The following is a 269,436-nucleotide window of genomic DNA, read 5'->3' on the forward strand; positions in this document are numbered from 1 at the left end:
CTATGATATGACCCACATTAATACTTCCCATGAAATTTTCGATGTGTTAGAAGTTTTTAGGATAGGAAATAAAATGTTTTCCAGTAGCCGCTCTTTGGTTTTACCTTCTAACTTGAGCAAGGCAATACAACCATTTTGAATATGTCTGCACCTACTGGATAACTTTAGAATATTTACTCATTGATGACCACCCTGTCAAGTGACTTTAAAACTATACTTTTGTGTAGTACTTTATAGTCACTCTATTCTGAGGTATTATCCCCATTTTACAGATGAGGAAACTGGTGCAGATAGGTTAAAGAAACTCATTGAAACTCATACAGTCTTGTAACTTGCCAAAGCAAAATTCAAATCCAGATTGCCTACTCTGCTATATTGTCAATAACTGTAGTAACTGAGAAATTCAAACATTGTGAACCCCCAAACCCATGGTCTTTTTCTTTTTTGGCTTTTTGTGATTTAAAAAGTTTTCCATTTAATTTAAAAATAAGTAGGTAATATAATCATATAGTTCAAAATTCAAAGAGTACAAAAAGATATCAAGAGTTTTTTCCACCCTTGTCCCTCACCATCCAGTTCCCCTACTTCAAGACATTCACTACTTGTCTGTATGTTTTCCCAGAGGTAATTTATGCAGATATAAGCAAACACATACATAACCCCACCTTTTTACTCAAATGTAAGCATACTATATACATTGTTCTGCCTGTTGCTATTGCAGTTAAATATATTTTAGGATTGTTTGGTAGCAGTCCATAGAGAACTTGGTCATCTTTGGTACTGCTGCAGTTTTTCCATTGCATAGATATATCACATTCATAGATACGTAAGTTTTTTTTTCAGTATTTTATTATAAGCAATGTTGCATTGAATATATATATATACACACACATACTTACTTGAGGCTACCATTCATACACATTCAATTGCTTTGCTCAAGCAATTGTGCATTTATGATCCCAACGGCTTTTGACAGAGGTGGTACCAATTTATGTTCCTACTAGCAATGTATTGAGAATGCCCATTTCCCCACAATCTCAGCAAAACAAATGTGTTCTCAAACTTGTGGATTTTTACCAATCTGATAGGTCAAAAATGTCGCTTTAGTGTGACTTTTAAAAATAAACCTTTTTAGAACAGTTTCAGGTTTACAGAAAAGTTGCACAGTACAGAGAATTCCATGTCTCCACTCAGTTTCCCTTAGTGTTAACATCCGAGCACAACTGTCATAGCTCATGAATCTTATCATTAACTAAAGTGCAAGTTTATTTATATTTCCTTAGTTTTTACTAGGGCCCTTTTTCTGTTCCAGGATCCTATCCAGGATACAACATTATATTCAGCCATCACCACATCTTGTTTTGTTCCTTTGGCAGTGACAGTCTCTCAGACTTTCCATGTTTTTGATGAACTTGACAGTTTTGAGGATTATAGGTAAGCTGTTTTATAGTCAGTGTACTTTGAAATTTCCATGTCACTTGTGAGATTAAGCATCTTTCTTTTCATATACTTAAGAACATTTGTATTTCCATTTCTAGAAACTAAGAGCTCATGTTCTTGAGCACTATGCTATATCCCTTTCTTGATTTACTATAATAAAAACGTTCACCGGCCTGAATACACATGTAATTCTGATTCCCAGGAAGTAAATGTCTTGCAAACCTCTATTACAAGAGGAAAACCATTATTGCAAGTGATGTCGTCAAACTTGTTTCTGATAATTCTGCCTACACTGGAGGCTTGACCAGAGAGGCTCCACTGCAAACAGCAGGTAGGTCAGACAATAAGTCCTTGGAAGCAGAAGCATGGCTAATAGGAACAAATCTGAGAGAAACTGGAGGCGTCAGGATTTGATGATACTGAATGGGAGCATCAACAAGTCAAAGGTGGCCCTGGCTGGTGTGGCTCAGTGGATTGAGTGCCAGCCTGTGAACCAAAGAGTCACCAGTTCGATTCCTAACCAGGGCACATGCCCGGGTTGCGGGCCAAGTCTCTGGTTGGCGCAAGAGGCAACCACAATAATGACGTTTCTCTCCCTCTTCTTCTCCCTCCCTTTTCCTCTCTTTAAAAATAAAAAAATAAAATCTTAGAAAGTCAAACGTGACTCCTCGGTTTATGAGCTGGATATTTTGGGTGTTGCCTTTAACCTCTAAAAGAAATTCAAGAGAAATATTTGAACAATTTAGAACATACCGGTTACTCAATACGTGCTTTCTCTTTCCCTTTCTTTAGCTCTGCGCTACTACAATTCCCAAAGCTCAGCACTTCACCACAATCTCCTTCGAATGGGGCCGCGCAGAATTCTGGGACTTGAAGTCTGCGGCCTATTTACCAAGTTAGGGATAAGGGCCTGTGGAAACATGAAGAGGTAAGTCTTGTCTGAGAGCAGGCGGCAAAGGGAGCTCTGTTTTCCTTTTAACTTAAAATGGCTTTTATTATTTTGTGCTTGGGGTGTGTCACGTTCTCTGGGTGCGGTTTCGTGGGAGAGAGAAGACAAAGGAAGGAGGATGGTGGGGAGATGGGCTAGGCGGGCCTGCAGGGCGAAGTTGTGGAAGGGCCGCTGCTGCTGCCGGTTCCCATAGGAGCGCCCTGCTAGCCCAGGGACTGAGCCATGGCGCGGGCGCCGGGAGCCGGACGAACGATGCGGCTTTTTCCTATAGTACATGGACCCTTCAGGAAAAATGGCCTTGGCCACTGATGTCTAGCGCCTGAGAAACCCAGGCCAGCTCCAACCCCCATACCTCCACCGTATTCAGAAAGGGGACTAGGGTGGGCCCTTTATTTGCAGTGTTTGTGTATTAAAGAAGACTTGCTCAGGCCCCACGGGCATGTAGCGTTTTCAAACCTTAAAGTAAGTTATGCTTTGTTTCTACAAATTTAGAAGACAAATACAAAACCGGTTCAGTGTCAGGAAAAGGAAGGCATTGCTACGAGCAGTTCCCCCTACTGGTTTTGCAGGAAATGGCAGCTTTAACTTGGCGGGTCATTGTTGAAAGCCCGAGCTTTCCAATTAGTGCACAAGCCTTTTTAAAAGATCCTCATTAAATTAGTTGTGTTCACTCTGCAAGTAGAATAATCTCTCTGACATAGGGCCGTGTATTAAAAATTCTTACTGATACTATACTCTCCTGCACTGTCGCTTTCTGCATCTTTTAAAGAACTGGTTCTGATTTTCCCTGGCTCAAAGTGACTTTTTAAAATATTTCTTATGATATATCTCATACATGCAAATAATGTATATATAAACTTTAAGACTAATAATAGACTCATACCCACTACAAGCTTTAGACCTGGAACATTACCAGCACCTTAGAAGTCCCCAGTGTACGCCCTTCCATTGCTTCTCCTCTCCCTTCTGAGGGGACCATTATCCAGAATTTTATGCTGCCATTCCCTTGCTTTAAAAAAATAGTTTTATACTGAGGAATTTATCCCTAAACAAAATGTTGCTCGTTTTATCCACTTTTGACTTTATATATATGTATCAACACATATTGTATACGTTTTTCTGTGATTTGCTTTTTTTTACTCAACATTTCTTTTTGAGATGCATGTGTACTGATATATTTAGCTATGGTTTATTCATTTCAAAGCCACTTTAAACTTACTAAGAGCTTTCTGAATTCTAAATAATAAATAAAAATTAAGATACTTAAAAGGGATTTTTTAAAACCTGGGCCTAAGAATATTTTAACATGTCCCAAAATAGGTATACGTTTTTCTAGAGCATAAAAATCTTGCTTATAATTTTGAGGGATACTTTTCCTAGGCCCCAGTAATAAAGGGCTATTCTATAAGGAAGGTATTTTAATATTTATTTTCCTCATGGAGTTCTTTTTTTTTTTTTTTTTGTCTTTTGTAATTTGTTGTTGCCTACTTAAATGGTTCTTCTGTTTCTTTACACTCTAATAAGTATTTTCAATTATTGATGGTGAGTTGGCTCATACTAGCCTTACCTAGATTTCTACACAGTAGTACCTAGGCTATAAAATGTTATGACCCTTTTCACGTTTGTTTTGATGCTTCTTCCTTTGCAGAATTCCTTTCACAGCTCTAGATCCTGATTCTACAGATGACTTGATATTTCCATGTTGCCTGAGACTTACCTGTGCAACAATTCTTTCATATCTCACTTTCCTTTTAGCCATTACCACTTATACTGTCACCTCAGACTCAGTATGTCTTTGAATATTTCCTGGAACTTCATGCTGGTGTTTCAATTGTAGTAGGTAGTTGACTCAACATGGCTAAAACAATGCTTATGTTTCCTTGCTAAACCATTTATTTCATGTGGACTTTCTTCTTTCCTTCATTGGTACCATAGTTCTCTCAGTTTCACAGCTTGAAATCTTGGGCTAATCTTTTACTTCTCGTTGACTGCTACCTTCAAAAGGCCTCTCTCATCTAACTCTTCATTTATGTCCACTGTTACCACTTCAGTTTGGACTTTTGTCACCTTATCCTTGATAAATTGAATAATTTTCCAGCTAGTTCTTCTGATTTCTTCCGTACTAATCCATAAGGCATATTGTAACTGCATTCTTTTTCCTAAATCATCACTTGTACCATGTCTCTTAACTACCTAATGAATTACTTTCTAATACCTATATATTAAGGCCCAGGCCCCTTAGTTGGTATATTTAAGACCATTCACAATCTGAGCCTATCTACCCCTACAATGCCAGTTAAATCAAAGTTCACATTATCCCCCAGAACATTTCTTCATACATGTTCTCCCTCTTCTTTCCTTCATTTACCCTCCTAGCTCCCAATTATATCTTTCTTCTGTGAACTCCTACTAATTTGGCATATGCTTCTTTGTATCGTCATTCTCCTCCTCTCCTCTCCCTTCCCCTCTCCTTTCCTCTCCTCTTCTTTCTCCCACTCCCCTCTCTGCCAGGCCCATACACACACCACATACACACATATATATTCCCTCTCCCTAAATAAGTTGCGAACTCCTTGAGGATAGGGACTATGTCTTGAATATCTTTGACTCCATCAATACCTTACAATGTGCTGTGTGTAAATAGGTATTTAATAAATGTTTGTGGAATAAATAGTGGGCAATGAATTATTAGAGAAGGACTTTTGAACAAATGAGATCACTAAAGGTAGATAATATAGGTAAAAATATATTTTGAGATTTCACTATCTCTTCTACTTTCTGTATCTATCCCTATATCTACTCCAGGGTAAACAGCTGTGTGAAGAGTGATGAGCATGTCCTAGAAGAGTTGGAAACAGAAGGGGAGAGGCAGCTGAAAAGCCTCCTTCGGGATCAACTTGACACCTCTGTCTCCTTTGAGGAGTAAGTATTGATTTTGAAAACAAGTAGAGTATCATAGACCCTCTCACCTCTGGGTGATACCTCTTAAAGCCTGGATAGAACCCTCCTCTCCCACCCCCCACTTTCCTTGGTGAATGTCTATATTTCAGGCAAGATTTTGCTTCTGTGTCTCTTCCTCTACAAATCCTCCCATATTCCACTAAGTACCTGTCCTATGTCTTCCCCAACATACATAGCACTTACATTGCCTGTTTCCTTGCCTCTCCTTCCACTGTTTTTCCACAGAAGCAGAAAACATTTTTATCTTTTTTTGCTGTTAAATTCTCAGTACCCAGCACAGTGTCTGATGCATAGTAGGTACTCAATAAATAAATATTTGATTCAGTTATTTATTAGTCCTGGATGAGGGGACTATTGTTGCAGTGGTGCTTCAGCCTAGGAATGGGACATTGGGACATGAGAGACAACTTGCCTTTGAGTTTCATTGTGCCTCATTAAATGGTAAACCCCATCTCTGAATTGTGGTAACCTGAAGATGTTCTTAAGTCTTTTCCTTCTTGGTTTGCAGATGTGTATCTAAGAAAGAGAGCTTTGCTCCTGGTACTATGTATAGACCCTTTGGGAAGGAAGCAGCTGGGACTATGACTTTGTCCCAGTTCCAAATACTACATGAGAAGGACAAGGAAACTGCTTCTCTCAGGGAACTAGGGCTCAATGAAACAGAAATCTTGATCTGGAAAAGCCATGTTTCGGGTGAAAAGGTGAGTGGAACAATTTTTTTCTGGACAATGGAGAACAATATCTCTATTTGGCACTGAGAACCTTTTTATTTTTAGTTTTCACAAAGCTGAACTTTGTGTCTGAATCTTCTTTGTGGTGTCTAGGACAGGGACCTTGGGAAAAGAGAAGTTATTCCTTGACTTATTAGCTACCACATGGATAAATGCTCATTTCTGGGCTCTGATCATTTTCTTTCTTACTTGAAGCATCAGACCATCCCTTTCAGGGTGTGTCTTCTATGATAAATGGCCTCTCATTTCTCTGATTTCAGAGGAGGAGACTGAGGGCAACACCTGAAGCAATACGTAACTGTCTCCAAGATATAGAAGAAAGGATCTCGGAGCGTCAGCGCATCCTCTGCCTGCCACAGAGATTTGCAAAGAGCAAACAACTGACCCGGCGAGAAATGGAAATAGAAAAATCCTTATTTCAGGGAGCTGATCGCCACTCCTTCCTTAAGGCTCTTTATTACCAAGGTATGTGATTGCCACCGACTTTGATGTGTTCTTTCACTGAGAGAGATTTACCATCAGGGCATTGTATATAAAGAGTTAGCGAAGGGGGTAGGAGAAAGGCTAACTATTACTACTCTTGAAGAGTGTGTAGTCCTGTATTTAATTGCTATTTGTAGGCAGTTGAATAAAATACTGAGGGAGCACAGAACATAGAATATCTAAGTGTTGTTGGGGGAATCAGGAATTGACATTTGTACTAAGTCTTGATGAACTAACAGGCATTTGTCAGGTTAACAAGGGGAAGAGGGCATTAGAGATAATAGGTGGATAGGAACAAGATTGTAAAAGGACCTGGTATGTCTGGGGAGCAATGAAAAGTTCAGTGTAGCAGGCAATAGAGAACTTGGCAGGGAATTACAGGAGATAGCACTGGAAAGGTAAGTGAGACTAGGTTGTAAAAGATCTTTAGACTGAACTATAAATTCACATAAAATATATGGAGAGATGGTCTTTGTCTTAACCAGAAAGAATGAGTTTAACAGATAAGTTCTGCTAGGTACTGTGGAAGGTGCACAGAAGTTTAATAAATGGTTCCTGACTTTGTGCCAATTACAGTATGGTTTGAGAGAAGCGTGGCATTGTAGTAACAATGCTAGATACAGTTGTTTAGCGCTGTACGAGTTCAGAGGAGGGAAAGGCTACTATGCATTGGCATGACTGAAGAAGGCCTCTCGGAGGAGGTAAGATTTAAATGTTCTTTTAATACTACCTATTATTTAGGAAGGAGAGGGAAAGGTATTTCAGTTGTAGCAGATGTTGTGAGCACTATGGTGTATTCAGGGGTGTTGTGATAGACAAGGTAGATAAAATTTTTGACCTTTCTTTGGTGGGCAGTATAGACGTGCACAGAGTTAGTTATTCAGTTAGTTTGGATATGTTTAAAGGTTTTTGAGCCAGGAGTAGCATGAGAAAAGCAGTATTTGAAAATGATTACTCTGGTGACCAAGAAATACAGGGTGGTCCAAAAGTAGGTTTACCGTTGTTTTTATGGAAAATAATACAATAATTAAATGAATAAACTCTCTGTTTCACATACTCCCAACTGTAAACTTACTTTTGTCCCACCCTGTATGATGAGAGAAAGGAAGAAATGGAAACAGGGGAAATGATTTAGGAGGTGATACAGTCATTTAGGCATGACAAATGTGGACTAGAATGATGGCAATGGAATTGGAAGCAGGTTAGGCATGGTTTAAGAGACATTACACAGGAAGAATTGGTAACACTTTTTTTCTGTGAGACTGAAGGAGGGTCAATGGAGAGGAATATGTTAAAGGTAATCCAAATGTTTCAAGGCTGTGTGACTTAACAGTTGTCAACATTAAGAAAGTTTTAGGGGGAATTTGAGGAAAATGAATTTGATTTTGAATATGTTGTATTTGTGAGAATGGCAGGATCATTAAATGCAGATATTGAGGAGGCAGTTTGAAATGCAACAGTTGAAGCTCAGGAGAGAGATCAGAACTAGATCTATAGAATTGGAAATCACCTATGTTTAGATGAGAGGTAAAGCCATGAGAATGAATGAGCAATTTGTTAGAGACCATAAACCTGGAAGAACAGTGGTGAAGGAAGGAGAACAATAAATGAATAGGCTTTTGTAGAGAGACATTATAGCATACTGATGAAGAATATGGGTTCTGGAGGCAGACTCCTGGGAAGATTCTGATTCCCCACTTACTAGCTATGAGATTTTGGGCAAGTTACCACTCTATGCTTCAGTTTCTTCATTTGTAAAATGAGAATATATTAATAGTAGCTATATAGTAGGATTGTTAGGAGGATTGATGTAATACATGTAAATCATGTAGAGCAGTGACTGGTATTTGGGGGTGGGCGGGTGGTGTATGAATCTGTTCTGTTTCCTATCTTTGAAACTCCTTGCTTTAAACCTTCACAGCATACCACAAAAAGACAAGTGCAGACAAGTACATGACCTCAATGAAGAGGAAGATAAAATTAGGCACAAAAGGCAAGTCGAGAGTTTTCTTACAGTGTTAGATGTAGGAATGTAACCTAGGGTCCCAGACTTCTAAGTTGAGTACTTATTTAATTCCATATCCAGTATATGACAATGTTTAATAGGAAATGATCCAGAGGGAGCATATTATTCTGATATAGACTATTAAAGAAAGGAGCTAGTAGAAGTTGTAAAACTTTTACATTTAGTGTTGTTGATTTTTTTCTCTATAACTAAGTTTATTGTACCAGACATAAAACAACCTTAATGTTTTTGAGATCCTATTTCACAAGTAATTTTGAATATTTTTATTAATCAGTAAGGTATAACTATTGATGATGATGATATAAAGGCTGATATTTTCTTTTATTTTTGAAATGAACTTACAATATAATTGCCTAATTTTTTTATGGTGTACAATTCTGTGAATTGTAAATCATGTAGATTCATGTAATAATCACCACCACAGTTAGGATAGAGAACAGCTCCATCACCCTAAAACTTCCTTGTACTGTCCATTGATAGTCGCCCCCAACTCTACCCATAATCTCTGGGAACCACTGATCTGTTTTCCATCACTGTAGTTTTATCTTTTAGAGAATGTCATACAAATGGAATCAGATGATATGTAATATTTTGAGAGTGGCTTCTTTCATTCAGCATAATGCCTTTTGAGCTGTGTGTATCAATAGTTCATTCATTTTGCTAAGTAATGTTTCATTGTATGGATGTTCCAAAGTTTGTTTATCCATTTACCCTTTGATGTGTATTTGAGCTATTTTCAGGTTATGGTGATTATGAATAATACTGATATGAACATTCTTGTACAGGTTTTTGTGTGAACATAAAATTTTTATTTCTCTAAGGTAAATATCTAGGAGTGGGATTACTGGGTCATATGGTAAGTGTTTGTTTAACTTTATAAGAAACTGCCAAACCATTTTCCAGAGTGGCTGAATCATTTTGCATTCCCACCAGCAATGTATGAGAGTACCACCAGTTGCTCTACATGTTTGTCAGCATTTGGTATTGTTGGTATTTTAGTTATTCAGCTAGCTGTGAAGTGGTATTTCATTGTAGTTTTAATTTGCATTTTCTTAGTGGCTAATGATGTTGAACATCTTTTCATGTGCTGTTTGCCATCCTTATATCCTCTTTGCTGAAGTGTCCATATCTTTTGCTGTTTTTTAATTGGGTTTATTTTTTTCCTGATGACTTTTGAGAGTTCTTTGTTCTAACCACAATTCTTTGCTGGATATCTGATTTGCAAATGTTTTATCCCAGTGTGTAGCTTGTCCTTTCATTCTTTTAACTCTGTTTTTTGCAGAACAGTTTTTTTATTGTGGTAAAATATATCTAACTAAAATCGACCATTTTAACCATTTTAAGCATTCAGTTTTATGGCATTAAGTATATTCACATGATTGTGCAATCATCACCACCATCCATCTACACAACTTTTTCATCTTCCCAAACTGAAACTCTGTACCCATTAAACAATAAATCCCCATTCCTCTCTCCCCTCCATCCCTGGCAACCACCATTATACTTTCTATGAATTTGACACTAGGTACCTCATCTAAGTGGGACCATATAGTATTTGTCCTTTTGTGTCTGGCTTATTTCACTTAGCAGAATGTCCTCAAGGTTATCCATGTTACAGCATGTGTCAGAATTTACTTCCTTTTAAAAAAATATTTATTTTTTCAGTCTACAAAGTCTTTATTAATATGCAGGTGTCATTCACCACAAGATATACAACTTTTCCTAATCTTTCAGTTCTTTTTCAATATTTAACTTAAAGTTACTTGTGGATCTAACAAAAAGTAACCTAATAAAATTGGTCAAAGTTACACTTGATTCTAACTGTCATCTTAACCTTTAAGATCATTATGCCAATTTATTTATTTTTAGAGAGGGAGGAAGGGAGGGAGAAATAAGGAAAGAAACATTGATGTGAGAGAGAAACATCAGTTGCTTCTCGTACATGCTGCTGAACCCACAATTCAGGCATGTGTCCTGACTGGGAATCAAACTGGCAACTTCTTGCTTTGCAGGATGACACCCAACAAACTGAGCCACACCAATCCAGCAAATTTCCTTTCTTTTTAAGCCTGAATAATATTCCATTGTACAGATACATCACATTTTAAAAATCCATTCACCTATCAATAAACACTTTGTTGCTTCTACCTTTTAACTATTATGAATAATGCTACTATGAACCTGGACACACAATTATCTATTTGAGTTCCTGCTTTCAGTTATTTTGGGTATATACTCAGAAGTATAATTGATGTCTCATATGATAATTCTATGTTTAACCTTTTGAGTAAATACCATACTGGTTTCCTTAGAGGCTATGTTATTTTACATACCCACAAGGATTCCAATTTCTCCATACCCTTGCTTACACTTACTTTCTTCTATTATTTTTTAAAAATAGACATCCTAATGGACATGAAGTAGTATTTCCTTGTAATTTTGATTTGCATTTCCCTAATGACTAGTGATGTTGAGCATCTTTTCATGTGCTTTTTGACCATTTGTATGTCTTTGGAGAAATGTCTATTTAAGTTCTTTGCTCTTTTTTTTGAGTGGTTTCTTTGTTTATTTGCTGTTGGGTTGTAGTTCTTTATATATTCTGGATATTGATCCCTTATCAGATATGTGATTTGCCAACATTTTTCACATTCTTTGGGTTGCCTTCTCACTCTGTTGACAGTGTCCTTTAATGCATACATAAAAGCTTTTATTTTTTATAAAGTCCAGTTTCTCAATTTTTTCTTTTGTGGCTTGTGTTTTTGCTGTCACATCCAATAAATCACTACCAAATCTAATGTCATAAAGCTTTTCTCCTATATTATCTTCTGAGAGTTTTATAGTTTTAGTTCTTACAGTTAGGTCTTTAGTCCATTTTGAGTTACTTTTTGTGTATGATATAAGGCTCCAACTTCATTTTTTAAATGTTGGTGTTCAATTTTTCCAGTACTACTTGTTGAAAGGACTGTTTTTCCCCGTTGAACAGACTTGGCATCCTCTCTGAGAATCATTTGGCCATTAATGCGAGAGGTTCTCCATTCTATTCCATTGGTATAGCCACATAAGTCTGCCTTTATGCCAATACCACACTGTTTTAATTACTGTGGATTTGCAGTAAGTTTTGAAATCAGTAAGTGTAAGATCTCCAACTTTGTTCTTCTTTTTCAAGATTGTTTTCTCTATTTGTAGTCCCTTAAAATACCATGTTAATTTTTGGATGGCTTCTCCTGTTTCTGTAAAAATTGTCATTGGGAATTTGATAGAGATTGTATTGCACCTGTAGATCAGTTTGGGTAGTATTAACATTTAACAATATTAAGCCATCAATCCATGAACATATGATGTCTTTGCATTTATTTGTATCTTTCTTTCAGCATCATTTTGTAGTTTTCAGTGTACAAGTTTTTTGCCTCAGAGCAAATGTTTTAAATTTTATGCAGTCCAGTTTGTCATTTTTTTTCTTTCATGGATCATGGTTTGTTTTTTTCATGTGTAAGCTCTTTGTCTAACACCAGATTATGAAAACCAGATTGTTTTCTTCTAACAGTTTTATAGTTGTATATTTTACATTTAGATCTGTGATCTATTTTGACTTTATGTTTATATAAAGGTGTGAAGTTTAGGTCGAGATTCACTTTTCACTTCTTTTCCAATGAATGTCCATTGTTCCAGCACTAATTGTTGAAAAGAGCATTCTTTCTCCATTTATTTGCTTTTGCATTTTTGTCAGAAATCAATTTGCCATATATTTGTATTAATAATGAGCATCATAATTAATGTTGAAAGGGTGAAATTTTCCCTCGGTATCAGGAATAAGACAAGGATGTCCATTCTCACCACTTTCGTTCACAGTAGAATGAAATTAGAAATCAATAAAGAAGGACATTAAGAAATTTACAGATATGCAGAAATTAAATAACACACTACCGAATAACAAGTGGATCAAAGAAATTCACAAGGGACATTAGAAAATACTTTGAGATGAATAAAAACAAAACAACATATCATAACTTAAGAAATGTAGAAAAAGCAGTATTTAGGGGATATTTAAAAGGGTAAATGTCCTTATTAGTACAGAAAGTTCTGAAATTAGTAACCAAAATGTCTGCCTTAAGAAACTATAAAAATTTGTTCAAATCCATAAAATGTACAATACCAAAAGTGAACTGTAATGTAACTTATAGACTAAGTAATTATAATGTGTCAATGTAGGTTCATTATTTGTAACAAATGTACTGCTCTGATAGGAGATATTGATGGTGGAGGAGGCTATGCATGTGTGGGAACAGGACTCTGTGGGAAATTTCTGTACTTTTCCTTCAATTTTTCTGTGAACCTATAACTGCTCTAAGAAAATAAAGTCTTAATAAAATAAAAAAGAAACTACAAGAAGAAGAGCAAACTAAACCCACATAAAGCTGAAGGAAGGAGATAATAAAGATTAGAGCCAAAATAAATGAAATAGAGAATTGAAAATATAGAGAAAAATCAACAAACCAAAAGTTGGTTCTTTGGAAAGAGCAACAAAATTCAGAATGCCTTTAGCTAGACTTAACCAAGGAAAAAAGGAAGAAGACTCAAAATTCTTATACCCTGCTCTGCTTTGCTTGAAAATATTTTTTCCATCCTTTTACTTTCAATGTTTTTAAAGTATCTGAATTGTAGACAGCAAATAATTAGATCATGTTTTCTTTTTAATCCATTCTCTAGTTCAGGAGAGTGCTTAGTTCATTTATATTTAATGTATTTAATTGAAGTCAATTGATAAAGTAGTCTTTACAAAGTCTGCCATTTTGCTATTTTTGTGTATATATGTGTCATATCTTTCTTGTTCCTCTCTTACTCCACTTGTCCCTTAATGTTAAGTGGGTTTTTCCAGTATATCATTTTAATTAACTTCTTGCTTCTTTTACTATTTATTCTTTCAGTAGTTGTTCTGGGGATTATAATTAACATCTTAGCTTAAACAAGTTAGTTTTTATTAATACCAACTTAATTTCAATAATATTGAAACTTTGTTTCTATTTAGGTCTGTTCTCTTCTTCCTCCTTTGTATTGGGTTGACCAAAGAGTCCGTATGATTTTTTCTGTAAAATAAGACACGGTTTTCATTTTCACCAGTAACTTTATTAATTGGATATTTTGAGTATGTTGGCTACTTCCCTTGTGGTATAACATTGATTGTTCTCAATTAATGTCTCGATTTGATTGCTATCAACTTCAACTGGTCTACCCGACTATGGAGCATTGTCCAGCAAGAAATCTCCAGCACGAAACTTCACAAACCACTTTTGACATGTTGGATCCGTTATGGCACCTTTTCCATATGCTGCACAAATCTTTTTTTGTGTTTCAGTTGTGTTTTTACCTTTCTTGAAATAATGAAGCATAATATGCCAAAAGGTTGTTTATTTTCTTCCATCTTCAATAATTAAAATGGCTACACAAAAATTCACCAATTTTGATGTTTTTTTAATGCATGCTGATATGAGAGCTGTCACAATACAATCTAACAAAATTGTTTCAAATGAAGTTAGACAATTAAGCACTACTAGAGCCCTCTTACAGAAAAGACCAAAGGAAATTTCTGGCCAACCCAATACTATTATTGTCATACAAATTACCTCTTTATAGATTTTAAGCTCATTAATAGTTTTATAATTATTGCTTTATGCCTTTATCGTATAAGTCACATAGGACAAGAAAAATTTGCAAAGACAAAAACATTTATACTGTCTTTATGATTATCTATGCAGTCAACTTTAGTAATGCCCTTTCTTTGTGTGGATTTGAGTTACTGTATGGTGTCCTCCCTATAGTTTTTTCTCATAGGTCTGGTCTTCTAGTAATGGCATCTCTCAGTTTGTGGGGTGTGTGTGTGTGTGTGTGTGTGTATTTTATTTTTTGCTGGACATTGAATTTTTGGTTGATGATCTGTTTCTTTCAGCACATCATATATGTTATCTTATAGTCTTTTGGCCCCTGTAGTTTTTATTGAGAAGTTAATCATAGGACCCCTTGTCCATCACGAGTCTCTTCTCTCTTGCTGCTTTTAAGATTTGTTCTACATCTTTCTCTTTTGATAATTTGGCTACATGTCTAAGTGTCTCTCTGGACAAACTCCAAGTAGATCTCTTGGAGTTTATCTTACTTGGACTCTATAAAGGTTCTATGATGTGTAGATTAATGTTTTTCATCAATTTGGGGAAGCATTTAGCCATTAATTTTTCAAATAGTCTTTTTTTCTCTTCCTCTCCTTCTGAGATTCCCATTTTGCACATACTGGTATACTTGATGGTCACCCACGGGTGTGAGTCTCTGTTTGTTTCTTTTACATTATTTTTTCTTTCTGCTACTCAGATTAAGCAGTCTTCCTCAGATGAAGTAGTCAACATATCTCGAAGTCTGCTGATTCTTCTGTCAGCTCAGATCTTCTATTGAGTCCCTCTAGTATATTTTTTTATTTCAGTTATTGTACTTATCAACTCCAGAATTTCTGTTTGGTTCTTTATTGTTATTTCTTTCTCTTTATTTTTATTCCCTATTTGGTAAGGCATTTTGAAACACTCTTTTAGTTTATACATAATTTCTTGTAATTGTTTGAAGAATTTATAAAAGCTGATTTAAAATTTTGTCTGAGAATTCAAATATCTTTCCTCAGGATAGTTTTGATCAATTTCCTGTGTATGGGCCATGCTTTCCTATTTTTTTCTTTTTTCTTTTTTTGCAGTGTCTTTGTCTTAGCTCAGGCTACTGTAACAATATAGCATAGACTGAGTGACTTATAAACAACTGAGGTTTTTTTCTCATAGTTCTAGAAGCTAGAAGTCTGAAATTAGGGTTCTAGCATGATATGATCATGTTTTGGTGAGAGCCCTCTTTTGGGCTGTAGACTGCTGACTTTTCATTGGGACCTCACATGGCAGTAGCAGAGAGAAGCACACCTTCTGATGACTCTTATAAGGGCACCAATACCATTCATGAAGGTTCTTTTCTCATGACCTCATTCAACCCTATTTCTCAACCACACCCCCTATTACCATCACATTGATGGTAGGGTTTCAACATATGAATTGGGGCGGGGGGGTGGGGTGGATGGATACAAATATTTAGTTTGTAACAGTCCTGTAATTTTTGTTATAACTTTGGCATTTAAAATGATGTGACAACTCTGAAAATCAGTCAGTCCCCCAGCACCCAGGGTTTGTTGTTGGTGATATTTATTTGTTTAATGACTTTACTGGACCAATTCTGTAAATTTTCAATTCTTTCTCATGTGCAGCCATTGGAATCTCTGTTCAGTTAGCATAGTGGTCTGTTAATGACTAGGGAGAGTTTTCCTTAAATGCCTTGAACCAAAAAACCTACCAGCCTTTGCCAAAAGTGTGTGGTCATTCTTTTAAGGCTCAGGCAGGTAGTTTCCAGCTGTTCCTTAGACTTCACTTTCTGCTTATGAAGAGCCTCAGATCAGCCAGAAATGAGAAAGTGACTTTTCATACCCTAACTTTTCTGGGCATACACTTAGCCCTGCACATGTTTGTTACCTTCTAGAGTCTCAGGAATATGTCTGAACATTTCAAAGCCTGCTATGGACTTCCCTATTATTACTTCTTTTTTACATTGTGGTAAGAACTTATCATGAGATTTACCTATTCACAAATTTTAAGTGTACAATACAGTATTGCTAACGATAGGTACAGTGTTGTACAGCAAATCTCTGGAACTCCGTCACCTTGCATAACTGAAAATTTATAACCATTGAATAGTAACTCCCCATTTTCCCCTTTCCCCAGCCTCTGGCAGCCACCATTATACTCTCTGCCTCTATATGTTTGATTATTTTATCTACCTTATGTAAGTTGTATCATGCAGTATCCGTCTCTTTTTTGAGTAGGTTATTTCACTTAGCATAATATCCTAAAGATTGTCACACAGCAGGATTTGCTATTTTAAGGGTGAGTAATATCCAGTACATATGTATACCATATTTTATTTCTTCATCCATCTGTGGACATTAGGTTATTTCCACATCTTGACTATAGTGACTAGTGCTGCAATGAATATGTGAATGAGATTTATCTTGGAGACCCTATTTCAAGTCTTTTGGATAAATGCTTAGGAGTGAAATTGCTTTACAACATGGTATTTCTATTTTTAATCTTTTGTGGAACTTCCACACTGTTTTCAGTAGCAGTCATGCCATTTTGCATTTCCACCAAAAGTGTGTAAGTATTCCAATTTTTCCAGATCCCCACCAACACTTCTTTTGTTTATACTCATAATAAAATCTTATGGTGGTTTTGATTTGCATTTCCCTGATGGTTAGTGATGTTGAACATCTTTTCATGTACCTATTGACTATTTGTATATCTTTTATGGAGAAACGTCTGTTCAAATACTTTGCCCGTTTTTTTTTTTTTTTTTTTTTTTTAACAAATTTATTTATTTATTAGAGAGAGGGGAAAGGAGAAAGAGAGGGAGAGAAACATCACTGTGTGGCTGCCTCTCACTCGCGCCCCCAACTGGGGACCTGACGTGCAACCTAGTCATGTGCCCTGACTGGGAATCGAACCAGCGACACTTGGCTCGCAGGCCGACGCTCAATCCACTGAGCCACAGCAGCCGGGGCCTTTGCCCGTTTTTTAAATCAGGTTTTGTTTTTATATCATTGAGTTGTAGGAGTACCCTGTATGTTTTGGATGTTAACTCCATATCACATAAATGGTTTAAAATATTTTATCCCATTCTGTAGGTTGCCATTTGTCTCTTTTGCTCTGCAAAAGCTTCTTAGTTTAGTGTAGTCCTGCTTTCCTCTTTTCACCTAGATTTGGCGCCCTGTGACTTCTGGCTTGTTCCAAAACTAAAATCACCTTTGAAAGGGATGAGATGAGATTCAGGAAAATACGGGGGGGGGGGGACGGGACAGCTGATGATGACTGAGAGAACTGTGTGAGGTCCCAAGGTGCCTACTCTGAAGGGGACTGAAGTGTCATTGTTCTATGTACAATGTTTCTTGTATCTTCTTCAATAGATATCTATTTTTCATAATACATGGCTGTATACCTTCTGGAAAGACCTCGTATATGTCATTCACCTGCTGAAGTCCTAGTATATGTATGGTTTATTGACACTGTTCTGTTTCACTGATCTATATGTCTGTATTTAAGGCAGTAGCATTTTTTAAAATGAGAATGTGTGATGCTCATTCCCTATGTGTCTTTTAAAAATGTTTTTTTTTTGTTTAGACTATTAAATTCTCATTATTCCTCCTTCATCCCCCCTCCACCCAGCCCACCCCCTAATACCATAGTCTATCCCAACACCGTTGTCCATGTCCATGGGTCCTTCATGTAATTTGTTTGACTAATCCCTTCACCTTCTTTCATTCAGTGCCTACCTCTCCCATCCCCTCTTATAGCTGTCATTCTGTTCCATTATTCCATGCATCTGGTTCCATCTTGCTTGTTAGTTTATTTTGTTCATTAGATTCCTCTTGTCAGTGAGATCATATGATATTTGTCTATTACTGACTGACTTGTTTCACTTGACATAATAATCTCCAGTCCCATCCATGCTGTTGTAAAAGGCAGGAATTCCTTTTTTCTGCTGCGTAGTATTCCATTGTGTACATGTATCAGTTTTTTAATCCACTTATCTACTGATGGTCACTTAGACCGTTTCCAAATCTTGGTTATTGTAAATAGCACTGCTATGAATGTAGGGATTCATAAGTTCTTTTGAATTGGTGTTTTCATATTCTTATGGTATATTCCCAGCACTGGAATCACTGGGTCAAGAGGCAGTTCCATCTTTAATTTTTTGAAGAAATTCCATACTGTTTTTCCACAATGGCTGTACCAGTCTGCATTCCCACAACAGTGCACTAGGGTTCCCTTATCTCCACATCCTTGCCAGCACTTGTTGTTTGTTGATTGATTAATGATAGCAATTCTGACCACAGGTGTGAAGTGGTATCTCATTGTGGTTTTAATTTGCATCTCTCTGATGGCTAGTGATATTAACTGAGCATTCTTTCATATGCCTGTGGGCCATGTGTATATCATATTCTCCTTGGAGAAGTGACTATTGAGGTCCTTTGCCCGCTTTTAAATTGGATTGTTTGTCTTCCTGATGTTGACTTGTATGTATTCTTTATGTATTTTGGAGGTTAAATAAACCCTTGTCCAATGTATTGTTGGCAAATATATTCTCCATTATGGTCAGTTCCCTTTTCATTTTGATGTTCATTTATTTAGTCATGCAGAAGCTTTTTAATTTGATGTAGTCCCATTTGTTTGTTTTTCCCTTTATCTCCCTTGCCCTTGGATATGTAAGTTGGTGGTCTTGCTTTATTTTATTTTTTACATATTCCAGTTCAGTTCTCCCAACTCCACTTATTGAAGAGACTATTTTTGCTCTACTCTATGCTCATGCCCCCTTTGTCAAATATAATTATTGATAAAGATATCATTTATTTCTGGATCTTCCATTCTATTCCATTGATCTATATGTCTGCTCTTATGCCAGTACCAGACTATTTTCATCACAGTGGCCTTGTAATATAATTTGATATCAGGTATTGTGGTCCCTCTTACTTTGTTCTTCTTTCTCAAGATTGCTGATGCTATTCAGGGTCATTCTGGTCCATATAAATTTTTGGAATATTTGTTCTAGATCTGTAAAATATGCCATTGGTATTTTAATAGGAATTGTGTTGAATCTATAGATTGCTTTGGGTAGTATGGACATTTTAATGATGTTAATTCTTCCAATACATGAACATGGAATGTGCTTCCATTTATTTTTGTCTTCCTTAGTTTCTTTCCTCAGTGTTCTATAGTTTTATGAGTACAGGTCTTTTACCTTCTTTGTTAAATTTTATTTTATTTTATTTTTTGTTGAAATAATGGAATTTTTTTCTCAGTTTCTCTTTGTGATAGTTCATTGCTGGTGTACAAAAATACCATCAATTTCTGAATATTTGTATTCCACTACTTTGCCAAATCCACTTATGAGGTCAAGTAATTTTTTGGTGGATCCTATAGGCTTTCTATGTACATTATGATGTCATCTGCGAATAATGACATGTTTAATTCCTCCTTTCTAATTTGGATGCCTTTTATTTATACTTCTTGTCTGATCTGTGGCTAGGGCTTCCAGTACTATGATGAATAAGAGGACACGCTTGTCTTGTTCCTGATCTTAAGGGAGATACTTTTAGTTTTTGCCCATTGAGTATGATGTTGGCAGTAGGTCTTTTCATATATGGCCTTTATTATGTTGAAGTATGCTCCTTGTATTCCCAGTCTCCTAAGTGTTTTTATCATAAATTGGTGCTAGATTTTATCAAATGCTTTTTCTGCATCTGTTGATATGATCATGTGATTTGTATTCATTTTGTTTATGTGATATATTACATTTATTGATTTGCAAATATTATACCATTCTTGAATCCCTGGAATAATTCCCACTTGATCATGGTGTATGATCTCTTTAATGTATTGCTGGATCTGGTTTGCCAGTATTTTGTTGAAGTTTTTAGCAGCTATGTTCATCAGAGATACTGGCCTGTAGTTTTCTTTCTTTGTTGTATCTTTACCTGGTTTTGGGATTAGTATAATACTGGTCTCATAAAAAGAGTTTGGAGTCTTCACTCTTCTTGAATTTTTTGAAATAGGTTGAAAAGGATACGTGTTAGTTCTTATTTGAATGGTAAAATTCACCTGTGAAGCCATCTGGTGCAGGGCTTCTGTGTGCTGGGCATGGTTTGATTACTACTTCAATTTCTCTAGTTGCTGTTGGCCTATTCAGGTTTTCTGCTTTTTCCTGATTCAGTTTTGGAAGATTGTATGTTTCTAGAAATTTATCCATTTCTCCCACATTGTCTAATTTCTTGGCATATAGATAGTTGTTCATAGTAATTTCTTACAGTTTTTTTTATTTCTGTGGTATTGGTTATTTCTTCTTTTTTATTTCAGATTTTACTTATTTGGGTTCTCTATTTTCTTGATGAGTCTGGTTTAAGGTTTATTGATTTTGTTCATCTTTTAAAGAACCAGTTCCTGGATTCATTGATCCTTTGAATTATTATTATTATTTTTTTTAGTCTCTATGTCATTTAATTCTGCTCTGATCTTGATTCTTTCCTTCCTTCTACTCACTCTGGTCTTTGTTGTTGTTCAACTAGTTCTTTAGGGTATAGGGTTAGATTGTTTATTGAGATTTTTCTGTGTTCTTTACGTAGGCTGTAGTGCTTTGAACTTCCATCTGAGGACTGCTTTTAATGTGTCCCATAAGTTTTGGAATGTTGTGTGCTCATTTTCATTTGTTTCCAGGTACTTTTTGATTTCTTCCTTGATCTTATTGTTAACCCATTCATTATTTAATAACATGTTTTCAGCCTCCATGTAGTTGAATATTTTTTAGTTTTCTTCTTGAATTTGATTCTAGTTTCAAGCCATTGTGACCCGAGAAGATGCTTGTTATAATATCATTTTCTTGAACTTGTTAAGGCGTGTTTTGTGTCCTACCATGTTGCCTGTCTTTGAAAATGATACATGTGTATTTGAGAACAATGTATATTTTGCTTCTTTGTAGTGAAATGTTCTGTAAATATCAATTAAGTCCATTTGATCCATAGTGTTATTCAATGCTGCAATATCCTTATTGATTTTTTGTCTGGAAGATCTGTCCATTGTTGATAGTGGGGTTTTAAAATTCCCAACAATGACTGCATTGCTATTTATCTCTTTCTTAAAGTCCTCCAAGATTTTCTTTATATATTTATGTGATCCTCTATTGGATGCATATATGTTTACAAAGATTATGTCCTCTTGTTGGCCTTCTCCCTTAAGGATTATGTAGTGACCATCTTTGTCTCTTGTCATGTCCTTAGTTTTGAAGTCTGTTTTGTCTGATATAAATATTGCTACCTCCGTGTTTTTTTTTTTTTCATGTCCATTTTCATGGAATTTTTCTTTCTCCATCTCTTCACTTTTAGCCTGTGTAAATGTTTTGTTCTGAGTTGGTCTTTTGTAGGTAGCATACTTGTGGGTTATGTTTTCTTATTCATTCAGCTACATAATGTCTTTTAATTGTAGCATTTAATCCATTTACATTTAAGGTTATTATTGATAGGTACTTATTCATTGCCCTTTTTCCCTGTGTTCCTCTATCTCTCTATATTTCTTCGTAAAGCAGTCTCTTTAGCATGTCTTGCAATGCTGGTTTTTTGGAAATGTATTCCTTTAGCCTTTTTTTTTTTTTTTAATTGGGGAAATACTTTTTTTAAAATTTATTTCTTGTTTTTCAATTACAGTTGTCCCACTTTCCTCCCCATTGCTCCTCCCCACCCAGCCCACCCCTTTTCCTACAGTCAATCCCCACCCTGTTGTCCATGTCCATGGGTTATTTATATTAGTTCCTTTACTAAACCCTTCTCCTCCTTTCCCCGCTTCTCTCCCTTTCCTCCTCCCGCCTGGTAACTCTTAGTCTGTTCCTTGTTTACATTCCTCTGGTTCAATTTTGCTCATTTGTTAGTGTTGTTCAATAGATTCCTGTATTAGGTGATATCATATGGTAGTTTTCCTTCATTGCCTGGCTTATTTCACTAAGCATAATTCTCTCTAGTTCCATCCATGTTATCGCAAATGATGACTTCCTTTTTTCTTTCTGCTACATAGTATTCCATTGTGTAAATGTACCACAGTTTTTTGATCCACTCATCTACAGATTGGCACTTAGGCTATTTCCAACACTTGGCTATTGTATAGTGCTGCTATGAACATAGGGGTGCATAGGTTCTTTTGAATTTTTGTTTCAGTATTCTTAGTGTATAATCCTAGCAGTGGAATTGCTATTCAAAAGGCAGTTAGATTTTTAGTTTTTTTGAGGATATTCCATACTGTTTTCCATAGTGGCTGCACCAGTCTGATCTTCCACCAACAGTGCACTAGGGTTCCCTTTTCTCCACATCCTCGCCAGCACTTGTTGCTTGTTGATTTGTTGATGATGGCCATTCTGACTGGTGTAAAGTGGTATCTCATAGTGGTTTCAATTTGCATCTCTCTGATGGCTAGTGATGTTGAGTATTCCTTCATATGCCTTGGAACCCTCTGTATATCCACCTTGGAGAGGTCTTTGTTCATGTTTTTTTCCCATTTGTAATTGGGTTGTCTGCCTGCTTGGTGTTAAGCCATATAAGTTCTTTATATATTTTAGAGATCAATCCCTTGTCTGAGGTATCATTGGCAAATACATTTTTCCATATGGTTGGTTCCCTTTTTAGGAGGAATGCTTTCAGTTTTTGTCCATTGAGTATGATGTTGGCTTTAGGTTTCTCGTATATGACCTTTATTATGTTGAGGTATGCTCCCTTTATTCCCATTTTGTTGAGTGTTTTCATCATAAATAGGTGTTGTACTTTATCAAAATTTTTTAAACATCTATTGATATGATCATGTGGTTTTTGTCTTTCATTTTGTTTATGTGGTGTATTACGTTTATTGATTTGTGAATATTAAACCATCCTTGCTTCCCTGGGATGAATCCCACTTGATCGTGGTGTATAATCTTTTTAATGTGTTGCTGGATCTGGTTTGCCAATATTTGTTGAGGATTTTAGCATCTATGTTCATCAGTGATATTGGCCAGTAGTTTTCTTTCTTTGTTGTGTCTTGATCTGGTTTTTGAACTGGGGTAACACTGGCTTCATAGAAAGAGTTTGGGAGTCTTCCCTCTTCTTGGATTTTTTGTAATAGTTTGAGAATAGTATGCATTAGTTCTTCCCTAAATGTTTTGTAAAATTCACCTGTGAAGCCATCCAGTCCAGAGCTTTTGTGTGCCGGGAGATTTTTTATTAGTTTCAATTTCACGCTTTGTTATCGGTCTGTTCAGGCTTCCTATTTCTTCTTGATTCAATTTTGGAAGATTATATATTTTTAGAAATTTGTCCATTTCATCTAGGTTGTCAAGTTTCTTGCCATACAATGGCTTGTAGTAATTTCTTACAATTGTTTGTATTTTTGTGATAATGGTTGTGATTTCTCCTTTTTCATTTCTGATTTTGTTTATTTGGGCCCTCTTTCTTTTTTTCTTGATTTTGTTTATCCTTTCAAAGAATCAGCTCCTAGTTTTGTTGATCTTTTGAATTGTTTGTTTAGTCTCTATGTCATTTAATTCCACTCTGATCTTGATGATTTCCTTTCTTCTACTCGCTCTGGGCTTTAGTTGTTGTTGTTCTTGTTCTTTTAGCTGTAGGATTAGACTTTTTATTTGAGATTCTTCTATTCTTTTTAGTTAGGCCTATTTTGCTATGAACTTTCAGGACTGCTTTTACGGTGTCCCATAGGTTTTGGGCTGTTGTGTGTTCATTATCATTTGTTTCCAGAAACTTCTTGATTTCTTCCTTGATGTCATGGTTAACCCATTCATTATTTAATATCATGTTATTCATTCTCCATGAGTTTGAATGTCTTTGAGTTTTTTTCTTAAGGGTGATTTCTAGTTTCAAGGCATTGTGATCTGGGAAGATGCTTGATATAATTTCAATTTTCTTGAATTTGTTGAGGCTTGTTTTGTGTCCTACCCTGTGGTCTATCTTTAAAAATGTCCCATGTGCAGTTGAAAAGAATGTATATTTTGCTTTTTGGGGGTGAAAAGTTCTATATATGTCAACTAGGTCCATTTGATCTAGAGGGTTGTTCAATGCCTCTATATTCTTTTTGTTTCTTTGCTTCGAAGATCTGTCCATTGTTGATGATGGGGTGTTAAAGTCCCCTACTCTGAGTGAGTTGTTATTAATATCCTTCTTGTAGTCTTCCAAGATGTTCCTTATATATTTGGATGCTCCTATGTTGGGTGTATATATGTTTACCAGGGCTATATCCTTGATGGACTGTTCTCTTAAGTATTTTAAAATGCCCTTATTTGTCTCTTTTTATAGCCTTTGCTGTGAAATCTGTTTTGTCTGATATAAGTGTTGCTAACCCAGCTTTATTTCCATGTCCATTTGCTTGGCATACTTTTTTCCATCCCTTCACTTTGAGTCTGTGTAGATCATTTGTTCTGAAGTGGGTCTCTTGTAGACAGCATATATGTGGGTCACTTTTTCTTATGCATTCTGCCACCCTGTGTCTTTTGATTGCAGCATTTAATCCATTTACATTTAAGGTTATTAATGACAGGTGTTTATTCATTTCCGTTTTTACCTGTGTTTCTCTCCTCTCTTTTTCTTCTTTTTCTTAAAGCATTCCCTTTAGCATCTCTTGCAATGCTGGTTTGGTGGAGATGTATTCTTTTAGTCTTCCTTTGTCTGGGAAACTCATTATTTCACCTTCCATTTTGAAAGAGAGCCTTGCTGGGTAGAGTATTCTTGGTTGTAGGCCTTTGTTTTCATTGATTGAAATATTTTTTGCCATTCCCTTCTGGCATGTAGTGTTTCTGTTGAGAAATCAGTTGATAGTCTTATCAGAGCTCCCTTGTATGTAATTTGCTGTTTTTCTCTTGCTGCCTTTAGGATTCTCTCTTTGTTTCTGAATGTTAACATTTTAAGTATGATGAGGCTTGGAGTAGGCTTCTTTGGGTTGATTTTCATTGGGACCCTCTGTGCCTCCTGTTCTTGCATGACTTTTTCTCATCAAGTTAAGGAAGTTTTCTGTCATTAACTTTTCAATCGGGTTTTCTATCCCTTGCTCCTCCTTTTCTCTTTCTGGTATCCATATTATATGGATATTGTTTTGTTTTATGTTGTCCTGTAGTTCTCTTAAACCTTCTTCATTCTTTTTTAGTTTTTTTTTTTCATTTTGTTGCATTGTCTGGGAATTTTCTTCTATATTGTCCTCTAACTCATTGATCTGATCCTCTGCTTCATTTAGCCTCCTTTTGATTGCTTCTCCTGTTTTCTTCAGTTTAAAAAATTGTATTCTTCATTTCTTCCTGGTTCTTATTGATAGTTTCTATGTCCTTTTTCATGCTGGTGTAGTTGTCAATAAACTCCTTGTAGCTTCCCTTGAGTTCTTTGTAGTTTCCTTGGAATTCTTTGTAGTTTCCCTGGAGTTTGTTATACTTTTCTTTGAGTTTGTTAACTTGATCGAACTTCCTCATTACTATTGTTTTGAATTCCATATCTGATAATTTGCTTGCCTCTCTTTCATTTATCCCTTCTGGGAATTTCTCTTTTCCTTTTGTTGGGGTGTTGTTCCTGTTTCGTGCGTGCTGCTCCGCCTTCCAATTTTGGGTAACTGTTCTTGTTTGTTTCTGTTGCTTAGAGTGATCTGCTTTTATTTTCATTTTCTGCCATTGTGGTGTGACATTCTGTGGTAGGAATCCATGTGATTCAGTGGTTCAGACTCCTTAATCTCCTTACCTTGATACTCTTGGGATGCCCTTTATGCCCTTTATTTGGACTCACTAGTAGTATTTTGATTTTGGTTGCTGTATTGCTCTTTGGTGGGTTCTTACCTTAAATTTGCTGATGAGAATCACTCTGCCCACTTCTGACAGTTGTCCAGCTGCCTCTGGCTGTTGCTTCTTGGAGTGGAGTAGTCTGCTTTTGAGATTTCTCCCATAGCACTAAGGTTGAGTTTCCCCTGTAATCTGGTCTGCTGCTCCCCAGCTTTTTCTCCAGAACTATTCTTCAAAGTTTTTCACAGCTCCTCTAGGTCATATCACCCTCTTTTGGTTTCAGCCCAGGTCCTGCGTGGCAATTGTGCTTTTTCCTGCCACCCAACATGTGGGCGAGGGCAGCAGACGGGCACGAGAGCTGGAGTGTGGTCCTCTGTGCTGGTGTGCAAGCCAGGGATGTTCCTCTTCTCAGGCTGGGGGCCTTCCTCTGAGCCAGCGGGCAGGCCGGGGGTGTTCCCCTATGCTGGAGGTTGGGTGGGTGCATTCCCCTGCACTGGCTGCCATGCAGGTGAGCCAGGAGCCAGTAGCATTCTCCTGCTCTGGCACGTGGGCAGGCTGGGGGCAGTCACCTGCCCTACTGGGCATTCTGCCGGGGTAGTGGTTATGGGGGCAGAGCATGCCCTTGCTAGTGGGCTCCTGTGCGTGAGCTCCTCAAGGATATTGCCCCACCCCTAGCCTTTCCTCCACATCTGCAAAAAACAATCAATAAATTAAAAACAAAACAAAACAAGACACACAAAAAAAGAACGATGCTCATAGCCTCCCAGAGCCAGATGCCACCCGGCCAACTCCTGGCTCTGCCGGCAGGCGCATCCTGGCTCTCCACCTCTGACTGCTCTCAGGGAAGATCCAGGGGCATCGAGAAAACTTTGTGCTCCTCTGGCCGCTGCCCCGGGAGCCAATACAGCCAGAACTCGTGCTTCTCCTGTGTGTTCTCTGAAAACCTCAGCAGAATGGTCTCTCAGAGGTCACCTTAACCATCAGTGGCACCAAGGTTCAACTCCCACCGTATCCAGATGTTAACAGATGCTCTGTCCATATTTAGCTGAAACTATAGACCAGTCTCGGGGGCAAGCAGCGGTAGCCTCTCCTCACTCATCCGCCATCTTCTGGGAAATACTTTTTTTTTTTTTTTTTTTTTGCCTTCCATTTTAAATGAGAGCCTTGCTGGATATAATAGTTATTTATTTTTAATTTTTAAATATTTTATGGATATAGCAGTCTTGGTTACAAGGTCCTTGCTTTTCACTTTTGGTATATTTCAGGCCAGTCCTTTCTGGCCTGTAGTGTGAGAAATCAGCTGATAGTTTTATCAGAGCTCCTTTGTAGGTAACTAGTTGTATCTCTTGCTGCCTTTAAGATTCTCTCTTTTTCTTTAAATTTTGTCATTTTAATTGTGATATGTCTTGGTGTGGGCCTCTTTCATTTCATCTTGATTGGGACTTTCTGTGCTTCCTGAACCTGTGTGATCAGGTTCCACAAAATGAGGGAAGTGTTATGTCATCTTCAAACAGTTTTTATGAAAATGTTGTTACATTCCATGTTGTCCCAAAGATCCCTTAAATATCCTTATTCTTCTTGAGTCTTTTTTCAATTTATTGCTCTGACTGGGTATTTTTTTGTACTTTGTCTTCCAACTCACCTAGTCGATACTCTGCTTTGTCTAGCCTGGTTTTAAGTCCTTCTAGTGTATTCCTTATTTCAGATACTGCATTCTTCATTTCCGACTGGTTCTTATTCAAGGTTTCTATGTCATTTATCATGTTGATGTAGTTCCCACTAAGTTCCTTGTAGTTCTTACTAAGTTCTTTGAGCATTCTTATAAACATTACTTTGAAACCTATGTCTTATAAATAGCTTGTCTTGATTTCAGTTAGCTCTTTTCTGGAGATTCCTCCTTTTCTTTCTCTTAGAGGTTGTTTCTTTGTCTTCCTATTTTATTTGTCTCTTTGTGTTTGTTTCTATGTATTAGCTTGATTTGCTTTGACTCTCTGTGTTGTGGAATGTCCTTATGTGTTAGGAGTCCTGTGGGACCCAGTGGTCCAGACTCCTTGATCAGCTGATCCTGATATTCTAGGAATGTCCTTTATGTGGGTTATGTGGACCCTCCTTTTGTACTTTGACTTCTGATTGTTATTGGCCCTTTTGTTAGTGGGAGCTCCGCTCCGGCTGGCTTATTAAGAGGCTCAACCCCCACTACATCATATACGTTTTAGTATAGCTGCTGGCTGAACAAAGCAAAATAGCAGAAAATCAACTCCAAAACTAGCAACCCCCAACTACAACAGCAATATCAATGCCAAGCAAAGAATAATAAAAGCAGAATAAGGAATGGAATAGTAGGGAAAGGGAAAAAGGAAAAACAAATGAGAAGACCAAAGGAAAGAAAAGTGATTATGAGAGGAGAAAGGGGAAGAGAACTATAACTAATAATGAATTGAAAGAGGAAAATGGGGAAAGGGAACGGTGATAAAGTAACAAAAATAATAGAAGGAGAGAAGAAGGGATCAGTGGAGTAATCAAGGAGAAGAGTAAAATAGGTGATAGGAAAGAAAACGTAGAGCACCAAAAATAAAAGAAAAAAAGACAAAAGTAATAAAAAGGCTATGAAAAAGAAAATAGTGAAAATAATGAAAAAAGAATCAAGTGGATTTGGTTCAGCAGAAGTTAGTGCTTGCCTCTGGTTTTTCTCTTTGGCTACCACTCCGATGTCTGAGTCTGGTGGAAGCCTATGTGAGGTGCTGTCCACGTCTGGCCCTCAGCAGCCTTTCTGTATCTATGTGATCCTCAGTTTGTGGCTTATCCCTCAGGACTTGGCTGCTCTCAGGGTGGGCCAAGCTGCTTTGCAAAGCTGGCTTTTATCATCACTGGGTCCAGGAGTGTGTCAGTAAACACCCCAAGTCGCTGCAAGTTCCGCCTCTGCCTGCCTCTGCCTGATGACCTGCTGTCAATCTTAGACTAGTCGCCCACCCAACTATTTCTGAGAGGGCTTCTAGAGGAAACAGGAGTCTGGGATTCCTGGATCTCCTGTGGCAGGTGTCTTTAAGACTTTAGGGAAGCTGGTAGGTGTGTTCCCCCTCAGCCAAGCCACTAGTCTGAGTCTGTCTGGGATTATTTCCCTGTACTCAGCAGGGCACATCCCCTAGTAGGCCTCCAGAGCCCAGATTTTGGGTCTACCAGATGCCAGGAGGATGTTTCTGTGACTCTCCCATGAGGAGGAAGTACCAGTCTGTTTCGCAGGATAGTGTATGGATTGGCTGCACCCAACAGCCAGTCTCTGATGATGTTGCTATCTCCTCAGCAAGTGTTATAGTGCATTATGGAATAAAAGAACGAAAAAACAAATAAGCCAAACACCAAGAAAGAGCAAAACTGAAAAAACAAAAAAACAAAAAAGTACAGGGTGGAGCAAATAGGATTTCAGAGAGTATAGAGTATAGAAATTCAGAGGTTGGGGGCAACAGCATCCCGCAGGGTAAGGTAGTTGACTTTCCCCTGGGAGGGGCTACCTCTTCTCAAGGAAGATGGCTGCCATGGAGCCCAGGTATATCCCAGCCCCGAAAATCCCACCACCACTCTCCCAAGAATCTCCCCAGTGCCTCACACTCCAGTGTCTGCTTGCTCGACTCCAGTCCATGTCACCCTCCCTTAGCTGGGGCCCAAGGTGGGTAGCCACAAACACAAAACCTGTGCTTTGCCTCTTTAAGGAAAAAAAAGATGATGGGTTTGTCTATAGCAGTTTTTGTCTCCCCTGAGCAGAGAACCCCGGCCTTTCACGTCTGGATGCTATGTGGTGGGCCAATGTCAGCACTGGCTCTCTGTGCTTGGGAGCCTGGTGTATGGTCCTGGCTTCACTCCTCTCCAGGGGAAGCTCCCACAGCCATGCTACCACCTTGGCCCACTGCCCTGCAACCTCATCTTGCCACCCTGTGTGTGGGGCCTGCCCCTTTAAGATGTCCCTGCCTTTCCTATCGGTCTAGGGGCTGTTTTTTGGCTGTGTTTGGTTAAAAGGCTCTTTTTCAGGTAGCCTATGGTTTAACTTGGGTGATTGTTCTCTAATTTTAGTCTGGTCTGGGAGGCGATGCAGGATATATTCTACTTGGCTTCGATCTTGCCAGATCCCTCCTCCCCCCCGCCATGTTTCTTTTTTGAAGTTTTTTATTTTATCAGACTTTTGTTAGCCCCCAACTGGTAATGCCATCTCAAGTAGCTGCAATATTAAACAATCCCCATTGATTGTTTTGACAAAAGCCCTAGGGACGGGATATCATAACTGAGTGAGATATGAACCAAGTCAAAAACAAGCCCTCAGAATATAGCTTTTCACTGAAGTGCTAGACAGGTCAAACAGTGACAGTTCTCTTAGGATGGGGCTTTGGGGCCCTCTAGAACTGCTCTGCTTCCTCTACCATTGGTTAGTCTGTTGCTTTTTACAACTACTATAGTTGTGAATTACTGCTTTACAAGGCTACTGCAAAACTGGAGAGAAAGGAATGGGATTATGGAAAGTTGAAATGCAACAAATATTCCTATTTTTACTGAGACTCAGCTGTTTTCCTTGAATAATTGTTCCTCATTTTGTTGCAAGCATTTCCTTAATTTCCAGATTTACCAAAAGTTTTATTTTGACAATTTTTGCAAGTGTTTTTTTTTGCTTTTATGGAGAAGCAGATTTGTAGGGGTCCCTACTTCAACATTCAGAATTACTTTCCATTTTACTTTTATCTTATTTATATTATATTTGCAAGTGAGTTTTTGTATTTTAAAAATGTAAGTTTCTTATAGAATGTAATTGAATCATTTTTTTCACTTTATTGATTTATCATGTATACACTATAAAGCTCACTCATTTGAAAGGTACAATTCAACAATTTGTAGTAAATTTACAGAGTTGGTCAACCATCACCACAGTCCAGTTTTAGAACATTTCCATCACCTCAAGGATTGTTCTCAGTCCCTGTTTCCTCTCACAACCCAGGCAACCACTAATCTGTTATCAGTCCTTTTGGATTTGCCTATTATGGACATTTTGTATAAATGTAATCATATAATATGTGTCCTTCTTTAATTTAACTCAATGTTTTAATAATGTCTACAACAGTTTTCCCATTTCTGAAGGATTTCCCAGTACTGAGGGATTTTGTGTGCAAACTGAGTATATCTTCAACAGGGAGCCAGGCAGTTTATAATTTCAGTTTAGCCTTCACTTCCTGTTTGCTCAGAGACTCAGAGGAGAGAACTCCTGGCTTTTTCAGGTCTTTTCAGAGCACTTACAAATCTTTGGCCATGTCAGCAGCCCTATTATGCACATGTGCGGCCTTCTAGTTTCCTAGAAGTAATGTTGGAGGTTTTCAGAGTTCCCTAAGGACATTTAATTCCCCAGGATTTCTTTCTCAGCTTTTTGGTTAACCTATTGTTTACCCCAACTTCATCACCTCAGAGAGCTGTAAAATTAAAGGACTGCCTCTGGTTGTTTTGACAAAAGCTGGGGAAAAGGTTGTTGACCCTGAATGTGTTTTGAGTCATGTCAAATAAAAACAGCATTGCCTGTGGGATCTTCCAGGTCAGGTAATGAAGACTCCCTGAGAATGGTGTATTGAAGGAGCTTCAGCCCTGTTTTTCCTTCTCCTGCGGCAGTCAGGTTGCTGTTTTTCACTCTGATTTGGGGCTTTTGGTTTTCAAGGTTACCACAGACCTGGGAGAAAAGGATGAGAAAGGCCATGTTAAAACACCACAAAACTTATTATTCTTACTGAGATTCATCTCAGTAATAAATGTTCTTGAATTTTTCTGGGTAAATGTTCCCCAGATTGCTGCAAGCCTTTGGTTAATGTCCAGAGTTCTGAAAAAGTTCATTCGGATAGTTTCTGCCAGTGTTACCATGGCTTTTATGAATGAGAGAATTTTATGGGGTCCTTACTCTTCCGTTTTCACAGATGTCACCTTTTTTTTTAAAGTATATTTTATTCATTATGTTGTTACAGTAGTCCCAATTTTTTCCCTTTGCTCCCCTCTGCCCAGTACCTCCCTTCCCTTCAGCAATCCCACCCCCCTTAGTTCATGTCCATGGGTCATGCATATAAGTTTTTTGGCTTCACCATTTCCTATATTATTCTTAACTTCCCCCTGTCTATTTTGTACCAACCAATTATGCTTCTTAATTCCTGCACCATTTCCCCATTCCTCTCCCTTCCCCCTCCCAGCTGATAACCCTCCAAACGATCCCCTATCTATGATTCTGTTCCTATTCTGGTTTACTTAGTTGAATTTTGTTTTTATTTTTTGGATTCAGTTGTTGGTAGTTGTGAGTTTGTTGTCATTTTAATGTTCGTAGTTTTGATTTTTATTTTCATAAGTAGGTCCCTTTAACATTTCCTATAATAATGGGTTGGTGATGATGAACTCCTTTAGCTTTACCTTGTCTTGGAAGCACTCTATCTACCCTTCCATTCTAAATGATAGCTTTGCTGGATAGAGTAATCTTGGTTGTGGGTTCTTGCTTTTCATCACGTTGAAAACTTCTTGCCAGTCCCTTCTTGTCTGCAAATTTTCTTTTGAAAAATGAGCTGATAAGTCTTATAGGTACCCCTTTGTAGGTAACTCTCTTCTTTTCTCTTGCTGCTTTTAAGATTCTCATTTATCTTGAATCTTTGGCATTTTAATTATGATGTGTCTTGGTGTGGTCCTCTTTTGGTCTAGTTTGTTTGGCACTCTCTGTGCTTCCTGGACTTGTATGTCTATTTCCTTCACCAAATTTGAGAAATTTTCCTTCATTATTTTTTCACATTAACTTTCAATTTCTTGCTCTTCCTCTTCTCCTTCTGGCACCCCTATGATTTGGATGTTGGCATGTTTAAAGTGGTCCTAGAGGTTCCTATGCCTCTTCTCATTTTTTTCAATTCTTGTTTCCTTATTCTGTACTGGCTGACTATTTTTTTCTTCCTTATATTCCAAATCATTGATTTGAACCCCGGTTTCCTTCCCTTCACCATTGGTTTTGTGTGGATTTTCCTTTGTTTCACTTAGCATAGCCATCACTTCTTCTCTTATGTGTTTGCTCTACTCAAGCATATCTGTCAGGCCTGTGAGCATCTTTATCACCAGTGTTTTGAATTCTACATCTGTTAGGTTGGCTATCTCCTCATCACTTAGTTCTCCCACTGGAACCTTGATCCATTCTCCCTTTTGGACATACTTCTCTGTCTCCTCATTTTGACAGGCTCCTGTGTTTGTTTGCCTCTGTTTCTTAGGTAGAGCTGTTGCTCCTGTTATGGTGTAAGGGGTTGAGCCTTAGGGATTCGTCAGTACAGGGTGACCTGTTTCACCACATACACCAGGGCGATGAGAGGGAACAATGCCGCTTGCTCAGCACTCACCCCTTTTTCAGGCACTTGTCCCACTTCTATATGGGACTGGCACTTCTCTCTCTGTGGCCCTGGCCGTTGTTCCCAGAGTGGGTTGATCTGTGGATGTTCTAGAATGGTGGGGGCCCTTTAAAGAAGTGGACTCTGCTGAGAGACTGGCAGTTTCTGCCTCCACCCCAGTCCCCACTGGTTTGCATAATCAGAAGCAATGAGGCTTGATTTTCCCTGGTGCTAGGGCAGTGAGCTGCGCAGTCTAGTGAGGAGCTGGGAACTCTCCCCAGGTGTCCCTCCTGACTTTTTAAAATATGTGACTGCACTTTTCACTCATCTGCCACTGCTGCCACCACCACACTGTGTTCTCTCCGCCCCAGCTCCGCTCCTCCTACCTGTCTGGATGAGTATTTCTTCTTTTTATCTTTGTTTGCTGGACTTCCATGTAGTTTAATTTTCTGGAACTTCTGGATGTTTCTAGTTTTGAGGTAGTTGTATTCCTTCTTAGTTGTGGAGGGAGACGCAGCTTGTCTGTCTATGCCTCCATCTTGACCGGAAGTTTCTCACCTTTCTTGACGGCATCTCTTGAAGCTTGGAAGTGTGTGATTTTGATGAAGTCTAACTTTCTAATTTATTTTATGATTTCTGCTTTCAGGAGTGTTACTAAGATTTCTTTCTATCCCAAGGTCAGAAAGATTTTCTCATATGTGTTTTTCTAGCAGACTTATACTTTTAGCTCATGCATTTAGGTCTATGAACCATTTTCAGTTAACTTTTGAGTTATATGTATGGTGTAAGGTTTGGGTTACATTAATGTCTTTGTGTATGAATATCCAGTTGTCCTGGTGCTTTTAGTTGAAAAGACTATCCTTTCTCACTTAAACTGTCTTTTTACTCTGTTTACTTTTCAGCAATTTGACTATGCCGTGTCTGGGCATGAGTTCTTTGTTATTCAAAATCTGAGATTCTTATCTATTCCACCTGCTACTATGTAAGTTTTAGTCTTTGAAGGATGCATGCATTCTCTCTAGGTTTTATAACTGTATTTGGTAAGAGAGGGTGAAATGTGTTTACTTCTTCTTACCCCAAAACAGAAGTCCTAATAGCTAATAATTTTTGAGGGCTTATTTCGTGCTGGTCCTTGTGCTAATCATTTTGCGCATTAATTTATTTTAAGCCTTACACTAGCCCTACGAGATAGTCGCAGTATTTTACCCATTTTACAGATAACAAAATTGAGCTTCTGAGGGGATAAGTGACTTTCTCAAGGTCAGTTATTAAGTGACCATGTTGGGACTTAAATATGGGTCTGCTCCCACCTGTAAGTCTGTGATACTGATCATGGCACTTGTATATGTGTTTTGTAAAGGTTTTTTTGGGTTTATTAAATGTGATTTTACTGTATCTTAAGATAATTTTTTCAAGGGGAGTAACATATTTCCTATTTTACAATCTTAAATCTGTGGGAAAACAATATATACTAGCTCTGGAAATATACTTCCTCTGAAATCTTTTTATTTTATTTTATTTTATTTTTTTTAGAGAGAGGGGAAAGGAGAAAGAGAGGGAGAGAAAGATCACTGTGTGGTTGCCTCTCACTCGTGCCCCTAACTGGGGACCTGACGTGCAACCTAGTAATGTGCCCTGACTGGGAATCGAACCAGCGACACTTGGCTCGCAGGCCAATGCTCAATCCACTGAGCCACGCAGCCAGGGCTTTCCTCTGAAATCTTAAACTCCACTATATTACTCTGTGACCACAACCTTTTTCTAATCTTGATCCTCACAACTATCTTACACCCATTATACCATCTCTTCAACCCTGTTAAAACCTCCAGTTCCTTGACCTTTTTGTTTTCTCCCAATATATCATTTCCTTCTTTCTTTCCACATTTCACTTAGACTCTACCACCCATTATTTACCCATATTCTTGCCAATGGATCATTTTCCTTGCTTTCTTGTCTATGAATCATACTCACCCAGCAAAACCTGAACTCTGAATCAATCCAACTTATTGCCTTCTTTATTTCTGCTTGATGGCTTTTGAGCTCCTCTAGAGAAAAATCATATAACTTTGTTGATTAGTGCTTCTACAAGTTTCTCCTCTCTGGCATTGTCTAGAGCCTTCTTCCTTGTTCAGAAATCTCTCTCCTAGTCCCTAGTAAGTTCTCTGTTTCATCCCTTTACAAATACTATTTTAGATCTTCATTATTCATTTTCATTCTATTAATTCATTAATTTTAGCAGATAACCTTTCTTGCTACTTCAAAGGAAACACTGCTATTGGCAAGAACTTTCATCTGCTTTCTGCCTGACTGCTAATTTCTGTATCCTAACTTGTTTTTGTTTTTCATCTCAGCTCAGTGCTGGGGACATCTTCCCTGCCTAAGGTTAATCTTTATACCTGTGTGCTGGATCCTATTCCTCTTCTCTCTCCCAGTTACCTCAGTCAGTTATCCCCAATATTGCTTCTTTCCCTTCAGGATTTAAACATGATTTGTACCGTTTGCCACTTTACAAACTTACACCATGAACTATCTTTAAAAAATGATTTTAAAAAATGCCCTTCAGTTGTTTGGCTACTTGAGCAAATAATACATTTAGATTCTGTTTCTTCATCATATACCATAATAAGTAACAATTGGTTTTAAAAATGGAATGCAAAACTTAAAGCCCTAAAAAAGATAGAATTAAGCACCTATATTAATATTTTTGATAACCAAATGGGAAAAGATTTTTTTGCAATCGTAATGAAAATTTTCAAAAGCACAAAGAAGCTGAAAGAATTTTATAACAAACATATATTATATCACCAACTAGATTCTACCATTAATATTTTAATTTATCAAATATCTTTCTGTCCTTCTATGAATCTGTCTTATTTTTTGATGTATTTAAAATAGTCAGTGTAAATATATGTTCCCCTAAATACTTCAGTATGAATATTGTCAGTTAGAATTAAATACCTACATTTTTCTTTGATGTAAAATTTGCATGAAATGAAATGTATGTCTTTTTAAAATATTTATTGTTTTTCTATTACAGCTGTTCCATTTTTCCCCCTTTGCTCTCCCCTACTCTTCCCATCTCCCCCTCTCCCACAGTCTATCCCCATTTAGTTGTCCACGTACATGGGTCATTCACACAAGTTCCTGGACTAGACCCTTCCCCTTCTTTCCCCCCTTGAAATTCATAAGTCCTAAGTGTTCATTTGCTGACTTTTGACCAATGTGTACATCTCTGTAGTGATGTGTTGGTAAATGTATAACATACAGCTCTTCAGAAAGAAAACGGCTCTGATGTGTATCATTTGCCAGTTTCCATGACTTACATACTCCACCATGGCTAATTTCAAGCTACCAATATGTTACATAGGGGAACAATTTTTTTTTTTTAATTTATTTATTTTTTTAATGTTTTTTATTGATTTCAGCTGTGTTAGACTTAAGCAGGCATGCTGATTTCAAAACAGCAGTTAGTTTTTTCCTATCACGTCAAGATTTTTCTGTACAGTTTATCTTAATGCAACCACTCTAGGCTGAATTGAGCTTGGATCGAGGGAAACACTAGTGCTCTCCTATTGGCTGAGAGCAAACCTCCCTCAAGTAGGGAGGGGTAGGAGACAACCTTGGAGACCAGAGACGGGTTCATACTTGTCTAGGCTATTCATTTACACATGAAACAGTGTGGTGAGAGGTTGTGTGCCGCTCTATATAGTGAATCCTATTCCAAAGTGTAATCCAAATTCTTGTCTGTATACAAGGAGTTAGCAGAATTTATTTTTTATCTACATATGTACTTATTTTCTTTCCTTCAGATCATGCCTGCCTCTGCTATTTCTTGTCGTAAGTGCCTAAACAATCCTGATTCGTTTTGTTATATCTGTGGCAGTTTCACCATTCTCAAAGGACAAACATCAATGCATTTGTCAGGCAAGCCTATTTTGCATATTTTAAAGTAAAACTTGGTGATCAAGATAAGTCTTGGGCCCCTCACAAGGTGTGCAAGCAGTGTGTTGAGAGTTTACGGATGTGGACAAAGGGAACACGTGATAAATTACCATTTGGTATACCTATGGTTTTGTGAAAGCCCAGAGATCATCCAAGTGATTGTTACTTTTGTATAGCGAAAACATCAGGATAACAAGAAAAATAAATGTAAAATAGAGTATCCTAATCTACATTCAGCTATATGCCCAGTGCCTCATTCAACTGAAATCCCAGTGGCAGTTTTCATTGAACTACCCTCTTTCGAAAAACAGGAGTACGTATGGTGAAGAACTAAGTGACAGCAACGATGAAGATTTTGAAATTGAAGATGACTCAGTTCATAAGGGATTTGATCAGCATGAGTTGAATGATTTGGCATGAGATTTGGGACTATCCGAAAAGGCTTCAAAAGTCCTAGCATCAAGACTGCACACAAAAAACCTGCTTGAAAAAGGAGCGAAGGCATCCTACTTTCGATCAAGAGAAAGTGCATTTCTGCAGTACTTTCAAAGTGACGGTGGCTTTGTGTGTTGCCATAATGTATATGGTTTAATGGAGGAATTGGGAATTCCAATCTATGACACAACTGAATGGTGACTGTTCATTGATAACTCAAAGCAGAGCTTGAAGTGTGTCCTCCACAATGGCAATTTATTTGGTGCAGTCCCAATTGGCCATTCAGTTTGTTTTTGTGAAGAATATGAAGACATAAAGAGAGTCATTGATCTGTTGCAATATCACAAGCACAATTGGATCATCTGCGTTGACCTTAAAGTAGTCTGCTTCCTTCTTGGTCAACAACACGGGTACACCAAGTGTTCCTGTTTTCTGTGTATGTGGGACAGCGGAGCTTGTGAGAAGCATTGGGTGGAGTTGAATTGGTCTCCAAGATCTGACCTCAAACCTGGTGATCAAACATTCTACATAAGCCACTTATTGACAGAAAGAACATTATATTCCCACCTCTGCACATAAAACTGGATCTCATGAAAAAATTTGTTAAAGCTTTGCCAACTGAAGGAGACTGTTTCAAGTATTTCATTTTGGCGTTTCCTAGCCTATCGTTTGAAAAGATAAAATACCTTAATATGTATGTTTGGTAGCAAAACTTTACTACTTGTACACAATTTGACTTAGAGTAACAACATAGAGCATTTATATGAATAAAATAACTCTAAATAAACAGTATATTCAGGTAATTTTTTTTCCTTTATTTTCCTTTGTATGTACGTTTTGTATGATTTTGGGAACAAAGGGAGGGTATCCTGTACTTAAAAAGTTGATGTGATAGAGAAAAACTGGGGTCATTTTTGGATTCAGATGCCAAAAGTTAGTCAAAAACAAGTGTCAGATCTAACTCAATGAAAATTTTCTTCCCCAGTGTTATCGTTGAACAAGGAGTTGGGAGGAGATGTGTAAATCATTGGCCCATATCCAGCACACCACTGCACCTGTGTAACCTAACTGCTATCAACACATAGAAGATTTCTGTCACCCTAGAAAGTTTCATTATACTTCTCAATAACTCTCTCCTCTCAGAAGCAACTAGTGTATTAATTTTTTGAGTATAGATTAGTTTTGCCTGTTTTAGAACTTAGATAACTGAAACCATACACTATGTATTTTTTGTGTAATGCTTCTTTAAGTCACCATAATCTTTTTGAGATTCATTCATATTGTGTGTATCAATAGTTTTTCCTTCTCTCTACAGCAAAATCTCATGGAAGAGTTTTCTATAATTACTGTATTATTTTTCTAGGACTGCCATAACAAATTACTATAAATCTAGTGGCTTAGAACAACAGAAATTTATCCTCTTACAGTGGCTGTAAGTCTGAAATCAAGGTGTTGGCAGAGACATGCACTTTCTGAAGGCTCTAGAAGAAGAGCATTCCTTGGTATTATAGATGCATCATTCCTGTCTCTCTGCCTTTGTGGGTCTGTGTCTCTGCCTTCTTATAAGGACACTAGACCTGGATTTAGGGCCCACCCTAATCCAGTATGACCTCATTTTAACCAATTACATCTGCAAAGACCCTATAAAGGCACATTATGAGGCTTTGAATGGATATGAATTTTGAAGGTATGCTATTCAACCCAGCACAATCCTCCCTCTGAACTCCAACAGTTCATCTCCATCTCACATGCAAAATGCATTCACCCTATCACAACATTTCCAAAAGTCTTACCTGTTCCAGCATCAAATCTAAGTCCCAAGTCTCATCTAAATATCAACTCAGAAAGTCCCAAGTCTCTTTTATCTGTCATCTAAATCAGGTGCCCATTAGGCTCTGAGTATGTTCCATCCAAAGCAAAATTCCTCTTTGTCCAGAGACCTCTGTAACTAGACAAGGTACCTATTTCCAAAATACAGTGGTGAGACAGGCATAGGATAAGTATCCCCATTCTGAAAGGGCAAAAAGGGAAGGAATAAAGGGGTTACTGGTCTAAAGCAAGTTAGCAGCCCAGCACAGCAAATTCCATTAGGTTTCAAGGCCTAAGAAAAATGCTCTGGCCTCAATGCTCTCTCCTCTGGCCCCAGGGGTAGCCTCACTATCTGGGCCCTCTAGGACAGCCTCACCTTCTCCACCTCCTATCCTCTCTAGTTTTTCCATCTGTGGCTTTGTCCTCAGAGTCATCCTTTATTTTGTCCTGTCTCTGTCACTTTCATAGCAGGCATGCATTCTTTCTGCTGGTATAAAATTCTTAAATGCTTTGTCAGTATCTCATGAATGTCAAGTGATTCAAACCATTAGATATGAGTGTTCTCCACAGACTTTTTTCTGGATAGCCCTTTCTCTCTCTATTCCTCGCTTTGGCTTAGATGATTAGTTGAATTCATGAGTCATACACCTAATCTCTTTATTGAAAGTTTTTCCAGCCACACTAACTGGCTCTGTTTCCAGAGCACATTATCTTAAATTGGCTGAGAATTCTTCAGATCATCAAGTTCTACTTCCTTATTTTTTTAAAAACAGATCCTTTCTCAATTTATCTCTTTCTTTTCTTGTTTTATTATAAACATGAAGGAGAAACTAGTCTGCATCTTCCATACTTTTTCTTGGAACTCTCCTCAGCTAAATATCCAAATTCATTACTTATAAATTATACTTTTCATCCAACAGCAGAACTCAATTCAGCCAAATTTCTACCACTTTGTAAAAAAGATTGCCCTTCTTCCAGTGTCCAATAACATGTTTATTATTTCCTTCTAAAGCCTCACCAGAAGCAATTTTAATGTTCATTTATTCAGCAACATTCTGTTCATGACGATATATGCATTCTGTAAGATGACAGACGCTTTGTCTACTGAGCACAATACCAGAACTACTATTAACATCTGTATTTCTACCAAGTCTCTTCAAAGCAACCAACCTTTTACTGTCAAGCGCCTCAAAAATTCTTTCAGCCTCTACCCATTACTTAATTCCAAAGCCACTTCCACATTTTTAGGTATTTGTTGCAGCAGCACCCCATTTCCCAGTACACAGTCTGTATTAGTGTTCTAGGGCTGCTTTAACAAAGTACCACAAACTGGGTGGCTTAAAACAACAGAAATTCTCTCCCCATTATGGAGGTTACAAGTTCAAATCAAGGTTTTGGCAAGGTTAGTTCCTTCTGCAGGCTCTGAGGGAGAATCTATTCCATCCCTCTCTCTTAGCATCTAGTTGTTGCTGGCAATCCTTGGCTTGTAAATGCATGACTCCAGTCTCTACTTCTGTCATCACATGACATTCTCCCTGTGTGTCTGTGTCTCTGTCTTTACATGGCCTTCTTAAAAGAATAGAAGTTATTGGATTTAAGGTCCACTCTAATCCAGTATGACCTTATCTTAACTCTTTGTATCTGTAAATACCCTATTTCCAAATAAAGTCATATTCCAAGTAGAAATGAATTTTGGGGTATGCTATTCAACCCAGTATACTCACTTATCTCTCCTTCCTCACTTCTTATTCCCTTTAAAAAAAAAACAACAACATTATTTTTTGTAATGAAATGAATCATGCGAAAGAGTAAAGTGTGTTCAGTTAGAACAAGAAGTAAAACATTGCCAATACTCCAAAAGTCTCTGTATGCCCTTCAGAAATCACAACCATCTGCCCACCAGAAATAACCACTGTCCTATCCTGTGAAAATAATTTCTTTGCTTTTCTTTACATCTTACCACCCATGTAGACAACACTAGACAGTGATTAGTTTAGCCTGTTAATAAGCATTATATCAGTGAATTGTACTATATGTAATCTATTGGGTCTACCTTTTCTATTTAACATTATATGTGAAATTCATCCATATTGCAGTGTATAACCATAGTTTATTCATTTTCTCTACAGTATAGTATTAAATATTTCTTTATATGAACATACTGACATTTACTTATCCATTCTACTGGTTAAGTATAGTTGGACAAGCTATAAGTATCAGTCCTGCAGTTCTGATCATTCTTGTACACGTATCATGGGACACATGTGCAGAAGTTTCTCAGGGTATATACCTAGGAGTAGAAGTGAGGGGTGAAAACTTCACACATCTTCATCTTTAATAGATGCCAGCTCCTTTGTGAAGGGATTGTCCCAAGTTAAAATCTCTCAACCATGTGTGAAGGTTCAGGTTGCTCCATGTCCTTGTCTACACAGGATATTGTCAGATTCCAGTCTAATGGGCATTTACTTGTATTTTACTGTATTCTTTTTTTTCCTTTCTTAATTATTAGCACTCATCTGTGCTACTTTTTTTTAGTCTTTGGTAAGGTGCTATTTTCCTCAATATTCTATGTTGAAAAATTTCAAATATGGAGAAAAATTGAAAGAATAGTACACCCACCTCCTTCATCTACATTTACCAACTGTTGAAATTTTGCTTTACCTCTCTCTTCCTCTACATAAGAATGTGTGTGTAGTTTGTTTATTTCTAACTATTTGAAAGTAAGTTTCAGACATTAAGAGTTTTTGCTCCTAAATACTTCATTATATATCTCTTAACATTCTATATAATAACTAATATTATCTAATATGCAGTTTGTAATTATATTTCTCAATTTTAAATCTAGGATGCAACCAGGGATTACACATTGCATTTAGTTTGCTTTAGAACAGTTTCCCTGTCCCTGTGTGTGTGCGTCTATCTTTCAGGACATTGATATTTTTCAGGAGGCGAGATCTATATTGTTTGTTTCATTGTGGTTTTAACTTCATTTTGTTGATATCTAACAAGATCAGAAACATTCTCACACATTCATTGATCATTTGGATAGCTTTTTTTATGAATGGCTATTCTTTTGTCCATTTAGCAGATGTGGAAATGTCTGCTTCCTGTCTGAATGTCTTTCCATCTGTTTGTATCTGTGTCCAGATGCAGTCTTAGTTCAAAGGTCACTTAGGCATATATCAAAGCAATAGCTCAGCTCCAAAGTTCTGGATATGCCAGATTTCAGTAATTGCTACTTAACTTCAATATAGCTACAGAGAAGAGGCAGCTAGGAAAGTGCTGTGGTTTTATGTCCTGAGTATTCTGTCTTCAAATATCTTCTCTAATCTTACATGCATTTCTTATCAATGTGTACAAGTTCTTTATTATTTGTACAAGTTCTCTTTGTTGGTTATATGTGTTGAAAATGTTCCCATTGTGTGACTAATAATTTCACTGCCTTTATGGTGTCTTTTGATGAATAAAATTTCTTTACTTTCATATAATAAAATTTATTATTGTTTTTCTTTCTACTTAGTGTTATTTGTACTTTGATTAATAAATTATTTCCTACATGAGCTCAGGAAGATACTATTTTTTTTCTAAAAGCTCTATGTTTTTTTTCTTTCACATTTAAATCTAATTCACCTGAAATTGACTTATGTGTGTGATATGAAGTGAGATTCCAGTTTATTTTTCATATAGATAATTCTCTATCTGAACACCATATATTGAAATTGTTGTCCCTGCACTGTTACTGTATTGCCAGCTCTGTTATATAGCAGATGTTCATATATGCATGGATGTTTTCCTGGGTTCTCTCTTTTGATTCTTTGGTCTTTTTTGGCTATTGCAAAATCAGTATCACCCAGTTTAACTTTTTAAATGTTTTGATATCCAGTAGAACAGAACAGTTCCTTCTACCTTGTTCTTCAAAATTGTTTTGTCTACTTTCAGCATTTTGCTTTGCCATGGAAATTTCAGAATTGGCTTGTCAAGTTTCTTTCTCTTTTGACTAAGATTCCATCAAGTATTTAAATCAGTTAAGGACAATATGCATATTTGCAATATAAATCTTCAAATCTTCAGATGTAAATATGGTATATATTTTTGTTCATTAATTATTCTTTAATGTTTTTCAGTGTATTTTCTCTATTTTCTATTCTAACATTTTGTGAGATTGAACAGTTCTTTTCTTTTTAAACAGCTTTATTGAGGTATATAACTTATGCATGATTCACCTGCTGTCAAATTTTCGATTAGGTAATTTTTAGTTAACTTATTGAATTGTGCGCCATCACTACAATTCAATTTTAGGTCATCTCCATTACACTGCAAAATTTCCTTGAGCCTATTCGCAGTAAATCACTCCCACATCTACTGCAAGCCTTCTGTCTCTATAACTGTGTTGTTTCTAGATATTTCATATAAATAGAATCTTTCATTCAGTGATCTTTGGAATCTGGATTTTTTCAGGTAGCATAATGTGTTTGAAGTTTCTTCATGTTTTAGCTTTCAGAAAGTCATGGCTTTTTATTACTAAATAGTTTTCCATTGTATAGATGTACCACATTTTGTTTATTCCTTGATGACATTTGGATTGTTTCCAATTTTGGGCTATTATGAACAGGGCTATGAACATTTATGGCTGAGATTTTTTCTGGATATGTTTCCATTCTCTTGAGTGAATGGAATTTCTGGGTCATATAGTAATTCTATATATAACCTTTTGGGGAACTGCCAAATGTTGTTATACCATTTTGCTCTAACATGAGCAATGGTGAGCATTCCTACTTTTTTGCATTTGGTCAACACTTGCTATTACCTACTTTTAAAAAAAGATTTTATTTATTTATTTTTAGAGAGAGGGGAAGGGAGGAATAGAGAAGGAGAGAAATATCAATGTGTGGTTGCCTTGCATGCCCCCAACTTGGGACCTGGCCCACAACCCAGGCTTGTGCCCTGACTGGGAATCTAACCAATGACCCTTTGTTTTGGAGGCTAGTGCTCAGTACACTGAGCCACATCAGCCAGGGCATTGTTGCCTACATTTTTATTGCAGCCGTTCTAGTGGTATGTGCTGATATGGTTTTTTTTTTCCTTTTTTAAAGTATATTTTATTGATTATGCTTTTACAGTTTTCCCAATTTTTCTCACTTTTCCCCACTCCACCCAGTACCCACTTTCCCTTTAGCAATCCCTACCTTAGTTCATGTCCATGGGTCATCCATATAAGTTCTTTGGCTCTCCATTTCCTATACTATTCTTAACATACCCTTATTTTGTACCTGCCAGTTATGCTTCCTAATCTCTGTACCTTTTCCCCCATTCTCCCCCGCCCCCCTCCCCACTGATAATCCTCCAAATGACCCCCATATCTACAACTCTGTTCCTCTTCCATTTGTTTGCTTAGTTTGTTTTTGTTTTTGATTCGGTTGTTGATAGTTGTGAGTTTCTTGTTAATGTTCATAGTTTTGATCTTTTTCTTAAACAAGTTCCTTTAGCATTTCATATAATAAGGGCTTTGTGATGATGAACTCTTTTAGCTTTACCTTGTCTGGGAAACACTTGATCTGCCCTTCCATTCTGAATGATAGCTTTGCTGGATAGAATAATCTTGGTTGTAGGTCCTTGGTTTTCATCACTTTGAATAATTCTTGCCAGCCCCTTCTTGCCTGCAGAGTTTCTTTTGAGGAATCAGCTGATAGTCTTATGGGACTATGTAGATAACTCTTCTTTTCTCTTGCTCCTTTTTAAGGTTCTTTAGCTTTAGCCTTTGACATTTTAATTATGATGCACCTTGGTGTAGTCCTCTTTGGGTCCAACATGCTTGGGACTCTGTGCTTTCTGGTCTTGTGTGTCTGTTTCCTTTGTCAAATTATGCAAGTTTTCTTTCATTATTTTTTGAAGTAAGTTTTCAATTTCTTGATCTGTCCTCTTCTCCTTCTGTCATCCCTATGATTCAGATGTTGGCCCTTTTGGAGATGTCCCAGAGTCTTCTTATACTCTCCTTGTTTTTTTGAACTCTTGTTTCTTCATTTTGCTCTGGTTAAAAGTTTATTTTATCCTTATGTTCCAAATCATTGACTTGAATCCCATCTTCCTTTCCTTTAATGTTGGTTCCCCATGGACTTTCCTTTTTTTCACTTAGTGTAGCCTTTATTTCTTGCCATATGCTTTTGCCATAATTGAGTTCTCTGAGTATCCTGATTACCAGTGTTATGAACTCTTCATCTGATGGGTTGGCTATATCCATTTGGTTTTGTTCCTTTTCTGGAGTTTCGATCTTTTATTTGGGCCATATTTCTTTGTCTCCTCATTTTGGCAGCCTCCCTGTGTTTGTTTCTATGTATTAGGTAGAGCAACTTTGATTCTGTGTCTTGGTAGTGTGGCTTCATGTAATATGTGTCCTGTAGGGTCCAATGGCACAGCCTCCCTTATCACTCAAGCTGGGTACTCGAGGTGCTCCCTTAGTGTGGGATGAGTACATCCCCCTCTTACAGTTGAACCTTGGTTGCTGTTGGTAGATCAATAGGAGGGATTTACCCAGGCCAGTCATCTACAGGGTGAATGGCTGTTACCACTGGCTACCTACCTCTGCCGATTTTGGATGATCAGCTGTGCAGGGGCAGGGTGGTGGTGCCCAGACATGGTCTGTAACTGTCCACTGTGTACACTGGCCCTGGGGTTTCCTGGGTGGTGCAGACCAAGGTCAGCCTCCATCTGCATTTTGCTTGGTGTACCCTGCCTGAGCTATGGAGCCATCTGAGATGTCTGGTACTTGTGCTGGGCTTGGACATTCCCAGGTGTAGCCGAGCAATGAATATAAGCTGCCTGCTGCTAGTGCCAGGGCTGGGGCTCACTGAGGCCAGCTGTTGCTTGTTTGATAGGATTTAGAAAGTTGTGAAGCATGATCCAAGACCAGCCATTCACATGGGAAAGCAGCCTGGGTGGGCCCATAAGTTGGGTGGGGCAGAGTCTCTGTGGATCTCCAAGGCAGGTCAAACAGTATTAGCCAGGTTGATGGAGTCTCAGATATGGCACCAGCTTGCTGGCTATGTTGAGGGAGGGTTTAGCACAGAGACAATGGCATCTTCTGGCCTTGAAGCCAAACATTTCAGTTTCTCCTATATACCAGTAGTACCTTTCAAGCTGGAGCTCAGAAGGGAGTGAGTCTGAGTAGGTAAGTCCATGTGTGGTTTCTTTAAAAGGAACTGCTTGGGGCTCCAGCAATTTCTTCCATCGATTCTTTCTCCTCTGGTTTTTGCAGCCAGAAGTTGTGAGGAGTTATCTTCTTGGCACTAGAACCCTGGGCTGGGCTGGGGTTCCTGGTGTGGGGCTGGGACTTCTTGCTCTTGAGATATCCCTCCCAAATTTTTATCCATCATACATAGTGTGGGACCATTGTGTTCCGCGTCTGTACCCCTCCTACCAGTCTGGATTGATGCAGTTTCTTTAATTCTGTAGTATCAGACTTCCATTCAACTTGATTTCATAGTTGTCAGACTTCCATTCCATTTTATTTCTGATGGTTCTGAGTGATGTTTGTTCTATATTTTTCATTGGAATTTTGATGTGGTTGTGCAAAGAGGCAAGCCATGTCTGCCTACACCACCATATTTGGGTGTCAGATCCTCATTGTGGTTTTAATTTGAATTTCTATAATAACAAATAATCTTGAATACTTTGCATGTTTTTCTTTTATTTTATTGATTATGCTATTACAGTTGTCCCAATAATTTTTTTCTTTTTTTTTTTTTTTCTGTGTGGTTGCCTCTCACTTGCGCCCCCAGCTGGGAACCTGACGTGCAACGTAGTAATGTGCCCTAGCTGGGAATTGAACCAGCAACACTTGGCTCGCAGGCCGACACTCAATCCACTGAGCCATAGCAGCCAGGGCTTGTCCCAATTTCTTTTCCCCCTGCTCCCCTCCATCCCGTGATCCCCAGACCAGTAGTCCCCGCCCCTTAGTCCATGCCCATTGGTTGTGCATATAGTTCTTCTCAACATCTTCCTGTCTACTCCACTCCCTCCTACTATGCTTCTTAATTCCTGCATCATCTCCATCCCTTTTCCCCCTTCTCCCTCCCTGCTGACCTCCCCCCAATATGTTCCCTGTACCTATAATTCTTTATCCCCTCTTGTTGCCTACTTAGTTTCCCATTGTTTCGATTCCATAGCTTCTGCTGTTGATTGTTGTGATACAGTTTTCATTTTTTAAGTATATTTTATTGATTATATTGTTACAATAGTTCTAATTTTTCCCCTTTGCTCCCCTCCACCCAGCACCCCCCTCCCCCAACAATCCCCCCCAAGTCCATGCCCATGGGTCATACATAAAGCTCTCCTGCCTCACCCTTTCATATATTCTTCTTCTTCTTCTTTTTAAAACAATTAATTAATTAATTGTTTTAACAATAAGAAGTAACAATCCCTTTCTCTCAGGCTTAAGACCCTTTATAATCTTATAAAGGACAATGGGCGAAGGTCTCGAGCTCCTCTAGCTGCTTCAAGCTGGACATGGTCGTCATCCTACCTACCCTTGGGTCCAGAAATCCCTAATAAGAGTGGGGGTGTGGAGAGGAGGGTGGCCTTCCCACATGGGGAAGGATCGTGCAGACTCCAGGTTGGTTGGCTGTCCCCAGACAACGGCATGCTTGATTTAACAGACTGGCATCCTTGTTGTATTCTGGAGACAACAGATTTGGCAACAGGGTTAAAGGACATCATTCAATCCATAACCAGTAGATGACAAAAGACAGTTATTAATTTTTCAATGTCCCACATTAGGGAAAAGAAGGGCTTCTTTGGGGGAAGGTGTGCCAGGTATATCTCACCTGTCCAAAACCCTTTTGCCCATTATACTTAGTTTGGGCTGAGGGAAATAGTTTAGGTTTTCCCCCTCTCAGGCCTCTGGGCTCTTTCTGTCCAAGCCTTTAGGACAGAAAAGAGAAACCAGTTTTAAAGTGAAGCCCACAGACCACCCCATTCTTCACCAACCCAGCCACTTAGTTCTGGCAAACCATTGAGACTCAGGAGGCAGCAATGCAGACAGGATTAAGTGAGGCCTATACGTACAGACAATCACCCAGGCAATGAGATCATAGGCTTATGCCCTTTGAAAACAGAAAACACATGTTAATTTATGTAACATAACCCACATACAAGTCTCAAAATCTGTAGGACTGTCTTATCAGAAAGACATCCAGTTGCAAGGCACTTGACATTCTTCTTGCCTGTAAATTAAACATCCTTGATAATGCCACAGACATAGTTTAACTTTCAAATGAAAACAAATTTTAAATGAAAAGAAACCTTACAGATGGCTAGCTGCACTACTTTACAGTCCACCACTGAGCATTGTGATTTTCCTTGAATCGCGATTTTTCTCCCTAAGATTACCCTCCTTATCATTAAAGGGACTGCATTAAGTCCATTTTTACTTTATCCTGTTCATTTGCATAAACACAACAAGAGCAGAAAATGATCACTTATGATCTTTAGTTCCGCTTTGCTGGAACTTACGCAAGGAACATTTAGGGTGAACTTCAGTCTGCCCTTCAAGGCACAGAAACAGAACCACATACCTGGCATTCACATTTGCCTGTAAACACCTGTCTTTTCCAAGTCCTTCTGGTTTTCCATTGTGCCTCAAGGTCCCATCTAGCCATCTTTCAGGAAAACAACCTTCATTTCTTCCCTGGAAAGATTTCCATGGACCGCGCATCCATCCAAGGTACCAGGCCTTTTATCTTGTGGACTTTTATTACCTTTGAAAGTCAATCCCAGTTCCTCAGGGCTTTTTGGTACCAACCAAAGCCCAAGCATGTCTCCTTCAGGCATGACATTCCAGTCAAAGTCTTAGTTAAAAAAAAAAAAAAACAACCTCTATTAACAACTGGTCTTATTAGTTTTATGCAAAGAAACCTATGTCATTACTTATCTAGAATGCCAAACTGTGGAGGGATCAGATAGGGAGAAAAATATACAGTGTGAAGGAAAATCCTTGTCCTTCTAATATCCACTGAACTTGCATTTCCATTCTTTATATTTTCATCTTTTCCCCCACTAAAAATTTTGTTTGTTTTTCCATTAGAGTTGTCCAACTTTTTTCCCCCTCTTGCTTCTCTACACCCTGGCCCCCTTCTCCCACATTCAGTCCCCACCCAGTTGTCCATGTCCATGGGTCATTTATACATGTTCTTTGACTAGACCCTTCCCCTTCTTCCCCCCTTCTCTCCCTCCCATCTCCCCCTTTGTTACTGTTAGTTTATTCCTTGCTTACATACCTCTGGTTCAATTTTGCTCATTTGTTTGTGTTGTTCATTAGTTTCCTGTAATAGGTGATAGCATAAGGTATTTTTCTTTCGTTGCCTGGCTTATTTCACTAAGCATAATTCTCTCTAGTTCCAACCATGTTGTTGCAAATGGTAGAAGTTCCTTGTTTCAGTACTTATTCATTGTCATTTTCCCCCTTTGTACTCGTGTTCCTCTCTCTCTCTCTCTCTCTGTTTCTTCATCTTCTTAAAGCAGACCCTTTAGCATCTCTTGCAATGCTGGTTTGGTGGAGATGTATTCTTTTAGCCTTCTTTTGTCTTGGAAACTCCTTATTTCACCTTCCATTTTGAATGAGAGCCTTGCTGGGTAGAGTATTCTTGGTTGTAGGCCTTTGTTTTTCATTGCTTGGAATATTTTTTGTCATTCCCTTCTGGCTTGTATTGTTTCTGCTGAGAAATCTGATGATAGCCTTATTGGAGCTCCCTTGTATGTTATTAGTTGTTTCTCTCTTGCTACTTTTGGAATTCTCTCTTTGTCCTTCAGTGTTGCTATTTTAATTATGATGTGTCTTGAAGTGGGCCTGTTGGGGTTCATCTTCTTTCGGACCCTCTGTGCTTCCTGGACTTGCGTGACTCTTTCTCTCCTTATGTTAGGGAAGTTTTCTGTCATTAGTTTTTCAAAGAGGTTTTCTATCCCTTGCTCTTCTTCTTCTCCTTCTGGAATTTCTATGATACGGATATTATTACGTTTCATGTTGTCCTGCAGCTGTCTTAGAACTTCTTCAGTATTGTTCAGTCTTTTTTCATTTTGTTGCATTGTCTGGGAGTTTTTGTCTAAGTTGTCCTCCAGCTCGCTGATCCGATCTTCTGCTTCCTCTAGCGTGCTTTTAATTCCTTTTACAGTGTTCTTCAATTCAGAGATCTTATTCTTCATTTCCTCCTGGCTCTTATTGATAGCTTCTATGTCCTTTTTCATGCTGGTGTAATCCTCAGTAAATTCCTTGTAGTTTTTCTGGTGTTCTTTGTAGTTTCCACTGAGCTCATTGAGCTTCTCCATAATCCATGCTTTCAATTCCATATCTGATAGTTTGCTCCCCTCTATTTCATTTAGCACTCTTTCTGGGGATTCTATCTTTCCTTTTGATGGGGGGTTGTTTCTCTGCCCATTTTTGTGACTCCAATTGTTTGTTGGTGCTTCTTAGAATGATCTGCACTTCCTGGATCTGCCCCTGGTGGCGTCAGATCCTGTACCATTCTGGGCCTAGGCAGCCTGTTGGAAACTTCCAGGGATCTACTGCCTTTGTTTGTCTTCTTTAGTTGTTAATCTATTCAATCTGTGATTAACCGTCAGGCTTAAGGACCGTGGGTGTGGCAACTTAATTCCTGTAGGCAGGGCTTTTGCTTCCCCTCAGGCTGACGCCACTTCGAGGGGAATGGTCTGCCTGCAGTGTGGTGATGAGTCAGCACTGGGACCCGGCCGGCCGCTTCCCCAGCTCTCCCCTCAAAGCCACCACACCAAACTCTCCCCAAGCATTTCCTGTCCTCTCTGCCTTCCCTCTGCTTGTGCCCAGTGTAAGTGGGGGCAAAACATTTTCGTATGTGATCTGCTTAAGAGCTCTTTTTCTCCAGCTGTTTCCAGCTAGCAAGAAACTCTGTGGCTTTTCGCTTTTTTCAGCTGGATACTATTTTACATTCCACTCTGTTGCTGTAGGCTGGGAAGCTCAGCTGGGGGTTTAGACCCTGCCCTTCTCAGGGGGAATCCCCGGCTGCTGAGCTGTTTCTCAGTCCCTTCAGCTGCCCCTCGTGTGAGCCCAGCCAGACCTGTCGCATCTCCGCACTCCCTACCGGTCACGTTGTGATGTAGCGGCCTTTTCTGTCTCTCCGTGGTTATAAGACTTCTCTCCAGCTAGTGTTCGGTTAGTTATTCCAGATGATTTCTCCAAAATTAAGTTGTAAATCCAGACTAGTTCTGGGAGGAGGTTAGTGTAGCTTCCACTTACTCCTCTGCCATCTTGTTTTCCCAATTTTCATTTTAATGTTTATAGTTTTGATCCTCCTTCTTCTAAATAAGTCCCTTTAACATCTCATATAAGAGTGGATTGGATCTAACAAACTCCTTCAGTTTTACTTTGTCCTGGAAGCATTTTCTCTGCTTTTCTATCCTGAATGACAGCTTCACTGGATAGAGTAATCATGGTTGTAGGTTTTTGATTTTCATTACTTTGAATAAATCTTGCCAGTCCCTTCTTGCCTGTAAAGTCTCCTTTGAGAAATCCGCTGATAGTCTAATTGGGACCCCTGTGTACATAATTCTTCTCTTCTCTCTTGCTGCTTTTAAGATTCTCTTTATCTTTAATTTTTGACATTTTGATGATAATGTGTCTTGGTGTGGTCCTCCCTTGGTCCAGCCTATCCGGAACTCTATGTACTTCTGGACCTGTAAGTTCATTTCCTTCCCCAAGTTCGGGAAGTTCTGGTTCATTATTTTTTCACATAATTTTTCAATTTCTAGTTCTTCTTCTTCACCCTCTGGCAATCCTATAATTAGAATGTTCGTTTGCTTATAGCTGTCCCAGAGGTTTCTGAGCCTCTCCTCGTATTCCTCAGTTTTTGTTTCCTCTTTCTGCACTGGTTGACTGTTTGTTCCCTCCCTATGTTCTGATTTGTTGATTTGGTCCCTGGCTTTCTCTTCCTCACCACTTGTCTTGTATGTATTTCTGTTCATTTCAGCAGAACTAGCCTTCATTCCTTCCCGTCTTCATTCAGCCCCGCTACTAGGTCTGTAAGCTGCCTTATGACTATAGCTCTGAACTGAGTCTCAGAAATATTTGATATTTGTTCATCGGTCAAGTCCTTTATTTGTTTTTTCGTTAGTTGTGTGATTGGTATTCCAGTCATTAATTCTGCCATTCTGACCGTTCTGTTTATCTTGCCTTCTTGGGCGGGGCATTGTCACACTTCCTACGCTATATTGGGCGGAGCTCCGTATGCTCGTAACAACGTGACAACCTTTCTCACCACACTGTGGCACTTTGCGTGGGTGTGGTGATTCAAGATGGATTCCTGCTGTTACTCTCTGCTGAGGAACTGGGAGCCTCCTCCTCAGTCCCCACGCCCTCTGGACCTCACAGTCCGAGACAATGGAGTCTGGTCTGCAGCCAGGGCCAGCTCCCAGGCGCTTCTCTCCTCCCCCCAAATGTGGGTGTCTGCTTACCGGGTCCCTCTGTTCGCTGCTACAGCCGCCGCCTCCAGCACAGTTCAATCTTTCAGCTGGGTTTCACCCTTCCTACCCGTCCAGACGAGCACCACTTGTTTATGACTTAATACATTGGACTTCCAAGTAGCTATATTTTCTGGAACTTGGTTTTTGTTTGTTTGTTTTTGCAGTAGTTGTCCTTCTTAGTTGTGGAGGGAGACAGAGCGTGTCGGTCTATGCCTCCATCTTGGCTGGAAGTCCTCTACTTTGCATTTTTTTATTAGCCTTTTATATGTCTTCTTTGAGAAACTGTTACAGAGAGAAAGGGGGTTCTTTCACATGGCGCCTTGGTGTAAAACCCAACAACTAGTGTTGAGGTAAACAGTTCTTTATTTACAGTACTCCAACCTGGGGAGGGCAGTGAGCACTTCAGCTCAGAGCCCTGTTCTCCCACGGGACCCAGCCCTTCCCTTACTCCCCAAAAAGCTAAAAGCCAAAAACATGCCCAGAAGTTCCCCATCCCTTATCTGTCAGCTGTCTTCTTCAGGATCTGGGGTACAGTGTCATCAGCCTCTGTATAACAGTCCAGGAAAACATGTGCTCTGCCCTTTCAAAGCCACATGGTATTATTCCTTTCAAATCAGCATGGAGTTCTCTCTTTCCTTTTGAAGCCGCATGGAGTTCTCCTTTGCCCTCCTTGCAAACCATGTGGATCTCCTCTCTTCCTCTCAAAGCCGCATGGAGATCTTCTCCTTCCTGCAAACTGCATTGATCTCCTCTTCCCTCTCTAAAATGGTTGCCGCCTATTTTTAAATCCCTGACTGTATCCTGTGACGCAGTCAGCATGGTAACCAGTTCTGACCATTCACAGAACCTTGCACAGGTTCTGTATCCCTCCCATCTCCTTGGGGCCTTGGAAGAACCAAAGCCATTTGCATAATTGAGACATTAGCTACTAGCCATAGTCATGCAAAGGCATCTTAAAAGCTGTTCCCTTTTTCCCATCCCTGAACCTGCAGGCTCTGGGGATTTCTGGAGACCCCCCACTCTGTAACCGAAATGTTCTAGTCAAGTATTTCACCAGTTTTTTAAGTTGACTTATGTATTTTCTTAGAATTGAGTGGTAATATTTCTTTATATATTCTGAATATAAGGCCTTTATAGGATTTATAAATATTTTCTTCCAGTCTGTAGCTTGTTTTTTATTTTAATACTGCCTTTTAAGGTACACAATTTTCTAATTTTAATGAAATTTCTACATGTTTTTGTATCACATCTAAGAAACCTTGGCTGAATTCAAGGTCAGAAAGATATCCTTTTTATTCATCTAGAATGTTTTTAGTTTTAGTTCTTACAATTAGATACATTACTCATTTTAAGTTAATTTTTGTGTGTGAGATAAGAGTTCCAAGTTCATACTTTTGTAAATGGATATTCAGTTGTTCTAGCACTATTTATTGTAATGACCATTATTTCCCCATTGAATTGACTTGGCACCTTTGTGAAAAATCAATTTGTTAGATTCATGCAAGGAAGAACGGAGATGTGTAAACCAGTTCAAAGCTTTTTTTATTCAGGAGATCCAAGCAGGCAAGCTGAGTCTGGAGTGACTGCAGTGCCAATGGAAGGGGTAGAGGGATTTTTAAGGGTGTGGAGTGGACCCCTAGGAGGTGTGAGTCACCCTGTTGGTTGGTTCCAGATATCCAGGATAGAGGTATTTGTGAAACAATATCCTCTGATTAGGGATGCTGCCAGGAGATTTATGGTCCTTGTTTCTGGGAAATGCCCAAGGGAGGGGAAAGGGGCAATTGGGGCATAACCCTCTTTGTTTCAGCATAGGCATTGGCTCAGGTCCTCCAAGTTCCAGTACATCAGGTGGTAGGTCACAGGGTGGGCAAAATGGTGGTACTGGCCCTAACATTTTCCAGGCTGTTTTTATTGCTTTTACTGGGGAAAGGGGACAATGATCTGCCTTCTGTAACTGCTTCCAACCTGATAGTGGGTATAGAGCTGTCCCTGTATTTCTTCTTGGGGAACAGGTTCATATGGAGAGACCTTGAGTAGGAGCATGTCACCGACAGCTTGACTTGTGTCAACCTGCATTGTCCTGTGGATGAAACTTATTAGGAGGTGTAAGAAACAAGGACTAAGTGAAAGAAAAAGCAGATTATTATCATTGGAGTTACAGTAGTCCCTCTCTATATCGCGGTTCACTTATCGTGGCCTCACTGTATTGCGGGATTTTAAAAAATATTATATTTAATTATTGCGGATTTTTCGCTATATCGCAGGATTTTGCGGAACTGTATACATATGTTAGTTACATAGGTTTAAAAGTGTAGAATAAATGTAAGGTTCTTACTTCGCGGGGGTTCTGGAACTTAATACCCGCGATAAGTGAAGGAATACTCTATTAAGGATATTAACATGGCTCAGATGGGAGAGGAGAAATAGGAAAAGAAGGTCTCAAGCCAGGAGGATTCACTGGCAGCATTTATTTATACACATTTTATGATGTCAGTATTTTCTTTTAAAACTACAAATTTTTTTACAGCCTGCCCACTAGTGTTGACATAAAAACAGCACATTTCACTCTACAGAGTGCATGTTCCACCTGCCACAGCAGCTAAGAAAGAGAGTCAAGGCTAACTCTGTAAAAATACCAGGGAAGGTGGGCTTGGAAGTTGGCTGTCCTGAGATTACAGGCTCAGGCCCCAGGCAGCAGCTGAAAAATGGCTTGAGTTTAAAAGTGTCACTTTTCTTTTTTCTGCTTGGGAGAGTCAGGCACCCTGCTGTTTCTGTAACCTGTAACAAGTTTGAGTAGCAAGTTAATCACCCTTTTGTTTCCAGGACCTAGTAGCTCCTAGGTCTATAAATTACAGTGTTTCAAAGACTTATCTCCTTTTTCTTGCTTTCTGATTTCTTTTTTCCCATTTCCATTTCCCCTTTTTAAGTTATCTACTACAGTGTTTTTCCTTCCCATAGTATCTATGAGGTTGGTGCAAAAATAATGTCCGATTTTGAGGTCTTATTTTAAAAATGAAAAAGTCCATGATTATGAAAATATTTGTTAACATGACCTCCTTTGCTTTCTAGAACCTCATTCCATCTGTCAACTAGCTTATGAATGTCATGCTTGTAAAATTCTTTAGGTTTTGAAGAAAAATATGAATCCAACTCATTTTCAACCTCTTCTCTTGATGTCAACCTAAGACCATCAAAATGGTTCTGTAGTCCCCGAAACAAGTGATAATCAGGACCAAGGTCAAGAGAATATGGAGGATGAAGCAATATTTCCTAACCAAGCTCTTTCAAGAAATTTTTGGTGAGTCGAGCTGTGTGAGGACGAGCATTATCGTGATGGAAGATGACACCCTTTCTGTTGACTAAGGAGGGTCGCTTTTGGTTCAAAGTGGCTTTCAAACAACAAAGTTGTTCACAGTAACGATTAGCAGTAATTGTTTGATTGTTGTCAAACAATTCGTAATGGACAATTCCTTCCATATCCCACCGTACACTCAACATGATCTTCTTTGGATGAAGTCCTCCTCTTGGTTGTTGAACTCTTCTTCCTCCTCGACTGATCCATGATCGGCGGCATTTAATGTTATGGTAAAGGATCCAATTCTCAGCACCTGTAACAAGCCTACCTAAAAATGGTGCTTGAAACTGTTGTGAAAGCAATGATTCACAACAAGCAACACGCTGTTGCAGATTCTCTGGAGACACTGTGTGTGGGACCCTTTTTCCAGCTACTGAAGCCTTTCTGATCCTTTTCACTTGGCATAGCATGGTTGCATGGGCTACGTTAAATTGTTCTGCAAGTTCTCTAGAGGTAATGGTGGGGTTTTCTGTGACAACAGCTTCCAACACTTCGGAATCAAGTTTTTTTGGACGACCCTCTTTTGGCTCGTTTTTCAAACTGAAATCCTCACTTTGGAAACAGGAAAACCACCTCCTGCAACTTCTTTCAGTCACTGCATTGTCCCCATAAATGCTCTGAATAGACTTTGCTGCTGTACTTGCATTGGCACCTTTATGAAACTCATAGAGCAAAACATTTCTAATGTGGTCTTCAGATGGGACAAACATGGGTGCGAATATTGCAGATGATTATGAACAGTACTTCGATAATCTGAAAAAATAAGGTATAAAGTAGTCACTGTGACATGAAAAAGTTATAAGAAGAGGCACAAGTTTAATAAATACTACGTAAAACTTTTTTTAAAAAAGTCAGACATTACTTTTGCACCAACCTTTATTCCTTTCCTTTATTCCTTCTTTCTCTTCTTCATAATCCTTCACTTTCTTAATCCCTTCTTTCTCTGCTCCCTCACAGTCTTTCTTCAACTTACAGACCATCTACAACTTACACGAACCCTCTGCAACATAAGCAGCCTTCTGCAACTTGCATAGTCCTTTGTGTAAGCACAACATTATAAAATAGAGATGAATTTTCTTTGAAAGTTAATCAGGCATCTGATTAATACTTTGCTTTTTTATACAGATATATAAAAAAACTTTATCCCATTGGCAGTTATACATAGTGCTCAGAAGTGAGCTGTTTTGTAATCTCATAATCTTGACAGCAGCAAGGAGGCTAGAGAAGAAGGGGAGAGATGAGGCTTGGGTGACCTTTAGCTGCTTCAGTTTTCAAAGTACCAGTTTTTTTTCTTTTGTATATTGAGGGAGGGATTAGATTTTTCCCTCTTTGTACCGTAGTTCCTAGTTAACATGGGTGCAATGGGACCAAGCCCAATTTCAAAGTGAAGTTGAATACAAGGCTTGAGTCAGGCAGGTAAGGAATAGCATCACCTCCTGCTAGGGAATAGTGATCAAAAGCATGGCCTTAGGGAGCTAGATGGCCACTGGGCTGGAAAGCAAACACAGCAATTAGTTTGTAAAGCAGTTAGAAATGGGGGGTGATAAAGATGTACACTGAATGGTTAGAGAAAGGGGAAGAAGACTTATGAATGAGGCAATTTGAACAAAAAGGCCTAGTTGGGAGAACAGGACCTGGAAAAGCCAGGGCTTTCCACTACAGGCTAAAATCTTGCTTCTCCTCTCAAAAACTAAACTTAGGTGGGGAATATGCTGCAGAGATGGGATTGTGATTGCTTTACAGCCTACCTCTCATTGCGTGGACTTCTCATTGCATCTGGTGGGAAAACTAGTGTTCTGTCCTGGTTCACGTCCCAGCTTATCCTCTCATTGGTGTCTTTCTTTGGTGGTGAGCACCCTAGTGGCTTTTAAACGCTCGACCCATGCCCACGGGGTGCAACAATTTCTCGAGGGAGGGAGGGAGAGAGAGAGAGAGAAAGAGAGAGAGAAAGCAAGATATTTACCTGGCAAACATAATACTACCCCTCCTTGCAGCTTCTACAAGGAGTATTTGAATGCAAATTGAGTTGCTAAAAGTCACCTGGAGTGGGGGGATGCTCCAAAGCTTGCAGCAGGCCAGTGATTTAAACTAACTTTCTCCTGGCCAGATTTAGAGGCATAAAAGGCTAATGAATCCATGTGGTTGGTCCAAATGTACTGTTTTTGGAGAGGGGCTCTGAAAGGCCTTTACACCTTTGATCATCCCCAAGTCTCTTACATGTTTTGATTTCTCCCCCGACTGTCTGAAACAGCCAAGGGGGGCTCGGAGTGCTGGGTGACCAGCCCTTATTTTCCACATCCCTGGATGAGCCAAAGTTATATTACAGTGGTGGGAGTTCTCTATAAGGCCTTTGCACGTCTTAGGGATTGATCTCAGACACCTCCTCAAGACCCCCACTCACATAGGGACACCTGAGAACTCGGGCTGGAGGGAGGAAGTACCTCTTTTGTCTTTAGAGCCTGGGTGGAACCTGAGCACTAATTTCAGATTTCTTTGCTTCTTCCTCCAGAGACAGGCCTAGCACGTTTGAATATCCCACCCCCACAGCACAGTATCTCCTTTACCCCAAAGGTGAGAGACCATACTCACTGTTCCAAATGGCTACAGACAAAGAGTGGAATCCGACTCATGGCACTATTTATGTTAAAATAATGGAGGGAAGAGAGTGGGGAGTGGTATGTGGTTGAGACAGAGGAGAAAAATGCCATGCGAACTCTGAGGAGAGGGAATCAGTATCAGGGTTTTAAGCTTGCCTAGAATATTTCATTCAAGTATTGGCATTGGACAGTGAGGGAGGGCTAGAAATGAGTGGGCAAAAACATGTTTTTCGAAGGAGCATGGAAAAAGGGGAGTAGTCAGTTGTTGTGAGACTATGCCATCAACCCCAACAATTAAGATTGAGGAACTCGTAAGTGGCCTGGTGTATCAATAAGAAAAAATATTGGCTTACCTGCTACTGATAGAATTACCCGAGGTTCCACTCTGGAGGTAGGTGTGAGGCCCTGTGCAGTTCCTGGGCACCTTCAGTCTTCCAACGCCAGTCCCAGGAGATCTGGGAGATCGAAGCTGGGGGGGTCAATTCCAAGTGGGTAACCAATGTCCCCCTGCCTTGAGGGGCCTGGGGACAGTCATACTTCCAGTGGCCCTCCAGTTTGCATATGGGGCATGGCCTCAGTGGAGGTTACGGCTGTGGATACAATTTGGTCCAGTGTCCTGGTTTCCCACACTTAAAGCACTTTTCAGGGGGAGCCTTGCCCTCCTGTTTGGCTTTAGAGGGCTCCCTGGTCTCCTTGAGCACTGAGGCTAGTAGCTGATAAGCCCAGTTAGGGGACTTGGCCTTAGCCTCCTCCCTTGGTCTCTTCTGCTGGGCCTTTTCCTCATCTATGTTGTTGAAGACCTCAAAGGCCAGGTTAACCTATTCAGTTTGGCCCGTTTAAGGTCTCGCCTCTAATTTTTGGAGTTTACAACGGATATCTGGGGCCAACTGAGAGATAAAATGCATGTGTAGGAGTATGGATCCCTCCAGGGAATCAAGGTTTAAGTTGGTAAAGTGTTGGAGGGCTTCCTGCAATCAGGCTAAGAAGGCAGCAGGGTTTTCATCTGCTTCTTGTGAGATTTCTTTCAGTTTGTCAGTTGACCACCTTATGGGCACCTTCCTGGAGTCCCACAATTAGGCAGGTTATCATATGATTGCAGGCTTGTCAACCAGGCTTTCCCTCCTGATAGTTTCAATCAGGCTCTTTGTAGGGGACTGCAGTAGCCCTGACAGGACCACTATTAGGGTCCTGTCTGTTAAGAGTGTCGGCGTGAGCCTGGGCTGCTAGGCAAACCTGTTCCCTCTCCTCGGGAGTCAGGCAAGTAGAGAGGATGACATAGAGGTCGTGTAAGGAGAGGTCATAGGAGATAGTGACATATTGAAATTCCTTAATGAAACAGGTTGGGTCAGTAGAATAGGAACCAACGCATTGCTCTACTTGTGAGAGGTCAGAGATGGAAAATGGAACATGAACCCTAGTGGGTCTAGAGGCCTGGCAACTTGTCTAAGGGGGGCTGGAGCCAGGAGGACCTAATTCTCTCTGAGGCAATGGAGGAGGTGAGGAATTGTCTCAAAATGTAGTCTGGGGAAAACGATGGGTTGGAGCCAGCCATGCTCGGGGGGTTAGGAGGCAGAGGAGAATAGGGAGGAGGGCAGAGAGGAGGAGTCCTCCATAGGGTCTGAAGGAGTCTTGAGAGTTGAGGAGGGCATTGTGGGACCAGTGGGGTCAGAGTGTCTGGCTTTGGGGAGGGGAGAGTCAAGGAGGAGGATTTGGTGAGTGGAACAGGATTGACAGAAGGAGGAGCATCTGCGTAGGTCAAAAAAGGCTTAAACATAGGGAATTTCACTCCACTTGCCCAGGCGGTGACAAAAGTTGTCAAGATCAGTTAATATTAGGGAGTCAGGTGCCCCATTTTGGGGCCAAACGGACCCACTGTCTAATTTATATTGAGGCCCAGCAGTATTACAGAGGAATAATAATCTTTTAGGTTTAAGTTTCATTTCAAGGCCTAAGTCCCCGAGGCTTCTCAGGAGGCACCCCAGGGAGATGTTCCGCAGGGGCTTGGATTGGCCTGAACATGTATTGGTGATTATGAGAGAGGTGAGGAGTAAGACCTGCCTTGCAGCTTGAGGTCCTCTCAGGGGGCATCCTGCTCTGTGAGTTGTCAGAGGCACGACAGAGAAAGAGGGGAGAGGAGAGAGGCATCCCTTGGTCCTCTAACCCCACAAGGGTCCAGGACCCGGTAGCACCTCTCACCCAGCACTGGGATTTCCGGAGTGTTGTCCAGTGACAACAGGAGCAGAGAAAGGGCTGGAAACACGGGAAGAAGGCAAACTCCTTACTCTGGTAGAGATTGGCTAGTGTGGATGCAGGGGCCAGGCAAATGGCAGTCTCTGGCCCTAACACAATTGACTATAAAGATAAGGGTTTATTTCTGGACATTCATTTTGGTCCCATTGATCTATATACCTATCCTTATGTTCTGAATCTTTATCTTTATAGAAAGTATTTAAATTGGATAATGTAATTTATCCAACTTTGTTCCTTCAAAATTGCTTTGGTTATTTTAGGACCTTTTTATTTCCATGTAAATTTTAGAAGCAGCTTCTCAATTTTTCTACAAAAAAGCTTGCTGGAATTTGATAAGGATTGTGTTGACTCTGTAATTCAACTTGGGAAAAATTGACTTTAATAATTTTGACTATTCTAAGCCATGAATATGAATGTCTATTTAGATCTTTTATAATTTGTTTCAGCAATGTTTTATAGTTTTCAGTTTATAAAACACTTTTATTGATTTCTAAATGTTTTATTTATCTTATGCTCTTGTGAGTACAACTGTTTTCTTATTTCATTTTCTGATTATTGCATGTAAGTATATAGAAATGTAGTTAAAAATTGTATATTGATCTTATATTCTGTGACTAAACTCTTATTAGTTCTTGTAGTTTTATTGTAGATAGGATTTTTTACACAGACAATCATGTTACCTATGAATAAAGACAGTTTTACCTTTCTTTTGCAATCTGGAAGTCTATTTTTTTATATCTATTTGCACTGTCTACAGCATTCAGTACAGTGTTGAATGAAAGTGATGAAAGCAGACATCCTTATCATGGCCCCAGTCTTCGGGGGAAAAACATTGTTTTTTAACTATTAACTATGATCCTAGCTCTCGATATTTAAAAAATATTCTTTAGCAGTATATTACTTTTCTGTGGGTTCTGTAACTAGTTACCATAAACTCAATGGCTTAAAGCAACAAATCTCTTATGGTTCTAGAGGTCAGAAGTCCTAAAATCAAGTTGTCCACAGGGCTGCATTCCTTCTGGGGTTCTAGGGAACTTCTGCCAGTTTCTGCAATCCACCACCTGTGTTCATTAACTCATGGCCCCTTCTTTACATTATTCCAACTTCTGCTTCCATCAGTACCTCTACTCTGTCCTTGACCCCTCCTGCCTCTCTCCTATAAGGACTGTTGTAATCATATTTAATCCAGCTATATAATGCAGGTAATCTCCCTATTTCAAGAGCTGTATCTTAATCCCTTCTTCAGAGTCCCTTTTTTCATGTAATGTTTTTTACAGATTCCAGGCATTAGGATGTGAACACCTTTGGGGTTGGAAGCCATTATATTCAACCTACCACATGCAGACTGAGGATGTTCCCTTCTATTTCTAGTTGTCCAGGGTTTTCTTTTTTATTTAACCATGAGTGGGTGTTGGATTTTGTTTATTGCTTTTTTTGCACCTTTTCTGGTGATCACATGGTTTAAGGTTTTAATCTATTAATATAATGTATTATATTGATTGGTTTTTAGATGGTAAACCAATATTTCATTTCTGGAATAAGTTATACTTATATGTGTATAACAATTTTTATTTTTATTTTTTGAAGTCTATAACTTTATATTACTTGTGCTTCAACATTACAGTTACTGGATTAGGGTTGCTAATATTTTGCTAAAGATTTTTGTATCTGAATTCATGAGGAATATTGGTTTGTAGTTTTCTTTGCTTGCTTCTGAAGTCTTTGTTTATCTTTGGTTTCCATCTAATATTGATCTCTTAGAGTAAGTTGGAAAATATTCTCTCTTCCTTTATTTTCTGAAGGTGTTTGTGCATGATTGATATTATTTCTTTAAATATTTGGTAGAATTTACAAAGGAAGCCACCTGGACCTGGACTTTTCTTTGTGGGCAGTTTTTGATTACTAATTCAACCTCTTTGTTTATTATAGATTAATTCAGCTGCTCTCTTCCTTTTTGAGTCTGCTTTGGTAATTTGTATCTTTCTTTGAATTTGTCCATTCATCTAAGATTCCTAATTTGTTAGCCTAAAGGTAATTATAATATTTCCTTAAAATTATTTCTATTGCTGTAAGTTTAGTGATGATGCTTCCTCTTTAGTTCTTTGTTTTAGCCCTTTTTGACTTCTGTCTTATTTCCTTGGTTGGTCTAGCTAAGGATTTGTCATTTTGTTAACATTTTCAAAGAACCAGCTTTTGGTTTCATTGATTTTTCTCCATTTTTTGGTTTTCTATTATACTATCTTATCCCCTAATCTTTATTGTTTTCTTCCTTCTGCTCGCATCATGTTTAGTTTGCTTTTTCTAATTTGCTAAGTTGGAAGCTCAGGTTATAGATTTGAAGCCATTATTCTTTTTTGATATAGGTGTTTAAAGCTACAAATTTCTCTCTGAGCACTGTTTTTGGGTATGTTGTGTTTTCATTTTCATTTAGTACAAAATATTTTTAAATCTCCTATGTGAGTTCTTTGACCTATGGGTTATTTTGGTGTGTGTTGTCTAATTTTCAAATATTTGTGTTTTCTCAGATTTCCTCCACTAGTGGATCTCTAATGTGATTCTATTGTGGTCAGAGAAATACATTGTATCATTTCAGACTTTTGAAAGTTTTTGAGACATACTGCCACCTTGGAACCCTCACTCTAATATCAGGATGGTAGACTTCCTCACTTTCTATAAGTCTTCTCTTAAATGTAACCTTCTCAATGAGACCTACCCAGACCAATATTAAAATTGCAATCACCAATACGACCACCTCGTAGCAATTGCAATCACCCTTTACACTGTGGTATTTTTTTCCCAAAGCACTCATAACCTTCTACATAACCCTTTAATATAATAATTCACTCAGCTCTATGAAGGTAGAAATCTTTATTTCATTTATTGATGTATCTCACGAACCTAGAATAATGTCAGGATCATAGTAGTCACTGAATAAATTTTTTGACTCTATATATTAGGATATTCATTTACTTGGTCATATGTAGCTGAAATTTGTTCACTTTCACTGGTATGTTTTATTTCATTATATAAACTTACTATAATTTTATAATTTATTCTTCTTGGAAGGACACTTGTATTTTTTGCTAGTTTCAGGCTATTATAAATATCATTGATATAACCATTCTTATTGTATCCTGGTGCACATATACTCAAATTTTTCTGTAGTTTATATGTAGGAGTGGAATTGATGATGAGTCATATTTATGAGCATAAATTCAACATTAGTAAATGATGTCATAGTGGTTTGCACTGTGGTTGCACATTCCTACTAGCAATGTATGAGGGTTTCATTTGCTTTACAATCTCACTGATATGTGATATTGGGATATTTTTGCCAATATGGCAGTTTTCTATTGGTATTTTTTTCTTAATTAGCATTTCTCTGAATTCTTTTTTTTAAAGTATATTTTATTGATTATGTTGTTAAGGTAGTTCCAAATATTTTTCCCCTTGGCTCCCCTCTGCCCAGTCACACTTCTTTCCAACAATCTCACCTCTCTTAGTTCATGTTCATGGGTCGTGCATATAAGTTCTTTGGCTTCACCCATTCCTGTATTATTCTTAACTTCCTCCTATCTGCTTTGTACCAACTCATTCTGCTTCTTAGTCCCTGCACCATTTCTGCATTTCTCCCCCTCCCCACCCCCAGCTGATAATGGTCCAAATGATCCCCATACCTATGATTCTGTTCCTATTCTGGTTTGCTTAGTTGGATTTTGTTTTTATTTTTTAGATTCAGTTGTTGATAGTGAGTTTGTTGTCATTTTAGTGTTCATAGTTTTGATCTTTTTTTTCTTAAGTAAGTCCCTTTGACATTTCATATAATAATGGCTTGGTGATGATGAATTCCTTTAGCTTTACCTTGTCTGGGAAGCACTTCACTGTCCTTCCATTCCAAATGATAGCCTTGATTGATAGAGTAATCCTGGTTGCAGGTTGCCTTTCATCATATTGAATACTGCTTGCCAGTCCCTTCCTGCCTGCAAAGTGTCCTCTGAGAAATCAGCTGATAGTCCTATAGGCACCCCCCCCGTAAGCAACTCTCCACCTCTCTCTTGCTTCCCCCAGGACACTCTCTTTATCTTTCACCTTTGGCATCTCAATCATGATGCGTCCTAGTGTGGTCCCCTCTGGGTTTAGCTTGCCCAGGACCCTCTGTGCTTCCCAGACCGATATGTCCATCTCCTTCGCAAAATTTGGGAAGTTTTCCTCATTTTTTCAATTCTTGCTTCCTCATTCTGCACTGGTTGACTGTTTTTTTCTTCCTTATGTTCCAAATAATTGATTTGAACCCCAGTATCCTTCCCTTCACCATTGGTTTTGTGTGAATTTTCCTTTATTTCTCTTAGCATAGCCTTCACTTCTTCTCTTATGCATTTGCCATACTCAAGCATATCTGTCAAGCCTGTGAGCATCTTTATCACCAGTGTTTTGAATTCTACATGTGTTAGGTTGTCTATCTCCTCATCTATTATGTTGGCTATCTCCTCGTTGCTTAGTTCTCCCACTGGAACGTTGATCTGTTTCCCCTTTCGGGCCATATGTCTCTGTCTCCTCATTCTGACAGGCTCCTGTGTTGGAATTCCATGTCCCAAATAGAGCTATCGCTTCTGTTACATTGTAAGGGGCGGAGCCTTAGTGATTCATCAGTACAGGGTGACCTGTTTCACCACATTGTGGCGCTGTGTGTGGGGAGGGGTCTGAGAGGGAACAATGCCGCCTGTCCAGCACTCGCTCCTTTTCCAGGCACTTCTCCCACTTCCGAATGGGACTGGGGCCTCTCTAGCTGTTGCCCTGACCGTCATTCCCGGAGTGGGTGGATCTGCAGATGTTCTAGGACCGTGGGTCCCTTCAAACAAGCAGACTCTGCTGAGAGACTGACAGTTTCTGCCTCCACCCTAACTCCCACTGGTCTGCACAGTCAGAAGCAATGAGGCTTAATTTTCCCCAGTGCTGGAACCATGAACTTCGAGGTCTTGTGAGGAGCTGGGAACACTCCCCAGGTGTTCCTCCTGACTTTTTGAAATGTGTGACTGGACTTTCTGCTGGCCTGCAGCTGCCACCACTGCTACCGCCACCACACTGTGTCCTCTCCACCCCTCCCACCTGTCTGGATGAGTATTTGTTCTTAATATCTTTGTTTGCTGGACTTCCATGCAGTTTGATATTCTGGAACTTCTGATTGTTTCTAGTTTTGAGGTAGTCGTATTCCTTCTTAGTTGTGAAGGGAGATGCAGCATGTCTGTCTGTGCCTCCATCCTGGCCGGAAGTCTTTCTGAATTCTAATGTCATTGAGTAATTTCCTGTGTATTTATTTGCCATGTGTGTTATATCTCTTTTAGGCACCTTTTCGATCTTTTGCCTGTTTCCTAATGGTTGTGTTCTTTATCAGTTATTTGTGCAGCAAATATCTTTTCCTGTTCCAATATTTTTCTGTCTCTTTAGGATATTTTTGATGAATCATAGTTGTTAATGTAGTTGAATTTGTCAGTATTTTTCTTTAATGGTTAGTGCTTTTGGGGACTTAAGAAATCCTTCCATACATATTTTTATACCTTGCTGGTGCAAATGCAGAATAGTACAACTTCTACAATGTGGAATTTAGCAATATAGAGAAAAATTACACACACTTTTGACCCTTTGTCTCAGCAAAGCCACCTCTTAGAATCCATTTCCAAGATATACTGGGAAAATCCTATATGCACAAGTTTTTCAGGGCATTATTTATAACAGCAAAAACAACTAGATACAATACCAGTGTGCATCAGTAGGGAATCGTTGAATAAACTTGGTATATCCACACAGTGGAGTATTATGCAGCTATCAGAAGAAAGGGAAAGAGCTCTACATATTAATATAGAGTTATCTCAAGTGTATAATTACATGCAAAAAAGTAAGTTGTAAACAACAGGAGAGGGATATAACTAATGACACACACACAGAGATATATATAAACATATGTGTGTGTATGTCTATTTGCTTATATCTTCAAAACAGAATCAATGGAACCATAAAGCCAAAACCTAATAAAATTATTATTTATGGAGACAGAAAGGAGTGGGTTGAAGGGGGCAGAAATGGAAGCGAAGCATCTGTGGAAGTACTGTATAACACCATTTTCACTTTAGACCCATGTAAATGTTTTGCATAAACAACCTGAAGCAGATGAACCTAAAACTATATAGTTGGTAGCATATCAGTACAGAGGAAACAATTATGTAAAGTGACTTTGAAACAATATTTGTACATTCCTAATGGGATATATTCTAAGGACAAAGGTAACTGCAAAGAACTATAAAAGTACTCAGTAGTTTTATTGTTGATGGTCATATTAGTATTGCTACTGACATTTTAAAATTCTATAAATATATTGTAGTAAAAAGCTAATAAATAATTTTAATATTAAGAACCAATATTTTAAGCATATGTGAAAACAGATATACAAGTCTAAAATTAGGGTGTTTGAGTAAAAAACCTTATAATTTTAAATTTGAAGTAGAAATACCAGTATGATTTATTTTTCACTTTAAAAAAAAAGTCCTGGTTTTGTCCACTGAAAATGCCTAGAAGCAATAACAACTCAATAGCAGTGAGCACACCTAGCAACACATTATGCTTTCTAAATACTGTTTCCCATTAAAGGGAGCCAGGAGTCCTTGGGGAAATATCCCAGGTTTGAGTCAGAAAATGTGCAAGATGAGCTTGGGATAACTTGCTGTGCCAGAAAACGGAAAAGAAATACAAGAGTCAATTTGAAGGGACTCTTACTAGTCCTAAGTGGGGTAATTTGACCACTAAAAAGAATAATAACTCTACTTAATTGAAACACATCAAATATATAAAACTACATGATGTCACAATTATACTAAAAATAATCATTGGTCACCACTGGATATTTCCAGCGTACCAACTCATTACTCTCATAGTTGGTGAATAATGGGAAAAGTCAAGCATTTATCCTGCATTTCCTGTATGAACTGTATATAAGGAAGTTAATTAGTTGATGATGGTAAGTTTATTATAGAATTCTAGATAATAAATATAAAGAATAGAAATCGGGGATTTCCGTTTCACAACTCTTAATAAATTATTAGATCTAGGCAATAGTCATCAATGGATGTAAAACCCATTAGGTGAAAGGTGAATGGGTAAACTTCATAATGGAGGGATCCAACTAATACCGCCTGAATTCACTGATCAATTTCAGCATCACTAAAAATGGGACCACCAAACATTATGTATGTTATGATGTAATAAAAAGTGCACATCTATCTATGGAGGATTCTTGCCTAAAAATATGGAGCTTGAATCTAATCAAACCTCTAGATCAGCACCGTGTAATGCAACCTGTATAATGATGTAAGTGGTCTTTATCTTAGTTGCTCAATATGGCATCCACTAGCCACACGTGGCTTCTGAGCATTTGAAATATGACTAGCTTAACGGAGGAACTGACAATTAAAAGATTGACTTAAATAAATTTGTGTGCCAGTGGATACTGTATTAGATAGATTAGCTCTAGACTTAACTGCCAGTTTGTAAGAAATGGAAGGGATTGAGGAACAAGTTAAATAATATCATGAAAAACAGTAGGTCATTTACTTTGTTTGGTTCCTCTTATAAATCAATGGATGGGGGAGAAAATGGGTTGGAGGGTTGGAAAAGAAGGGGTACTATATAAAATTAATAGGCTTAAGAGATGCAACCGCCAAAGACTGATTTAAACAATGAAGTGTAAAAAAAATCTTTGAGGTAATCAGGGCCATTTCAATATGAACTTGGTATTAGATGATATTAAGGCATTATTAATTTTGTGAAGTGTGATAATGCTGTGCTGGTTACATTTTTGAAATATCCTTATCAGTTAGGTGTGTGTACTTGCATGTTCCTGAGAGTGAGCTCCTACTTAAATTTTGCACCATAGGTGCCTCACTTGCCTCACTGTAGTTCAGCATTGTTTGTGATGCACTGTAATAAAATAGCTATATAGTACTGTCATTTGTTGCAGGTTGTAAACACCTGCCATAGCAGAGTTTCTATGCCTGAGATCCAAGATTTAATTTTTAATTTGTTAAAGGTTGTATTGGTAGGCTTTGTAGAACTTCCATATCTCTTTGTCTTGATCCAGATGAACCCCAAAAGAAGAACAAAGGTGATCCCATGAACAACCTGGAAAATTTTTACCAAGAGATGATAATGAAAAAACGTCTTGAAGAGTTCCGACTTATGAGAGGTGAACCCTTTGCTTCCCACTCACTGGTCTCAGCTACATCAGTGGGAGATAGTGACACAGCTGAGAACCCACCATTACTCCAGGACAAGGGAGAACAGGCAGCACAGGGTAAAAGTCCCAGTCTCCATGTGGCCAAAGTTATTGATAATTCACCTGAGCAGTGTTGGACTGGGCCTAAGAAGCTGACGCAGCCAATAGAATTTGTCCCAGAAGATGAGATCCAGAGAAATCGTTTGTCAGAGGAAGAGATCCGAAAAATTCCTATGTTTTCTTCATATAATCCAGGGGAGCCAAACAAGGTATAGGCTAAACCAAGAAAAAAAAAAAAAAAGCATGGGTTGTTTTCATTTTAATTTACCTCTACCTACCTAAAGTAATACTTTTAAACTCACTTTGATTAAGCCAAAGAATTATGACATAGGCATAGTGATTGTGTTTTTCCTTGACTTTGACTATTCTTTGCATACTACATAAGTAGTATATTTCCTATGATGTTCTTTATGGTTTTCGAAGGTCCTAAACTACACTTAGAATTTTAAAGAAATCTTGATGAGACTCTAGTCCATACCTACTTAAAGACCTGAATTGAAGGAAAAGTAACCTACAGTTTCCTAGGCTTGTAATAAATCTGGTAGTATTCATTAAACCACCACATCTGGTAGCCACAGTTCCTCTGGAATTAGTCAACAAATAATTGATCTCCTGATCTCCTGGTTGTGAGTAGGGTTTACTGTTGTCACGTGACTTTTCTTATTTTTAAATTATATTTTATTGATTATGCTATTACAGTTGTCCCAATTTTTCCCCTTTTCCCCCTCTCCACCCAGCACCCCCACTCCCTCAGACAGTCCCCACACCATTGTTTATTCCTGCATATAAGTTCTTTCACTACTCCAAATGTTCCACCTGGCTTTTTATGACATATGACTTAAGATGCTGCCAGTTAAGAGCAAAGTGAAAGCACAGGGCCTCTAAGTCTTGAGAAACTGGCAAATATCTAAGTAAACTTGTAAATAATCTTTATTTTATATTTTTACTATATAGCTATATATTCATAAACAACATATAGTTTTACACATTGTAAAACTATGCAAAGGAGGGACTTCTAGACTGACATGCTCCATCTCCCTGCACAACTAAGAAGGAATACAACTACTGCAAAACCAGAAATAACCAGAAATTCCAGAAAATAAAGCTACATGGAAGTCCAACATATGAAGTTATAAACAAGTGGCACTTGTAGGAGGGGTGAAGCTGGGGCAGAGAGGTCAAGTGGTGCTAGCTGTGACAGCTGCGCCGATAGCAGCGGGACAGCGATAAGCACAGACACTCATATTTAAGGAGAGGCGAGAAACACCTGGGGAGCACCCCTGACCGCAGTCCAAACCCATCAGCTCACGATTCCAAAGCCAGGGAAGGCAGGCCCTCATTGCCTCAGACCATGAGGGCTGGAGAGTGTGGGGATGGATGAAGAGGCTCCTAGTCTCTCAGCAGAAAGTGAACAGCAGGAATCCATCTTGGACCCCTGTCCCCACTTAAAGCGCCACAGTGTGGTGAGAAGGGTCGCCCGGTAGTGACGAGTGCACAGGACTCCACCCCCTATAGCATAGGAGGTGTGACAGCCCTGCCCAGGAAGCAAAGGTAAACACAAAACTGTTAGGATGGCACAGATCATGATAGAGATCCCAGTGACGCAGATGACCAGCCAGCAAATATCTAACGAAGCAGCAGGTAAGAAATCTTTCTGAGGCACAGTTCAGAGCTTTGGTTATACGAATGCTTACAGACCTACCAGCAGATCTTAAACAATATGGGGAAGGAATGAAGGCTAGTCCTGCTGAAATGAACAAAAATACGTACAAAACTAGTAGTGAGGGAAAGAAAATCAGGGATCAAATCAACAAATCAGAACATAGGGAAGGAAGAAACCATCAACCAGTGCAGAAAGAGGAAACAAAAAATGAGGAAAATGAGGAGAGTCTCAGAAACCTATGGGACATCTGTAAGTGGGCCAGCATCCTAATCACATGTTTGCCAGAAGGTGAAGAATAACTAGAAATTGAAAAATTATGTGAAAAAATAATGAAGCAGAACTTCCCTAACTTGGGGAAGGAAACACACTTACAGGTCCAGGAAGTATAGAGAGTTCCAAAAAAACTGGACCCAGGGAGAACCACACCAAGACACATTATAATCAAAATGTAAAAAATCAGGGATAAAGAGAGAATCTTAAAAGGAGCAAGAGAGAATAAGAGAAGTACATACAAAGGGATCCCAATAAGACTCTCAGCTGATTTCTCAAAAGAAACTCTGCAGGCAGGAAGAGACTGGCAAGAAATATTCAAAATAATGAAAAGCAAAAACCTACAACCATGATTACTCTATCCAGTAAAGCTGTCAGTCAGAATAGAAGGGCAGAGAAAGTGCTTCCAGGACAAAGTAAAACTGAAGGAGTTCAGCAGATCCAAACCACTGTTACATGAAATGTTAAAGGGACTTGTTTAGGAGAAAGAGGATCAAAACTATGAACATTAAAATGAAAACTGTATCACAACCACCAACAACAGAAGCTAGGGAATTGAAACAAAGGCAAACTAAGTAGGCAATGATTATTAAAAAAGAATTATAGGTATGGAGAACATATTGGGGGGAGGTCAGCAGGGAGGAGGAAGGAGGGAAAGGGAGGCAGATGGTACAGGAATTAAGAAGCATAGTAGGAGGGAGTCGAATAGATAGGAAGATGTTGAGAAGAACTATATGCACAACCAATGGGCATGGACTAAGGTGGGGGGGCAACTGGAGGGAGGGGGCGTCACTGGGTGGAGGGGAACAAAGGGAAAAGAAATTGGGACAACTGTAATAGCATAATCAATAAAGCACATTAAAAATTTTTTTTAAACTATGTGAAGGAAATCATAACCTACATACCCTTCTATAACGATTTTTAAACTCAATATACATGGTTTTGAAATTTATTTCTAATGATATAAGGAACTGTGTAGTCCATTGTAGAAATGTAGTATAATTTATTTATCCAATATCCTGAAGATTTTTTCTTTTCAATTATTACAGAGAATTCTGCAACAAACATTATTATACAATTATTAAGTCACAATTGGCAATTTTTTAATGAAATGAAGTAGAATAGAATAGAAAATATCAATGGGCATTTTCTAGAGTAAGAGTAATTATTGCTTCCTGAAGGTTTTGTTTTGCATGTGTGTACACGCACTGGTAAGAGATAGGGGGATAGATGTGTGTGGGCCAGAATGTATTTCTTCCTATAGATTTTAGTAAAAAAAGCTGGAAAAATATTGCTTTGCTGCAGTGATTATCAAGTGTTAGTGTACACCAGAACCACTTGAGAGGCTTGTTAAAACAGATTGCTAAGCTCCACCCCCCAAATTTTTTATTCAGTAGATCTGGAGTAGGGCCTGACAATTTACGTTTTCAACAAGTTCCATGAGATGCTGTTGTTGCTGGTCTGAGAGACGTTTTAAGAATCACCATTGTAGATTACATACCTAGGAATGGAATTACTGTGTATATAGGATATGCAGGTCTTCAAATCCAAGCAGGCCTTTAGAGATCTCTTTCACATCCTTGTCAATACTTTGTAGTATTAGACTTTATTTTTGCCAGTCTAATATATTTGAAAGATATCTCATTGTTTTAGTTTGCATGTTCCTGATTTCCAGTGAATTTATGCATGTATTTATACATATATTAGTCTTCAGGAACCTTCTGTAAGTTGCCTGTTCCTTTTCGCCCATTATTTGGTTGTTTAGTTTTTCATATTACTTATGGAGATGATTTATAAATTCTAAATACAAACTCTTTCTGCTTATTTAGGAAAATATTTTCCCAGTGATTGGCTTATCATTTTAACATCACGTTGGATGTCTTGCATTAAGCAGAAGCCTTTCATTTTAATGTACTTATATCATCAATATTTTATTTAATGATTTGTGCTTTTTGAGTCATTTTAAGGAAATCCCTCCCTACAAATCAATTAGAAAAACTCAAAAACAGCCCAATAACATGGTCAGTAAGTATAAATAGGCAATTCACAGAGGAGAATACATGATTGTCCAGTTAACTTATGAAGTCTCATTAGTAATCAGAGACATGCAAAATAAAACTATAATAAGATACCATTTAACCAGGGGTTGGCATAAATGCACAACAGTGCCAAGTATTAGTGAACATATGGAACACTAAGAACTTCATTATACTTCTGGCTTGATATAAATGAGTACAACCACTTTTAAGAACATTGTGGCAATATCTAGTAAAATGGAAGATGCTCATACAGAATAAATCAGCAGTCCCATTTCTAGGTATCAGTCCTAGAGGAATTCTTACACATGCGCATTAGGAGATGTTATAAGGATGCTTGTCATAACATTATTTGTAAACAACATACATGTTCATCAGCAGGAGAATGGATAAAGCATGGTATATTCATAAAATAGAATACTATATGGTAGAGAAAATGAATAAAATAACACTACAGGTATTAGTGTGGATGCAGCTCATAAACATAATGTTGAATGAAAAAGCTAGTCACAGACTTCTGGTTTCAACTCCAACATATACAGTGCTTTGAAGTCATCACTCACGTGTTACAACAAGAAAAACAGCTGAACAACCTAAAAATCAATGAATTTTTCTTGGACCCATCAGAGAATTGAAGTCATGGAGCAAACTGCAACCCCTAAATCTGGAGAGACAGGCAATTACAGAGAACCACAGCCATGGGAGCCATGAACTGGTAGGAATAATTAAGTGGTAACTTTAACACATTGCTTGAGGCAGTGGTATATTAGTGTTTGAACATAACAGATTCTCCAGTTGAAGAGCCAAGAAAAAAATCTGTTCCTGGCTAGTAATAAATCAGGTAGTATTCATAGAACCACTATATAGGGTAGCTGTGGTGCCTCTGAAATTAGTCAATAAGTACCTCCAAGAACCCCACTAGGTTCTCAAGTTGAAGAGCCAAGAAAAATATCTGTTCCTGGCATGGGGAGCAGAAAAGTAGTACTTTTGAAATACTTCAGAGCTTCTACCTAACAAAGGACTGTCCAACAAGTAAAACAACTTTACCAAAGCTTTTTCCAGTGTGGGTGAAAGGAAATCATCTAACTTCAGACCCCTCTAGCCTTCCTGTCTCATCTAAGAGAGAAAGAGAGAAAAAAAATGTGAAACATTTCTGAAGATCACAGGCTAGGAACACTGGCATAGTGAAAGACTGAGGCTTAATTATAGGATTATAGAATGTTTACCCTTACCCCTACACCTTACCACCTCATGAACAGGGCTGCAGTGTAATAACTGGATTACGGCTGAAGGACCTGAAAGTCTCAGAGTCTATATAAGAAGTTTTTAAGGAAATCCAAAGACATGGGAGGCAAAAACAAGGACATTAGAGGAAATTGAAACGCTGTGACACCTACAGCTAGAGTAGACATTAATAAACACAGCCCAACTCCTGGCCAGATTAACATAAAACATTGCACTAACAGCCTTTTTACCCCAGTTCCTATTACATTATACATCATGTCTGGCTTTCAACATAGAAGAGATTTTAAGGCATGCTTAAAGAAAAATAGTCTCAAGAGACAAAACAAGCATCAGAACCAAAGTCAGATATAACTTTGGTTTTGGAATGATCACATATGTGGAATTTAAAATAACTGTGATTAAATGCTAAAGAGTCTTAAAAATATTACACAACATGCAAAAACAGGTAAGTTAAGCAGAGAAATAGAACTCTAAGAAAGAATCAAAACGAGGTACTGGAAATAAAAAACACTGCAATAGAAATGATGCTTTTGATAGGCTCATCAGTAGACTGGATACAGCCAAAGAAAGAATAAGTTTGAAGACATGTCCATACAAATTTCCCAAACAATGTTTAATGTATTTATGTTTCTGTGGTTAAGTCATTAGGTGGGCTTTATTTTCTAGCTCTTTGCTTTTGCTGCTCCTGTCTGAATTTTTCTCATGTTCTTTTAAGATATTAAAGGATATAGGTTGTGCTAGTAAATATAAATACCTCTTTTTCTCCCCTATTTTTTATTGTAGTAAAATACACATAACCTGAGATTTACCATCTTAACAAAGTATTAAGTGTGCATTACAGTATTGTTAACTGTAGGCACAATGCTGTACAGATCTCTAGAACTTAGTTATCTGCATGACTGAACTGTATACCCATTGAACACCAAGACCTCATTTTTCCCTTTCCACAGTCCCTGGCAACCACCATTCTAGTTTCTGCTTCTATGAGTTTGACTACTGTAGATACCACAAGTGATATCATGCACTATTAGTCCTGTTGTGACTGGCTTATTAGCATAGTGCCCTCAAGGTTCATTCCTGTTGTTGCATATGACAAGATTTTCTCTTCCTGGCTGAATAATATTCCATTATATGTTGTACCTTCATTACACAGGGGAACAATTTATAACATAATTCCAATTGAGTATGACTTTTCATCTGTTTTAGACTTAAATAGGCATGCTATTTTCAAAACAGCTAGTTTTCTTCTATTATGTTTTTTCTGTACAGCTTATCTTTTTTTAAAATTTATTTATTTGTTTATTTTTAGAGAGAGGGGAAAGGAGAAAGAGAGGGAGAGAAACATCACTGTGTGGTTGCCTCTCACTCGCACCCCCAACTGGGGACCTGACATGCAACCTAGTCATGTGCCCTGACTGGGAATTGAACCAGCGACACTTGGCTCGCAGGCCGACACTCAATCCACTGAGCCACAGCAGCCAAGGCTTGTACAGCTTATCTTAATGTGACCACTCTAGGCTGGATCAAGCCTGGATCGAGGGAAGCACTAGTGCTCTCCTATTGGCTGAGAGCAAACCTCCCTCGAGTGGGGAGGGTTGGGGGACAACCTTGGAGACCAGCGACAGGTTCATACTTGTCTAGGCTATTCATTTACACATGAAACAGTGTGGTGAGAGGTTGTGTGCTGCTCTATATAGTGAATCGTATTCCGAAGTGTAGTCCAAGTTCTTGTCTGTATACAAGGAGTTAGCAGAATTTATTTTTTTATTTACATATGTACTTATTTCATTTTCTTCAGATCATGTCTGCCTCTGCTATTTCTCATCGTATGTGCCTAAACAATCCTGATTCATTTTGTTATATCTGTGGCAGTTTCACCATTCCTAGTCAAAAGACAAACATCAGCGCACTTGTCAGGCAAGCCTATTTTGCATATTTTAAAGTAAAACTTGCTGATCAATATAAGTCTTGGGCCCCTCACAAGGTGTGCAAGCAGTGTGTCGAGAGTTTACGGATGTGGACAAAAGGAACACGTGATCAATTGCCATTGGTATACCTATGGTTTGGCGAGAGCCCAGAGATCATCCAGGTGACTGTTGCTTTTGTATTGTGAAAACATCAGGATAGCAAGAAAAATAAATGTAAAATAGAGTATCCTAGTCTACCATCAGCTATACGCCCAGTGCTTCATTCAACTGAAATCCCAGTGGCAGTTTTCATTGAACTACCCTCTTTCAAAAAACAGGAGTATGTATGGTGAAGAACTAAGTGACAGCAACGATGAAGATTTTGAAATTGAAGATGACTCAGTTCATAAGGGATTTGATCAGCATGAGTTGAATGATTTGGCATGAGATTTGGGACTATCCGAAAAGGCTTCAAAAGTCCTAGCATCAAGACTGCACACAAAAAACCTGCTTGAAAAAGGAGCGAAGGCATCCTACTTTCGATCAAGAGAAAGTGCATTTCTGCAGTACTTTCAAAGTGACGGTGGCTTTGTGTACTGCCATAATATACATGGTTTAATGGAGGAATTGGGAATTCCAATCTAGAACACAACTGAATGGCGACTGTTCATCAATAGCTCAAAGCAGACCTTGAAGTGTGTTCTCCCCCACAATGGCAATTTATTTGGTGCATTCCCAATTGGCCATTCTAGTTTGTTTTTGTGAAGAATATGAAGACATAAAGAGTCATTGATCTGTTGCAATATCACAAGCACAATTGGATCACCTGTGTTGACCTTAAAATGGTCTGCTTCCTTCTTGGTCAGCATCGTGGATACACCAAGTGTTCCTGTTTTCTGTGTATGTGGGACAGCGGAGCTTGTGAGAAGCATTGGGTGGAGTTGAATTGGTCTCCAAGATCTGACCTCAAACCAAACATTCTACATGAGCCACTTGTTGACAGAAAGAACATAATATTCCCACCTCTGCACATAAAACTGGGTCTCATGAAGCAATTTGTTAAAGCTTTGCCAACTGAAGGAGACTGTTTCAAATATCTCGTTTAGGCATTTCCTAGCCTGTCATTTGAAAAGATAAAATACCTTAATATGTATGTTTGGTAGCAGAACTTTACTACTTGTACACAATTTGACTTAGAGTAACAATATATAGCCTTTATATGAATAAAATAACTCAACATTATATTCAGGTAATTTTTCCTTTATTTTGCTTTGTATATACATTTTATATGATTTTGGGGACAAAAGGATATCCTGTACTTAAAAAGTTGATGTGATAGAGAAAAACTGGGGTCATTTTTGGATTCAGATGCCAAAAGTTAGTTGAAAACAAGTGTGAATCTAACTCAATGAAAATTGTGTTCCCCAGTGCTGTCTATTCATCCATGATGGACATTTAGGTTGTTTTCATCTCTTGGCTATTGTGAACAGTGCTGCAATGAATATGTGAGTTCAGATATCTCTTTGAGATCCTGATTTTGATTGTTTTTAATAAGTACCCAGAAATAGGATTGCTGGATCATATGGTAATTCTAGTTTAAATTTTGGAGGAACCTCATGCTGTTCTCTGTAGAAGCTGCACCATTTTATGTTTATTTCTACCCACCGTTCACAAGGGTTCCAATTTTTCTACATTCTCATCAACACTTATTTTTTCTGTGTATTCTTTGAGGAAATGTCTATTTAGGTATTTGCCCATTTGAAAAAATTGGGTTATTTGTCTTTTTTTCTGTTGAGTTGTAGGAGTTTCTTAATATATTATATTTTGGGTATTAACCTCTAATCAGATTAATTGTTTCCAAACATTTTCTCCCATTCTGTAGGCTGCCCTTTCACTTTGCTGAGTATGTCCTTTGCTGTGCAGAAGCATTTTGGTTGATGTAGTCCCACTTTATTTTTGCTTTTGTAGCCTGTGCTTCCAATGTAATATCCAAGAAATCATTGCCAAGGCCAATGTCATGAAGCTTTCCTCCTAGGTTTTCTTCTGAGAGTTCTAGAGTTTCTATTATGTTTAATCCATTTTCATTTGATTTTTGTGTATAATATGAAATACAAATCCAATTTTATTCTTTTACATATGGATATCAACTTTCTTTCAACATGATTTGTTGAAGGAACTTTCCTTTCCCCATTGTTATCTTGCCTTCCTCCCTTGTGAATAAGTGGTTTATTTCCAGGCTCTATGTTTTGCAATGAAGAAGTATGAGGCCTTCAGTTTTGTTTTCATTTCTCAGGATTGCTTTGGCTATTTGGGGTCTCTTGTAGTTCCATATGAATTTTAGGATTTTTTCTATTTTTATAAAAATACTGTTGGGATTTTGATAGGAATTACATTAAATCTGTAGATCATTTTGGGTAATGTGGACATTTTACTAATAATATTGTTTTCTAGCCCATGGAAACATTGATTTCATTCTTTAATTCCTTTGAACAATGTTTCATAGTTTTCAATGTACAAGTCTTTCACTTCTTTGGTTAATTTTTTTAAATCATATATGATTGACATACAAAAAGCTATACATATTGAATGTACATATCTTGAAGAGTTTGAAAATCAGTATACATTGTGAAACTGCCACCATATACAGTGCACTAAACTATCACCTTCTTTTTCTTTTAATAATGTTTAACACAATATCTGCTCTTACCAAAATTTCAAGTATCTATTACAGTATTGATAGCTGTATGATTATACTGTGTTACAGTTCTCTAGGACTTATTCATCTTGCATAAGTCAAACTACCTACCTCTTGATGAATACCTTTCTGACTATCCCAGCCTCTGGTAAACACAATTCTGCTCTCCACATCTATGAATTTGACTTTTTTAGATTCCTGATATAAGGGGGAATCATAGAGTATTTGTTCTTCTGTGTCTAGTTTATTTCACTTAGTATATGTCTTCCAAGTTCATCTGTGTTGTAGTGAATAACAAGATTTCTTTCTTTTATAAGGTTGATTAATATTCCATTGTATTTATACACCATGTATTTTTTAAACTGTATTTTATTGATTATGCTACTACAGTTGTACCAATTGTTCCCCGTTACCCCTTCCACCCAGTACCACTTCCCTCTATCAATCCCCCCGACTTAGTTCATGTCCATGGGTTGTGCATATTCATTCTTTGGCTTCTCCATTTTCTCTACTGTTCTTAATATTCCCATCTATTTTGTACCTACCAAATATGATTTTTAATCCCTGCACCATTTTCCCATTTTTTCCCTTCCTCCTCCCAGCTGATAATCCTCCAAATGATCTCTCCATATCTATTATGTTGCTTAGTTTGTTTTTGTTTTTCAGATTGTCATTGACAGTTGTGAATTTGTTGTTCATATCTACTATTCTGTTCATAGTTTTGATCTTTTTCTTAAATAAGTCCCTTTAACATTTCATAAAGTAATGGCTTGGTGATGATGAACTTCTTTAGCTTTACCTTGTTTGGGAAGCACTTTATCTGCCCTTCCATTCTAAATGATAGGTTTGCTGGACAGAGTAATCTTGGTTGTAGGTTCTTGCTTTTCATCAGTTTGAATACTTCTTGCCAGTCTCCTGTTGTCTGCAAAGTGTCTTTTGAGAAATTACCTGAAAGTCTAATGGAACTCCTTTGTAGGTGACTCTTTGCTTTTCTCTTGCTGCTTTTAAGATTTTCTCTCTTTAGCCTTTGGTATTTTAATTATGATGTGTCTCAGTGTGCTCCTCTTTGGGTCCAACTTGTTGGGGACTCTGTGTTTCCTGGATTTGTATATCTATTTCCTTCACCAAATTAGGGAAGTTTTCTTTCATTATTTTTTCAAATAAGTTTTCAGTTTCTTGCTCTTCCTCCTCTCCATCTTGCATCCCTATGATTTGGATATTGGCACTTTTGGAGATGTTCCAGAGTCTTCTTATTCTCTCCTCGTTTTTTAGAATTTTTGTTTCTTCATTCTGTACTGGTTAAGTGTTTATTTCTTCCTTATGTTCCAATTCATTGATTTGAACCCTGCTTCCTTCCCTTCACTATTGCTTCCCTGTGGATTTTTTTTTTTTAATTTCACATAGTATAGCCTTAATTACTTCCCTAATGCGTTTGCTGTATTCAGTCATATCCCTGAGAATCCTTATCAACAGTGTTTTGAACTCTCCATGTGATAAGTTGGCTGTCTCCATTTTGCAAACAATGTAAAAGACCTCTACTTGCAAAATTATAAGACACTAAAAGCTGTTTCCAGAATTTAGCTATTGTAAATAGTGCTGCTCTGAATATAGAAGTGCATAGGTTTCTCTGAATTGGTATTTCAGGATTCTTCAGGTATAATCCCAGCAGCGGAATTGCTGGGTCCAAAGGTAATTCCTTTTTTTATTCTGAGGAATATCCATACTGCTTTCCACCATGGCTGCACCAGTGTACATTCCCACAAATAATGCACTAGTGTTCCTTTTCTCCACATCCTTGCCAGCACGTGTTTGTTGCTTTCTTAATGATGGCCATTCTGACTGGTGTGAAGTGGTATCTCACTGTGGTTTTAATTTGCATCTCTCTGATGGCTAGTGATGTTGAGCATTCTTTCATAAGCCAATGGGCCCTCTCTGTGTCCTCCTTGGTGAACTATCTCTTCAGGTCCTTTGCCCATTTTTAAATTGGATTGTATATCTCCTTGGTGTTGAGTCATATAAGTTCTTTATATATTTTGGGGTTCCAACCATTGTCAGAAGTATCATTGGTGAATGTATTTTCCCATATGGTTGGTTCCATTTTCACTTGGCTGACGTTTTCTTTAGCTGAGCAGAAATATTTTTGTTTGATGTAGTCCCATTTGTTTAGTCTTTTCTTTATTTTCCTTGACCTAGGAACTATATCGCTGTAAATATTGCTACATGGGATATCTGAAATTTTACTGCCTATGTTTTCCTCAAGGACTTTTATGTTGTCATAGCTTACATTTAAGTCTTTTATCCATCTTTAGTTGATTCTGGTGTATGGTGTAAGTTAGTGCTCTAGTTTCATTTTTTTGCATGTCCCTCTCCAGTTCTCCCAGCACCATTTGTTGAAGAGGCTATTTTCACTCCGTTTTATGTTCCTTCCCCCTTTGCCATAAATTAATTGACCAGGTAGACGTGAGTTTATTTCTGGGCTCTTTATTGTGTTTCATTGATCTATATGTCTGTTATTATGCCAGTAACAGACTGTTTGGATTACCCTGACCTTGTAATATATTTGATATCAGGTATTGTGTTTCTTCATACTTTATTCTTTCTCAAGAAAACTCGGGCTATTCAGGGTTGTTTTGGTTCCATATAAATTTTTGAAATATTTGTTCTGGATGTGTGAAATAAGTCATTGGGATTTTTATAGGGATTATGTTGAACCTGTAAATTGCTTTGGGTAGTATGGACATTTTAATGATGTTAAATCTTCTCATCCATGAACACAGTATATGCTTCCATTTATTTGTATCATCCTCGTTTTTTTTCTTCAGTGTTCTGTAGTTTTCCGGATACAGTTCTTTTACCTCCTTGGTTAAGTTTATTCTAAGTACTTAATTTTTCTTGTTGCTATAGTAAATGTGATTTTTAAATAGTTTCTCTGCCTGATATTTCATTGTTGGTGTACAGAAATGTCTTTGATTTCTGAAAATTGACTCTACCCTGCAATTTTATGAAATTCGTTTGTTAGATCAAGTAGTTTTTTCATAGGGTCTCTAGGGTTTCTATGTACACTGTCCCGTCATCTGCAAATAATGACCGTTTTATTTTCTCCTTTCCAGTTTGGATGTATTTGATGTCTTTTTCTTGCCTCATTGCTGTGGCTTCAAATTCCAAAGCTAGGTTGAATAGAAGTAGAGAGAATAGACACCCTTGTCTTGTTCCTGATCTCAGTGGGAAAGCTTTCAGTTTTTGTCCATTGAGTATGATGTTGGCTACAGGTCCCTAATATATGATTTTCATTATGTTGAGGTATGCACCCCCTTTTCCCACTTTGCTGAGCATTTTTATCTTAAATGGGTGCTGTACTTTAACAGGTGCTTTTTGAGCATCTTGATATGATCATGTGATTTTGTCTTTTATTTTGTTTTTGTGGTGTATTATGTTTATTGATTTGTGAATATTAAACCATCCTTGCATCCATGGGATGAATCCCACTTGATCTTCGTGTATGATGTTTTTAATGTATTGCTAGATCCTGTTTGCCAATATTTTGTTGAGGATTTTAGCCTCTATGTTCATCAGCGATATTGGCCTGTAGTTTTCTTTCTTTGTTGTGTCTTTATCAGGTTCGGATTTAGAATAATACTGGCCTCATAGAAAGAGTTTGGGAGTCTTCCCTCCTCTTGGATTTTTTGGAATAGTTTGAGAAGGATTGGAGTTAGCACTTCCCTACATGTTTGGTAAAATTCGCCTGTGAAGCCATCCTGACCAGGGTTTTTGTGTACCAGACGTTTTTTAATTACTGCTAAATTTCACTAGTTGTTCTTAGATTATTCAGACTTTCTGCTTCTTCCTCATTTAGTTTTGGAAGATTATATGTTTCCAGGATTCGTTCATTTCAGCCAGGTTGTCAGATTTTTTGGAATGTATTTATCCATTGTAATTTTTTTATGATCGTTTGTATATCTGTGGTATATGTTGTGATTTCTCCTCTTTCATTTCTGATTTTATTTATTTGGGTCCTCTTCCTCTTTTTCCTGATGAATCTGGTTAAAGGATTGTAGATTTTGTTTATCTTTTCAAAGAATCGGGTGCTGGTTTGATTGATCTTTTGAGTTCCTTGGTTAGTCTATGTAATTTAATTCTGCTCTTGATTATTACCTTCTTTTCACTTGCTCTTCCTTTGCTGTTGTTCCTGTTTCATGTAGCTTTAGGGTTCAGTTTTATATTTGAGAATCTTCTATCCTTTTTATGTAGGCCTGTATTGCTATGAACTACCCTATTAGGACTGCCTTCCCTGTGTTCCATAGATTTTGGTCTATTGTGTGTGCATTTTAATTTGTTTCAGGAAACTTTGATTTCTTCCTTGATGTCATTGTTAACCCATTCATTATTTCATAGCATGTTATGAAGCAGAGGATCGGATCAGTGAGTTAGAGGACAAACGTAGAAATAAATTCCCATACAGTGCAACTAAATGAAAAAAGACTGAAGAGGGTTTAAGAGAACTGCAGGACAACATGAAGCAAAACAATATCTGTATAATGGGGATACCAGAAGGAGAAGACTATCAAAGAATAGAAAATCTGATTGGAAAAGTAATGACAAAAAACTTCCCTAACTTGTGGAGAGAAAAAGTCAAGCAAGTCTAGGAAGGACAGAAGGTCCCAATGAAGATGAACTCTCCATGAGTTCCAATGTTTTTGAGGTTTTTCCTTGAAGTTGGTTTCTACCTTTAAGCCCTTGTGATCTAAAAAGATGCTTGATACAAGTTCAGTTCTCTTGAACTTGTTGAGGCTTGTTTTTTGTCCTTCCGTGTGTCCTGTCTTGAAAATGTCCCATCTGCATTTGAATAGAATGTATATTTTGCTGCTTTGATTGAAAAGTTCTGTATATATCATTAAGTTCATTTGATCTAGAGTGTTGTTCCATGCCTCAATATCCTTGATGTTTCTTTGCTTGGAATATCTGTACATTGTTGACAGTGGGGTGGTAAAGTCCCCTACTATGTGTGTATTGCTGCCAATATCCTTCTTGAAGTCCTCCAAGATTTCCCTTATATATTTGGATGCTCCTATGTTGGGTTCATATATGTTTACAATGGTTATATCTTCTTGATTGATTGTTCCCTTAAGTATTATGAAATGTCCTTCTTTGTCTCTTTTCATGACCTTTGCTGTGAAATCTGTTTTGTCTGATATAAGTATCACTACCCAAGCTTTCTTTTCATGTCCATTTGCTTGGAGTACTTTTTCCATCTTTTCACTTTCAGTCTGTGTGTATCTTTTGTTTTCAGGTGTGTCTCTTATAGACAGCATATATGTGGGTCATGGTTTCATATCCATGCTGCTACCCTATGTCTTTTGATCGGAGCATTTAATCCATTTATATTTAAGGTTATTATTGACAAGTATTTATTCATTTCCCTTTGTACTTGTGTTCCTCTCTGTCTCTCTCTGTTTATTCATCCTCTTAAAACAGACCCTTTAGTATCTCTTGCAATGCTGTTTTGGTGGAGATGTATTCTTTTAGTCTTCCTTTTTCTGGGAAACTCCTGATTTCACCTTCATTTTGAATGAGAGCCTTGCTGGGTAGAGTATTCTCGGTTGTAGGCCTTTATTTTTCATTGCTTGAAATATTTTTTGCCATTCCCTTCTGGCTTGTTGTGTTTCTGTTGAGAAATCAGTTGATAGTCTTATCAGAGCTTCCTTATATGTTATTTGCTGTTTTTCTTTTGCTATCTTTAGGATTCTCTCTTTGTCTTGGAATGTTGCCATTTTAATTATGATGCGCCTTGGAGTGGGCCTTTTCGGGTTCATCTTCATTGGGACCTTCTGTCCTTCCTGGACTTGCGTGGCTTTTTCTCTCCACAAGTTAGGGAAGTTTATTGTCATTACTTTTCCAATCAGATTTTCTATTCTTTGATAGTCTTCTCCTTCTGGTATCCCCATTATACAGATATTGTTTTGTTTCATGTTGTCCTGTAGTTCTCTTAAACCCTCTTCAGTCTTTTTTCATTTCGTTGCACTGTATGGGAATTTTTCTATGTTGTCCTCTAACTCACTGATCCGATCCTCTGCTTCGTTTAGTCTGCTTTTGATTGATTCGACTGTGTTCTTCAGGTCAGAAATTCTATTCTTCATTTCTTCCTGGTTCTTATTGATAGTTTTTATATCCCTTTTTATGTTGCTGTAATTCTCAGTAAGTTCCTTGTAGCTTCTCTGAAGTTCATTGTAGTTTCCCTGGAGTTCTTTGTAGTTTCCCTGGAGTTTGTTGTAGTTTTCTTCGAGTTTGTTGAATTCATTGAGCTTCCTTGTTAGTATTGTTTTGAATTCCATGTCTGATAGTTTACTTGCCTCTATTTCATCTATCCTTCCTTCTGGGAATTTCTCCTTTCCTTTTGGTGATGTCTTATTCTGCTTCCCAATTTTCGGTGACTGCTCTTGTTTGTTTATTCTTCTTAGATTGATCTGCTTTTATTTTCTGCCATTGTGGTGTGACCTTCTGTGGTAGGAATCTGTGTGATTCAGTTGTGCAGACTCCTTGATCTCTTTAACTTGATACTCTTTGGATGTCCTTTATGCCTTTTATTTGAAAACTCTTAGTAGTATTTGGTTTTGTTTGTTGTATTACTCTTTGGTGGGTCCTTCCCTTAAGTTAGCTGACTGATAGTCACTGTGCCCTCTTCTAACAGTTGTTGAGCTGCCTCTGGCTGATGCCTCTTGTAGGGGAGTAGTCTGCTTATGAGATTTCTTCCAGAGCACTGAGGTTGAGTCTGCCCTGCGATCTGGTCTTCCACTCCTTCCGTTTTTTCTCGAGAACCAGCGTCCAAAGTTTTCCAAAGCTCCTCTAGTTCGTGTAATCTTCTTTTAGCTGCAGCCCATGTTGAGGCTGGGTAAGTGCTCTTTTTCCTGCCACCCGGCAGGTGGGCCAGGGTAGCAGGCTGTTGTGAGGGCTGGGGCAGGGCGTTCCCCTGTGCTGGCACACAGGCCAGGGGCGTTTCTCTGCGCGACAGTGGGTGGGCTAGGGGCATTCTCCCACACTGTCTAGGGCTGCGCCGGTGGTGGGCAAGTTGGGGGCATTCTGCCACACTGGCAGGTGGTGGCATTCCCCTGCGCCAGGATGGGCTGGCATTCGGCAGGTGGCGATGGGTATGGGCTCCTGCAAGGAAGCTCCTCAAGGATCTCACCCTACCCCTAGCCTTTCCTCCCTGATCCGCAAAAAACAATAAAATTTTTAAAAGAAAAGAAAGAAAAAGAAAAACCACAAAAAAAAAAAAAAAAAAAAAAAAAAAAAACGCAGCTCCCAGCCTCCGAAAGCCAAACGTCACCTGGCCAACTCCTGGTTCTGCCAGCGGGTACAGCCTGGATCTCTACCTTTGACTGCTGTCAGAGGAGACCCAGGGGCATTGAGAAAATGCTTTGCTTCTCTGGATGCTGCACAGGGTTCCAAGTCAGCCAGAACTCGTGCCTCTCCTGTGTCTTCTGCATGAGCCTCACCAGATAGGTCGCTCAAAGGCAGCCTCCTCCACTGCCAGCAGTGCCAAGACTCAACTCCCACCAGTATCCAGATATTAACAGATGCTCTGTCCACATTCAGCTGAAACTAGAGACCAGTCTCTGGAGCAAGAAAAGGCAGCCTCTCCTCACTCATCTGCCATCTTTCAGGATCATTCCTCCCTTTTTTATCTCTTGTTATGGCCTCTGTTGTGAAATCCATTTTGTCTGATATTAGTATTGATACCTCAGCTTTTTCTTTCATGTCCATTTGTTTGAAATATTTTTCCCTGTCCAGTCACTTTCAATCTCTGTAGGTCTTTTGTTCTGATGTGAGTCTCTTGTTACAGCATATATGTGGGTCATGTTTTCTTATCCATTCAGCCTACCCTCTGTCTTTTGATTGGAAAATTCAATCCATTTACATTTAAGGTTATTATTGGTGAGTACTTATACACTGTGGATTTTTGCCTTTGTACCTGTGTTCCTCTCTCTCTCTCTCTGTTTCTTCATCTTCTTAAAGCAGACCCTTTAGCATCTCTTGCAATGCTGGTTGGGTGGAGATGTATTCCCTTAGCCTTCTTCTGTCTGGGAAACTTTATTTCACCTTCCATTTTCAATGAGACCATTGTGGTATAGAGTATTCTTGGTTGTAGTCCTTTCCTTTTCATTGTTTGCAATATTTTTTGCCATTCCTTTCTGACTTGTAGTGTTTGTGTTGAGGTATCTGATGATAGCCTTATTGGAGCTCCCTTTTATGTTATTAGCTTTTTCTCTCTTTTTGCCTTTAGGATTCTCTTTTTGTCCTTGAACTTTGCCATTTCAATTGTGATATGTCTTGGAGTGGGCTTCTTTTGGTTCATCGTCATTTGGACCCTCTGTACTTCCTGAACTTGCGTGACTTTTTCTCTCATCAGGTTAGGGAAGGGTTCTGTCATAACTTTTTCTAACATGTTTTCTTTCCCTTTCTCCTCTTGTTCTCCTTCTGGTATCCCTGTGATACAGATATAATCATGTTTCATAATGTCCTGAAGCTCTCTTAAACCTGCTTCATTCATTTTAAATCTCTTTTCATTTTCTTGCACTGCCTGGGAATTTCTTTCTACATTGTCCTCCAGCTTGCTGGGTGAGCCTCTGCTTCATCTAGCTTGCTTTTGATTCCTTCTGCTGCTTTCAGAAACTGTATTCTTCACTTTCTCCTGGCTCTTATTGATGTTTTCTATGTCCTTTTTAATGCTGATGTAGTTCAAAGCAAGTTTCTTATAGCTTCCCTGGAGTTCTTTGTAGTTCCCGTGGAGTTCTTTGTACTTTCCTTTGAGTTCATTGTAGTTTTCTCTGAGTTTGTCGAGTTCATTGAGCTTCCTTATAACCATTATTTTGTATTCCCTGTCTGATAATTTGCTTGACTCTATTTTGTTTACCAGTCTTCCTAAGGATTCCTCCTTTCCTTTCCATGGGGCATTGTTTCTTTGTATTCCCATTTTAGGTGACTCTTCTTGTTTTTTTTTTTTTTTTTTTTTTTTCCTCTCTCTTAATTTGGTCTGCTTTAACTTTCTGTCTTGGTTTTGTGACCAGGTGTGGTAGGAGACCTGTGGGATTCAGTGGTGCAGTCTCGTCAATCTCCTGAGCTTGATACTTTTGGCATGCCCTTTGTGCCATTTATTTATGCTGTCTGGTTGTACTTCAGTTTTGGTTGTTGTTGTGTTGCTCTTTGCTGGCTCCTTCCCTCTGGCTAGCTTATTGAGAATCACTCCATCCACCATGTCTTGTGTACTTTTGTGGAGGTCCTGTTACAAGAAAAGCACACTACCCAGGCAAGAAATCCACACCCACAAAATAACCCCTACCCACAGTCACACTATCAACAGTTAATGAGCCAGTATCAATAAAGATGTAAAGAGATCAAGACTATTATATGAAAGGAAATACTGGTAAGAGTTGGCTAAGTGAAAGATAAATGATTTTTGCAAGGGGAGGAGGAGGAACAATAAGAGTAGTGAATAAGCAATTAGAGAAAGTAATGTTGACATTGTATCAAAAAAATGGAGGGAAGAAGGCAGAATGAAATAAGAGGGGATGTATATAGTATTAAGTGTAAACAGGTTATAATATATATATATATATATGTATGTGTGTGTGTATATATATATATATATATATATAGTGCAAGAGAACATAAATGAAACAAAAAATAAGGAGAATGAGAAGAAAAAGTAGGAACCAAATTAGAGAAAATGTTTCTCCACAATACTGTCTACAACCAATGAGCTAAGATTAATATAGGCAGGATGCGAAAAAAGAAAGAAAGAAAAGCTTAACAGATATCTAGAGGAAAGGCAAATGACTTTGAGATGATAGAGAAGGAATACTAAGGGTGAGAAATTAAAACTAGGCTAAGAGAGGGAAAAATTCAAATTTTAAATGAAAGAAAGGGCTGGAGGACGGTACTAATGGAGTGGGACAGGGGGAATTTGAGATTTGAAATACTGAAGATATCTGAATAAAATCGCAATAATACCACCGCTACCAATATATCTACAAACCATCAGCAAAGATTAATGAAGATGGAGAGAGAATAAGTGTATTTTATGAAAGAGGAAAAAGAATGTGAGATGACTAATGACAAAAAAATGTTTTTCAGAGGCAGGAGAGGGGAGAAATAGTAAGAGTGCAGAATGGATACAAGTAGTAAGAGAGAAAATAGAATTTAAAACAAAAATAAGAGATCAGATGTTAAAGTGGAGTAATAGAAGGGAGGAGCAAAATATGAGATTTGAAATAAAATATAAAAACTAGTTTCTTGGAATGCATAAACTGGGAGGACAAGAAATGAATGTTAAATAGCTATGCAGAAGAGAAAATAACTCATGAAGAAGACTGCTGGAATTTGTCTCAGTAGTATCTGGTTTTTACTGTTTTTTTTTTTTTTCTCTTTTTTCTCTTTCTGGATCCACCCTTGGTCAAAGTTCTAGGGATTCCATGACTTCCTTTCTGTCTGGCTGTGTGTGAGGAGATCTAGCTGGATGCTGAGACTGCTGTTCTCTTGGTCACAGGTCTGCCGACCTCTCCTCTTACAGCAGCTCTCTGTCGTGAGCCATGTTGTGTTGAGTCTCACCCACTGGTCCTTGGGTGCACTTTAGGCCTCTGTGTTTTTGTTTAGCAGAGTTACTGTCCTCACACACAGGTATGCAAGCCCAGGGTCCCTGCTGAGTCTCAGGTCTTGCCTCAGCTCTCCTTCCAAAGGAGTCTCTGTTAGGCCCCCATGCTCCAGCATCAGTCCCTGGGGTCCCCATTCCCCATGCACTCCCACTTTTCAAAAATAACCATCTCTCATGGTCAGGGCTGGCCTCTGTCTTCCCATGCCTCCAATAGTTTCATCCAAACTTTCTCTCACTGAATCCTTCCTGAATGTCACTGTGAAGGGCACCTGTGGTGGGAGCACTGTTTCTAGGGCCCACACCACCCTGGCTTTCTCTCTTTCGCCTTGGTAGCTCGCGGCTACTGAGCCGATCCATGGCTGCCCTTACATGGTGCAGCCAGAAGCGTTGGGTTGGGCATCCCTTGCAACTCTGCTTAGAAAGCATGGGCCATGGTCTTTGCCCACTCTCACGTGGTCTCCATGCTCCTGTCCCTGTTTGCACTCACTCACAGCTGCTCTCACTCACTCTGCTCTCTGCTTTTACTCCAAGTCCGTTCCAGGATCGGAGCAAGTAAACAGGGCTGCTAGCTACTCAGCTGCCATCTTTTTCCTCTAGTCATTATATATCGATCTGTGGAGGCCTCTTGAGGCAGTTATATATGGGTCTTTTTTTCTTATCCATTCAGCTACCCTATGTCTTTGTATTGGAACATTTAAGCCGTTTACATTTAAAGTGATTATTTTTAGATATGTATTTATTACCATTTTTTAACTATTTTCCTTTTTTTTTTCTTCTTAAAGCAAGACCTTTAACATTTGTTACAGTGCTGGTTTGGTGTTAACAAACTCCTTTAGCTTTTTCTTGTCTGGGAAGCTCTTTATTTCTCCTTCAATTTTAAATGATATCTTTGGTGAGTAAAGTAGCCTTAGTTGTAGGTTCTTGCTTTATATCACCTTTAATATTTTGTGCCAATCTCTTCTGGCATGAAATATTTCTGTTGAGAAATTAAGATGACAGCCTAATTGGAGCTTCCTTGTAGGTAAGTAACTGCTTTTCTCTTGTACCTTTTTAGATTCTCTCCTTTCTTTAAGCTTTCATTTTTACTATGATGTGTCTTGATGTGGGCCTCTTTGGGTACATCTTGTTTGGGACTATGCTTCTTAGATTCATCTGTCTTTTTCCTTTGCCATGTTATTAAAATGGTCATTATTTCTTTAAATAAGCTCTTGATCCCTTGCTTGTTCTCTTCTCCTTCTGGTATTCTCATGATGTGTATGTTGTTATGCTCCATGTTGTCCCATATGTTTCTTAAACTCTTCTAATTTTTACAAAATTCTGTTTATGTATGTATGTTCTCTACTTAGGTGTTTCTTTCTACCTTGTCTTTCAACTCACTGATTCAGTCCTCTGCTTCATCTAACCTACTATGTATTCCTTCCAGTGTATTAGTTATTTCAGATATTGAATTCTTTGTTTATAATTGATCTTCTTTATTATTTTTTCTATATCTTGTCATGCCATCGAGTATCCTTATAATCATTACTGGGAACTTTTCAGAGAAGATACTTACAAACTCTTGCTTGGGAGGGTACTACCAGCACTGTAGGAGCCCAGTGGGGGAAACTGTCTGGGGGTATCCTCAGCATTCAGTATGCATTATTTATCTTAATTTTCTTGCTTTCAGAAACAGTATTTACACCTTCAACTGTGTTTGGCATTCCCTATATTCAAAGAATGAACCTCCAATATCCACCAGGATTTGGAGTGGTCTTTTACCCAGTAGCATATTGTAGAGGAGGATATTTTAAGGTCTAGCTGGTTTTTAAACATTTTTCAATCTACCCACCTTGTCTTAACCTTATCCCCTTACATCTATTTCCGGAGATACCTGAATCTATCAATTTCTGAACTGTTTTAGAATTCTTAGATATAGATTGGATTGGTTCCCTGCTTTCCTCACTGCTTCCAGGATATTGTTGCTATTGCTTCTTTTCCTTGTTCTTCTTGACCTTGTAGATGGTTTTTTTTTTTAATCCTACAGTTTTTGAGTTTTATGGAGGAAGTGAAATTAAACACATGTGTTCAATCCACCATCTTTATTTGAAGTGAATGAATTCTAACCCCAATGAAGTTGCTTTATGTCCCTCATGTGATATTTCTCTTCATCTTTGGTTTATATTAGGTGTTATACCTGAAGAACCTTAGTCCTCGGGTGACCGAAAGAGATCTTGTCTCATTGTTCGCTCGGTTCCAGGTTAAAAAAGGACTTCCAATTCAATTCCGAATGATGACTGGACGAATGAGGGGACAAGCTTTTATCACCTTTCCTAGTAAGTAGCTTTATCTGCATAATTACTCAGTTGTAGCATCAGCATTAGAGCCTACTTATACCCTTTCTAATTTAGATACAGTCCTTTGATTTCTCTTCAACACATGAAAAGCACATGCTTAAATAAGCACATGGGAAGAGGGGAAGAGAAATAGGCAAAATATGAATTCAGTGTTCCTCTATCCTCACTTCTGTGCTTCCTCTCCACTATTGATTGTGCATGACCACCTTACTCGATTGTCCTCAATTTTCCTCAACTTGGGCACTTTCTTTTCTCTTTATGAAAGTTTACTTCACCTTTAAATTTTTTACTTTACTTTTGCTCACAGTAGTATTTGTAGTTCCAATTATAATTATATTACTTATTAATATACTGGTATTCTGATCAGAACACTTACACTTGCCTAATGTCCTATTCCTTTAGGAATAAGAGACTGCAAGCTAATATGCTAGTTCACTAATAATTCATAATTAGTAGATGATGATATATTCTTATAACTATTGTTTGCATCTTAATACATGATTTCAGTATCGTAATCCAAAGGGAGCAATAATAACTGTATAGGAATTTTGATTTCTCTGACAGACAATACTATCTTTTTTTTCTTTTTTCGGTGGAGGCTGGTTATGAGTTATACTTTTCATTATTCCTAAGCTATCATCACTTATAAATAACCTAGTAATCTATGTATAGACAAATGATTTACACTTGAGCAGTCCCGAACTCCACTCTTTTCATATGGTCTTGTACCATCTTTCCTGTCTTATTGGAGGTTTGTGGATAATCTACACTAGTGGTTTTTAGCATTTTTAAGTGTGAGGATTCTTTTTAAACTTAAAAAAATATTTCATGGACCCCACCTAATATGATCCTTTATTTGAAAAAAATATATATATAATAAAAAGGCTTTATAAACTAAGTACTTTAAAATGGATAGCTGTTTTACTAATCATAATAGCAGCTATACACATTTGAAAATTTGTAGTACATACATAAATTGTGACATAAACTGGTTTAATCTAAAGATAGATAGATTGTGTACTTTTGATTTCACAAACTCTGGGCAATAATTCCACTCCTTTCTGATTTCCCACATCAAGGCTCTGAGACCCATAAGTTGCATATGTCTACTATACACTATGTGTTCTCACATCTCAAGTTTTCATACGCTTATGAGGATTAAGTATTACACTCATTTATCCCAATGACAGCTTCCAAAATCACTCTCCTGTCAAAAGAGAAAAGGAACAAAATGTCCTTAATACCATGATAACCTCTTTTATTTGTGTTGCTCATTTTGAAAATGATTTTATTATCACAATACCTGTAACCTGTTATCTAAGATAGAGACTTGTGTATTCATAGTTATAGCTTAACCTTCTTTAGCATACTGTCTATATTCTTGTTTCTTTACCTATATCTTTAAATTAGGAGGCACTCTCAAACACTCATTTTAAGTTTTTCTTGTCATTATTTTAGCCATTAGTTTAATCTTGCTGAGTTAAATGAATTTGAGATTATGGAAAAGATAATAAAACCGAATAGCTATATGGCCTTATACCCTACATTTAACTCCAAGGCCAGAAAAAAATGCACATAAACTAAACTTGGAATGGAATGGAATTATTAAACCCTGTGTAAATTGTTCTCTTCCTTTTTTCTTTCTTTCTTTTCTTTCTTTTTTTTTTTTTTTTTTTTAGGTAAAGCGATAGCATGGCAAGCATTTCATCTAGTAAATGGATATAAACTACATGGGAAAATATTGGTGATAGAATTTGGAAAGAACAAAAAGCAACAGTCAGAGCTCCAGGAGGCTTCTCTCATATCATCTGCTACAGAAAGCACTACAGAAATTAGTGGTAGCTAGATATATAGATTGTGAGTTCCAGGAGATCTTTCTTGCATCAGAATCTTGGATGTAGGATTTCTATATAGATAGCATTTCTTTTTTTTTTGGAATTGAAGAAGAGAAACTGAAGAAGAGAAAAATCTAATTAAGATAATCCCTTTAGCTTTGGGGAAGAATTGATAGAAAACATTTTCTATAATCAAATACTCTATATGAGAGACAAGATGCTGAGTCTGAAGCGTAGAGTACAAAGAGTATCATTTTCTTGGGATAAATTATAAGGATTATTTCCAAGGAGTTAACAAAATATTTATAGTTTATCTGTGGTCTTAAATACTTGTCCCTTGAGATAACATTCTTTCCAAGACTCCTAAATATTTCAACATTTGAAATATTTATTTATTAGAGCCCATTTTTCCTCAATTGTATTCATGTAGTAAATAAATCACCAGGACCCCAGGCCTAAATGTTAAAAGTGCTGTTAAATGAGAACTATCAGCAGTAATAGTAATTTCATAAGTCAGTACACATATTTAGTGAATACCTCCCATTAAGTTATCAATGCTTTCAAAAAGCCATATATTTTTCTAATGAAAGCATCTAGATCTAAATATTGATGTTCTCCTGGCCATTTATACCTAGCTACCATTGAGTAATCATTGACTTCAAAGCAATAAGCATCAGATAAGCATCTAATATATGTTAGGTATTAGGTATATGCATTTAAGAAGAGGAACAAACTAGCAAAATAATACTAAAGGTAAGATGGGAAGAAAGAGTTCTCTAGATGAGAGGCATCCAGTCCCAAATACCCCAGTTGTTTATTTATAGTTGGAGAATAGAAAGACAATATGGTAGAGAAGATAGTACAAATTTTGGACTCAGACCTGTGTTTGAACTTCACAGTCACACTTATCACTCCATGACATTGGCAAGTCACTTAATCTGAACCTCAGCTTTCTCATCTATTAAGTGAGAAAAATAATACTACTTACCTTGTTGGGTTGTGAGAATTAATTGAGATGATATTATCCAGATTAAAGAGCAGAAAGGAAAAGAAAAAGGAAAAAACGAAAAAGACTATAGGACCATTAACCCTGTGGAGGTCGTGGTCAGAGAAATTACAGTGTAGGTCTTGTGTATCTGAGAGATACATTCATTACTAGTATGTGCTGAAATGTGGGGGGAAAAATTAAAAACAGGTTTGCATTTATTATATTTACATAATAAAAATATTTTTATTTTCAGTTATAATATAGACATTAAAGAAATATAAAAACAGTAATTTTTCTTTTTCAAATAACAAAAACATGGATATGGCTAAAAATACAACAAAAAAAGTCTAACATTAATCAGAATCTTCAACAGTTGGCTTTACAAAACATTTGTAACAGTCATTGCAAACAATATTGCTATGTTCAAGGCATAAATACTTTTCACAGTACTTGCAAAAATATTTTGATAAGTGCCTCATTTTGGATGCATATTACCTAACACATCTTATGAAACACATAACGAAACTGATAGCTTAAACGTTATGACTTAACATTAGTCATATACAAAGAGGCAGCTGGCCATGACCTTGAACCTAGGCACCCGATATATGTAACAATATTTGAGAAAAGTTTGTTTGTGTCTCAGATCAGCCACAAACTCTGCAGGGTTAAGCACTCCAACAAACTTGTAATGGGAGTACCAGAAAAAAGAGAAGAGAAAGAAAGCAGAAAAAAATTTTGAATAAATAATGGCTGTAAACATCCAAAATTTGATGAGAAACATTATCTACTCATCCAAGAATTTCAGTGAACCTCAAGAAGGGTAAACAAGAATAACCCCACATTATAATAAAAATGCGAAAACAAAGACAAAGTTTGGAAGCAACAGGAGAAAAATGAACCATTGCTCTCAACAGAGCCCAAATAAGATTAATAGCTGATGCCTCATCAGAAACAATGGAGATGGCAGTGGGATAACATATTCAAAGTGCTCACAGAAAGAAAAAATATATATATAAAACCTTACATCCAGTGAAACTTATATTTGAAAATGAAGATTAAATACATTCCCACATAATCAAAACCTGGGAGAATTTGTTACTGGCACACCTGCTTTACAGGAAATATTAAAGGAAGCTCTTCAGGTGAAAAGCAAGTGACCTCAGTAACGTGAATCTATACCTATAAAAATGTAGCATGGGGAAAGTTAATTATTTAATTATAAGTCAGTCTAAATGCATTTTTAAATTTTAATTGATTTAAAATCAGTTTTATAGAACAGTGTATATACAGTTGCACTTTGGGGCCCATAACATGAAACTAATATATTTGCCAATAACAGGAAAAAGGCAGGTGAAAGCAAAACTTTAAGTGACTCCAGGTGGTAACTCAAATCCACTGAAACAATTGAAGAAAACAAAAAATGCGAAATAAGGTTAATATTAAAATGATATAAATATATACTTGCTCTTCTCTCGCCTTCTTTAAGACAAAATTATGTTAAATTATAACAATGCATTGTTGGGTATATAACGTTTAGAAATATATATAACAATAATGTAAAGAAATAGAGAAGTGAATAGGTTTATATAGAAATAAGGTTTTTATATCTCATTGGAATTAGGATATATTTGAAGCCAATTAAGTTAAGATGTGCGTGTAAAACCTTAGAGAAACCACTAAGAAAACAACTGAAAATATTATTAAATAAATTTAAGTGTTGTGTTAGAAAATTTTCAACATAAAGCAATACAAAAGGAGAAATGGAGAAACAAAAACAAAAGCTTCAGACATAGAAAACAAACAGTGAAATAGCAGTCTTAAATACACCTATATGAGTAATAACAATGCGTATGAATGGATTAAACAATGCAATCAAAGGGCAGAGGTAGACTGAAGGGAAAAAACAGGATTTACTCCTATGCTATCGGTCATACTTTAAATTCAAAGATACAAGCAGATTAAATGTAAAAAAAATAGAAATATACAAATGGAACTATAGGAAAGTTGGAGTGACCATACTAATAATATCAGACAAAATGACTAAAACAAAGACTGTCAATAGAGATAGAGAGTGACATCTTATAATGATAAAAGAATACGTCAGAAACATAGAAAAATAAATATATATGCTCTTAACAACAAAGCAGCAAAATGCATGAATCAAAAACTAAACTAAAGGGAGAAATATGCAATCTACAATAAAAGTTGGGGAATTTAATACCCTGTTATCAATAATAGTATGACTAGACAGAAGATAAGGAATTAAAGGTCTTGAAAAATGCTACAAATCATGTAGACCTAAAAAATTTATAGAACATTTTACCCAGCAAGAGCAGAATACATAATCTCTAGTGCACATGATATATCTTCAGGATATACCATAAAACCTCAAATTTAAGTGGACTGAAATCATGCAAACTGTTCTCTGATCACATGGAATGAAACTAGAAATCAGTTACAGAAAGCTGGGAAATTCACAAATGTGAATTAAACACAATTTTAAATAACCATTGGGTTAAAGAAGATATCACAAGGGAAATTAGGAAATCTTTTTAGGTGAATGAAAATGAAGATACAACATACCAAGACTTGCGGGATGTACCTAAAGCAATACTTAGCAAATTATAAATCCAAATACCTATATTTTTTAAAAGATCACATATCAATAACCTCACTTTATACCTTAAGACACTAGAAAAAAGGAGCAGGCTAAACCGAGAGCAAGCAGAAGGAAGAAAAATTTTAATAAATGATGTGAATAGAAAAACAGTAATGCCAATGAAACCAAAATTGCGTCAATAAAAAGCTCAACAAAAGTGACAAACCTTTTGCTAGATTGACCAAGAAAAAATAAAAACCCAAATTATTAGACTTGGAAATGGTGGAGGGACATTACTACCTACCTTATAGAAATAAAAAGAATAATGAAGAAACACTGAATAATTATATGCTAAGAAATATACACAAACTACTGAAACCAATGAAAAAAATCTGGGAAGACTTGTAGCAAGAGGTTAATTAGTAATTTTTAAAGTACCCACAAAGAAAATTTCAGGCTCAAATGGCTTCTCAGGTGAATTCTAGTAAACATTAAAGAAGAATTAATAGATTCTTAACAAGATTCCAAAAAGTAAGAAGAGGGAACTCTTCTGATATACACTTCAATGTGGGAAAAAACCTGAAAACATGGTAAATGAAATGGCAGTCACAAAATATTATATGTTATACGATTCCATTTATATGAAGTATCTAGAATTGGCATATACAGAGACAGAAAGTGGGTTAGTGATTGCTTAGAACTTAGGGTAATACCTGAAGAATATGAGATTTCTTTAGAGGTTGATGAAAATCTTCTAAAATTGATGTGTTTATGATTCTACAACTCTGATTATTCTACAAGCAACTTTGGTAAATTTTATAGTGTGTGAATTATATCTCAGTCACAAAAAATTGAATACAACCCAAATGGCCATCAGTAGGAGAATGGATCAATAAATTATGGAATATAAATTTAGTAGAATACTATATACCCATTAAAATAATGGGATATATATGTATGAATACATTCTGAACTGTTTGATGTCCAGGATTTTATATTAAGTTAAAAGACAAGAAATATGTACAGCTGATCCTTAAACAGCAAGGGTTTCAACTATGCAGGTCCATTTATACATGAATTTTTTTTCCAATAAATACCTGTAATGTTTTGATCTGTGGTTGGGAGTCTGTGGAAGCAGAAGGATGACTATGCATTGATTTACACAATTCTATATACAGAACTTGAGTATCCATGGATTTTATTTTAGTGAGAATTTATGGATTTTAGTATTTCAGGGTGCTAGAACCAATCTTTCTTGAATACTGAGGGACAACTAGGTTTTTGGAGAGTCAGAAGTTACTTGTGTATTTCTAACTGTAAGATGATGTACCTAACTCCATCATTGTTCAAAGATCAGCTGTGATATATGAATACATTTTGTAAACAAAAAGCATTTGTATATACATATACATAGTATATGTGTATATATTTCTAAAAACACAATTGAAAAAACCTGGGAAATACACATACCAAATTGTAAACCTTTTAGAGGTAGCACTGGATTGGCTGAAATTTTTAAAGTGGTGTAGTTTGAGGTGATTTTTTTTTATTTTTTTACTTTGTTCAGCATTTTCTTTCATTTAAAAAGTTTTTTTTTTTAATACTCTGCCAATAACGGCTCCCAGAATATTTGTCAGGGCTGCTCTGAGGATATCACCTAACTATACTCAGGACAAACTCCTATTTTGTATACTGTTCACTTAGGATTAAGTCTCCAATTTTAAATATAGTTTAAGGAACAAGAAATTGTCCTGTTATAACCTCTTGCACATGTTACCCAGGGGTATACTTCTACACTTTTCAGAAGGCATTTCTTCCTGCTAAGTGGAAAACCTCACATCTGCCCTTTACTAGACCTACGACTTCCAACAATAGAGGAAAATTAAAAGGGCGACCTTCAACTGGTGCATAGATAAACTGGTATATCCATACAATGGAATTCTACTCAGCAATAAAAACTATGAACAATGACATATGCAACAACTTGAATAAATCTGCAATGCATTTTGCTAAGAAGCCAAACTCAAAATGCTACTTACAGCTTGATTCCATTTATATGATATTCTGAAAAAAGAAACTAAGGAACAGAACAAATCAGTGGGTGTCAGAGATTAAAAATGGGAAACTGATGACAAAATGGTAGCACAGGAATTTGTTTTAATAACAATTTTCTGTATCTTGATTTAGTTACCTGAGTGTATGCATTTGTCAAAACTTCTATAATTGTACACCAAAAAGGACTAATTTTACTGTATGTGAATTTTCAAATAAATGTAATTTTTAATGGAGGAAAGAAAAAGTCCCTCGACATCATTTCCATAATGTGGTGTTTCTATTCAGTGGTCTTCGTATTACTATTGAAGACTTAAAGACACTTGGCTATTTTTCCTTATTTTCTGCCCACAGGTCAGCAGAAATTGTCAGTTAAAATCATCCTATATACACAATCACACACAAACTTACCATTAAAAATATCAACAGACTACAGAACCAGTAGGACCCAACCCAGTGTGACTCCTGAGCAGACAGCTGTTCAGAGTTTGGCTGATCTCCAGTGAGAGAGCAGCAAGCTGAGTACTTGGAGACAGGAGCTGGATGCCTGAGATTTGCTGAAGCCAACTAGATTCCTCTAACAGACACATGACCCCAACCCTCACCTGTGGGATCTCAGGCTCTGCAGATCAGCGAGTCTGGCTCAGGACCTTCCTTCTGGGAACATTTCTGCAGGGGAAAGAAGAAAAAGTCAAAACGGTCCTTCCCGAGACACCAGGAGCTACACAATTCCTTGGACCCTGATCTACTATACACAGCAGAACAGAGAGAATAGAGATAGTCTCATCAAGGCACTATCTTCTCTCTTGCATAGCTTTTTAACATTAATATCTTGCCCTTCAATTTTGGGCCTAATATGTCAACAGCTTTTATGTTATAGTTCATTGCAAATCTCATATATTACTTTTCCCTTCTCTTATTCCATTTTACCTCTTCGTATTTTTTAATTTAAATTCTATTTTCTCCCTTGCTATGAGTTATTCTGTTCTGCACTCATTATTTCAACCCACTACAGCCTCTCAAAGTCATTAGTGATTATCATTAGTTATTTCGTGTTCTTTTTCCCATTCTTAAAATTCCCTTACTCTCTAGCCACCTTTATCAATTTTTGCTCATTCGTTGTGGATAGGTGGTGGTTGTTCCATTTCTTCAATATTATTTCTAGATTGTCACTATTTTTGTATTTCAAATCTCAATTTTAAAAAAAAATTTTTTTTTGGTTTTTCAATTACAATTGTCCCATTTTTACCCCATTGCTACCCCCACCCAGCCCATCCCTTCTCCAACAATCATATCCCTCCCCGTTGTCCATGTCCATGAGTCATTTATACACATTCCTTGACTAAACCCTTCCCTTATTTATCACCCTTCTCTCCCTCCCCACTCCCCGCTATTGACTGTTATTCTGCACCTTGTTCTATTTAGTTCATTTGCTTATGTTGTTCTTTAGTTTCCTGTATTAGGTGATATCATATGGTATTTTTCTTTCTTTGCCTGGCTTATTTCACTAAGCGTAATTCTCTCTAGTTCCATCCACGTTGTCGCAAATGGCAGGAGTTCCTTCTTTCTCTCTGCTGCATAGTATTCCATTGTGTAAATGTACCAGTTTTTTGATCCACTCATCTACAGATGGGCACTTAGGCTGTTTCCAGCACTTAGCTATTGTAAACAGTGCTGCTATGAACATAGGGGTGCATAAGTTCTTTTGAATTAGGGTTTTAAGATTTTTCAGGTACAATCCTAGCAGTGGAGTTGTTGGTTCAAATGGCAGTTCCATTTTTAGTTTTTGGAGGTAATTCCATACTGTTTTCCATAGTGGCTGCAGTAGTCTGCATTCCCACCAACAGTGGAGTAGGGTTCCCGTTTCTCCACATCCTCGCCAGTACTTGTTTGTTGATTTGTTTATGATGGCCATTCTGACAGGTGTAAAGTGGTATCTCATTGAGGTTTTTATTTGCATCTCTGATGGCTAGTGATGTTGAGCATTTTTTCATGTGCCTATGGACCTTCTGTATGTCATCTTCGGAGAAGTGTTTGTTCAGGTTCTTTGCCCATTTTTTAATTGGGTTGTTTGTTTTCTTGATGTTGAGTTGTATAAGCTCTTTATATATTTTGGAGATCAGTCCCTTGTCTGAGATAACATTGGCAAATATGTTTTCCCATATGGTTGGTTTCCTTTTCATCTTGCTGATGTTTTCTTTTGCTGAGCAGAAACTCTTTACTTTGATGTAGTCCCATTTGTTTATTTTTTCCTTTATTTCTCTTGCCTTAGGAGATACATCCGTGAAAATATTGTTACATGGGATATCTGAAATTTTCCTGCCTATGTTTTTATCTAGGCCTTTTTATGGTGTCATGGCTTTGATCCATCTTCAGTTTATTCTCGTGTGTGGTGTAAGTTGGTGGTCTAGTTTCATTTTTTTGCACGTCCCTGTCCAGTTCTCCCAGCACCATTTGTTGAAGAGGCTCTTCTCATTTCATTTTATGTTCCTTCCTCCTCAAATCTCAAATTTTACTGTCCCACTCTCCTACTCCACTTTGCCTTCCTCCTGCCCTTTCTATTTTTTCTTTTAAATGTTGTTAATTTTTCCTGTCAGCGTGGTTTTTATTCCTCTCAGCATTCCTTTTCCCTCTATCCTCTCAAAATAACTTCTCTTTCCTGTAGATGTCTCTTAAGCTTTTCTTTTTTTCCTCTTATTTCCAGTCCACCTACATAATTATTAGTTTATTGTTGGTGATATGCTGTGGTGGATGTTTTTCTCCAGTTAGGTCCCTATCATTTTTTATATATAATATTTTGGTGTTTTTTTCTTTTTCTCTCACTACATATAAACATGTATATTTTTTAAGTTTAGGTTTAAACCTAATACTATATGCCTCCCTTCTACTCTGTTCCACCTTCACTCCTCAGCTTTTTACTTATGATGTAAATTTTACTTTATTTCTCTCTTTGCCTTGTCTATTACTCCTCCTTCCTCTACCCTGGCAAAATCACTTTTCTTTCAATTAGTCATCTCATATTTGTTTTTTCTTTCTTATAGTAGTCTTAATCTTCACACCTTTAATATTGGCTTATTGCTATTGTTAGTGTGCTTGTGGGTGGGGGTTATTTTTGCGGGTGTGAGTTTCCTTACTGGGCTGTATGGTTTTGTACTGGCAACACCTGTACAAGAGCAGACAAAACATGGTGGGTGAAGTAACTCATTCAGTCAGCCAGAGGGAAGGACTCACCAAAGAACAACCCAACAACACCAAAACCCAGTTACAACCAGAGAGCCAACATAAGTGGCATAAAAGACAGCCCAAGAGCATCAAGTTCAGGAACTGAAAGGGCCTGCACCACTGAGTCCCACAGGTCTCCTAACAGAAGGTCACAACATGAAGACAGGGAGGCAGAGCAGGCAAATCTAATATGCAGAAACAAGAAGAGTCACTCAAAGAGGGAGACAACTCCCAATTGAAAGGAAAGGAGGAATCCCCAGAAAAATTGCTAAACAAAATTGAGACAAGTGAAATATCAGATATCGAGTTCAAAATAATGGTTATAAGGACACTCAAGGAGCTCAGTGAGAACTACAAAGAAATCCAGGGAAACTCAAGAAACTTACTGCTAACCACACCAGTTTGAAAAAGGACTTAGAAAACATCAATAAGAGCCAGGAGCAAATGAAAAGTACAATATCTGAAATAAAGAACACAGTGCAAAGAATCAAAAGGAGGGTAAATGAAGCAGAGGATCAAATCAGCCAGCTGGAGGACAAGGTAGAGAAACATTCCCAGGCAGAGCAACAAAATGAAAAAAGACTGAAAATAATGAAGAGGGGTTAAGAGGAATGCAGGACAACATGAAACAATAATATCCATTTAACAGGGACACCAGAAGCAGAAGAAGAGGAACAAGGGATATAAAACCTGTTTGAAAAAGTAATGACAGAAAATTGATTTAACTTGGTGAAAAAAAAAAAAAAAAAAGTCATGCAAGTCCAGGAAGCACAGAGGGTCCCAAGCAAGATAAATCCAAACAGGCCCACCCTAAGACATCATAATTAAAATGTCAAAATTCAAAACAAAGAAAATCTTAAAGGCAGCAAGGGAGCTCTAATAAGGCTAGCAGATGGTTTTTCAAGAGAAACACTAAAAGCAAGAAGGGATTGGAAAAAAATATCCCAAGTAATGAAAAGCAAAGGCCTGCAACCAAGACTACTATTCACAGAAAGGCTCTCATTTAAAATGGGAGGTGAGGAACTTCCAGCCAAAATAGAGGCCTAAATAGATACATTGCATCTTCCTCCACAACTAAGAAGGAATACAACTACCTCAAAACTAGAGACAACCAGAAGTTCCAGAAATTGAGCTGCATGGAAGTCCACAAACAAAAATGTAAAGAACTACTCATCCAGATTGGTAGGAGGGGCAGAGCTGGGGCGGAGAGGATGCATGGTGGTGGCAGCAATGGTGGCAGCAGTGGCAGGCCAGTGGAAAGTACAGTCAACCATTTTCAAAAAGTCGAGAGGACTACCTGGGGAGCACTCCCAGCACCAGACCAGACTGAAGAGTTCACAGTTCCAGTGCTGCGGAAAATAAAGCCTCATTGCTTCTGACTGTGCAAACCAATGGGGGTTGGGCCAGCAGAAGAAACTGCCAGACTCTCAGCAGAGTCTGCTTGTTTAAAGGGTTCCCATGGCCCTAGAATATCTGCAAACCCACCCACTCTGGGAACGACAGTCATGGCAACAGCTAGAGAGGCACCAGTCCCATAGGGAAGTGGGAAAAATGTCTAGAAAAGGGGTGAGTGTTGAGCAAGCAGCATTGTTTCCTCTCAGACCCCTCCACTCCCCACAGCACCACAACTTGGTGAAACGGGTCACCCTGTACTGACGAATCCCTAAGGCTGTGCCTCTTACAACATAACAGGTGTGACAGCTCTACCTAAGACTGAGAGGCAAACAAACACAGGAGCTTGTCAAGATAAGGAGACAGAGAAGTATGGCTCAAAGGAGGGAACAGATCAAGGTTCCAGTGGGAGAACTAAGTGATGAGGAGTTAGCCAACCTAACAGATGTAGAGTTCAAAACACTGGTGATAAAGATGCTCACAGACTTGACATATATACTTAAGTATGGCAGATGCATAAGGGAAGAAGTGAAGGCTGTGCTAAATGAAACGAAGGAAAATCCACACAAAACTGATGGTGAAGGGAAGGAAATCAGGGTTCAAATCAATGATTTAGACATAAGGAAGAAAAAAACAGCCAACCAGTACAGAATGAGGAAACAAGAATTGAAAGAAATGAGGAGAGGCTTATGAAGCTCTGGGAGAACTTTAAACATGCCAACATCTGAATCAGAGAGGTGTCAGGAGAAGAGGAAGAGCAAGAAATAGAAAGCTTATGTGAAAAGATAATGAAGGAAAACGTCCCAAATTTGGTGAAGGAAATAGACACACAAGTCCAGGAAGCACAGAGAATCCCAAAGAAGCTAGACCCTAAGAGGACCACACCAAGACACATCATCATTAAAATGCCAAAGGTTCAAGATAAAGAGATAATCCTAAAAGCAGCAAGAGAAAAGCAGAGTTACCTACAAAAGGGTGCCTGTAAGACTATCAGCTGATTTCTCAAAATAAACTTTGCAGGCAAGAAGGGACTGGCAAGAAGTATTCAATGTGATGAAAATAAAGGACATACAACCAAGACTACTCTATCCAGCAAAGCTATCATTTAGAATGAAAGGGCAGATAAAGTGCTTCCCAGAAAAGGCAAATCAAAAGGAGTTCATCATGACCAAGCCATTATTATATGAAATGTTTAAGGGACTTAGTTAAGAAAAAGATCAACACTATGAACATTAAAATGGCAACAAGCTCACATCTATCAACAACTGAATGTAAAAAATAAAAACAAAGCAAACTAAACGAACAACCAAAACAGGAACAGAATCATAGGTATGGGGATCATTTGGAGGGTTATCAGCTGGGAGAAGGAAAGGGGAGAAATGGGAAAATGGTGCGGGGACTAAGAAGCATAATTGGTTGGTACAAATTAGACAGGGGAAAGTTAAGAATAATATAGGAGAGGGTGAAGCCAAAGAACTTATATGCATGACCCATGGACATGATCTAAGGGGGATGGGATTGCTGGAGGGAAGGGGGGTACTGGGAAGAGGGGAGTAAAGGGAAAAGAAATGGGACAAGTGTAACAACATAATAATAAAAAATATATATATATATATACACACACACACACACACACACACATATATATATATATATATATATATATATATATATATATATATATATATATATATATAAATGGAAGGTGAAATAAGGAGTTTCCCAGACTCCCCCGCCCCCCCAGAAAAGGGCTAAAAGAATACATCTCTACCAAATCAGCATTGCAATAGATGCGAAAGGGACTGCTTTAGAAGATAAAGAAAAAGAGAGAGAGGAACACAGGTACAAAGGGGAAAAATCACAATGAATAAGTACCTATCAATAATAACCTTAAAGCTAAATAGATTAAATGCTCCAAACAAAAGACATAGGGTAGTTGAATAAATTTTAAAAAACATGACCTTCATATAATGCTGTCTACAAGAGATCCACCTCAGAACAGAAGATCTATGCAGACTGAAATTGAAGGCATGGAAAATATATTCAAAGCAAATGGACATGAAAAAAAAAATACGGGATAGCAATGCTTATATCAGACTAAATAAACTTCAAACCAGGTCCATAAAAAGAGACAGAAAAGGAAATTCATAATACTTAAGGGAAGATTTCATCAAGAAGATATAACTATTTTAAACATATATGCATGCAACATAGGAGCACCCAAATGCACAAGTAAAATCTTGGATGACTTCAAGAAATATATAGACAGATTGCTGGGGAGGGGGGTGCTGGGTGGAGGGGAACAGGGGGGAGAAAATTGGAACTGTTGTAACAATATAATCAATAAAAAACATTATAAAAAAAAAAGAAAAAAAGAAATATATAGACAGAAACACAGTTACATTAGGGGATTATAAGACACCACTGTCAAAAATGAATAGATCTTCCAATGAAAGTATCAACCAGGATATTGTGGCACTGAACAACAATCTAGGTCAAATGGACTTATAAAATGCTTCCTTTAAGTAAAAATGTATGTATGTATAGGAAAATAACAGTTTATATAAGGTTTGGTACTATCTGCAGTTTCAGACATTCACTTGGGATCGTATTCGCCTCATATAAGGAGGAGATTGCTGTATACTTCTTCCTACTTAGAGTGTGGGGGAAAGGGTATCTGCTTCGAGTTTAAGACTGGAGATATTGTTTAAATACAGTCAAAAAGGGGAGCAATTGAAAGGGAAAATTACATTCACCTCAAACTGTCAGGTGCTATCCTGAGAGGGATGTCGCTAAAACTACTTTTCCACATAGGGACAGATTTCTTGGTCCCTCCAATGGTGCACATGATATGAAAAGAAAAGAAGGAAAATTTTTAAGTCCTAATTCAGTAAGAAGAAGAAACCTAGAGCAACTGAGGTGTCTATGGAGACTACTGTAAATGATTAAATATCTAGTGAAAAAAAAGGTGTGTGATCTCTTTTAATCCTTCAAAGGGAAAAAACGACTGGGCAAAGGAGTAATGTGGCAGCCACAAAACAAGCTGGCCTGTTAAAGTTTGATAGATGTTGAAGGATGAGTACATATGGAAAAAACATGACCATGAAATCTCATCTGTATTTTTCTTAATTATAGTGGACATTTGTTGTGTATAGCCACCTAACCTCCATTCCCCTATCCGTTTGGTAACAGTATCCCGATTTTCATTTATGTAGCCATTTCTTCTTCCCCAATAGAGACCATGATCTTTAGGGGAAAATGATTGCACTCCCACATTTATGTCTGGATCCTAATTTCCTATTAAGCTAATTTGGTCTAAGGAGACCAATACATGGTTGCTAGGGGCTTATGGATAAGAAACTTCCTTGGTACTTGGTGAAAACTGTCTGGAGATGCCCACTTCTTTCTGGATGCGAATGAAGAAGCCGAGCCTTCAGAAATAAATTTGTTATCACATAGATAATCAGTCACAAATGAAGTGGGCATCAGTGAAGGCAAGAAATAAAGATGAAAAGACACTAGTGATATCAATGAGCTGTTAAATTAAGTCTCACTTGAAACCTGACTTTTGGTTTTAAGACGCAATAAATTATTTTTATTATTTAAGTTAATTTGTTTTAGTTTACATGCAACTGAAATAGTCTAAACTAGATGCTTCAATGTTGAAGAAGATCCAGGAAAGGTTGGGAAATAACAGTTTGTCAGAGACTGCTGGTTTTCCACTAATATCCAATAGACTAGACTACAGACTACGTATTTTGTGTATAGAAGTTTACACAAATCTGAATTATAGTATTTTAAAACTGCAATTTCCTGAAAGATTAGTAGAAATATATGCCTGACCCAGATGATATGCAAATGGGGGCTTGAACAAAGTTGTAGGAACAAGCCGGCACCTAAAGAGGTCGACTGCCTAGATCATATGATAAGTATATGTTTAACTTTTTAACGAATTGCCAAACAATTTTCCAAAGTAGTTTACGTTTATACTGGCAGTGTGTGAGATTTCCTCTTGCTGTGAATTCTCACTAAAATTTGGTATTGTCAGTCCTTTCAATTTTAAGCATCCTAGTGTGTTCAAAATGGTATTTCACTGTGATTTTAATTTGTATCATCTAAATGACTATGTTGAACATCTTTTAATGTATTTTCCATCTGTATTTTGGTTTGACTACAAAATTACAGCTTAAATTATATAACTAATATAGTATATTAAATATAATTCAGATTTGTGTAGTCTTCTATACAAAATACACATATTATTAATTTGGTTTGGCCACAAAATCACACTGCCACAAACACTCATATCTACTGTTCTGTTCTGTCATTATAGTTTTGTCTTTTCTTGAATGTAATATGAATGGAATCATGAAGTATGTAACTTTTAGAGGCTGTTTTCTTTTAATCAGCATAAAACCTTTGAGAATTAACCAAATTGTTGCATATACCAATAGTTTGTCCTGTTTTATTGCTGAATAGTATTCAGTTGTATGGATTCCATTGTTTATTTATCCATTTAGCCACTTTAAGGACTTGTGTTGTTTGGTGATTATAACAGAATCTACTACAAACATTCATGTACAGTCAATCCCCACCCTGTTGTCCATGTCCATGGCTCCTTTATACTTGTTCCTTGACTAGACTTTTCCCCTTGGGAGTGGGGGTTGGGTGAGACATGAGAGATAAATGGGGAGAAAATTGGGACAAATGTAATTGAACAACAATAAAATAATACATGTCTTTAAAAAGCCATGTACTGGTTTTATAGTGAACATCAATTTTTTAATTTCTCCACAGTAAATACCTAGAAGTGGAATTATTGGGTCATATGGTAAGTGTATATTTTAATTTATAAGAAAGTGCTAGACTGTTTTCCAGACTGGCTATACCATTTTGTATTCCTATCAGCAATGTATACAAGTTCCAATTGTTCCAAATCCTCACCAGTGGTTGTTTAGTATTATCAGTTTTGTACCCATGCCACCTGAATAGGTATGCAATGGTATCTCATTATGGTTTTAATTTTCATTCCCTTAATGACTAATGATGCTGAGCATCTTTTCATATACTTTGTCGTGATCTATATATCCTCTTTGGTGAAGTGTTTATACAAGTTTTTTGCCCATTTATATGATTGAATTTTTGGCTTTCTTCATATTATGATTTTATTTTTATGTGTTACATTTTTCATTTTACTTGAACTAAAAACTAAAGGAGTTCATCCACTTCCCCCAATACTTTTTAAACACATTTTAATATGCTTTTAAATTTTGGACTATATTTAGATTTACAAAAAAATGTGAAAATAGTACAAAGAGGACCCATATGTCCCACAGCCAATTTTCCCTGCTTTTAACACCTTACAGTAGTTTGGCACATGTGGTACAATTAGTGAACCAATGTTGATATATTAAGTTTACAACTTATTCAGATTTCCTTAGTTTTAACCTAATGTTCTTTTGCTGATCCAGTATATCTTGCAAGGTACACTTTATATTTAGTTATCATGTCTCCTTGGTTCTTTTTGGCTGTGACAGTTTCCTAGACTTTCCTTGTTTACAGTAACCTTGACAATTTTGAAGAGTACTGGTCATGTATTTTGTAGAATGTTCCTCGACTTTTTTTTCCTGATGTTCTTCTCATGATTAGACTGGAGTATGATGAAAAAGAACATAGAGATAAAGTGCCATTTCTTTTTCATTGATATATAATTTGCATACCATAAAGGTTACCCTTTTAGGTGCATAGTTCAGTAACTTTTAGTATGTTTACGAAGTTGTGCAATCGTCACCATTTTCTAATTCTGTAACTTCTATATCACCCAACTATATATCTATTTAATGAAATGTCTGTTCAAATCTTTGCCCATTTTTAAAATTCTTAATTAAATTATAGGGGTTAAATTGGTTAATAAGATCATGAAGGTTTCAAGTGTGCATTTCTATGATATCAGATCTGTATATTGCTCTGTATGCCCACCACACAAAGTCAAGCTATCTTCCATCACCATATATTAGGTCCTCTCTACCCCACTCTACCACCCACCTCCTTCTCTCTGGCAACCACCACACTGCTGTGCCCACGAGTATCAGTTTTATATCCCACATATGAGTGAAATAACATGTTTCTTAAATTTTTCAGATTGACTTATTTCACTTAGCATAAATTCTCAAGGTTCATCCATGTTGTTGCAAATGGCAGTATTTCTCCTTTTCTTATGGTGAGTAGTATTCCATTGTATATATGTACCACATCTTTATCCAATCCTTGGTCACAGGACACTTTGGTTGTCTCCGTGTCTTGGCCACTGTGAATAACGCTGCAATGAACATAGAAGTGCATATATCTTTGCAAAACATGTCCTCGAGTTTTTCGGGTACATACCCAGGAGAGCTTCCTGGGTCATATGGTAACTCTATTCTTAGTTTTTTGAGGAACCACCAGACTGTCTTTCATAGTAGCTGTATAAGTCTACATTTCCACCATTAGTGAATAAGGGTTCCCTTTTCTCCACAAACTCTACAACACTTGTTATTACCTGTCTGGTTGATAATAGCCATTCTAACAGATGTGAGGTGGTATCTCATGGTAGTTTTGATTTGCATTTTCCTAATAGCTAGTGATATTGAGTATTTTTTCACATATATATTGGCTGTTTGTATGTCTTCTTGGAAGAGGTATCTGTTCAGGCAGGTTCTCTGCCCAATTTCTAATTGGACTGTTTATTCATTTGGGATTGAGTTTTATGAGTTCTTAATATACTTTAGATATTAACCCTTCGTTAGAGCTGTTGTTTGCAAATATTTCTGAATTGATGAAGGTTGCCTTTTAGTTTTGTTGTCAATTTCTTATTCTGTTCAGAAGCTGTTTAGTTTGATATACTCCATTTATGTTTGCCTTCACTTCCCTTGCCTTTGAGGTCAAATTCATAAAATTTTCTCCACGACCAAAGTTCGTAAGTTTAGTGCCTATGTTTTCTTCTCTGTAATTTATTATTTCAATTGTTATACATAGGTCTTTGATCCATTTTGAATTAATTTTTGTATATGAGAACAAACTGTAATCTAGTTTCATTCTTCTGCATGTGATTTTTCAATTTTCCCAGCGCCGTTTATCAGAGGCTTTCTTTTCTGCATTGTGTTTTTTGTCTCTTTTGTTGAAGATTATCTGCCCATATACTTATGGTTTTATTTCTAGGCTCTGAATTCTGTTCCATTGGTCTGTGTGGATTTTTTCTGCCAATACCATGCTGTTTTGATTATTATAACTCTAAAGCATAATTTTAAGTCAGGCAGTGTGATACCTCCAGCTTTGTTCTTTTTTCTGAGAATTGCTTTGGCTATCTGGGATCTTTTGTGGTTCCATGCAAAGCTGATGACTTTTTTGTTGTTGTTGTTCTGGTTCTTTTTTTAAAAAATGACATTAGGATATTGATGGAGATTGCATTAAATATGTATATTGCTTTGGGTAATATGGCCCTTTAAACTATGCTGATTCTCCCAATCCATGAACACAGAATATCTTTCCATTTCATTGTCTTTTTTTAATCTCTTTTAATAATGTTTTATAATTTTAAGTATATAGGACTTCTTCACCCTTTGTTAAGTTTATTCCTAGGCATTTTATTATTTTGGTGGCAATTGCAAAAGAAATTGTTTTTCTCATTTCTTTTTCAGATTAAAAAATTATTTATTGTTTTTCTATTACCGTTGTCCCACTTTTCCCCCAATTACTCCTCCCCACCCCACTCATCCCTTCTCCCACAGTTAATTCCCACCCCGTTGTCCATGTCCATGGGTCATTCATACTAGTGCCTTGACTGGACCCTTTTCCTTCTTTCTCCTCTTTGCCCTTCCCCACTACCCACTGGTCACCGTCAGTCTGCTCCTTCTTTACATGACTATTGTTTTATTTTACCCATTTATTTGTGATGTTCCTTAGTTTCCTATATTAGGTGATATCATATGGTATTTGTCTTTTCCTGCCTGGCTTATTTCGCTAAGCATAATACTCTCAAGTTCCATCCATGTTGTTGCAAATGGTGGAAGTTCCTTCTTTCTTTCTGCTACATAGTACTCCATTGTGTAAATGTACCACAGTGTTCTAATACACTCATCTACAGATGGGTACTTAGGCTGTTTCCAGCACTTGGCTATTGTGAATAGTGCTGCTATGAACATAGGAGTGCATAGTCCTCTAGGAGTTTTCCAGTGTCAGGGCTTACAGTTCAATCTGTTATCCATCTTGAGTTTATTCTGGTGTATGGTGTAAGTTGGTAGTCTAGTTTCATTTTTTTGTATGTCCCTGTACAGTTTTCCCAGCACCATTTGTTGAAGAGGCTATTTTCATTCTACTTTATGTTCCTCCCCCCTTTGTCAAATATTAGTTGTCCATATAGAGCTGCATGTATTTCTGGGCTCTCTATTCTGTTCCATTAGTCTATATGTCTGTTCTCATGTCAGTACGAGGTGGTTTTGATTACAGTGGACTGGTAGTATAGTTTGATATCCAATATTGTGACTCCTGTGTTCTTCTTTTTCAAGATTGCTGAGGCTATTCAGGGTCTTTTTTGGTTCCATATAAATTTTTGAAATATTTGTTATAGGTCTCTGAAATAAGCCATTTATATTTTCTTTTTTTAAGTATATTTTATTGATTATGTTGTTACAGTAGTTCATTTTTTTCCCCTTTATTCCCCTCTGCCCAGTACCCTCCTTCCCTCCAGCAATCCCACCCCCACTTAGTTCATGTCCATGGGTTGTGCATATAAGCTTTTTGGCTTCACCCTTTCCCATATTATTCTAAACTTCCCCCTGTCTATTATGTAACAACCGATTATGCTTCTTAAACCCTGCACCATCTCTCCATTACTCTCCCTTCCCCCTCCCAGATGATAACTCCAAATAGTCCCCATACCTATGATTTTGTTCCTCTTCTGGTTTGCTTAGTTTGTTTTTGTTTTTAATTTTTAGATTCAGTTGTTGATAGTTGTGAGTTTGTTGTCATTTTAGTGTTCATAGTCTTGATCTTCTTTTTCTTAAGTAAGTCCCTTTGACAATTTATGTAATAATGGCTTCATGACGATAAACTCTTTTAGCTTTACCTTGTCTGGGAAGCACTGCATCTGCCCTTCCATTCTAAATTAGAGCTTTTCTAGATGGAGTAATCTTGGCTGTAGGTCCTTGCTTTTCATCACATTGAATACTTCTTGCCAGTCCCTTCTTGCCTGCAAAGTGTCTTTTGAGAAATCAGCTGATAGTCTTACAGGCACCCCTTTGTAGGCAACTCTCTGCTTCTCTTTTGCTGCTTTTAGGATAGTCGCTTTATCTTTCAACTTTGGCATTTTAATTATGATGTGTCTCAGTGTGGTCCCCTCTTGGTCCAGTTCGCCCGGAACTCTTCGTGCTTCCTGGACTTGTATGTCTATTTCCTTCACCAAATTTGGGAAGTTTTCCTCCATTATTTTTTCACATAAGTTTTCAATTTCTTGCTCTTTCTCTTTTCCTTCTGGCGTCCCCATGATTCAGATGTTGGCATGTTTAAAGTTGTCCCAGAGGTTCCCAAGCCTCTCCTCATTTTTTTCAATTCATGTTCTCTCATTCTGTACTGGTTGACTGTTCTTCCTTATGTTTGAAATCATTGACTTGAACACTGGTTTTCTTCCCTTCACCATTTGTTTTGTGTGGATTGTCCTTCGTTTTACTTAGCATAGCCTTCACTTCTTTTCTTATGCATTTGCCATACTCAAGCATATCTCTCAAGTCTGTGAGCATCTTTATCACCAGTGTTTTGAATTGTGCATCTGTTAGGTTGACTATCTCCTCATCTGTTAGATTAGGTATCTTCTTGTCACTTAGTTATCCCACTAGAACTTTGATCCATTCCCTCTTTTGGGTCATACTTCTCTGTCTCCTCATTTTGGAAGGCTTCTACGTTTGCCTCTGTGTCTTAGGTAAGCTGTCACTCCGGGTATGTTGTAAGGGGTGGAGCCTTAGGGATTCATCGGTACAGGGTAACCTGTTTCGCCACATTGTGCTGCTACCTTTGGTGGAGGGGTCTGAGAGGGAAAAATGCCACTTGCCCCTTTTCAAGGCACTTCTCCCACTTCTGTATGGGACTGGTGCCCCTCTCACTGTTGCCCTGGCTGTCGTTCCCAGAGTGGGTGGGTCTCCGGATGTTCTAGGACCATAGGGATCCTTTAAACAAGCAGACTCTGCTGAGAGACTGGCAGTTTTATCCTCCGCCCCAGCCCGCACTGGTTTGCACAGTAAGAAGCAATGAGGCTTCATTTTCCCTGGTGCTGGGACACTCCCTGGGTGTCCCTCCTGACTTTTTAAAATGTGTAACTGTGCTTTCCACCAGCATGAAGCTGCCACTGCTGCTGCCACCACCGCACAATGTCCTCCGCCCCGACTCTGCCCCTCCTAGCTGTCTGGATGAATATTTCTTCTTTATATCTTTGTTTCTTTGACTACCATGCAGTTTGATTTTCCTGGAACTTCTGGTTGTTTCTAGTTTTGAGGTAGTTGTATTCCTTCTTAGTTGTGGAGGGAGATGCAGCATGTCTGTCTATGACTCTATCTTGGCCAGAAGTCCACCGTTTGTATTTTCATAGAGATTGTGTTGAATCTATAAATTGCTTTGGGCAATATGGAAATTTTAATGATGTTGATTCTTCCCAACAGCGAACATGGTATATGCTTCCATTTATTTCTATCTTCCTTAATTTCCTTCTTCAGTGTTCTGTAGTTTTGAGAGTACAGGTCTTTTACCTCTTTGTTTAAGTTTATTTATAAGTACTTCTTTTCTCTTGTCGCTATAGTAAATGAGATTATTTTTAAGTTTCTATCTCTGATATTTTATTGTTGGTGTACAAAAATGCCTTCAATTTCTGAATATTGACTTTGTACTATGCTATTTAGCCAAATTCACTTATTAGGCTGAGTCACTTTTTGGTGGACTTCATAGGGTTTTTTATGTATACGATTATGTCATCGGCAAATAATGACAGTTTTATTTCCCCTTTTCCAATTTGAATTCATTTATTTCTTTTTCTGGTCTGATTGCTGTGGCTAGAACTTCCAAAACTATGTTAAATTGGAGAGGAGAGAGTGGACATCATTGTCTTGTTCCTGATATTAGGGGAGATGATTTCAGTTTTTGCCCATTGAATATGATGTAGGTGGCAGGTTTCTCATATATGCCCTTTATTATGTTGAGGTATGCTCCCTCTATTCCCATTTTGCTGAGTGTTTTAATCATAAATGGGTGTTGCACTTTATCAAATGCTTTTTCAGCACCTGTTGATATGATCATGTGACTTTTGTCCTTCATTTTGTTTACGTGGTATATTATGCTTATTGATTTGTGAATATTAAACCATCCTTGCATCCATGGGATGAATCCCACTTGATCATGCTGTATGATCTTTTTAATGTGTTGCTGGATCCTGTTTTCCAATATTTTATTGAGGATTTTAGCATCCATGTTCATCAGCAATACAACCTATAGTTTTCTTTCTTTGTTGTGTCTTCACCTGGTTTTGGAATTAGGATAATACAGGCCTCATGGAAAGAGTTTGGGAGTCTTCCCTCTTGTTGTTGTTGTTGTTGTTTTGAATAATTTGAGGATAGGAGTTTTTCCCTAAATGTTTTGTAAAATTCTCTTGTGAGGCCATGCAGTCCATGTCTTTTTTGTGCCTGGAGTTTTCTCATTACTGCTTCACTTTCGCTAGACGTTATCCATCTATTCAGCTTTCTGCTCCTTGATTCAGTTTTGGAAGACTATATATTTCAAGAAATCTGTTCATTTCATCTAGGTTGTCAACTTTCTTGCCATATAGTCATTTGTAATAATTTCTTACAATCCTTTGTATTTCTTTGGTATTGGTTGTAATTTTTCCTCTTACCTTTCTGATTTTGTTTATTTGGGTCTTCTCTCATTTTCTCTTGATGAGCCTGGTTAAAGGCTTGTTGATTTTCTTTATCTTTTCAAAGAACCAAATCCTAATTTTATTGATCTTTTGAATTATTTATTTAGTCTCTATGTCTTTTAATTCTGTTGTGATCTTGATGATTTCCTTCCTTCTATCGCTCTGTTTTGTTTTTCTTTGTTATTGTTATTCCTCTAGTTCTTGTTGCTCTTGGGTTAGATTTTTTATTTGAGATTCATCCATTCTTTTTAGGTAGGCCTGTATTGCTATGGACTTCCCTCCCAGGACTGCTTTCACTGTGTCCCAAAAGTTTTGGTCTGTTGTGTGTTCATTATCATTTGTTTCCAGAAATTTTTGATTTCTTTCCTTTTTTTTCTTTTTAGTAAATATGTGATTAATTAATTATTTTAACAATAAAAAATAACTATCCCTCCCTCTCAGATATTAAGACCTTTGTAATCTTGTAAAGGACAATGGGCGAAGGTCTCAAGCTCCTCTAGCTGCTTCAAGCTGAACATGGTCGTCGTCCTACCTACCTTTGGGTCCAGAAATCCCTAATAATAGTGGGGGTGTGGCAGGGAGGGTGGCCTTCCCACATGGGGAAGGATCGTGCAGACTCCAGGTCAGTTGGCGGTCTCCAGACAACGGCGTGCTTGGTTTAACAGGCTGGCATCCTTGTTGTGTTCTGGGGGCAACAGATTTGGCAAAAAGGGTTAAAAGACATCATTCAATCCATAACTACTAGATGACAAAAGGCAGTGATTAATTTTTCAATGTTCCACATTAGGGGAAAAAAAAGAAAAAAAGGGCTTCTTTGGAGGAATGTGTGCTAGGCACATCTCACCTATCCAAAACCCTTTTGCCCATTATACTTAGTTTGGGCTGAGGTAAATAGTTTAGGTTTCCCCCCTCTCAGAACTCTGGGTCTCTTCTGTCCAAGCCATTAGGATAGAAAAGAGAAACCAGTTTTAAAGTGAAACCCACAGACCACCCCATTCTTCACCAACCCAGCCATTTAGTTCAGCCAAACCGTTGAGTCTCAGGAAGCAGCGCTGCAGAGAGGATTAAGTGAAGCTTATATGTGCAGACAATCACTCAGGTAATGCGGTCATAGGCTTATGCCCTTTGAAAACAGAAAACACATGTTAATTTATGTAACATAACTCACAAACAAGTCTCTAAATCTGTAAGACTGTCTTATTGGGAAGAAACTTGACATTCTACTTGCCTGCAACTTGAATATCTTTGATGATATCAGAGACATGGTTTAATTTTCAAGTGAAACCATATTTTAAATGAAAAGAAACTTTTAAGACGGTTAGCCGCACTACTTTATAGTCTAACACTGATCATTGTGGTTTTCCTTGAATAATGATTTTTCTCCCTAAGATTACCCTCCTTGTCATTAAAGGGACTACATTAAGTTCATTTTTAATTTTTCCTGTTCATTTGCATAAACACAAGAGCAGCAAATGATCACTTATGATCTTTAGTTCTGCTTTGCTGGAACTTACCCAAGGAACATTTAGGGTGACCCTCAGTCTGCTCTTCAGGGCACAGAAGCTGGGCCACATACCTGGCATTCATCCTTGCCTGTACACACCTGTCCTTTCCAAGTCTTTCTGGTTTTTCATTGTGCCTTAAGGTCCCTTCTAGCCATCTTTCAGGAAAACAACCTTCGTTCCCTCCCTGGAAAGATGGCTGTGGACCGCACAAGTAAAGATAATACCAGGCCTTTTATCTCGCGGGCTTTTATTACTTTTGAAAGTCATTCCCAGTTCCTCAGGGCTTTTTGGTAAAAACCTGAGCCCAAGCATGTCTCCTTTAGGCTTGACATTCCAGTCAAAGACTTGGTCAAAAAAAAAGAAAAAGGAACCTCTATTAACAACAAGTCTTATTAGTGTTATGCAAAGAAACTTATGTCATTACATACTTGTTTAGAATGCCAAACTCTGGAGGGATCAGATAGGGAGAAATATATACAGCGTAAAGTAAAATCTTTCTCCTAATATTCACTGAACTGGCATTTCCATTCTTCATATTTTCATTTTTCCCCCACTACAAAAATTTTTTGTTTGTTTTTCCATTACAGTTGTCTCACTTTTTCCCCCCTCTTGCTTCCTTGCACCCGGTCCCTCCCTTCCCCTACATTCAGTCCCCACTCAGTTGTCCATGTCCGCGGGTCATTTATACATGTTCTTTGACTTGACCCTTACCCTTCTTACCCCCTTCTCTCCCTCACACCTCCCCCCTTGTTACTGTTAGTCTACTTCTTGTTTACATAGCTCTGGTTCAATTCTGCTCATTTGTTTGTGTTGTTCATTAGTTTCCTGTAATAGGTGATAGCATAAGGTATTTTTCTTCCATTGCCTGGCTTATTTCACTAAGCATTATTCTCTCTAGTTCCATCCATGTTGTTGCAAATAGGAGAAGTTCCTTCTTTATTTCTGCTACATAGTACTCCATTGTGTAAATGTACCACAGTTTTTTGATCCACTCAACTACAGATGGGCTTTTAGGTTGTTTCCAGCACTTGGCTATTGCAAATAGTGCTGCTATGAACATTGGAGTGCATAGGTTCTTTTGAATTGCTGTTTCAGGATTTTTCGGATATAATCCTAGCAATGGAATTGCTGGTTCAAAAGGCAGTTCCATTTTTAGTTTTTTGAGGAAATTCCAAACTGTTTTCCATAGTGGCCGCACCAGTCTGCATTCCCACCAGCAATGCACCAGGGTTCCCATTTCTCCGCATCCTCTCCAGCACAAGTTGTTTCTCGATTTGTTGATGATGGCCATCATGACTGGTGTGAGGTGGTATCTCATTGTAGTTTTTATTTGCATCTCTCTGATGGTTAATGATGTTGACCATTCTTTCATATGTCTATGGGCCCTCTGTATGTCCTCTTTGGAGAAGTGTTTGTTCAGGTCCTTTGCCCACTTTTTAATTGGGTTGTCTGTCTTCTTGGTGTTGAGTCATATGAGTTTTTTTATATATTTTGGAGATCAATCCCTTGTCTGAGATGTCATTGGCGAATATGTTTTCCCATATGGTTGGTTTCCTTTTCATCTTGCTGATGTTTTCTTTCGCTGAGCAGAAACTTTTTAGTTTGATGTAGTCCCATTTGTTTATTCTTTCCTTTATTTCCCTTGCCTTAGGAGATATATCAGTGAAAATGTTGCTACGTGGGATATCTGAAATTTTCCTGCCTATTTTTTCCTCTAGGACTTTTATGGTGTTACGGCTTACATTTACGTCTTTGATCCAATTTGAGTTTATTCTGGTGTATGGTGTAAGTTGGTAGTCTAGTTTCATTTTTTTACATATCCCTGTCCAGCTCTCCCAACGCCATTTGTTGAAGAGGCTCTTTTCACTCCATTTGATGTTATTTCCCCCTTTGTCAAATATTAGTTGACTATATGAACCTGGGTTTATTTCTGGGCTCTCAATTCTGTTCCATTGATCTATATGTCTGTTTTTATGCCAGTACCAAACTGTTTTGATTAGTGTGGCCTTGTAGTATAGTTTGATATCAGGTATTGTGATTCCTCCTATTGTGTTCTTCTTCCTCAAAATTGCTGTGGCTATTCAGGTTCTATTTTGGTTCCATATAAATTTTTGAAGTATTTGTTCTAGGTTTGTGAAATACGTTGCTGGTATTTTAATAGGGATTGCATTGAATCTATAAATTGTTTTGGGTACTATGGACATTTTAATGATGTTGAATCTTTCCATCCATAAGCATGGTATATGCTTCCATTTATTTGTATCTTCTTTAATTTCTTTCTTCAGTGTTTTGTAGTTTTCTGAGTACAGGTCTTTTACCTCCTTGGTTAAGTTTATTCCTAGGTATTTTATTTTTCTTGTTGCTATGGTAAATGGGATTTTTCTTTCAGTTTTTATCTCTGAATTTTTATTCTTGGTGTATAAAAATGCCTTCAATTTCTTAATATTGACTTTGTATCCTGCTATTTTGCTGAATTCACTTAGTAGGTTGAGTAGTTTTTTTGTGGAGTCTATAAGGTTTTCTATGTACACTATCATGTCATCTGCAAATACTGACAGTTTTACTTCCTCTTTTCCAATTTGGATGCCTTTTATTTCTCTTTCTTGTCTGATTGCTGTGGCCAGAATTTCCAAGACTATGTTGAATAGGAGTGGAGAGAGCGGATATCCTTGTTTTGTTCCTGATCTCAGGGGGAATGCTCTCAGTTTTCGCCCATTGAGTATGATGTTGGCTTCAGGTTTCTCGTATATGGCCTTTATTATGTTGAGGTATGCTCCCTCTATTCCCATTTTGCTGAGAGTTGTTGTTATAAATGGGTGTCGTACTTTATCAAATGCTTTTTCTGCATCTATTGATATGATCATGTGGTTTTTGTCTTCCATTTTGTTAACGTGGTGTATTACGTTTATTGATTTGCGAATATTAAACCATCCTTTTATCCCTGAGATGAATCCCACTTGATCGTGGTGTATAATCTTTCTAATGTGTTGCTGGATCCGATTTGCCAATATTTTGTTGAGGATTTTAGCATCTATGTTCATCAGCGATATTGGCCTGTAGTTTTCTTTCTTTGTTGCATCTTGACCTGCTTTTGAAATTAGGGTTATACTGACTTCATAGAACGAGTTTGGGAGTCTTCCTTCTTCTTGTATTTTTTGAAATAGTCTGAGGAGGATAGGAGTTAGTTCTTTCCTAAATGTTTTGTAGAATTCACTTGTGAAGCCATCCAGTCCAGGGCTTTTGTGTGCTGGAAGTTTTTTGATTACTGCTTCAATTTCACTAGCTGTTATTGGTCTATTCAGACTTTCTACTTCTTCTTGATTCAGTTTGGGAAGACTATAGGTTTCCAGGAATTTGTCCATTTCCTCTAGGATGTCAAATTTCTTGCCATACAGTTGTTCATAATAATTTCTTACAATCCTTTTTATTTCTGTTGTATCAGTTGTGATTTCTACTCTTTCGTTTCTGATTTTATTTATTTGGGTCCTCTCTCTTTTTTTCTTGATGAGCCTGGTTAAAGGCTTGTCAATTTTGTTTATCTTTTCAAAGAATCAGCTCCTACTTTTGTTGATCTCTTGAATTGTTAGTTTAGTCTCTGTCATTTCATTCTGCTCTGATCTTGATGATTTCCTTCCTTCTACTTGAAATGGGTTTTGGTTGTTGTTCTTCCTCTATTTCTTGTAGCTGTAGAGTTAAATTTTTTATTAGGGATTTTTCTAGCTTTTTTAGATAGGCCTGTATTGCTATGAACTTTCCTCTCAGGACTGCTTTCGCTGTATCCCATAGGTTTTGGGTTGGTGTGTGTTCATTATCATTAGTTTCGAGAAACTTTTTGATTTCTTCCTTGATGTCATTGTTAACCCATTCATTATTTAATAGCATGTTATTCATTCTCCATGAGTTTGAATGTTTTTGAGTTTTTTCCTTGAGGTTGATTTCCAATTTTAAGCCATTGTGATCTGAGAAGATGCTTGATATACTTTCAATTTTCTTGAATTTCTTAAGACTTGTTTTGTGTCCTACCAGGTGGTCTGTCTTTGAAAATGACCCATGTGCACTTGAGAAGAATGTATATTTTGCTTCTTTGGGATGAAAACTTGTATATATATCGACTAAGTCCATTTGATCTAGAGTGTTGTTCAGTGCCTCAATATCTTTGGTGTTTCTTTGCTTCGAAGATCTGTCCATTGTTGACAATGGGGTGTTAAAGTCCCCTACTATGAGTGTGTTGCTCTCTATATCTTTCTTGGAGTCTTTCAAAATTTTTCTTATATCTTTGGGTGCTCCTAAGTTGGGTGCATATATATTTATAAGGGTTATATCTTCTTGATGTACTTTTCCCTTAAGTATTATGAAATGCCCTTCTTTGTCTCTTTTTATGGACATTGCTGTGAAATCTGTTTTGTCTGATATAAGTATTGCTACCCCAGCTTTGTTTTCATGTCCATTTGTTTGAAATACTTTTTTTCATCCTTTTACTTTGAGTCTATGTAGAGCTTTTGTTCTTAAGTGGGTCTCTTGTAGACAGCATATATATGGGTCATCCTTTCTAATCCATTCAGCTACCCTATGTCTTTTAATTGGAGCATTTAATCCATTTACATTTAAGGTTATTACCGATAAGTACTTATTCATTCTCATTTTCCCCCTTTGTACTCATGTTCTTCTCTGTCTCTCTCTGTTTCTTTATCTTCTTAAAGCAGACCCTTTAGCATCCCTTGCATTGCTGGTTTGGTGGAGATGTATTCTTTTAGCCTTCTCTTTTCTTGGAAGCTCCTTATTTCACCCTCCATTTTGAATGAGAGTTTTGCTGGGTAGAGTATTCTAGGTTGTAGGCCTTTGTTTTTCATTGCTTGGAATATTTTTTGCCATTCCCTTCTGGCTTGTAGTGGTTCTGCTGAGAAATGTCATGATAGCCTTATTGGAGCTCCCTTGTATGTTATTAGCTGTTTCTCTCTTGCTGCTTTTAGGATTCTCTCTTTGTCTTTGAATGTTGCCATTTTCATTATGATGTGTCTTGAGGTGGGCCTGTTGGGGTTCATCTTCATTAGCATCCTCTCTGCTTCTTGGGCTTGCATGACACTTTCTCTCCTCATGTTAGGAAAGTTTTCTGTCATTAGTTTTTCAAAGAGATTTTGTATCCCTTGCTCTTCTTTTCCTTCTGGAATTCCTATGATACGGATATTATTACATTTCATGTTTTCCTGCAGTTGTCTTAAAACCGCTTCGGTCTTGTTCAGTCTTTTTTCATTTTGTTGCACTGTCTGGGAGTTTTTGTGTACATTGCCCTCCAGCTCGCTGATCCGGTCTTCTGCTTCCTCTAGCCTGCTTTTAGTTCCTTCTGCTGTGTTCTTCAATTCAGAGATCATATTCTTCATTTCCTACTGGCTCTTATTGATAGCTTCTATGTCCTTTTTCATGCTCGTGTAATTCTCTGTAAGGTCCTTGTAGTTTTTCTGGAGTTCCTTGTAGTTTCCCTGGAGTTCATTTTAGTTTCCGCTGAGCTCATTCAGCTGATCCATAATCGATGTTTTGAATTCCGTATCTGATATTTTGCTCCCCTCTATTTCATTTAGCACTCTCTCTGGGGATTCTACCTTTCCTTTTGATGGAAGGTTGTTTCTCTGTCTCCCCATTTTTGTGATTCCTATTGTTTGTTGGTGCTTCTTAGAATGGTCTGCACTTCCTGGGTCTGCCTCTGGTAGTGTCAGATCATGTACCAGACTGGCCCTAGGCAGTCTATTGGAGACTTCCAGGGATCCACTGCCTTTGTCTGTCTTCTTTAGTTGTTAATCTACTCAATCCGTTATTAGCCATCATGCTTAAGGACCGTGGGTGTGGCAGCTTAATTTCTGTAGGCAGGGCTTTTATTTCCCCTTAGTCTGACGCCACTTGGAGGGGAATTGTCTGTCTGCTGTACTGGGGCTGAGTCAGCACTGGCTGGTCCTGGGAGGAGGTTAGTGTTGCTTCCACTTACTCCTCCACCATCTTGGATCTCCATCTGTGTTGTCCTTAATGTTATTTCTTTATTCTGTCTGGTTGTATTTCAGCTACCCCTTGGTGCATCTTTTTCTCTGGTTAGTTGATTGAGTGTCACTCTGCCCACCTTGTCTTGAGATCTTTTGTGGAGGTGCTGCTAAAACATAATCACACAACCCAGGCAAGAAACCCACACCCTCCCATATCTCCCCCAATTACAATCTCACTATAGGTTGCAAATGAGCCCGTATTAATATACTTGTGGAGATATTCGGACTCTTATTTCGTAGGAGAAACAGATAGGAGTTGTTTTAAATGAAAGAAGGGTGAGCCCTGGCTGCTGTGGCTCAGTGGATTGAGCGTCGGCCTGCGAGCAAAGTGTCGCTGGTTTGATTCCCAGTCAGGGCACATGACTAGGTTGCATGTCAGGTCCCCAGTTGGGGGCACGAGTGATAGGCAACCACACAGTGATGTTTCCCTCATTCTCTTTCTCCTTTCCCCTCTCTCTAAAAATAAAAAATAAACAAATAAATAAATTATTTTAAAAAAATGATAGAAGGGTAATTTTTGAGTGAGAAGTTGATATAGTAATATTAGCAATTGGGATCAAGGTTATGTAAGACAGCAATTAACATTTACACTTTATGTTTGAAAAGGAGGAGGGGTTACAGTGTGTAGTCAGAAGGTGGAAGTGTATAGTATTAGGATTATATAATCGGTATATGCTATATGTTTAGCATGGAAGGGAGGATAGACACAACAGACATCCAGGGAGACAGACAGCCAGAAATTGAAGCACAGGGCTGAGGAAGTTAGAAGGTAGGAAACAGATTGAGAAAGAATTTTTCAAGAATAAAAATACAGAGTAGAAAATATCAAGACAGGAAGGGAGAGAGGAAAGAGAGAGAGAAAGTAGAGAAGAGAAGGGTAGGAGAGAGAACGAAAGAAGAAGGGGAGGGAGAATAGGGGGGGGCCAGATAAAAATTTAAAAAATATATCTACTATAAAAAAAATTAGGAGATTAAAACATGATATAAAATAGCAAGATAGAGAGAAAGAGAGAATATAGAGAGAGAGGAGTAAAAGATGGGAAAGGAAGAGGATGGGGGAGTGAAAGAACACGGTGGAGGGAGGGAAATCAAGAGGAATAGGAGATATTAGTGAGGGAAAGATTGAAATTGAAGAGTTGAGAAAAGATAGGATGAAGGAGAGTAATACAAGAGGGAGAGAAAGAAATGAGGGGATGGGGTGGAAATAGAGACGGGTTAAGAAGGGGAGGTTGAAGGGGGAGGGGAATAGATTAAAATTAAAATTTAAATATTAAAAGATTAGAATATATAGTGGAATAGGGAGAGAGAAAGAAAGAGAGAGAATATTTATAGGGAGAGAAGGAAAGTAAGGGAAAGGGAGGAAAGAATAACGAATGTAGACTGAAGGGGGACAAAAGAAAGAAAGAAATTTAATAAAATTGAAAGTGCTTAGCATAGAGAAAGGAGAGAGAGAGAAAGGAAACGGAGGGAGGACGAGGATAAGGGGGAGGGAAAGGAATTAGAAGAAGGGAATAAGAAGGAAAGGGAGAGAACTTATAATTAAAAAATTAACAAAGAATAGGATGAACGGGAGACATGCTAAGGGGAGAGAAGGGAGGGAAGAGAAGGGGAGAAAAGGAGAGAGAATAAGAAAGGACAAGAGGGGTAGTAGAGAGAGAGTGAGAAATAAAAGAATGAGAGGATTTTAACTCAATTCTACTTTTAGGCACAGTCTCTGGGTATTTTTGGTTTGTTTGTTTTTTGTTTTTCCTTCCTTCCTTCCTTCCTGAGTCTGCCCCTATTCAAAATTCCATGGGTTTCAAATCTTTTCTGGTTGGTTGGCTGGCTGTGGGAAGGTCCTGCTTGATTCCGGGATTGCTAGTCTTTTATTCGTGGGCCTACTGCCGCTCTGCTGTGAGCTGCGTTTAGTTGTCCCCTCCTGTGGCACCCTCAGCCCCCCCTCAGGCTTGTCCAGCTACTCCTTCCCACTGTTGGTCCAGCCTTTGCCTGCCAGCAATCCCGCCCTGCCTCCAGTCGTGTCTCTATTCCCAGGCTACAGCTTCTGCTCTCTTCCCTGTCTATATGCCTGCGTACCCTTCTCTCCCTATCTCAAGACCGTCCCTTTGTCCTACAGGACTCTGGCACAGTCGGTCAAAGCACCAGGCCCAGTGGCACTCTCCTGCCCATGACCTCTCCCCTGGTCTGGAGCTCTGCAGTGGCTTTCCCACGTGGGCTCTTCCCCTTGCCCCAAAACTATCTATTCCGGCTACAGCTTCTGCTGGCTTCCCTGTCTATAGGCCTGCGCTCTCTATCTCTCTTCCCGCCCCAGCACCATTCCTTTGTTCTGCAGGATTCTAGTGTGGTTGGTCAGCGCAGTGCTCTCCTACGCAGGAGCTCTCCACCAGTCTGGAGCTCCGCAGCAGCCTTTCCCTGTGGGCCCTTCTTCCCGCCCTAAAACGGTCTCCACTCCAGAACCACCGCCTCCGCTGTTTTCCCTACTTACACGTCCTGTGCGCCCTATTTCTCTCCTAGCCCCAAACCCGCCTTTTGTTCTGTGGGATTCTAGCGCGATCACTCAAAGCACCGGGGGCATGCACTGCTCTCTTGCTCAGGAGCTCTCCCCCGGTCCGGAGTTCCGCAGCAGCTTTTCTGTGTGGCCCGTCTCCTTGCCCCAAAACTGTCTCTTTTTTCTGTAGGGTCCTAGCGCAAGTGCTGCGCACGACAGGAATGCTGAGCTTTTGGTCGGAGGTTGCAGCTGAGGAGGTTTCTCTCTAGACTCAGATCACACAGTTTCTCCCAGTCCTGGTTGTTCACTGTTCTCTCCCTCCTCTGGCTTTTTCAGCCGAATCCTCTCCCTAACTCCCTACAAGAATTCACTTATCGGTGCGCCCCTAGCAGGGGGAGCCTCCAAGCAATTCTCGGCTATTGAGCTCTCCGGCTTGGTACTGCAGATGCACCGGGTCCCCGAATGACAGCCTGCAGTGAGTGGTAAACACCTCCACCCCACTCCACGCTGCTCCCAGTCTCCTCCCTGTTCACGCTATCGGAGATCCACACTCACTCAGTCACTCCTCTCCGCATTCGTTCCTGGAGTCTCTCCTTAACAGGAGCGAGCTGAGAACACTGCCCCTACCCACCGCCATCTTCGGCAACCTTCTTCTTGGAAGCTCCAGTTCAATCTTTAATTGACTCATAAGAGCATAAAATTGCTTCTGGTGGATGGATGTCCAAAGCTCCAAAGGTTGATTTCTTTCTTCATGTCATTGTTAAACCATTCATTATTTATTTTTATTTTTTATTTTTATTGTTTTCTTTTAACTTTTTATTTTCAAATACTTTCATCAGAGTTGCAAAAACAGTACAATTGTGATTCAGATTCACAATTTTAACATGGCCATATTTCCTTTATCCTTCCCCTTTTAGATATAACATGTTCTTATTTTTTTTATATATTACATACAACATATATAAAGAGTTTTTTTATTGAACTTTTTCAGAGTTAGATGACATCCCCTGCATCTTCACCCCAGAATCTTTCATCATGCATTTTTCAATGAAAAGAACATTCTCTTATTATAGTAAACAAAAGTTCAAAAAAAGTAACTTTGATGTGACAGTGTTATCTAATCTATAGTCCATATTTAGAGTTCACCCCTGATCCAGAATCAAATCCAGGATCATGCATTGCATTTACTTGTCATGCCTCTTTAATCCCTTTAATTTAGAAAGTTTCTCCAGGTTTCTTGGTATTCCATAATATCGGAATTTTTGAAGATTTTAGGCCAGTTGTCCCTTAGTTTGAATTGTGTTCAGGTAATACACTTGGGACAAACCACTCAGTAAGAGGTGCTTTAGGTGTATCACATCTCTCTTCACTATGAAGTTACCATCTTTACCTTTGTAAGTCATAAGTAGTCTATGGGAAAGTCTTTGAGATAATGTGAAATAGTGTTTCTCCGAAACTCTCATCCAATAGTTTTGGCATCCATGGCTGATTCTGATCTGAATCCGTCTTTTCTCAGATAGTTATGAAATGGTGACTTTCTAACTAGTATTTTTACACTTATCAATAGCATATTACCTAAAGAAAGAGCCTTCCTTTATTCTCCATTTATTTATTTATTTTCGCTTTCACTTTTCGGTTTCTCAATTACAGTTGTCATATTTTTCCCCCATTGCTCTCCCCCAGCCCACCTACCCATTCTCCCACAATTGTATCCCTCCACGTTGTCCATGTCCATGAGTCATTTATACACGTTCCTTTACTAAACCCTTCCCTTACTTGTCACCGTTCTCTCACTCCGCCCTCCCCCTATTGACTGCTATTCTGATCCTTGTCCTATTTAGTTCGTTTGTTTATGATGTTCTTTAGTTTCCTGTATTAGGTGATATCATATGGTATTTTTCTTTCTTTGCCTGGCTTATTTCACTAAGCATAATTCTCTCTAGTTCCATCCATGTTGCAAATGGCAGGAGTTCCTTCTTTCCCTCTGCAGCATAGTATTCCATTGTGTAAATGTACCACAGTTTTTTGATCCACTCATCTACAGGTGGGCACTTAGGCTGTTTCCAGCACTTAGCTATTGTAAACAGTGCTGCTATGAACAAAGGGGTGCATAAGTTCTTTTGAATTAGGGTTTAGAATTTTTCAGGTATAATCCTAGCAGTGGAATCGCTGGTTCAAAAGACAGTTCCATTTTTAGTTTTCTGAGGTAATAATTCCATACTGTTTTCCATAGTGGCTGTACCAGTCTGCCTTCCCACCACCAGTGCAGTACGGTTCCTGTTTCTACTTAACCTCGTCAGCACTTGTTGTTTGTTGATTTGTTGATGATGGCCATTCTGACTGCTGTAAAGTGGTATCTCATCGAGGTTTTTATTTGCATCTCTCTGATGGCTAAAGATGTTGAGCATTTATTCATGTGTCTATGGACCATCTGTATGTCCTCTTCAGAGAAGTGTTTGTTCAGGTCCTTTGCCATTTTTTAATTTGTTTGTTTTCTTGATGTTGAGTCATATAAGCTCTTTATATATTTTGGAGATAAGTCCCCTGTCTGTGATATCATTGGGAAATATATTTTCCTATATGGTTGGTTTTCTTTTCATCTTGCTGATGTTTTCTTTTGATGAGCAGAAACATTTTAGTTTGATGTAGTACCATTGGCTTATTTTTTCCTTTATTTCTCTTGCCTTCGGAGATGTATCCGTGAAGATATTGTTACATGAGATATCTGAAATTTTCCTGCCTATGTTTTCCTCTAGGACTTTTATGGTATCACGGCTTACATTTAAGTCTTTAATCCATCTTGAGTTTATTTTCGTGTGTGGTGTAAATTGGTGTTCTAGTTTCATTTTTTTGCAGATCCCTGTCCAATTCTCCCAGCACCATGTTACAGAGGCTCTTCTCACTCCATTTTATGTTCCTTCCTCCTTTATTAAATATTAGTTGACCATAGAGGACTGGATTTATTTCTGGGCTCTCTATCTGTTCCACTGATCTATATGTCGGTTCTTATGCCAGTACCAGACTGTTTTGATCACAGTGGCTTTGTAGTATTGTTTGATGTCTGGTATCGTGATTTCTCCTGCTGTGTTCTTCTGTCTTAAGATTGCTTTTGCTATTCCGGGTCTTTTTTGGTTCCTATGAATTTATGGAGTATTTGTTCTAGGTCTGTGAAATATGTCATTGGTATTTTAGTAGGGATTGCATTGAATCTGTAAATTGCTTTGGGTAGTATGGCCCTTTTGATGATGTTGATTCTTCCCATCCAAGAACATGGTATTCGCTTCCATTTATTTGTATCTTCCTTAATTTCTTTCTTCAATGTTACGTAATTTTCAGTGTACAGGTCTTTTATCTCTTTCGTTAAGTTTATTCCTAGGTATTTTATTTTTCTTGTTGCTATAGTAAATGGTATTTTCTTTTTTGTCTCTTTCTCTGATATTTTATTGTTGGTGTACAGAAATGCCTTAGATTTCTGTATATTTATTTTGTACCCTGCTATTTTGCCAAATTTACTTATTATATCGAGTAGTCTTTTAGTGGAGTTTATAGGGTTTTCTAGGTATACTATCATATCATCTGCATATAATTATAGTTTTACTTCTTTCCCTATTTGGACGCCTTTTTTTTTCTTTTTTCTTGTCTGATTGCTGTGGCTAGGACTTCCAATACTATGTTAAATAGGAGTAAAGAGAGTGGACAGCTTTGTCTAGTTTCTGATTTTAGGGGGAATGCTTTCAGTTTTTGTCCATTGAGTATGATGTTGGCTTCAGGCTTCTCATATATAGCCTTAATTATGTTAAGGTATGCTCCGTCTATTCCCATTTTGCTGAGTATTTTCATCACAAATCGGTGTTGTACTTTACCAAATGCTTGTTGTGCATCTATTGATATGATCATGTGGTTTTTGTCTTTCATTCTGTTTAGGTGATGTATTATATTTATTGATTTGCGAATCTTAAACCATCCTTGCATCTCTGGGATGAATCCCACTTGATTGTGGTGTATGATCTTTTTGATGTATTGCTGGATCCTGTATGCTAATATTTTGTTGAGGGATTTAGCATCTATGTTCATCAGTGATATTGACCTGTAGTTTTCTTTCTTTGTTGTCTCTTGACTTGGTTTTGGGATTACGGTAATACTGCCTTCATAGAAAGAGTTTAGGATTTTTCCCTCTTCTTGGATGTTTTGGAATAATTTGAGGAGGGTAGGAGTTACTTCTTCCCTAAATGTTTTGTAAAATTCCCCATTGAAGCCATCCGTTCCAGGGCTTTTGTGTGCTGGGAGATTTTTGATTACTGTTTCAATTTTCTTCTTTGTTATTGGACTGTTGAGACTTTCTAATTCTTCTTGATTCAGTTTTGGAAGGTTATATGTTTCTAAAAATTTGTGCATTTCTTCCAGGTTGTCAAATTTCTTGCCATACAGTTCTTTGTAGTAATTTCTTAGAATCGTTTCTATTTCTGTGGTATCACCGTCGTGATTTCTCCTCTTTAATATCTGATTTTGTTTATTTCGGTCTTCTCTGTTTTCTCTCTCTTTTTTTTTTTTTCTTATCTGTTTTCTCTTGATGAGCGTGGCAGAAGCTTGTCAATTTTATTTTTTTGAAGAACCATCTCCTAGTTACATTGATCTTTTCAATAGTTTGTTGGTATCTATGTCATTTAATTCTGCTCTGATGATGATGATTTCCTTCCCTCTTCTTCCCTGGGCTTTGTTTGTTATTGTTGTTCTTGTTCTTGTAGCTTTAGGGTTAGATTTTTTATTTGAGATTCTTCTATCCTTTTCAGATATGCCTGTATTGCTGTGAACTTCCCTCTTAGGACTGCTTTTGCTGTGTCCCATAGGTTTTGGACTGCTGTGTGTTCATTATCATTAGTTTCTAGAAATTTCTTGATTTCCTCTTTGATGTCATTGTTAACCCATTCATTATTTAATAGCATGTTATTCATTCTTCATGAGTTTGGGTGTCTTTGATTTTTTTCTCTGAGATTGATTTTTAGTTTCAAGGCATTGTGGTCTGAAAAGATGCTTGATATGATTTCAACTTTCTTGAATTTGTTGAGGCTTGTTTAGTGTCCTATCATGTTGTCTATCTTTGAAAATGTCCCATGTGCCTTTGAAAAGAATGTATATTTTGCTTCTTTGGGGTGAAAAGTTCTATATATATCAGTTAAGTCCATGTGGTTTAGTGTGTTGTTCAATGCCTGTATATCTTTGGTGTTTCTTTGCTTGGATGATCTGCCTATTGTTGATAATGGATTGTTACAGTTCCCAAGTTTGAGTGTGTTGTTAATATTCTTCTTGTGGTCTTCTAGTATTTGCCTTATGTATTTGGGTGCTCCTATGTTGGGTGCATATATGTTTATCAGTGTTATATCTTCTTGACGGATTGTTCCTTTAAGTATTATGAAATGTCCTTCTTTGTCTTTATTGCCCGTGCTTTGAAATCCGTTTTGTCTGATATGAGGAATGCTACCCCAGCAGTTTTTCAGGTCCATTTGCTTGGAATATTTCTTTATATCCATTTACTTTCAGTCTATGTAAATCTTTTGTTTTGAGGTGTGTTTCTTGTAGACAGCAAATATGTGGGTCCTGTTTTCTTATCCATTCCATTATCCTATGTCTTTTAATTGGAGCATATAATCCATTTACATTTAAGGTTATTATTGACATTATTTATTCGTTTCCCTTTGTATCTCTGTTCCTCTACTCTTTTTTTGTTTTTTCTCTTTCTTTTTCTTAGAATATTCCCTTTAGCATCTCTTGCAATGCTGGTTTTGTTGAGATGTACTCTTTTAGTCTTCCTTTGTCTGAGAAACTCCTTATTTCACCTTCTGTTTTTTTTTGAAGTATATTTTATTGATTATATTGTTACACTAGTTCCAATTTTTTCCCCTTTGCTCCCCTCTGCCCAGCACCCCCCTTCCCCAATGATCCCCTCCCCAAGTCCATGCCCATGGGTCGTACATACAAGCTCTCCTGCCTCACCCTTTCATATATTCTTCTTCTTTTTTAAAAAATAATTAATTAATTAGTTAAATATTTTAACAATAAAAAATAACAATCCCTCCCTCTCAGACTTAAGACCCTTTACAATCTTATAAAGGACAAAGGACGAAGGTCTCAAACTCCTCTAGCTGCTTCAAGCTGGACATGGTCGTCGTCCTACCTACCCTTGTGTCAAGAAATCCCTAATAGGAGTGGGGGTGTGGAGGGTAGGGTGGCCTTCCCACAAGGGGAAGAATCGTGCAGACTCCAGGTTGGTTAGCTGTCTCTGGACAATGACATGCTTGGTTTAACAGGCTGGCATCCTTGTTGTATTCTGGGGGCAACAGGGTTAAAGGATATCATTCAATCCGTAACCACTAGATGACAAAAGACAGGTATTAATTTTTCAATGTCCCACATTAGGGAAAAGAAGGGCTTCTTTGGAGGAAAGTATGCCAGGTACATCTCACCTGTCCAAAACCCTTTTGCCCATTATACTTAGTTTGGACTGAGGGAAATATTTTAGGTTTCCCCCCTCTCAGGCCTCTGGGCTCTTTCTGTCCAAGCCATTAGGATAGAAAAGAGAAACCAGTTTTAAAGTGAAGCCCACAGACCACTCCGTTCTTCACCAACCCAGCCACTTAGTTCAGCCAAACCATTGAGTCTCAGGAGGCAGCAATGCAGACAGGATTAAGTGAGGCCTATACGTACAGACAATCACTCAGGTAATGAGATCGTAGGCTTATGCCCTTTGAAAACAGAAAACACATGTTAATTTATGTAACATCACCCACATACAAGTCTCTAAATCTGTAGGACTTTCTTATCGGAAAGACATACAGTTGCAAGGCATCTGACATTCTTCTTGCCTGTAAATTAAACATCTTTGATAATGCCACAGACATAGTTTAACTTTCAAATGAAAACAAATTTTAAATGAAAAGAAACTTTAAAGACGCTTAGCTGCACTACTTTATAGTCTACCACTGGGCATTGTGATCTTCCTTGAATCATGATTTTTCTCCCTAAGATTACCCTCCCTGTCATTAAAGGGACTGCATTAAGTTCATTTTTAATTTATCCTGTTCATTTGCAGAAACACAACAAGAGCAGCAAATGGTCTCTTATGATCTTTAGTTCTGCTTTGCTGGAACTTACGCAAGGAACATTTAGGGTGACCTTCAGTCTGCCCTTCAGGGCACAGAAGCTGAGCCACATACCTGGCATTCAGCCTTGCCTGTAAACACCTGTCTTTTCCAGGTCCTCCTCGTTTTCCATTGTGCCTTAAAGTCCCTTCTAGCCATCTTTCAGGAAAACAACCTTCATTCCTTCCCTGGAAAGATTGCTATGGACCGCTCCTCCATCCAAGGTACAAGGCCTTTTATCTCGTGGACTTTTATTACCTTTGAAAGTCAGTCCCAGTTGCTCAGAGCTTTTTGGTAACAACCAAAGCCCAAGCATGTCTCCTTTAGGCATGACATTCCAGTCAAAGTCTTAGTAAAAAAAACCGTTATTAACAACTGGTCTTATTTGTTTTATGCAAAGAAACTTAGGTCATTACTTACTTCTTTAGAATGCCAAATTCTGGAGGGATCAGATAGGTAGAAAATATATACAGTGTGAAGGAAAATCCTTGTCCTTCTAATATTCACTGAACTTACATTTCTATTCTTTATATTTTTATTTTTCCCCCCACTAAAAATTTTTCTTTTTGTTTGTTTTTCCATTACAGTTGTCTCACTTTTTTCCCCCTCTTGCTTCCCTGCACCCTGCCCCCCACTTCTTCCACATTCAGTCTCCACCCAGTTGTCCATGTCCATGGGTCATTTATACATGTTCTTTGACTAGACCCTTCCCCTTCTTCCCCCCTTCTCTCCCTCCCATCTCCCCCTTTGTTACTGTTAGTTTATTCCTTGTTTACATACCTCTGGTTCAATTTTGCTCATTTGTTTGTGTCGTTCATTAGTTTCCTGTAACAGGTGATAGCATAAGGTAATTTTCTTTTGTTGCCTGGCTTATTTCGCTAAACATAATTCTCTCTAGTTCAATCATGTTGTTTCAAATGGTAGAAGTTCCTTCTTTCTTTCAGTACTTATTCATTGCCATTTCCCCCCTTTGTACTCGTGTTCCTCTCTGTCTCTCTCTCTTTCTTCATTTTCTTAAAGCAGACCATTTAGCATCTCTTGCAATACCGGTTTGGTGGAGATGTATTCTTTTAGCCTTCTTTTGTCTTGGAAACTCCTTATTTCACCTTTCATTTTGAATGAGAGCCTTGCTGGGTAGAGTATTCTTGGTTGTAGGCCTTTGTTTTTCATTACTTGGAATATATTTTGCCATTCCCTTCTGGCTTGTAGTGTTTCTGCTGAGAAATCTGATGATAGCCTTATTGGAGCTCCCTTATATGTTATTAGTTGTTTCTCTCTTGCTGCTTTTAGGATTCTCTCTTTGTCTTTGAATGTTGGCATTTTAATTATGATGTGTCTTGAAGTAGGCCTGTTGGGGTTCATCTTCATTGGGACCCTCTGTGCTTCCTGGACTTGCATGATTCTTTCTCTCTTCATGTTAGGGAAGTTTTCTGTCATTAGTTTTTCAAAGAGGTTTTCTATTCCTTGCTCTTCTTCTCCTTCTGGAATTCCTATGATACGGATATTATTACGTTTCATGTTGTCCTGCAGCTGTCTTAGAACCTCTTCAGTCTTGTTCAGTCTTTTTTCGTTTCGTTGAACTGTCTGTGACTTTTTGTCTACATTGTCCTCCAGCTCGCTGATCCGATCTTCTGCTTCCTCTAGCCTGTTTTTAATTCCTTCTACTGTGTTCTTCAATTCAGAGATCGTATTCTTCATTTCCTCCTGGCTCTTATTGATAGCTTCTATGTCCTTTTTGATGCTGGTATAATTCTCAGTAAGTTCCTTATAGTTCTTCTGGAGTTCACTGTAGTTTTTCTGGAGTTCTTTGTAGTTTCTGCTGAGCTCTTTGAGCTTCTCCATAATCCATGCTTTCAATTCCATATGTGGTAGTTTGCTCCCCTCTATTTCATTTAGCACTCTTTCTGGGGACTCTACCTTTCCTTTCAATGGGGGGTTGTTTCTCTGTCTCCCCATTTTTGTGACTCCCATTGTTTGTTGGTGCTTCTTGGAATGATCTGCACTTCCTGGATCTGCCCCTGGTGGCGTCAGATCCTGTACCAGTCTGGGCCTAGGCAGCCAATTGGAGACTTCCAGGGATCTAATGCCTTTGTCTGACTCCTTTAGTTGTTAATCTATTCAATCTGTGATTAGCCGTCAGGCTTAAGGACCGTGGGTGTGGCAGCTTAATTTCTGTAGGCAGGGCTTTTGCTTCCCCTCAGGCTGAAGCCACTTGGCTGGGAATGGTCTGCCTGCAGCACTGGGGATGAGTCAGCACTGGGATCTCACCGGTCACTTCCCCAGCTCTCCCCTCAAAGCCACCACACCAAACTCTCCCCAAGCATTTCCTGTCCTCTCTGTCTTCCCTCTGCTTGTGCCCAGGGTAAGTGGGGGCAGAATATTGTCATATGTCATCTGCTTAAGAGCTCTTTTTCTGCAGCTGTTTCTCTCTGGCTAGCAAGAAACCCTGTGGCTTTTCGCTTTTCTCAGCTGGATACTATTATACTTTCCACTCTGTTGCTGTAGGCTGGGAAGCTCAGCTGGGGGTTTAGACCCTGCCCTTCTCAGGGGGAATCCCCGGCTGCTGAGCTGTTTCTCAGACCCTTCAGCTGCCATCCGTGTGAGCCCAGCCAGCCCTTCCGCGTCTCCGCACTCCCTACCGGTCACGTTGTGATGTAGCGGCCTTTTCTGTCTCTTCGTGGTTATAAGACTTCTCTCCAGCTGGTGTTCGGTTGGTTATTCCAGATGATTTCTCCAAAATTACATTGTAAATCCAGACTAGTTCTGGGAGGAAGTTAGTGTAGCTTCCACTTACTCCTCCGCCATCTTGTTTCTCCTCACCTTCTATTTTGAATGAGAGCCTTGCTGGGTAGAGTATTATTGGTTGTAGGCCTTTGTTTTTCATTGCTTGAAATATTTTTGACCATTCCCTTCTGGCTTGTAATGTTTCTCTTGAGAAATCAGTCAATAGCCTTATCGGAGCTCCCTTGTAAGTTATTTGCTGTTTTTCTCTTGCTGCTTTTAGGATTCTCTCTTTGTCTTTGAATGTTGCCATTTTAACTATGATGTGCCTTGGAGTGGGTTTGGGGGTTTCCTTTTTATTGGAACTCTCAGTGTTTCTTGGACTTGCATAACTTTTTCTCTCATCAAGTTTGGAAAATTTTCTGTCACTATTTCTCCTATCAGTTTTTCAATTCCATGCTCCTTTTCTTCTCCCTCTCTTATTCCGATGATCCTGATATTATTACTTCTCATGCTATCCTGTAATTCCCTTACATCTTGTTCATATTTTTTCGATCTTTTTTTATTTTGCTGTATCATTTGAGAATTGTTTCCTACATTATCCTCTAACTCACTAATACAATCCTCTGCTTCATTTAGTCTGCTTTTGACTGATTCTACTGTGTTTTTCAGTTCAGACATTGCATTCTTCATTTCTTCCTGTTTCTTGTTGATAGTTTCTATGTCTTTTTTTATGCTGGTGTAGTTCTCTGCAAGTTCCCTGTAATTTTTTTGGAGCTGTTGGTAACTTCCTTGGAGGCTGTCATAGTTGTTTTTGAGGTTTTCAAGCATATTGAGCTTCTTCACCACCATTGTTTTGAATTCCATGTCTGACATTTGGGCTATGTCTATTCCATCTACCTCTCTTTCTGGGGATTCCTCTTTTCTTTTCATTGAGAGGTTGTTTCTGTGTCTTACCATGTTGGATTCCTCTTGTTTGTTTTTGTTATTTGGATTTGTCTGCTTTGCCTTCCCACCTTTGTGGTATGAAATTCTTTATGGTAGATCTGGGGGTTTCAGTGTTGCAGTCTCTTTGATCTCCTGAGCCTGATGTTCTTGGGGTACCTTTTATATCGTTTGTTTATGCTGTCTGGTTATATTTCAGATGCTTTTTGTTAGGATATTCCTTCTGGCTTGTTGATTGAGAGTCACTCTATCCACTTTATCTTGAATTCTTTTGTGGAGATGTCAGTTCAGCCTTTGTGTGTTGTCTTGTATTTCTGTATCCACAGCTGGTCTAATGAGGTGGGTCAGAGGTTCCTGTTCCTTGCAGCAGTGGGCCCCTGCTCAGTGCGTTCCTTCAGTGTCTGTTGGAGCTAGCCAAGGTGTCTTTGTAGGCACGCCTGTGAGCAGGTAAGGTGGCCTGAGAACCTGTCTCAGGCCTGTTGCGTAGCGCTCTGGGAGTTTCCCAAGTTGGCCAGGGAGTTATCCTCAGGTCTGCCGCACTGTGCTCCAGGAGATGGTCTCTCGCCTTCCAGTGCTGGGCCCCAGACACTCGTGTATATTGAAAGTGAGCGATTGGTGCCTACTGATGTCGGCGAGGTATTTTTGCACTTGTGTGCCCCTGCTCGCCCAAGGCAGCCAGGGACTAGCCTCAGCGCAGCGCTCCGGGTTAAGTGTCTGTGACTCGCTGCTGCCTGCTGTTCAGGCGCCACAGCCGCCCACCGTTCCTACACCTGCCTGGGTGGGCAGGAGCCGAACCTGAGTGAATGCTTTGCCCTCTGGCCTGGCACTCCGGCCTGGCTCCCACTGTAGCTGGCCAGGGGCGACTGCACTCAGTCTTCTGTGTATCCAGATGTCCCTCCCTGCGCCCATTTGGACACTGATCTTATGTCTGTTGGGGTGTGTCCGAGGGGCCCCTGGACTCTCGGCCCTGTGCACCTGGGCCAGTGAATGATGGCACTTCCCTATGTGCGCCCTCGACCCAAGGGGAGGGTTGCAGAGTGAGCGCGCGCATCTCTGCTCCTGCGCTCCTCAAGAATGTACTTTCACCCCTAAACTTCCCCCCCCTCTCTGTAGTTCACAAGAGAAAAATATAAAGAAAAAGTTACGATTTCACTTGCTCAGCAGCACCCTGTCTCCCTTCTTTCAGCACCTATGCCACCTGGTAGAGTCCTGTCTCTGCCGCTGGTAGAGATCCACTTTCCTCCTGACTTCCCTCTGGGGAAGCCTGTGGTCACCAAAAAGCCTTTGTGTACTTTCAGCCGCAGCTTGGGCAGCCACCCCAGCCAGGAATCCCATTTCGTCCCTTTATCTTCTTTCACTATCTTCACTAAACAGGTTGTTCCCAGATGGTTTTTCTCTTATCCAGCAGTGCCAAGGCTCGACTCCTGCCAGTGTCCAGCTGCTCACTGAGATGTTCTGTCTGCAATTAGTCCAAACTACAGACGGGTCTCGGGAGCCTGAGAATGTAGCCTCCCCTCACTCCTTCGCCATCTTCCTCTCTTCATCTCATGCTGCTATTCTTAAGTCAGCAAAAAATATAATGCTCCTCCTCCTCCTCCACTGCCTCCTCCGCTCTTCCTCCTCCTCCACTCACCCTCCTGGCCACAGGCGTGTCCCCCTGATCTCTGAAATTTTATTGTTGGTGTACAGAAATGCCTTTGATTTCTGTATATTGACTTTGTACTCCGCTGTTATGCCAAATTTGCATATTAGTTGAGTAGATTTTTAATAAAATCTATAGGGTTTTCTATGTACACTATCATGTCGTCTGCAAATAATGACAGTTTTACTTCCTCTTAACCAATTTTAATGCCTTTTATTTATTTATTTATTTCTAATCTAACTGCTGTGGCTAGAACTTTCAACACTATGTTGAATAGGAGTGGAGAGAATGGACATCCTTTTCTTGTTCCTAATCTCAGGGGGAATTCTTTCAGTTTTTGTCCATTGAGTATGACGTTGGGTTCAGGTTTCTCTTATATAGCTTTAATTATGTTGAGGTTCGCTCCCTCTATTCCCATTTTGCTGAGTTTTTTCATCATAAATGGGTGTTGTACTTTATCAAATGTTTTTTCTGCATCTATTGATATGATCATGTGACTTTTGTCTTTCATTTTGTTTAGGTGGTGTATTATATTTATTGATTTGCCAATATTAAACCATGCTTGCATTCCTGAGATGAATCCCACTTGATTGTGCTGTATGATCTTTTGACTGTGTTGTTGGATCCTGGTTGCCAATATTTTGTTTAGGATTTTAGCATCTATATGCATTAGCGATATTGGCCTGTAGTTTTCCTTCTTTGTTGTGTCTTGACCTGGTTTTGGAATTAGGGTCATACTGGCTTCATAGAAAGTGTTTGAAAGTTTTCCTGCTTCTTGGATTTTTTCGAATAATTTGAGAAGCGTAGGAGTTAGTTGTTCCCTAACCGTTTTTGAAAATTCGCCTGTGAAGCCATCCAGTCCAGGGCTTTTGTGTGCCGGGAGTTTTTTGATTACTGCTTTAATTTCACTCTTTGTTATCAGTCACTTCAGGCTTTCTGCTTCTTTTTGATTCACCTTTTGAAGACTATGAGTTTCCAGGAATTTGTCCATTTCCGCTAGGGTGTCAAATTTCTTGCTATACAGTTGTTAGTAATAATTTCTTACAGTTCTTAGTACTTCTGTTGTAGCGGTTGTGATTTCTCCTCTTTCGTTTCTGATTTTATTTATTTTGGTCCCTCTCTTTTTTTCTGATGAGCCTGGTTAAAGGCTTGTCGATTTTTTTTTTTTTTTTTTGAAGAACCAGCTCCTACTTTTGTTGATCTTCTGAATTGTTAGTTTAGACTCTATGTCATTTAATTGTGCTATTATCTTGATGTTTTCCTTTTTTCTACTTGCCCTGGGCTTTGTTTGTTGGTTCCTCTAGTTCTTGTAGCTTTAGGGTTAGATTTTTTATTTGAGATTCTTCTATACTTTTCAGATATGCCTGCATTGCTATTAACTTCCCTCTTAGGACTGCTTTTGCTGTGTCCCATAGGTTTTGGGCTGTTCTGCGTTCATTGTCATTAGTTTCTAGAAATTCCTTGATTTCTTCTTTGATGTCATTGTTAACCCATTCATTATTTAATAGCATTTTATTCATTCTCCATGAGTTTGAATGTCATTGATTTTTTTTTTTTTTGAGGTTGATTTCTAGTTTCAAGGCATTGTGTTCTGAGAAGATGCTTGATATAATTTCAATTTTCTTGACTTTGTTGAGGTTTGTTTTGTGTTTTACCATATGGTCTATCTTTGAAAATGTCCCATGTGCATTTTAAAAGAATGTATATTTTGCTTCTTTGGGGTAAAAAGTTCTATATATATCAGTTGTGTCAATTTTGTCTATAGTGTTGTTCAGTGCCTCAATATCCTTTTTGTTTCTTTGCTTTGAATATATGTCCATTGTTGATAACGGGATGTTGAAGTCCTCTATTATGAGTGTGTTTTTGTTGATTTCATTCTTGTAGTCTTCTAGTATTTTCCTTATATATTTGGGCGCTCCTAAGTTCGGTGTAAATATGTTTATCACTGTTATATATTCTTGATGGATTGTTCCCTTCAGTATTATGAAATTCTCTCTTTTGTCTCATTTTATGGCCTTTCCTGTCAAATCCGTTTTGTCTGATATAAGTATTGCTACTGCGCTTTTTTTTTTCTATTTTTTCATGTTCATTTGCTTGGGATACTTTTTTTCATTCCTTCACCTTAAGTCTGTGTAAATCTTTTGTTTTGAGGTGTGTCTCTTGTAGAGAGCATATATGTGGGCCATATTTTTGTATCCGTTCTACTACCCTATTTATTTTTTTATTGAAGCATTTAATCCATTTATATTTAAGGTTATCATTGACAGGTATTTATTCATGTCCCTTTGTACCTGTGTTTCTCTCCTTCTCTCTCTTTTTTTTTTTTCTTTTTCTTAAAGCATTCCCTTTAGTATCTTTTGCAATGCTGTTTTGTTGGAGGTGTATTCTTTTCATCTCTTTGTCTGGGAAACTCCTTATTTCACCTTCCACTTTGAAAGAGAGCCTTGCTGGATAGAGTATTCTTGGTTGTAGAACTTTGTTTTTCATTTCTTGAAATATTTTTTGCCATTCCCTTCTGGCTTGTAGTGTTTTTGTTGAGAAATCAGTTGATAGCCTTTTCGGAGCTCCCTTTATGTTATTTGCTATTTTTATCTTGCTGCTTTTAGGATTCCAATTTAGTCTATGAATGTTGCCATTTTAATTATGATGTGCCTTGGAGTCGGGCTTTTTTCGTTCATCTTCATTGGGACCCCTTATGCTTCCTGAACTTGCATGACTTTTTCTCTCATCAAGTTAGGATAATTTTCTGTCGTTTTTTTCAATCAGGTTTTCTATCCCATGCTCCTCTTCTTCACCTTCTTGTATCCCTGTGATTCTAATACTTTTTCATTTCATGTTTTCCAGCAGTTTTCTAACATCCTCTTTTTTCTTTTTCAGTCTTTTTTCTTTTTGTTGTACCGTCTGAAAATTCTTTTCTACATTGTCCTCTAACTCACTGATCGGATCCTCTGCTTCATTTAGCCTGCTTTTGATTTATTCTACTGTGTTCTTCACTTCAGAAATTGTATTCTTCATTTCTTCCTGGTTCTTTTTGATAGTTTCTATATCCTATGTTATGCTGGTGTATTCTCCTCAAGTTTTTTGTAACTTCCCTGGAGTTGTTTGTGATGTCCCTGGAGTTCGTTGTAGTTTTCTTTGAGTTTGTCAAGTTCATTGATCTTCCTTATAATCATTCGTTTGAATTCCATGTCTGATATTTGGCTTACATCTGTTCTATCTATCTCTCTTTCTGGGAATTCCTATTTTCCTTTCATTGGGAGGTTGTTTCTGTGTCTTCCCATGTTGGATGGTTCTTGTTTGTTTGTTTGTTTGTTTTTGTTTGTTTGTTTCATAGATTTGTCTCCTTTGATTTCCCATCTTCATGGTATGAGATTCTGCATGGCAGACCTGTGTGATTCAGTGGTGCAGTCTCTTTGATCTCCTGAGCCTGATGCTCTTGAGATGCCCTTTATGACATTTGTTTAAGCTGTCTGGTTGTATTTTAGTTACTGTTTTGTGGATCCTTCCCTCTAGCTGGTAATTGAGAGTCATTCTGCCCACCTTGTCTTGAGTTCTTTTGTGGAGATGCTGTTAAAACATAAACACACAACTCAGGCAAGAAACCTACACCCTTAAAAATATCCACCACCCACAATCCCACTATCAGCAGCAAATGAGCCAGTATTAATATAAATGTAAAGTGGTTAAGACTATTATACTATAGGAGAAACAGGTAAGTGTTGTTTTTAATGAAATAAATATGATACATTTTGAGAGGGAGGATGATAGAATAATAATAGTGGCAAGTAGTGTCAAGGCTATGCAAGACAGTAAGTAATATTTACATTGTACATTGAAAAAGGGAGGGAAGAATGCAGAATGAAGTGAGAACGTGGAAGTGTATAGTATTAGCTTTATATAGCAGTTATATGCTATCTGTTTAGTGTGAGAGGGAGGATAAACAAAGGACAAACAAGCAAACAAAAAAAAGCTAAAAAACATTCTTAAAGAAGAATAGGAGGGAGAGAAGGTAGGAAACAGATCAAAGAAAGAGTTTTTACCCAGTACAACCTTTGGGCACTGTCTTTTTTTTCTGGATCTGCCCCTGGTCAAAATTCCACGGGTTTCAAATCTTTTCTGGCTCCTGACTGTGAGGAGATCTACCTTGATTCTGGGGTTTCTATTTTCTCACTCATGGGCCTGTTGCAGCTCTGCTGTGAGCCGCACTTAGTTGAGTCCCCTCCCCCCTGGCCCTGCGGCACCTCAGTCCTCCTCAGGCTTGTCTAGCAATGCTGTTCTTCTGGTGGGTCAGTGCACACATGTCAATAGTCTCTGCCCAGCCTCTAGTCCCATTTCCGGTCCTCCCAACAAGTCTCTGTGTTGTCTCCAGGCTGCATAAGCAGCCTGAGTCCCTGCCTGTATACCTGCATGTGCTACTTACCTCCCTGGGGTCTCTATTGAGTCTGCAGTTCCACTGCAGCTTTCCCATATGAGCCCCTCTTCCAAGCTCTGTTCTGCTTTTTTTGTTTGGTGGAGCCTTGGTATGAGCACCCGAGGTGCAGAATTGTCAGCCCAGGGTTGCCAGCCAAGGGAGTCTTCATCTAGACTCCATACCGTTTCTCACAGTCTGGGCTGTTTACTGTCTTACCATGCCTCCGGCTGTTTCAGCCAAACCTTCTCTCTAGCAGATCTCAGCTCATGAGTCGGTCAGCAGCTGCCCCTTTCGAGTGTGGTGCAGGAGAGGCGCCGGGCTGGGAGGCCCAGCAAATCCACTTGGAGAGCATGCTCCGAGATTTCTTCCCTCTTTCACGCCACTCCCATACTCTCTTCCCTGTTTGCATTATCTGAAATCTGCATTTACTCCTCTCCATGTTTGTACTCCAAGTCCTTCTGTGAGGGGAGCAAGCAGACAGCATTGATACCTACTCCACCTCCATCTTTTCTACTCTCTGTATTATGTTTTTAATGTATTGTTTTATTCAATTTGCCAATATTTTCTTTAGGATTTTTGCATTTCTATTCATCAGAGATATCGGTTTGTAGTTTTCTCTTTTTGTGTTATCCTTGTCACGTTTTGGTATCAGTGTTATATTAGCCTCGTGAAATGTGTTAGGATATATATTGCCTCTTCTTCAATTGTTTTTGAAGATTTTGAGAAGACTATGTATTAAATCTTCTTTAAATGTTTGGTAGAATTCACCATTGAAGCCATCTGGTCCTGGACTTTTGGGGAAGGCTTTTGATGGTTGTTTCAAATTCCTCACTGCTCATCAGTATATTTAGATTTTCTATTTCTTCAGATTCAATCTAATTAGGTTATATATTTCTAGAAACTTTACCATTTCTTCTAGGTTATTGAATTTGGTGGTATATATTCTTTCATAGTATTATAGTATGATCCTATTTATGTCTGTGATGTCTGTGATATCTTCTCCTTTTTCATTTCTGAGTTTGTTTATATTGGTCTTTTCTCTTTTTACCTTTGTGGGTCTAGCCAGGGGTTTGTTTATTAATCTTTTCAAAGAACCAGCTCTTTGTTGTATTGATTTTTGTATAGTCTTCTTGCCTTTTTGTTTTCTATTTCATTCAATTCTGCTGTAATTTTTATTATTTTCTTCCTTCTGCTGACCTTAGGTTCCTTTTGTTCTTTTTTAATAATTCTTTAAGATTTAATTTTTTGTTTTTTACTTAAGATTTCCCTGATTTCTTGAGATAGGATTGTAATGATATAAATTTCCCTCTAATTACTGCTCTCTCTGCATCCCAGAAATTTAGATATGTTGTATGGTCATTTTCATTTGTTTCTATGTATCTTTTGATCTCACCTTTTATTTCTTTTTTGACCTAGTCATTTTTAGTAGAATGTTGTTTAGTCTCCACATATTTGTTGTTTTACTTCATTTTTGCAGTTGATTTTTAAGTTCAAGGTATTGTAGTCATAAAATATGCTTGGTATCGTTTTAATCTTCTTGAATTTGTTGAGGCCAGTTTTGTGATACAACATATGGTTTATCCTTGAGAATTTTCCATGTGCACTGGAGTAGAATGTATAATCTGATGTTCTGGAATGAAAGACTCTGTAAACATCAATTATATTTCTTTACTGATTTTCTATTTGGATGACCTATCTAAAGCTGCCAATGGAGTATTAAGGTCTCCGACTATGATTGTGTTTTGGTCTGTTTCTCATTTTAGTTCTGTGGATAATTGCTTTATGTATTTCAGTGCTCCCTTGTTAAGTACACATATATTAAGAAGTGTTATGCCTTCTTGTTGTAGTGTCCCTTTATCAATAAAAATGTCCATCTATGTCTCTTGCTACCTTTATTATCTTAAAATTTATTTTGTCATATATAAATATGGGTACTCCTGCATTTATGTGGATGTTATTAGCTTGGAGTATCATTTACCAGTCTTTCATTTTCACTTTGAATCTACCTTTGTCTTTGCAGCATAAGTTTAGATTTTGTTTCTTGATTCAATTTGCTACTCTGTGCCTCTTTATTGGTGAATTCAGTCCATTTACAGTTAGGTAATTATTGACATATGAAGATGTCCTATGGTCATTTTGTCCTTTGTTTTCTGGTAGTTCTGTGCTTCCATTGGTTCTTTTCCTTTGTGTTTCTCTCTGTTGTTTTTGTTTGGTGCTATTCCATACTTCTTTTCTCTCTTTCCTCTCTTTTTAAGCTATGTGCCTCAGTTTTTGGGTTTTTATGTGTGGTCACTATTATGTTTATTGAAAATAAATTTTCATGTATACAGTAGGTTTTTTAAATGCATTTGATCTCCATTCTCCTTTTGCTGTCACAAAGTATCCCTGTTTATGCTGTAAGTTTTCTTGGTGATCTTGCTCATGCTGTTGTGGCCTTTTGCTCTTCATTTCAGGTAGAATAACTCCCTTGAGTATTTCCTAAAGTGGAGGTTTTCTGGTGATATATTCCCTCAACTTCTGTATGTCTGTAAAAGTCTTTATTTCTCCTTCATATTTAAAGGATAACTTTGCTGGATTCTCGGCTGGTAATCACTCTTTCAGTAGCTTGACTATTTGGTTCCACTATCTTCTGGTGTGTAGAGTTTCTGCTGAGAAGTCTGATGCCAACCTAATGGGCTTTCCTTTATAGGTTACTCTCTTTTTTTCCTGGTGGGCTTGAGAATTTTTTCTTTGTCATTAATTTTTGATAGTTGTAATACAATGTGCCTTAGAAAATGCCCCTTTGGATTGAGGTAACTAGGTGTTTTGTTTGCTTCTTGGATTTTAAGGTCTAGTTTTTTCCATAGGTTTGTGAATTCCTCATCAACTATATGTTTGAAGAGTTTCTCTGTCCCCCTCTACCTCTATTCTTATTCTTGTATGCCTATTATACTTATGTTTTTTTTTTTTTTCTGATGGAGTCAGATAGTTCTCTTAGAGCTCTTCAATTTTTATGCTTAGATCTCTCTTTTCTTACCTATGAATCATTTATAGTCTTCCATCTTCAATATCACTGATATTTTCTTCCATTTGGTTTACTCTATTTCCTATTCCCATTATCTCACTTCTTTATCTCTCCAGGATAACTGTGTGGTTCTTTTTTAAAGTTTCAATCTCTTGGCCTTCACTTTCTAAGTAGAGTCACTGGGCTTCCAAACCCAGCGCCTCCAGCTACACTGCATAGGGTCAGATGCAGACCATCTCATTAGCTGGGATCTACCAGGGTGAAGAAAGAAGGCCAGGGCAGTGCAGAGGCCTGGAAAATGTGCTCCCACTATAGGTGCGCTTTCCAGCACATCCAAGGGGGATTCAGCTGGAAGGTTTTGATGAAACTCTCGGAGGTGTGGGAAGACAGAGGCCAGTCCTGACTGTAAGAGACTGTATGAATTTTGGAGGGGGGAGAGCACAAAAACTTGGGCCCACAGGGACTGATGCTGAGTGTGGGGGCCAAACTAAGACTCTTTTAGAGGAAAAGATGAGGCAGGGCCAAGACGTGGTAAGGACCCCCAGGCTTGTAGGCTTTCATGTGGCACAATGGCTCCCCTAAACAATAATGCAGATCAGTGCTGCAGTTTGGAAGCCATGAAGAGACACTTTTAGAATAAGAACTGAAACAAGACCCAAGAGTTGGCAAGCAGAGTCAGCTCACATGCCAGCTGACTGGCATAGCAGTGTTGCTAAACAAAAATGAAAGGACTAGAGGCTACCAAAGGACCAGTGGGTGGGATCCAACTCAGTGTGGCTCACATCGGAGAGCTTCAGTAAGGGGAAAGATCTGCAGACCCATGGGTGAGATAACAGCGGCTACAGCATCCAGCTAGATCTCACAGACAGACAGCTAGAAAGGAAGATATAAATCCCATGGATCTTTGACCAGGGGCAGAGACAGAAAGAAAAGAAAGCAGTAAAAACCAGATATTACTGGGACAAATTCCACCGCGGTATTCCTCATGAGTTATTTTCTTGTCCTCTAAGTTTATGCATTTTAAGTCACTAGCTGTTATATTATAGTTTATTCCAAATATCATATTTTTCTCCTCCCATGTACTACTCCACTGTAACATCTAATCTCTTCTTATTACTTTTGTTTCACATTCTATCTTCTCTCTTACTATGACTAGTATCCATTCTGCATTCATACTATTTTTTTCCCCATACAGCCTCTCAAACCATTTTTCTTGTCCTTAGTTATCTCACATTCTTTTTCTCATTCATAATATACACTTATTTTCTCTCCACCTTGATTAATATTTGTGCACTGGTTGTGAATATGGAGGTAGTTGTGACATTACTGCAATTTTATTCATAGATCTCACTGTTTTAGTATTTCAAATCTCAAATCCTATCACCCCCCCTTTCCTATTCTATTAGTACCTTCCTCCACCCCTTTCTTTCATTTTATATTTGAATTTTTTCCTCTCTTAGCCTGGCTTTCATTCCTCAGTCTTAGTATTTCTTATCCCTATATCATCTCAAAATCATTTCCTTTCCTCTAGACATCTCTTAAGCTTTTCTTTATTTCTTTTTCCCTCTTATTCCCATCCATCCTATATCAATCATAGCCCAAAGGTTGAACATAATACTTGGGAAGAATTTTTTCTCTAATTTGTTTTCTTCTTCTTCTTCTTCTTCTTCTTCTTCTTCTTCTTCTTCTTCTTCTTCTTCTTCTTCTTCCTCCTCCTCCTACTCTTCCTCCTCCTCCTCCTCCTTCTTCTTCTTCTTTCTTTTTGATAGTGTTATTGTGGGTGGGAAATATTTTTGAGGGTGTGGGTTTCTTGCCTGGGTGGTGTGTTTATGTTTTAAAAGCACCTCCACAAAGGAATTCAAGACATGGTGGGTGGATTGACTCTCAGTCAGCTAGCTGGAGGGAAGGACACACCAAAGAGCAACACAGCAACAATCAAAACCAGAATACAACAAGATAGCTCAAATAAATGGCATAAAGGGCAACTCAGGAGCATCGAGCTCAAGAGATCAAAGATAATGCATCACTGAATCCCACAGGCCTCCTATTACAGAGGTCACACCACAAAAGCAGAAAATCAAAGCAGACCAATCAAAAAAACAGAAATAGATGAGAAGAGTCACCCAGAATGGGGAGACAAGAACACAATCTTTCAATGAAGGAAAGGAGGAATCTCCAGAAAGAGTGCTAAATGAAACAGAGGCAAGCAAACTATCAGATGCAGAATTAAAAAGAATGGTTATCAGGAAGCTCAATGAACTCAACAGACTCAGAGAAAATTATAATGAGCTCCAGGGGAGTTACAGAGAATTCCAGGGAAAATACAAAAGACTCCAGAGAAACTACAAAGATTCTGTGGAAGCTACAAGGAACTTACTTCGAACTATACCAGCATTAACAAAGACAGAAACTATCAGTAAGAGCCAGGAGGAAATGAAGAATACAATCTCTGAACTGAGGAACACAGTAGAAGGAATAAAATGCAGGCTAGATGAAGCAAAGGACTGGATCAGTGAACTAGAGGACAACATGGAAAAAAATTCCCAGACAGTGCAACAAAATGAAAAAAGACTGAAAAAGAATGAAGAGGGTTTAAAAGAGGTGCAAGACAACACAAAACATAATAATATCTATATCATAGGGATACCAGAAGGAAGAGAAAGGGAGCAAGGTATAGAAAACCTGTTTGAAAAAGTAATGACAGAAAGCTTCCCTAACTTCATGAGAGAAAAAGTCACGCAAGTCCAAGAGGCACAGAGGTTCGCAATGAAGATGAACCCATGAGGCCCACTCCAAGACACATTAATTAAAATGGCAACATTCAAAGACAAAGAGAAAATCCTAAAGGCAGCAAGAGAGAAACAGAAAATAACATACAAGCGAGCTCTGACAAGGCTGTCAGTTGATTTCTCAATAGAAACACTACAAGCCAGAAGGGAATGGCAAAAAATGTTCCAAGCAATGAAAAACAAAGGACTACAACCAAGACTACTCTACCAAGCAAGGTTCTCATTCAAAATGAAAGGTGAAATAAAGAGTTTCCCAGACAAAAGAGGGCTAGAAGAATACATTTCCACCAAACCGACATTGCAAGAAATTCTAAAGGGCCCATTTTAAGGGGAGAGAGAGAAAGAGAGAAGAACACAGGTATAAAAGAAAAAAAATCACAATAAATAAGTAGCTATCAGTAATAACCTCAAATGTAAATGGATTAAATGCTTCAATAAAAAGGCATAGGGTAACTGAATGTATAGGAAAAGACTACCTGCATATATGCTGTCCACAGGAGACCCACTTCAGAACAAAAACGTACACAGACTGAAAGTGAAGGCATGGAAAAGGTATTTCAAGCAAATGGACATGAAGAAAAAAGCTGGAGTAATAATACTTATATCAGACAAAACATATTTCACAACAAAGGCCATAAAAAAAGACAAAGAAGAACGTTTCATAGTACTTAAGAGAACAATACAATTAGAAGATATAGCCCTGGTAAACATATATACACCGAACCTAGGAGGGCCCAAATATATAAGGAAAATCTTGGAGGACTTCAAGAAGGATATCAACAACAACACACTCATATTAGGGAACTTTAACGCCCCAATGTCAACAATGAACAGATCTTCAAAGCGAAAAAACGCTAAGGATATTGAGGCACTGAACAACACTCTAGATCAAATAGATTTAGTTGATATATACAGAACCTTTTGCCCCAAAGAAACAAAATATACATCTTTTTCAAATGCACATGGAACATTTTCAGAGATAGACCACGTGGCAGAACGCAAAATAATCTTCAACAAATTCAAGAAAATTGAAATTATATCAAGTATCTTTTGAGATCACAATGGCTTGAAACTGGAAACCAACTTCAAGGAATAAATCTCAAAAAAATTCAAATTCATTGAGAATGAATAACATGCTATTAAATAACAAGTGGGTTAACAATGACATCAAGGAAGAAATCAAAAAGTTTCAGTAAACAAATGATAATGAACACACAACAGCTCAAAACCTATGAGACACAGTGAAGGCAGTCCTAAGAAGAAAGTTCATAGCAATACAGTCCTACCTAAAAAGGATAGAAGAACCTCAAATAAACAGCTTAACCCTACAGCTATAAGAACTAGAGTGAAACAACAAACAAAGCTCAGAGTGAGTATAAGGAAGGAAATGATCAAGATGAGAGCAGAATTAAATGACATACAGACTAAAAATAACATTTTAAAAGATCAATAAAACTAGGAGCTGGTCCTTTGAAAAGATAAAGAAAATTGACAAGCCTTTAACCAGATTCATCAAGAAAAAAAGAAAAAAAGGAAAAGGACCCAAATAAATAAAATCAGAAATGAAAGAGAGGAAATCACAGAAATACAAAGGATTGTAAGAAATTACTATGAACAACTATATGACAAGAAATTTGACAACCTGGGTGAAATTGACAAATTTATTTTATAATATACTCTTCCAAAACTGAATCAGGAAGAAGCAGAAAGCCAGAACATACTGATAACAACTTGTGAAATTGAAGCAACAATCAAAAAACTCCCAGTGCACAAAAGCTCTGGACTGGATGGTTTCACAGGAGAGTTTTACCAAACATTCAGGAAAGAACTAACTTCTGTGTTTCTCAAACAATTCCAAAACAACGAAGAATAGGGAAGACTCCCAAAAGCTTTCTATGAGGCCAGCATTATTCTAATTCCAAAACCAGGTCAAGACAACAATGAAAGAAAACTACAGACCAATATCACTGATGAGCTCTGATGCTAAAATCCTCAATAAATATTTATAAACCGTATACAGCAATATATCAAAAAGATCATACAGCATGATCAAGTGGGATTCATCCCAGGGATGCAAGGATGGTTTAATGTTTGCAAATCAATAAATATAATACACAACATAAAATGAAAGACAGAAATCATATGATCATGTCAATAGATGCTGAAAAAGCATTTGATTAAGTACAACATTCATTTATGATAAACACTCAGCAAACTGGGAATAGAGGGAGAATACCTCAACATAATAAAGGCCATATACAAGAAACCTGCCACCGACATACTCAATGGTCAAAACTGAAAGCTTTTCCCCTAAGATCAGGAACAAGACAAGGATATCCACTTTCTCCACTTCTATTGAACATAGTTTTGGAATTCTAGCCACAACAATCAGACAAGAAAAAGAAAAAAAAATGCATCAAATTGGAAAAGAGGAAGTAAAACTGTCATTATTTGCAGATGACATCATAGTGTACACAGAAAACCCTATAGACTCCACTAAAAAACTACTCAACCTAATAAGTAAATTTGGCAAAATAGCAGAGTATAAAGTCAATCTCTTTGGTAAAGTATTCATTTTGCTCATTAAGTTGTGTTCTAAGATTCCTAAATTGCCTGTCTGTATTTTCTTGCATATCATTGAGTGTTTTCAGAACTGACATCTAAAGTTTTCTCTCATTTATATCACATATTACTGTGTGTTCTAGTTTGCCTAGAACAAAGAGTGAATCTTGAAAGCAGCAAAAAATCTTGAAAGAATAAAAAGGGAAGCAGACTTTCACATACAAGAATCCTCGATACCATTAATAGATGATCTCTCATAAGCAACCACAGAGACCACGAGGCAGTGGTTAGACATTTAATATGCTGAAAAAGAAAACTGTCATTGAAGAATTCTATATCCAACAAAACTATCTTTCAAGAACGAAGGAGAAAATAACACTAATGCAAAAGCTAAGGAATATTTTAACTGAATACAGAATTCTAAATTGACTGTATTTCTCTCAGTACTTTAAATATGCTGCTCCTCCCTCTTAAAGCTTGCATTATTTTCAATGAGAAATTTACTGTCAATTCTTATTTTTATTTTCTGTAAGAATGTATCTCTGGATGTAATGTGTTTTCTGTATGCTTTTAAGAATTTATCTTTATCATTGGTTTTAAGAGTTTAAGATTTGCCTTGGTGTGTTTTTCTTCATATTTCTCATGCGTGAGATTCATTGAGCTTTTAGGATTTGTGGATTTATAGATTTTATCATATAGTTTCTGTTATTCTTAAAATACTTTTCTGGCCCTTTCTTGAACTCTAATTATACATAGAACAGGCTGCTTTAAGTTGCCCCACAGAACTCATTGTTGCTCTATTAATTTTTAAATCCTTTTCTCTGTTTTATCATGTATTTTTCCATTCCTATGTTTTCAAGTTTACTAATCTTTCATCTGAAATATATGATCTATTAATATTATTTAGGATGTTTTTATCTCAGAAATATGTTTTTTGAAAAAAATTACTTTGGATATTCTATGTCTTTTAACAGTCATTCTTCCTTCTACCTTTTTGAACATATGGATTATAGTAATAATAGCTCTTTTCATGTCTGTATCTGATAATTCTATCATGTTTCTTTAGTGTGCCTTAAAATTGATTAATTTCTATCCTCATTATGGGTTGTATTTTCATGTTTCTTTTCACGGTATTTTCTTATTAGATGTCTGCCATAGCGAATATTGTTGATGGTTGCTGATTTATTTCTTTAATATTTTTAAACTTTGCCTAGGCTGATGTTAAATTACTTGAAAGTCACTTGATCCTTTTGAAACTGACTTTTAAAATTTGTTGGGTAGGATCAGAGCAGCTTTTAGTTTAAAACTAGTTTCTACCCACTACAGAGGTAATACCCTTGTGGGTACTAAACCTGATGCTCATTAATCAGGGAGTTTTTCACTCTGGCTTGAGAGAATACAAACTATTCATCACCTTGTGTGAGCGCTGAGGATTGATCTTCCTACTCTTTTCCATTGTTTTTTTCTATCCTTCTAGCTTCAGGTGGTTTCCTCACATGAATGTACTAATCAGTAATCAGCTAAAGATTTAAGGGAAGCTCTCTGCAGATCTCCAGAGTGCTCACCTTCTCTCCTTTCTCTTTTATTTTCTTTCTCCACTTCACACCAACTTTCTCATCTCCAGTACTCTGCTTTGCAAATTCTAGATGTCTTGCCCTTCTTGAATCCTCTGTATTCTCAACTCAGGGATACTATCAGGCAGTACCTGGGGACAATTGTAGGGCTCATCTTTCTTTTTCTTCCTTTCTCTTGTAGATAAGTGCCCTGCCCTGACTATTTTTCAATGCCTGAAAATCATTCTTTTATGTTTTGTTCTGTTCTATAGTCCTTTATGGTGGAAGTTCACATCTGGCCAGAAACCTACCACTTTGTCCTTTGTTTGTTTTTTGTTTTTATATTAAATTTGTTTAAATTGTCTCAAAAGATCAGTAGCATCACTTGGTCAAGTTGTTTTTATTTTTAAAGTACCAATCATAAAATAACTAACTGTCAAGATGTTTTAGAAGACAATGTACTTATTTGCTAGAGCTTCTATATTCGTCGTCGGCAGCCGTCCGTCTCGAGAGACGATGGTGTAGCTTCTTAAGAGTCTATCTGCACCGCCGAGAATGGTTGTGCAGTCCGACTCGGGAGTGACACGGTATCTGTCTCCTCCCGTGTTGAATCGACATCTTGCGATGACGCTGGAGTGTCCTCTCCAGTGGAGCTGAAGCTACAGAGCCTGGGCAGGGTGATATGGAGGGTCTGCTGTTGCCCACGCAGCAGACCCCCCCTCTCTTCGCAGCTGAAGGATCCAAGGGAAAGACGGAGTCAATACAGCTTGGCTTCAGGTGCGCCGCAGGAGTTGCTGGTGTTGACTACAACGTCAAACCGCCTTAGGGACTCCGGCTCCGGATTTTCTGTCGGGGTTTACTCCCTTAGCCTTTCCCCTGAAGAGGTATGCCACAAGGCAGCGGAGGTTTTTTGGAGTCAGAGTTTTCCTTCTCTGATGTGCCCTGACTGGAAGATCGAACCAGCGACACTTAGCTCGCAGGCCGACGCTCAATCCACTGAGCCAAACCAGCCAGGGGGTAGAGCTTCTATATTAAAGTACCACAAACTGAGTGGCTTAAACAACAGAAATTTATTTTCCCACAGTACTGAAGACTGGAAGTCCAAGATCAAGGTGTCAGCAGGGTTGTTTTTTTCTGAGACCTCTTTCCTTAACTTGTTGATAGCCATCTTCCCCCTGTGCCTTTACACAGTGCTTCTTCTATACCTCTCTGTGTCAAAACTTCCTCTTATAATGATACAACTTGTATTGAATTAGGGCCCATAATAAAGATCTCATCTTAACTTACCTTTTTAAAGACCTGATCTACCAACTCAGCCACATTCTGAGGTACTGGAGGTTAGGACTTTAATATATAAATTTGAGGGAGGCACAATTTAGCCCATGATAAGAAATATCATAGTGCCCATTCTAAAGTGGATTAAGCAGTAGTGCAATACACTTATTATATCATATAACAAAAAGTACATATATGAGGTTTTCTAGGCTGGTGCAGTGTTTCAATGGATTCATCAGGGATTCAGGTGTTCTCCTTCTTTAAGCTTTGTCATCTTCAGTATATCATAGGTATGTATATTCCTTCAATGGTTGCTACAGCAATTCCACCCATCATACACATAATGACCACTTTCAACAAAGAAGAAAGGTGTTTTCTACAAAGCATGATTTTATAAGAGTGAATAATATTCTCTAAAATGTCATCAATTTGCATTACATGCTCATTGTATATCTGCAAATGATGCTAGAAAAAATGAGTATCTGATATTTTGATCTGTATATCTATGCCAGCAAGGGATGTAAGTAGTGGTTGTTGGGTAAGAAACTGACATAATCTGCTACAAACTTCCAGAAAACAAGTGATCAACAAAATACTTATTTCCATCTAAAACTTTTACAATATATGGTTATCATTAACTAGTTTTACACTTAAACTTCCATGGCTAAATTCAAACTATCTTCAATAAAGGGGTCAGGACTATCTCTAGCTCCTAAAGTATAGGACAATTTTTTGAGTGAGAAATAGCCAAATTCTTAGGGCTTCTTCCAGAGGCTGGGTCTGTGGTGGGAATCAACTCTGTGGTCATGGCAACATGTCAATGTTTGAACTAGGAGTCAGACATAGAGTAAAAGACAATGTACAAAATGCAAGCTAAAATTACTGATCAAAGGAACTACATATGCTAAGAGAAACTATATATTCTGTCTCCATAGAAATAAATATTTTGCAAAGGATCCAAGATGGTGTAGGAGTAACTGGAAGCTACACTAACCTCCTCCCAGGACCAATCTGGAATTACAACTATATTGTGAAGAAATCACCCAGAATAGCCAACTGAACAATAGCTGGAGAGAAGCCTTATAATCATGGACAGACAGAAGAAACCACTTCACCACAATGTGACTGGTACAGTGTGTGGAGGAGATTCGAGAGGGCTGGCTGGGTTCCCACAAGTGGAAGTTGAAGTGCCAGAGGGGTATTTTAGTAGCTGGGAAGTCCCCCAGAGAAGTGTAGGGACTAAACCCAAAGCTGGGCTCCCCAGCCTACAGAATCAGAGATGGAAAGGAATCCACAAAACATCCAGCTATGAAAAGAGGAGGGTTTTCTGCATGCCAGGCAAAGATGGCTGGAGTCAAGAGAGCATCTTAAAAGGCCAACACATAAAATTTTGTTTGGGCTTTGGCAAAGGGGATAGCAGAGTAAACTAGAGATGCTGTAGGAGAGTTTGGGGAAGGTGGCTTTGGGGAGTGAACTAAGGAAGCAGCTGATAGAATCCACATGTTGAATCATCACTCATACTGCAGGAGCCATCTTGTTCATGCAGACCACTCCCTTCAAAGTGGAATTTGGGAGAGGAAGATGGTGGAGAAGTGAGGGGAGGCTGCGCTCTTAGGCTCCCGAGACCCGTCTGTAGTTTGGGCTAATTGCAGACAGAACATCCTAGTGAACAGCTGGACACTGGCGGGAGTCGAGCCTTGGCACTGCTGGATTAGAGAAAAACATCTGGGAGTGACCTGTTTACTGAGGATAGTGGAGGAAAAAGGGACTAAACAGGATTCCTGACTGGGGTGACTGCCCGAGCTGCAGCTGGAAAAACACAAAGGCTTTTTGGCGACCACAGGCTTTCCCAGAGGGGAGTCAGGAGGAAAGCAGATCTCTGCCCGCTGGCAGAGACGGGACTCGACCAGGTGGCATTGGCACTTGAAGATGGGAGACAGCGTGCTGCTGAGCAAGTGAAATCGTAATTTTTCCTTTGTAGTTTTCTCTTGTGAACTGCGGAGAGGGGGGCGAAGTTTGGGGGTGATAGGACATTCTTGAGGAACGCAGGTGCAGAAGTGCATTCGCCCACTCCCCAGCCCTCCCTTTGGGTCGTGTGGGCGCGCACAGGGAAGTGCCTTCATTCACTGGCCCAGGTGCATGGGGCTGCGCGTCCAGGTGCCCCTCGGAAACACCGCAACAGACATAAGATCAGTGCCCCGACGGGCACAGGAAGGGCCCACTGGACACAGAGACGACCGTGGGCAGTTGCCCCTGGTCAGCTCCAGTGGGCGCCAGGCCGGAGCGCAGAGCACTTGCTCAGGCTCTGCCCGTGCCTGCCCAGGTGGGTGCGGGAACAGTGGGCAGCTGTGGCGCGTGAACAGCGGGCAGCAACGACTCACAGACACTCATTTCCACTGTGCCCAAGTGCCTGGGGCCCTGCCCTAAGAGGCGAGAGACCAACTCCTGGAATGTGGTGTGGCAGGCCTGAGGCAAGCTCTCCGGCAGCCTTGTGCGTGCACAAGTGCACGAGCGCAAAAGCACCTCGCTGGTTTCAATAGGCGCCAATCGCTCACTTCCACTGTGCCCAAGTGTCTGGGGCCCCACCCTAAGAGGTGAAAGACCAACTCCTGGAATGCGGCATGGCAGGCCTGAGACAAGCTCTTGGGCCACCTTGCATGTGCACAGGCGTGCGGGCAAGGGCACCTCAGCTATCTCCAACAGGCACCAAAGGAATGTGCTGTGCGAGCGCAAACCACTGCTGCAAGGAGCAGGGACCTCTGACCCGACTCACTAGACCAGCTGTGGACACAGAAAAACAAGACGACACACAAAGGCTGAACTGAGTTAAAAGAGAATGGGAAGAGGACAAAGAAGAGACGGAAGGGAGAAAAATAAAAAAAATTATATTTCTAATTTGTCTCACACAATTTCTCCTTCTCATCCTTCCACTTTAATTGTTGTTTATTTGTTCATGTGTCTAGAGTAGCCTCCCTTTCACTCTAAATAAATAAAATACAACTACTACATGAATCCAATACTATACAAAACCACTTTCCTACTATATTCTGCATTCTTCCTCCTTTCCTTTTATAGTTATTAACATACAATGTAAATATTACCTACTGTCTTGCACAGTCTCAACTATTATTAATCTATCATTCCCTATCTCAAAAATTATATTTTTCCTCCCTAAAAACAACTCTATTCTACCTATATTACAAAAGCTCTAATCACTCTACATTTCTATTAATACTGGTATATTGGCTGACGATAGCAGGATAGAGGGTGGGGAATATTTTTGAGGGTGTGGGTCTCCTGCCTGGGCTGTGTGCTTATGTTTTTAACAGCATCTCCACAAAAGACTCAAGGCAAAGTGGATAGAGTGACTCTCAATCAACGAGCCAGAAGGAAGATCCTAACAAAGAGCATCTGAAATATAACCAGACAGCATAAACAAATGACATAAAAGGTAACCCAAGAACATCAGGCTCAGGAGATCAAAGAAACTGCAACACTGAAACCCCCAGATCTCCTAAAAAGAAACTCATACCACAAAGGTGGGAAGTCAAAGCACACAAACCCAAAAAACAAACATAAACAAGAAGAATCCAACATGGTAAGACGCAGAAACAACCTCTCAATGAAAAGAAAAAGGAATCCCCAGAAAGAGAGGTACATGGAATAGACATAGCCCTAGTGTCAGATACGGAATTCAAAACAATAATGGTGAAGAAGCTCAATATACTCGACAACCTTAAAAACAACTATGAGAACCTCCAAGGAAGTTACCAAGAGCTCCAAGAAAATTACAGGGAACTTGCAGAGAACTACACCAGCATAAAAAAAAAAAAGACATAGAAACTATCAAAAAGAATGAGGAAGAAATGAAGAATGTAATCTCTGAACTGAAAAACACAGTAGAATCAGTCAAAAGCAGACTAAACGAAGCAGAAGATTAGATTAGTGAGATAGAAGATAACGTAGAAAAAAATTCCCAGACAATACAACAAAATGAAAAAAGATTGAAAAAGTATGAAGATGTAATAGAATTACAGGATAGCATAAGGTAGAACAATATCAGATTCATTGGAATTAAAGAGAGATCAGAAGAACAAGGAATAGATAAACTGAAAGGAGAAATAGTGACAGAAAAATTTCCCAAGCTGATGAGATAAAATGTTATGCAAGTCCAGGAAGGACAGAGAGTTCCAATAAAGAGGAATGCCAAAAAACCCACTCCAAGGCACATCATAGTTAAAATGGCAACATTCCAAAACAAAGAGAGAATCCTCACAGAAGCAAGAGAAAAACAGCAAATAACATACAGGGGAACTCTGATAAGGCTATCGACCGATTTCTCAACAGAAACATTACAAGCCAGAAGGGAATGGTCAAAAATATTTCAAGCAATGGAAAACAAAGGCCTACAACCAAGAATACTCCACCCAGCAAGGCTCTCATTCAAAATGAAAGGTAAAATAAGGAGTTTCTCAGACAAAAGAAAACTAAAAGAATACATCTCCACAAAACCAGCATTGCAAGTGATACTAAAGGGAATGTTCTAAGAAAAAAGAAGACAGAAAGAAAAAAAAAAAAAAAACAGTAGAGGAACAGAGATACAAAGGGAAATGAATAAATACATGTCAATAATAACCTTAAATGTAAATGGATTAAATGCTCCAATTAAAAGACATAGGGTAACGGAATGGATAAGAAAACAGGACCTGTTACAGAAACAGGGGAGTCCAAAAATCCCCAGAGTTTGCTGCTGGGGGATGGGGAGAAGGAAGCAGCTTTCAGAATGCCTCCACATGCCTGAGGCTGGTGGCCAATGTCTTTCTTATGTAAAATGGCTTTAATGCATCCAAAGCCTCAGGTAGATGGGAGGAGCCTTGAACCAGGGGACGGTATGGAAACCACACAGAGCCTACGTAAGGTTCTGTGAATGGTCAGAACTGTTTGCAACGCCCACTGTGTCAGATGACGCAGTCAGGGATATATAAGCAGCTGCAGACATTTTAGACTGAGACTCTCTCTGGCTCTCGCTCGTGCTCTCACTCTGACTCTCTCTCACTCTCTGACTCGGGTTCTCACTCACGCTCTGGCTCTGGCGCTCTGACTCTCTCTCTGGCGCGCTCGTGCGCTCGCTCTCGCTCTCTCGTGTGCTCCCTCCACATGGCTTGGTGAAGGGGCCTTCTCCATGTGGCTTGGAGAAGGGGTCTCCAGGCTGCTTTAAGAGGCTCTCGCCATGCAGTTTTGAGAAGGAGAGAAGATCCACATGGTTTGCAGGAAGAAGGCAGTTTGCAAGGAGGCTGAGAATCCAGGTGGTTCTGCATTGAGAGCTGGAGGGTACCACAGCACAGAAAGGACCTCCCCAATCAGGATTGAATGATTGGCAGCTGCTGGTAAAGCTGAACTGTGTTTTGAAAGTAGGGAAACGGTTTCTCTTACTTTCCTAAAACTAGCCTGGTCTGGAAGGTGGGGAGGCAAGGATATGTGTTTGTTGGTGTTTTAAAGAGCATAAGACTTAACAACAGAAATCCGCAAATAACTAAATCTATATAACTGTTAAATAAACAATTCTTTTTCTTTTCACTAAACTCTGATATTGAGAGTTATAATTTTGGCGGTGGGCAATCGGGCCCCTAACTAAAGAGCCCGTGGGTTTGTTATCAATTGGAGCAGCCCAGGGGTTCTGTAACAGACCCACATATTTGCTGTCTACAAGAAACACACCTCAAAACAAAAGATTTACATAGACTGAAAGTAAATGGATATAAAGAAATATTCCAAGCAAATGGACCTGAAAAAAAGCTGGAGTAGCAGTACTCATATCAGAAAAAACGGATTTCAAAGCAAGGGCGATAAAAAGAGACAAAGGAGGACATTTCATAATACTTAAAGGAACAATCCATTAAGAAGATATAACACTGATAAACATATATGCACCCAACATAGGAGCACACAAATACATAAAGAAAATACTAGAAGACCACAAGAAGGATATTAACAACAACACACTCATAGTCAGAACTTTAACACTCCCTTATCAACAATAGACGGATCTTTGAAGCAAAGAAAGACCAAGGATATACAGGCATAGAGCAACACACTAAACCACATGGACTTAACTGATATACATAGAATTTTTCACCCCAAAGAAGCAAAATATACATTCTTTTCAAATGGGACATTTTCAAAGATAGAGCACATGGTAAAACACAAAACAAACCTCAACAAAGTCAAGTAAATTGAAATCATATCAAGCATCTTTTCAGACCACAATGCCTTGAAACTAAAAATCAACCTCAGGTAAAAAAAACAGACACCCAAACTCATGGAGCATGAATAACACACTATTAAATAATGAATGGATTAACAATGACATCAAAGAGGAAATCAACAAATTTCTAGAAACTAATGACAATGAACACACAACAGTCCAAAACCTATGGGACACAGCAAAAGCAGTCCTAAGAGGGAAGTTCCTAGCAATACAGGTATATCAGAAAAGAATAGAAGGATCTCAAATAAAAAATCTAACCCTAAAGCTACAAGAACTATAACAACAAAAACAAACAAATCCTAAGGCATGAAGAAGGAAGGAAATCATCAAGATCAGAGCAGACTTAAATGACATAGAGACTAAACAAACAATCCAAAAAATCAATGAAACTGGGAGCTGGTTCTTCAAAAAAATAAACAAAATCGACAAGCCTCTGGCCAGGCTCATCAAGAAAAAAAAGAGAAGACCCAAATAAACAAAATCAGAAATGAAAGAGGAGAAATCACGAATGATACCACAGAATTACAAATGATAGTAAGAAATTACTACAAAAAAACTGTATGGCAAGAAATTTGACAACCTAGAAGAAATGGACAAATTTCTGGAAACATAACCTTCCAAAACTGAATCAAGAAGAATTAGAAAGTCTCAACAGACCAATAACAAAGAAGGTAATTGAAACAGTAATCAAAAATCTCCCTGCACACAAAAGCCCTGGACCGGATGGCTTCAGAGGCGAATTTTACAAAACATTCAGGGAAGAACTAACTCCTACCCTCCTCAAACAATTCCAAAAAATCCAAGAAGAGGGAAAAATCCTAAACTCTTTCTATGATGCCAGTATTACCCTAATCCCAAAACCAGGTCAAGACACAACAAAGGATGGGAAGGACGATGACGGAGGAGTGAGGGGAGGCTGCAGTCTCAGGCTCCGGAGACCCGTCTGTAGTTTGGACTAATTGCAGACAGAACATCTCAGTGAGCAGCTGGACACTGGCAGGAGTCAAGCCTTGGCACTGCTGGATTAGAGAAAAACCATCTGGGAACAATCTGTCTAGTGAGGATAGTGAAAGAAGAAAAAGGGACGAAATAGGATTCCTGGCTGGGGTGGCTGCCCAAGCTGCGGCTGAAAGTACACAAAAGCTTTTTGGCGACCACAGGCTTCCCCAGAGGGAACTCAGGAGGAAAGCGGATCTCTGCCAGCTGTCAGAGACAGGACTCAACCAGGCGTCATAGGCGCTGAAAGAAGGGAGACAGCGTGCTGCTGAGCAAGTGAAATCATAATTTTTCCTTTGTATTTTTCTCTTGTGAACTGCGGAGAGGGGGGTAAAGTTTGGGAATGAAAGTACATTCTTGAGGAGCACAGGCGCAGAAGTGCACGCGCTCACTCCCCAATCCTATCCTTTGATCGCGGGCGTGCATAGGGAAGTGCCATCATTCACTGGCCCAGGTGGGCAGGGCCGCGAGTCTAAGGACCCCTCAGACACACCCCAACAAACATAAGATCAGTGCCCGAATGGGTGCAGGTAGGGACTTCTGGATACACAGAAGACTGAGCACAGTCGCCCATGGCCAGCTCCAGTGGGAGCCAGTCCCAAGTACCAGGCCAGAGCGCAAAACATTTTTTGAGGCTCTGCTCATGCCTGCTCAGGCGGGTGCAGGAACAGTGGACGGCTGTGGTGCCGGAACAGAAGGCAGCAGGGACTCATAGACACTCACCCAGAGCGCTTCACAGAGGCTAGCTCCCTGGCTGCCATTGGCGAGAAGGGGCACGCGAGTGCAAAAATACCTCGCCGACATCAATAGGCAATAATCGCTCACTTCCATTGTACACGAGTGTCTGGGACCCAGCACTGTCAGGCGAGAGACCAACTCCTGGAGCACAGTGCGGCAGATCTGAGGATACCTCCCTGGCCACATTGGGAAACTCCCTGAGCGCTCCACAACAGGTCTGAGGCAAGCTCTCGGGCCACCTTACCCGCTCACAGGCGTGCCTCCAAAGACACCTTGGCTAGTTCCAACAGACACCGAGGGAATGCACTGTGCAGGGGCCCACTGCTGCAAGGAACAGGAAACTCTGACCCACCTCATTAGACCAGCTGTGGATACAGAAAAACAAGACAACACACAAAGGCTGAACTGACATCTCCACAAAAGAATTCAAGATAAAGTGGATAGCGTGACTCTCAATCAACTAGCCAGAAGGAAGATCCTAACAAAGAGCATCTGAAATATAACAAGACAGGATAAACAAATGACATCAAAGGTACCCTAAGAACGTCAGGCTCAGGAGATCAAAGAGTCTGCACCACTGAAACCCCCAGATCTACCATAAAGAATGTCATACCACAAAGGTGGGAAGGTAAGCACACAAATCCAAATAACAAAAATAAACAAGAAGAATCCAACATGGTAAGACGCAGAAACAACCTCTCAATGAAAAGAAAAGAGGAATCCCCAGAAAGAGAGGTAGATGGAGTAGACATAGCCCAAATGTCAGACATGGAATTCAAAACAATGGTGGTGAAGTAGCTCAATATACCCGACAACCTTAAAAACAACTATGACAACCTCCAAGAAAGTTACCAACAGCTCCAAGAAAATTACAGGGAACTTGCAGAGAACTACACCAGCATAAAAAAAGACACAGAAACTATCAACAAGAACCAGGAAGAAATGAAGAATGAAATCCCTGAACTGAATAACACAGTAGAATCAGTCAAAAGAAGACTAAACGAAGCAGAGGATCGTATTAGTGAGTTGGAGGATAATGTAGGAAATAATTCTCAAATGATACAGTAAAATGAAAAAAGATTGAAAAAATATGAACAAGATGTAAGGGAATTATAGGATAGCATTAAAAAATAATATCAGGATCATAGGAATAAGAGAGGGAGAAGAAAAGGAGAATGGAATTGAAAAACTGATAGGAGAAATAGTGACAAAATTTTCCGAACCTGATGAGAGAAAAAGTTATGCAAGTCCAAGAAGCACTGAGAGTTCCAATAAAGAGGAACCCCCAAAAACCCACTCCAAGGCACATCATAGTTAAAATGGCAACATTCCAAGACAAAGAGAGAATCCTCACAGAAGCAAGAGAAAAACAGCAATAACATACAAGGGAGCTCCGATAAGGCTACTGACCGATTTCTCAACAGAAACATTACAAGCCAGAAGGGAATGGTCAAAAATATTTCAAGCAATGAACAACAAAGGCCTACAACCAAGAATACTCTACCCAGCAAGGCTCTCATTCAAAATAGAAGGTGAAATAAGGAGTTTCTCAGACAAAGGAAGACTAAAAGAATACATCTCCAGAAAACCAGCATTGTAAGAGATGCTAAAGTGAATGTTCTAAGAAAAAGAAAGAGAAAAAAAACAAAAAAAGAGTAGAGGAACACAGATACAAAGGGAAATGAATAAATACATGTCAATAATAACCTTAAATGTAAATGGATTAAATGCTCCAATTAAAAGACATAGGGTAACGGAATGGATAAGAAAACAGGACCCACATATTTGCTGTCTACAAGAAACACACCTCAAAACAAAAGATTTACATAGACTGAAAGTAAAGGGATATAAAGAAATATTCCAAGCAAACGGACCTGAAAAAAAGCTGGGGTAGCAGTCCTCATAACAGACAAAACGGATTTCAAAGCAAGGGCAATAAAAAGAGACAAAGAAGGGCATTTTATAATACTTAAAGAACAATCCGTCAAGAAGATATAACACTGATAAACATATATGCACCCAACATAGGAGCACACAAATACATAAAGAAAATACTAGAAGACCACAAGAAGAATATTAACAACAACACACTCATAGTTGGGAACTGTAACACTCCATTATCAACAATAGACAGATCATCCAAGCAAAGAAACACCAAAGATATACAGGCATTGAACAACACACTAAACCACATGGATCTAACTGATATATAGATAGAACTTTTCACCCCAAAGATGCAAAACATACATTCTTTTCAAAGGCACATGGGACATTTTCAAAGATAGACAACATGATATGACACAAAACAAGCCTCAACAAACTCAAGAAAATTGAAACCATATCAAGCATCTTTTCAGACCACAATGCCTTGAAACTAAAATTCAACCACAGGGAAGAAAATCAGACACCCAAACTCATGGAGCATGAATAACACACTATTAAATAATGAATGGGTTAACAATGACATCAAAGAGGAAATCAAGAAATTTCTAGAAACTAATGACAATGAACACACAACAGCCCAAAACCTATGGGACTCAGCAAAAGCAGTCCTAAGAGGGCAGTTCATAGCAATACAGGCATATCTGAAAAGACTAGAAGAATCTCAAATAAAAAATCTAATCCTAAAGCTACAAGAACTAAAACAACAGCAACAAACAAAGCCTAGAACAAGAAGAAGAAAAGAAATCATCAAGATCAAAGCAGACTTAAATGACATAGGGATTAAACAAACAATCCAAAAAATCAACAAAACTAGAAGCTTGTTCTTTGAAAAAATAAACAAAATCGACAAGCCTCTAGCCAGGCTCATCAAGAAAAAAAGAGAGAAGACCCAAATAAACAAAATCAGAAATGAAAGAGGAGAAATCACGACTGATACCTTAGAAATACAAACAATTGTAAGAAATTACTACAAACAACTGCATGACAAGAAATTTGACAACCTAGAAGAAATGGACATATTTCTAGAAACATATAACCTTCCAAAACTGAATCAAGAAGAAGTAGAAAGTCTCAAGAGACCAATAACAAAGAAGGAAATTGAAACAGTAATAAAAAATCTCCCTGCACACAAAAGCCCTGGACCGGATGGCTTCACAGGTGAATTTTACAAAACATTTAGGGAAGAACTAACTCCTATCCTCCATAAACTGTTCCAAAACATCCAAGAAGAGAGAAAAATCCCAAACTCTTTCTATGAAGCCAGTATTACCCTAATCCCAAAACCTGGTCAAGACACAACAAAGAAAGAATACTACAGGCCAATATCACTTATGAGCATAGATGCTAAAATCCTCAATAAAATTTTGTCAAACAGGATCCAGCAATACATCAAAAAGATCATACACCACGATCAAGTGGGATTCATCCCAGGGATGCAAAGATGGTTTAATATTCGCAAATCAATAAATATAATACATCACCTAAACAAAATGAAAGACAAAAATCACATGATTATAGATGCAGAAAAAGCATTTGATAAAGTACAACACCCATTTATGATGAAAACACTCAGCAAAATGGGAATACAGGGAGCATACCTTAACATAATTAAGGCTATATATGCGAAGCCTGAAACCAACATCATACTCAATGGACAAAAAATGAAAGCATTCCCCCTGAAATCAGGAACTAGACAAGGCTGCCCACTCTCTCCACTTCTATTCAACATAGTGTTGGAAGTCCTAGCCACAGCAATCAGAGAAGACAAAGAAATAAAAGGCATCCAAATTGGGAAAGAAAAAGTAAAACTATCATTATTTGCAGATGACATGATAGTATACCTAGAAAACCCTATAAACTGCACTAAAAGACTACTTAATATAATAAGTGAATTTGGAAAAATAGCAGGGTACAAAATAAATATACAGAAATCTAAGGCATTTCTGTACACCAACAATACAATATCAGAGACAGAGGCAAAAAAAGAAAATACATTTACTATAGCAACAAGAAAAATAAAGTCCCTAGCAGTAAACTTAAGCAAAGAGATAAAAGACCTGTACACTGAAAATTATGCAACATTGAAGAAAGAAATTAAGGAAGATGCAAATAAATGGAAGCAAATACCATTTTCTTGGTTGGGAAGAATCAACATCATCAAAATGGCCATACTACCCAAAGCAATTTACAGATTCAATGCAATCCCTATTAAAATACCAATGACATATTTCACGGACCTAGAACAAATCCTCCAAAAATTTATATGGTACCAAAAAAGACCCCGGATAGCGAAAGCAATCTTGAGACAGAAGAACACAGCAGGAGAAATCATGATACCAGACATCAAACAATACTACAAAGCCACTGTGATCAAAACAGTCTGGTACTAGCATAAGAACAGACATACAGATCAGTGGAACAGAATAGAGAGCCCAGAAATAAACCCAGGCCTCTATGGTCAACTAATAGTTGATAAAGGAGGAAGGAACATAAAATGGAGTGAGAAGAGCCTCTTTAACAAATGGTGCTGGGAGAACTGCACAGGGACGTGCAAAAAAATGAAACTAGACCACCAACTTACACCACACACGAGAATAAACTCAAGATCGATCAAAGACTTAAATGTAAGCCATGACACTATAAAATTTCTAGAGGAAAACATAGGCACTAAAATTTCAGAAATCCCACGTAACAATATTTTCATGGATACATCTCCTAAAGCAAGAGAAATAAAGGAAAATATAAACAAATGGGATTACATCAATCTAAAGAGTTTCTGCTCAGCAAAAGAAACATTAGCAAGATGAAAAGGAAACCAACCATATCGGAAAACATATTTGCCAATGATATCACAGAGAGAGGACTGATCTCCAAAATATGTAAAGAGCTTATACGACTCAACATCAAGAAAACAACCGAAATGAAAAATGGGCAAAGGTCCTGAATAAATACTTCTCTGAAGAGGACATACAGAAGGTCCATAGACACGTTGAAAAATGCTCAACATCCTTAGCCATCAGAGAGATGCAAATAAAAACATCAATGACATACCACTTTACACCAGTCAGAATGTCCATCCTCAACAAACAACAAGTGCTTGCGAGGATGTGGAGAAACGGGAACACTATTGCACTTTTGGTGGGAATGCAGACTGGTGCAGCCACTATGGAAAACAGTATGGAATTACCTCAAAAAACTAAAAATGGAACTGCCTTTTGAACCAGTGATTCCACTGCTAGAATTATACCCGAAAAATCCTAAAGGACTAATTCAAAAGAACTTATGCACCCCTATGTTCATAGCAGCACTGTTTACAATAGCTAAGTGCTGGAAACAGCCTAAATGCCCATCTGTAGATGAGTGGATCAGAAAACTGTGGTACATCTACACAATGGAATACTATGTAGCAGAGAAAGAAGTACCTCCTGCCATTTGCGACAAAATGGATGGAACTAGAGAGAATTATGCTTAGTGAAATAAGCCAGGCAAAGAAAGAAAAATACCATATGGTATCACCTAATACAGTAAACTAATGAACAACATAAACAAACAAACTAAATAGGACAAGGAGCAGAATAGCAGTCAATAAGGGTGAGGGGGGAGGGAGAGAAGGGAGATAAGTAAGGGAAGAATTTAGTCAAGGAACATATATAAAGGACTGATGGACATGGTCAACGGGGAGGAATAGGATTTTGGGGGAGGGCATGGGCTGGGTTGGGGAGAGCAATGGGGGAAAAATGGGACAAATGTAATTGAAAAACCTCAAAAGAAAATAAATATATGTATTCTGTTTCTTTACTAAATTCATTGATCAGTTCTAGTAGTCTTTTGGTGCAGTCTTTAGGGTTTTCTACATGGTATCATGTCTTCTATGAATAACGACACTTTTATTTCATCTTTTCCAACTTGGATGCCTTTTATTTTTAATTCTTGTCTGATTTCTGATGCTAGAACCTCCAGTAATATGTTTAACAGAAGTGGACATCTCTATCGTGTTCCTGATTCTCAGAGAAAATATTTTTAGTTTTTGCCTGTTGAATATGATGTTAGCTGTGGGTTTTTCATATATGGCTTTTATTATACTGAGGTATTATTTCTCTATTCCCACTTTGCTGAGAGTTTTTTTCATAAATGGTTCTGGCTTTTATTGAATGCCCCTTTGACGTCTATTAATATGATCATGTGATTTTTATCATTCATTTGGTTTTGGTGGCATATGACATTTATTGATTGTAAATATTGTACCAACATTGCAACCCCCGAATACACCCCAATTGATCATGATGTATGATCTTTTAAATTTATAGCTGAATCCTGTTTGATAATGTCTTTGTCAAGGGTTTTAGCATCCATGTTTATTTGAGATTTGACCTGTAATTTTCTTTCTTTGTAGTGCCATATCTGGTTTTGTTGTTAGGATAATTCTGGGCTCATGAAAAGAGCTTGGGTATCTGCCCTTCCCTTGAATTTCTTTGAAATAGTTGAGAAAGATAGGTATTAGTTCTCCTTTGATAGTTTGGTTAAATTCATCTATGAAGACATCTTGTCCAGGAATTTAGTTTGCCAGGAGTTTTAAAATTACTGTGAAGAGGGATGAGATTGCTGGAAGGAATGGAAGTACCAGGCAGAGGAGAGCCAAGAGAGGAAATTGGGATAGCTGTAATAGCATAATCAATAAAATATATGTTTCTTTATTTTCTTTTTTAAATGATGCCTGAAATGACCAAGAATTTCCACTGGAGGTTAAACTCTTGCCTCCTACTCCCGAGAACCAAGTGTAAGTAGGGGATTTGCATGCTGCAGGATTGAGCATTGGTAGGGCTGCTATTAGTTCACATGGAAGTCAGAGAAAAAAATGAAGAGCCCTGGAGACAGGATCATAAGATGGCAGAGGAGTAAGTGGAAGCTACATTAACCTCCCAGAACCCGTCTGGACTTTCAACTTAATTGTGGAGTAATCATCTGGAATAACCAACTGAATACTAGCTGGAGAGAAGTCTTATAACCATGGAGAGACAGAAAAGGCCACTTCATGACAACGTGACCAGTAGGAAGTTCAGAGACATGAAAGGGCTGGCTGGGCTCCCACAGGTGGCAGCTGGAGGGACTGAGAAACTCCTGAGCAGTCAGGAGTTCCCCCTGAGAAGTGCAGGATCTCAACCCCCAAACGGACTTTCCAGCCTACAGCAACAGAGTGGAAAGTAAAATAGTATCTAGCTGTGAAAAGCAAAAAGCCACAGGGTTTCTTGCAAGCCTGAGAGAAACAGCTGGAGAAAAAGAGCTCTTAAGTGGATCATGTATGAAAATATTTTGGCAACGACTTACCCTGGGCTCACGCAGAGGGAAGGCAGAGAGGACTAGAGACACTTGGGAAGAATTTGGGACACTGGCTTTGTGGCGAGAACTGGGGGAGCAGCCAGCCAGGTCCCAGTGCTGACTCATTTCCCATACTGCAGTCAGACCATTCCACTGCAAGTGGCATCATCCTGAGGGGAAGCAAAATCCCTGCCTACAGGAATTAAGCCGCCCCACCCTTGGTCCTTAAACCTGATGGCTCATCACAGATTGAATAGATTAATGACTAAAGGAGAAAGACCAAGGCAGTAGATATCTGGTAGTCTCCAACGCGCTGCATAGGCCCAGACTGGTACACGATATGATGTCACCAGGTGCAGATCCAGGAAGTGCAGATCAATCTAAGAAGCAGCAACAAACAAGAAGAGTCAAAAAATGGGGAGATGGGGAAACAACGCTCCCACCAAAAGGAAAGGAAGAATCCCGAGAAAGAGTGCTAAATGAAATGGAGGGAAGCAAACTATTAGATATGGAATTCAAAAGATGGATTATAGGGAAACTCAATGAGATCAGCGAGCTCAAAGAAAACTACAAAGAACTCCAGGGAAACTATAAGGAACTCCTGGAAATTACAAGGAACTTACTGAGAATTATACCAGCATGAAAAAAAAAAAAACAACATAGAAGCTATCAATAAAAGCCAGGAGGAAATGAAGGATACAATATCTGAATTGAAGAACTGAGTAGAAGGAATTAAAAGCAGGCTAGAGGAAGCAGAAGATCAGATCAGCAAGCTGGCGGACAAGGTAGAGAAAAATTGCCAGACAGAGCAATATGACAAAAAAAAGAAAAAAGACTGAAACAGAATAAAGTTTTAAGAGAGCTGCAGGACAACATGAAATGTAATAATATCCATATCATAGGAATAAAAAAGGAGAAGAAGAGGAGCAATGGATAGAAAACCTGTTTGAAAAACTAATGACAGAAAACTTCCCTAACTTGATGAGAGAAAGAGTAACACAAGTCCAGGAAGCACAGAGGGTCCCAATGAAGATGAACCCGAACAGGCCTACTTCAAGACACATCATAATTAAAATGGCAATATTGGAAGACAAAGAGAGAATCCCAAAAGCAACAAGAGAGAAAAAGCTAATAACATACAAGGGAGCTCCAGTAAGGCTATCATCAGATTTCTCAGCAGAAACACTACAAGCCATAAGGGAATGGCGAAATATATTCTGAACAATGAAAAATAAAGTCCTACAACAAAGAATAATCTACCCAGCAAGGCTCTCATTCGAAATGGAAAATGAAATAAAAAGTTTCCAAGACAAAAGAAGGCTAAAAGAATACATCTCCACCAAACCAGCATTGCAAGAGATTCTAAAGGGTCTGCATTAAGAAGATGAAGAAACAGAGAGAGACAGAGAGAATCACAAGTACAAAGGGGAAAATGACAATGTATATTTACCTATCAATAATAACCTTAAAGGTAAATGGATTAAATGCATGAATAAAAAGACATAGGGTAGCTGAATGGATTAGAAAGCATGACCCACATATATACTGTCTAAAGAGAGCCACCTTAGAACAAACGATCTACACAGACTGAAAGTGAAGGGATGGAAAACAGTATTTCAAGCAAAAGGACATGAAAAAAAAGCTGGGGTAGCAATACTAATATCAGACAAAGCATATTTCACTGCAAAAGCCATAGAAAAAGACAAAGAAGGACATTGCATAGTACTTAAGGGAATAATCCATCAAGAAGATATAAACCTTGTAAACATATATGCACCCAACATAGGAGCACCCAAGTATATGAGAAAAACTTTGAGACTTCAGGAAGAATATAGACAGAAACATACTCATAGTAGGGGACTTTAACACCCCACTGTCAACAATGAACAAATCTTCGAAGCAAAGAAACACCAAAGGTATTGATGCATTGAACAACACTCTAGATCAAACAAACTTAGTTGATATATATAGAACATTTTACCCCAAAGAAGCAAAATATACTGTCTTTTCGAGTGCACATGGAACATTTTCAAAGATAGACCACATGGTAGGACATAAAACAAGCCTCAAGAAATTCAAGAAAATTGAAATTATATCAGGCATTTTCCCAGATTACAAGGGCTTAAAACTGGAAATCAACCTCAAGGAAAATATTCAGAGACATTCAAACTCATGGAGAATGAATAACATGGTATTAATGAATGAATGGGTTAACAATGACTCAAGGTAGAAATCAAGAAGTTTCTGAAAACAAATGATAATTAACACACAACAACCCAAAACCTAAGGAATACAGCGAAAGCAATCCTGAGAGGAAAGTTCATGGCAATGCAGACCTACATAAAAAGGATAGAAGAATCTCTAATAAAAAAATCTAACCCTACAGCTACAAGAACTAGAAGAACAACAAAAAACAAAGCCCAGTGTGAGTAGAAAAAAGGAAATCATCAAGTTCAGAGCTGAATTAAATGACATAGAGACTAAAGAAACATTCAAAAAATCAGCAAAAGTAGGAGCTGGTTCTTTGAGAAGTTAAACAAAACTCTCAAGCCTTTCACCATGCTCATCAAGAAAAAAAGACAGAGTATTCAAATAAATAAAATCAGAAGTGAAAGAGGAGAAATCACAAGTGATACCACAGAAATACAAAGGATTGTAAAAGATTATTATGAAAACTGTGTCACAAGACATTTGACCACCTAGATAAAATGGACAAATTTCTGGAAACATATAATCTTCCAAAACTGAATCAAGAAGAAGCAGAAAGCCTGAACAGACCAATAGCAACTAGTGAAGTTGAAGCAGTAATCAAAAAACTCCTGGCACGCAAAAGCCCTGGACCGAATGGCTTGACAGGTGAATTTTAAAAATCATTTAGGAAAGAACTATCTCCTAGCCTTCTCAGACTACTCAGACTATTCTAAAAAACCTAGGAAGAGGGAAAACTCCTAAACTCATTCTATGAAGCCATTATTATCTGTATTCCAAAACCAGGTCAAGACACAAAAAAGGAAAACTACAGGCCCATATCGCTGATGAACATAGATGCTAAAATCCTCAACAAAATATTGGCAAACTGGATCCAGCAACACATTAGAAAGATTATACACCACGATCAAGATTGGGGAAAGTTTACAGAGTAAGATCATAATGTGGAGAGAGAGAGAGTACAAAGTCAGAAAAAAGCAATCTCTATTGGGGAAAGAAAAAGGTACCTCATAAATACCATGTATTCTTGAGCTCCATTCTTCCCTCTTTAGGAAAAAGCAAAAATAGCTCTGAAAAATTGTTAATAAAGTATACCCAAATAACTATGGCTGATTATACTTGAAATTATAAATCCTATTAGTGTGGAATTGGAGAGGTTTAAATAACAACTTATTCCTAAGGAGCACCAGGCTCATTAGTGCAAACAATTTTTCAAGACCCAAATATGATCTGTGTCACTTATCTGTTTGGCTGTATCTCTTTTCTTAAATAATTATTTAGCATGGAAGGCAGGGTAAACATTAAATTAATACAGTAAGTTACCTCTAAGTCAGAAAAAAGAGAATATTTATTTCACTTTTTGAAATTGTTTTTCAATTACAGTTGTCCCATTCTTCCCATTGTTCACCCCCTCCCAGCCACAGTCATATCCCACCCTGTTGTCCAAGTCCATGAGTCATTTATACATGTTCTTTTATTAAACACTTCCTTTACTTATCCCCCTTCTCTCCCTCCCCCCTGATTACTGTTACTCTGTTCCTTGTTCAATTTTGTTCACTTGTTTGTGTTGCTCATTAGTCTCCTGTATCAGGTGATATCATGTGGTATTTTTCTTTCATTGCCTGTCTTATTTCGCTAAGCATCATTATCTCTAGTTCCATCCATGTTGTCCCAAATGGCAGAGTTTTTTCTTTATTTCTTCTACATAGTACTCCATTGTGTAAATGAACCACAATTTTTTAATCCACTCATCTACAGGTGGGCACTTAGGCTGTTGCCAGCATTTAGCTATTGTAAACAGCGCTGCTATGAACCTCGGGGTGCATAAGTTCTTTTGAAATACGGTTTTAGGATTCTTCGGGTATAATCCTAGTAGTGGAATCGCTGGTTTAAAAGGCAGTTCCATTTTTGGTTTTTGAGGAAATTTCAAACTGTTTTTCATAGTGGCTGCACCACTCTGTATTCCCACCAACAGCTCACTAGGTTTCCCATTTCTCCACATCCTCACCAGCACTTGTTTGTTGATTTGTTGATGATGGCCATTCTGACAGGTGTAAAGTGGTATCTCATTGTGGTTTTTATTTGCATCTCTCTGATGGTCAGTGATGTTGAACATTCTTTCATGTGTCTATGGACCCTTTGTGTATCTTCCTTAGAGAACTGTTTTTTCAGGTCTTTTGCCCATTTTTTAATTGGGCTGTCTGTCTTCTTGGTGTTGAGATGTGTAAATTCTTTATATATTTTGGAGATCAATCCCGTGTCTGAGGTATCATTGGCAAAAATGTTTTCTCATATGGTGATGTTTTCTTTTGCTCAACAGAAACACTTTAATTTGATGTAGTCCCATTTGTTTATTTTTTCTTTTATTTCCTTTGCCTTAGGAGATATATCAGGGAAAATATTGTTACATGGGGTATCCAAAATTTTTCTGGCTATATTTTCCTCTAAGACTTTTATGGTATCATGACTTACATTGAAGTCTTTGATCCATCGTGAGTTTATTCTCATGTGTGGTGTAAGTTTGTGGTCTAGTTTCATTTTTTGCACGACCCTGTCCAGTTCTCCCAGCACCATTGGTTAAAGAGTCTCTACTCACTCCATGTTATGCTCCTTCCTCCTTTGTCAAATATTAGTTGACCATATAGTCGTGGATTTATTTCTAGGCTCTCTATTCTGTTCCATTGATCTATAGGTCTCTCCTTATGCCAGTACCAGACTGTTTTGATCACAGTCCTTTGTAGTATAGTTTGATGTCTGGTATTGTGATTCCTCCTGCTGTGTTCTTCTCTCTCAAGATTGCTTTGGCTATTCAGGATCTTTTTTGGTTACATATAAATTTTTGGAGTATTTGCTCTAGGTCTGTGAAATATGTCATTGGTATTTTAATAGGGATTGCATTGAATTTGTAAATTGCTTTGGGTAGTATGGCCATTTTAATGATGTTGATTCTTCCCATCCATGAACATGGTATATTCTTCCATTTATTTGTATCTTCCTTAATTTCTTTCTTCAGTGTTATGTAGTTTTCTGAGTACAGATCTTACATTTCTTTGCTTAAGTTTGTTGCTAGGTTCTTTATTTTTCTTGTTGCTATAGTGAATGGAATTTTGGTTCTATTTTTTATTTCTGATATTTTATTTTTGGTGCACAGAAATGTCTTATATTTTTGTATGTTTACTTCATACCCTGCTATTTTGCCAAATTCGCTTATTATGTTGAGTGGTTTTTTAGTGGAGTCTATAGGGTTTTCTATGTATACTATCATGTCATCTGCAAATATCGACAGTTTTACTTCATCTTTCCCAATTTGGATGCCTTTTATTTCTTTTTCTTGTCTGATTGCTGTGTCTAGAACTTCCAGCACTATTTGAATAAGAGTAGAGATAGTGGACATCCTTGTCTTGTTCCTGATTTCAGGATGAATGCTTTCAGTTTTTGTCCATTGACTATGATACTGGCTTCAGGTTTCTTATATATAGTCTTAATTATTTTGAGGTATGCTCCTTCTATTCCAATTTTGCTGAGTGTTTTCATCATAAATGGGTGTTGTACTCTATCAAATGCTTTTTCTGCATCTATTGATATGATCATGTAATTTTTGTCTTTCACTTTTTTAGGTGGTGTATTATATTTATTGATTTGCGAATATTAAACCGTCCTTGCATCCCTGAGATGAATCCCACTTGATTGTGGTTTATGATCTTTTTGATGTATTGCCGGATCCTGTTTGCCAATATTTTGTTGAGGATTTTAGCATCTATGTTCATAAGTGTTATTGGCCTGTAGTTTTCTTTCTTTGTTGTGTGTTGACCTGATTTTGGAATTAGGGTAATACTGGCTTCAGAGAAAGAGTTTGGGATATTTTTCTCTTCTTGGATTTTTGGGGATTATTTGAGAAGAGTAGGAGTTAGTTCTTTCCTAAATGTTTTGTAAAATTCACCCGTGAAGCTATTCAGGTCATGGCTTTTGTGTGCCAGGAGTTTTTTTGATTACTGTTTAAATTTTACTCTTTGTTATATGTCTGTTCAGGCTTTCTACTTCTTCTTGATTCAGTTTTGGAAGATTATATGTTTACACAAATTCGTCCATTTTATCTAGGTTGTCAAGTTTTTTGCCATACCGTTGTTTATAGTAATTTCTTACAATCCTTTGTATTTCTGTGATGTAAGTCGTGATGTCTACTCTTTCATTTCTGATTTTGTTTATTTGGTTCCTCTCTCTTTTTTTCTTGATGAGCCCAACTAAAGGCTTGTCGATTTTGTTTATCTTTTCGAAGAACCAGCTCCTACTTTTGTTTTTCTTTTGAATTGTTTGTTGGTCTCTTTGTCATTTAATTCTGCTCTGACCTTGATAATTTCCTTTCTTCTACTCACCCTGGGCTTTTTTAATTTTTATTTATTTATTTGTTCTAGTTCATGTTGGTGTAGAGTTAGATTTTTTATTTGAGAATCTTCTATCCTTTTCAGGGAGGCCTGTATTGCAATGAACTTCCCTTTCAGGACTGCTTTTGCTGTGTCACATAGGTTTTGGGCTGTTGTGTTTTCATTTTCATTAGTTTCCAGATACTTCTTGATTTCTTCCTTGATGTTGTTTTTAACTCATTCATTATTTAATATCATGTTGTTCATTTCCCATGAATTCAGTGTCTTTGAGTTTTTTCCTTAAGGTTGATTTCTAGTTTCAAGGCATTACAGACTGAAAAAATGCTTGATATATTTCAATTTTCTTGAATTTTTTGAGGCTTGTTTTGTGTCCCATCATGTGGTCTATCTTTATAAATGTCCCATTTACATTTGAGAAGAATGTATATTTTGCTTCTTTGGGGTGAATATATATCAGTGAAGTCCATTTGCCTTAGTGTGTTGTTGAATGCCTCCATATCCTTGGTGTTTCTTTGCTTCTAAGATCTGTCTATTGTTGATAATTGGGTGTTAAAGTCCCCTATTATCAGTGTGTTGATGTTAATATCCTTCTTGTAGTCTTCTAGTATTTTTCTTATATATTTGGGTGCTCCTATGTTGGGTGCATATTTGTTTGCCAGGGTTACATCTTCTTGATGGATTGTTCATTTAAGTCTTATAAAATGTCCTTTTTTGTCTCTTTTTATGGCCCTTGCTGTGAAATCCGTTTTGTCTGATATAAGTATTGCTACCCCAGCTTTTTTTTCATGTCCCTTTGCTTGGAATACTTTTTACATCCTTTCTCTTTCAGTCTGTGTAAATGTTTATTTTTGAGGTGTGTCTCTTGTAGACAGCATATATGTGGTCAGGTTCTTGTATCCATTCCGCTACTCTATGTCTTTTGATTGCAGTATTTATTCCATTTACATTTAAGGTTTTTTTTTTTTTACAGGTATTTATTCATTTACCTTTGTTCCTGTGTTCCTCTCCCTCTCTCCTTTTCTTCTTTTTCTTAAAGCATTCCCTTTAGCATCTCTTGCAATGCTGGTTTGGTGGAGATGTATTCTTTTAGTCTTCCTTTGTCTGAGAAACTCCTTATTTCACCTTTCATTTTGAATCAGAGCCTTGCTGGGTAGAGTAGTCGTGGTTGTAGGCCTTTGTTTTTATTGCTTGGAATATTTTTTGCCATTCCCTTCTGGATTGTAGTGTTTCTGTTGAGAAGTCAGTTGATAGCCTTATCAGAGCTCCCTTATATGTTATTTGCTGTTTTTCTCTTGCTGCTTTTAGGATTCTCACTTTGTCTTTGAATGTTACCATTTTAATTATGATGTACCTGGGAGTGGGGCTTTTTGAGTTCATCTTCATTGGGGCCCTCTGTGCTTCCTGGACTTGCATGACTTCTTCTCTCATCAGGTTAGGAAATTTTTCTGTCATTAGTTTTTCTATCAGGTTTTCTATCCCCTGCTCCTCCTCTTCTCCTCCTTGTATCCCTATGATTCTAATGTTGTTTAGTCTTATGTCATCCTGCATTTCTCTTGCACCCTCTTCATTCTTTTTTAAGTCTTTTTTTGTTCTGTTGTATTGTCTGGGAATTTATTTCTACATTGCCTATAACTCACTGATCTGATACTTTGCTTCATTTAGCCTACTTTTGGTTGATTCTATTGTGTTATTCAGTTCATAAATTGTATTCTTAATTTCTCCCTGGTTCTTATTAATAGTTTCTATGTCCTTTTTTATGCTGGTGTCGCCCTCTGTAAGTTTTTTGTAGCTTCCCTGCAATTCTTTGTAGTTTTCTTGGAGTTCCTTGTAATTTCCCTGTAGTTTGTTGTAGATTTCTTTGAGATTGTCAAGTACATTGAGCTTCTTTATAACCTTTCTTTTGAATTCCATGTGTCATAGTTGGCTTATGTCTATTCCGTCTATGTCTCTTTCTGGGGATTCATCTTTTCCTTTCATTGAGAGATTGTTTCTGTGTCTTCTCATGTTGGATTTTTCTTGTTTGTTTTTGTTTATTAGAATTGTCTGCTTTGACTTCCCACCTTCATGGTATGAGATTTTTTATAGGAGACCTGGGGTATTCAGCGATGCAGTCTCTTTGGTCTCCTGAGCATGATGCTCTTAGGATGCCCTTTATGACATTTGTTTAAGCTTTCTATTTGTATTTCAGTTAGTCTTTGGTGGATTCTTCCCTCTGGCTAGTTGATTGAGAGTCACTCTTCCCACCTTGTCTTGAGTTCTTTTGTGGAGATGCTGTTAAAACATAAACACACAACTCAGGCAAGAAACCCACACCTTCAAAAATATCCACCACCCACAATCCCACTATCAGCAGCAAATGAGCCATTATTAATATAAATGTAAAGAGGGTAAGATTATTATACTATAGGAGGAACAGATAAGAGTTGTTTTAAATGAAAGAAAGATAATTTTTGAGAGGTAAGATGATAGAATAATAATAGTAGCATGTAGGGTCATGTCTATGCGAGTCCATAAGGAATATTCACATTGTATGTTAGGAAAGAGGGAAAAATGCAGAATGAAGTGAGAAAGTGGAAGTGTATAGCATTAGGTTTATATAGCACTTATATGCTATATGTTCAGTGGGAAAGGGAAGATAAACATAAGAAACAAACAAATGAAAATTAAAGAAGAAGGAAGAATAGTAGGGAGAGAAGATAGGAAATAGATTAAAGAAAGTGTTTAAAAAATAAAATAAAATAAAAAAGGGAAAAAGGGAAGAGAAAATAAAGAAAGGAAAGGAAAGAAAAAAAAGGTGGAAGAAAAGAAAGAAAAAAGGGAAGGAAAGAAAAGAAAGGAAAAGAAAGAAAGAGTTTTAACTCAGTTCAATCTTTAGCACAGTCTTCTTTTTCTACATCCACCCCTGGTCAAAATTCCATGGGTTTCAAATCTTTTCTGGCTAGCTGGCTGTCAGGAGATGTGGCTCGTTCCTGTGGCTCTTTTTCTCTCACTCATGGGCCTGCTGCAGTTTTCTGCTGTGAGCCGCACTGAGTTGGGTCTCTCCCCACTTGTCCTGCGGCACCCTCCAGCAATGATTAGGCTTGTCTAGTAATGTTGTTCTGCTGGCAAGCCAGTGCACATGTCCCTAGTCCTCGCTCAGCCTTGGGTCCTGTCTTTGCTCTTCCTCCCAAAAAGTCTCAGCTGCAGCACCAGGCTGCATCTGTCCTTGGCTGGCAGCGTCTTATTGTTCACCTGTGCATACTGCTTGCCTGCCTGGGGTCCCTACTGAGTCTGCATTTCTGCCACAGCTTTCCTGTATGGGCCCCTCTCCCCAGCTCAGTTCCACTTCCTTGTTAGATGGTGCCATGATGTGCACGCCTAGGGTACAGAATTGCCAGCCCAGGGAGTCTCCATCTAGACGCAGTTCATAGTTTCCCACAGTCCAGGCTGTTCGCTGTCCTTGCACACTTCCAGCTGTTTCAAGGAAACCCTCTCATTGACTCCCTTCCAGACTTTTGCTGGTCCATGCGCCTCTGGCAGGCGACAGTTTTTAAGTAGATCCTGGCTAAGGGCCAGTCTGCAGTTGCTCCTTTGGGGTGCGGTGTGGCAGCGGCGCTGGGCTGGGGGGCCCAACGACTTTTTTGGGAGCGCGGGCAAGCATTCTGCCCTCTTTCACGCCACTTCCACACTCCCTTCTCTGTTTGCGCTATCTGAAATCTGAAGTCACTCACTCCATCCTCTCTGTGTTTGTACTCCAATTTTTTCCGCGATGGGAGCAAGCAGACAACACTGCTACCTACTCCGCTGCCATCCTCTCTCTCTCTATTTCACTTTGAAGTTGTAGAATTCTCTAGTGGTGAGAAAAGTGACTTTAATCCATTGAAGGTCCAATTGTTTTAAAGTAAAAACATATGTGTACTTATTCCAGGCCAGATATCTTAGTTTCTCAGGTTACTTATAGGTAAGTCATAGAAGGAAAGCCCCCAAAACTTGTGTACAGCAGTGGTAAGAAAAAGAAAGGTTCATTACCATTTCCCAATGGTAAAACTGAGAAATTGGTGGTCTCTCCCTGAAAAAGTCAGCCTTTTCCAACCAAGGTTTAATTTGAAAGAGATGTATGTAAGCTAATTTTTGTGCTGAAAGAGAATAGTCACTGTAGTGCTTAAGTACTATGCATGTCCTACTGCAGAATATTGTTTGCAGAGACCTAGATCAAGTATAACTAATACTTAACATTGTATTTATGTAAATTACTTCTAGTCTCTTTTCCTTACAAATATCTAAGGGTAAGAGATATATTCCTGGCTTGTACCACATTCTGTAACTTCAGTTCAATGGCAGGTGTACATATATGTGGCGAGGCAGCTATCACCTCATGTACTAGTCATGATCTATCTTGATATTTTCTACATGTGTCTGTAGATGACATATTTAGATATTTATTGAATCACAGACAAAGGAGAAATAATTTGAGACATCACCACCTTATTAGAGTCATTTATTATAGGTATTCATTATTTGGCAATTTTATCTCATCCACCTATTTGCAATGAGAAACACATATATTTCCCAAATAAAATGTCCTTTTTAAGTTCTGGATTTAGATTAAGTAGGGTAGGTCCCACTAGCCAATTTGCAAATGGGATATTTCTTTCAGGTGGGCCTTAATATTCATATGCCTACTTTTCTTGTTGAGTAATTCCATGATATTTCTCACTGCAGTTGAATAAACTCCAAGTATTACTGTGGATCTATGTTTTCTCCATCACCATAAGTAGCCCTTTAATTATCTTTTAGCTCCTTGGGGGACTCCTAGATTTAAAAAAATATTCAGGAGAAAACTGTATGGGAGTCAAAGCAATGCACAGACAAAAGGACTATGTTCCTACATTACTTCAGGGGGTGTTATCCTGTTCTACCCAGAAGGAAGAGGGAAATAGGCCTGGGTGGAACTTTTACATTAATACAGGAGGGACTATTCAAAACATCGCTGCTATACTGAAATAAATATTTCTTCTGTTGCTATGGCTTTATAATGTATCCAACAAATTTTTAGAAAGACAGCAGTGTGTTCCCCAAAAGTTTAGAGATGTTAAGAAAAATTTTTCAATCTATTCTTGAGGGAGATTTTGTTGTATTGTTAAGCCTTCTGATATGCTTTCAATTCAAATTCCAATGTGTTTTCATTTTCTCTGTGATCTGACTGAAGCTAGTGGAGAATGATGGATGGAAACACACACACACACACACAAACACAAACACAGAACAAGGAATCAGGGAAACATAATTCTCTCTCTACCTTAATAATAACAAGGAATTTGCCAATTTTGAGATTTTCTCATGTGGCTCTTAGGAAAGTTTTCCAACCACCAGGGTATTCTTTTAAAGGCTCAGACATTAACATACATGTAAATAGGAGGGGCTATTAAATAAGGTAGTTTGACAGCTCCTTCCAGGTGTAATTTTAGAAGGTATGTCAATCATTCATTGATTCATTCAAAGAAACCAATGGCCAATGAAAGAATCCCTGGCCTCAAAATTCATTAAGACTACTTGGAGAGATGAAGTAAACATGCAATTTTAATCAAGCATGATAATTACTAAAATAACAGTGATATGAATGACACTAGGAATCCTCTCAGGATTGTCTGGAGATGAGCTATATGGGATCCCTATCCTTTTACTGAAAGGGACTGTGCATTACTTCAATTTTCCCCAAGGCTTTCTGCTATGAAGAAGCTGATATTACCATCAACTCTTAAGAAAACTGATACAAAACTCAGATAATTTGGTGAGAAAACTCCAGTTCTTTTTACTCTTCTGACAAGGCTCCTCTCTCACTTGCTCTATGAAAAGGGAGAGCAAAGGGGCCTGGGCACCTCACCTGGAGCACAGACCCAATATGTCCACCTGCCTCTGGCCCTTGTGCAGTTCTACCCAGGATGTCAGTAGAACAGGGAACTGTGTATCTACTCCTGGCATCCACCTGACCATTGGGCATGATATTCAAGAATTCTATGGGAGTATATAAGAGAGGTTCCTCCCCTGCCTGGATTATGGATGCTTCTCAGAGCAGTGATGTCTAAAATAATGTCATCAGGCTAAGAAGTTAATTAGGTGAGTAAAAGGAAAAACAAGACAAGAGCATCCTAAACAGAAAGAACACCAGGACCATATACTTGAAGATGAGTGACACTTAGTGTGTTTGGGCAAGTAAAACTAGTTTAGCATGGCTGAGCTATCCTGTGCAGAGAAAAATGAAGAAAGATGAGACTTTATAAATTAGCAGAGAAAATATGTGAATAAAGCTATAGTAAATACTTGGCATTATACCTTTAAAGCAATGGGGAAGCACCTTTGAGATTTTAAGGAGGGGATAATCATGATCAAAATTGTGCTTTTTTATTTTTTGTTTTTATTTATTTTTTTATCAAAATCGTGCTTTAGATAGATCACTCTGGCTCCAATATGGAGAATGGATTAAGAGAAACTAGATAGGAGATCTGATTGCTCATAGAGTCATTTATTCAGTAAATGTGTATTAAGCATCTACTAGGTACCAGGTATTGTTCTAGGCTCTGTAATACAGAAGTGGGGAAGAGAGATAAGCTCCTTGTATTCATGAAGCTTCTTACATTCTAGTGGGGGTAGGCAGCAAACTATCAACAGATAAATGAAAAGAAAAACTTTCTAGTTATGATGTTATAATAAATTAAAATAGAGTAGGGTGGTTGAAACTGGGCTTAGAGATGAGTGGCAGGAAGGAGCCAGCCATGTGAAGGAAGCATTCCAGGTAAAGAGAATGGCAAGAGCAAAGGATAAGTGCCAATGGGTATGTCTAGAAAGACCTGTATGAATCAATGAATGTAAAATCATTTAGAACAGTGCCTGGTACATATTAAGCACCATTTAAGTATTATCTGTTATTCTTATTCTTATCGTTATTATTATTAAGCTTTTATTGGTATATAACATACATACAAAAATAAGTACAATTACTGTGTGCCCAATTAACAGTGTATTTGGTAACTTCACAACCAGACCATGAAACAGTACATCACACACATAGAATCCTTGTGCTCTCTTCTGTCCCCCCCAATGCCAAGGCTAATCACTATTCTGGCTTCTAACAGTATAGATTGATTTTGCTTGTTTCTGTACTGCATGTAAGTGGAATAATACAAGTTTTGCTTTTTTGTGTTTGGTTTCTTCAACTCAACATTCTTTCTGAGAGTTATTCATGTTTTGAATGTAATTGTATATTATTCATTTTCATTAATATATGGTATCCTTATTGTGTAAATATACAATTTGTATATTCATCCTATTGTTTATTTTAATTTCATAGTTTTACTTTATAAATTATCAAAATACCACTAGGAAAATCAATGGCTAATGGTGGGTACCTTTTCCATTGTAAGTCTTTCTATTCTATTAATTTTACAACATATTTCTACACATTTATTTATAGTTAAGAAAGTAGCCATCACTCTATAACCACAGCTCCACAACCTGGTTATTATTACTTTTTTAAAGTATATTTTATTATGTTGTCACAGTAGTCCCAATTTTTTCCCCTTTGCTCCCCTCTGCCCAGTACCTTCCTTGCCTCCAGTAACCCCAGCCCCCTTAGTTCATGTCCATGGATCATGCATATAAGTTCTTCGGTTTCGCCCTTTCCTATATTATTCTTAACTTCCCCCTGTCTATTTTGTACCAATTATGCTTCTTAATCCCTGCTCCATTTCCCCATTTCTCCCCCTTCACCCTCCCAACTGATAACCCTCCAAATGATCCCCATACCTATGATTCTGTTTCTATTCTGGTTTGCTTAGTTTGTTTTTGTTTTTATTTTTTAGATTCAGTTGTTCATAGTTGTGAGTTTGTTGTCATTTTAATGTTCATAGTTTTGATCTTTTTATTAAATAAGTCCCTGTAACTTTTCATAAAATAGTGGCTTGGTGATGATGAACTCCTTTTGCTTTGCCTTGTCTGGGAAGCACTTTAGCTGCCCGTCCATTCTAAATTATAGCTTTGATGGATAGAGTAATCTTGGTTGTAGGTTCTTGCTTTTCATCACATTGAATACTTCTTGCCAGTCTCTACTTGCCTGCAAATTTCCTTTTGAGAAATCAGCTGATAGTCTTATAGGAACCCCTTTATAGGTAACTCTGTTTTTCTCTTGCTGCTTTTAAGCTTCTTTCTTTATCTTTCACTTTTGGCATTTTAATTATGATGTGTCTTGGTGTTGTCCTCTTTGGGTCCAGCTTGTTTGGGACTCTCTGTGCTTCCTGGTCATGTATGCTTATTTTCTTCACCAAATTTGGGAAGTTTCCCTTCATTATTTTTTCACATAAGCTTTCAATTTGTTGCTCTTCCTCTTCTTCTGGCACCCCTATGATTAGGATGTTAGCACATTTAAAGTTGTTCCAAAGGTTCCTAAGCCTCTCCTCATTTTTTACAATTCTTGTTTTCTCATTTTGTACTAGTTGACTGTTTTTTTCTTCCTTGTGTTCCAAATCATTGATTTGAACCCCGGTTTCCTTCCCTTCACCATTGGTTTTGCGTGGATTTTTCTTCATTTCATTTAACATAGCCTTAACTTCTTCCCTTATGCATTTGCCATATTTGTGCATATCTGTGAAGCCTGTGAGAATCTTTATCATCAGTGTTTTGAACTCTACAGCTGTTAGGTTGGCTATCTCCTCATCTGTTAGGTAGGCTATCTCTTTGTTGCTTAGGTCTCCTACTGGAACCTTGATTTGTTCCCTCTTTTGAACCATACTTCTCTGTCTCCTCATCTTGACAGGCTCCTGTGTTTTTTTGCCTCTGTGTCTTAGGTAGAGCTGTCGCACCTATTACATTGTAAGGGGCGGAGCCTTAGGTTCCTCAGTACAGGGCGATGCATTTCACCATGTTGTGGAGCTCTATGTGGGGGAGAGGTTTGAGAGGGAACAATGCTGCTCGCTCAGCACTCTCCCCTTTTCCAAACACTTCTACCACTTCCCATATGGGACTGGCACCTCCCTAGCTGTTGCCGTGGCCATCATTTCCTGAGTGGGTGGGTATGCAAATGTTCTAGGACCGTGCGGTCCTTTAAACAAATGGACTCTGCTGAGAGACTGGCAGTTTCTTCTGCTGGCCCAACCCCCACTGGTTTGCACAGTCGGAAGTCATGAGGCTCATTTTCCCTGGTGCTGGAACTGTGAGCTGTGCAGTCTGGTCTGACACTGGCAGCGCTCCCCAGGTGTCCCTCCCTACTTTTTAAAACATGTGACTGTGCTTTCCACCAGCCTGCTCCTGCCACTACCGCAGCTGCCTCCACACTACTTCCTCTTCGCCTGGGCTCCACCCCTCCTACCTGTCTAGATGAGTATTTCTTCTTTATATCTTTGTTTAATGGACTTCCGTGCAGCTCAATTTTCTGGAACTTCTGGTTATCTCTAGTTCTGAGGTAGTTGTAGTCCTTCTTAGTGGTCGAGGGAGAAGCATTATGTCTGTCTAGGCCTTTGTCTTGGCCAGAAGTATTTTTATTTTTAATTCATCCGGTGTCCATTTTATAACTTAATTTAAAATGTATTCTTTCATTTTTTAATTTTTTAATTTTAGATATTATGATATAATTATATTGAGTTTATAAATGATGATGATGTAAGTCACTAACTCCATTCTTAATTTTAATGTGTCATTTTTGTTCTTTATAAATAATGCAGTAAAAATCCTCATATAATTTTTTCTTAACAGTATCTATTAACTCCCACTCTGTGAAATGAAGATATTGACACTCAGGCTCTTATTTCACTTTGTCCTACCTGCTGCTACCTCTTGCCTATTGTGTTGTTAAAAATAATAATATTATATACTGTACTGTAATCAGATAAAGTCATTCCTGCTCTAAGGGTTGATTCAAAAATTTAAAAACAAAAACTTAACACTACATTATGAAGGCTACCTAAATACTGAGTACTGTTAGACCAAGTGGGTTGCTGGGTTATACTGTCTGTACACATCCAATGTTAATCCTATGTCCATCCAGTGCATCAGCTGCCTAAAACCATGCAATACACTTGGACAGCTTTCTGTTTTTTTCTATAGTTTCTGGTTTCTTTCAAAGAACCAGAAGAAGAACCAAGAAGAATTTTGGGCCCTGGTCCTTAAATGTGATTCAGTATATTCCACAGAAATCCCCTCAACATTCTCAGCCAAGTACTGATTTCAGATAGATTCTGTGGAGACTATTAATGTGAGCATAGTTCCAAATTATATGCCTTATCATTCCCACAGAGTTGCTGTGTGGCTTTGCATGTCTGACTTAATGACATGTCTTTAGTTCTTTGCTGGAAATTTATTCATTAATGGTGCCAACTCTATGACTCAGCAGTTTCCTCAGAGGCTTAGTGTCAGCCAGGTCCCAGTAATAGCCTATATTCTGGAGTAAGTTGCTGCCACACCTTCTTCCTGCTCAAAGTTGAGCTTTTGGGATTCTCATGCTGGTCATATTTGTTATCCCTTTTCAGGTGTTTTATGTCAACTGAATAAAGAGTGTTTTCTGTGGGCTTGTACCATCACCACAGGAAAAAAAGGACTATGATGCTTGGAGCATTTGCATCCGAAAGACAAAATAATTAATTTCCTTGACTTGTCCAATCACCAAATCTCTTCCCTACAAAGATGTGGATTATTTTTATTTAATGCTTGATGTTAGATGTCAGCATAAAATGGAACACCAAAATTTTATCTTCCAAAAAGCAATGATAAATAAGAAAAAAACTGTCAGAATTGACTTTTTAGGAAATCTAAAAACTAACCAAAGGCTTTCAGCAGGATGAGGAGCACTTAGACAAGAAAAACAGCTGATTCTTAGAAAGAACAAAAAAAAAATGTGTTGTTTTAACTTATTGTACACCCATGCTCAACTGTCCAGCTCAGGGTAGCCTTGAAAAATAACAGCCTACTTTCCCAATACCAGGAGAAGACTACACTGTATTCACAAAGAATTAAACAATAGCCCTGGCTGCTGTGGCTCAGTGGACTGAGCGTTGGCCTATGAGCCAAGTGTCGCTGGTTCGATTCCCAGTCAGGGTACATGACTATGTTGCATGTCAGGTCCCCAGTTGGGAGCGCGAGTGAGAGGCAACCACACAGTGATGATTCTCTCCCTCTTTTTCTCCTTCCCCCTCTCTCTACAAATAAGTAAATAAATAAATAAGCAAATTATTTTAAAAAGAATTAAACAATATTTATCATAGTTCTAAAGTGGAAAAAAATCCAAATGTCCATCAACTTATGAATGGGTAAGGAAAATGTGCTACATTTGTACAATGGAATATTATTCAGCCATAAAAGGGAATGCAGTATTGGCACATACTAGATTAACTTAGAAAGCGGTATGCTAAATCAAAGAACCAAGGTACAAAAGACTACATGCTGTATGATTCCATTTATATAAAATATGCAGACTAGGCAAAGCCATAAAGACAGAAAGTAAAGTAATGTTTTCTAAGGAATGAGGGGAAGGAGGAATTGGGAGCGACTTCTAACAGGTAAGAACTTCCTTTTTGGAAAGATGGAAATGTTCTGGAATTAGATAATCGTGATGATTGCACAACACTGTGTATATACTAAAAACTTTGTACACATGAAAATAGAAAATTTTGTGTTATTTGAATCTCAATTAAAAATTGCTCTCAGGGGGAAATGGGGACATCTGTATTAGTATCAACAATAAAAATAAAGTTAAAAATTGGTCTCTCACACACAAAAGGTTCAAGGAGAGCCACATTTTTCCTATGCCCATATTATGATTTGATCAACATTAGAAATCTGATTGAAGTTGTAGTAATTAGGGGCATTGTTTGTGAAAGTAACTAAGATGTTGGCATGTGGAAGAAAGGGTGCCCCACTGCCTAGGATAGCTGGTTTGGGTCACATAAAAACCACCATCACTGGCTGTTTTCCTTGGGTTCAAGGTCAATTTTAAGGGTTGTAAAGGCCTTGGACACGATCTTCCAAAAGGTATGGGAAAAGCTTCACACTTTGTTGAAGAACAGCTAACATCTTGAATTCCATGAAAATACAAGACCAAGGCAAACAATAATGATGCAAAATGGCCTATAATTAGGTGCATGTAAGTGACTGAATTCTAAGGAGATTCTTGGTACTAACTGAAATAGAAAGGAAGAAGAAGGAATCAGTGATCTTAATTTGAAAGATGCCCTTCTTGTTTTGTGGCCATAGCTGTACATGAGTATAAGAGATACTCCACAGTTCTGGATACCTTTTATGTGCCAGATCCTGGGAAATATGCTTTAAATATTAGTACATATAGCAAGTGTTACTATGATTCTTATACTTTTATATCAAGAAAATCCAAGATTAGAACACAAAGCCCTGTTTCCAACCTCTTCCCCAAACCATCTCCATTGGGTTCCTGTCTGTTAACCACTTCCATCAGCTTCTCATGAACATCTTAGACTAAATTGCTAGGGTTTTTTGACCTTTAGACACTGAGTAGAGATAGTTCCTCTGGGAACCTGGCTGTGTTCCATTCAGAGATGTTGCAGAGACCCATTGGCCTTTGGAGCACAGCCAACTCCCACATTGAGGCCAGTTCCCTTTATGAACAGAAGGTAAGCTGAGACAGAGGCTCACAAAGTTTCAGTAGGGTCAGATGGAATACAGACTCTTAAGCAAGAGACAGACACAGGTTCAGACACAGTGGATTCTGGAAATGAAGATCATATTTGGGTTTGAGGGAGTTATAAGAAACTCAAGATTAGAAATTGTAGGCTCTTTACTTCAAGCCTCACACATTCAGTCCCCTTATACTCCCTTCCCCTAGCAATCACCACACTGTAGTCCATGTCCATGAGCCCTTTTTCCTTTTTGCTCAATCCTTCCACCCCTTACCTTCCCCTCCACTAGCTGTCATCCTGCTCTCTATCTATCTCCATTTTCCTTGTTAGTTAAGTTTGTTCATTAGATTCCACACACGAGTGAAATTATATGGTATTTATCTTTTTCTGACTGGCTTTTTTCACTTAAAATAATGTTCACCAGGTCCATCCCTACTGTTGAAAAGGGTAAAATTTTCTTCTTTTTTATGGCCAAGTAGTATTCCAGTATGTAAATGTCCCAGAGCTGCTAATCCACTCATTTATTAAGGACACTTAGGCTTTTTCCATGCCTTGGCGGTTGTAAATAACATTGCAATGACCACAGGGTGCTTATGTTCTTTCAAATTAGTGTTTTGATTTTCTCCAGATATATTCCCAGAAGTGAGATTGCTGAGTCAAAAGGCAGATCCACTTTAAATTTTTTGAGATTTTTCCATAGAGCTTTCCACAGTGACTGTACCAGTCTGCATTCCCACTAACAGCACAAAAGGGTTCCATTTCTCCAGGTCGTTGCCAGCACTTGTTGTTTATTGATTTATTGATGATAGCCATTCTGATAGGTGTGAAATATCTCATTGTGGATTTAATTTACATTTCTCTAATGACTGGTGATGCTGAGCATCTTTCCATGTGCCTATTGACCACCTGTATGTCCTTGGAGAAGTGTCTATTCAGGTTCTCTGTCCATTTAAAAAAATTTTTTTATTGTTTTTCTATTACAATTGACCCACTTTTTCCCTTAATGTTACCTCCCACCCAGCCCACTCCTTCTCCCACAGTCCATCCCGATCCTGTTGTCCATGTTCATGGGTTATTTATACCAGTTCCTTTGCTAAACCATTCCATTATTTACCCCCTTCCCGTCCTCCCCCCTCCCCACTGATAAATGTTATTTTGTTCCTTGTTCAGTTTTGTTCATTTGTTTGTGTTGTTCATTAATCTCCTGTATTGGGTGATACCATATGGCATTTTCTTTCATTACCTGGATTATTTTGCTAAGCATCATTCTCTCTAGTTCTATCCATGTTGTTGCAAATGGCAGGAGTTCCTTCTTTCTTTCTGCTGCATAGTATTCCATTGTGTAAATGTACCACAGTTTTTTAATCCACTCATCTACAGATGAGCACTTAGGTTGTTTCCAGCACTTGGCTATTGTAACAGCACTGCTATGAACATAGGGGTACATAAGTTCTTTTGAATTGGTGTTTCAGGATTCTTCATGTATAACCCTAGCAGTGGAATTGCTGATTCAAAAGAGGAAGTTACATTTTTAGTTTTTTGAGGAAATTCCATATTGTTTTCCGTAGTAACTGCACCAGTCTGCATTGCCACCAACAGTGCACTAGGGTTCTCGTTTCTCCACATTTTTGCCAGCACTTGTTGTTTGTTGATTTGTTGATGATAGCCATTCTGACTGGTGTAAAGAAGTATCCAAATGTGGTTTTTATTTGCATCTCTCTGATAGCTAGTGATGTTGAGCATTCTTTCATATGCCTATGGACCCTCTGTATGTCCTCCTTGAAGAAGTGTTTGTTCAGGTCCTTTGTCCATTTTATAATTGGGCTGTCTGTCTTCTTTGTGTTGAAATGTGTAAATTCTTTATATATTTTGGAGACCAATCCCTTATCTGATGTATCATTGACAAATATGCTTTCCCATATGGTTGGTTTCCTTGTCATCTTGCTGACGTTTCCTTTTGTTGAAAAGAATCTGTTTAGTTTGATGTAGTCCCATTTGTTTATTTTTTCCTTTATTTCCCTTGCCTTAGGAGATGTATCAGGGAAACTATTGCTACATGGGATATCTGAAATTTTCCTGCCTATGTTTTTCTATAGGATTTTTATAGCATCACATCTTACATTTAAGTCTATGATCCATCTTAAGTTTATTCTGGTGTGTGGCATAAGTTGGTGGTCTAGTTTCATTTTTTTGCACATCCCTGTCCACTTCTCCCAGCACCACTTGTTGAAGAGGCTTTTCTCATTCCATTTTATGTTTCTTCCCCCTTTGTTGAATATTAGTTGACCATAGAGGCACGGGTTTATTTCTCAGCTCTCTATTCTGTTCCATTGATCTACATGTCTGTTCTTATGCTAGTACCAGGCTGTTTTGATTACAGTAGCCTTGTAGTATAGTTTGATGTCAGTTATTGTTATTCCTCCGATTGTGTTCTTCTGTCTCAAGATTGCTGTGGGTATTTGGGGTCTTTTTTGGTTCCATATGAATTTTTGAAGTATTTGTTCAAGGTCTGTGAAATACGTCGCTTGTATTTCAGTAGGTATTGCATTGAATCTATAAATTGCTTTGGGTAGTATGGACATTTTAATGATGTTGATTCTTCCCATCCATGAGCATGGTATATTCTTCCGTTTATTTGTATCTTTCTTAATTTCTTTCTTCAGGGTTATGTAGTTTTCCGAGTAAAGGTCTTTTACATCTTTGGTTAAATTTATTCTTAGGTACTTTATTTTTCCTGTTGCTGTAGTAAATGGGACTTTTTTTCTAGTTTCTATCTCTGATATTTAGTTGTTGGTGTATTGAAATTCCTTTGATTTCTGATTATTGACTTTGCACCCTGCTATTTTGCCAAATTCACTTATTAGGTTGAGTAGTTTTTCGTGGAGTCTATAGGGTTTTCTATGTATACTACCATGTCATCTGCAAATAGTGACACTTTTACTTTTTATTTTCCAATTTGGATGCCTTTTATTTTTTTTTATAGTCTGATTATTGTCTCTAGAACCTTCAATACTATGTTGAATAGGAGTGGAGAGAGTGGACATCCTTGTCTTCTTCCTGACCTCAGGGGGCATGCTTTCAGTTTTTGTCCGCTGAGTATAATGTTGGCTTCGGGTTTCTCCTATATGGCCTTTATTACGTTGAAGTATGCTTCCTCTATTCCCAGTTTCCTGAGTGTTTTTATCATAAATCGGTGTTGTACTATATCGAATACTTTTTCAGCATCTATTGATATGGTCATGTGGTTTTTGTCTTTCATATTGTTTATGTGGTGTATTACATTTCTTGATTTGAGAATATTAAACCATCCTTGAATCACTGGGATGAATCCCACTTGATCATGATGTATGATCTTTTTAATGTGTTGCTTGATCCAGTTTCTGAATATTCTGGTGAAGATTTTAGCATCTATCTTCATCATTAATATTGGCCTGAAGTTTTCTTTCTCTATTGTGTCTTGACCTAGTTTTGGAATTAGGGTAATACTGGCTTCATAGAAAGAGTTTGGGAGTGTTCCCTCTTCTTGGATATTTTGGAATAGTTTGAGAAGGGTAGGAGTTAGTTCCTCCTTAAATGTTTTCTAAAATTCGCCTGTGAAGCCATTCAGTCCAGGGCTTTTGTGTGCCAGGAGTTTTTTGATTACTGTTTCAATTTCACTCTTTGTTATCAGTCTGTTCAGGCTTTCTGCTTCTTCTTGACTTAGTTTCGTAAGATTATATGTTTAGAAATTTGTCCATTTCATCTAGGTTTTCAAGTTTATTGCCATATAGTTGTTTGTAGTAATTTCTTACAACACTTTGTGTTTCTGTGATATTGATCATGATATCTCCTCTTTCATTTCTGATTTTGTTTATTTGATTCTCTTTCTTTTTTTCTTGATAAGCCTAACTAAAGGCTTGTGGATTTTGTTTAACTTTTCAAAGAACCAGCTCCTACTTTTGTCGATCTTTTGAATTATTTGTTTAATCTCTATGTCATTTAATTCTGCTCTGATCTTGATGATTTCCTTCCTTCTACTCACTCTGGGCTTCATTTGCTTTTGTTGTTCTAGTTCTTGTAGCTGTAGGGTGAGATTTTTTATTTGGGATTCTTTTATCATTTTTAGGTAGGCCTGTATTGCTATGAACTTTCCTCTTAGGACTGCTTTTGCTGTGTCCCTTAGGTTTTGGGCTGTTGTGTGCTTATTATCCTTAGTTTCCAGAAACTTTTTGATTTCTTTCTTGATGTCATTGTTAACCCATTCATTCTTTAATAGCATGTTTTTCATTCTCCATGGGTTTGAATGTCTTTGAGTTTTCTCCTTGACGTTGATTTCTAGTTTCAAGGCATTGCGATCTGAGAAGATGCTTGATAAAATGACAATTTTTAAAAATTTGTTGAGGCTTGTTTTGTGTCCTACCATGTGGTCCATCTTTAAAAATGTCCCATGTGCATTAGAAAAGAATGTATATTTTGCTTCTTTGGGGTGAAAAGTTCTATATATATCAATTAAGTACATTTTGTCTAGAGTGTTGTTCAATGCCTCAGTATCTTTGGTGTTTCTTTGCTTCGAAGATCTGTCCGTTGTTGAGAATGGGGTATTAAAGTGCTGTTGATATGTTTTTTGTAGTCTTCCAATATTTTCCTTACATATTTCGCTGCACCTATGTTGTGTGCATATATGTTTACGAGGATTATATCTTCTTGATGGATTGTTCCCTTAAGTTTTATACAATGTCCTTCTTTGTCTCTTTTTATGGTCTTTGCTGTGAAATATGTTTTGTCTGATATAAGTATTACTACTCCAGGCTTTTAGTTTTAATGTTCATTTGCTTGAAATACTTTTTTCCATCCTTTCATTTTCAGTCTGTGTAAATCCTTTGATTTGAGGTGTATCTCTTGTAGACAGCATATATGTGGGTCAGGTTTTCATATCCATTTCGCTACCCTACGTCTTTTGATTGGAGCATTTTATCCATTTACACTTAAGGTTATTATTTTTTAAAATTATTTATTTTCATTTGTTTGTTTATTTATTTATTTTTAGAGAGAGAGGAAAGGAGAAAATGAGGGAGAGAAACATCACTCTGTGGTTGCCTCTTACTCGCGCCCCCAACTAGGGACCTGACGTGCAACCTAGTCATGTGCCCTGACTGGGAATCCAACCAGCGACACTTGGTTCACAGGCCAACGCTCAATTTACTGAGCCACAGCAGCCAGGTATTTAAGGTTATTATTGACAGGTATTTATTCATTTTCCTTTGTTCCTGTGTTCCTCTCCCTCTCTCTTATTCTTCTTTTTCTTCAAGCATTCCCTTTAGCATGTCTTGCAATGCTGGTTTGGTGAAGATGTATTCTTTTAGTCTTTATTTCACCTTCCATTTTGAAAGGGAGACTTACTGGATAGAGTATTCTTGGTTGTAGGCCTTTGTTTTTCATTGCTTGGAATATTTTTTTTGCCATTTCCTTCTGGCTTATAGTGTTTCTGTTGAGAAATCAGTTGATAGTCTTATTGGAGCTCCCTTTTATGTTATTTGCTATTTTTCTCTTGCTGCTTTTAGGATTCCTTCTTTATCTTTGAATGTTGCCATTTTAATTATAATGTGCCTTGGAGTAGGCCTTTTTGGATTCTTCTTCATTGTGACCCTCTGCACTTCCTGGACTTGCATAACTTTTTTTTTTTTCATCAAGTTAGGAAAATTTTCTTTCATTACTTTTCAATCAGGTTTTCTATTCCATGCTCCTCTTCTTCCACTTCTTGTATCCCTTCGATTCTAATATTTTATCTCATGTTGTCCTGCAGTTGTCTTAAACCTTCTTCACTCTTTATCAGTCTTATTTCATTTTGTTGCATTGTTTGGGGATTTTTTCTACACTGTCCTCTAACTCACTGATCTGATCCTCTGCTTCAGTAACCTGCTTTTGATTGATTGTACTGCGTTCTTCAGTTCATAAATTGTATTCTTCATTTCTTCTTGGTTTTTGTTGATAGTCTCTGTGTCCTTATTATGTTAGTGTAGTTTTCAGTAAGTTCCTTGTAGCTTCCCTCGAGTTCTTTATAGTTCTCCTGAAGTTCATTATAGTTTTCTTTGAGTTCGTCGAATTCATTTAGCTTCCTCATTAGTATTGTTTTGAATTCCATGTCTGATAACTTGTTTGCTTCTATGTCATCTATCCCTCTTTCTGGGAATTCCTCCTTTCTTTTTGGTGGAGTGTTGTTTCTGTTTGGTGAGGTGTTATTCTGCCTCTCCATATTGGGCACTGGTCTTGTTTCTGCTTCTTAGATTGATCTGCTTTTATTTTCTGCCTTTATGGTGTAAACTTCTTGTATACAGTTGTTGAACTACTGTCTACAGTTGACGCCACTTGGAGGGGAGCAGTCTGCGTAAGTGATTTCTCCCATAGCATTTGGGATGCTTCTGTACTAGGACTAGTCTGCTGCTCTCCCAACTCTTTCTCAATAGCCAGCACCCAAAACTTATTACAAAGTGCTCTAGTTCATTTCACTGTCCTTTGGCCTCAGCCAGAGGTGAGTGCATTCCCTTGTGAAGGCCAGGGGCAGGTTGACCCGTTGTACACCGGGGCGGGTTGGTCCAAGGCAGACTGGTTGCTCTCCTGTTCTGGCAGAGGGGGAGGCCTCTAGTTGCCATTGTGCGGGCTTGTTGTGGGCCTATTGGGGTGGCTGGCACATTGGTTTCACGCCTGTTTGGGCGGGTCTGGGTGGCACCTGTGGCCGTGTGTGGTGACTGGCGATTTGGTTCAATGGGGCAGGGCCACGGCACCTGTGTGTGGCGGTGGTGGGCATCTATGCATGGCAGCCAGCCTGCTGGTCTAGCACCCACTGGGGCATACGCAGATGTCACCTGGGCGTGGTGGCCGGTGCGTTGGTTTGGCCCCTATTGGGGTGGAACAGAGGTGCCTTGGTGCAGCGGCGGCGGTGTGCACCTGTGCGTGGTGTTGGACGCGCTAGCCTCATACCCTCTGGGTCACGACGGGGTGGCACCTATGCATGTTGGCCGGCGTGTTCATTTGTCATCTATTGTGGTGGGCCAGGCATGCTTGTGTGCTGTTGCCAGTGCACTAGCCTCCCGTGTGCTGAGCCATGCCTGGGGAGTTGTTCTTTTTCCCATTTGGGTGGGGCCATGGGCACCTGTGTGCAGTGGAGGTGGGCGTCTGTGAGCTGTGGCTGGCCTGCTGTTCTTGCATCCGCTGGGGCGTGACCGAGTAGCACCTGGGCAAGTGGCCAGCATGTTGGTTTGGCGCCTACTGGGGTGGGCCAGGGGTGCCTGAGCACAGCTGCCAGTGTGTCCGGCGAGTTGATTTTGTGCCCATTGGGGTGGGGCCACAGGCACCTGAGCACAGCAGAGGTGGGCGTCTGTGCCTGGCAGCTGGTGTGTTGATTTTGTGCCTGTTGGGGTGGGCCCGAGGGGCACCTGCATACGGTGGTGGCTGGCAAGTTGGTTGCATGCCTGGGAAGGCAGGCGGGGGCACTTCCCTGTGCGTGCTTGAGGGACCCAGGGGGTTGGTTGGTGAGTAAGTGCACTTCTTCTCCTGTGCTCCTCAAGAACCTCGTCCCACCCCTAAACTCTCCTCCCCTCTCTGCAAAAAACAAAAGAGAAAAAGGAAAGGGAAAAACAAATTCATACACACACAGCAGTGTGCTGTTTCCTGCCTCTCAGCACCAGATGCCACCTGGCACACTCCTGGCTCTCCCAGGGGGCAGAGCCCCATTCTCCTCCTGATTCCTCTCTGGGGAAAACTGGAGTCACTAAAAAGTCTTTGTGTACTTCCAGCTGCATCTTGGGAAGCCAACCCAGTCAGAAATCCCGTCTTGTCCCTTTCTCCTCCACTATCCTCACCAAACAGGTCACTCCCAGATGGTCTTCTCTCATCCAGCAGTGCCAAGGCTCAACTCTTGCCAGTATCCAGATGTTAACTGAGGTGTTCTGTCTGCAATTAGTCCAAAGTACAGACAGGTCTTGGGAGCAAGAAAGTGCAGCCTCCTGTCACTCCTCCGTCATCTTCTTCTCAGCCTGTCTTTTTATTTCGTTGATGATTTACTTTGCTTTGCAAACCTTTTTATTTTGATGTACTCCTATTTATTTATTTTTTTTATTTTTTCCCTTGCCTGGAAAGATATACAATAGTCTCTCTCTATATCGCGGTTCACTTATCGCAGTCTCACTGTATCATGGGCTTTTTAAAAATATTATATTTAATTATTTATGGTTGCTTTTTTGCTATATCATGGGATTTTGTGGTACTGTATTCATATGTTGTTAAAGTTACATAGGTTTAAGAGTGTAGAATAAATGTAAGGTTCCTACTTTGCGGGGGGGGGGGTGTCTAGAATGTAATACCCGCAGTAAGTGAGGGAATACTGTATATGATATAATATTGCTATGAGCAATATCGAAAATTTTGCTGTCTATGTTTTGTTCTACAGTTTTTATGGTTTGGTGTCTAACATTTAAGTCTTTGATCTATTTTGAGTTTACTCTTGTGTGTGGTGTAAGAATGTGATCTAGTTTCACTTTATGCACATATCTGTTCAATTTTCCAAGTACCATTTATTGAATTTGCAAATTCACATTTATTAATTTGCAAATATTGCACTTATCATGCATCCCCAGGAAAAATCCCACTTGATCATGTTGTATAATCTTGTTAATGTATTGCTGGACCTGGTCTGCTAATGTTTTGTTGCGGATTTTAGTGTCTATGTTCATCAGGGATATTGGCCTATACTTTTTTTCTTTGTTGTGTCTGTAACTGGTTTTGGAATTAGGATAATGCTGGCCTTGTAAAATGAGTTGGGAGCCTTCCCTCTTCTTGAAGTTTTTGGAATAGTTTAAGAAGGATAGGTGTTCTTTGAATTATTGATAAAATTCACCTGCGAAGCCATCTGGTCCAGGACTTTTGTTTACTGGGAATTTTTATTACTGCTGCAATTTCTTTAGTTGTTATCGGTCTGTACAGGTTTTATCCTTCTTCCTGATTCAGTTTTGGAAGATTGTATGTTTCTGAAAATCTTTCCATTTCCCTCAGGCTGTCCAATATATTGGCAATTGTTGTTCATAGTATTTTCTAATTATCTTTTGTATTTCTGTGATATGTGTTGTTACTTCTCCTCTTTCATATTCCATTTTATTTATTTGTGGCCTCTCTAATTTTTTCTTGGTGAATATGGTTAAAAGTTTGTCAATTTTGTCTATTTTTTCAAAGAACCAGCTCATCCAAGAAGTGTGAGGTCCTACTTCCCAACACCATCACCACACTTGATATTTTTATATATTGATTTTTTTCAGTAATGACTGTGAAATGAGCAATCATTTTAATATGCATTTACCTAATTACTAGCATGGTTGAGTATTTTTTATATGCTTCTTGTTGGTGGGATCTTTTCTTATAAAGTGTCAAATTACATCCTTGGCCTATTTTCCTATTGGACTGTTTGCCATGTTGATTTGTTGCCACTTTTTATATAGTCTATGTATAAATTTATTCTATATTTTAGACATTCTCCATCTGACTGTGTACTTGTTTACTTTTTATATTGTCTTTTTAATCATTCACATCAATTGGTATTTATAAGTCAGTATTCTTCAACATTGCTTCACAAGCATTTGAAACAAATAAATCATAAAAGATTTAAATGTAGATTAAAAGGAATTAATTAAAGGTTAGTAGCATTAGGATAATTATTATATTTTCCTCTTTGAATATGGGAGACTGAGAATAAGTTCAAAGACAAATGCAATTATCTTGAGAAATTTCTTTGGCCTTCAAAACCTAGCTAGTAAATGCTTATTTAAAATAATAATATTTGCAAACAAGAGCTCCAACAGGGTTTTAATATCAAAGGTGTATAAAGAACTAATAAAACTCAACACCAAACAAAAAATCTAATTTAAAAAAATGAGCAGAGGACTTGAACAGATACTTCTCCCAAGGAGATGTAGAAATGGCCAACAGATATATAAAGAGATGTTCAACTTCACTAGCTATTAAGGAAATGCAAACCAAAATTACCATGAGATACCAACTCATATCTGTTAGAATGGCTATTATCAACAAGACAAGTAATAAAAATTGTTGGAGAGGTTGTGGATAAAAAGGAACCCTCATTCACTGCTGGTGGGAATGTAAACTTGTACAGCCACTGTGGAAAACAGTATGGTGGTTCCTCAAAAAATTAATAATAGAGTTACCATATGACCCAGCAATCCTTCCTATGGATATCTACTTGAAAAACTCAAAAACGTTTATTCACAAAGATACATACCTTCCTATGTTCATTGCAGTATTATTCACAATGTCCAAGACATCAACAAAATCAAAGTTTAATTCTCCTTCAATAGAGAATTAAATAAAGAATATGTGGTACGTATGGAATACTACTTAGCTATAAAGAATAAGTCAGTCTGAAAAATTTAATAACCGTATGATTTCACTCATATGTGGGATATAAAACTGAAACTCATAGACACAGACAATAGTATGGGGGTTACCAGAGGAAAGGGAGGTGTGGGCTAATAAAGGGTAAAGGAAGCCAATACTTGGTGATGGAGGATGATTTGACTATGGGGTGGTGGGCACACAATGCAATATACAGATTATGTATCATGTACACTTGAAACTTATATGATCTTATTAACCAATATCACCTCAATAAATCTAATAAAAAACACACACCAAATGCTGGCAAGGAACCCTCACTGCTAGTGGAAATGCAAAAGGGTACAGCCAATTTGGAGTATAGTTTGGCAGTTTCTTATAAAACTAATTGCTGGATCAAAACCATATAATCCAGTGGTTGCATTCTTTGGTATTAACGCAAATGAGCTGAAAATGTATGTCTACACAGAAACCTGCACACAAATGTTTATAGCAGCTTTATTCATAATTGTGAAAAATTGGAAGGAACCAAGGCATATTTCAATAGGTTAATGGATTAATAAACTGTGGCACATTCAAATAATGGAGTATTGTTTCGTAATAAAAGGAAATGAGCAATTGAGCCATGAAAAGATATGGAGGAAAGTTAAATGCATATTACTAAGGGAATTAAATGAATCTGAAAAGGCTACATACTGTATGATTCCAAATAACTGACATTCTAGAAAAGAAGAACTATAAAGATAGTGTAAAATTCAGTGGGGGGTGGGGAATGAATAGGTGGGTCACTGGAATTTTAAGTCAGTGGCAATCATCTGTATGAAAATATAATGATGGACTGTAGGTTACGAGGCCACCATGAGTGGTGGTTGCAGCAGCAGCAGCAAGAAGAAGGACTTGCTACGGGCCACTGGTTCACCAGCTCACCTCATTATCAAGGCTGGCCACAGCCACTGCATTGCTGCTGCCACCACACTATGTCCTCTCTTCCTGTCTCTGTCCCTCCTACTGTCTGGACGAGTATTACTTCTGTATATCTTTGTTTGTTGTACTTCCATGCAGTTTGATTTTCTGGTAGTTCTGGTTGTTTTTAGTTTTGAGGTAGTTGTATACCTCCTTATGGTTGTGGAGGAAGGCAAAGTGTGTCTACCTATGCCTCCATCTTTGCCAGAAGTCCCTCATTTTTTTTTCTAATAATACTACCAAATTAAAATTTTAATGAAAAATGTGGTCTTCAAGAAATGTGACTTATTGAGAATTGGAAGAATGTGATCCATGAAACAAATTAACATACTCTTCCAAAATGTAGAGAAACAGTGAAAGACAACTTAAACCAAGTTCTTCAGAGGCTGCAAGCAGCTACCAACTCAGTCTGTAGACTCCAACAGAGAGAGCAGGAATGAAAATAAATTCATAATGACCATTTAATATCTAGTGAAAACTGTCATATAATCCAGTGGGATAATTTAATGAAAGAAACAGGCTGAAGTGGATGAAGAGCACAGAAAAGCTGTGGAGAGGCCTAAAGAACAATATGCTAAGATGGAGAAAGACCTGGAAAAAATTTCTGCCATTTAAGAACTCAAACAACAACAGTGACAAACTAATAAGAAACCTTTGTCTTCCTCCAAAGAACTAACTCTTCCCACCAAAACACTTAGTCTTTGTTTCAAGCTTAGCAGTATATTCAGTGGTACTCATATCAGAAGAAAGAGACTTCTATGGGAGCCTTAATGGAATGTTTAGTGTAAGAAGAGTACTACATCTTTTCAGTTTAAGTGTCTATACATGATTATTTGAATGGGCAGCAGTAGGAGAAAAAGGGGATCAATTTACTTTTTGTTAACCATATTGGTCTTTTTTACATAAAAATTTTTAAAAACTTTTCTTTAATTTTTCTCCCACTAAAAATTTTTGTTTTCCTATTACAGTTGTCCCATTTTTTCCCCCTATTGCTTGCTCGCACCCTGTCCACCCCTTCTCCCAGTCAGTCCCCACCCGGTTGTCCATGTCCATGGGTAATTTATACATGTTCCTTGACTGGACCCTTCCCGTCTTACCCCCTTCTCTCCCTTCTCCCTCCCCCCTTGTCACTGTTAGTCTACTTGTTTATATACCTCTGGTTCACTTTTGATCATTTGCTTGTGTTGTTCATTAGTCTCCTGTATTAGGTCATATGATATGGTATTTTTCTTTCATTGCTAGGCTTATTTCACTAAGCATAATTCTCTCTAATTCCAACCATGTTGTGGCAAATGGTAGAAGTTCCTTCTTTCTTTCTGCTAAACAGTACTCCATTGTGTAAATGTACCACACTTTTTTGATTCACTCACCTACAGATGGGCACTTAGGCTGTTTCCAATATTTGGCTATTATAAATAGTGCTGCTATGAACACAGGGGTGCATAGATTCTTTTGAATTGGTGTTTCAGGATTCTTCTGATATAATCCTAGCAATGTAATTGCTGGTTCAAAAGACAGTTCCATTTTTAGCTTTTTGAGGAAATTCCATAATGTTTTCTATACTGACTGCACCAGTCTGCATTCCCACCAACAGTGCACTAGGGGTCCCTTTTCTCCACATCCTCGCCTACACATGTTGTTTGTTGATTTGTTGATGATGGTCATTCTGACTGGGTGAGGTGGTATCTCATTGTGGTTTTTATTTGCATCTCTCTGATGGCTAGTGATGTTGAGCATTTTTTCATATGACTTTGAACCCCCTGTATGTCCTCTTCGGAGAAGTGTTTGTTCAGGTTCTTTGCCCATTTTTTTTTTCTTTTTCTTTTTTTTTTTAATTTTATTTTTTGGTTATTCAATTACAGTTGTCCCATTTTTCCCCCATTGCTCCCCCCTCCAAGCCCATCCCTTCTCCCACAATTATATCCCTCCCCGTTGTCCATGTCCATGAGTCATTCATATACGTTCCTTGACTAGACCCTTACCTTACTTATCCCCCTTCTCTCCCTCCCCCCTCCCCCCTCCCGACTACTATTCTAGTCTTTGCCTATTTAGTTCGTTTGTTTATGTTGCTCTTTAGTTTCCTGTATTGGGTGATATCATATGGTATTTTGCTTTTTTTGCCTGGCTTATTTCACTAAACATAATTCTCTCTAGTTCCATCCATGTTGTCGCAAATGGCAGGAGTTCCTTCTTTCTTTCTGCTACATAGTATTCCATTGTGTAGATGTACCACCGTTTTTAAATCCACTCATCTACAGATGGGCACTTAGGCTGTTTCCAGCACATAGCTATTGTAAACAGGGCTGCTATGAACATAGGGGTACATAAGTTTTTTTGAATTAGAGTTTTAGGATTTTTCGGGTATAATCCTAGCAGTGGAATCACTGGTTCAAATGGCAGATCCATTTTTAGTTTTTTGAGGTAATTCCATACTGTTTTCCATAGTGGCTGCACCAGTCTGCATTCCCACCAACAGTGCAGTAGGGTTCCTGTTTCTCCACATCCTCACCAGCATTTGTTGTTTGTTGATTTGTTGATGACGGCCATTCTGACAGGTGTAAGGTGGTATCTCATTGTGGTTTTTACTTGCATCTCTCTGATGGCCAATGATGTTGAGAATTTTTTCATGTGTCTATGGACCTTCTGTATGTCCTCTTTGGAGAAGTGTTTGTTCATGTCCTTTGCCCATTTTTTAATTGGGATGTCTGTCTTCTTGGTGTTGAGTCATATAAGTTTTTTATATATTTTGAGATCAATCCCTTGTCTGAGGTATGATTGGCAAAAATATTTTCCCATATATTGGTTCCCTTTTCATCTTGCTGATGTTTTCATTTGCTGAGCAGAAATTCTTTAGTCTGATGTAGTCCCATTTATTTAGTTTCCTTTATTTTCCTTGCCTAAGGAGATATATCATGAAAATATTGCTACATGGGATATCTAAATTTTTCCTGTCTATGTTTTCCTCTGGGACTTTTATGGTGTCATGGCTTACATTTAAGTCTTTGTGGGTTTCTTTTTTTTTTTTTGCTTTTTGTCTTTTGGGTTTTTTAAAATTTATTATTTTTTTATTTTTTGGTTTTTCAATTACAGTTGTCCCAGTTTTCCCCCATTGCTCTCACCAACCCAACCTACCCATCTCCCACAATCATATCCCTACTCGTTGTCCATGTCAATGAGTCATTTATACACATTCCTTGACTAAATCCTTCCCTTACTTATCCCCCTTCTCTCCCTCCGCCCTCCCTCCATTGACTGCTATTCTGCTCTTTATCCTATTTATTTCGTTTGTTTATGTTGTTTTTTAGTTTCATGTATTAGATGATATCATATGGTATTTTTCTTTCCTTGCCTGGCTTATTTCACTAAGCATAATTCTCTCTAGTTCCATCCATGTTGTTGCAAATAGCAGGAGTTCCTTCTTTCTTTCTGCTACATAGTGTTCCATTGTGTAACTGTACCACAGTTTTTTGATCCACTCGTCTGCAGATGGGCACCTAGGCTGTTTCTAGCACTTAGCTATTGTAAACAGTGCGGCTATGAACATAGGGGTGCACAAATTCTTTTGAATTAGGGTTTTAGGATTTTTTGGGTATAATCCTAGCAGTGGAATCACTGGTTCAAAAGGCAGTCCCATTTTTAGTTTTTTGAGGTAATTCCATACTGTTTTCCATAGTGGCTGCACCAGTCTGCATTCCCACCAACAGTGCAGTAGGGTTCTCGTTTCTCCACATTTTTGCCAGCACTTGTTGTTTGTTGATTTGTTGATGATGGCCATTCTGACAGGTGTAAAATGGTATCTCATTGTGGTTTTTATTTGCATCTCCCTGATGTCAAATGATGTTGAGCATTTTTTCATGTGTCTATGGACCTTCTGTATGTCCTCTTCGGAGAAGTGTTTGTTCAGGTCTTTTGCCCATTTTTTAATTGGGTTGTCTGTTTTCTTGATGTTGAGTCGTATAAGCTCTTTATATATTTTGGAGATCAGTCCCCTGTCTGTGATATCATTGGCAAATATATTTTTCCATATGGTTGGTTTTCTTTTCATCTTGCGGATGTTTTCTTTTGCTGAGCAGAAACTCTTTAGTTGGATGTAGTTTCAATTGTTTAGTTTTGCCTTTATTTCTCTTGCCTTAGGAGATGTATCCGTGAAGATATTGTTACGTGAGATATCTGAAAATTTTCTGCCTATATTTTCCTCTAGGACTTTTATGGTGTCACGGCTTACATTTAAGTCTTTAATCCATCTTGACTTTATTCTCGTGTGTGGTGTAAGTTGGTGGTCTAGTTTCATTTTTTTGAACGTCTCTGTCCAGTTCTCCCAGCACCATTTGTTAAAGAGGCTCTTCTCACTTCATTTTATGTTCCTTCCTCCTTTATCAAAGATTAGTTGACCATAGAGGCCTGGGTTTATTTCTGGGCTCTCTATTCTGTTCCACTGATCTATATGTCTGTTCTTATGCCAGTACCAGACTGTTTTGATCACAGTGGCTTTGTAGTATTGTTTGATGTCTGGTATTGTGATTCCTCCTGCTGTGTTCTGTTTCAAGATTGCTTTTGCTATTCTGGGTCTTTTTTGGTTCCATATGAATTTTTGGAATATTTGTTCTAGGTCAGTGCAATATGTCATTGGTAGTTTAATAGGGATTGCATTGGATTTGTAAATTGCTTTGGGTAGTATGGCCATTTTGATGATGTTGATTCTTCCCATCCAAGAACATGGTATTTGCTTTCATTTATTTGTATCTTCCTTAATTTCTTTCTTCAATGTTACGTAATTTTCAGAGTACAGGTCTTTTATCTCTTTGGTTAAGTTTACTACAGGTAGTTTATTTTTCTTCTTTCTATAGTAAATGGTATTTTCTTTTTGTCTCTGTCTCTGATATTTTATTGTTGGTGTACAGAAATGCCTTAGATTTCTGTATATTTATTTTGTACCCTGCTATTTTGCCAAATTCACTTATTATATCGAGTTGTCTTTTAGTGGAGTTTATAGTGTTTTCTGTGTATACTATCATATCATCTGCATATAATTATAGTTTTACCTCTTCTTTCCCAATTTGGCTGCCTTTTATTTTTCTTTCTTGTCTGATTGCTGTGCCTAGAACTTCTAAGACTATGTTAAATACGAGGGGAGAGGGTGGATATCCTTGTCTTGTTCCTGACCTCAGGGGGAATGCTTTTAGTTTTGCTGATTGTGTATGGTAATGGCTTCAGGTTTCTCATATATGGCCTTTATTATTTTGAGGTGTGCTCCCTGTATTCCCATTTTGCTGAGTGCTTTCATGATAAATGGGTGTTGTACTTTATCAAATGCTTTTTCTGCATCTATTCATATGATCATGTGGTTTTTGTCTTTCATTTTGTTTATGTGGTGTATTACATTTCTCAATTTGAGAATATTAAACCATCCTGCATCCCTGGGATGAATCCCATTTGATCATGGTGTATGATCTTTCTAATGTGTTGCTGGATTTGGTTTGCCAATATTTTGTTAAGGCTTTTAGTATCTATGTTCATCAGCGATATTGGCCTGTAGTGTTCTTATTTTGTTGTGTCTTGACCTGGTTTTGGAATTAGAGTAATCCTGGCTTCACAGAAAGAGTTTGGGAGCCTTTTCTTTTCTTGAATTTTTTGGAATAGTTTGAGAAGGGTAGGCGTTAGTTTTTTCCTAAGTCTTTTGTAAAATTCATCTGTGAAGCCATCCAGCCCAGGGCTTTTGTGTGCCAGGAGTTTTTTGATTACTGTTTCTTTTTCACTAGTTTTTTGGTCTGTTCCAGCTTTCTGCTTCTTCTTGATTCAGTTTTTGAAGATTATATGTTTCCACAAATTTGTACATTTCATTTAGGTTGTCAATTTTTTGTGACACAGTTGTTTGTAATAATTTCTTAAAATTTTTTGTATTTCTGTGTTATTGGTCATGATTTCTCTTTTTCATTTCTGAATTTATTTTTTTGGGTCCTCTCTCTTTTCTTCTTAATGAGCCTTGTTAAACCTTGTCTGTTTTGTTTATCTTTCCAAGAACCACCTCTTGGTTTTATTGATCTTTTGAATTGTTTGTCTAGTCTCTATGTCATTTAATTCTTCTCTGATCTTGATGATTTCCTTCCCTGTACTCGCTCTGGGCTTTGTTTTTCGTTGTTCCTCTAGTTCTTGTAGCTGTAGGGTTAGGTATTTTATTATAGATTCTTGTATCCCCTTAGGTAGGTTTGTATTGCTATGAACTTTCCTCTCAGGACTGCTTTTGCTGTATCCCATAGGTGTTAGGTTGTTGTGTGTTCATTATCATTTGTTTCCAGAAACTTTTTTATTTGTGCCTTGATGTCATTGTTAACCCATTCATTCTTTGATAGCATGTTATTCATTCTCCATGAGTTTGAAATCTTTGAGATTTTCCTTGAAGTTGATTTCCAATTTCAAGCCATTGTGATCTGAAAAGATGCTTCATATAATTTCAATTTTCTTGAATTTGTTGAGGGTTGTTTTGTGTCCTACCATGTGGCCTATCTTTGAAAATGTTCCTTGTGCACTTGAACACAGCGTATAATTTGCTTCTTTGGGATGATAAGTTCTACATATATCATCTAAGTCCATTTGTTCTAGAGTGTTGTTCAATGCCTCAATATCCTTGGTGTTTCTTTGCTTCAAAGATCTGTCCATTGTCAAAAATGGGGTGTTAAAATCCCTAACTACAAGTATGTTGCTGTCTATAACCTTCCTGAAGTCTTTCAAAAACTTCCTTACATAGTTGGACACTCCTATGTTGGGTGTTTATATGTTTATAAGAGTTATATCTTCTTGATGGATTTTTCCCTTAAGTATTATGAAATGCCCACCTTTGTCTCTTTTTATGGCCTTTTCTGTGAAATGTGTTTTGTCTCCAATGAGTATTGGTACCCCAGCATTTTTTTTCATGTCCATTTGCTTGAAATATTATTTTCCATCCCTGCACTTTCTGTCTGTGTAGATCCTTTGTTCTATGGTAGGTCTCTTTTAGACAGCATATATGTGGATCATGCTTTCTAATCCATTCAGCTACCTTATTTCTTTTGACTGGTACATTTAATTCATTTACACTGAAGGTTATTATCGGTAGATGCTTATTCGTTGTCATTTTTCCCCTTTGTACTTGTGTTCCTCTATGTCTTTCTCTGTTTATTCATCCTCTTAAAGCAGACCCTTTAGTATCTCTTGCAATGCTGTTTTAGTGGAGGTGTATTCTTTTAGCCCTCTTTTGTCTGGGAAACTCCTCATTTCACCTTCCATTTTCAATGAGAGCCTTGCTGGATAGAGTATTCGTGGTTGTAGGCCTTTGTTTTTTATTGCTTTGAATATTTTTTGCCATTCCCTTCCGGTTTGTAATGTTTCTGTTGAGAAATATGATGATAGCCTTACTGGAGCTCCCTTGTATGTTACTAGCTCTTTCTCTCTTGGTGCTTTTAGGTTTCTCTGTTTTCAGTGTTGCCAGTTTAATTATAATGTGTATTAAATTTGGCCTACTGGGTTCATCTTCATTGGGACTCTCTGTGCTTCATGGACTAGCGTGACTTTTTCTCTTATCAAGTTAGGAAAGTTTTCTGTCAATAGTTTTTCAAACAGGTTTTCTATCCCTTCCTCTTCTTCTAGTATTTCTATGATCTGGATATTATTATGTTTTATGTTGTCTTGCAGCTCTCTTAAAACCTCTTTATTCTTTTTCCGTCTTTTTTCACTTTGTTGCACTGTCTGGGAATTTTTTTCTACATTGTCCTCCAGCTCACTGATCTGATCTTCTGCTTTCTCTAGCCTGATTTCAATTCCTTCTACTGTGTTTTTCAATTCAGTGATTGTATTCTTCATTTCCTCCTGGCTCTTATTTATAGCTCCTATGTCCTTTTTCATGCTGGTGCAATTCTCAGTAAGTTCCTTGTAGTTTCCCTGGAGTTCTCTGTAGTTTTCTTTGAGCTCACTTGAGCTCATTGAGCTTCTCTATAATACATATTTTGAATTCCATGTCTGGTAGTTTTTTTCCCACTATTTCATTTAGCATTCTTTCTGGAGATTTCTCCTTTCCTTTTTCATGGGGGGTTGTTTCTTCGTCTCCCACTTTTTGTGACTCTTCTTGTTTGTTGCTGCTTCTAAGATTGATCTGCACTTCCTGGATCTGCCCCTGGTGGCATCTGATCATGTACTAGTCTGGGTCTAGGCAGCGTGTTGGACACTATCAGAGATCTACCGCCTTCGTCTTTCTCCTTTAGTCATTAATCTATTCAATCTGTGATCAGCCATCAGGCTTAAGCACCAAGGGTGGGACAGATTAATTCTTGTGGGCGGGGCTTTTGTTTCCCCTCAGTATGATGCCACTTGGAAGGCTATGTTCAGCCTGCAGTATGGCAAATGAGTCAGCACAGGGACCCAGTCAGCTGCTCCCTCAGTTCTCCCCTCAAAGCCACTGCCCCAAATTCTCCCCAAGCATGTCTAGTCCTCTCTTCCCTCCCTCTGCTTGAGCCCAGGGTAAGTGTGTGCCAAAATATTTTCATACATGACCTGCTTAAGAGCTCTTTTTTTCTCCAGCTGTTTCTTTCAAACCAGCAAAAAACCCTGCTTTTCACAGCTGGATGCTATTTTACTTTCCACTCTGTTGCTGTAAGCTGAGAAGCCCAGCTGGGGGTTTAGATTCTGCCCTTCTTATGGGGAACCCCCGGCTGCTGAGCTGTTTCTCAATCCATTCAGCTGCCACCCATGGGAGCCCGGCCAGCTGATTCATGTCTCCACACTTCCTACAAGTCATGTTGTGATGAAGCGGCCTTTTCTGTCTCTCTGTGGTTATAAGACTTCTCTCCAGCTAGTGTTCTGTTGTTTATTCCAGATCATTTCTTCATAATTATGTTGTAAGTCCACACTGGTTCTGGGAGGTTAGTGTAACTTCTATTTACTTCATGCCATCTTGGATCCTCTCCTTAATAAAAATTTTTATTTATTGATTTTCTTTTTCAGTTGTCCTACATTTTCCCCCATTGCTTCCTCCACCCCACCCACCCCTTCTCCTACAGTCAATCCCCATTCCATTATTCATGTCCATGGGTTATTCATACTAGTTAACTGACTAGAACCTTTCCCTTTTTTACCCCTTTTAGCCCCCTCCCTGGTCACTGTCAGTCTGCTCCTTATTTACTTACCTCTGTTCTATTTTGGTCATTTATTTGTGTTTTTCACTAGTTTCCTGTATTCGGTGATAGCATATGGTATTTGTCTTTTGCTGCCTGGCTTATTTCGCTAAGCATAATACTCTCAGGATCCATCCAGGTTTTCGCAAATGTTAAGAGTTCCATCTTTCTTTTGGCTGCAGAGTATTCCATTGTGTAAATGTACCACAGTTTTTTAATCCACTCACCTACAGATGGGTAGTTAAGCTTTTCTAGCACTTGGATATTGTGAATAGTGCTGCTATGAACACAGGGGTGCATAGATTCTTCTGAATTGGTATTTCAGGATTCTTTGTGTATAATCCTAGCAATGGAATTGCTGGATCAAAAGGCAGTTTTGTTTTTAGTTTTTTTGAGGAAATTCCATACTGTTTTCCATAGTGGTTGCACCAGTCTGCATTGCACCACTGAACCAAGGAGGTAAAAGACCTGTACTTGGAAAACTATAGAACACTGAAGAAAGAAATTAAGGAAGATATTAATAAATGGAAGCATATACCATGGTCATGGATGAGAATAATCAGCATAATTAAGATGTCCAAACTACCCAAGTCAATTTTTAGATTCAACGCAACCTCTATTAAAATACCAATGGCATATTTCACAGACTTAGAACAAATATTTCAAAAATTTACATGGAACCAAAAAGGACCCTAAATAGCCACAGCAATCTTGAGAAAAAAGAACACAGTAGGATGACTCACAATACCTGATATCAAACTATAGTACAAGGCCACTGTTATCAAACAGTCTGGTACTGGCATAAGAACAGACATATAGATCAATGAAACAGAATAGAGAGCCCAGAAATAAACCCAGGCCTCTATGGTCAACTAATATTTGACAAAGGGGAAGGAACATAAAATGGAGTGAAAATAGCCTCTTCATCAAATGATGCTGGGAGAACTGGACAGGGATATACAAAAAAATGAAACTAGACCACTAACGTACACCATATACCAGAATCAACTCAAGATGGACAAAAGACCTAAATGTAAGCGTGACACCATAAAAGTCCTAGAGGAAAACATAGGCAGGAGTACTGGTCTTTTTTATTGATTATCTTAGAATTGTAAGTATAGACTTCTTAGAAAAATAATTTAATTCATTTTTACAGGGCTAATATAGTTATTATTGTGGTTTATAAGGCAGATATAATAGTTGCCTGTTTTAGCTTCTTGGCTATTAGAAGAATGTGTAAAATGTTATTCCATGAGTAATGTAGAGAAAAACAACTGTCCTTGGAACAGAGATCACATTTAAGGAGATGAGAGTAAAACATAGTCTCTACTATGGCAAAGATGGCCATGTTGGTCTTTGAACTTTCTGAAATGTTACAGATTTTGCATGGCAGCCAAATGCCATGTGATTCCCTGATGACAAGATACACTTGTTAACTTTTGTGGACTTCCAGCAATTAATATTCTCAGCTTTTAAAACATGTCTGGAAGGAAAAACTTACCAAAAACATAATTGATTTTCAGCCTTTCCAAAAACTATTATCTTGCTCATAATATTTACCTCATTTTTTGTGTCTATTTTGTAGTGAATGAGCTTTGTAAGACAAGTAATGTCTATATGTGTTTCAACTGTTTAATGAGTAATCAGCAAATGAGCTAAATCTGCCAAGAAGTCCCTCTGGAATCATATAAAGATTCTGGCTCTGTATATACCTGAAGTATTTGCCCATATGGCAAGTTACCCATGTTAAATGTAAATCCTTTTTAGTGTTTAATGTATGTTCTTGTAAGCAGGTGTATTATGATGAAACATGTACCAACTCTGTCATCACTGTGCTCTTTAAAAATCTGCATTTAACCATCTAATTGAGGAACTAAGTCAATATTTTATTTGCCACAAACAATGCAAAATTAAATGCAATATTTCAAGATATTTATGGCAAATGAATTTTGGGTATGAATAAATCTTTCAAATATTTTTTATTGCTCTTCACTTAAGAGAGGCACAAGAAAAAAAATACTGAACTCTCTCATGTTATCTCAGTGTTGCTAGTGCAGAAAATAGACAATGCTTGCTTGTGTAAATTTATGGCTCACTGTCAAAGCTTCATTCTTGGATGCATGTTGGAAATGTGATTAATAGAGGAGATAAGAAAGAAAAGAAAATGTAATTATGGACACATGTCATTATGGATTGGTCCAAACCCATAGAATATACAACCCGAAGAGTGAATCATAATGTAAACTATGGACTTTGGGTTATGGATGTATCAGTCAAGGTTCACCAATTGTAACAAATGCACTACTCTTGTAGGGGATACTTATAATGGGGGAAACTATGCATGTGCATGCAGAAAGTATATGGGAAATCTCTCTCAACTATACACACACACACGCTATATAAACCTTCCTCTTAACTTTGCTGTGAACCTAAAACTGCTCTAAAAATTGTCTAAATAAATAAATAGAATTAATTTCTCTTATGAGTAAATTTGAACACTGTTTTGACTGTCTTAAATTGTTCATTAGGTAAGAATTTTACAAGCATTACTTATATTAGCAGTAATGATGGAGCTGGCAAGTATTGTGCATTCTCCAAGCTGCATGAGAGAACTACCAATAGTGTGGTAGAACTGTGGTGCTCTCCATGGCCATGGCCCTTGCTGCCTACAGATGGCAGCCCTCACTTCTCGTAGTTGTGGACTGGTTTGCTGATCCTCTGGGTGTAAGGATTCCTTCTGATAGCTTCATGAAATGGGTCAATGAGGATAGCTTCAAAGAACTTGTACATGAAATCTTCACCAACCCAATAAGAACTCAGGACCCTGAGAGCCCCATAGTAGCATCCAGCTTGCTCTTCAGCAACAGACTGAAGGCTGTGAATGAAGTTTTTTGGTTAGTTAACACCACGATGGACAAGCTTGCCATAGGTTACACCCTTAGGAACAAGGCATTTGTGACCACCATGGTGCACACAAATCCAATATATGACATAGCCTTCCTTGGCCTTGTATCCCAACCTGTGAACTTTATCAGGTAGGAGGGGGCAGGGGGGGCCTGTGGAGAATAAAGAGCTTGAGATACTGCCAGAAGCACACCCTAAGAAGAAAGTGCATCACATTGAACTGCTTCTCCCTCCATAGTTCCTGGATGTACTTGTAAGCACCCATGTTTTCTTACCTAATGGCTGTGGTAAGATGTAAAGATAAACACCTTTTAATATGCTTAAGGGGCATTTTAGCCTCTCCTTTTTTGAATGTCTTTTGAAATAATTTTGCAGAACTTCTGGTCTTTTATTCCTCTATTAAAAAAAAAAAAAACCTTATTGTATTTGTAACATTAGCCCTTCAACTGTGATGTAAGTTTTCTAAATATTTTCTTCTATGTTGTCTTTAAAATTTTATAACCTTTTTAAATTATAGCAATAGCACATATACATTGAAGTAATATTAGAAAATATAGAATAGTAAAAATTTAAAAAATAAGTTATATACTCCCCCATCGTAGAGATTACCACAGTTCACATAAGTAGATTCTCAAAATTTCTTGTGTAAATTATTCTGGGCCATTATATAATGATTTTTTAATACATTGCTGCATTAATTTCATTAATATTTTATTTTTGATATATTTATTCTCATTTGTTAAATTTTTCTATCACTAGGGTTCTTTCTTCCTAGGTATAGTACTGAATTTACTGCTGAATTTGGTTGCACAGTATTAAGAAAACACTGATTTACACAGACCAATATTCATAAACTTATGGTGATTTTAAAACATGTGTACAAATTACTTTATATTTTTACTATTGAGAGGCAGGGTCTATATCCCCTATCCTTAAATCTAAGTTTAGTGACTCATTTAAAACAGCTTACCTTGAAATAGCCTTGCACTCTTCATTTAGCTGTTAGAAAAAAGAAACTATTCAATGTTCTTTACAAAAATGAGCTAACCTGGCAGCATAATTTAATAAACCAGTGTTCTCTAATACATTTGGCATATGACATATAGAGTATGTCCATGACTATTATTATAGCTTTTAAAATAAACCTTAAACATTAAATCAAAATATAATGTTATGAACTGTTGCATCTCCACTATATCTGTATTAGCCAGCTAAATACCACAATGCCAAAATATCACAGACTGGGTAGCTTGAAAAACAGAAATTTACTTTTACATAGTTATGGAGTTTAGAATTCCAACTTCAAGGTGCCATCAGGATTTGTTTCTGGTGAGAACTCTTTTTAGTTTGTAGAAAGATGTCTTCTCACTGTATCCTCACATGGCCTTTCCTCCATGGGGGGTGAGGTGGGGTGGTGAATCTGGTGTCTCTTCCTCTTATAAGAAAACCAGTCTTATTTGATTAAAGCTCCAACCTCATTACCTTATTCAACCTTTATTACCTCTTTACAGGCCCTATCTTTAATACAGTCACATTGGAAGTTATGTCTTCAACATATGAATATGAAGATGACACAATATATTCCATATGTCCCTGAAACATGTTGGAGAAAATACTAATCTAATCCATTTACTTGCTTCCTTACCTATGAAGAAGTAAGACCATTAAAGTACCATGGCATTTCGAATTAGTATGGCTGAACTGTAACTCAGGTCTCCTAGATATCTAGGGTTTCTTCTACTACAACAAAAGAGATACTTTTATTCCCTTTGTTCTTTCCCATTTTGGTCTAAAAGCTTTCTCTCCTTTGCCATAGGGCTCCTCGATTAAGGATCATTTTTTACTGAATTGTTTTAAACCATCTATTTTTCTCAACCAGTTGGCAGAGAACTAAGATTCAAATCCTAGCACAGTATGGACTCTCCAGTCCACAGCACAAAGCTAACTCTGCCAAGTTGTTAGACCAATGGTTGGTAAAATTGGGTTGACTATGCTTTACTTGCAAAATGGCTGGCATAATTCAGTGAAGCCACAAGACCTTACAACTCTAGGATCAACAGAGAACCCACTGGAATCTACAATTTTGTGACATGGGTTACTCCCTCCTTCCACAGTGGGACTCCGTAACTTACCCTCTCATCATAGTTAGTGATTAGCATAAACATATTGTGAAAGGTATTATCCCTGTCTTCAGCCAGAATCTCTTTCCATTCCTGGGATGGTGGAGGTGGTGATGATGGATTGGCACTACACTGGCAGAGTCAATTACAAGAAGGTCCCACTCTCTTAAGGCTGTCACTTCACTTAAGGCATTGTAGAAAACCCAGACCTTGTTGAGGGTTCTGCCTACATAATTAGTATTTCTTTGGTTTATTAATATATAACTCATACACCATCACCACAATGAATTTTGAAATATTTTCTTTTCCCTCCAAAGAAACCTTATACCCATTAGTACAGTATTCCCTCACTTATCGCGGGTATTACATTGTAGACTCCCCCCCCACCCCCCGTGATAGGTGAAAATCCGCGATGTAGGAACCTTACATTTATTTTAGTATTTATATATATTTAAGGCTTTATAAACCCTTCCCATACACTTATAAACCATTCCCAGACCCTTATTAACCTTTCCCACTCCCTTATTAACCTTTTCCACACTTTTATAAACACTACTTATGTTTTTAAACATATTCTATACTCTTAAAACCTACATAACTTTAACAACATACGTATACAGTACTGTAAAATTTTATATGGGTACTCACAAGTGAAGTATACTGCAGCTTGAGTGATGAAGATGATGAATTAGCTGTGCAGTACTGATGACGATGAAGGTGATGAAGATGAGATGAATGTACTGCACAGCAAAGAAGGGCATTACAGCTCTTCTAAAGGCACCACTTCATCAGGCTCTTCTTCAGGTGATGCAGTAGTATCTTCAGCCTTGTCCATAACTCTACTTCCACTAAGGGTATAGGCGCAACTGACCTCTTTGTTCGAGTGATGAACATAGTTATGGGGAATTGCTGGTGCTGCTTCTTCTGATTGAAAATGTTTTTGTAAACTGACATGGCACTATCGATTGAATTTGCAAACTGCAATGAATGAACCATATGGGGGTCCCACTCTTCAGCCAATTACTGAAGTTCTTTGGCCATTCTGACCATGGTTGCAAGATGATCAAGTGTTAGGCCAACCTCTTCCTCTTCTTCAACCTGTTGTTCATCTTGTTCCTCATCCTCTTCTTCACTTGCTGACTTAGCTCCTCCAGGTCTTTGTCCATCAATGGATGAGAGTGCACATCAATCAGGATGTTTACATCTTCAGTAGTCATGTCACTGTAGCCCTCTCCTCCCAGTATTTTTGCCAGCTTCACAGCCTTATCCACTGAAGAGTGATGGATTTCATCAGGAGAGAATCCCTTGTAGTCATGGACCACTTCTGGCCACAGTTCTTTCCAGCTGGCATTCAAAGTCTCACTCTTCATCTCCTTTTTTTTTTTTTTTTTTTTCAGATTTAATGTGTTTTATTGATTAAAATATTACATTTGTGCCAATTTCCCTTCCCTCTGCTCCCCTCCACCCGGTGGCCCCCCTCCCTCCAGTTGTCTCCCCCTTTTAGATTATGTCCATTAGTTGTGCATACAGTTCCTCCCAACCTCTCTCCGTCTATTCCATTCCCTCCTACCATGATCCCCAATTCCTATATCATCTCCCTCCCTCTCCCCACTCCCCCTCCCTGTTGACCTCCCCCCAATATGCTTCCCGTACCCACAGTTCCTTTTCCACTCTCGTTGCCTGTTTAGTTTGCCTTTGTTTCATCTCCCTAGCTTCTGTTTTTTAAACCAGTCCCTTTAACATCTCATATAACAGTGGTTTGGATCTAATGAACTCTTTCAGTTTTATTTTGTCCTGGAAACACTTTCTCTGTCCTTCTATTCTGAATGACAATTTCGCTGGATACAGTATTCGTGGTTGTAGGTTTTGGATTTTCATTACTTTGAATATTTCTTGCCAGTCCCTTCTTGCCTGTAGGGTCTCCCTTGAGAAGTCAGCTGATAGTCTAATTGGGACCCCTTTGTACATAATTCTTTTCTTCTCTCTTGCTGCTTTTAAGATTCTCTCTTTATCTTTAATTTTTGACATTTTGATTATAATGTGTCTTGGAGTGGTTCTCCCTGGGTCCAATCTCTTGGGAACTCTCCTTGCTTCCTGGACCTGCAAGTCTATTCCCTTCCCCAAGTCTGGGAAGTTCTCCTTTATTATATTTTCACTCAATTTTTCAAGTTCTAGTTCATCTTCCTCACTCTCTGGCAAACCAATGATTCTTATGTTGGGCCTTTTATAGCTGTCCCAGAGGTTTCTGATCCTCTCATTGTTGCTTCCCATTTCCTCTCTCTGCATTGGTTGACTGCTTGTTCCTTCTCCATATTCCAGTTTGTTGAAATGAACTCTGGATTTTTTTTCCTCACCATCTGTCTCGTATGTGGTTTTGTTCCTTTCGTTATGAACGTTTTTCGCTTCTTTCTTATCTTTTTCCTGCTCTTTTGTGAATTCTGTAAGCCACCTGATAACAATGGCCCAGAACTGAGCCTCTGACAGGTTTCTTATCTGTTCATCTGTCAGGTTCTCTATCCGTTGCCTGGTGAGCTGTGCCACCGGGATTTCTATAGTTGTCTGCCTCATTTTGACAGATGCGTTTTGTTTTCTTGGGCCGGCTGTCCGGGGCAGTGCCTGTGTACGCGTCACAATTCAGCGACCGGCGCCTGTCCGTGACCTATTTCGCAGCCCTGTGGTGCTTTCTTTGGGGGCGGGGGTCCAAGATGGATTCACACAGTTATTCAGCTAGGAGGCCGGGATCCGTCCTCCCGCCCCCCTGGGCCTCACTGTTCAAGGCGATGCGGTGGCTGCTTTCCCCAGCGCTGGGGTCGCGCACTGCCAGGGGCTTGACAGCAGCCGGGATTTTTCGCCACCCTGCCGCTGTCCCAGGTGCGACCGCAAACAGCGCTGCCCTCTTTAACTCTTACCTGCCCAAATGGCACCGCTGGTTTATAACTTCATATGTTGGGCTTCCGTGTAGTTTTATTTTCTGGAATTTCTAGTTATCCTTTGTTTTGAAGTAGTTGTATTCCTCTCTAGTTGTAGAGGGAGACCTAGCGTGTCCGTCTAAGCCTCCATCTTGGCCGGAAGTCCCTTCATCTCCTTTATGGCCTTTTGAATATTTTGGAGACACGATGCAATTGTGTACTCATGCCAGTACGCCTTTAGAGAGACGTCTTCATCTGAGCCCGTAGCTTCAACGAGGTTTTGCAGGACATTCCGGGTATAGAGCGCTTTAAAAGTGAGAATAATGCCTTGATCCACTGGCTGAATGAGCGAAATGTTGTTTGGCTGCAAGAAGTCTATCTGGACGCCATCATACGTCAGGTTGACAGCATGGCCTCCAGCATTGGCCATTATCGGAAGCACTTTAAAATCAAGGCCTTTCTCTGTCAGATAAACCTTAACATCTGGGATAAAACATTGATGAAACCAATCAGTCGTGAGGAGTTTCATGATCCAAGCCTTAGGGTTGTGTATTCAGTACACAGGCAACACATTCTTATTTTTGTTTTTTAGGGCCCTTGGATTCTTGGACTTATAAATAAGTCCTGGTTTTATCATAAGGCCTGCAGCATTCCCACACATGATTAAAGTTACCCTATCTTTTTGGGCCTTGAAACCAGGGGTTTTTGCTTCTTCTTCCATAATGAAAGTGCAAGGTGGCATCCATTTCCAGAATAAGCCTGTTTCACCCATGTTGAAAACTTGTTCAGGCTTATAACCTCCTTCCTCAATGATGTCTTTGAGTGTGTTGTTCATGTACTCCTCAGCTAAGGTGTAATCCACAGAGGCAGCCTCTCTGTGCAGAGAAACTCTCTTGAGTCCAAAGCTTTTCTGAAATTTGTCAAATCAGCCCTTGCTGGCACTGAATGGGGTTGGTCTGGTTTGAGAAGCACTCGAAGGTCCTGCTTCAGGGTCGTCATCGTCTTCTTCTTCTTCATTCTCATCACCATTGTGATCATCCCTTTTTTTTGCTAAATGATCATACAAGTTGCTTGGCCTTCGTCCAGATGGTGTTTTTATCCAGCAAGATATTCTTTTTTCTGCAATTGTTTATCCACACAGCTAATGCAGACTCCATCTGCACAATGATCTTATTGTAGGAAGTAACGACCCTCTTTGCTGTTTTGTTGAAAACCACTGATGCTGTAAACTTGATATTCTTCTTGTCCTTCTTTATATAGCAAACTGTAGACTTGTTGATCCCGTAATGGAGGCCAACAGACACATAGCTTCTCCCTTCCTTCAACATGTCGAGAAGTTCCACCTTCTCTTTTATGGTAAGCATCTTCCTCTGACACTTGGGTTCACTGCCAGAATCCTTAGAAGATGCAGAACATTTGAGTGGCATCATAGGGCTTGCAATAAATTCAGTCTTTAAGGAAAATTTCACAAAACACAACACCGCAGAGCAAAACTACGCACAGTGATCAGAGGTAGGAGTGAAGTGGACAAGGCTAAATGCTGAATGTATGCACACAGTGTGGGATAGCAGACAGACTGATGCTACAGTTACTGAGCCAATCAGCGCCCAGGATACACAAGACAATGATATGGTTGGTTGCCTTCCATCAATCAGCCAATCGTGTGCCGTGTACAATCTCATGTAGGTAAACAAGCTTGAGAGTACATCTCATTTTCAGTGTAATGTATGTGTCCATCTGCAAAAAAAAATACATACTGTAAACAGTGTGCAGTATTTTATTTTCATTTAATATTCTTTTAATGTTAGAATCATTTATTATATGTTTTTATATATATTTGAAAAATTTTAGGTAAAGATTATTAAAATCATAAATACTACTCATATAAATACAGTACTGCAAAATCCCACAATATAGCAAAAAATCCATGATAAATAATTAACTATAATATTTTTAAAAATCCCGTGATATAGTGAGGCTGCGATAAGTGAAGAACCACGATGTAGAGAGGGACTACTGATTCCATTCCCCATTCCCTCTCCACGCCCCAGCTCTAATAGAACACCAATCTATTTTCTGTCTTTATAGTTTTGCCTGTTATGGACAAGTCTTTGATTAGTTTCTTGCATTCTAAAAAAGTTTATTTTGACCACTTTTGATAATATTCTTATTGCTATTCTGGAAGACAGAATTTTTAGAGGTCTTTACCCTGTCATTCCTGCTGAAGTCACCACTCTGTTACTTTCATGTTTACAACTCAACAGGAAGCCCAAAATGGCATGGCAGATAGCATAAGCTGAGCTGTGGACCCTGGTAATTGTTTAAGTTTACTATATTTTCCTGTATATAAACTTTAAATTTACATTATGTAAGTTGGTACTTGAAACTATGTAATTATAATACAAAGATTAGTTTATAACTAAAGTGTATTATACTTTTAATAATTATCTTTTAAAAAATGTTTCATATAAAAGCTCAGGCAATATTGTAGAATTATATAGACCTAGAAACTGTTTCCCTTTAAATTTTCTGAGTAGAAAAAATAAATATAAAAAAATATTCTGAGTGAAGTTTAAGACTGTAATTGTTCTTTAATCGTTTAACAAAAATTAATATTTTGGCCCTTGCTGGATTGCTCAGTTAGTTAGAGCATTGTCCTCATACACCAAGGTAGAGGGTTTGTTACTGAGCAAAAGGGGGTTCATTCACATGGCGCCTTGCTGTAAAATCCAACAATTAGTGTTGAGGAAAACAGGTCTTTATTTACAATATTACAACCTGAGGGGTGCTCTGAGCACTCCTGCCGAGAGCCCTGTTCTCTCATGAGACCCAGCACTTCCCTTGCTCCCAAAAGGCTATAAGCCAAAAACATACCCAGATGTTTCCCATTATTTTTCTGCCAGCTCTCTCCTTCAGGATCTGTGGTACAATGTTATAAGCCTCCTTATGTTAAATAGTCCAAGAAAACATGCACCGAGTTGCACTGGATCATGGTTGTCCAGGTTTTAACAGAGTCCTTTCTGCATGTCCCGAGTTCCAAAAGTTAAAAAGTCCAGGTCTGTAAGGCAGAGTCCTTGGTGGATTTGGAATCAGCTGAAGTTGGCACAATCAAAACAGTAGCATGACTGCTTTTTTTAAAGTATATTTTATTGATTATATTGTTACAATAGTTCCAATTTTTTCCCCTTCGCTCCCCTCCACCCAGCAGCACCCCTCCCTCAGCAATCTCCCCCCAAGTCCATGCCCATGGGTCGTACATACAAGCTCTCCTGCTTCACCCTTTCATATATTCTTCTTCTGTTTAATAAATAAATGATTAATTAATTATTTTAACAATAAAAATAACAATCTGTCTCAGACTTAAGACTCTTTGTAATCTTATAAAGGACAATGGGCGAAGGTCTCGAGCTCCTCTATGCTTCAAGCTGGACATGGTCATCGTCCTACCTACCCTTGGTTCCAGAAATCCCTAATAAGAGTAGTGGTGTGGAGGGGAGGGTAGCCTTCCCACATGGGAAAGGATCGTGCAGACTCCAGTTCAGCTGACTGTCCCCGGACAACGGCATGCTTGGTTTAACAGGCTGGCATCCTTGTTGTATTCTGGGGGCAACATATTTGGCAACACGGTTAAAAGACATCATTCAGTCCATAACCACTAGATGACAAAAGGCAGGTATTCATTTTTCAATGTCCCACATTAGGGAAAAAAAGAGTATCTTTGGAGGAAGGTGTGCCAGATACATCTCACCTGTCCAAAACCCTTTTGCCCATTATACTTAGTTTGGGCTGAGGGAAATAGTTTAGGTTTCCACCCTCTCAGACTTCTGGGCTCTTTCTGTCCAAGCCTTTAGGATAGAAAAGAGAAACCAGTTTTAAAGTGAAGCCCACAGACCACCCCATACTTCACCAACCCAGCCACTTAGTTCAGCTTAACAGTTGAGTCTCAGGAGGCAGCGCTGCAAACAGGTTTAAGTGAGGCCTATACATACAATCACTCAGGTAATGAGATCATAGGGTTATGCTCTTTGAAAATAGAAAACACATGTTAATTTATGTAACATAATCCACAAACAAGTCTCTAAATCTGTAATACTATCTTATTGGAAAGACATCCAGTTGCAAGACATTTGACATTCCTCTTGCCTGTAAATGAAACATCTTTGATGATACCGCAGACATAGTTTAACTATCAAATGAAAACATATTTTATATGAAAAGAAGCTTTAAAGACGGTTAGCTGCACTACTTTATAGTCTACCACTGATCATTGTGATTTTCCTTCAATAAAGATTTTTCTCCCTAAGATTACCCTCCTTGTCATTAAACGGACTGCATTAAGTCCATTTTTAATTTATCCTGTTCATTTGCATAAACACAACAAGAGCAGAAAATGATCACATGATCTTTAGTTTTTCTTTGCTGGAACTTACACAAGGAACATTTAGGGTGACCTTCAGCCTGCCCTTCAGGACACAGAAGCAGAACCACATACCTGGCATTCAGCCTTGCCTGTACATAAGTCTTTTCCAAGTCCTTCTGGTTTTCTATTGTGCCTTAAGGTCCCTTCTAGCCACCTTTCAGGAAAACAACCTTCATTCCATCCCTGGAAAGATTGCCATGGACCGCACAACCAACCATGGTAACAGGCCTTTTATCTCGTGGGCTTTTATTACCATTGAAAGCCATTCCCAGTTCCTCAGGGCTTTTTGGTAACAACGAGAGCCCGAGCATGTCTCCTTTAGGCATGACATTTCAGTCAACGTCTTGGTCAAAAATCCTCTATTAACAACTGGTCTTATTAGTTTTATGCAAAGAAACTTATGTCATTACTTACTTCTTTAGAATGCCAAACTCTGGAGGGATCAGATAGGGAGAAAAATGTACAGTGTGAAGGAAAAACCTTGTCCTTCTAATATTCACTGAACTGGCATTTTCATTCTTTATATTTTCATTTTTCCCCCACTAAAATTTTTTTTCCATTATAGTTGTCCCACTTTTTTCCCTGTCTTGCTTTTCTGCACCCAGTCCCCCACTTCTCCCACATTCAGTCCCCATTCAGTTGTCCATGTCCGAGGGTCATTTATACATGTTCTTTGACTAGATCCTTCCCCTTCTTACCCCCCTCTCTCCCTCCCGTCTCCCCTCCTGTTACTGTTAGTCTACTCCTTGTTTACATACCTCTGGTTCAATTTTGCTCATTTGTTTGTGCTATTCATTAGTTTCCTGTAATAGGTGACAGCATAAGTTATTTTTATTTTGTTGCCTGGCTTATTTTGCTAAGCATAATTCTCTCTAGTTCCATCCATGGTCTTGCAAATGGTAGAAGTTCCTTCTTTCTTTCTGCTACATAGTACTCCATTGTGTAAATGTACCACAGTTTTTTGATCCACTCATCTACAGATGGGTACTTAGGTTGTTTGCAGCACTTGGCTATTGTAAATAGTGCTGCTATGAACATAGTGGTGCATACGTTCTTTTGAATTGGTGTTTCAGGATTTTTCAGATATAATCCTAGGAATAAAATTGCTGGTTCAAAATACAGTTCCATTTTTAGTTTTTTGAGGAAATTCCAAACTCTTTTCCATAGTGGCTGCACCAGTCTGCATTCCCACCAGCAATGCATCAGTGTTCCCATTTCTCCGCATCATCTCCAGCACAAGTTGTTTGTTGATTTGTTGATGATGGCCATTCTGACTGATGTAAAATGGTATCTCATTGTGGTTTTTATTTGCATCTCTCTGAGGCCTACTGATGTTGAGCATTCTTTCATATGTCTATGGACCCTCTGTATGTCCTCTTTGAAGAAGTGTTTGTTCAGGTTCTTTGCCCATTTTTTAATTGAGTTGTCTGTCTTCTTGGTGTTGAGTCACATGAGTTCTTTTTATATTTTGGAGATCAATTCCTTGTCTGAAATATCTTTGGCAAATATGTTTTCCCATATTGTTGGTTCCCTTTTCATCTTGCTGATGTTTTCTTTAGCTGAGCAGAAACTCTTTAGTTTGATGTAGACCCATTTGTTTATTTTTATCTTTATTTGTCTTGCCTTAGAAGATATATCAGTGAAAATGTTGCCCTGTTGGATATCTGAAATTTTCCTCCCTATTTTTTCCTCTAGGACTTTTATGGTGCTACTGCTTAAATTTAAGTCTTTGATACATTTTGAGATTATTCTGGTGTATGGTGTAAATTGGTGGTCTAGTTTCATTTTTTTGCATGTCCCTGTCCAGTTCTCCCAACACCATTTGTTGAAGAGGCTCTTTTCACTCCGTTTGAGGTTCCTTCCCCCTTCATCAAATATTAGTTGACCATATAGACCTGGGTTTATTTCTGGGCTCGCTATCCTGTTTCATTGGTTTATACATCTGTTCTTATGCCAGTACCAGACTGTTTTGATTACCGTAGCCTTGTAGTATAGTTTGAAATCAGGTATTGTGATTCCTCCTACTGTGTTCTTCTTGCTCAAAATTGCTGTGGCTATGCGGGCTCTTTATTTAGTTCCATATGAATTTTTGAAGTATGTGTTCTAGGTCTGTGAAATATGTCATATGTAATTTAATGGGGATTGCATTGAATCTATAAATTGCTTTGGGTAGTATGGACATTTTAATGATGTTGATTCTTCCCATCCATGAATATAGTATATGCTTCCATTTATTTTTTATCTTTTTTAAATTTCTTTCTTCAGTGTTATGTAGTTTTCTGAGTACAGGTGTTTTACATCCTTGGTTAAGTTTATTCCTATGTACTTTATTTTTCTTGTTGCTATGATAAATGGGATTTTTCTATTAGTTTCTATCTCCGATATTTTATTGTTGGTGTATAGAAATGCCTTTGATTTCTGAATATTGTGTTTGTACCCTGCTATTTTGCCAAATTCACTTATTAGGTCAAGTAGTTTCTTTGTGGAGTCTATAGGGTTTTCTATTACACTATCATGTCATCTGCAAATAATGACAGTTTTACTTCCTCTTTTCCATTTTGGATGCCTTTTATTTCTCTTTCTTGTGTGATGGCTCTGGCTAGTACATCCAAGACTATGTTGAATAGAAGTGACGATAGTGGACATCCTTGTCTTGTTCCTGACCTCAGGGGGAATGTTCTCAGTTTTTGCCCATTGAGTATAATGTTGGCTTCAGGTTTCTCGTATATGACCTTTATTATGTTGAGGTATGCTCCCTTTATTCCCATTTTGCTGAGCGTTTTCATCATACATGGGTGTTGTACTTTATCAAATGCTTTTTTTGCATCTATTGGTATGATCATGTGGTTTTTGTCTTTCATTTTGTTTGTGTGGTGTATTAAATTTATTGATTTGTGAATGTTAAACCATCCTTGCATCCCTGGGATGAATCCTACTTGATCATGGTGTATGATCTTTCTAATGTGTTGCTGGATCCGGTTTACCAATATTTTGTTGAGGATTTTAGCACCTATGTTCACCAGCGATATTGGCCTATAGTTTTCTTTCTTTGTTGTGTCTTGACCTGGTTTTGGAATTAGGGTAATACTGGCTTCATAGAACAAGTTTGGGAGTCTTCCCACTTTTTGGATCTTTTGGAATAGTGTGAGGAGGATAGGAGTTAGTTCTTTCCTAAATGTTATGTAGAATTCACCTGTGAAGCCATCTGGTCCAGGGCTTTTGTGTGCCAGGAGCCTTTTGATTACTGCTTCAATTTCACTAGTTGTTATTGGTCTATTCAGGCTTTCTGCTTCTTGATTCACTTTTGGAAGACTATATGTTTCCAGGAATTTGTCCATTTCCTCTAGGTGACATAGAGTTGTTCGTAATAATTTCTTACAATCCTTTGTATTTCTGTGGTATCGGTTGTGATTTCTCTTCTTTTGTTTCTGATTTTATTTATTTGGTCCTCTCTCTCTTTTTCTTGATGAGCCTGGTTAAAGGCTTGTCGATTTTGTTTATCTTTTCAAAGAACCAGCTCCTACTTATGTTGATCTTTTGAATTGTTAGTTTAGTCTCTATGTCATTTAATTCTGCTCTGATCTTGATGATTTCCTTTCTTCTACTTGATCTGGGCTTGCTTGTTGTTCTTCCTCTAGTTCTTATAGCTGTAGGGTTCAATTTTTTATTAGAGATTCTTCTAGCTTTTTTAGGTAGGCCTGTATTGCTATGAACTTTCCTCTCAGGACTGCTTTCACTGTATCCCATAGGTTTTGGGTTGTTGTGTGTTCATTATCATTAGTTTCCAGAAACTTTTTGATTTCTTCCATGATGTCATTGTTAACCCACTCATTCATTAATAGCATGTTATTCATTTTCCATTAGTTTCAATGTTTTTGAGTTTTTCCTTCAGATTGATTTTTAATTTTAAGCCATTGTGATCTTGAGGACACTTGATATAACTTCAATTTTTTTGAATTTGTTGAGGCTTGTTTTGTGTCCTACCATGTGTTCTATCTTTGAAAATGTTCCATGTGCACTTGAGAAGAATGTATATTTTGCTTCCTTGGGGTGAATACTTTTATATATATCGACTAAATCCATTTCATCTAGAGTGTTGTTCAGTGCATCAATATCTTTGCTGTTTCTTTGCTTTGAAGATTTGTCCGTTGTTGACAATGGGGTGTTAAAGTCCCCTACTATGAGTGTGTTGCTCTCTATACCTTTCTTGGAGTCTTTTAAAAATTTCCTTACATATTTACGTGCTCCTAAGTTGGGTGCATATATATTTATAAGCGTTATATCTTCTTGATGAATTTTTTCCTTAAGTATTATGAAATGTCATTCTTTGTCTCTTCTTATGGCCTTTGCTGTGAAATCTGTTTTGTCTGATATAAGTATTTCTACCCCAGCTTTCTTTTCATGTCCATTTGCTTGAAATACTTTTTTCCATCCCTTTACTTTCAGTCTGTGTAGATCTTTTATTCTAAGGTGGGCCTCTTGTAGACAGCATATATGTGGGTCATTCTTTCTAATCCATTCAGCTACCCTATATCTTTTGATTGGAGCATTTAATCCATTTACATTTAAGGTTATTACCGATATGTACTTATTCATTGTCATTTTCCCCCTTTGTCCTTGTGTTCCTCTCTGTCTCTCTCTCTTTCTTCATCTTAAAGCAGACCCTTTAGCGTCTCTTGCAATGCTGGTTTGGTGGAGATGTATTCTTTTAGCCTTCTTTTATCTTGGAAACTTCTTATTTCACCTTCCATTTTGAATGAGAGCCTTTCTAGGTGGAGTGTTCTTGGTTGTAGGTCTTTGTTTTTCATTGCTTGGAATATTTTTTGCCATTCCCTTCTGGCTTGTAGTGTTTCTGCTGAGAAATCTGATGATAGCCTTATTGGAGCTCCCTTAGATGTTATTTGTTTTTTCTCTCTTGCTGCTTTTAGGATTCTCTCTTTGTCTTTGAATGTTCCCATTTTAATTATGATATGTCTTGAAGTGGGCCTGTGGCGTTTCATCTTCATTGGGACCTTCTGTGCTTCCTGGGCTTGCATGACTCTTTCTCTCCTCATGTTAGGGAAGTTTCCTGTCATTAGTTTTTCAAAGAGGTTTTCTATCCCTTGCTCTTCTTCTTCTCCTTCTGGAATTCCTATGATATGGATATTATTATGTTTCATGTTTTCCTGCAGGTATCTTAGAACGTCTTCAGTCTTGTTCAGTCTTTTTTTATTTTATTGCACTGCCTGGAAGTTTTTGTCTACATTGTCCTCCAGCTCGCTGATTCGATCTTTTGCTTCCTCTAGCCTGCTTTTAATTCCTCTTTTTGTGTTCTTCAATTCAGAGTTCGTATTCTTCATTTCCTCCTGGCTCATATTCATATCTACTATGTCCTTTTTCATGCTGGTGTAATTCTCCATAAGTTCCTTGTAGTTTTTCTGGAGTTCTTTGTAGTTTATGCTGAGCTCATTCAGCTTCTCTATAATCCATGTTTTGAATTCCATATCTGATAGTTTTCTCCCCTCTATTTCATTTAGCACTCTTTCTGGGGATTCTACCTTTCCTTTTGAGGGGGGGTTGTTTCTCTGTCGTCCCATTTTTGTGACTACTATTGTTTGTTGCTACTTCTTAGAATGATCTGCACTTCCTGGCTCTGCCCTTGGTGGCGTCAGATTATGTACCAGTCTGGCTCTAGGCAGCCTGTTCGAGACTTCCAGGGATCTACTGCCTTAGTCTGTCTTCTTTAGTTGTTAATCTATTCAATCTGTGATTAGCAGTCAGGCTTAAAGACTGTGGGTGTGGCAGCTTAATTCCTGTAGTCAGGGCTTTTGCTTCCCCTCAGGCTGATGCCACTTTGAGGGGGGTAATGGTCTGCCTGCAGTACTGGGGATTAGTCAGCACTGGGACCCAGTCGGCTGCTCCCCCAGTTCTCCACTCAAAGCCATTGCACCAAACTCTCCCAAAGTGTCTCCATTCATCTCTGCCTTCCCTCTGTTTGAGCCCAGGATAAGTGGGGGCCAAAATATTTTCATATGTGATACATTTAAGAGCTCTTTTTCTCCCACTGTTTCTCTCCGGCTAGCAAGAAACCCCGTGGCTTTTCGCTTTTCACAGCTGGATACTATTTTACTTTCCACTCTGTTGCTGTAGGCTGGGAAGCCCAGCTGGGGGTTTAGACCCTGCCTTTCTCAGGGGGAACCCCCGGCTGCTGAGCTGTTTCCCAGTCCCTTCAGCTGCCACCCATGGGAGCTCAGTCAGCCCTTCCACGTCTCCGCACTTCCTACGGGTCACATTGTAATCTAGCGGCCTTTTCTTTCTCTCCGTGGTTATAAGACTTCTCTCCAGCTAGTGTTCGGTTGGTTATTCCAGATGATTTCTCCAAAACCAAGTTGTAAATCCAGACTGGTCTTGGGAAGATGTTAGTGTAGCTTCCACTTACTCCTCCGCCATCTTTGATCTCAGCATGCCTGCCATTTACTAGCCTAGGTCGCATGGCTGAATTATCCTTATGAACTATATAGCTGCTCCTTCCTTCACTCAGACCACATGGCTCTCTCTCTTTCAAAAATGCATGGTTTTTCTCTCTGCCTAATGCCTATCACCTTCTTTTTAAATCCTTGACCATGGCCTATGACACAGTGGGTGTGATAACCAGTTCTGGCCATTAACAGAAACTTGCACAGGCCCTGTAAGCTCTTCTGTTACCATTCTATGGCCAAAGCCCTTCCCATCTCTTTGGCACCATGGAATCATATGCTATTTTCAAGGACTTAAGAAGTTAACATCATTAAAATATCCACACTCCCCACAGGAATTTATACATTCAAAATAATTCCTGACTTCTGGTCAAGCAGACATGCTGTGTCTCCCTCCACAACTAAGAAGGAATACAACTACCTCAAAACTAGAAACAACTAGAAGTTCTAGAAAATCAAACTGCATGAAGTCCAACAAACAAAGGTATAAAGAAGAAATACTCATCCAGACAGGTAGGAGGGACAGAGCCGGGGTGGAGAGGACGTGGTGTAGTCGTGGCAGTAGTGATGGCAGCTACAGGCTCATGGAAAGTGCAGTCACATGTTTTAAAAAGTCAGGAGGGATACCTGGAGAGCATTCCCAGCTCCTCAGGAGACCTCACAGCTCATGGTCCCAGCACTGGGGAAAATCAAGCATCATTGCTTCTGACTGTGCAGAACAGTGGGTGTTGGTGCAGAGGAGGAAAATGCCGGTCTCTCAGCAGAGTCCGCTTGTTTAAAGGGCCCCCATGGTCCTAGAATGTCCGCAGACTCACCTACTCTGTGAACTACGGCCAAGGCAGCAGCTAGAGGGGCGCCAGTCTGGTGCTGAAGTGAGAGAAGTGCGTGGAAAAGGGAAGAGTGCTGGGCAGGCAGCATTGTTCCATCTTTGGCCCCTCCCACACATACATCGCCACAACGTGGTGAAAGAGGTCGCTCTGTACTTACTAATCCCTAAGGCTCCACCCCTTACAACATAACAGGAGCAACAGCTCTACCTGGGATTTGGAGGTGAACAAACACAGGAGCCTGTCAGAATGAGGAGACAGAGAAGTATTGTTACAGAAACAGGAGAGTCCAAAAATCCCCGGAATTTGTGGCTGGGGGATGGGGAGAAGTAAGCAGCTTTCTGAATGCTTCCACACGCCTGAGGCTGGTGTCTGGTGTCTTTCATTATGCAAAGTTGCTTGGATGCTTCCAAGGCCTCAGGTGGATGGGAGGAGTCTTGAACCAGGGGATGGTATGGAAAGCACACAGAGCCTACATGGGGTTCTGTGAATGGTCAGAACTGTTGGCAACACCCACTGCGTCAGAGGATGCAGTCAGGGATATATAGGCAGGTGCGAAAACTTTGGAGGGCGCGCTCTGGGGCTGTCTCCCTCGATGGCGGGTGTTCGCAGGGGTGCTCTGGAGAAGGAGAGGAGATCCACGCGGTTTACAGAAAGAAGACAGTTTGCAAGGAGGCTGAGAATCCAGGTGGTCCTGCATTGAGAGCTGGAGGGCACCACAGCACAGAAAGGACCTCCCCAATCAGATTGAGTGATTGGCAGCTGCTGGTAAAGCTGAACTGTGCCTAAGAAGTAGGGAAACGGTGTTTCTGACCTCCCTAAAACTGGCTAGGTTTGGTAGAGGGGAGGCAAGGATATGTGTAACTGTTAAATAAACAATTTTCTTTTTACTCAACTATAATATTCAGAGTTGTAATTCTGGCGGCGGGCAATCGGACCCCTAACTAAAGAGCCTGTGAGTTTGTTTTCAAGTGGAACAGCCCAGGGGTTCTGTAACAGTATGGCCCAAAAAGGGGGAACGGATCAAGGTTCCAGTGGGAGAACTAAGTGACAAGGAGATAGCCAACATAACTGATGAGGAGATAGACAACCTAAGAGACTCAGAATTCAAAACACGGGTGATAAAGGTGCTCACAGGTTTGACAGATATGTTTGAGTATGGCAGATGTATAAGGGAAGAAGTGAAGGCTATGTTAATGAAAGGAAGAAAAATCCACACAAAACCGATGGTGAAGAGAAGGAAATTGGGGTTCATATCAATGATTTGGAACATAAGGAAGAAAAAAAAACAGTCAACCAGTGCAGAATGAGGAAGAAAAAAATTGACAAAAATGAGGAAAACTTCCCAAATTTTGTGAAGGAGATGGACATACAGTTTCTGGAAGTACAGAGGGTCCTGAGCGAGCTGTACCCAGAGGGGACCATACCAGGACACATCATAATTGAGATGCCAAAGGTGATAAAGAGAGAGTCCTGGAGACAGCAAGAGAGAGACGGAGAGTTGCCTACAGGGGGGTGCCTGTAGGACTATCATCTGATTTCTGAGAGGACACTTTGCAGGCAGGAAGGGACTGGCAAGAAGTATTCAATGTGGTGAAAGGCAACCTGCAACCAGGATTACTCTATCCAGCAAAGCTATCATTTGGAATGGAAGGGCAGATGAAATGCTTCCCAGACAAGGGAAAGCTAAAGGACTTCATCACCACCAATTCATTATTATATGAAATGTCAAAGGGAATTACTTAAGAAAAAGAAGATTCAAAACTGAACACTAAAATGACAACAAACTCAGAGGTATCAACAACTGAATCTAAAAAATAAAAAAATGCAACTAAGCAAACCAGAATAGGAACAAAATCATAGGTATGGGGATCATTTGGAGGGTTATCAGCTGGGAGGGGGAAGGAGGAGAAAGGGGGAAATGGTGCAGGGATTAAGAAGCATAATCAGTCTCTTGTTTTCGCTCTGGATTCTCCATGTTGGACCTAAACTGAGGAGCCCAGATCTGCTGCTGGGGGATCAGTGCCAGGGACAACGGGGGAAGCTGCTGCCCAGGCTGCCCGTTCTCTGAAAAGGCTGCCTCCCTTCCTGGCTCAGGACGGGAATGAGAGCAGGGATGTGAACAGCTGTGGGAGTCCGAGTCTCGCGAGCAGGAGCCAGAGCGGGCCCCCACCCAGGCCCTCCAGCCCCGCCTAGCCTGTGCGCCCACCCTCCCATCCAGCCACCCTGGGGCCGTGGGATTGTTAGATGAAACACGGCTCCATCATCACCCAGGCATGGAGGGAAGACGCCCTGGTGCTTACCAAGCAAGGCCTGGTCTCCAAGTCCTCTCCTAAAAAGCCTTGTGGACGTAACATCTTCAAGGCCCTTTTCTGCTGTTTTCGCACCGAGCTCTCCGCATACAAGGAAGAAGCCAACACCATTGCTAAGTCTAATCTACTCCAGTGTCTCCAGTACCAGTCTTATCAGATCCCAGGGACCTGCCTTCTCCCAGAGGTGACCGAGGAAGATCAAGGAAGGATCTGCGTGGTCATTGAGCTGGATGAAACCCTTGTGCATAGCTCTTTTAAGCCAATCAACAATGCTGATTTCATAGTGCCTGTAGAGATTGAGGGAACTACTCACCAGGTGTACGGACTCAAGAGGCCTTGCGTGGATGAGTTCCTGAGATGGATGGGGGAACTCTTTGAATGTGTTCTTTTCACTGCCAGCCTGGCCAAGTATGCCGACCCTGTGACAGATCTGCTGGACAGGTGTGGGGTGTTCCGGGCCCGCCTGTTCCATGAGTCCTGCGTGTTCCACCAGGGCTGCTATGTCAAGGACCTCAGCTTCCTGGGAAGGGACCTGAGGAAAACCCTCATCCTGGACAACTCGCCTGCTTCTTCCATCTTCCATCTGGAGAATGAAGTGCCCGTGCAGTCTTGGTTTGATGACATGGCAGACACCAAGCTGCTAAACCTGATCCCAATCTTTGAGGAGCTGAGTGGAGCAGAGGATGTCTACACCAGCCTTGGACAGCTGCGGGCCCCTTAGCCTTCCCAGCTTCCAAGCAATGGTCATCCCAGTAGGGAACTTTCCTATACTGTGCCTTTATGATCAGCCTGACAGACGGAGTGGAAGCTGGATCATCTCACCAAAGGGGGCCTGGAAATAGAACTGATGGGAAAGAACTTTAGGACACGTCAGACCAATGATACCCCAAGCTGCCTACTCCCTGAGTTTGGTTTCTGAGATATGAGAGAGGGAGCCGGGTGTGTGTGTGTGTGTGTGTGTGTGTGTGTGTGTGTGTGTGTGTGTGTGTTGCCTTGCACTTAATTCAAGTATATAAGCATTTCAGGTTGGCAGGAAAAGCTGAAAGATTAGGATTATCCCCAAATTAGCTCATCTCCTCTCCAGTCACCCTGAGAGCCATTGCTCTCCTTAGGGATGAAGATTATTCCAGGCTCCATTGCCAAAGCCATGGCCTTTCCTCAGTGTTGTAAGGCTTGTGCCAAGAAGAAAGGAGAGGTCAGAGGCTGCTTTTAGGTACCCCAGGCACACTCGTTTTTGAAACCTTTCTCCAGCCAGCTGCTACAGATAGACAACAATTCTGGAAGATGAAAGCTTGTTTCCAGGACCAGTAGCCCCAGTGGCCATGAGTCATGCAACCCCAGGGCTGCACTTGCCCTGGGCTGAGTGCCTGGCCTGTGCTTTTCTGTGTCTCCTCAGGGCTTTGGTGCTGCACCTGCCTTCCTCACTAGCTAGCCATAATTCTCAAGCCCGTGGGGGAGGGGGTCTCCCTGCCATGGAAGAGGGCAGAAAATGGATTTCCATTCTTTTGACTCTTAAAATTCTCTTTCTAAACATGGGGTGTTGGGCCTGTTTTGTTTCTGACAAAGCTGCAGTCCTGGGCTTAAGGTGAATGTGTGGCACTGGGGGTGTCAGGAAAAGGAAAATCCCCAAAGCCATAAATGTGTGTGTCCCCTTAGCTTGTATGTAGATCAGCTGAGCTTGGGACTCTCTGTGAGTCTTCTCTTCAGGGATTCTCTGCTGGTGCTGGTGCAAGGACTTTGTTCCAAAGTCTGGGAAGGGCGCTTCCTCTCTGCCCTTCCTATTTCTTGGGCAGGACTCTTTCCTATTGTGTCTTACCCTGAGGCCTGGCCTGTGCAAAGCTCTCTACCCCATCTTCATTCTTTCTGGCTGTCCCTCTTTCTTTCCAGAGCCTCAGAGGCATTGCTTCTCTTCCTGGGCTGAGGGGGAGTGGATGTTGGTTGTATCATTACTTGGCCAGCCTATACACATGCCTCCTGCTTCTGGTAACAGGTACTTCACACACCTGCTCTTTGTGTGTCTCTTGCTTTCAAAGTTTCTTAAAAGTGAATGCTTTAAAAAAGAGTCACAAAATGGAAGTTTCCCCAGGAGAGAAAACAAAAGGGGAAGTGCTGTTGTAACCAGGAGCACAAGGGGCCCCCAAAATATGGCCCCACTTCAGCATCACTGCCTAAATCATGGCCTCTCCCAGGGCTGCATGAAATTCTCCCTTCTCTTCCTCCCTCTGAGGCATGAGGGTGTTCCTAACCCCATCTCTCTCTTCCCTGGAGTCAGGTGTTACAAAACATTTGTGCATTGTTTCAGGTGTGAGGGCACCTCCCACTCAGAATTCATCCCATTATCCTTTTCAGTTTCCACACACTAGGTCCAGCCTGAGGAGCTAACCCAGGCGGGGGAGCAGCAGCTTGGTGTCATGAGTGGTAGCTAGCTGACTAGTCTTTCTCTAATGTTACAGTGCCACCTCCCTGCTTTGTCCAAGGTTGTAAGGCTTTCTGTTTCCCTTTAGTGTCACAGAAAGGAACAGAGTCCCCAAAGCCCATGTGGTCATTTCCCCCATCATCATTCCCTGGTTCCCATGGGGTCCTCCTACAGGTAGGGGAGAGGGCTCTGGTGCTAGCTCCTGAAGGAAATGGGGGCTTCTCATTCTAAGGCCCAGGTCTAGTCCCTTCATCTTGATATTGCAGGAGGGGCCTTTCTCTCAAGGCCCACTCTTAAGGTTAGTTTAACCCTTGGGTCAAATCTGCCATCTGGACCCAGCCAAGCTTTTCTGACTAAAGAAGCAATAAGAGGCTCTAAGCTGGTCCAGTTCCAAGGACCCTTTCTGCCCTTCTCTGGGTCTCCATGTTCCTCCTGGTGAAGGAAGAACCTGTGCCAGCCCCTTTCCTGTCAGGCCTGTCCGAGTGTGACTCGTGACCAGAGCCCAGGACAGCATGGATGGAGCATCCCTGCATTTCTTGCATGAAGCCCTCTGCAGGCCTCACTCCCCTCAGAACTCTGCTGCCCACCTGCAGTTCCTCAACAGATAAGCCGTTCCCACTTCCCCAGAGAGGCAACAAGGCCAAATCTATACAGAGCCCATCCATGTGGACCAGAGCCACCCTCATTTGCTGTCTGATTTCCAGTTTTACCGTGTGTTAGGGGCAAGTGAAGATTGCTCCTGAGAGCAGTCAGGCCAGACTCCATTTTGGAGGAGGGAAAGATGGGGAGGGAGTTAGTTCACCTCAGGATCTGGTCTGGGTTTCCCACCATCCCTTTCTGTGTGAGGCAATTGGCCACCATTCTTGGTCAGCACCAATTTAAGCCATGCCAGGGATCTGCTCGTCTGCCAGGTTCAGTTCTTTAATGTGCCTCTTTAGGGACACAGTGTGTCTCTCTGATTGGGCTTCTAAATCAAAAGCCTGATGTTCGTGTCCCTCTCATAGGGGAAGCTTTGGACACAGGACCAGTTTGGAAAGGGTCAGGTAAGAGTTTTCACTCTGCACATTGTAGAGGGGACACTCTGTAGGCCCATGGGTCCCTTTTTATATAGAGAGGTTGAATAAATTTGCCTTCAATTAACCTGGGACCTTCTGTTTAGTTCCTTCCTGCCCCAAAGGTTTTGACCATTTTGTACATATATGAACTCACCTCTGTTAACAGTGGCCTAAAAGCTTCTTTGTGCTAAAAATCATGGGAAATCTAATAGCATCCAGTCCCTGGGAAATGGATGCCATTCTATTCTGCTACTCCTGCCCTGTTCCCGAGGCCTCATTCAGCAGGGCAGCTCCTGTCAGGCTGTCCTGGGTCCCATGGCCCACCCAGGCCGAGTGTCTGAGGAAAGTAAGCCTAGTTTCCCCTTGACGTCTTCAGTTGGTTACTTCACCATTGCTGTCTGTCAGTCACTTTGTAAAATGGGGTTTTAGTTTCCCACTTGTTTAACAGCAAATATTTTTATACAAGTGGAGGAGGGAAAGCAGAGATCTGTCCTGCTATCCCATTTCCTCAATGTAGGGCCTGCCCCTGCAGCAGACCCTCCAAACCCCACGAGCTTCTTTGCTTATAGTTATCCCAAGTTTGACTTGTTCCATGTCAGTGTCTCTTGCCTCTTTCAAGAAGCCATTTGGAGGGTGGGGGGTCTGCTTCCCACTGTGCCTGGGCTATGGGATTCTGACTACTTTGCTTATAGATTTCAACAAATTTGATAAATTTGTTGTATTCAAAAACTTGAAATATGGGATGCCATTAAGTGTCTGTTTATATTTTTGGAGTATTTGTATTACAATTAATAAAAGCAGGTTTAGCTTCTAAAAAAAAGAAGAAGCATAATTGATTGGTACAATATAGACAGGGGGAAGTTAAGAATAATATAGAAAAGGGTGAAGCCAAAGAACTTATATGCATGACCCATGTACATGAACTAAGGGGGGTGGGACTTCTGGAGGGAAGAGGGGTATTGGGCAGAGGGGAGCAAAGGGGAAAAATTGGAACTACTGTAACAACATAATAAAATATCCTTAAAAAAGACTCAACTATAAAAAAAAAACCTATTAAAATACCAATGGCATACTTCACAGAACTAGAACAAATATTCCAAAAAATTTATATAAAACAAGTAAAACCCCCCAAATAGCCTCTACAATCTAGCAAAAGAAGAATAAAGCTGGACGTATCACAATTTCTGATATCAAACTATACTACAAGTCCACTGTAATTCAAACAGCCTGGTACTGGCACAAGAACAGACATATAGATTAATGGAACAGAACAGAGAGCCCAGAAATAAATCCATGCCTGTATGAAAAACTGATATTTGACAAAGGTGGAAGGAGCATACAATGAAAAAAAGACAGTCTCTAATAAATGGTGTTGGGAAAACTGGACTGTTTTATGCAAAAACAAATAAAACTAAACCACCAACTTACACCATACAGAAAAATAAACTCAAAATGCATAAAAGATTTAAAGGGAAATTGCAAAACCATAAAACTAGAAGAAAATGTAGGCAGTAAAATCTCAGATATTCAATATAGGATGCTTTTGCCAATATATCTCCTAAAGCACTGGAAACAAAGCAGAAAATAAACAAATGGGACTATGTAAAATCTAAAAGCTTTTGTACAGCTAAAGAAACCATCAGCAAGATGAATAGGGAACCAACTGTATGGGAGAACATATTTGCCAATGATATATCTGACAAGCATTTAATCTCCAAAATATACAAAGAACTAATACAACTCAATGCCATGAAGACAAACAACCTAATTAAGAAATGCGCAAAAGACACATCTCCAAAGAGGACATACAAAGGCCTCATAGACATATGAAAAGATGCTCAACATTACTAGCCATCAGAGAGATGCAAATTAAAACCTCAATGAGGAGGAAGATGGCGGAGGAGTGAAGGGAGGCTGCTCTTTCTGGCTCCCAAAACCCGTCTGTAGTTTGGACTAATTGCAGACAGAACATCCCAGTGAACAGCTGGACACTGGCAGGAGTTGAGGCTTGGCACTGCTGGATTAGAGAAAACCATCTGGGAATGACCTGTTTGGTGAGGATAGCGGAGGAAAAAGAGATGAGACGGGGTTTCTGACTGGGTTGGCTCCCCGAGCTGTGGCTGGAAGTACACAAAGGCTTATTGGCGACCACAGGCTTCCCCAGAGAGGAATCAGGAGGAGAGTGGATCCCTGCCCGCTGGCAGAGATAGGACTGGGCCAGGTTGCATCTGGTGCTGAAAGACAAGAAACAGCGTACTGCTATGTATGTGAGAATGTGATTTTCTTTATATTTTTCTCTCATGAACTGCGGAGAGGGGAAGAAAGGTTGGGAGTGATAGAACATTCTTGAGGAGCGCAGGCGCAGAAGTGCGCTCGCCCACTCCCCAAGCCTCCCCTTGGGTTGTGCAGATGCGCACAGAGAAGTGCACTCATTCACTGGCCCCGGTGCATGGGGCCACATGTCCAGGTGCCCCTCAGACACAGCCAAATGGACATAAGATCAGTGCCCCAATGGGCACAGGGAGGGTCCACTGGGTATGCAGAAGACCGTACGCAGACACCCCTGGCCAGCTCCAGTGGGTGCCAGGCCGGAGCGCAGACCACTTGCTTAGGCTCTGCCAGTGCCCGCCCAGGTGTGTGTGGGAAATGCAGGAGGCTGCAGCGCAGGAAGAACGGGCGACGGTGAGTCACAGACGCTCATTTCCACTGTGCACAAGTGTCCGGGGCCCCGCCCCAAGGGGCAAGAGACCAACCTCCAGGTCATGGCTCCGCAGGCCTGAGGCTAACACGAAGGCCACCTTGCGTGCACACAAGCACCCCGGCTGGCTCCAAAAGGCACCAAAGGAACGCCGGCCACCGCTGGCGCACACCTCTGCTGCAAGGAACAGGAACCTTTGGCCTGCCTCAATAGACCACCTGTGGATCCAGAAAAAGAAGATTACACACAAAGGCTGAACTGATTAAAAACTTTCCTTTTATATATTTTTTTAATTTTAATTTCTATTTTAGTTTTTTTATTTGTATCTTATTTGATTTTAATTTTTTAATTTTTATTTTTAATTTCAATTTTAATTTTAATTTTTATTTCTTTTTTAAATTTTTTTCTTAATAAAATATCACTTTAATTTGTTTCATAACATCTCTCCTTGTCATCCTTCCCCTTTAATTTTGGTTTGTTTGTCTGTCTAGTTTAACCTCCCTTTCACACTAAATAAATAGAATATAACTACTATATAAATCTAATACTATACAATCCCACTTTCTTACCATACTCTGTATTCTTCCCTCTTTTTCTTTTATTATTATTAACAGACAATGTAAATATTACCTACTTTCTTGCATAACTCGACACTACTTGCTACTGTTATGAATATATCATCACCTCTCTCAAAAATCATATTTTTCCTCTTTAAGAACAACTCTGATCTATTCTTGTTTTAGTATAAAAGCCCTAATCTCTCTACATTTATATTAATACTGGCTCATTGGCTGACAATAGCGGGATAGAGGGTGGGGGATATTTTTGAGGGTGTGGGTTTCCTGCCTGGGCTGTGTGTTCATGTTTTTAACAGCACCTCCACAAAAGAACTCAAGACAATGTGGACAGAGCGACTCTCAATCAACTATCCAGAGGAAAGATCCTACCGAAGAGAATCTGAAATATAACCAGACAGCATAAACAAATGACATAAAGGGTATCCCAAGAACATCAGGCTCAGGAGACCAAAAAGACTGCACCACTGAAACCCCCAGATTTCCTATAAAAAATATCATATTACAAAGGTGGGAAGTCAAAGCAAACAAACCCAAAAAACAAAAACAAAGAAGAAGAATCCAACATGGTAAGACACAGAAACAACCTCTCAATGAAAAGAAAAGAGAAATACCCAGAAAGAGAGGTAGATGGAATAGACAAAGCCCAAATGTCAGACATGGAATTCAAAGCAATGGTGGCGAAGGAGCTGAATATACTCGACAACCTCAAAAACAGCTATGACAACCTCCAAGGAAGTTACCAACAGCTCCAAGAAAATGACAGGGAACTTATGGAGAACTACACCAGCATAAAAAAGGACATAGAAACTATCAACAAGAACCAGGGAGAAATGAAGAATACAATCTCTGAACTGAAAAACACAGTAGAATCAATCAAAAACAAGCTAAACGAAGCAGAGGATAGGATCAGTGAGTTAGAGGACAATGTAGAAAACAATTCCCAGACAATACAACAAAATGAAAAAAGATTGAAAAAATATGAACAAGATGTAAGGGAATTACAGGATAGCATGATAAGAAATAATATAAGGATCATCAGAATAAGAGAGGGAGAATAAGAGGAGCGTGGAATGGAAAAGTTGATAGGAGAAGTATTGACAGAAAATTTTCCCAACCTGATGAGAGAAAAAGTTACGCAAGTTAAAGAAGTACAAAGAGTCCCAATGAAAAAGAACTCCAAAAAAACCACTGTAAGGCACATCATAATTAAAACGGCAACATTCAAAGACAAAGAGAGAATTCTAAAAGAAGCAAGAGAAAAAACAGCAGATAACATACAAGGGAGCTCCGATAAGGCTATTGACTGATTTCTCAACAGAAACAGTACAAGCCAGAAGCAAATGGTCAAAAGTATGTCAAACAATGAAAAACAAAAGCCTACAACCAATAATACTCTACCCAGCAAAGCTCTCATTCAAAATGGAAGGTGAAATCAGGAGTTTCCCAGACAAAGGAAAACTAAAAAAACACATCTCCATCAAACCAGCATTGCAAGAGATGCTAAAGGGAATGTTTTAAGAAAAAGAAGAAAAAGAGAGGAAATGAACACAGGTACAAAGGGAAATGAATAAATACATGTCAATAATAACCTTAAATGTAAATAGATTACACTCTCCAATTAAAAGACATAGGGTAATGGAATGGATAAGAAAACAGAACCCACATATTTGCTCTCTACAAGAAACACACCTCAAAACAAAAGATTTACACAGACTGAAAGTAAAGGAATATAAAAAAAGTATCTAAATAAATGGACATGAAAATAAAGTTGAGGTAGCAGTCCTCATATCAGACAAAATGGATTTCAAAGCAAGGGCAATAAAAAGAGACAAAGAAGGACATTTTATAATACTTAAGGGAAAAAATCCATCAAGAAGATATAACACTGCTAAACATATATGCAGCCAACAGAGAGGCACCAAAATACATAAAGAAAATACTAGAAGACCGCAAGAAGGATATTAACAGAAACACACTCATAGTAGGGGACTTCAACACTCCATTATCAACAATAGACAGATCTTCGAAGCAAAGAAACACCAAGGATATACAGGCATTGAACAACACACTAAACCATATGAACTTAACTGATATATATATATAGAACTTTTCACCCCAAAGAAGCAAAATATACATTCTTTTCAAATGCACATGAGACATTTTCAAAGATAGACCACATGATAGGACACAAAACAAGCCTCAACAAATTCAAGAAAATTGAAATCATATCAAGCATCTTTTCAGACCACAATGTCTTGAAGCTAAAAATCAACCTCAGAGAAATAAATCAAAGACATCCAAATTCATGGAGAATGAACAACATGCTATTACGTAATAAATGGGTTAAAAATGACATCAAATAAGAAATCAAGACATTTCTAGAAACTAATGATAATGAACACACAACAGCCCAAAACCTATGGGACACAGCAAGAGCAGTTCTAAGAGGGAAGTTCATAGCAATACAGGCATGTCTGAAAAGGATAGCAAATCTTAAATAAAAAATATAACCCTAAATCTACAAGAACTAGAACAACAACGACAACAACAAAAAAGCCTAGGGCGAAAAGAAGGAAGGAAATCATCAGGATCAGAGCAGAATTAAATGACATAGAGACCAAACAAATAATTCAAAAGATCAACAAAACTAGGAGCTGGTTCTTGAAAAAATAAACAAAATCGACAAGCCTTTAACCAGGCTCATCAAGAAAAACAGAGAGAAGACCAAAATAAACAAAATCAGAACCGAAAAATAAGAAATCATGACTGATACCACAGAAATACAAACGATGTAAGAAATTACTACAAGCAACTGTATGGCAGGAAATTTGACAACCTAGAAGAAATGCACAAATTTCTGGAAATATGTAACCTTCCAAAAGTGAACCAAGAAGAAGTAGAAAGTCTCAACAGACCAAGAACAAAGAAGAAAATTGAAACAGTAACCAAAAATCTCCCAGCACACAAAAGCCCTGGACTGGATGGCTTCACAGGCAAATTTTACAAAACATTTAGGGAAGAACTAACTCCTACCCTCCTCAAACTATTCCCAAACATCCAAGAAGAGGGAAAAATCCCAAACTCTTTCTATGAAGCCAGTATTACCCTAATTCCAAAACCAGGTCAAGACACAAAAAAGAAAGAAAACTATAGGCCAATATCGCTGATGAACATAGATGCTAAAATCCTCAATAAAATATTAGCAAACAGGATCCAGCAATACATCAAAAAGATCATACACCACAATCAAGTGGGATTCATCGAAGGGATGCAAGGATGGTTTAATATTTGCAAATCAATAAATATAATACATCATCTAAACAAAATGAAAGACAAAAATCACATGATCATATCTATAGATGCAGAAAAAGCATTTGATAAAGTACAACACTCATTTATGTTGAAAACACTCAGCAAAATGGAAATAGAGGGAGCATACCTTAACATAATTAAGGCTATATATGAGAAACCTGAAGCCAATCTCATACTCAATGGACAAAAACTGAAAGCATTCCCCCTGAAATCAGGAACAAGATAAGGCTGCCCACTCTCTCCACTTCTATTCAACATAGTGTTGGAAGTCCTAGCCATAGGAATCAGACAAGAAAAAGAAATAAAAGGCATCCAAATAGGGAAAGAAAAGTAAAACTATCATTATATGCAGATGACATGATAGCATGCATAGAAAACCCTATAAACTGCACTAAAAGACTACTCGATATAATAAGTGAATTTGGCAAAATAGCAGGGTACAAAACAAATATACAGAAATCTAAGGCATTTCTGTACACCAACAATAAAATATCAGGAACAGAGAGAAAAAAGAAAATACCATTTAGTATAGCAACAAGAAAAATAAAGTACCTAGGAATAGACTTAACCAAAGAGATAAATGACCTATACTGTGAAAATTACGTAACATTGATGAAAGAAATTAAAGAAGATACAAATAAATGGAAGCAAATACCATGTTCCTGATTGGGAAGAATCAACATCATCAAAATGGCCATACTACCCAAAGCAATTTACAGATTCAATGCAATCCATATTAAAATACCACTGACATATTTCAGTCCTAGAACAAATACTCCCAAAATTCGTGAGGAACCAAAAAAGACCTCGAAGAGCTAAAGCAATCTTGAGACAGAAGAACACAGCAGGAGGAATCACAATACCAGACATCAAACAATACTACAAAGCTACTGTGTTCAAAACAGTCTGGTACTGACATAAGAAAAGACATATAGATCAGTGGAACAGAATAGAGCCCAGAAATAAATCCAGGACTATACGGTCAACTAATATTTGATAAAGGAAGAAGGAATATAAAATGGAGTGAGAAGAGCCTCTTTAACAAATGGTGCTGGGAGAACTGGACAGGCATGTGCAAAAAAATGAAACTAGACCACCAACTTACACCACACATGAGAATAAACTCAAGAGGGATCAAAGACTTAAATGTAAGCTGTAACACCATAAAAGGCTTAGAGAAAAACATAGGCAAGAAAATTTCAAATATCCCACGTAACAATATTTTCACGGATACATCTCCTAACACAAGAGAAATAAAAGAAAAAATAAACAAATGGGACTACATCAATCTAAAGAGTTTCTGCTCAGCAAAAGAATTCATCGGCAAGATGAAAAGGAAACCAACCATATGGGAAAACATATTTCCCGATGATATCTCAGACAGGGGACTGATCTCCAAAATATATAAAGAGCTTATATGACTCCTCATCAAGAAAACAGACGACCCAATTAAAAAATGGGCAAAGGACCTGAACAAACACTTCTTTGAAGAGGACATACAGAAGGTCCATAGACACATGAAAAAATGCTTAACATCACTAGCCATCAGAGAGATGCAAAAAAAATCCACAATGAGATACTACTTTACAGCAATCAGAATGGCCATCATCAACAAATCAACAAACAACAAATGCTGGAGAGGATGTGGAGGAACAGGAACCCTACTGCACTGTTGGTGTGAATGCAGACTGTTGCAGCCACTATGGAAAACAGTATGGAATTACCTCAAAAAACTAAAAATGGAACTGCCTTTTGCACCTGCAATTCCACTGCTAGGATTATACCCGGAAAATCCTACTCTAATTCAAAAGAACTTATGCACCCCTATGTTCATAGCAACACTTTACAATAACTACGTGCTGGAAACAGCCTAAGTGCCCATTTGTAGATGAGTAGATAAAAAACCTGTGGTACATCTACACAATGGAATACTATGTAGTAGACAGAAACAAGGAACTCCTGCCATTTGCAACAACATGGATGGAACTAGAGAGAATTATGCTTAGTGAAATAAGCCAGGCAAAGAAAGAAAAATACCATATGATATCACCTAATACAGGAAACTAAAGAACAATATGAACAAATGAACTAAATAGGACAAGGAGGAGAATAGCAGTCAATAGGGGGTAGGAGGGAGGGAGAGAAGGGGATAAGTAAGGGAAGGGTTTAGTCAAGGAATGTGTAAAAATGATTCATGGACATGGACAACGGGGAGGGATATGATTTCGGGAGTAGGGCTGGGCTGAGTGGGTGGGAGCAATAGGGGGAAAATGGGACAACTGTAATTGAAAATCCAAAAAGTAAAATAAAAAAAGTAAAATAAAACCTCAATGAGATCACCTTACACATATCAGAACGGCTATCATCAATAAACAAATGCTGGCGTTGTTACTTTCCAAACAAGTGTTGGTGAGGATGTGGAGAAAAGGGAACCCTAGTGCACTGTTTGTGGGAACGCAGTCTGGTTCAGTCATTGTGGAAAACAATATGAAGTATCTTTTAAAAATTAAAAATGGAACTTCCTTTTGACCCACTTCTGGGAATATAGCCTAAGGATCCCAAAACATGAATACAAAAAATATATATGCCTCCTATGTTTATAGCATTGCTATTTATAATAGCTAAGATATGGAAACAGCCTAAGTGCCCATCAATGGATGAATGGATAAAAAAAGTTGTGGTACATTTACATAATGGAATACTACAGAGTAGTAAAAGCAAAGAAACTCTTACATTTTTCAACAGCATGGATGGACCTAGAAAAAATTATGCTAAAGTGAATTAAGCCCATCAGTGAAATAAAAATACTAATGATCTCACTTATATGTGAAATCTAATGAACACAATAAACCAACAAACAAAATAGTAACAGAAGCTTTGATGCATTAAAGAGACTGATAGCTGCAGGGAAGGAGGTGGTGGGGGACTGGGTGAAAATGGTGAAGGGATTAACCAAAGAACATTTATGCACAACCCATGGGCATGACCAACAATATGGGGATTGGTGTGGGGATGGGGAGGGGGAGGTTGGGAGGAGGTGGGGAAAGGGAGAAAAAGGGGAACAACTGCAACAGCATAAACAATAAAAACAATTTGTAAAGCAGTACGTATATGAAATTATATGCCCAGGATAAGTTCAAATATGTAAAAGGTACATGAAAACAAATTTGGAAAGTAATAACGCCAAAAGGTTAATGGTGGTTGCTGTCTCTGAGTGTTAGAGTTATGAGTGATTCTTCTATTTCTTTTATACTTTTCTGTCTTTTTAAAATTTCCTACAGTGAGCACGTAATTACTTGTAAAATCAGAAAGAAAAAAACACACATTTTTTTTCCTAAATAAAAAGTACAAGCAATTCTCAAAGGCCCAGTGCCTAGAAGCAGACCTCAATGTGTTTTGAATGTTTCCAAGGCAGTGAACCAGGCAAAAGTAAGAAGGATGATTTCAGAGTCTCCAGGGGAGACTTGTATAGTTAGTTCCTAGGAAACCAGAAGTTTTAGCCACTCAAAACACATGTAAGTGTTTTTGGTGTGAATCAAAACCTTCCATTAGATATAATTGCAACAGCAGCTGTTACTCAACCCGTATAAACTATTTTTGGTGTGAACGAAAATTTTCAAAACATAGAAACTCTGTTAACTATTTCATGGTCATGTAGGTGTAAACCACATCCACCACTGGCCAGGTTTAGCTGCTCTAATAGAGAGGAAATTCCTGATGCTGTGGTGGAATTTACAGGGAAGGCTTAGCCAAGAATTACGATAACCCTTCTGAATGCTTCTTTTTCTTCTTCATCTTATTCCTTTAAGAAAAAAAAAAAAAAGGTAATTTGGAACTGATTTTAAAATTTGCCAGATTTCTTAAAATGTCAAAAGTGATCCATGCCCATTGTAATAAGAATAACAGAAATATATAAAGAAATATATAATCTCCTCATTTCTTCTGATTCCATCCACTTTGAAGAACCAATGTTAATTTGATGCATCCTTACACACTTTTCTTTATGCTCATATAGTATATACAGGCACACACACACACACACACACAGACTCTCTCCTCCACTTATGTTTTCTTTTACAAAAATGGGGTAATATTTTATACCCAAAAGAATATGATCATAGAATCACTTTGACTGTTTTTAAAATATGGATTCCTTGGCCCCACACTAAGCTTATTGAATCTGGGATTTCAAAGAAGTTCAGTGAGTTCTGAATCAGAAAGGTTTGATAAATGCTACTGTATATATTATTATGCAACTTTCTTTTATCTCTTAACAATATACCATGGTTATTCTTTCAAGTTAATATGTATACACCAAAGTCATTATCTTTTGATAGGTGTTATCATTTGTTTTGTAAAAGACACTATAAGCAAAGTTAAGGCAAAAGACAGACTAGGACAAAATATCTGCAGCACATATAACAGAGGGTTAATATTTCTAATACGCAAAGATGTTTTACAAAAGAAGAAATGAGAAAATAACAAAGGTAAAGAAGTAAAAAAGAGCACTTTTGTGTAAGATGCAGAATCTCGAGATGGTGTTAGTAAGCAGCATGTTAATTAACCTTTGGATTACCACCTAGGGAAGGAAGAGGAAGGAAGCAGGAGTGAGCAGAGGGAGAAGTAGAGCTGTGATGCAGGCCCAAAGATATTCTTAACTAGAATGGCCCTTCAAAGTCATCCCTCATCACTTTCTTTCAAGGCAATCATAAATGGGACTATAGTACAGCTATCATTCATTTTCAGCTTATGCCCATGCACCATGGCAATCCATCCATGTAACAAACACAGGCTTTTTCCTTCTTTGTCATCTGGTCATAAGGTAAGCACTCATACACAATAAGTGTAAGCACAGGAAAAGATGCTGGTGAAATGGTGGTGGATGACATGGGAGTCTGGGCAACCTGCTCATATAGTTACTTGTGTCCTCTGGCCCTACTTGTGTTGGATTTATCACTTCGTTATGAGAGCTTATTGTTATGCCCATTCGACCTTAAGATTTGGTGGGTTTGACAGAACCCATCTCATGATGAGGAATTGTGGCCACTTGCTCATCTGGTGTCCCATGATCAGCTTGCTCCATTTCTACCCAGAGGAAGTAGCATGCTGGGAGTTATTTTTCAAAGACATATAATTCCCCTCTGAAGATGGCATGGCCTGGCTCCCAAATACCAGGGATCTGCATTGTAATTATCCCATGGGATTAGCCGAAAACTCCACAGAGCATGTTTTTTCATCATTACTACTTTTAATACCATAGAGTACTGTGTTCATATGGCCCAAGCAGCAGGATTGCACTGTACTACAGACCTACTGCTGTGCACTTCCTGCTTTGACTTTCACTCAAAGTATCAGTTTTCACATGATCCAGCATATGGGTCAGAGCAGTATTCCCAAGTGAAGAATATACTGCCTCTAGAACCAGAACAGGACTACCAGAAGTTGCACTTTCCTTCTTTGTGGTGAGAGGTGTCAAGTAAAATAGTTTGTCTTTTACCTTGGATAAAATTTGTGTGTCCCTAACCAATCAATACTTAAGAAATGTACTGATGTGCAAGGCCCCTGAATCATTATAGGGCTTATCTCACATGTTGTGAGTGATTGTGTATCACCAAGGTCACCGATGTGCAAGACACTTTTTGTTCATCCAGTTTTACTAGCATGATTTCTTCCATATAATGAATTAATGTGATGCTCTGTGGGGTATCAAGATCTCTCCAGACTATATTAGACAGAGGTTAAGAGAGTTAACACAGCCCTGAAACAAAACTAAAAATGTATATTTTTGTCTGTCCCATATAGATCTGAAGGTTTTATGATCCTCTTTTCTGAATAGTATGGAAAAGAACACATTCACCAAAATAATGGCAGCATACCACATACCTGAGTCTGTGTTAATCTGCTCTAGCAAATATACTACCTCTAGCACAGTGGCAGAAATTAGGGCCACTATTTTCTTGGGTTTATAATACTCTGTCATTTAGCAAGATCTATCTGATTTTTTTCCCATGGGTCAGATTAATGAATGAAATATAGATACAAAAATGTCTAACACCCCTGCATGCTTCGATCATTAAGAATGACACTAATTTCCACACTTCCCTGCCAAATACAATATTATTTTTCCCACTATTCCATTTTGGGAAAGTTTTCTAACTTATAAAAATTTTAAAGTATAATACAGTTAACATTCATAGAGATATTGACTATATTCTAAATTTTGTATTTTATCATATAATTATCCTTTCTTATATCTGTATATCACACTACCTAATTTTTTATTCATTTCAAAGTAAGTTGCAGGAATCATTGAAATAATTCAGTATGCATATTGTTAGAGATCAATGTTTGTTTTCAGTTATTATTTTAGGCGAAATTTTCATAATGAAATGAACAAATATTAAGAGTACCATTTGACAATTTTGATAAATGCATATAGCCCATGTATCATGCCACCTAAGTAGCTCTGCCCCAAAACAAATATACACACCTGGACTAGCCCAACCTGAGTAAGATCACAAGCTACTTATCCAGTTCTTTGTGCACAGGTGCCTTCTTCCCTCTGAACTCCAAGTACCCAGGAAACACACTTTCTTGACTCACAGCTGAAGACTGGCCTTGTGACCAACTGACACGAAGAGCAATCCCCAGGAGAGTCAGCTTTCAGTTAGCTAACAGCACACTCCTTCCTGGTCTGGAACTCATCCCCTATATGTTCTCCACTTCCTGTCCCCCTAGGTAGCTGGAGCTTCCTCCTCTTCCCCTTGATATGCTCTGGAATATGTGTCAGGTAGTAAGCAGGAGGAGGCAGGCTGCCCAGAGTCACAGTGGAAAAATGGAAATCATGGAGCACACATGCTCTCTGCTGACCAATGTGCCAGCCCCAGGCAGGTTCACTCAGACACCTAATAAGAGCCTAAGAACAGAAAGAAGGAGGGCTTTCACTTAAAATTCAACAAAGCCCAGAAGGGAGAGCAGCTTTCTCTAGGAAGGCCGTATGGCTGGCATTAAACTGGAGGCAAGTTGGATAAAGGGAGCAAGCTGCATGCAGGCCTGGTTGGGGTACTGGAAGTGAGACTAGAAGGCTCATTCAACACTTTATTCCTGCCATTTATCTCAGACTGCCAGGTACACAGGGTGAGGGCCATCTCCTCTCCTGGCAAGCCTTTTATGGAGCCGTCACTCTGGCTGGGAAGTCCTTTAGTTATCTACTTGATCATGGACCTTAGGCCTGAGCCCTAGATATGCTCTCTGGGCTTCTCCCACAGAGCTCCCCTCAATTCCTGATTTCCTATTCAGACCCTCGGCCAGATTGCTGTCCCCCGAGTCCCCTCCTTCCACAGATTAATTATGATTCCTGCCTGCGTTCCCCTGTTCCTCTTGTGGTGAAACTACCTGGCTAATTTAGCTCTCTCTAAATCTACTTAGATATCTAATTGATCTGCCAGGTGGAGAGTATATCTCCCCAACCTCTGCAATTTATTTTCTGAAATCTGTTTGCCTTCCCTGAGTCTTCAAAATGGGAACTAAATTCAGAGCTGTAGAAAACACCATGTCAATCACTGTAATGAAACTTAATCTTTGACTTCCAGCCAAGATGGAGGCCTAGACAGACATGCTGCATCTCCCTACACAACTAAGAAGGAATACAACTACCCCAAAATTAGAGACAACCAGAAGTTACAGAAAACAGAGCTGCATGGAAGTCCCAAAACAAAGATATAAAGAAGAAATACTTATTCAGACAGGTAAGAGGGGCAGAGCCAGGGCGGAGAAGATGTGGTGTGGTGGCAGCAGCAATGGTGGCAGCAGCAGGTTGCTGGAAAATGCAGTCACACATTCTAAAAAGTCAGGATGGACACCTGGGGAGCTTACCCAGCACCAGACCAGACCACGCAGCTCATGGTCCCAACGCCAGGGAAAATAAAGCCTCATTGCTTCTGACTGTGCAAACTAGTGGGAGTTGGGGCAGAGGAAGACACTGCTGGTCTCTCAGCAGAATCCGCTTGTTTAAAGGGTTCCCATGGCCCTAGAACATCTGCAAACCCACCCACTCTGGGCATAACAGCCAGGGCAAAAACTAGAGAGGCATCAGTCCCATACAAAGTGGGAGAAGTGCCTGGAAAAAGGGAGAGTGCTGAGAAAGTGACATTTTTCCCTCTCAGACCCCTCCCCCACATACAGCACCAGAATGTGGTGAAACAGGTCACCCTCTACTGCCGAGAAAACCTAAGGCTCCGCCCCTTACAATTGAACAGGAGCAACAGCTCTACCTAAGACACAGAGGCAAACCAACACAGGAGCCTGTCAGGATGAGGAAACAGAGAAGTATGGCCCAAAATGGGGAACGGATCAAGGTTCCAGTAGGAGAACTAAGCAACAAGGAGATAGCCAACCTAATAGATGCAGAGTTCAAAACATTGGTGATAAAGATGCTCACAGGCTTGATAGATATGCTTAAGTACGGCAAACACATAAGGGAAGAAGTGAAGGCTATTCTAAGTGAAATAAAGGAAAATCCACATAAAACCAATGGTGAAGGGAAGGAAACCAGGGTTCAAATCAATGATTTGGAACATAAGGAGGAAAACAACAGTCAACCAGTACAAAATGAGGAAACAAGAATTGAAAATAATGAGGAGAAGCTTAGGAATGTCTGGGACAACTTTAAACATTCCAACATCCAAACCATAGGGTGCCAGAAGGAGAAGAGGAAGAACAAAAAATTGAAAATATATATGAGAAAATAATGAAGGAAAACTCCCCATGTATGGTGAAGGAAATAGACATACAAGTCCAGGAAGCACAGAGTCCCAAACAAGCTAGACCCAAAAGGACCACACCAAAACACATCATAATTAAAATGTCAAAGGTTGAAGATAAAGAGAGAATCTTAAAAGTAGCAAGAGAAAAGCAGAGAGTTACCTACAAGGGGGTGCCTATAAGACTATCAGCTGATTTCTCAAAAGAAACTCTGCAGGCAAGAAGAGAGTGGCAAGAAGTATTCAATGTGATGAAAAGCAAGGACTTACAACCAAGATTACTCTATCCAGAAAAGCTATTATTTAGAATGGAAGGGCAGATGAAGTACTTCCCAGACAAGGTAAAGCTAAAGGAGCTCATCATCACCAAGCTATTATTATATGAAATGTCAAAGGGACTTACTTAAGAAAAAGATCAAAATTATGAACATTAAAATGACAACAAACACAACTGTCAACAACCGATCTAAAAGATAAGAACAAAATCCAACTAAACAAACAACCAGTACAGGAACAGAATCATAGGTATGGGGATCATTCAGAGGGTTATCAGCAAGGAGGGGGGAGGGGAAGAAATGAGGAAATGGTGCAGAGATTAAGAAGCATAAATAGTAAATACAAAATAGACAGGGGGAAGTTAAGAATAATATAGGAAAGGGTGAAGCCAAAGAACTTATATGCATGAACCATGGACATGAACTAAGGGGGGTGGGATTGCTGGAGGGAAGGGGGGTACTGGGCAGAGGGGAGCAAAGGGGGAAAAATTGAAACTACTGTAACAACATAATCAATAAAATATACTTAAGAAATGAAACTTAATCTATGTTCAAAATGTATATTAATATTGTATCCCAAATGTTATTTTTTGTGTGTGTGTGTTGAAACTTTTACCAGTAGCAAGAAGCCATTGGAAAAATAAGTACCAAATGCAAATCAAGTTAGACTAACCAGGGGTCCTATTTGAAATGGCTGGTAGGTACAGATAATCCAGAGTTAGTGGAAAGCAGCTCCTTTGAATTAGGAAACAAGGCTTTATATATCCTCTCCATCAATGTTTTTGTCTTCCTTTTTATATTCTCTATGGAATGTCATAGAGGACAAAGTAGCCAGAGAATGAAGAGGTTGGAAAAACAAATTAAGTTAAACTAATTCGTAAAGTGCAGGTCAGTGGTTCTGAAACTTGAACCAGAATCAAAATCACCTATAGGTCTGGGCTGGAGCATGAGAATTTTCATGTCTAACATGAGGTACTGATGCTATTGGTCTGGGGACCACACTTTGAAAAACACTGCATTAGGGGTTGTGTTGAGTATGCTTGAAGGTCAAGAGTTTTTGGTCCTGGGAGGACTTGCCCAGAGGCAGGGACTTCACCATGTGACCTGGGGGAGGTTGTTCCTCAGTGAGACTGGGCTTTGGGCAGAACCCAACAACCCAACCCTGGGGTTCTTACTGTGGCCAAAGAGATGAATTATACCCTCGACCTCCTGTCAAAGGCCCAGTCTCCACTGGAGACTTCAAACCCCTGATGTCATACCTCCCTCTTCCTGGGTGGTGGAGGGAACTGAGGAACCAATACTCAGGGCACAAGACACATGGCACAAATGCTATAGCCCTGTGCTATAGAACAGGGGTAGTTCTTAAACTAAGCTTTCATCAGAGATGCCTGAGGCAGTGGTGCTTAGTAAAGTCCAGATTGCTGGGCCCATCCCCACAGCTTCTGGTTAGTAGACCTGGGATGGTGGTGGCTGAGAATGTGGGTTTTCAACAGGTTTCCTGGTGATGTTGACTGATGCCTCTTGGTCAATGGAATAAAAAGGCTTCTGTGTTCTTAAGTTCTGACAACTGAGGCATAGAATCCTTGGCATCTGAGAAAGATGCAGACCAGGGAGCAGCCTGAATGGAAACTGGGAATTTATGTGGCACCAGGCTAAAACACTATGTCACCCTATGTCTGTTGACTTCAGGATGAGTAATCATTTAAAATATATTTGAAACCAATCATTGGATGATATTATTTAGGTTCAGCTATTTCAACAAAGGGAAGAGGGATGAGAACCAACATTTACTGAGGATTGAGCTCTCTTGAACTTCACACTAGGCCCTTTATAGATGTTATCTCATTTGCTTCTTGCAACAACCATACGAAAAGCATATCAATAAAAAAATAACATCCCCAGTTTTTTCAGATGAGGAAAATAAGCCTCAGATAGTTTAAGTGATCTGCTTAAAGTAACAAACCAACCTGGACCTGGGATAGATACCATCTCAGGTCTACCTCCGAAGTCCTTTCCACTGTACCCTGCTCATGAATGCTTAAGGGATACATCCTTGTGGAAAGAGCAGAGGAAAGGAGGGAGAGTATTTTTAGGCAAACAAGTAGAAACTAAATTTTCACCATGGAGGGTAAGTAATGAGGAAGGAGCCTGAAGGGATAGGTCAGAGCTCTGTTGTGCAGGGCCTTGAAAGTCACCTAAGGAATTTGTGCTTTATCCTAGTTAATGAGGAGTTGCTATAAAATGTTGAGAAGGGGCAGGGGGATTTATTGGGTGTAGTTTAAGAGAAAAGGGGTGATGGTAAGAGCAGAGGGATGGGCTTGTGAAATCATAGAGCCCCTGAGCTGGAAGGGATCTTAGGGGCCATTGTCACCACCCTTCTGACGGGTGAGAAAAGCTGGGGCCAGGAAAGGGCAAGAAGCTTGCTGAAAGGATGCTGCAGGGCACTGCCAAGCTTTGCCCTTCACCTTTAGTGCTGAAATCCTCATTTCCCCAGCTGTAGGGAGTGTTGGTTATGGTCAGTGTACAGCTGAGCCCCTCACCAGGAATGGCCTTAGGCTGAAGAGAGCCACCATGTACAAAGTTATGCACCCATCCCAGGGGACTGGTCAGTGCAGGGGCATAAAGCCCTGGCCACTTCATCACAGTTTAGGACAACTCTGAGGGGCCATTCTGGCTCTAGAGCTCCCTGTGGGACCTTTTGTTGTGGCTGCATCACAGTTCAACTTCCTCCTCTGCCAAGTCCTGCTTTCTTCACCCCGTGCAGGTGTTGATCCTAAGAGAGCTCCCCAAGAATCCTCTTGCCCACAAAGCTCTGTCTCACACTGTTCACCTGGGAAGATGACTTGTTACACTTCCCCAAGGTCACAGGCCAATTCAATGGAGTCAGGACAAGAATTTGTTTCTTCTGACTCTTGATCTTTCTATCACATTTGGCTGACCTCCCACACTGATTCCTCTTAGACTTTCTCCCTGTCACATCCATCTGGGACCTTGGAACAAGTGACCTTAGAAACTGGCTCAAAAGGTGCTAGAAGAAATCTCCCTCCAACCCTGGGGAGTGCCCTGCATGGTGATGAGTATGTGTGTTGAACAATGTTACTTCCTTTTATAGGAGGAAATGTCAGATGCCTCTGTGGCTCCTCTCAGCTCTTCCATTTGCCTGGGACAGAGACTAGAGGAACTCAGCCTGGACTGCCTGGACCAGGCTGAAATAATAAAGATCATCTAGATGGCTCAGGGCTTGGGACCCAAAGACATGGATCAGAGCGAGACTGGCCTGCCCAAAACAGAGAGAGGATTCCTAGGGATTCCAAGAGACACCCTCCTGAACCCTGGCACGTGTGCGCATGTGCACGCACACACACACACACACACACACACACACACCACCACCACCACCACCACCACCACCACCACCACCACCACCACCACCACCACCACCACTGGTTCCCCCTATCCTCCATCGAAGCACTTCCCTGCTTCTCATTTTTAAGTAAGACCCAGGGTTTCACAACTGACAGACACGTTGTGCTCACTGACAGGCTCTGTTCACTGGCATCCTCCCTCACAACGTGGCACCTGTAGCTGCTGCTACCCTGTTTGGTGGTGAATTATGTAGAGCCTCCACTTGTTGCCTATTTAAGGCCCTGTGTATCCACATAGATGGGGTTCGTATGCAGTTATTTGCTGCTTTTGTTTATTGGCACAAAGCAACTGCAAGGAGTGGAGGACAAATCCTAGATTTTCAGCAGCTCCCTTGGCCCCTCAGGATAGCTTCTCTGTCTTGGGGAGCGGGAGGGGGGCTGAGAGGAAGCCTCTGACCCTAGATTCCCATCAGAGTGCCAAATACTTGGAAGGAAACAAAGCTTTTGTTTATACACCAAGTCCCTCAGTAGTAAACATGCTGATACTTAGTGCAGCATTCACAGTCCCCTAAAGCATGTGAGACAGATGGACCACACAACTTACAAGAAGAGAGTAAAAGGGTCGTTTTAGGAGTTCTAAGTCTTGAGTCAAATAAGAGCAAAGGCCAAGCAAGGCTCTCAAAATGTGCTGTGCTGGGATGAAGAATTTGCTTTGGTTCACTCCAGTAGGAAGATTATGAATGCTTGACCAGACATAAGGCTTCTGGTTAAAGCATCACTGAATGGACATTTATTTGCCCTGTACATCTATTTGTCACCTTTGAATACCATGTTCTATTTTCCATTTCCACAATTTTATCTGTGCCACTCCTTACGATAATTGGGTCCACCTGAGTTTTGATGGTTATACTTAGCCATAGAATCTCTCTTTTCAGAACTCTACAATTTCCACTGCTATCATGAGCTTAGTTCTGTAATGGCCTTTTCCACTGTCATGCCTAATCTACAGAGGAAAGCAACTACTGAATTTCTTAGTTGTGCTGGTGTGCCTCTTACTAGCTTGTTTCTAATCCTTGGTAAGTGGTGTATTCTGTGCCTTTCTGTTTGAGTTTTCCAGTTTTGTTCATTATATCCACTCTAGTATTTTCACTTGTTCTTTCACTGCTGGCATTTATCCTCACTTGGGGTGGATCATCACTTTTTCTATACTACTAGGAGCCATCCTAGTAATGAGTTTGCACCATTTCTTGTGATCTTTTCCAGGGTGTTACATATTTATTTATTTATTTTATTTTTTGCACTCTTGCTCCCTAAGAGTCATCCATATTTATTTTTATATTGTTCATATTTATTTTATTCAATGCAATTGTTATGACTGATGGTTGTTTTTACGTAAAATTGGGCCATTTTGGTTCTGGGAGGTTATATTTAGAATAAGAGTGGTCAAGAGATTTTTAGAGAGAGTGGAAAGTGAAGAAAGAAGAAATACGGTTTGAAAGGTTAAAGATAGGGTGCTACATATTATATTCCAGCAGAGTGTTCACACACTGATAAACTTCCCATTATCCAACTTTATAGTCCAGCTCCCTTAATCAAGTACTTTCAGTAACCAATTTTATGTGTACTCTTGAAGCTCTTGCCAATCCTTACTGGCTCAGTCTTGCAGCTCCTTGGAGTATAGTAACTTCCCCCTCTTAACAGGCCTAGCATGTTCACGCTGTGTCTTAACTCTTGTTATATGCCTAGTGGCTAGGAGGGGAGGTAAGGAAACATATTATCTTGTGGGGGAGAATCCCTGCATCATCTCTAAGCAAGAGGTGGGGGGACTATCAGTAAGGAAATCAGGCCAATTTTTCAGGCTCAGAGGATTCAGGGAAATATGGGGAATCAAGATTTTGGTGTCATCAATCTAGACATCCCCAAACCATGTGTCAATATCCTATTCTTTCCCTGGAAGCATCTTGGTTTTGGCATAGCAAACCTGTCTCCATTGGAGTTCAATAAGCACCAAATTCTATTTGTCTTATAGCTACTGATTTCCCCATGTTTCTCAAACACTTGATATATCACACCAGTTTTCTCTCCCCATTTACCAGAATGCCATCCTATTTAATCACCTGGTTAGTATCTTAACAACAATAGGACTGCCACCTTGTGGCAGGAGGCTATCTGTACTCCTACCTTCGGTGATGTGGTCCTCATTGCCAATTGTGCAGTGAGTGATATAGCTCCTAAATCCCATTTAAGTGACAGATTTCTTGACTAACTCTCAGTTTCAAGTATCATAATTTGAATTCCCCAGGAAGCCGACTCTAAGACAGAATGTAGTGTGCAGGATACTTATTAAGAGGTGTCTTTCAGATTGACACCTATGGAAGAAAGCAGGCATAGGCAGAGGGGGAAGTTGAGCTGCATTGTAGGCTGAACAGTAGCCTCAGCCAACCTCACAGAGAGATCTGGAGTGACCCTTTAGAACTGTCCTAAGATGGGCTGAGATGGTCAAGCCTTTATACACATTTATTGACTAGTCACAGTGGGCCTCCCTAGAAAACTTTATGACCTTGAGTGAGGCAATTCTGCACCTGAGGCATTCCCTGAAGGCAGTTTGCCAACAGTGTCTCAGCAGCTCAGCCAAAAAGTTCTTTATTGAATTGGGAGATGGGCTGGAATATCATAGTATCCACTACAGGCATCAACTCTTTACTCTAAAATTTTTCTAATAAAAGTAAATTAAGCACTTATCCTATCTTTTCTATACAAATTGTATTTCAGAGTAATCATATAGTGAGTTAATAATTAGGTTACAAGAAATTATAGGATTAGACTATCATCATTTTGAAACCCCAATAAATATTTTTCAGACAATTTTCATCAATTGATGAAACCATAAAGTAAAATGTTGATGGGGAAATTTATGCATGCACACCTTGTTTTATTGTGCTTCATTTTATCCACAGATATTGCACGTTTTTACAATTTGAAGACTTGTGGCAATTGTGCTTTGAGAAAGTCTATTGGTGCCATTTTCACAACAGCACTGCTCACTTCATATTTCTGTCATATTTTGGAGATTCTCAAAACATTTAAAACTTTATTATTGTTATGGTGATCTACGATCAGTGATCTTTTTTCAAAGATATTATTTATTTATTTATTTTTAGAGAGAGGGCAAGGGAGGGAGAAAGTGATGGGGAGAAAGTCAGGGAGAGAAACATCAATGTTTGGTTGCCTCTTTCACGCCCCCAACTGGAGACCGCCCATAACCCAGACATGTGTCCTGACTGGGAATTGAATCAGCAACCCTTTGGTTCACAGGCCAACACTCATCCACTGAGCCACCTCAGGCAAGGCTCAGTGATCTATGATGTTACCATTGTAATTGTTTGGGGGTGCCACCAAATATGCCCATATAAGATGGAGAACTTAACTGATAGATGTTGTATGTATTCTGACTGCTCCACTGATTGCCTGCTCATTCTTTTCCTCTCCAATAGCTTCACTATTCCCTGAGATACAATAATATTGAAACTAAGCCAATTAATACCCGTACAATGACCTCTACATTTGCAAGTGAAAAAAAAAAAAAAACTTACACATCTCTCACACTAAACAGCTAGAAATGATTAAGCTTAGTGAGGAAGGCATGTTGAAAGTCAAGACAGGCCAAAAGGCAGGCCTCTTGCATCAAATGTTTAGTCAACTTTTGAATGCAAAGGAAAAGTTCTTGAAGGAAACTAAGAGTGCTACTCCTGTGAATACATGAATGATTAGAAAGTGAAATAGCCTTACTGCTGATGTGGAGAAAGTGTTAGTGGTCTGGATAGAAGGCCAAACTATCCACAACATTCCTTTAAGCCAAAGCTTAATCCAAAGCAAGGCCCTAACTCCCTTCAATTCTATGGAGGCTGAGAGAGGTGAGGAAACTGCAGAAGTTTGAAGCTAACAGAGGTTGGTTCATGAGGTTTAAGGAAAGAAGGCTTGTCCATAATGTAAAAGTGTAAAGTGAAGTAGCAGTGCTGATGTTTTAAGAGCAGAACGAGGAAACAAGAATTGAAAAAAATGAGGGAAGGCTTAGGAACCTCTGGGACAACCTTGAAATGCCAGAAGAAGAAGAGGAAGAGCAAAAAATTGAAAGCTTATGTGAAAAAATAATGAAGGAATACTTCCCAAATTTGGTGAAGGAAATAGATATACAGGTCCAGGAAGCACAGAGTCCCAAACAAGGTAGGCCCAAAAAGGACCACACCAAGGCACATCATAATTAAAATGCAAAAGATTAAAGATAAAGAGGGAACCTTAAAAGCAGCAAAAGAAAAGAAGAGAGTTACCTACAAAGGGGTACCCATAAGACTATCAGCTGATTTCTCAAAAGAAACTTTGCAGGCAAGAAGGGATTGGCAAGAAGTATTCAATGTGATGAAAAGTAAGGACCTACAACCAAGACTACTCTATCGAGCAAAGCTATCATTTAGAATGGAAGGGCAGTTAAAGTGCTTCCCAGACAAGGTAAAGCTAAAGGAGTTCATCATTAACAAGTCATTATTACATATATGAAATGTTAAAGGGACTTATTTGAGAAAAAGAAGATCAAAATTATGAACATTGAAATGACAACAAACTCACAACTATCAACAACTGAATCTAAAAAATAAAAACAAAAAACAGACTAAGCAAAAAAAGAAGAAAAAAGAAAGTGTAGGCATTCAATGGTACAAGTGACTTAGTTTCTTTAATAACTCAATAGCATGAAAAAAAAAAGGAGGGACTGTTATAAATTAAAGTAGATTGAAGGCACATAACCAAGTGCAACATGTGCATCTTGTTTGGATCTAGATTTAAACAAACCAAAAAGATATTTTGGAGATAAGTGTGGAAATCAGAATATGGATGGCGTATTAGAGGACATCAAATAATTCTTATGAGTTTTGTTTAGTATGAAAGTGGCAATGTGGTTATGCTTTTTAAGAAAATTTCCATATTTTGGGATCCGGTCAGATGGCAGCATAGGCAGATGTGGCTCACCTCTTCACACAACCATATCAAAGTTACAACTAAAATACTATAGAACAACCATCAGTCAGAACCATCAGGAATTGAATTGAATGGAAGTCTGACAAATACAGGATTAAAGAAACTACATTCATCAAGATGGGTAGGAGGGGTGCAGACACAGAATGGGGTGCTTTCTCACCCACATGTAGTGGGTAAAAGTTTGGGAGGGATATCTCAGGACCAAGGAGTCACAGCTGCACACCAGGACCCCAGCCCAGGGTTCCAGTGTCAAAAAGATAAGCCCCCACAACTTCTGGCTGCAAAAAATTAGCGGGATTGAGTCAATGGAAGAAACTTCTGTAGCCCCAAGGAGTTCATATGAAAGAATTCACACAGGGCCTCACCTTCTCAGACTCACATCCTCTGAGCTCCAGCACTGGGGTAGTACCTTGAAAGACACTAGGGGTATATAGAAAGAAACTGAAGTGTCTGGCATCAGGATCAGTAGAAACCATTGTCTCTTTTCTAAACCCTCTCCCCACAGAGCTGGCAAGCTGGTGCCATATCTGAGAATCCATCAATCTGGCTAACATTGACCTGCTTTGGAGATCCCCACAGATTCCACCTCACCCAATTTACGGGTGCACCCAAGCTGCTTTTTCATATGAATAGCTGATTTTGGCATGTTTAACAACTTCCTAAATCCTATCAAATAAGCCACAGCTGGCCTCAGTGAACTCAAAGGACAGGTACTACCAGCAGACAGCTTAGATTCATAGCTTGGCTTCACCTGGGAATTTCCAAGCCCAGCACAAGTAGCAGCCATCTCATATTGCATTATAGCTTAGGCAGGGATCCCTGGACAAAACACAGGTGGGGACTGACCTTAGTCTGCCCTACCGAGGCAAACCCCAGGGCCAGTGAACCCAGTGGACAGCTACAGACCATGTTGGAGCATCACCACCTTGCCCCTGCACAGCTGGTCCTCTACAGAGGCTGGAAGTTGGTGGTTCAGTGGTCACAGCCAGTTCTTGCAGCTGACTGTCCTGGGTAAGTCTCTCCTATTGGTCTGCCAACAGCAAGCAAGGCTCAACTACAAGAGGAGAGTGTACTCAGTCCACATAAATGGTGCACCTTGAGGGAGGCTGTGCCACTGGACCCTCCACGACACCTACTACATTAGACCATATTGCCAAGATACGGAGTCAAAGCAGCTCTACCTAATATACAGAAACTAACACAGGGAGGCTACCAAAGTGAGGACACAAAGAAATATGGCCCAAATGAAAGAACAGAAAATTTTTTTTCAAGAGAGAAGATGGCGGAGGAGTGAGGGGAGGCTGCTCTTTCTGGCTCCCAAAACCCGTCTGTAGTTTGGACTAATTGCAGACAGAACATCTCGGTGAGCAGCCAGACACTGGCAGGAGTCAAGCCTTGGCAATGCTGGATTAGAGAGAACCATCTGGGAGTGACCTGTTTGGTGAGGATAGCGAAGGAAAAAGGGACGAGATGGGATTTCTGACTGGGGTGGCTCCCTGACCTGTGCCTCGAAGTACACAAAGACTTTTTAGTGACCACAGGCTTCCCCAGAGAGGAATCTGGAGGAGAAAGGATCTCTGCCCACTGGCAGAAACAGGAGAGGACCAGGTGGCATCTAGCGCTGAAAGACAAGAAACAGCATACTGCTGTGCATGTGACAATGTGATTTTCTTTATTTTTTTCTCTTGTGAACTGCAGAGAGGAGAGGAAAGGTTGGGGCATTCTTGAGTAGCGCAGGCGCAGAAGTGCGCTCGCCCAATCCCCAACCCTTCCCCTGGGTAGCGCGGGTGTGCACAGGGAAGTGCCCTCATATACTGGCCCAGGTGCGCAACCAGTTCACCGGCTGCGTGTCTGGGTGCCCCTCGGACACACCCCAACAGACATAAGATCAATGCCCCAACGGGCGCAGGGAGGGCCCGCTGGGCAAGCAGAAGACCGTGCATAGACACCCTTGGCCAGCCCCCTGGGCACCAGGCTGGAGTGCAGACCATTGGCGCGGGATCTGCCCGTACCCGCCCAGGCAGGTGTGGGAACAGCGGGCTGCGGCAACTCACAGACGCTCACTTCCTCTGTGCAGCACTGTCTGAGGCCCCTCCCCAAGGGGCAAAAGACAAACTCCCAGAGGGCGGCTCAGCGAGCTTGAGGCTAGCGTGCACACAAACTCCCCGGCAGGCCCCAAAGAGGCGCCAAACCTGCAAAGATCAGGAACCTCTGGCCCAACTCATTAGACCAGCTATGGATCCAGAAAAGAAGATGACACACAAAGGCTGAACTGAGTAAAAACTTTCCTTTTGTGTGTATATATATATATTTTTTTACAATTTTTATTTCTATTTTAGTTTTTTATTTGTATTTTATTTTATGTTAATTTTTCTAAATTTCTTCTTTTAATTTTAATTTTTACTTTTACTTAAAAAATTTTTTAAAATACTATCTCCTTAATTAGTTTCATAACATCTCTCCTTCTCATCTTTCCTCTTTAATTTTGGTTTATTTGTTTGTCTGTATAGTTTAGCCTCCCTTTCACACTAAATAAATAGAATATAACTACTATATAAATCTAATACTATACAATCCCACTTTCCTACTATACTCTGCATTCCTCCCTCTCTTTCTTTTGTTATTATTAACATACAATGTAAATATTATCTACTGTCTTGCATAGTCTCGACACTACTTGCTACTATTACTAATCTATCATCCCCTCTCTCAAAAAATCATATTATTCCTCTTTCAAAATACTCATCAATTCTTCCTGTAGTATAAAAGCCCTAACCTCTCCACATTTATATTAATACTGGCTCATTTGCTGATGATAGCGAGATAGAGGATGCGGAATATTTTAGAGGGTGTGGGTTACCTGCCTGGGCTGTGTGTTTATGTTTTTAACAATATCTCCGCAAAAGAACTCAAGACAAAGTGGACAGAGTGACTCTCAATCAACTAGCCAGAGGGAAGATCCCACCAAAGAGCACCTGAAATATAACCAGACAACATAAACGAATGACATAAAGAGTAACCGAAGAACATCAGGCTCAGGAGATCAAAGAGGCTGCACCACCAAAACCCCCAGTTCTCTTATAAAGAATCTCATACCACAAAGGTAGGAAGTCAAAGAAGACAAACCCAAAAAACAAACAAGAAGAATCCAACATGGTAAGACGAAGAAACAACCTCTCAATAAAAAGAAAAGAGAAATTCCCAGAAAGAGAGGTAGATGGAATAGACATAGCCCAAATGTCAGACATGGAATTCAAAACAATGATGGTGAAGAAGCTCAATATACGCGACAACCTCAAAAACAACTATGACAACCTCCAAGGAAGTTACCAACAGCTCCAAGAAAATGACAGGGAACTTACGGAGAACTACACCAGCATCAAAAGGGACATAGAAACCATTAACAAGAACAAGGACGAAACGAAGAATACAATCTCTGAACTGAAAAACACAGTAGAATCAATCAAAAACAAGCTAAATGAAGCAGAAGATCGGATCATTGAGTTAGAAAGCAATGTAGAAAACAATTCTGAGACAATACAACAAAATGAAAAAAGATTGAAAAACTACGAAGAAGAAGTAAGGGAATTACAGGGTAGCATGAGGAAAAACGAAATCCGAGTAATCGGAATTAAAGAGGGAGAAGAAGAGGAATGAGGAAGAGAAAAGCTGATAGGACAAATAATGACAGAAAAATTTCCCAACCTGATGAGAGAAAAAGTTATGCAAGTTCAGGAAGCATACATAGTGCCATTGAAGAGAAACCCCAAAAAACCCACTCCAAGGCACATCATAATTAAAATGGCAACATTCAAAGATAAAGAGAGAATCCTAAAAGCAGAAAGAGAAAAACAGCAAATAACATACAAGGGAGCTCCGATAAGGCTATCGACCGATTTCTCAACAGAAACACTACAAGCCAGAAGGGAATGGTCAAAAATATTTCCAGCAATGAAAAACAAAGGCCTACAACCAAGACAACTCTACCCAGCAAGGCTCTCATTCAAAATGGAAGGTGAAATAAGGAGTTTCCCAGACAAAGGAAGACTAAAAGAATACATCTTCACCAAACCCGCATTGCAATAGATGCTAAACGGAATATTTTAAGAAAAGGAAGAAAAAAAGAAGAGAAAAACACAGGTACAAAGGGAAATAAATAAATACATGTCAATAATAACCTTAAATGTAAATGGATTAAATGCTCCAATTAAAGACATAGGGTAATGGAATGGATAAGAAACAGGACCCACATATTTGCTGCCTACAAGAAACACACCACAAAACAAAAGATTTACACAGACTGAAAGTAAAGGGATACAAAAAATATTTCAAGCAAATAGAGATAAAAAAAAAGGTAGGGTAGCAGTCCTCATATCAGACAAAACGGATTTCAAAGCAAGGGCAATAAAAAGAGACAAAGAAGGACATTTCATAATACTTAAGGGAAAAATCCATCAAGAAGATATAACACTGATAAACATATATGCACCCAACATAGGAGCACACAAGTACATAAAGAAAATACTAGAAGACCACAAAAAGAATATTAACAGTAACACAGTCATAGTAGGGAACTTTAACACTCCATTATCAACAATAGACAGATCTTTGAAGCAAAGAACCACCAAGAATATACAGGCATTGAACAACACACTAAACCATATGGACTTAACTGATATATATAGAACTTTTCACCCAAAGAAGCAAAATATACATTCTTTTCAAATGCACATGGGACATTTTCAAAGATAGACCACATGATAGGACACAAAACAAGCCTCAACAAATTCAAGAAAATTGAAATCATATCAAGCATCTTTTCAGACCACAATGCCTTGAAACTAAAAATCAACCTCAGAGAAAAAAATCAAAGACATCCAAACTCATGGAGAATGAATAACACGCTATCAAATAATGAATGGGTTAACAATGACATCAAAGAGGAAATCAAGAGATTTCTAGAAACTAATGACATTGAGCAGACAACAGCCCAAAACTATGGGACACAGCAAAAGCAGTCCTAAGAGGGAAGTTCATAGCAATACAGGCATATGTGAAAAGGATAGAAGAATCTCAAATAAAAAATCTAACCCTAAAGCTACAAGAACTAGAACAACAACAATAAACAAAGTCTAGGGCAAGAATGAGGAAGGAAATCATCAAGATTAGGGCAGAATTAAATGACATAGAGACCAAACAAACAATTCAAAAGAACAACAAATTTAGGAGCTGGTTGTTGGAAAAAATAAACAAAATCGACTACCCTTTAGCCAGGCTCATCAAGAAAAACAAAGAGAAGACCCAAATAAACAAAATCAGGAACAAAAACTGAGAAATCATGACTGATACCACAGAAATACAAAGTATTTTAAGAAATTACTACAAACAACTGTATGGCAAGAAATTTGACAACCTAGAAGAAATGGACAAATTTCTAGAAACATATAACCTTCCAAAACTGAATTAAGAAGTAGAAAGTCTCAACAGACCAATAACATAGAAGGAAATTGAAACAGTAATCAAAAATCTTCCGGCACACAAAAGCCCTGTACCGGATAGCTTGACAGGCGAATTTTACAAAACATTTAGGGAAGAACTAACTCCTACCCTCCTCAAACTATTCCAAAAAATCCAAGAACAAGGAAAAATCCCAAACTCTTTCTATGAAGCCAGTATTACTCTAATCCCAAAACCAGGTCAAGACACAACAAAGAAAGAAAACTACAGGCCAATATCACTGATGAACATAGATGCTAAAATTCTCAATAAAATTTTGGCAAACAGGATCCAACAATACATCAAAAAGATCATACACCACGATCAAGTGGGATTCATTCCAGGGATGCAAGGATGGTTTAATATATACATATCAATAATATAATATACCACCTAAACAAAATGAAAGACAAAAACCACATGATCATATCAATAGATGCAGAAAAAGCATTTGATAAAGTACAACACCCATTTATGATGAAAACACTCAGCAAGATGAAAATAGAGGGAGTATATCTTAACATAATTAAGGCTATATATGAGAAACCTGAAGCCAACATCATACTCAATGGACAAAACTGAAAGTATTCCCTGAAATCATGAACAAGACAATGCTGCCCACTCTCTCCACTTCTATTCAACATAGTGTTGGAAGTCTTAGCCACAGCAATCAGACAAGAAAAAGAAATAAAAGGCATCCAAATTGGGAAAGAAGAAGTAAAACTATCATTATATGCAGATGACATGATAGAATACACTGAAAAGCCTATAAATTGCACTAAAAGACTACTCGATATAGTAAGTGAATTTGGCAAAATAGCAGGGTACAAAATAAATATACAGAAATCTAAGGCATTTCTGTACACCAACAATAAAATATCAGAGACAGAGACAAAAAAGAAAGTACCATTTCCTATAGCAACAAGAAAATAAAGTTCCTAGGAATAAACTTAACCAAAGTGATAAATGACCTGTACTCTGAAAATTACATAACAATGAAGAAAGAAATTAAGGAAGATACAAATAAATGGAAGCAAATACCATGTTCCTGGATAGGAAGAATCAACATCATCAAAATGGCCATACTACCCAAAGCAATTTAGAGATTCAATGCAATCCCTATTAAAATACCAATGACATATTGCACTGACCTAGAACAAATATTCCAAAAATTCATATGGAACCAAAAAAGACCCCGAAGAGCCAAACAATCTTGAGACAGAAGAACACAGCAGGAGGAATCACAATACCAGACATCAAACAATACTACTAAGCCACTGTGATCAAAACAATCTGGTACTGGCATAAGAACAGACATATAGATCACTGGAACACAATAGAGAGCCCAGAAATAAATTCAGGAATCTACGGTCAACTAATATTTGATAAAGGAGGAAGAAACATAGAACAGAATGAGAAGAGCCTCTTTAACAAATGGTGCTGGGAGAACTGGACAGGGACGTGCAAAAAAATGAAACTAGACCACCAACTTACACCACACATGAGAATAAACTCAAGATGGATCAAGGACTTAAATATAAGCTGTGACACCATAAAAGTCCTAGAGGAAAACATAGGCAGGAAACTTTCAGAAATCCCACGTAACAATATCTTCACGGATACATCTCCTAAGGCAAGAGAAATAAAGGAAAAAATAAACAATTGGGACTACATCAAACTAAAGAGTTTCTGCTCAGCAAAAGAAAACATCGGCAAGATGAAAAGTAAACCAACCATATGGGAAAACATATTTGCCAATGATATCTCAGACAGGGGACTGATCTCTAAAATATATAAAGAGCTTATACGACTCAACATCAAGAAAACAAACAACCCAATTAAGAAATGGGCAAAGGACCTGAACAAAAACCTCTCCAAAGAGGACATACAGAAGGTCCATAGACACATGAAAAAATGCTCAACATCACTAGCCATCAGAGAGATGCAAATAAAAGCCACAATGAGATACCACTTTACACCAGTCAGAATGGCCATCATCAACAAATCAACAAACAAGAAGTGCTGGCGAAGATGTGGAGAAACGGGAACCCTACTGCACTGTTGGTGGGAATGCAGACTGGTGCAGCCACTATGGAAAACGGTATGGAATTACCTCAAAAAACTAAAAATGGAATTGCCTTTTGAACCAGCGATTCAACTGCTACGATTATACCTGAAAAATCCTAAAACCCTATTTCAAATGAACTTATGCACCCCTATGTTCATAGTAGCGCTGTTTACTATAGCTAAGTGCTGGAAACAGCCTAAGTACCTACCTGTAGATGAGTGGATCAAAAAACTGTGGTATATTTACGCAATGGAATACTATATAGCCGAGAGAAAGAAGGAGCTCCTGGCATTTGCAACAACATGGTTGGAACTATTGAGAATTATGCTTAGTGAAATAATCCAGGCAGCGAAAGAAAAATACCATATGATATCACCTAATACAGGAAACTAAAGAATAATATAAACAAATGAACTAAATACGACAATGCAGAATAGCAGTCAATAGGGGAGAGGGGGGAGGGAGAGAAGGGGGATCAGTAAGGGAAGGGTTTAGTCAAGGAATGTGTATAAATGACTCATGGACATGGACAACGGGGAGTTATATGATTATGGGAGAAAGGGTTGGCTGGGTCCGGGGGAACAATGGGGGAAAAATGGGACAACTGTAATTGAAAAATCAAAAAATAAAACAAAAAAAAAGAAGATCAGAACAGAACCCAAGAAAAAGAACTAAATGAAACAGAGATAGCCAACCTGTCGGATGCAGAGTTCAAAACACTGATCATCAAGATGCTCAGAGAAATGATTGAGTATGGCCACAAAAACATAAAGAAAGAAGTGAAGGTTATACAACGTGAAAGAAAGAAATATGTACTGAAAACCCACAGTGATGGGAAGGGAGCTGGGATTCAGATCAATGATTTGGAACAAAAAGTATAAATAAATATTCACCAAGAAGAGAAAGAAGAGAGAAGCATTGAAAACAATGAGGTGAGGCGTAGGAACCTCTGGGACAACTTTAAACGTACCAACATCTGAATCATAGGAGTGTCAGAAGGAGAAGGGGATGAGTGAGAAACTGAAAACTTATGTGAAAAAATAATGAAGGAAAATTTCCCTAATTTTGTGAAGGAAATAGACATACAAGTCCAGGAAGCACAGAGTCCCAAACAAGTTGAGCCCAAAGAGGACCACACAAAGACACATCATAATTAAAATGCGAAAAGTTAAAGATAAAAAGAGAATTTTAAAAGCAGAAAGAGAAAATAAGAGTTACCTACAAAGGAATTCCCATAAGACAATTAGCTAATTTCTCAAAAGAAACTACAGGAAAGAAGGGACGGGCAGGAAATATTCAAAGTAATGGAAATCAAGGACCTACAACCAAGATTACTCTATCCAGCAAAGCTATCATTCAAAATGGAAGGGCAGATAAAGTGCTTCCCAGACAAGGTAAAGCTGAAGGAGTTCATTATCACCAGGCCATTATTACATGAAATGTTAAGGGGACTCATTTAAGAAAAAGAAGATCAAAATTATGAACATTAAAATAACAACAAACTCACAACTATCAACAAATGAACCTAAAAATAAAAACAAAAACAAACTAAGCAAACAACCAGAACAGGAACAGAATCATAGGCAAGGGGATCATTTAGAGGGTTATCAGCTGGGAGGGGGAAGGGGAAGAAAAGGGGAAATGGTGCAGGGATCAAGAAGCATTATTGGTAGGAACCAAAGGGACAAGGGGATGTTAAGAATAGTATAGGAAAGTATGAAGTCAAAGAATTTACATGCAGGACCCAGGGACATGAACTAAGAGGGGGGATTGCTGGAGGGAAGGGGGTTACTGGGCATAGGGGGGCAAAGAGAAGAAAATTGGGACAACTGTAACAGCATAATAAATAAAATATACTTTAAAAAAGAAAATGTCTATATTTTCAGAGGACAGTGAAGTGTATAGGGTAAAATGACATGATATTTGAAATTTTCTCCAAAATATTTACAGAAATAAAAAAGAAAAGAATATATAAAGCCGGTATGGTCAAGTCTTGACAATTTTTGAATCAGTGTAATAAGTATTTGGAGATTTGCCATATCATTCTCTGTATTTTTTTTGCATTAAAAAAATTTAAAGATATCCCCCCAAATGAAAAATGCAAAGGACCCAAAGAGGTGGAGATTATGTTCAAAGGATATAAACAGGTGTTTACAAAAGGGATACAAATATACAATAAACATTTGAGAATATATTCAGCTTTGTTGGTATTCAGAGAAATGCAAATTAAGACAATAAAAAACACGATTTTTTATTCAAAATATTGGCAAAAAATGAAAGATTGGTCAGATCAAATCAGTACCATCTAATTCTGACCATTTCTCTGTGTGGTGGTGGTGGTGGGGAATTGCCTCCCAGAATTTATTAAGTATGGTATTAAGTATTTATTAAGAGTAAACATGATTAGGCATAGCAATAGTCTGTAGAAATAACAGTACCAGTAATTAATGATCTGTACATGAGGATATCTGAAGCAGCACTTTTCGTATTATCAAAAAAAAAAAAAAAGTTGAAAACAACGAAAATTATCATAGAGTAGAGGAATGGTCAAATTATGGTTCATCCACATTAGGGAACGTTGTATTTAAAAAAAATAAAAAACAGTTTTATTTCCTCTAAAATCAAACAGTGTATGTTTAGTAGTATAAAATTTAGAAAGAACAAATAAGAAATAAGAGAAAAATTTATAATTCTAGACCTGGAAAGATTATCTTGGAATACATCATTGAGTGTTTCTCAGTGTGTGTGAGCAGGTGTATATGCATGCATATGTATGTACTCTTGTTTTTCCAATACTTGATTTTCAAATAAAAAGGGTATCACGTTACACAGTATGTTGTAACCTCTTATTTTCTTCATTCTCTCGTGAATATTTTCCACATCACTATTCACTCTGTAACTTAACCAATCCCTATGTTGGAGTATTTAAGTGCATTGCAATTTCTAATCTTATAAACATCTATCCCCAGCCGTGCAAGCTTTGAAGGTGATTTGCCAACTGCCTTCTAGAAAGTTCTGGTTGCTTCCAGAGACATTTGAGCCAGAGTAGTCAGAATGCTTTCC

The 269,436-nt window shown here is 38.7% G+C and overlaps 1 protein-coding gene and 3 pseudogenes across 3 annotated transcripts; 3 read left to right on the forward strand and 1 right to left on the reverse strand.

Annotated features, from left to right (window-relative positions):
- Window positions 1-1,693: 1,693 nt before the first annotated feature.
- Window positions 1,694-157,369, forward strand: RBM41 (RNA binding motif protein 41). Of its 3 annotated transcripts, none has more exons than XM_090264831.1 (9): window positions 1,694-1,771; window positions 2,233-2,368; window positions 5,195-5,311; window positions 5,859-6,051; window positions 6,342-6,546; window positions 8,486-8,557; window positions 69,353-69,756; window positions 92,173-92,320; window positions 94,021-95,318. In XM_090264831.1, the coding sequence occupies exons 2-9, from the start codon at window positions 2,286-2,288 to the stop codon at window positions 94,185-94,187; spliced, it is 1,389 nt and encodes a 462-aa protein (XP_090120957.1). In that variant the 5' UTR covers window positions 1,694-1,771; window positions 2,233-2,285; the 3' UTR covers window positions 94,188-95,318. The 3 variants fall into 3 exon arrangements, with proteins under 3 accessions (XP_090120957.1, XP_090120958.1, XP_090120956.1); XM_090264830.1 differs by lacking the exons at window positions 1,694-1,771; window positions 94,021-95,318 and adding exons at window positions 109,230-109,263; window positions 155,357-157,369 and having other exon boundaries at window positions 2,249-2,368; XM_090264832.1 differs by lacking the exon at window positions 8,486-8,557.
- Window positions 157,370-200,481: 43,112 nt separating this feature from the next.
- LOC149991021 (biogenesis of lysosome-related organelles complex 1 subunit 5 pseudogene) lies at window positions 200,482-200,842 on the forward strand (annotated as a pseudogene).
- An 11,083-nt stretch (window positions 200,843-211,925) lies between these two features.
- LOC149991022 (large ribosomal subunit protein eL15 pseudogene) lies at window positions 211,926-212,539 on the reverse strand (annotated as a pseudogene).
- Window positions 212,540-231,252: 18,713 nt separating this feature from the next.
- Window positions 231,253-232,088, forward strand: LOC149991023 (carboxy-terminal domain RNA polymerase II polypeptide A small phosphatase 2 pseudogene; annotated as a pseudogene).
- Window positions 232,089-269,436: the final 37,348 nt, after the last annotated feature.

The sequence above is a fragment of the Furipterus horrens genome, unplaced genomic scaffold (assembly GCF_987537825.1).
Source record: "Furipterus horrens unplaced genomic scaffold, mFurHor1.1.pri manual_scaffold_17, whole genome shotgun sequence".
Taxonomy (NCBI): Eukaryota; Metazoa; Chordata; class Mammalia; order Chiroptera; family Furipteridae; genus Furipterus; species Furipterus horrens.

Bases quoted from the DNA above. Each gene is read 5' to 3' on its own strand.
- RBM41 (XM_090264831.1), top strand. From the start codon at position 2,286: ATGGGGCCGCGCAGAATTCTGGGACTTGAAGTCTGCGGCCTATTTACC. The intron at 2,369-5,194 runs GTAAGTCTTGTC...TATCTACTCCAG, and splicing joins GCCTGTGGAAACATGAAGAG to GGTAAACAGCTGTGTGAAGA. The intron at 69,757-92,172 runs GTATAGGCTAAA...GGTTTATATTAG, and splicing joins ATCCAGGGGAGCCAAACAAG to GTGTTATACCTGAAGAACCT.